The sequence below is a fragment of the Bubalus bubalis genome, chromosome 6, assembly GCF_019923935.1.
Source record: "Bubalus bubalis isolate 160015118507 breed Murrah chromosome 6, NDDB_SH_1, whole genome shotgun sequence".
Classification (NCBI taxonomy): domain Eukaryota; kingdom Metazoa; phylum Chordata; class Mammalia; order Artiodactyla; family Bovidae; genus Bubalus; species Bubalus bubalis.
The window spans coordinates 7,601,251-7,889,608 of record NC_059162.1 but is presented as its reverse complement, the minus strand read 5'-3'; the positions used below and the strand labels follow the sequence as shown (position 1 = coordinate 7,889,608).

The 288,358-nt window shown below is 39.4% G+C and overlaps 6 protein-coding genes and 1 long non-coding RNA gene across 9 annotated transcripts in view; 5 read left to right on the top strand and 2 right to left on the bottom strand.

Moving 5' to 3' along the window:
• Positions 1–5,097, top strand: part of FCRLA (Fc receptor like A) — an 11,167-nt gene extending 6,070 nt beyond the window's left edge. Inside the window, exon 5 of one of the 3 annotated variants that reach the window (XM_025287472.3) lies at positions 3,571–5,097. In XM_025287472.3, the coding sequence (XP_025143257.1) occupies positions 3,571–3,605 (35 nt within the window). In that variant the 3' untranslated portion in view covers positions 3,606–5,097. Of the gene's footprint in view, positions 1–106; positions 479–3,570 lie in introns of those variants that run through there. The other 2 variants (XM_044944110.2, XM_044944109.2) reach the window with 2 other exon arrangements.
• A 7,249-nt stretch (positions 5,098–12,346) lies between these two features.
• On the top strand, positions 12,347–18,719 carry FCRLB (Fc receptor like B). Its single transcript, XM_006072668.4, has 6 exons — positions 12,347–12,377; positions 12,649–12,669; positions 13,019–13,273; positions 15,436–15,702; positions 16,326–16,616; positions 16,903–18,719. Exons 1-6 carry the CDS (start codon positions 12,347–12,349, stop codon positions 17,289–17,291), a joined length of 1,254 nt encoding a protein of 417 aa, XP_006072730.4. The 3' UTR covers positions 17,292–18,719.
• A 20,401-nt stretch (positions 18,720–39,120) lies between these two features.
• Positions 39,121–47,451, top strand: DUSP12 (dual specificity phosphatase 12). The gene is made up of 6 exons (XM_006072667.3): positions 39,121–39,524; positions 42,446–42,559; positions 42,652–42,770; positions 43,540–43,636; positions 43,943–44,129; positions 47,046–47,451. The coding sequence occupies exons 1-6, from the start codon at positions 39,181–39,183 to the stop codon at positions 47,220–47,222; spliced, it is 1,038 nt and encodes a 345-aa protein (XP_006072729.2). The 5' UTR covers positions 39,121–39,180; the 3' UTR covers positions 47,223–47,451.
• A 5,550-nt stretch (positions 47,452–53,001) lies between these two features.
• Positions 53,002–287,784, top strand: ATF6 (activating transcription factor 6). The gene is made up of 17 exons (XM_044944907.2): positions 53,002–53,007; positions 53,767–54,088; positions 67,083–67,159; positions 70,589–70,676; positions 72,634–72,734; positions 79,713–79,842; positions 80,445–80,648; positions 87,347–87,567; positions 103,319–103,504; positions 104,542–104,633; positions 131,489–131,620; positions 138,265–138,378; positions 139,431–139,530; positions 148,893–148,960; positions 153,054–153,168; positions 223,515–223,599; positions 282,568–287,784. The coding sequence occupies exons 1-17, from the start codon at positions 53,002–53,004 to the stop codon at positions 282,774–282,776; spliced, it is 2,250 nt and encodes a 749-aa protein (XP_044800842.1). The 3' UTR covers positions 282,777–287,784.
• Positions 188,834–192,634, top strand: LOC102401464 (proteasome activator complex subunit 3-like). Its single transcript, XM_044944107.1, has one exon. The coding sequence runs from the start codon at positions 190,994–190,996 to the stop codon at positions 191,750–191,752; it is 759 nt and encodes a 252-aa protein (XP_044800042.1). The 5' UTR covers positions 188,834–190,993; the 3' UTR covers positions 191,753–192,634.
• On the bottom strand, positions 217,142–218,058 carry LOC102401782 (HIG1 domain family member 1A, mitochondrial-like). Its single transcript, XM_044944108.2, has one exon. The coding sequence runs from the start codon at positions 217,988–217,990 to the stop codon at positions 217,709–217,711; it is 282 nt and encodes a 93-aa protein (XP_044800043.1). The 5' UTR covers positions 217,991–218,058; the 3' UTR covers positions 217,142–217,708.
• On the bottom strand, positions 281,612–282,456 carry LOC123333954. The gene is made up of 2 exons (XR_006551557.1): positions 282,293–282,456; positions 281,612–281,933 (listed from the first exon to the last, which is right to left on the bottom strand). It is a non-coding gene; the product is annotated as an uncharacterized LOC123333954 (long non-coding RNA).
• Positions 287,785–288,358: the final 574 nt, after the last annotated feature.

Sequence of the window (288,358 nt, the reverse complement as noted above, 5' to 3'; positions counted from 1 at the left end):
TGGGCTCCAAAGCTACTTTCAGAGAATAAGAAAGATTGACCAGAAGTATGAGGGTAGGACGAGAGTCAGACTTCACTCTGTCTGTGTCTCCTGCCCCCTAATCCAGGTCCCTCCAGGGCTGCTGCACCCACTACCTTGACTCCAGCTCCTCAGAAACCAGATGCTCCAGAAACTACTTCTACAAAGCCCCCTGGGCCACTGCCTCCACTTCCCACCCCTTCTTCTAAGGATCCAGACTCCTTTTCCCCTCTGCAAGGCCCAGACCCTCATCTGTATCACCAGATGGGTGTTCTCCTCAAGCAGATACAGGATATGAGAGTTCTCCTTGGTCACCTGGTCATAGAGCTGAGGGACTTGTCTAGCCACCTGAAGCTTGAGACCACAAAGGGTCCTGCCAAACATGAATAAATAATTCACTTGCCGTATTGCTTGACTACCCCCAATAAATCCAGTTTTTTTTTTCTAGTTTTCATCTTTCTGTTCTATACTTATACATAAATGGTTTTACAGGTTGCCCCAGTGTTTTGTTAGAGAAGCAGAGATAGGTGAGTATAAATAAATTTGTACCAAGTTATACCTAGAGTTTAACTATAATTGTGTATTCTGTCTTAACATGAAGACATATCCTGCTTGATCTAGAGAGTTGCCTTCTGTGGCCCAGACCAGAATCTGGTGAATGAAAGAGAAGCAATGAGATAGATTTAATGCAGCAGTCTCAACCAAGGGCAATCTCTTTCCATCCTAGGGGACATTTGGCAATGTCTGGAGACATTTTTGGTTGTCACATGGTGGGGAGGGTGTGCTGCTGGTGTCTAGGGATGTTATTAAACATCCAGTAATACACAGAACAGCCTTCCACAACAGAGGATTATCTGGTCCAAAATGGCAATAGTGCTGAGGTTGGGGAATCTCAGCTTCACATAGGTGTTGGACTCTGAGATGAACTTTTGCCTCTCTTACTTAATTCTCTCCCACTAGCCTTAATTCAGCAAATATTAATTACATGCTGGTGTTTTCTGGCCTCTGCTACATGCCCAAATTGATGCTATGTTTTATAGGTATATTTAACCTATAAAACAGTGTTTCTGTCTATAGAGGGTTTACGATTTGAGATGGAGGGATGGTAATACGCCTACCCATTAAGCAATTAAAGCAGGTCATATACAAATTCCCCACAGGATCCTACTGAATTATCATGCTTGATCACAGAAATATGTGATAAAGCGTAACACTGCTGGGCTTCCCAGGTGGTAAAGAACTTGCCTGCCAATGCAGGAGACTTGGGTTCGATCCCTGGGTCACGAAGATCCCCTGGAGAAGGAAATGGTAACCCACTCCAGTATTCTTGCCTGGGAAATCCCATGGACTGAGGAGCCTGAAGCATTACAGTCCACGGGCTCACAAAGAGTCAAACATGACCAAGTGACTAAACAACAACAATAGCACTGCAGAACAGCAACTATTTAATTCATCTCTGAAATATTTTTCTTTAAAAATATACATAAATTGATTTTGGTACCGCAATAATACTTTTTTCTATGCTTGGACTGCTACTGTGCATTCTCAGCCGATGAGAGCTAGCCTGACATACTCTACAGTAACCTTTGCTCTGTGAGTTAGCCCTTCATTTTATGACCTCAGCCAGGGAGGACTCTACCATATTATCTTAAATCACGTTGTGTGAAGTTATTCAGTGAACGGTTTTTTTCTGCTGTTTATTCTGTGTGCAGTTTGGACCCACAGTGATTTACAACGATGTGTATTTGATTGTTCCAGAAATGCCACAAAGAAACAGAGGAATAGAATCACGTTGAATGTTAAAATTCAAGTTTTCTGGTGGTTCCTGTGTTCTGCTTAGTCGCTGACTGACTTAGTCGTGTCTGACTCTTTGCGACCCCATGGACTATAGCCCGCCAGGCTCCTCTGTCCATGGAGATTCTCCAGGCAAGAATACTGGAGTGGGTTGCCATGCCCTCCTCCCTGGTGGTTCCTAGCTCCCTCTAAAATGCCAGTTTTATGGTGATTCCTCTCATCTACAAGGGGAAAGATCAAGAAGCAAATGAAAATGGGTAAAAGTCCACAAGTATCACTATAGCATGAGGGGATGGATTAACAAGTGTATGAGCGGGAGTTGCAAGAAATGACGACCAGAAATATGTCATTTGGGAGATGACCAAAGTGGCAGCTCAGGTGCCAATGGACCACACTGAATATACCTTCAAAGGTTCTGTGTTAAAGCCATTCTACACGGAATTGATTTCAACGAGTGGTGCCACAGTCATAAATGCATCCTGCAAGCCTGTGCTAAATAAGGGAGTCATGTCCAGATAATAAAAGCTCTCAGAGAAAAAATAAGGACGAAATGGGTGTAGCTGGCTAAGTGTCTCTCTTCTGTACTCCTCATCCATGTGTCAATGTGCACCTTTATCATCACACTGCATTTTAATTTTTTTACTATCTTATTTCTAGTCACTAAAAGGTGAGCTCTTGGAGGACTTCTTGAGCTGTTTCACATTGACTCATTGGTGTCTAGTTTAATGAGGGATATTTAAACTCTCAGTGAATTGTGGATCATCGAACTGAATTGGGTGTCAGCATAATAAGGGAAGCATTGGGAAGAAGCTGGGAATTAAGCTATACCTTAAAGGATGAGTAGGACATCTAGTATCAGCAAAATGTCCAGGTTCTCCCCTAGAGGACCCAGATTAGGTCAAGAACTGGATGCCCCCGGGAGAGAAACTGCTATCATCAGGGATAAGAAAGGCAAGAACAGAAAAGAAGGCGTGAGAGGGAGAGAGCTTTTACCTGTCCTCATCTGTCTGTCCAGCCTGGGGAAATTGGAAAAAGGCTGGCAAAGAGGAACTGTTATACTAGATTGGGTTTATGGCCTGTGCATGTAGGATTCTGTAACCCAAAGAGGCCTTAATGCAGCTGCACCGGATGTTATCTCTGAAATAAACGTTAGATACCAAGCACACCTGTTGTCTTGTAAAGTTGAATGCTTTTCACTCTATAACCCAGAACTTCATGCCTGAGTATACATACTGACTAGTACCTATACATGTATACCAGAAGATATGTACAGTAGTGTTCATAATAGCCCTATTTGTAAAATCAGAACTTGGAATTCAATTCAGTTGTCCAACAGAAAAAATGGATAAGTTGTGCTATCTTCACAGAATACTATACAACAGAATAAATGAACCATAGCTACAATGCAGCAGCATAAAAGAATATTAGGAATATTAATATTCAGTGAAAAAAAAAAAACAAGTCCCAGAAGATACCATATGGTATGATGTCCTTTATACAAAGGAATATATTGTTTAGCCATTCATTCATACACATGATAAAGCTTTTTAAAAAAGCACAAAAATGGAAACACCATGGTCAGGATAGTAGTTATCTCTGAGGAGCTAATGGGAGACCACTGAGGAGGACCACACAGGTAAATATAAATTATTAATCAAAAAAATCTTCTTGGAGTAGGAATTTAGAAATAATATATGTATATTTCTCTAAATCATCTTCAGATTCCTTTATGTTATCTGCTTTTGTCTTTTCTTACAGGTAATAAGAAGCCAAGTTTATTACCTACAGTGTGAAGTAGTTCTTTATCGATCTCCAAGTAATCTCAACTTGCTAAAGACTGCCCCTGGTATACTGTTAGAATTGCTGGATTTGGTAAACCTTTTTTTGTTGAGCTTAAAGACATGACTATAGATGTTTCACACATTTTCTCAGCCAGACAAGACAGCTAATTTTTGTCAGTACTGAAGTACCTTCATTTAATGTGGTATTTATATGTACAGTACTGTGCAAACTGTTTTAAGAAAAAAAAAATTTAACATGAACTCTGCTTTAAAAAGAGAGTTCAGTGGAAGTTTATGAAGAAAATCTGTCTTCATACAGATTTGTAGTTGCATTTTAAGAGACTTTTTGTATAATTGTGGATATTCTTCTTTGATGCTACATAAGAACTCAACAAGGATAGTTTCTAAACATTGAGTTGCATTATGGAATTGAAGCCATGTCAACATGCATTTCTTCCTGGTTTTGGCTGTGGTGGGTCTGTGTTGCTGCATTAGGACTTTCTCCAGTTGCGGCAAGTAGGGGCTACTCTCTGGTTGCACTGCAGTGACTTCTCTTTGTTGCAGAGCTCCAGCTCTAGGACGTGCAGGCTTCAGGAGTTGTGGTGCATGCGCTTAGTTGCCTTGTGGCATGTGGGATTTTCCTGGACCAGGGATCGAACCCTTGTCCCCTGCCTTGGCAGATGAATTCTTAACCACTGACCACTAGGGAAGCCCTCAACAAGCATTTCTTACTCTGCTGCAATAAAATTCATTGGTTCTTTTTGTACTTTAAATAGATCTTTCATTCATGTGTTGGCAGTTGAAAATATTTGTTCACAAAGTTATAGAGATCTTTTAAATGTTGATAGCATCTCATTATATACAATATTTTAAAAATCAGATTCAGTATTAACAGAAAAGTCTTTAATTACTGGGAAACTGTCAAGCTCATGATAACAAATGCAAGTTTTTCTAAAGCTCTAATTTTCATTTGAAATCTGGAATTTCACCATTGGCAATAATTACTGTCAGATGTTTTCCTTGAAGTGACAGTCTCACTTGGTTCACTTTTAAGAAAATGTCTGAGAAATACCCAAGTCTGAATGACTACAGTTTTTCAGTCATTTTTTAATTAAAAATGAGCTGGTTCAACTCAGAACTCAGTTGTGTAAGAGCTTTCCCTGAAGACAGTCATTGTATTTCAGTATGGAACAGAAGTGCATACTTCCTATTTCAGCACACAAAATATTTTAAGAGATGTGTACTTTGAGCTCAAAATGTAACAAAGTTATTTTTTAAATGATTTCATCAAGGTTTTGTTCTGTTTTCTTACTGTGAGCGCACAACATGACCGTGAAAAATACAGTTTGGTGCCGCTGCCTTCAACTATGCTTCAGATCTAACAGTTTTATCCCCACTGCTTTGTGCCGTCTACGCAAGCGTCAACCTAATGAAACAGGCAAGGGACTCTTAGCAGGGTGTGAGGCTAGTGGTAAAGAACCCACCTGACAATGCAGGAGATGTAAGAGATGTGCATTCGATTCCTGGGTTGGGACGATCCTCTGGAGGAGGAAACGGCAACCCATTCCCGTATTCTTGCCTGGAGAATCCCATGGATAGAGGAGCCTGGTGGGCTACAGTCCATGAGGTCACAAAGAATCGGACGTGGCTGAAGTGACTCAGCACACAAACATAATTTTGACTTCGCAGATCCTCATTGGAACCCCCAGGTACCTCTAGACCAAACTGAGAATTACTGAACTAGATGAATCTTAAGGCCCAGCCTGACATTACGCTCAAAAATCTCAATATTTACGCATTTCTGAAGAGAAGAACCCATTTACTTTTCGATTCCTTAATCATTCTCTAGGACGGAGGAGCCTGGTGGGCTGCAGTCCACCACGGGGTCGCGAAGAGTTGGACACGACTGAGCGACTTCACTTTCACTTTGCACTTTCATGCATTGGAGAAGGAAATGGCAACCCACTCCAGTGTTCTTGCCTGGAGGATCCCAGGGACGGGGGAGCCTGGTGGGCTGCCGTCTATGGGGTCGCACAGAGTCGGACACGACTGACGCGACTTAGCAGCAGCAGCAGCAGGTAGAATAAAATAATTTTGACCTCAACCTCAGCTCAGTCATTTTAATGCTTCTAATTGGACACTTTTTAAGAGTCTAAGTTGGTTATACTACATGTTTCTTTTTTCCTTTGTACATCTGTGAGAAGACACAACAACTTCTGCATAGCAATGAAAATAATCAAGAATGAAAAGGCAACCTATGAAGTGGAAGGAAATATTTGCAAACCCTATAGCTGATAAGGGATTAATATCCAAAATATATAAGAAGCATGAACAACTTAGCAGCAAAATCCCAAATAACTTGATTAAAAAATGAATGAAGAATCTGAATAGGCATTTCTCAAAAAAAGATGTACAGATAGCCAATAGGTATATTAAAAGGTGCTCAATGTCACTAATTATCAGGAAAAAGCAAATTAAACCACAGTGAGATACCACCTCACACCTATCCGAAAGACTAGTATCAAAAAGAAGATAATAGGTGTTGCAAAGCTGTGGAGGAAAGGGAACCCTTGTGCACCATTGTGGGAGATGTAAATTAGTGCAGCCACTATGGAGAACATTACGGAGGTTCCTCAATATTTAAAAATAGAACTGCCTAATGAACAAGAATCCCACTTCTGTGTATTAGTCAGCTAAGTCCTGTCTGACTCTTTGCCACCCCATGAACTGTAGCATGCCAGGCTCCTCTGTCCATAGAACTCTCCAGGCAAGAACACTGGAGTGGGTTGCCATTTCCTTCTCCAGGGGTTCTTCCTGACCCAGGGATGGAACCCTAGTCTCTAGCATTGCAAATAGTGGGTAGTTGGCCATTTTTTTTAATGGGGGGGGTGGCATTTGAGCAGTAACTTGGCAACATGGGATCAAATCACTAGCTCCCTAGGGATGTGCATGCAAAGCAGCAGGAAGAGCAAGTGCTAAGGTTCTGGGGTGCATATGTGCTGGGCACCTGGAGAGGACACATGCGAGTGGAGCTGGTGGAGAAGGAACGGGTCAGACTTAATCCAGGCCATACTGTGAGACCTCCTGGATGTACTCAGAAAGCAAAAGGGACACCACGGGTTCTGAGCATGATCGGCCGAGGCCTGAAGAGACCTCAGAAGTGTCTGCGAGCTGGGGGTAGGGCATGAGCTTACCGCAGGGCCGGGGTAGGTGCTGGCTTCTCAGTTCTCCCTCCAGGACACTTTGAGGCTGTGCACAAACTCGAGATCGAAGGGCTGCGGGGTGTTGAACCTGGAGAAGCCCAGGATGTTGGAGGAGTCCTCTACCACCAGGTGTAGAATGGGGAAGTCCATGGTGACGAGGATGTACTTGAAAACGATTCCCAGCCTCGAGATGGTACTGAGAATGAGGTGGGAGATGGATGCGTTGGTGTCGATGAGGATGGTAGACACTTTCGTCATTGTGGAACTCCTTGAGCAGCGGGGTGGGGTCCCAGCTGTCGTCCAGCATCCTCATGGACAGAGTCTCCTTGGAGATGAGGAAGCCACACACCAGTTCCTCCAATCGCAGCAAGCACTCGGCCTTGAGATGCGCACTCGAAGATGAGGCTGGCTGAAGGGTAGTTGAAAAACTTGGGGATCTGGGAGATGGCCAGTTCTTGTTATTGGGGTATAGGCTGCCAGACACAAAGCGGAGGTACTGAAGGTGGGACATCTCCTCGGGACCCACCTTGATGTGGGGGATCTCCTCTCCACAGATTTGGCTCACTGTGGAGACAGAAGTGGGGCTGGAGGAGGGTCCCAGGACATCACGGCCCCCTTGGGCAGGATCTGACACATGGTGTCCGTGGCCCTCTACTGGCTGCCCTGCTGCAGCCCAAAGATGTCTACTTCCACAGGGGCCTTGGCTGGGACTTCGATGATCCCGTTGATCTGCTCCTGGGCCAGGGTCAGGGTCAGGGCCAGACATTCACTGTGGCCCCACACAGTCTGGTCGTCCAGGATGGCAGCCCTGCGTGATGATGAGAGCACCTGGCAGGTGGGGCTGGCCAAGGCAACAATCAGCAGCAGCAGCAGAGCTCAGCCGGAATCTTCCTCCCCTCCTCCCGGGGACACAACTGCTGTGGCCCCCACTCGCCACAGATCCTGGTGGGATGGAGGGCTGGGATTCCTCAAGGCCTGAGGATCAACAAGGGGGAGATGCTCTGGAGCTGGGTGGTGGGGCTGGGGCCAGGGGTGAGGGTAGTCCACAGGGCCCCCTCCCCTGCCTCTGGCGGTGGTCCCCAGACAATCCAAAACAGGGGGCTCCCAGGGAGTAGGGAGGAAGGAGAGGTGGAAGAGGAAAGGGAAAGCCAGGAAAGGGAGGAATAGGAAAGGAGAAAAGGGAGGAGGGAAGGGGAGAGTGGAGAGGGGGAAGGAGCGAATGGAGGGGAAGGAGGGAGGGATATATATATCCCTAAGAGAAAAGGGAAATCAGTATCTCAAGAGATATCTGCATTCCCGTGTTCATTGTAGCATTATTCACAATAGCCAAAATATGAAAATAACCTAAATGTCAACAAATGAATAGATAATTAAAATGTATCTGAGATATGTTGTATGTACTACACATATATGTAATGGAATATTATTCAGCCTTAAGAAAAGAAACTCCTGCCAGTCACAATATGGATGAACTTGGAAGACACTGCGCCGAGTGAAATAAGCCAGACAAGAGGGACAAATATTGCATGATCTCATTTATGTGTGAAGAAGATCCCGTGAAGGAGGACAGGGCAACCCATTCCAAAATTCTTGCCTAGAGAATCCCCTCGGACAGAGGAGCCTGGCGGGCTGCAGTCCATAGGGTTGCAAGGAGCCGGACATGACTGAGTGACTTAGCATGCATGCATGCATTTTTGTGTGGAATCTGATAGCGCCAAACTTATAGAAGCAAAGAGTAGAATGGTGGTTTTCAGAGGCTCAGGGAGAGAGAAGAGAAAGTGAGTATGAGGAATCAGCTCACTAGATTATGGAGGCTGAAAAGTCCCATGATCTGCCATCTGCAAACTGGAGGCCCAGGAAAGCGAAATTGAGTCTGAATCCAAAGGCCCGAGAGCCAGAGGAATTGATGATGTAAATTCCAGTTCAAGGGCCAGAGAAGATGAGGTGAGATGTCTCGGCACAATCACTGAGGCAGGAAAAAAGGGGAGGGGGGAGGCAAATTCCTCTTAACTCTGGCTTTTGTTCTAAAAGAGAAATATCTAAAACACAATAGCATATATGTAAATTAATAATACTAAACATTTCTCAAATGTAAATATATGCATGTATGAAGGATTAGAAAGTAGTTTGCACAGTGGGTGTTCGTGTGGAGCAGAGGAGAACAGAAGTATGAATGAAAAGTGAAAAATGAAGTCACTCAGTTGTCTCCAGTTCTTTGTGACCCTGTGGACTGAGGCTTGCCAGGCTCCTCTATTCACGGAATTCTCCAGGCAAGAATATCGTAGTGCGTAGCCATTCTGTCCTCCAGGGGATTACCAAAGAACTAACACTTCCGAATTGTGTGCTGGAGGATTCTTGAGAGTCCCTTGACAGCAAGGAGATCAAACAAGTCAATCCTAAAGGAAATCAACCCTGAATATTCATTGGTAGGACTGATGCTGAAGCTGAAGCTCCAATACTTTGGCCACCTATTTCAAAGAGCTGACTCGTTGGAAAAGACCCTGAGGCTGGAAGAGATTGAGGGCAAGAGGAGAAGGGGCGGCAGAGGATGAGATGGTTAGATAGCATCACTGACTCAATGGGCATGAGTTTGAGCAAACTCCAGGAGATAGTGAAGGACAGGGAAGTCTGGCGTGCTGCAGTTCTTGGGGTCACAAACAGCTGGACATGACTTAGACAATGAACAGCAACAACTGGAGTGTGTAGCCACTCCCCTTGAGGGATCAAACCCGGGTCTCCTGCATTGCAGGTAGATTCTTTACCATCTGAGCTACCAGGGAAGCCCCAGTGTGAATAAAGATAAAAAATAAAACGAGAGAGGAGACTTGAAAAGACTAATGATGACAGTCTGCCATGAGCATGAGAAAACAGATTTTAGAGTTGAGACAGATTTCTATTCAAATTCCAGTTCTAGCACCACAGGAAACATATGTAAAATGGAGATAATAATTCCTCCTTAAAGTCCCCTTGCAGGAATTAAAGTAATATGGTCTTCCCTGATGGTCCACGGCTAAGACTCCGAGCTCCCAATGCAAGGGGCCTGGTTCGCTCCCTGGTCAGGGAACTAGATCCCACATGCTGCAGCTAAGACTTGGCACAGCCAAATAAATAAATATTTTTAATAAAGTAATATCTGTGAGGCACACAGTGTTGTGCCTGCTACATGCTCAGGGCTGCAACACCCACTGAAATAAGCTGTGTCCTCACTGATAACAACAGCAGCAGCATCCCACTGTCATCACTGAACGCGTCTTATTTCTCAGAATTCTTAGCAGATAATGGTATATCTTGTCCAGAAGTGATGTCATGATAGGCTTCACAGAATCGCTCAGGTAATAAATGATCATTGCTAATTTTCTCTGCATAGTAAAGAATTAGAAATTCTTCAGGAAAAAGTCCTGGATGGAGAAGAAGATCCAATTTAGGAAAGTGCAGAAGAAAGCCTGGAATGAAGAAATGCTGGGTGGGAGATTCTTCAAGCTAAAACTTGAGTGCTATATGATATGAACCCTATGAGTGATTCTAGAGATTTTCAGGGAAGATTGTACACCTCATGAATTTTGAGTGTAATCAAGTTTTTTCGTGGAATCTGGGGGAAGAGGCTGAGATCTGTATTCTAAGTGATAGGAAGAGAAAATAAAGTCAACTTGGGTAGACTTAGGGAAGAGCTGAGGGGTGCATTACATTCTTATCATAAAGGTGGTGGCCTGGTACAGATTGTGGATGATGTGCGGAGGCTCACGTTGGCCCCGGATGAGGCATCAGGCATGTTGGGAGAAGCTGGGAACACTGCCTAGCTGGGCCCTCCTAAAGCAGGCAGTTTATAGTCTCTGTTCCTGGGGTCTCGTCCTCTCCTCCCTCTACTCCTGAACACCTTATCAGTTACCTCCCTGGTTTTCAGACCTATATAACTCTATCTCTCTTCTATCAAAATGTGCTCTCAAAACAGTATCTGAAGTGACCAGCTTAATTTAAAGGATCAATCGCATTTCCCTAAGGGGCATCTGCATTTTTAACAAAGGCTAGCAAATTAAGAGAAACTATGAGGAAATTCTCAGAGTGAAACTTTGGGCATCAGCAAGGAAGGGGTAAGAGACCGTCTTAAACCCTGACAGGGTTTGATCATCTATCTCCTTCCTGCCAGAGTTCCAAAGGAAGGAGGTACCCCAGTATTAAACAGTCACAGATGAGGACCGGACACTGTCCAAGGAGACATACTATCAGGTTGGAAAATTCATTAAGTATTTACAGGAGAATTCAAGTTCCCCACTGCTCAGGGTATGATCACACGGCTGAAAAGCACAAGCAGTAGAGGCGAGAGGTCAGGTCTGAGAAGCTTCTGAGGGGTTGATGCAGTGACTTTTCTAACACAGGTAAGGATTATTAGAACTGGGGCATGGCTGGGGACAGAGAGAAGGAAGGAAAGCCAAGTGAGTGGATATGTTATGGAGAAGATCACTGGGATAGGTGGGAAGGAAGGGTTTTCTAATTTTTGAGGTTTAAGGTTCCAGGAAAGGAGATAGAAAGAGGAAACACATAAACATTTCTCCTCTTGACTGTGACTCTGTGAGACAGTGACACAGAAGGTGGTTGATGAATCATACTCTTCTGTCTATTCACCCAGGGAAGGACGTGACTTCCAGGTATACAGAACCCAATGTCAATCTCACTTCCCACCAATGCCTATTACTGGAAAGTGAGCAGAATAATCCAGGGTGGATCTATTTTTTAAAAAATATTTTTATTTATTTATTTGGCTGCACTGGGTCTTCGTTGGGGCACAAGTGATCTTTAGTTGCAGCAAAGTGAAGTGAAAATGTTAGTCGCTCAGTCATGTCCAACTCCTTGTGACCCCATGGAATACTCCAGGCAAGAATATTGCAGTGGGCAGCCATTTCCTTCTCCAGGGGATCTTCCAGGATAGATCCCTGGAAGATCCATCCAGGGATAGAACCCAGGTCTCCCACATTGCAGGCAGATTCTTTACCATCTAAGCCACTTAGGTTGTAGTAAGCAGGATCTAATTCCCCAACCAAGGACCGAATCCAGGCCACCTGCTTTGGGAGTATGGAGTTTTAGCCACTGGACTACCAGGGAAGTCCCTGTCCTGTGTGGATCTTGAGGACATGAAGATGTCTTTCTCATTTGAGGCTTATGGGACCTTCCTGGATAGGAAAGGAGTGAGATGGGAGGGGGATGTTGCTGGGAGCCTGAAGGTGGCAGGCAGAGCCTGGGGTTCTATGTGGCTTTCTTGGGCTGCAAAGGGAACAAAGGCTTTCTCTACAGGAGGTGGGGCTGGCCTGAGATGTGAGGTGGTTTAGGCGTAGCAGGTGGGACAGTGTCTGGTGCTGGGGCATCTGAGAGTTGACACATATCCAGCCTGTCTCCTGCTCCCTCCAGTCCACCGTGTTCAGAAATGAGGAATGACTGGGAGAAGCAGTGATGTCTCCCAGGGCTCAGTGGTCAGCACTGGTCACTGGTCTCTGTTTCTTCTCCCATCCCATGTCAGGGCCTCTCCGTTGCTCTGCAGCTGCTGCTGGTAGATCCACCATGTGGGAGCTAACAGTCCTTCTGCTCCTGGGTGAGTCCTCAGTGAGGCAACACTGGCCCAAGAACTTTAGGTACGGGGAAGAGTGGAGTCAGGGTGTATATGTGTGTTGGGGGGGATATTCAGTCCTCAGTTTGTTATCTATTTTTGGAGAGGAAAAGAGGAGAGGGGCTTTCTCAGAGTTGAGGGAACTAAAGGCAGAAGAAAAACATGTCTTGGGATTTGTTGAATCTTTCCTATGGTCAAGAGAGGCCCCCTTTTCCTTTCATTGCCAACATTCTCCTTCTTCTTTCTTGTTTTGTAGTTCCAAGCAGTGGACAAGCTGGTGAGTCTTACACACCCCTCACCCCAATTTTCTGTGACTTCTACTCCAACCATCCCAAGCGACCTGCCTGGGTACTCTCCACTTCTTAGCTGTTCCAGGGTAGCGTCTCTTCTCATGGCTTCTCAATCCCTGTGACTCAGTTTGCCAGCAGGCCTGGCACTTAGACATGGGTGCTCACCAAGGGACTAGTTGATAGCCCAGTGTGGTCTCTCCTCTCCCAGAGACGGACTAGTAACCTGGGTCCTAGAAACTGGCATTTTCTGATATTTTCTAACCTGAGATCTCATCCTTGGGCGCCTCACCTTGATTCTCTTTTTCACATTGCCGCCTCCCATACCCTCTCCCCTAGCTACTCCAGAGAAGCCCATAGTGTCTCTGCACCCACCCTGGACCACAATCTTCAAGGGGGAAAAGGTAACCTTGCGGTGTGATGGGTACCACCCGCTGCTCCTGGAGCTTCGACCCATTAGCACTCTCTGGTATTTGGGCCACCTACTCCTGCCTTCTTATAAGAAGAGCATCGAGGTGCACACGCCAGGGGTGTATAGATGCCAGACACGCGGAGCACCTGTTAGTGACCCCATCCACCTCTCTGTATCTAATGGTGAGTGTCTGAACACTGGAGGGGCAGTACACACATCCTCTGGCAAGGCTGCCCCTCCTGTGGGAGAGGACACGGGGCCACTCTCATTGGGGTAGGAAGAGAGGGGTTGTACTGAGTCTGCCTGGCACTATGTGAGAGATGCAGTAAGGCTTGCATAGCCTCAAAGGTCCCTTTACCATCCTGTCAGTGGACAGTAAATAAACATTTCTGTTCATTTACCAGCTCAGAAGAGAAGAGAGTCTAAGGACCTGGGATACTGAATACTTTTGAGAAAGAGGGTTGGGCAGGAAGGGAAAGGGCAGTGCAAAGCAGGAAAAGTGAGGTTCCCTGGACAGGTTGCCTGCAACTGGGGGATTACTCTTGCTTGAACAGAGTGATGCTTCTTTGTGCCTCCCATTAGTAAAATAGGGACAATAACAGTGTCCATCTGTTCAGTTATTGTGAAGATTAAAAATGAATTATGAGAGGTTGTCAAAGAAAAAAGCAGATGAACAAAGCACTTCATCCAAGTTTTATTACACACACACACAAGTCAAGAAGAAACTAATTTCCTGGGAAGACATAAAGAGCTTCCAAACAGAATAAGAAAAGTAACAGTAATTTGTTCATTAGGGCACAGGATTGGCTACTTTGTAGGGAATATTTTGTCATTTTAGCCTGATAGGGCATATTTTATATTCAGAATTTAAAAGGTTATCACTCAATGTTCAGATTAGCATTTACACTTCATATCCATTCGTTGCTCAGTCTCTAAATCACGTCCGACTACTTGCAACCCCATGGGACTGCAGCACGCCAGGCTTCCCTGTCCTTCACTATCTCCCAGAGTTTGCTCAAACTCATGTCCATTGAGTCAGTAGTGCTATCTAACTGTCTCATCTTCTGCCACCCGCTTCTCCTCTTCCCCTTAATCTATCCCAGCATCAAGGTCTTTGCCAATGAGACAGCTCTTCGAATTAGGTGGAGGCCAAAGTATTGGAGCTTCAACTTCAGCAGCAGTCCTTCCAATGAATATTCAGGGTTGATTTCTTTTAGGACTGACAGGTTTGACCTCCTTGCAGTCCTAAGGACTCTCAAGAGTCTTTCCCAACACAATTCGAAAGCATCAATTCTTCGGGGCTCAGCCTTCTTTATGGTCCAACTCTCATCCACACTCCATGGTTTCTTGTTTGTAAACTGATAGCAAGCACAGATAAGATACTGAATATGATAGACAGTAGTTACTACTTGCACAACTGAGAGTACCATAGAGATCGTGGCTATTACTTGCAGAATTTTTTCTCCATGTAAAACACTTAAAGTGGCATTTAGCAGTACTTTGGCCACCTCATGCGAAGAATTGACTCATTGGAAAAGACTCCGATGCTGGGAGGGATTGGGGGCAGGAGGAGAAGGGGACGACAGAGGATGAGATGGCTGGATGGCATCACTGACTCGATGGACATGAGTCTGAGTGAACTCCGGGAGTTGGTGATGGACAGGGAGGCCTGGCGTGCTGCGATTCATGGGGTCTCAAAGAGTAGGACATGACTGAGTGACTGAACTGAACTGAACTGAGGGCTGTGTAAATGTTAGCTAGTATGATGATAAGGTAAATAAGGGTACTGCAGAAGGTGCCTAAGGCTGTCCTGCGGGGGTGGGGTGGGGAGGCCCTCAGCTATGTTTTCTGGAGGAGATAAGATCTAAGTTCAGACCTGCAGGATAAGTAGGCCTCAACTTAAGTAGGTGAAGAGGCCTTCTTGGCAGGTACTAAGGCTCTGGGCAGTGCCAGTTCTCCCAGCAGTACAGTATGGATGGACTTAGCCTGCATTGTAAGGTGGAAAAGGAGACACGGGGCAGGGGAGAATTTTGAGATGGTGCTGAAAAGGTAAGCAGGGGCCAGGTCAAGAAGGCCTTGATGCCATCTTAAGGCGTTTAAACTGGATTCTGACGGACACTACTCTTTGAGGCTGGAACCAAGTCTCAGCCATCAATACCTAAGGTTGGCCTTCCCCTTTCCCTTGCCACTCACCATCTGAGGCTCCTGGGGTGTCCAGGAAGGGAGAAGGGGATTGGTGGGGGGTAAGGGTAAGGAAGAAGGGAGCAGGGAGGTGGAGAAGAATGGGTCACCCCAAGGGCTGGACTTTCTCTTGGAATCAGGCTGTTTGTGCTGACTGTCGTAGACTGGCTGATCCTGCAAGTGCCCTATGCTGCGGTGTTCGAGGGCGAGCCGCTGGTCATGCGCTGTCGCGGCTGGTACGATAAGATCGTCTACAAACTTCACTACTACCACGATGGCCAACCCGTGCGCTACTTCCACTCCAGCGCCAACTACACGGTACCCCAGGCCCGCGCCAGCGACAGCGGGCGCTACCAGTGCTCCGGCACCATGCGCATTCCCGTGGAAAGCGCGCCCATGTTCTCCGCCAAGGTGGCCGTAACCGTGCAAGGTGGGGGAGACGGGGCCGGGGAGGGGGACAAACAAGCCCTGGGAAATTCTGGGACAGAAACCCGGCGGGGAAATGAAGGGGCGAGAGTTATAGTAGCCGGCAAGCTGGGGATTTCTCTGCGGGACCACGAGCACGTTCTCCTCTCCTTCTTAGTGTGAAGTCGCACTTGATCTTTAAGCCTGGGTAGGGGCAGGGGTCCCGGCTTCTTTCTCTGGGTAGGCACCCATGTAGGGGGCAGCTCTCTCCGCAGCCCCAGCCAGAATGACAGTGGCAGTAAATGGGATCACGGTGGGACTGGGGCGAGGGAACTGCTTCCAGGCGTCCTGAGACCCCTTCTAGGCTGGAGGATCAGAGCTGGATGTCAGTCGGGAAGTGACTCGAGGCGTCTGACTTGGTGCCGCTCCATTCAAGCTTTCCCCTTCCCTCGTGGACTCGTCTCCCACATTTTCAAAGACTTTCCTCCCTTCACGTGTACACACCATCTCCTCCCTGGTGGGTTAGAGGTCCTCGTGGGAAACCGGAGCGGGAGAGGGGTCGTGGGACTACAAAGCTGGGCCCGGTTTCCTGGGACCCTTGCGCCGGCCTAAAGTGCACCTTTGGCCACTGGGCCCCCGCTTCCGCAGAGCTGTTCCAGGCGCCCGTGCTGAGGGTGATGGGCCGGGTGGAGGCTCGCGGCGGGGCCTTCGGAGGAGTGGTCTTGCGCTGCGAGACGCGCCTGCACCCGCAGAAGCGCGACACGCCGCTGCAGTTCGCCTTCTACAAGTACAGTCGCCCCGTGCGCCGCTACGACTGGGACCCGGAGTACACGGTCCCCGAGCCGGAGGTCGAGGAGCTGGAATCGTACTGGTGCGAGGCGGCTACAGCCACCCGCAGCGTCCGGAAACGTAGCCCATGGCTGCAACTCCCGGGCCGCGGTGAGTGACGGCCCTTCCCGAAGCCTTCAGGGCGGGCAGCCCCGGCCGCCCAGCCTCCGCCCACGCCTTCCGGAAACGCCCGTCACTCCCCACCCCCTCTCCTGCCCCGCCGTCCCGCTCCACCGCCTCCCGCACCCCTGCCTTCCTCACCCCTCCCGCTCATTTCCCGCCTCCTCGCCGTCCCCACTCGCCTCCCCGGCCCGGCCAGTCCTTCGCCCCCTTTTCCCCCCTCAGGCCATGGGAGAATGGTTTCAGCCGAGCGTTTCTCTGTGTGCTGTGTTCGCAGGTTCTTCCCTGGACTTGGCGTCCACCACCGCCCCGGACCCCGGTAACCAGCCGCTTTCCTTCAGAAAGCCCCCGGTGTCCAGATCGGTCCCGTCGGTCCCCTCCGTCCCGAATGTCACCCCAGCGGGGCCGCCGTTCCCCGCGGGCGGAGCCCCCACCGCTGGGCCACCGGCGTGTGCGCCACCGACACCCTTGCAACAAACCGCTGGCGCCCTAAAACCCGACGTGGCGCTTCTGCTTCGAGAAATGCAGCTGCTCCAAGGCCTCCTCAGCCGGGTGGTCCTGGAATTAAAGGAGACACAGCCCTTGCCAGGGCACACAGTCGAGACCCCCAGTTCCCACTCGGCTGTGAGTCAGGGAACCCCTGAGACCACTACTGTGGAGAGCTGAGGGAGGGGGTGGCTACAGTCCCCTCTCCAGGCACATCCACCTCTGGTCTCTCCTGCTCCCGTCACGTGGAGACCTTCCTAAGCCACCTGTTTCATCCCTGTGTTTCGCTGTGGTTTATAAAGTGTGGTAGCTGACACGTCAATCTCACCCAGCACATCTGAGCAGTTTGTAACCCCAAGGCCTTCCCTCTCATCTCTTCCTTCGCCTCACAGATTTCAGTAGGGAAGTAGAAATCTGCTATTTACTGCTTTGAGGTTGACTTTTGGAAGTGAATTTAGTCATCCTTAGCTTTTCAATGTAAACCGGCACAACTCATATTTCAGCACAAGGTTATTTTGGTACTAAACTCTTTGGCACATTTAAGGGTCAATAATTACAACCCTAATTATTCATCATGAATTGAAAGTTAAAATTTAAAAGATTTTCAGTTCTGTTTCTGATGAGTTTATACCTTCAAAGTCCTGTGTTATAGTTTTAGAGACAGAAAGGGATTTGTGTGGGTCTCCCGTTCCAGGTTAAGGGTGAGTGTACACTTAGAGCCACCCAGATGCACCTCCCACACCAGCATAGCTAGACAGACTCTGATGGGCTCTGGTGGCAGCAGGCAGGCCCTGCTCATTTTAGCCTAAATTAAACAACTGCATCGAGAAATCTCTTTGAAGAAAGTTTAAGACAAATTCTCAAAATTGCTGTATTCTAGTTTTTGCCAGTTTCTTACTTCTATAAGAGCCATTCCAACACTAAGACACAGTTCAATCTTTATAAGTTCCTCATCTGCCTACTAAAACTATGAGATCTCAGCAGAGCTGGTGTGAATTATTTCCAGGAGAATTCTTTCTCATTAGGCCTATACCCTTCATCAGTTAACCTTTACTGACTACTCTACCCTCCCACCCTTCTAGTCTATAGGTATTCAGTCACAATGCAATTTCCCTTTCTTTTTGAGTGATTAATCAGTATCACATTAACATCCTTCATCTTTTTCTTCTTCTTACCTTCTTACTTTCTTCAAGTATCATCTTCACCATGTTATTACTACCAAGTCACTGAAATTATATAAGAAGAGAGGCAGGTGGGTTCACACATATATTACACTGCAATGGGATAAGTGCTTCTGTGAAACACTAGGAATTCAGTGGAGGAAACTTAATCTTGAAGGAAAGCAAGATTTCACCAAGTGAAGATGGGAAAATATTGAGGAGTGGGGGATGCAGGCTGAGGATGCAAAAGCAGAGACGTGGAAGACCATAGTGTGTTTGTAGAGTTGCAAATAATTAAAAGTGGCTGGAGAATTATATGTGTTTATGTGTGTGTGTATGGCAGGGTAGGGTATATTTTAGGCAGAAGGTGGCAGGAGATGAACATGGGGAAGTAGAAAGGGTTCAGAACATGGAAGTCTTGTTAAGAGGTTCTTAAACCTGTTGGAAAATTGGGATGGATATGCGGAAGCATTCTTTATTGAGGGCATAAATAAACCTTACTGGAGGAGAAGCTAATTTAAAATTACGAAAGAGCGATCAAATAAACTGATCTCAGCGGACACTTGCTTATACCTTGAGAAGGTATGTTCAGGCACTATAATCCAGTGTTGGGCTTCTGGTCTTTGTGCCTCTGCTTTTCAGCTTTCTATGCAGGCTAGCTTCCCAGAATCTTTCCTTGGCATGCCTTCCCTGGCTAACCCGACTCTACTTCAGTGGCCCCATTGTGATTTTGTTCCCCTGATGTTTCTGCTGTCTCTTTATCCAGATAGAAAATGAGTAGCATTAGTGTCATGACTAGCATTGATTACCTAATCAAAGAATCTCACCCATTAAAAAAAAGTCAGTTGATATGTATAACTGATTCACTTTGCTGCATAGCAGAAACGAACACAACATTGTAAAGCAATTATACTTCAATAATAAGTAATTTTAAAATATCAGTTGATCATTTCTTAAGGGAGTGAAATGGTGAAATAGCCATTCAAAAGAGCGTTTTATCTCTTCACTATCTCCTCATTCACGGCAGCCACAATATCTTCCTTCCTGCCACCTACCTCCATTTAGGGCCAGGGATGTGGGGGATGGGGAAGAATAAGACTTATGGGTTAGAATGAAATCATTCATGATGCAACTTCTCTATTTATGTTGTGTGGCAAGGGAAGGAGTAACTTTTATGCCTTTTAGTCTCCATGTCTTTAAGCCCCCCAAATCTCCTTGATCTTCCCCTACAAGACCTATTAATGATCTCCCAGGAAGACCTGCACTAAGGAAATACTGAGAAATGTCAGACAGACAGCTTACTGGCCATGCTCCTCTCGAGGTGGGGCGGGGTAGGGGAGGGTGGCGCGGGGCGCTGTGAGTCCTCATCCAGCTTCATCAGGTTCCAGCATGCTTTTAGGGAAACAGAAGTCTGGCTAGCTAGCCCAGGCTACCCAAGGAGAATCTCAAGCTCATTCTCAAGCAGCAAGGGTAGCAACAGAATGCTGGAGAAACCTGGGGAGGAAGCCACTACTCTCTGGTTCTCTGATCACTTCTATGTCTCAGTCTCAGGCCTTGACCGTAAACCTATGAGTATCCATACCAGATACCAGACAAGGAACCCGGAAGTCCTCCATCAGACAGCAGAAAGGGTCCTGGCAAGTTTCCTTTGGATCTCAGCCTCCCTCTCTCATACTGTCCTCCCTGAGTCTAAGTTTCTCATCTGGACTTGACTCTGTGGAAGGAAGGAACTCAACTCCGGCTTCCACGCTTAATGACTTTTTTCCTAAGAGAGTGAATCAAATCCTCTAGGTTCAAGTCCAAAGTCCCTATCATGACATATGGAGCAGTCACACAGGCCACTTGCTCTCTCTCCATGGAGCCTCTTTCATGTCTCTGTGCCTCTGCATATACTTTTGCGTCGTCAACTCTGTTGGTGAGTCATGGACTGCACAGGCCTTCTGAGTTCAAACTCTCTCATCTGGAAAAAGAGGGAAATAAGAGTAACCTTAAAGAGGTTAAAGCGTCTGCCTGGAATATGGGAGACCCGGGTTCGATCTCTGGGTTGGGAAGATCCCCTGGAGAAGAAAATGGCAACCCACTCCAGTACTCTTGCCTGGAGAATCCCATGGAGGGAGGAGCCTGGTAGGCTATAATCCATGGGGTCGCAAAGAGTCAGACACAGCTGAGCGGCTTCACTTTCACTTAGAGAGGGAAAGACAAATAAACAGATTTTTTTCATTACTAAAGGTTCTAAGTCAGGGGATGCTAAGGTGCTTAGAAGCACAGAGGAGGAGCACTAAGCCCAGCATGGAGGCTCACAAGTCACTTTCCAAAGAGATGACGTCTGCCAGTGCCTATTGATGAACTACTAGGTTATTTCCAAACTTCTGTTGTTTTAAATTATGCTGCAATGAAGATTCTCACACTTAGATCTTTAGACACATATTTGACTATATCTGTAGGGCAAACTCCTAGCCTTAAGTAGAATTGTTAAAGAAAATGAGTCCTTTTAAATTTTAATAGATATTGTCAAATTATGTCTGAGAGAGCTTGTTTCTCTTACCCTGGTCAGGAGAGTACATCATTGTAGTTATATATTTCTTTTAAAAAATTAATTCATATATTTTTGGTTGCACTGAGCCTTCGGTACTTCGAGAGGGCTTTCTCTCGCAGCAGCAAGTGGGGGCGGCTGCTCTTCAGCTGGGCACCGGCTTCTTGCAGTGGCTTCTCTTGTTGCAGAGCGCAGGCTCCAGTTGTACGGGCTTCAGTAGTTGCAGCTCATAGGCTCTAGAGCTCGGGCTTTATAGTTGTGGCTCAAAGGCTTAGTTGCTCAACAGTATGTAGAATCTTATCAGACCAAAGATCAAACCCATGTCCCTTGCATTGGCGGGTGGATTCTTATTTATTGTACCACGAGGGAAGTCCTATATTTCTTAATAAACCCAGAGAAACTCTTGACCCCTTATCTACTGTTGAATTTCCCCAGTTGAATCCTGGCAACATTGCTAACTTTGTGCTGTGCAACAGCTCAGCAGTGCAATCCTTGCAGAGTCAATGTCCCTGATTGTAGTTCTAACCCACCCATCGTCTGAATTCTTGTTAGCTGGGCTGCAGTTAACTAAGAGAATGTACTCTTGACTATATTTCCTTATTAAATGTGACCTTTCTTCCAAGTAGAGCTCTTATTCCAAGCCAGATCAACCTAGTTCTCCACCCAGTTCCCAAGGTGTACTGCAGTTTGCCCGTATTACTTTAGTTTATTCCCCAGTCACTATACCTGCACTACACCTTCGAAGATAATTGGTTTCAATGCTTAACATTCTAATTATAATAAGAGGCCTCATATAACTGTACATCCCTGATTCAGCTAACATCTGAGGCTAAAGAACTGGTACACTTAAGTCTTTTTCAGTTCAAAGGAGCTGATGTGGGAGATGACCACTCTCCCGTTTCTTTACAGTAAATATGCTTTTAATGTAGAATGTTAAGTTGTAGTAGCCAAGCTAATTAACTCTGGACCTAGAGGTGGCAGAGTATAGAGGTTAAGAACCCTGGCCAGCACTTAATAGACTTGGGTTCAAACATCACCCTTACTACTTACCATCTGGGTTACAAAGGGTAAGACACAACTTAGCGACAACAGCAAGACTTGGGCAAGAGATTTTCTCCCTGAAGTTGTATTTCCTCATCTGCAAAGCACAGTAATAATAGCATCTTCCTTACAGAATTGCTAGAAGGATTCAATGAGGTTATCCAAGTAACATACTTGATAGAAGCTATTATCACATTATCACTGTAGTTCACAGCATCTAAAATGACATTGACTATAGGATGCACCATTGAGCAGAACATTAAGGAAAGAAATTGTGGCCAAATAGCCACACAATGTCTTTTAGGCTTAATTAGAAACAGAAAATTTTTAAATTTTCTATTTTTAAATTCAAATTTCACTCTTGAAAGTGAAAGTGTTAGTTGCCAATCATGTCTGACTCTTTATGACCCCATGGACGGTAGCCCGCCATGGTCCTTTGTCCATGGAACTCTCCAGGCAAGAATACTGGAGTAGCTATTCCTTTCTCCAGGAGATCTTCCCGACCCAGGAGTTAAACCCAGGTCTCCTGTGTTGCAGGCAGACTCTTTACCATCTGAGCCACTAGGGAAGCCCTATAATCACTCTTCAGTTCAGTTCAGTCGCTCAGTTGTGTTTGACTCATTGCGACCCCATGAATTGCAGCATGCCAGGCCTCCCTGTCCATCACCAACTCCTGGAGTTCACTCAAACTCATGTCCATCGAGTCAGTGATGCCATCCAGCCATCTCATCCTCTGTCATCCCTTTCTCCTCCTGCCACCAGTCCCTCCCAGCATCAGAGTCTTTTCCAGTGAGTCAACTCTTCACATGAGGTGGCCAAAGTACTAGAGTTTCAGCTTTAGCATCATTCCTTCCAGTGAACACCCAGGACTGATGTCCTTTAGAATAGGCTGGTTGGATCTCCTTGCAGTCCAAGGGACTCTCAAGAGTCTTCTCCAATACCACACTTCAAAAGCATCAATTCTTCGGCTCTCAGCCGTCTTCACAGTCCAACTCTCACATCCATACATGACCACAGAAAAAACCATAGCCTTGACTAGACGGACCTTTGTTGGCAAACTAATGTCTCTGCTTTTGAATATTCTATCTATATTGGTCATAACTTTCCTTCCAAGGAGTAAGCATCTTTTAATTTCATGGCTGCAGTCACCATCTGCAGTGATTTTGGAGCCCCCCAAAAATAAAGTCTGACCTGTTTCCACTGTTTCCCTATCTATTTCCCATGAGGTGATGGGACCAGGTGCCATGATCTTAGTTTTCTGAATGTTGAGCTTTAAGCCAACTTTTTCACTCTCCTGTTTCACTTTCATCAAGAGGCTTTTTAGTTCCTCTTCACTTTCTGTCATAAGGGTGGTGTCATCTGCATATCTGAGGTTATTGCTATTTCTCCCGGCAATCTTGATTCCAGCTTGTGCTTCTTCCAGCCCAGGATTTCTCATGATGTTCTCTGCATATAAGTTAAATAAGCAGGGTGACAATATACAGCCTTGACGTACTCCTTTTCCTATTTGGAACCAGTCTGTTGTTCCATGACCAGTTCTAACTGTGGCTTCCTGACCTGCATATAGGTTTCTCAAGAGTCAGGTCAGGTGGTCTGGTATTCCCATCTCTTTCAGAATTTTCCACAGTTTATATCACTCTTATGTATGCATAAAAAGGACAACATAAAGGAAATATATAAATTGGGTGAGGTATTCCTAAAACTATTCACTTTCAGAGTTTGACTTCTCTAAATCACTTTCCCCACTCATATTTATCAAAGATTTTTTTCCCATTCTTGCAACGTGCTCTTTCCTATGAAGAGCATTAGTAATGCAGCATTCCTTAAAAGAAGCCATAACAAGAGTAACACTCATCATTGCCAGACTCATAAGCTGGTTTTGCAATCATCATGAGTTAACTTACTTTTGACTTCAGCTGTGGGAGGCCTGGTTTTGAGTCCTGGGGCGGGAAGATCCCCTGGAGAAGGGAATGGCTACCCACTCTAGTATTCTTGTCTGGAAAATTCCATGGACAGAGGAGCCTGGTGGGCTACAGTCCATGGGGTCACAAAGAGTCAGACACAACTGAGTGACTAACACTTTCACTTTCAGGAATGTGGCTAAACATGTCTGATACACCACCCATTTCACTTCTCACAACCTATGAATGTTTCACTGTCATCTCTAGAAATTTCTCCCAAGATGCTCATACCGGTTCTTAAATTTTGAAACCAGTACTTTCATGTTCGTGTTTATTTAAGTAGTGCAAACTATGACACGATGACAGTCATAAGATGCATTGTACTTTCAGAGACATTAAAAGTAGTTTGAACAAAATTATCTCTTAGAATTAATGAAATACAAAATGCATCCTAAAAGCAAATTTCAATATGTCTAGAAAAAAAGTTACACATGACCCTACGTGTAACCTGAGACTAAAGATGGACTTTTTTTTTCAGTTGAAGAGGAAGTCCTCAAAAATCTGAAAGGAATTTAAAAGCTGTTTAGTTCAACCAAGAAACCACTTATTAAGATTCTAAACTTCTCCTGCCATGTGGCCACATTTGACTTCCTGTGGGTATTCGGTCCTCGTTGCCTCCCAAGGACAATTCACTTTATATTAGGAGGAGTGGGCATGCTCAGTTGTGTCTGACTCTTTGGACCTCATGGGCAGTAGCCTGCCAGGCTCCTCTGTCATGGAATTTTCCAGGTGAGAATACTGGAGTGGGTTGCCATTTCCTACTCCCAGGGATCTTCCTAACCCAGGGATCAAACCTATATCTCTTGGGTCTCCTGCATTGGCAGGTGGGTTCTTTACCACTGCCTGGGATAACTCTGGCAATTGGAAAGTTCTTCCTATGGGTAATGAGCAAAATGATTTTGTTATAGCTTCTACTCACCGTGCCTCCTAGAGTTACACACAACAGATCTAATTCCTCATCCTCTTGTTAGGCCTTTGGATGTTTAAAGACGCTGCTTAAGTCATGCTTAGTTTTCTTAAAGATAGACTCTGTTTGTTTCAGTGTTTTCAACTGTTTTTAATTTAGAATTCCTTCCCCATCCTGGCTTTTCTGGGCACATCTCTGTATTTGATTTAAAATGTGGGACCCATAACTGACTGGGTGTGTCCAGGGAGAAAAAGGCAGGAAGGCAGAATTTTATTTTTATTTTTTTACAATTAAGCAATTGCACTTGTGACAGGATGTCAAAAGTGATATTTCATGATGCAATGCAACAGACATGGAATTCTGAAGCCAGATCATCATACACAGAATGTACAAAGGAAATGACCAAAGATTTGTTCTCTGGCTTTTGGACTCTGAAATCAAATCAAGAAGATTAAAAAGGGGTTAGAGTATGGAGGGGAGAGAGGGTCTGTGAAGAGCTTTCTTTGACATATGAAGAGTTTCCATTACAATTCTTACTCATAGTGGGGAGTCTGGGGCGCTTATCCTCTCCCCCTCAAGCCTAATGAGGGCAGTCCCATGGCCTCACCCAGAGAGGTCTGAAATGTGTTCCCCGCAGTTGTGAGACACAGGGAACTGGGCCTGACTCACTCTTGAGAAAGCTAAGGTGAGTTGTGGCCATAGGATGGAGAAGTCTGTTTTGGGATTCTACACTACAAAATTTGTGGAGGCAAAGCTAGGTATGTACATATTTCCATGGTCCATGAAAGACAGAGCTGCCATGGGGTTAGCTTGCGTGTGTGTGTGCTAAGTTGCCTTAGTCAGACATGACTCTTTGCAACCCTGTGGACCATAGCCCACCAGTCTCCTCTCTCCCTGGGATTCTCCAGGAAAGAATACTGGAGTGGGGAAGTGAGTTGCTGTGCCCTCCTCCAGGGGATCTTCCCAACCCAGGGAGGGAACCCACACCTCATACATCTCCTGCACTGGCAGGTGGGTTCTTTACCACTAGTGCCACCTGGGGCATGGTTCCTGTATAATAAGGCCACCAGAAGGGGTTGAAAAAAATACCGGAAAAGCTGGAGGTGAGTCTGGATTCCCAGAGATTGAGGAAAGAGGTGTAAGTGAACACCTGGAAAAAGATACACCTGTCTTGAATATCAGAGGGGATCAGTCCCCCAAAATGAACACCTCCAAAAAGTCCACAAAATGTGTTCATGGGAGAAAGAATTGGCCATAGTCACCTCCAAACTCAGAGAGGAGGAAGCTGCTCATCCAAAGAGTTTTCTGCTTCCTTACCCATCCTTCCTTCCTTCCCTGTTATCCCCTTCTTTGGCCTGGGTGAGGTGAAAAGAAACAAACACTAAGGAGATGCAGAAAGAGAAACAAAGGAAAACCAATCAAGCTCCTTCAAGCTGCTTTCCCAAGTCAGGACCTAAACCCAATATGTATAAGGACAAAGAGTTATCTCAGAATTAAGCTTTAAGTTCTGATTAACATCTAAGACTGGGCATTCTAATTCATAAATTGAAACTATATTTGTGACTAAAGTCATTTAAGGAATATGAACTGCCAAGAGCAGCAGAAAAGTCAGGGATTGGCTCAAACTTTAATGTATGCATGAATCAGCCAGGGCTCTTATGCAAATACAGATTATACCCAGTGGGTCTGGGGTAGGACCTGAGAGCCTGCCTATCTAACAAGTTCCCAATTGATGCTAGTGACTTTGAGTAGCAAGAGGAGCAGGGGATTACTCCACTGAATGAATCTGAAATGGATTATGAAATATTAAGAAAGCTGAATTTTGATCATTCCATGAATTGTGCTTTCAGCATACCTGTCTGCTATGGTCCAAGAAATAGATGCTCAGGGCCCTGCCTCTCAGCACCACAGAGATCCACTGGGATCCACTGGGATCTCTGATATTGCTGCTGCTGAAGAAACCAAGAGCGTCATCCACCTGGTTTACAGAAGCCACCGAAGCTGCAGAAGTACAGCCTCGGCTTCACTTTCACCTTCCATATATTGTCTAAGGGCTTCTGAGTCACCAGACCTAGCTGCAAGGGAGTCTTGATCCCTTTTTGCTTTCCAGGATCTTTAGGTCAGAAGGGCACTTGAAAAGGTAGTGAAGTGAATGTTCATCCCACTTCCATGGACAATAAAGGGGTGAGTCCTATGTAGACTTTTACTATTGTGAAGGACCTAAAGATTTACGGCAACTTGTTAATTTTAGAGGTCAGTAAATGAAGATGCAGAAACTGAAAGACTTGTTAGTGGTGGGGTAGAAACAGAGCTCAGGTCTTTTGAGAAGGAATTCAGTGAGCCTAAAGGATAGCCCGGAGAAGGCAATGGCACCCCACTTCAGTACTCTTGCCTGGAAAATCCCATGGATGGAGGAGCCTGGCAGGCTGCAGTCCATGGGGTCGCTAAGAGTCGGACACAACTGAAGCGACTTAGCAGCAGCAGCAGCAAAAGATAGCCACTCTCCCAGGAGTCAGGTACTATTGTCCAGCTTCATTAAGCTATTGCTTGCAAACCCAAGAGAATGTTTTATCTAAGCCATACCTCTTTGACCCCCAATTTATGTAGTTAATTTGAGGGACCAAAGTCCAGGATCTTATATTTCTCTTTTTTGAATTTAGTTAGCTGGACAAAGACAAAGACAATTTTGGATCCAAATGTAATCCCTCTCAGCTGTAACACATGTAGATTAGATAAACATGTCTTGTGCACTGTAATACTAAAAAAAAAAAAAAAAAGAAACAGAAAGTTGAATAAAACAGATTAAAGAAATTTAGATGATGGCTCTATCTTATTAGAAATTTCTCTTATGATTGCCATTTATCCATTTTATTTTCCTCTCTTTGGGTGCAATTATTTAACCAATTACTAACTCAATTGCTCTAATATCCAACCTTTATTTCTTTTTTTAAAAAAATGTTTATTTCATATTATTATTTTTCATTGTTTATCACAGGATATTTAATATAGATCACTGTGCTACATACTATGATCTTGTTTATCCATCCTATATCTATATATATATATATAATAGTTTGTATCCCCAAATCCTAATCCATCCCTCCCCTACCTCCCCTCCCTCCCGTCAACCACAAGCTTGTTCTCTATGTGAGTCTGTTTCTGTTTAATATATAAGTTCATTTGTGCCATATTTTAGGTTCTGTATATAAGTGACATCACATGGTTTCTCTTTCTGACTTATTTCACTCAGTATGACACTCTCTAGGTCCATCCATGTTGTTGCAAATGGCATTATTTCATTCATTTTTATGGCTGAGTAGTATTCTATTGTGTGTATGTATGTGAATATATGTATGTATATACATATATGTATAATCATTTTTAAAAACAAACTTTTTATTTTGTATTGGGGTATAGCTGATTAACAATGTTGTGATAGTTTCAGGTGAACAGTGAAGGGACTCAGTGACACATATACATGTATCCATTCTTCCCCAAACTCCCCTCCCATCCAGGCTGCCACAACATTGAGCAGAGTTCCATGTGATATATAGTAGGTCCTTGTTTGTTATCTGCAGTATGTATATGTCTATCTCAAGCTCCCTGCTGCTGCTGCTGCTAAGTCGCTTCAGTCGTGTCCGACTCTTTGTGACCCCATAGACGGCAGCCCACCAGGCTCCCCTGTCCCTGGGATTCTCCAGGCAAGAACACTGGAGTGGGTTGCCATTTCCTTCTCCAATCCCTTTACCCTGGCAGCCATAAATTCCTTCTCTGAGTCTCTTTCTGTTTTGTAAGTAAGTTCATTTGTATCATATTTTAGATTCTGTGTATAAGTGATATCACATGGTTTTTTCCTTTCTCTTTCTGGAGACAGACTCACAGACTTCCAGAATGAGCTTATGGTTGCTGGAGGGAAGGGTGGGAAGAAAGGATAGTTAGGGAGTTTGGGAGGGACACCTTTATTCCTTATTCATGAGGAGATCTGTCTACAAGACTTCAGAAGTGCAGATTCAGTGGGTGAGAATCTCCCCTTACCTGCCTGTTTAGTCATAGTCAGAAAAACAGGCTAGTAAGGCAAGACTGTTCTTGGTAAGGTCATGCTGGCCCCTAGCGGATGCTTCTTCCACTTCTCCCCACCCACCAGCCTGCCCGTCCCTTCCTCCTCCTTCTTTCTCTTCCCTGTCCTCTCCCCCCTCCTTCTTGGACTGAGGTAGTATCATTGACAAACTTCCTCTTCTTGGGCTCTAAAATCACTGCAGATGGTGACCGCAGCCACGAAATCAGAAGACGGCTGCTTCTGGGCAGGGAAGCGATGACAAACCTAGACAGTGTGTTGAAAAGCAGAGACATTACTCTGCCGACAAAGGTCCATATTGTCAAGGCTGTGGTCTTCCCAGTGGTCACGCACGGTTGTGAGAGCTAGACTGTAAAGAAGACAGAATGCCAAAGAATTGATGCTTTCAAACTGTGGTGCTGGAGAAGGCTCCTGAAAGTCCCTTGGACAGCAAGGAGATCCAACCAGTCAACCTTAAGGGAAACCAACCCTGAATACTCGTTGGAAGGACTGATGCTGGAGCTGAATCTCCAGTATTTCAGTCGTCTGATAGGAACAGCTGACTTGTTGGAAAAGTCCCTAATGCTGGGAAAGACTGAGGGCAGAAGGAGAAGAGGGTGTCAGAGGATGAGATGGCTGGATGGTATCACCAATGCAGTGCACACGAACTTGGGCAAACTTTGGGAGATGGTGAGGGACAGGGAGGCCTGGCGTGCTGCAGTCCATGGGGTCCCAAAGAGTCAGACACAAGTGGGCTACTGAATAACAACAACAATTGACACATAATGTTATATTAATACTAGTTTCAGTTCCATAAATAATGATTTGATATTGGTATATGTTGCAAAACGATCATCACAATAAGTCTAGTTAACATCCCCCACTGTATATAGTTACATATATATTTTTTGGTGGTGAGAACTTTTAAGATCTACTCTCTCAGCAACTTTTAAACAGTATTATTAACTATAGTCATCATGCTTTCTACAGTTGATAATGCTAGAATTCATATGAATTGCTTCTTTTATAAGTGCGTATGAGAAATTCCTGCAGTAACCTGCATTGTTTTGGATTAGTAATGGTTTGATACCCTAAAGGTATAGAAGCAGATGGGGCTTATCCACTTGCTACCCCGCTATCCATGTTATATTTTGTGACCCCACTAAGGAATTCTGAGATCCTCGTGTGCAAGGGGCTCCATAAACTTGAGGCTTGTGTGGGACTTGTAGTGGCCTCTTCCTTCACAACAGCTACAACTCTGTGTGGCTGCTGTTAGGACTGCATTGGTTAGTGGGACCCAACACATGTCCCAGGACCGCTTGTGAAGTCTCAGGATAAACCATGTATTTCTCAGATGCTGGGCGCCCTTAATGAAACATTCTCAAGCATCTCAGCCCTCATATCTCTGTGCCTTCTCCCTCACTGCTCTCTGTCTTCCGACTACTCTTCCAGCCCTTTCTCCCTCACAGCTCTTTCCTTCACCTGTGGGAAAGACCCAACTCAAATGCCGCCTTCCTGGACAATTTCCCCCAGTTTCCTCCAGCCAAAATGAATAATTTCTTTGGCCTGAGCCTCCAAGCATTGTTTGTACTGGCAGTTTAATACAGAATGTGGGTATTTGCACCTCTGTCTGCATAGTGAAGGCTTGAGTTAAAGGGCTTCACCGTATTCCAGGCTGCATCTCCAATTTGGGACCATACAAAATGCTTCTATTGAACATCCAAATCTAGCCTTTTCTCTTTATTTGGACTGTTTCCTCCTGCAATCTTGAATGTTTGTAAATATATAGCCTTGACACGCTCCTTTCCCAATTTTGAACCAGTCTGTTGTTCCATGTCTGCTTCTAACTGTTGCTTCTTGACCTGCAAACAGGTTTCTCAGGAGGCAGGTGAGGTGGTCTGATATTCCCATCTCTTTAAGAATTTTCCAGTTTGTTGTGATCCACATAGTCAAAGGCTCTAGCATAGTCAATGAAGCAGAAGTAGATGAATTTCTGGATTTCTCTTGCTTTTTTTTTTTATGATCCAACAGATGTTGGCAATTTGATCTCTGTTTCCTCTGCCTTTTCTAAAAATACATCTTGGAAAATGAGATAGTTGATAGGAAACACACTTAGAAGAAGCAGCTGAGTATATATTTGGTATAAGGAGGGGCAAGCAACAGCATTTTTAAAGGATATAGAAATGTTCTGTGTACTGACCAAAAGTTTATAGAATTTCTGATTTTTATAGTTTAAAATCATTTAGCGAATGTTAGAGAAGGCTTTATTTTAGGCTGGGGCCACTGAAATTCAGAGGGCTTAACTGGCTTGGCCAAGTTATAACACTGATACATGATAGAACCAAAACTTAAGTCTAGAACATGCATCCAAGTCCAGAGCTCTTTCCATTACAACACACTGGACTATATTTAGGCAGCGAGAGTACTCCAAAGGTTGTGATGTTGGGAAGGGGCAACTTTGGCCATTCTCTGTATTTTGCTTGTCTGGGGAGGAATGGAGGGAGAAGAGTTTTGCAAAATATAATCCAGCAAACCTCTGACATGTAATAGGGAACATCTTTGCCCTACTCATCTGACTCTTTGTTTACCAGTTTCTCTTTTAGTCAAAAAGGAACTGAGAGCACAACCCAAATATCACTAACCAGTTCCTGCCCCAGTGTTTCTCAAATGGCTTGTCCCCAAATGTGATGGGTTGTCAAATATTAGGGGTGGGTGGGGGGCACAGTTGGGAGCAAGGCAGGAGAAGGTGTTGGGTCAGTGGACCAAGCTATCCTTACATAAGGAGGGGGTTTCAACTCGCTTCAGTCATCTCTGTTCGCAGGGCTTCGTGGTGATGTTATTTCCTCAGAATCTTGACAAGAGGTGCCCTTCTAGGGAAGGAGGACACGTTTTTACAAGACAGGACTCTAATATGTGACTTCAGAATGTTGTTGAAGCAGCATGGGTAGTTAGGGCCCTCTTACCGCTAAGTCTCATGACCACTGAATTCCTGGACTGATGACGCTCAGTGATTTATCTCTGCTCACCAACTTCCTCAGGACACGCCATCTGCGGTCATTTCTCCCTCGCTGCAGCTCAGCCTCTCCTGCACAGCATCCTCTACGAGCTGCTTCAGGGGCAATGGTGCAGCTTGGGATTTCTTTCTCCCAGTGATAACACATATTGATGAGTTAATTCTTATTAGAACTCTGCAATGTGGCTATAATTTCTCCTATTTTGCTATGGGAGACTTGGGTTCGATCCCTGGGTTGGGAAGATCCTCTGGAGGCGGGCATGGCAATCCACTCCAGTATTCTTGCCTGGAGAATCCCCCAAGAACAGAGGAGCCTGGCGGGCTACAGTTTACGGGGTGGTGAAGAGTCAGACACAACTGAACGACTAAGCACAGCACAGCATTTCTATTTTGCAGGTGAAGAAACTGAGGCTTAGAGAAATCATATAAATTTCTACAGGCACATGATTACATATTGGTAGGTAATAGGGTCAGAAGAAGCTTGGGATTCAGACCTGGGTTTTCTCTGGTTGCAGACTGTGTGCCTCAAAGACGTGTCAAATCTGAACTCATCACTTTCTAGGTGTCCACCTTCTACTCATGAACACAGACAAAATAATGTTGTTGTCACCATTTACATTTTTGTTCAACATTTTAATTTGGAGGCCTTAAAATACATTTCACGTGTATCTCCATAACTGTCATAGATCTTAACTTCCATTAAAAGAATATAACTGACAAAAATTTATCGATAATTCATTGGGTTTAGGAGGGCCCAGGCAGCATGCTGGAGATAAAAAGAGGAACTTGTCTTTGGACCATGATGGGGAGGCGATGGGGCAGAAGAGGGGAAATTGCCCTATTCATTGCTCAGCATAAATATGCACTTACAGCAAATATTTTTAAAGGTGAAAATGTTAAATCATACTTGTGACTGTGCTCTAGAAGATGAAACATTCTGAAAGCAACCATAAATGGAAAGGTAGGGTGATGTGGACTCTCATCAGATTTAGGCCTTGTTATATAGAATGAGTGATGTCTTTTTAAAATGCAAGCCACCACATACTTGAATATCTCTTAGAATTTTTGCTTAATTCATGTTTATCAATTATATAGGCTTGCTCCTGATAAAATGAACAGATAAATTATGTGTGTGTTGGGGGTGGTGCACACCTGAGCCTACCAATGCTAGGTAGAGGCAGAGAGCCTCCTCTCCTCTCCTTGCCAAGAAGCAACCTAGCTCCCTCTCTAAACACAAATTTCTTTCCCTGGGCCAAACATCCAGCTTTTGTTGCAGGTTGCCATATATGTGTTTCTCTGTGAAGAAAGCTGAGCACCAAAGAATTGATGCTTTTGAACTGTGGAGTTGGAGAAGACTCTTGAGAGTCCCTTGGACTGCAAGGAGATCCAGCCAGTCCATTCTGAAGGAGATCAGCCCTGGGATTTCTTTGGAGGAAATGATGCTGAAGCTGAAAGTCCAGTACTTTGGCCACCTCATGCGAAGAGTTGACTCATTGGAAAAGACTCTGATGCTGGGAGGGATTGAGGGCAGGAGGAGAAGGGGACGACAGAGGATGAGATGGCTGGATGGCATCACCAACTGGATGGACATGGGTTTGGGTAGACTCCGGGGGTTGGTGATGGACAGGGAGGCCTGGCGTGTTGTGATTCATGGGGTCGCAAAGAGTCAGACACGACTGAGCAACTGAACTGAACTGAAGAAAATATATTTTGCAAAAGGGCACATGGTGCCACCTAGTGGCCAGGCGTACCAATACAGAAGCTGGTAAATACTTTTCAGCTTTGGGAATTAAGATATTATTCACCCAGATACAGATAAACACTGAGCCAGGCTATATGAGTGTTCAATAACAATTCAGATACATCTCCCACTCCCATCCTTGAAGGAACTTACATTCTTTTTAAGGAGTTGAGGAAGAAAAGCTAATTTCCAACAGAAAACTAATAAAGCTGATGGAATGATTTAGGCTACCTTAATAAAATCAACATTCAGAAAACTAAGATCATGGCATCTAAGATCATGGTCCCATCACTTCATGGCAAATAGATGGAGAAACAGTGGCTGACTTTACTTTTTTATTTTTTTGGGCTCCAAAATCACTGCAGATGGTGATTGGTCATGTATGGATGAGAGAGTTGGACTGTGAAGAAAGCTGAGCGCCGCAGAATTGATGCTTTTGAAATGTGGTGCTGGAGAAGACTCTTGAGAGTCCCTTGGACTGCCAGGAGGTCCAACCAGTCCATTCTGAAGGAGATCAGCCCTGGGTGTTCATTGGAAGGACTAATGCTAAAGCTGAAACTCCAAATCTTTGGCCACCTCATGCGAAGAGTTGACTCATTGGAAAAGACCCTGATGTTGGGAGGGATTGGGTGCAGGAGGAGAAGGGGACGACAGAGGATGAGATGGCTGGATGGCATCACCGACTCGATGGACATGAGTTTGAGTAGATTCCGGGAGTTGGTGATGGACAGGGAGGCCTGGCGTGCTGCGATTCATGGGGTCGCAAAGAGTCGGACACGACCGAGCGACTGAACTGAACTGAACTGAACTGAATAAATTGTCTAGTAGATTAACCCTAATTCTCCCCTCCACCATTTTTCCAGAATGTAAATATCTATGATTGTTAACAATGAATAATTTTAATAACACTTCTTGAAAAGATTCAAATTATACAGTTCAGTTCCAACCCAGCGTTTTTCATGATGCACTCTGCATAGAAGTTAAATAAGCAGGGTGACAATATACAGCCTTGACGTACTGCTTTCCTGATTTGGAACCAGTGTGTAGTTCCATGTCCAGTTCTAACTGTTGCTTCTTGACCTGCAAACAGATTTCTCAGGAGGCAGGTCAAGTGGTCTGGTATTCCCATCTCTTGAAGAATTTTCCAGTTTGTTGTGACCCATACAAAGGTTTTGGCATAGTCAATAAAGCAGAAGTAGATGTTTTTCTGGAATTCTCTTGCTTTATCAGTGAACCAGCAGATGCTGGCAATTTGATCTCTGGTTCCTCTGCCTTTTCTAAATCTAGCTTGAACTTCTGGAAGTTCACGGTTCATGTACTGTTATACAGAAAGAAGTGTATTAAGAAATTATACAGGAAGAAGTGTATAAACCCTATCATGTATGTCTCCTCATGTCAGCTCCCAGAAATAACCATTGTTAATAGTTTGATACATATATTTCAGTATTTTTCATATATTCCATACATGCCACCCCTGGCATTCTTCTTAGTGATTTGCCCTTGCTCCTGTCAAAACACTATTAGGCTATTTATTTATCTTTTACCCCAGTTTTTCTCTAAGTTCCTCAAGGGCAAAGATTCTTATTCATTTTGTAGCTTCAGCATCTACTGTAGAGCCTGACATAAAGGAGATGTTTCCAGGACCATAAAGTGAGAAAGGCTGAGTTGATTCAATCAAGGGCTCAGAAGATTGCCAACATGACTCTGCAGCAAAAACACTGAGTGAGCCTTTGAGATAAAGCCTTTGGGATGGGGAAGGATATGACACGGAAAGGGAAGTATACAGTGTCTTTTCTGGTACTCCTTTCCTTTTCATTTCTAACGTTCAAAAGATGGAATAATCAGCACCATTAGCCCAAATTCTGTGGGGTGGGGGATACAAAGATGAAAAGGCAAAGTCCTTACCCTTAAGAGGTTCAGAGCCTGTGGTGGGGGTAAGGGAAGGTACCACTCTTCCTCTATCCCTACAGGCTGCCCACTTAAGTGTTTCCAAGGACAAGTAGTCGCTGCTTCCTCCATTTGACTTAGATGGGGGTCAAGTGTCCCTGCCCCAAGTCTCAATCTCTTTGAAAATCATAAAGTCATATACGAGAAAGAGGAAAGCAGACCCTGGCATCCAGGAGCTGGCTTGGTACTATGAAGTAGATCTTCCTTAGTGCTGCTACAGCTGGCCAGGCGCTCACAGGTAGGTGTTTTTTCCTCTCCTGCTGAATGTAAACAACTTCACAGAAAATCAACATCAGACAAGGCAACTCCGAGAGCATGATGAAGTAAGACAAAGACCAGCATCATTATGTCTGAATAAGACAGAACATGAACATTGTCCAATTACAAAACACCAAATATACCTCTATTTTAGCTAAAATGACTGCTATTAAAAAATATGATGAAAAAACATAAAATGTATCCTCTTAACCATTTCATCTTGAAAAACAGAAACTCTATACCAGTTGGACAACTCTTCAATTCTTCCTCCCTGCAGCCCTAGGCAACCATTATTCTATGCTGTTTCTGAGTTAGCTGTTTCAGTTACCACATATAAGTGATATGATGCAATATTTGTCTTTCTCTCTCTGACTTACTTCACTTAGCATAATGCTCTCAACGTTCTATTCATGTTATCACAAATGGCAGGATTTCCTACTTTCATTTGGCTAAATAATATTTCATAATATATAAATCACATCTTTACCATCCATGCTTAGATGAACATTTAGGTCACTTCCATGTATTGGCTGTTGTGAATAACGTGAGAGTGCAGCTATCTCTGTAATATTCTAATTTCATTTCCTTTGGACATATATCCAGAAATGGGATTGCTGCATTATATGGTAGCTCTGTTTTTAAGTTTTTGAAGAACTTTCATACAGTTTCCGGAGTAGCGATATCCGTTTATAGTCCCACCAACAATGCACAAGGGTTCCCTTTTCTCCACCAGCCTCACCAACATGCTACATAGTATTTGCTTTTTTTTTTTTTTAATGTCATACTAACAAGTGTGAGGTGATATCTTATCATGGTTTTGATTTGTATTTCCCTGCTGGGTAGTGATATTAAGGATCTTTTTATGTACCCGTGGGCCATTTGTATGTCTTCTTTAGGAAAAAAAAAATCTCTTTTCAGTTTCTCTGCCCATTTTCTATTTTTATTTGCAGTTGAGTTGTATGAGTTCTTTATATATTTTGGATATTAACTCCTTATCAGATATACGGTTTGAAGATATTTTTTTCTGTTCTGTAGATAGCCTTTTCATTTTGTTGATTGTTTCTTTTGCTGTGCAGAAACTTTTTAGTTTGATATAAGTCCCATGTATTGCTTCTGGTGTCATGTCCAAAAACTTGTTGACAAGACCATTGTTTGGTCATGGTACCCTTGCCAAAGATCATTTGCACATATATGTGAGCTCATATTCTGGGCTCTCTATTCTGTTGCGTTGGCCCATGTTTCCTTCTTTATGCCAGTACTATGACTGCTATTTCTTGGCCAATTACAGCTTTAGCGTCTCTCTAGCCTTCCACGCTTACTCCTTGGAAGGAAAGTTATGACCAACCTAGGTAGCATATTCAAAAGCAGAGACATTACTTTGCCAACAAAGGTCCGTCTAGTCAAGGCTATGGTTTTTCCTGTGGTCATGTATGGATGTGAGAGTTGGACTGTGAAGAAGGCTGAGTGCCAAAGAATTGATGCTTTTGAACTGTGGTGTTGGAGAAGACTCTTGAGAGTCCCTTGGACTGCAAGGAGATCCAACCAGTCCATTCTGAAGGAGATCAGCCCTGGGATTTCTTTGGAAGGAATGATGCTGAAGCTGAAAGTCCAGTACTTTGGCCACCTCATGTGAAAAGTTGACTCATTGGAAAAGACTCTGATGCTGGGAGGGATTGGGCACAGGAGGAGAAGGGGACAACAGAGGATGAGATGGCTGGATGGCATCACTGACTCGATGGACGTGAGTCTGAGTGAACTCCGGGAGTTGGTGATGGACAGGGAGGCCTGGCGTGTTGCGATTCATGGGGTCGCAAAGAGTCGGATACGACTGAGAGACTGAACTGAACTGAACTGAGCCTTCTTTCTCTTGGGTAAGATTTATTAACATATTGAATCATAGAATCACCCCCACTTCCTGACAGCGTCCAATCCAGAGCAAAGTCCTGCTTCCACAGCCCCTTAGCCCTAACTCATTTAATATAAGCTCAGATCCTGTAATGCATGCTAAGTCGCTTCAGTTGTGTCTAACTCTTTGCGACCCTATGGACTGTAGCCCGCCAGGCTCCTCTGTCCATGGGATTCTCCAGGCAAGAATACTGGAGGGGGTTGCCATGCCCACCTCCAGAGGATCTTCTGGACCCAAGAGATTGAACCCGGGTCTTTTAAGTCTCCTGCACTGGCAGGCGATTTCTTTACCACTAGCGCCCCCTGGGAAGTCCAGAATCCTGTAATAGGATCTTCCTAAGCTGCAGTCCATGGGGTCGCTAAGAGTCGGATACGACTGAGTGACTTAACTTTCACTTTTCACTTTCATGCATTGGAGAAGGAAATGGCAACCCACTCCAGTGTTCTTGCCTGGAGAATCCCAGGGACGGAGGAGCCTAGTGGGCTGCCGTCTATGGGGTCGCACAGAGTCGGACACGACTGAAGCGACTTAGCAGCAGCAGCAGCAGCAAGGCACCCCACTTGCCTGGAGAATCCCAGGGACGGGGGAGCCTGGTGGGCTGCCGTCTATGGGGTCGCACAGAGTCGGACACGAATGAAGCAACTTAGCAGCAGCAGCAGCAGCAAGGCACCCCACTCCAGTACTCTTGCCTGGGAAATCCCATGGACGGAGGAACCTGGTAGGCTACAGTCCATGGGGTCGCGAAGAGTCGGACACGACTGAGGGACTTAACTTTCACTTTTCACTTTCATGCACTGGAGAAGGAAATGGCAACCCACTCCAGTGTTCTAGCCTGGAGAATCCCGGGGACGGGAGCCTGGTGGGCTGCTGTCTATGGGGTCTCACAGAGTCGGACACGACTGACGTGACTTAGCAGCAGCAGCAACATTCTCTTAAGACCTGCATTTCCCAAAATTCTACAGTTCATGATTGAGTAATAAACTCAATCTATTTAAAACTACACGTGGATTCTTAGTGGTCTTTGGAGTGTGCACTGACACAAAACCATGGGATCAATATTTTCAAATATACAGAATAATATACACCAACAAGAAGTCACATACCAATAAAAGAAGGGGGGGGGGGCAAAAAGAAAAAAAAAGTAAAAAGTCACAAGAGAAGAACTACAAACAAATGATTTCATACGTACTGGAAAAGCGTTGTATTTCAAATGCATAAGATTATGGTCCTGATTCAGTTGGTGTGACCATCATTTCAACTTGAATCCATTTTCTGCTTCTGCAGAAATCTATAAAAATCTCAACACTAAGAGCCTGAGAAACGCTGTAGGTATTTGCGTTAGGGTTCAGAAGCCGTTGCGAATGGGGTTTAGCTCCGCCCAGGCCGAAGTCACGTCACCTTCCCCAGTAAATCCACATTCCCGCGGTAGACGAAATCCTCCGAGGCAGCAGCGGCGCAACTCAGCCGGCTGGGCCTACAGTAAGGACGTTCTAGCCGATTGTCTACTCGGTGGTAGGGCCCGCAGCTGCCCGGCCCCCGGGCGCCGCCATGTTGGAGGCGCAGGACGGGAGCCATGGCTGCGAGCACCAGATCGGCAGCCAGAGCCGGACCAGCTCTGCCAGGCATATGCTGGAAGTGCGTCCGGGGCTGTTCTTGGGTGGAGCCGCGGCCGTCGCGGAGCCAGACCACCTAAGGGAGGCGGGCGTCACGGCAGTGCTGACGGTGGACTCGGAGGAGCCTAACTTCAAAACGGGGGCTGGGGTCGAGGGTCTACGGAGTCTCTTCGTGCCAGCGCTGGACAAACCCGAGACTGACCTGCTCAGTCATCTGGACCGCTGTGTGGCCTTCATTGTCCAGGCTCGCGCCGAGGGCCGCGCGGTGCTGGTGCACTGGTGAGTGGTCAGGTCCGTGGGGAGAGCAACCCCGCCACGCTTCTACCCTGGTCCACCTCACCCTTTCCCTCCCAGGGCCCAGAAGAGGACCAGAGGGCTGTCCCAGCTCCCTCTTGCGTAGGCTTGTGTCAGAGAGAGGAGTGGGCAGGACACGACCGCTCAGGCTTTTCATTCATTTTGTTTGTGTTGGTTCGTTCTGCAGCAGCTGAGTTTTCGAGGGTAGGAGGAATCTTCAGACTAAGTCTCTACACCTGCTGCTGCTGCTGCTAAGTCGCTTCAGTCGTGTCCGACTCTGTGCGACCCCAGAGACGGAAGCCCACCAGGCTCCCCCGTCCTTGGGATTCTCCAGGCAAGAACACTGGAGTGGGTTGCCATTTCCTTCTCCAATGAATGAAAGTGAAAAGTGAAAGGGAAGTCGCTCAGTCGTGTCCGACTCTTAGCGACCCCATGGACTACAGCCTACCAGGCTCCTCCATCCATGGGATTTTCCAGGCAAGAGTACTGGAGTGGCGTGCCATTTAAATCTCTTCTCGAGTAGCCAGACGCGTACTGAGGAAATGCAGACTAGGATGTGAGGTGCGTCGTAAGAGAGATTAACAGAGGTTAAGGCTATTTGAACTTCAGAGGGAGAGCAGGCTATATTCATTGTTTTTGGTTGAGGCAGGCGTGGCCGATGTAGGGGAGATTTGGAGGAGAAAAATTGATTAGGACGTAGCAGTGGCAGAAAGAGTGTAATTACAACAGTTTACGCTTACTAGTCAGCAATTTTACAGCCAGCCTTTGTTATAAATATTACATAAAGAATATAAGGTAGTGATAAAATAGAAGTTTGGGACCAGATCTCCAGAGCCTTTAAAACCAAGAGCAAAAGAGTTTAGATTTGTTCTGAAGCCATTCAGTTCAGTTCAGTTGTTCAGTCCTGTCCGACTCTTTACGACCCCATGAATCGCAACACGCCAGGCCTCCCTGTCCATCACCAACTCCCGGAGTTCACTCAGACTCACGTCCATCGAGTCAGTGATGCCATCCAGCCATCTCATCCTCTGTTGTCCCCTTCTCCTCCTGCCCCCAATCCCTCCCAGCATCAGGGTCTTTTCCAGTGAGTCAACTCTTCTCATGAGGTGGCCAAAGTATTGGAGTTTCAGCTTTAGCATCAGTCCTTCCAATGAACACCCAGGACTGATCTCCTTTCGGATGGACTGGTTGGACCTCCTTGCAGTCCAAGGGACTCTCAAGAGTCTTCTCCAATACCACAGTTCAAAAGTATCAATTCTTCGGTGCTCAGCTTTCTTCACAGTCCAACTCTCACATCCATACATGACCACTGGAAAAACTATAGCCTTCATTAGATGGACCTTTGTTGGCAAAGTAATATCTCTGCTTTTGAATATGCTATCTAGGTTGGTCAGAACTTTGCTTCCAAGGAGTAAGTGTCTTTTAATTTCATGGCTGCAGTCACCATCTGCAGTGATTTTGGAGCCCCCAAAAACAAAGCCTGACACTGTTTCCCCATCTATTTCCCATGAAGTGATGGGACCAGAAGCCGTGATCTTAGTTTTCTGAATATTGAGCTTTATGCCAACTTTTTCACTCTCCTCTTTCACTTTCATCAAGAGGCTTTTTAGTTCCTCTTCACTTTCTGCCATAAGGATGGTGTCATCTGCATATCTGAGGTTATTGATATTTCTCCTGGCAATCTTGATTCCAGCTGTGCTTCTTCCAGCCCAGCGTTTCTCATGATGTACTCTGAGTATAAGTTAAATAAGCAGAGTGACAATATACAGCCTTGACGTACTCCTTTTCCTATTTGGAACCAGTCTGTTGTTCCATGTCCAGTTCTAACTGTTCCTTCCTGACCTGCATATAAGTTTCTCAAGAGGCAGGTCAGGTGGTCTGGTATTCCCATGTCTTTTAGAATTTTCCACAGTTTATTGTGATCCACACAGTCAAAGGCTTTGGCATAGTCAATAAAGCAGAAATAGATGTTTTTCTGGAACTCTCTTGCTTTTTTCATCCAGCGGATGTTGGCAATTTGATCTCTGGTTCCTCTGCCTTTTCTAAAACCAGCTTGAACATCAGGAAGTTCACGGTTCACTTATTGCTGAAGCCTAGCTTGGAGAATTTTGAGCATTACTTTACTAGCGGGTGAGATGAATGCAATTGTGCGGTAGTTTGAGCATTCTTTGGCATTGCCTTTCTTCAGGATTGGAATGAAAACTGACCTTTTCCAGTCCTGTGGCCACTGCTGAGTTTTCCAAATTTGCTGGCATATTGAGTGCAGCACTTTCACCGCATCATCTTTCAGGATTTGAAATAGCTCAACTGGAATTCCATCACCTCCACTAGCTTTGTTTGTAGTGATGCTTTCTAAGGCCCACTTGACTCACATTCCAGGATGTCTGGCTCTAGGTCAGTGATCACACCATCGTGATTATCTGGGTCATGAAAATCTTTTCTGTACAGTTCTTCTGTGTATTCTTGCCATCTCTTCTTAATATCTTTTGCTTCTGTTAGGTCCATACCATTTCTGTCCTTTATCAAGCCCATCTTTGCATTAAATGTCCCCTTGGTATCTCTGATTTTCTTGAAGAGATCTCTAGTCTTTCCCATTCTGTTGTTTTCCTCTATTGCTTTGCATTGATCGCTGAGGAAGGCTTTCTTATCTGAAGCCATTATAAGATGCTAAAAAATTAGTGTAATTATTTTTCAGTAGGTAATACATTCACATGGCTCAGAATTAAAAGTGAATAAGGAAATCAAGGAATACTTCTTTTGTGTAGCAGTAGTATTTCAGAGGCATAGGATTTACTTGAGTAGAAGAAGCAGACAAGAAGTGGACCCAAACTTTACCATTTATAGGGGGTGGGTTTTTTTGTTTTTGTAATTGTTGCTATTTGATATTTTAAAGGTTTCTTTTTCAGTCATTCAGGGGTCAGTCGAAGTGTGACTGTAATAAGCGCTTTTATGATGAAGACTGACCAGCTTACCTTTGAAGAAGCCTATGAAAACCTTAAGACTGTCAAGCCAGAGGCCAAGTGAGTTACTTGTTACAGTAATAATTCTGCTTTTGTGATGCAGTTTTATTTATTTAAAGAAAATTTAACTCTGTATCTGTTTGCCCTTGCAGGATGAATGAGGGGTTTGAGTGGCAACTGAAATTATACCAGGCAATGGGCTGTGAAGTAGATACCTCAAGTGCAGTTTATAAACAATATCGTTTACAAAAGGTTACGGAGAAGTATCCAGGTAAGTAATAATTGGCAGTATGTATTCAGTCCTTTTTGGGCGTCCCTGGTGGCTCAGCCTGGGTAAAGGATCCGCCCGCAATGTGGGAGACCTGGGTTCCATTCCTGGGTTGGAAAGATCCCCTGGAGGAGGTCATGACAACCTACTCCAGTGTTCTTGCTTTCGGAAATCCCATGGACTAAGGAGCCTGGCGGGCTATATAGTCCATGGGGTTGCAAAGAGTCAGACACAACTGAGCAACGAAGCACAGCACATTCAGTCCTTTGTAGATGTGGTTTACTCTGAGACCATATGCTTCAGGTGCATTATTTCACTTTTGAAGCTAAACCGTGTTTTAGCAAGAAATAGCTTGTTCAGGGTCACATGGTTTGTAAATGGCTGGCTCGAACTTGAAGTCAGGCAGTCTGTGCTGGAAGCCAAGGGCTGCATCACTGTGCTCTCCCAGCTCGTCCTCATTCCTCAACACGGGAGATTTTTTTTAATTTCTGAGATTAGCATTTTGTTGTTTAGTTGCTTAGTCGTGTCTGACTCTCTTGTGACCCCATGGACTGGCTCCTCTGTCCATGGGATTTCCCAGGCAAGAATACTGGAGTGGGTTGCCATTTCCTTCTCCCGGGGATCTTCCCAACCTACAGATTGAACCTTCGTCTTCTGTATTGGCATGTGGATTCTTTACCACTGAGCAACTTGCCTCAATTTGACACAAACTGAATTTTGTCTGAAAATGTAGAGTTGATTTTGACAAATGGATATGTTTTATGTTATGTAGAATTGCAGAACTTACCTCAAGAACTCTTTGCTGTTGACCCATCTGCCATTTCACAAGGATCGAAAGATGGGGGTCTCTACAAATGTAGAAAGTGCAGGTAAAATATTTTGTATCCTCTGGAGATTTTACTTTGTTTCAGTAGAAAAGTACTGAAGTTTCAGTTTCTTAAAATCTTGTGGGAAGAATTTGTTTAATGGAATAATACAGAAATTTCATATTCAGATCTGATTTCAAGGAGAATATGAATTCTTAAAAGTTATCTGGTTACTTGTAGAGTTTATCAAAAATTAAAATAGCATAATCATTGTTATATTAATTTGCCCTCTAAGAAATACTGCACTTTTAATCTATTTTTCCATTCTTTTGGAAATCATTAATGTTTTTGTTTGTTTGGGGGTTGCAGGCGATCTTTATTTAGAAGTTCTAGCGTTTTGGATCATAATGAAGGAAGTGGTCCTATAGCCTTTGCCCACAAGAGGATGACGGCATCCCCCATGCTTTCCGCAGGGAGTCAGGCTCAGTGTACGTCTTACTTCATTGAACCTGTACAGTGGATGGAATCCACTTTGTTGGGAGTGATGGATGGACAGGTGAGAACACATTTTACTTTCTTTAGTTTTATTATGTCATCTATATTTTGTTCCTTCTTTCATTTTAAACCATACTTTAGTGTTTTACTCCATCTTAACTGCTTTCTTTCTAAAGATTATATCTCTATAGGATAGGCAAGATTCTATCAAAGATAAATTAGTTAATTAAAAACCAGGTGATCTAAAACAGTGATCCACTTTCTGGTTGAGAGCTTTTGGTCTCAGTTAATTCCTTTTAAGGCTATTGTTTATATTTTTTCAAATTAAGACAAACTAGAATATATTTAGCAAAACTTGAGCTTTGTAAGAAGTAGGGCAAATCACAGATTTTAAAGTTAGATTTAAAATTTCTTCTTAATCTTCCTTTTTTCTCCTTTGGCTCTATGTATCTCTGTTTTCTTGATTCTTTCAGTTTTATATGTTTGTTATGAGATTCTTTTTCATTTCTTACTAATTCTAAAGAATGCAGCTCATATGAGCATCCTGTGACCGCTACAACTCTTTTTAGGTTTACTTGATATTAGTGTAAAGATATTCTTCATCTAAGAGGTAATGATGTTTAAAGATTATCTAAGTTTGTATAGTGAGTTTTTATGAAACTCTCACTGTATTTCATTTGAAGAATACAATAATTTTATAAAATAGAGCAGGTATATATTCACATTTTATATATGAGGAAACTTAATTTACATTAGTTAATGTCTTGCCTAGAAGGGGGTACCCTATATTCAAACCCATGTTTTCAGATGCTGCTGCTTTATTGAGATATAATTCACTTGCAATATAATTCACCCATGAAAAGTGTACGTGGTTTTTAGTATGTTTAGTATGTTTTCAGTGGTTTTTAGTATGTTCACAGGTTTTAGAATCTGTCACCATTGTTATCGCTACCAAATAAACCTTGTACAGCAGTCACTTCCGACTCTTGATACTATTTGTTGAAGTCCACTTTATCTGTTTTTTCTTTTGTGGCTTATGTTTATGCCTTGCTGCTTTTATTTATCTTGGCTGCCCCTTGTGGGTTGTGGGATCCTGGTTTGCCGACCGGGAATTGAACCCTGGCCCTCAGCAGTGAAAGCATAGTCTTAACCATTGGATGCCCAGGGAATTCCCTTGCTGCTTTTATTTAATCTGGAAAGCATCCAAGATAAAGGCACTTATTTTTTTGTGAAATATTCTAGGTCACATTTGTGCATACTTCTTTGTACCTTTATTTTCTTATAGAATATATACCTAAAAGTGGAATTCCTGGCTTGAAGAGTGTACATCTTAAAATATTACTAATATTCTGGGCTGACCTTAACAATGCCCACACAAATTTGCCTTTCACTAACGTTGAATGCATGTACTCACTTCCCCATACCGTTGGCATATGGATATTATAAAATCAGTAAGGTTTTGTCTGTCTATGAGATGAAAAATGCTAATCCTAAGGTGTCTTAATTTGAATCTCTATGACTACTGCTGAGACCAACATCCTTATGTACTTATCAGCCATTTATACTTTGTTTTGCAGGAAATTTCCTTCATATCCTTGGTGCATTTCAGTGGGTTTTGTCTTTTTCTAAGGAATTTAGGAGCTGTTTATGTAGTCTAGTGTTTCACATAATGCAGGTGTTTTCTCTAGTCTGTTGCTTATCTCAGCTTTGAGATACACAGTTTTTTTTTTTTGTTTTTTTTTCAGTTTATTGAGATATAATTGATATACAGCATTGTATAAGTTGAAGGTGTACGGCACAAATGGCCTGACATACATATATTATGAACGTGGTTTTTTTAAATTATGGTAAAATAGTCATAACATAAATTTACCATTTTAACTATTTTTAGTGTGTAATTCAGTAGTATTGAGAATGTTCACATTGTGCAACCATCACCACCATCTTCCCCAGTTGAAATGCCATACCCATTAAACACTAATTAACTAATTACCCATTAAACATTTATCCCTACCCCCTCCTCCCCAGTCCCTGGCAACCACTGTTCTACTCTCTGCTTTTATGAATGTGACTCCTCCAGGTGCCTCATAAATTTGTGGCTGGCTTATTGCACTTGGCATAATGTCCTCAAGGTTCATCCATGTTGCAGCGTGTGTCAGTTTCCTTCCTTTTTACTGCTGATTAGTCTTCCATTTTATGTGTATACCACATTTTGTTTGTCTACTCATCTATCCACGGATATCTGGGTTGCTTCCTCCCTTTGGGTATTGGGAATAATGCTGCTATGAACATGGGTATACAAATATCTGTTTTGGTCCCTGCTTTTATTTCGAATATATACCCAGAATTGGAATTACGGGATCATACAGTAACTCTATGTTTAATTGTTTTGAGGAATGTGGTATATTTTGTCAAACTAAAAACTTGTAGATAGTTATGTAATCAATTTTAGTTCTGAGTTTTATGTACAAACTTTCTTTATAGTTGGTTTAAAAGTAAACACATGATATGGTGTGTGGATAATGAAAGATTTTTCTGTCTCATCTTGTTTATGATGACACTGTATTTAAAGTGTGGATCAGGTATGCTCATGTCTGTACTGTTTGTTTGAACTGCTCTAGTCTTAGTACTAGCTAATTAGAAATAAAAATTTAAGTCTTTAGGTAAAAAAAAAAAAGTCAACATATATGCCACAGTCATGAAGCCTTCTGTTTCATGCCTCAGTCTTCACCTTTCTCCTTTCATTCTGGAATTAATCTATTCCTTCTCTATACTCCCAGAGTACAACATACTTAACAATTATTGTAGTCTACTATCCCTTATAGTAAATTGCCATTACATTTCATCTCACTGGTTAGATCATCAACTCCTTGAAGCTGTGAGCCATGTCTTACTGTTTTATATCCTGTGTTACCAAAGATAATTACTTGTTTTATATAAAAGTGAGAGAAGAAGTAACACATCTGTTTTCTTTTAGCTTCTCTGCCCCAAATGCAATGCCAAGTTGGGTTCTTTCAACTGGTATGGTGAACAGTGCTCATGTGGCAGATGGATAGCACCCGCTTTTCAAATACATAAGAGCAGAGTGGACGAAACGAAAACGCTGCCGGTGTGGGGATCACAAACAAGAAAAACAGGAACTCGTTACATGTGATGACTTGCTGATATGTGCTGCTCTTCCTTATTGTCATCCGTGGCAGATTGTGTAGTTTTTAGGCTGTTAACATTTCATTTGCAATGTGAGAAGATAAAATCACTTGATGTTACTTAGAAATTATACATTGTCAGCTTCTTATACTGTCTATGTAGAATACTTTGTATAGAAATCAGAACTTTTAATCATGTAAATTATACTTTGACATTAAACTCTTCTGTAACCTGGATATTTTCTTTATTTCATATATATTAAAAGTTGTGATTTTTTTTCCCATCTTTTTTAAAAATTTATTTTTTAATTGGAGGAAAATTGCTTTACAATCTTGTGTTGGTTTCTGCTATAGAAAAAATGCAAATCAGCCATAATTACACATATGTCACTTCCTTAAAGTTGTGATTTTTGGAATGTTAGTTAAGAATTCTTCAGGTCTAGATGAACAGAATAATGTCCAGAAATTTAAAACTGTCATATTTAAGTGACATCCTTTTATTTCTAGAAATGTAAAGCAAATTTTCTTGGATGTGTTTTGACATTTTCTTTTCAGGGACATTAGTAAAGCTACGTAAGTCTGGATTTTTCTTGGAAATGTAGAAGGAAAGGACATCAGTAAAATGCTGACTAAAATGTCTTTTTTCTACTTTTGTTCTGGAATCCCAGTTATCTGAGTTTTTAGGAAAACGTGTTTAAGATACTTTTGGAAGTAATCTGCTTAAAGAAATATATTAATGTTAGGTATGTTTCTAATGATGAAGAAAATTAAATGTGAAGTAACTGCATATCAATCACCTTTTTAGCCTGGTGTGTTAGAGTATTGGGAAAGGTAATATGTCCAGATTAGCTTTTTAATGTGATCTCTGGAGACGAATTTATTTTACTCTTTGATAATAGTTAGAATTGTACCTGATGAGATGTTTGAACATTTACATGAGATCAGAATTAGCTAATAAAGTAGTCCATGTTCTTAATACATATTGCATATCTTCACATGTGAGTGTATCTATATGTACATAAACACCAACATGGAAGTTACTTTAAATACAAAGAAATGTGAATCACCATCCTCTTTAAAAGGGTGGGACTGTTACAGTTGACTCTTGAGAGTATCTCAGAATAGGACCTGGAGCCTTTGGCAACTTTCATTTAATACATTTTTCTTAGGAGAAAAAATTTCTCCATTTCTGTCTTAGCTTTCATAATAGCTGTTTACCTCTTTACTTTGTAATATTTTCCAGAAAGATTATTAAAAGCAATTAGGTTGAACCTTTGCCTCTTTGTAGGTAAAAAGTAGTTGAGTAGCAGCCGTTCCATGCTGTTCAAGTTACCTATCCATGACACTGTGGCATCTGACACAGAAAATTACATCGGTTTTACTTGAATTTATAATTGTCAGTTCAGTAAATAGTTACCAAGCACCTGTTGTGTGCAATTTGGTGATACATTGAACAAACTAGATAAAACCTCTGCCTTGTAATTTATATTGTTGCCAGGGGAATTGACAAAACAGTATCTTTTTTGAGTGATAATTAGTATTTGCCAGTGAGGAATCCTTTTGGGATACATGACTCTTCTTTATGTAAATTTTGAAATTTTGTGAAATTTCAGATTTAACATTTTCAGATTTAAAGTCTTTCAGTGTTTTGTTTTTTTTCTTTTTTGGCAGGAGGTGGGGGATAGATAGAAAATCCATTATGCCTTTGTCCTCAAAAAAGAAATCTTTTCTTTTTAATATTTAGGAATACCAGTGTAAAACATTTGGATTTACACATTTGTTGAAAACAGCAATATATTTCAGAGGCAGTGTGGTACAGTGAAAACAGTACTGAAGTAGAATTATTAGAGAGTGGCTCTAATCTGGCTCCACTGATCACCATCTTCTTGGAAGTGAGCAGGTCTTTTGAAAATTGAGTCATTTTTCATCTTCACGAAATGCTGCTGCTAAGTCAATTTCAGTCGTGTCCGACTCTGTGCGACCCCAGAGACGGCAGCCCACCAGTCTCCCCCGTCCCTGGGATTCTCCAGGCTAGAACACTGGAGTGGGTTGCCATTTCCTTCTCCAATGCATGAAAGTGAAAAGTGAAAGTGAAGTCGCTGAGTCTTGTCCGACTCTTAGCGACCCCATGGACTGCGGCCCACCAGTCTCCCCTGTCCCTGGGATTCTCCAGGCGAGAACACTGGAGTGGGTTGCCATTTCCTTCTCCAATGCATGAAAGTGAAAAGTGAAAGTGAAGTCGCTGAGTCTTGTCCGACTCTTAGCAACCCCATGGACTGCGGCCCACCAGGCTCCTCCGTCCATGGGATTTTCCAGGCAAGAGTACTGGAGTGGGGTGCCATTGCCTTCTCCGCTTCACGAAATGAGATTAATATATTCTCTGCTCTCCTGACAGGGTTGTTTGAAAGGTCATTTGCATTAGCTTTAATTCATTTTTACCTAAAATGGAGATAATGATAGGATCCACGTTGGAGTTTTTCCGAGGATTTTTGTGATACAGTGCTGACAAAGAACTTTATATAGTGCTTAGCCACTAGCAGTCAACAGTTTCTCTTAAAATTCCTGCAATTAATTGAGTACTTTTGTGCCAGTCACTATCCTAAACACTTAATGTATATTTAATCCTCAAAACAGCTCTGAAATAGACCCTATTCCTCTTTTACAATCATAATTGAGGCTCAGAAAGATTGTCACTTCCTCAAAAGTTACATAGCTCTCTAGTGAACCTAGATTAGAAGATTTGACTTACTCCGAAATCTGATCTTTTAACCTCTATATTTATTGTTTGAGTTCACTGTTGAGGGTGATATTTGTCTTGAAGATACAATGAATATGTCAATCAGATTGTAAAATCTAATAGTACTGATGAAATGCAGTTTTTAACTAAGCTACAAATTCACTAGTCAGGCATTCTACCAACATTGGCAGGATTCAGACAGTACAGAATTGAAGTTTACATTCTATTTGTCTTAATATTTAGAACTTAAAGCTACTAAACTATTAAAATGTTTTAATCTCTTATCTTGACAAATACATCTTCATAATGACCTAGAAGACGTTTAAATTTAGAATTCTCTGACTGTAGAGTTTTGTGACAAAATATGGCAATGCAGTGAGAGTTGGCTCCTACCCACAGATTGCCCCTCTTTCCCTACCCCTGGATTTGTCCTTGGGGACCCTGTGCGTATGTATTATTTGGACTCCTAAGCTCACATTTCTAAGCTGTCTACACTCCTGGCATTCACTGTTGTCATAGTTCTTAGGAGTCAGAGGCCTGAGCAAGGCATGGAGCTATTTGTGTGTCAGAAGTGTGTCTGGAGAGGGATATATGTCCTGGCTGGGCACATCACTTTGGCATCATGGATTCTTAACCTGTGGGAAGAGACATTACCAGATGCCAGAGTAGAGTCCTAGGTATGGATCTAGACATAAAATTCTTTGAAATTTTATTTCTCTGCCACGGGTTTAAGTTTAAAGCAAATGAATTAAGTTATTTGATAACATTTAACAAGTATGATTCAAAAAGATCTACAAACAGCATATTAACGAACATTGATGTTTCTTTAAAAAAAAGTCTCCAAAGAAAAGATTTTGCAGAAACAAATGAAAAAACCCCAAACCTATCAAACCTCTAGATATTACAATCAGGAGACTCACCAAGTGAAAAAATTTACAGGGCAAATGATGTTTTTGTTTTCTTTTGGCCCTGCACAGTGGAGTCTTAGTTCCCCAACCAGGGACTGAACCCAAACCACAGCAGTGAAAGTGCTTGGTGGTGAAAATGTAGAGTCCCAACCACTGGACTGCCAGGAGTTCCTCCAAATGAAGACTTAAGAATTCCCCAGATTCTTTTGTTTGCTTGAAAATTTCCATATTAAAGGTTAATTTTAAAACAATATGCTTCCCCTGTGGCTCAGATGTAAAGAATCTGCCTGCAATGCGGGAGATCTGGGTTCAATCCCTGGGTTGGGAAGATCCCCTGGAGAAAAGAAAGGGTACCCACTTCTAGTATTATGGCCTGGAGAATCCATGAACTGTGTAGTCCATGGGGTCGCAAAGAATTGGACACGACTGAGCGACTTTCGCTTCACCTAAAATGATGTTAAAAATAGATTTTAAAATGTTAATGTTTACATACAAGAAGTCTTTCTACACAGAAAATCCTAGAGGATTTACAGTAGGGAGGGTATAACTCCATGGATGAGCATTTGACTGCACATAATTCAGTAAGGTTTTTGAATACAAAATTGCTGTAAAAAGGCAATAGTGCTACTATATGTCAGCAATAATTGAATTTTTTTTTTAAGAAAAAAGGATGTCTAAATGAAACTATAAAAATATGGAAACAAAAATTCCCTCAGGAAAGGGATGGATTTCTTATGCAATATATGAATAGCAGAGATCATTAACAAAAGATTGATAAGTCTGACTACATTGAAATTAAAACCTAGAGGACAAAAATCTCATAAACAAAGACAAATGTCAACCTCAGAGAAAGTATTTGCTACATTCATACAAGTTAAATGAACACATCATTGAAAGAAAATCCAGTAGGAAATTTTATGAAAGATGAATGGGCAATTTACAGAAGAAATAAAGTTTAATGAATATAAGAAGATGTACCACCTCTTTAATTGTCAGGGAAATGTAAATAATAGTCACACCCTTCACAGGCAAAAAATAAAAGTCTGGTTACATCTAGCGTTGGTGAGAATTCATCACTCCTAATGATAGTGTAAATTGGTATTATTTGGCAAATAGCAGTACTCCTACTTCATGAGCCAGCAAGTACCTTAAAAGACATTCTTGCATATATGCACCAGGATATCCATACGAGGATATATTTTATGTAACAGTAAAATGTTGAAACCATCCAAATGTCCATCAGTAGGGAAATGAAAAATTTATGTTCATCAGTAGGGAAATGAAAAAATTTATGGAAATGCCATATAACAGTTAAAACATATCAAAAAATGTTGAATGAGAATAGTGACTTGGAGAAGACTAGTGCTAAACATTTATGTAAATTAAAATACCCCAAAACAACACTAAATGTATGTATCTATACACATATTTAAACATGATAAAAATGGACTTTAACGGTTACCATAAAATTCGTAATAGAAGTTGTCTGTGTGGACGAAGGGAAAGAAGCAGAGGGAAACAATGTAGCTCAGCTTAATCTGCAATGCTTAGTTTCTTATGAAAAACCTGAAGTGAAAATGGAAATTCTTTGTGTTTGTTTATTCTTGGTGGTAAGCACACAAAGTCTGTTTTGTATTATTATTATCTCCACTTGAATAAAAAATTAAAAAAATTTAAATTAAAACCCGAAAACTTGCTGGAGTTAAGTCACGGCGATTTTCTTAAAAAAAAAAAAAAAAAAAAAAAAGACTAAGATATGTGGTGGATATAGAAGATTCTTCGTGGTTTTATTTTAGTTTTTGTGGCAATTTTTGAATTTGCAGTTGGGTGAGAATAAAAACCTTATAAATTTCACCTGATATGAAAAATGATTAGTTAGCCGATGACAGAAAGAATCACCTTTAATGTAAGATAATTCAGTGATTTTTTTCGGGGTTTGCATCCCAGGGCGATTCTGTATATTCCGGATTGTGTAATCCGTAGTAATCATCCAGCCACGAGGAGTTTTGAGGATTCTGGGAAGGGCTTGTTTTGTTTAGTAACCGAGGGAAAGATTCCACTTGGTCCTAGAGGTATACGTGTTCTTTTTTCCTTTTTTTTATATTGTGGTGGCGTTTGCAATAATATTCACATGTATCAGCCATGGGTGTACATGTGTTCCCCATCCTGACCCTCCCTCCCACCTCCCTCCCCGTCCCATCCCTCAGGGTCATCCCAGTGCACCAGCCCTGAGCACCGTGTCTCATGCATCGACATACGTGTTCTTAAGAATATACGTGTTCTTAAGGTGGAGGTTTTTATTAAATATTCAACCGCTGAAATGCTTTAAAAAGAAATTTTAAGTAGCGGTCTTGAAACTCTTTCATCAAACTCAGTTCAAGTTTTCCGTTAGAGTTTGTGGTGTAGGTGGATTTTTTAAAACAAAATCGATCCATAAGTTTTAGTAGTAAAACGATTGGGAATTTACATTATTACAGGTCTTAGGGTAAGGTCTCGAGGACTCGGTCTACTAGGTGCTATGCTTTAGAAATGTATATTTAAGGCGGTGAGCTGATTTTGATTTTTGGAAAGTTCATCTTTTATATATGTTTTGTTTAAATTTGCTTAAATAAAAGGCTTTCTAGAAGTACGATTCCTAGTATTTTTGCTTATCTCAGATGCTGTGCCAATAGAGGGGAAGCTCTAACGAATGTGGAAAAGTAGTTGTGTATTTTTCTTCCACACATTTGTGTATATGGAGAATTTTTACACTCATAGTGAGTTATTAAAATTAAACCAGATTTACTTTTTTAGTCTCTAAATTTTGTTTTGATATATCTCCACTGTGGAATGAAAGGGGACGATGTTCAGAATGGGTTTTCCCCCATTTCTCAAAATATTATAATATATTTTATTTAACCGACGTAGTATTTGCGTCTTTCTTTTTTCCTTAAAACAGCAGAACAGAAAACGCCGAAAAGTCCAAAAGGGAAAAATACTTGCTCAGCGATTTGTTTAAAACTAGCTCAGGCTCTGGCGGCCCTCTTGCGGCGGAAGCAGTTTGTCTCCATTCGGCCACCGTCGCGTCAGCGTTACGGAGTATTTTGTCCGCTCGCCGCCGCCGTCCCAGGGCTAGTCACCGAGTTACTGGGCAGGGGAACGTGTGTTTCGGGGGAACCGGCTGGCGTTGCCGGCACCATGGAGTCACCTTTTAGTCCGGGACTCCCTCACCGGCCGGATGAAGACTGGGGTGAGTGGGATCTGAGACTGTGCCAGGGGTGGCTCCAGGTTTCTTCCTCCCTGCTTCCGCGCCCTCTCGGTGACAGGTGTGGACGAATCCTGTCGGGGAAGCGAGGGTCACTCATCGCGTCCGTCCGTGGTCCTAGTAGAGTATAGCAGAACCTGTCGGTGTCTGTCCTGGCGACATGAGTGTAAAATGCTGCCTGATTAGAATTACTATCGTGTTGGCTGTTTCCTCTGGGAAAGTACCAGGTGATGATTTGCTGCGGCGAATACGACGTCATTAGGAAGCTCAGGGCAGGATGGCCGTGACCACCAAAACGGCTGCAAGGTTTTTTCTCTGTGTGCGATGTGGGCGATGCTTGCCGTATAGTGTTTGTGCGTGTATGTACACGTTTGGTTTGTCTGAAAGAAGACAAACCTTTTCTGAGCTTCCACTATTGATCGAGGCTGATCTCCATACTGGCAGAGAAGCAAAGCACCCTAGCACCTGACCTCAGGTTGCTGTCCATTTACACCTAACGCTTATAAATGGGTATAATCCTGATTGTTCTCCGGATACAACTCGGAATTTGCTTGTTACGGATATTTTGTTTGGCTTTGTGGCAGGAAGAGTAGGAATGGAATGTGGTCGAAATAAGAGTAGAGAAGCTTTATCATCCAGTGTTTAAAGAAAACTTGTCCTTACCTTATAAGGATAGTAATATTCTTACCTTAATAGAGTAGTACTTACACTGTTCTTGAGCTTCAGTGTGAGTTTGGGGTTGTATACTTCCCTGAATGAGTCCTTTAGCAAACCTAAAACCTGCACCATTCATTACCTTTAAAATTTGGGGGAAACAGACTGACCTTCATCTTTTCATTGGACCATCATTGTCAGTACCAAGAGCGTAATCTCAGTTCTCTTTGTTGAACTGAAGTTCTCATTTGATTTTCCAAGGGCAGAACTTCTCTTAAATTATATACTGTTAGAGATTTATTTCCGGAGAAGGCAATGGCACCCCACTCCAGTACTCTTGCCTGGAAAATCCCATGGATGGAGGAGCCTGGTAGGCTGCAGTCCATGGGGTCGCTAAAAGTCGGGACACGACTGAGCGACTTCACTTTCACTTTTCACTTTCCTGCATTGGAGAAGGAAATGGCAACCCACTCCAGTGTTCTTGCCTGGAGAATCCCAGGGACGGGGGAGCCTGGTGGGGTGCCGTCTCTGGGGTCGCACAGAGTCGGACACGACTGACGTGACATAGCAACAGCAGCAGCAGCAGCAGCAGCAGAGATTTATTTCAATCCTTGGGTAGATTTTCTGAGTTGTTGGAAAAAGTAGACTGTCTCTTACAAGTGGAGTGTACTTGTGTAAGTAGTATAAGCCTAGTATAACCTTATACAATGTAAGCCTACTGTATTTGGCTTGGAAAAATATCTTTGGCTTTGGAAAATATATTCCTATTACAATTAGGAACAATTATCATGTATTAAACGTTACGTGTGAGGTGTTCTGCTAAGCTCTTAGATGCACAGATAAGGAAACTGAAGCTTAGAGAAAATGAATGCTCAAAGTCTTATAGCTAGTGAGCGTCAGAAGCAGGATAAGAACTACCTTTGTCTACCTCCAAAGCCTGTTAACTTAGTCACTATTTTATATTGTTGTCCTGAATTATTTCTACAGATTTGATTCTTACCAAGATACCCCCAGTTATTAATGAATCTAGTATATTGGATAGTTAGGATCTATTTTCTCAGCTAGTCAGCTATTATATGTTCATGATGTTTCTTAAACTACAACTGTGGGATAACTTCCTGATAATTATGTCTTCTGATACTCAGGCTGCATTTTCTTGACTAATCTTATCTGTTGACTCCTACTTTTAATGTTCTTTAACAGATCATTCAGTTCTTTGTAGTAGGTTCACTGACTCAGCTCGGGTGTCTTGCCCTGCCCCTCCCTGAATATGCCCATTTCCCATGGTTTTCCAAGTCTTTTGACACTGTTAAATCTTCCCCTAATAGAACATTTTACTTATGATTTCTCAGGTGTTCAGTAAGTAGTATAGGTTTTGCAGGCACTGGAGTGAAAGGTTACTTTCTGCTAGCATTTCTCAGTAGAATGTGGTGGGTTCTTTTTCTGGGAGTTGCCATTTTGGGTGTTCAGGTACTTCACTGATTTGATTTTTTTCTAGATTACAAGCTAGCCAGTTAAAATTTTTAAATCAGATCATGTAATTAGAACTTGTGATTCTAACAACTTTGAATAATTAAAAATGGCTTACTCAGAACAGCCTATGACAAGATGTGCATATTCCTTTTATGTTGGGTAATGAAATTTAGAGAGGCCCTGTCAATGTTTTCTGTAAAGATCTAGATAGTATTTTAGGCTTTTGTGGTCATGTGGTCTCTGTTCCAGCTGCTCAATTCTGCCGGTTGCAGTATGAAAGCAGCCATGGACAGTATAAACTGAGCATGACCCTGTTCCAGAACAACTTTATTTATGGATGCTGAAATTCTATTTCAGTGTAATTATTTTTAAATACTTGATAGAGCTTATTTTTAGTACAGTTTTAGATTTACAGAATAATTGAGGGGTTAGTACAGAGTTTCCCCACCCCCAAGTTTCCCTAATTGGTAGCGTCTTGCATTAATGGAGTATATTTGGTACAGTTCATGGGCCAGTATTGATACATTATCATTAACTAAATTCCATAGTTTATATTAAGATTCACTCTGTTCATTCTGTGTTGTTTTTTTGTTGTTGCTCAGTCTCTAAGTCATATCCAACTCTTTGCAGCACCATGGACTGTAGCACGCTAGATTCCTCTGTCCTGCACTGTCTCAGAGTTTGCTCAGATCATGTCCATTGAGTCAGTGATGTTCTCTAACCATCTCATGCTCTGCCACCCGCTTTTCCTTTTGCCTTCAATCTTTCCAAGCATCAGGGTCTTTCCAGTGAGTTGGCTTTTCATATCAGGTGACCAAAATATCGGAGCTTCAGCTTCAGCAACAGTCCTTCCAATGAATATTCAGGGTTCATTTTCTTTAGGATTGACTGGTTTGATCTCCTTGCAGTCCAAGGGACTCTCAAGAGTCTTCTCCAGCACCGTGATTCAAAATCATCAATTTTTTGGTGCTCAGCCTTCTTTATGATCCACCTCACACATCCACATGTGACTGCTGGAAAAACCATAGCTTTGACTTTATGGATTTTTGTTGGCAAAGTGATGTCTCTGCTTTTTAATACACTGTCTTGGTTGTTACAGGTTTTCTTCCAAGGAACAAGCGTCTCTTACTTTCATGGCTGTAGCCACCATCTGTAATGATTTTGGAGCCCAAGAAAAGGAAATGCCCTTCTATTTGCCATGAAGTGGTGGGATTGGATGCCATGATCTTAGTGTTTTTTAATGTTGAGTTTCAAGCCAGCTTTTTCATTCTCCTCTTTCATCCTCATCAAGAGGCTTTTTTAGTTCTTCTTCAGTTTCTGCCATTGGTATCATATACATATCTGAAATTGTTGATATTTTTCCTGGGAATCTTGATTCCAACTTGTGGTTCATCCAGCCTGGCATTTCCCATGATGTACTCTGTATAGAAGTTAAATAAGCAGGGTGACAATATACAGCCTTACACTTCTTTCCCAGTTTTGACCTAGTTGGTTGTTCCATGTCCAGTTATAACTGTTGCTTCTTGACTTATATACAGACTTCTCAGGAGACAGGTTAGGTGGTCTGGTATTCCCATCTTAAGAATTTTCCACAGTTGTGATCCACACAGTCAAAGGCTTTCGCATAGTCAATGAAGCAGATGTTTTTCTGAAACTCCCTTGCTTTCTCCATGTTTATTCTGTGGGTTTTGACAAATGCATAATGTCAGTATCTACCATTATAGTATCATATGAAGTAGTTATGCTGCCCTAAAAATATTCCCTGTGCTCCACTTATTTATCTCTGCCCGCTTCCTCCAAAGCCCTCTACAACCACTGATCTTTCCACTGTCTCCTAGTTTTGCCTTTTTCAGAATGTCCTATTATTGGAATGATATAGTATGTAGCATTTTCAAATTGGCTTCTTTCATTTAGCAAAATGCATTTAAGATCCCTCTGTCTTTTAGCGGCCTGATAGCTCATTTCTTTTCGGCACTGAATAGTATTCCATTATATGGATGTACCACAGTGTCTTTTGGGCTCCCATAACAAAATACCTAGGTAGCTTAAACAATAGAAATTTATTTTCTGACAGTTCTGGAGGCCGGAAGTCCAACTTCAGGTGCCAGCATGGTCAGGTTCTGGTGAGATCTCTCTTCCTGACTTACAGACAGCCATCTTTTTGCTGTGTCCTCACAAGGCAGAGGGGTGGAAGGGGAAGGAAGGAGGGAAGGAGAGAGGTAGGTAGGTAGATAGATCTAGCTCTTACTTTTATGAGGCCACAGTTCTAGCGGATTAGGGCCTCACACTTGTAACCTCGTTTAAATTTGATGCTGCTACTGCTAAGTCACTTCAGTCGTGTCCGACTCTGTGTGACCCCATAGATGGCAGCCCACCAGGCTCCCCCGTCCCTGGGATTCTCCAAGAACACTGGAGTGGGTTGCCATTTCCTTCTCCAATGCATGAAAGTGAAAAGTGAAAGTGAAGTTGCTCAGTCGTGTCCGACTCTTAGCGACCCCATGGATTATAGCCTACCAGGCTCCTCCGTCCATGGGATTTTCCAGGCAAGAGTACTGGAGTGGGGTGCCATTGCCTTCTCCGCATTTAAGCTTGATTACCTGCTAAATACCATCCTACCTCTAGATGCAGTCATATCGGGGGCTTCAGCTTATACATTTTGGGGGGACACGATTTGGTTCAAGGCCCACAGTTTGTTTATCCATTTACCTGCTGAAAAACAGTTTGGTTGCTTTCAAATGGTGGCAATTATACATAAAGCTGCTATAAATATTCATGTGCAGTTTTTTTTTTTTTTTTTGCTGTGCCGTGAAGCTTGTGGGATCTCAGTTCCCTTGCTAGGGATTGAACACAGGCCATGACTATGAAACTGCCGATTCCTAACCACCAGACCAGGGAGCTCCCATGCACAGCTTTTTATGTGGACATACATTTTCATATCATTTGGATAAATACCAAGGAGCATGATTACTGGATCACACAGTAAGAGTATGTCCAGTTTTTTAAGAAACTTTCAACCTGTCTTCCAAAGTGGTTATGCCATTTTGCATTCCTGCCCATAGTGAATGGATATTCTTGTTGCTTCAGTCCTTGCTGACACTTGGTTGTTGCCAGCATTTCAGATTTAGCTATTCTAGTAGATGTGTAGTGGTATCTCATTATTTTAGTTTGTAGTTCCCTGATAACATGTGATGTGGAGCATCTTTTCATAAATTGTGTTTGTCATTTGCGTATCTTTCCTCCCTTACTCTCTCCTTCTTTTTCTTACATTTGCGCAAAAGCCACTTGTTGTTTTTTTATTTTGACCACATATAAGATATATGTACCAAGATCAGAAGCTTTGTTCTGCCACTGTGGTTTCTTTGATAACTTAAGCGTCTTCTGTCAAAGTTCTCTTTGCCTTCCTGTGTTGACCAGTACCTGACACCCCTGATCACACTTTTTCCCTGAAGCCCTACTAAATGGTTGCTGTTTTCATTCTCAAAACCTTTATACCATTAGGGCCTCTGAAGGTGGGTTAGCGTCTTTCTTGTTCTTCATTGCTGCTTTTTGATCATTCACTGTTCATCTTCCCTAAAAAAATCCACATCCAGGCTTAAGTTTCACATTGTCTCACATGCTCTCCTCCACCTGTCCCTGTTATAGTCATCTTCTGATTTCTGGTTCACTCTCCCTCACTTTTTGAAAAAATTTAGTTCTTAACTTATTGTCACTTACTTCAGCACTCTTTCCATCAAGATTCTTGGCTGATTTCAGTATTCTCAGAGAAAGAAAGAAAGAAAAAAAAGTCAAGTTGTTCAGTCATGTCTGACTTTTTGCGACCCCATGGACTGTAACCTACCAGGCTCCTCTGTCCATGGGATGTGGGTTGCCATTCTCTCCTCCAGGGGATCGAATCCCAGTCTCCCGCATTGCAGGCTTTACTGTCTGAGCCACCGGGGAAGCCTTCTCAGAGAAGATCCTTCAAACACCGACCTTTCATTTCCTGGGTCTCCTCTTCACCTTCCACCCTGTCTTAGCCATTTGCTTTCCCAGTCATAAGCCTCAATCTAGTCATTATTAATAACATAATCTCAGTTTCAAACATCCCATTCTGACCATCACCTTCCGTCTTACCAGCTCACTCTATTTAGTGATCCAGTGGCACCTTCAGCCCTGCTGAGATTCTTTCATCTTTTCCTTGTCCCTCATCCCCTTTATGTTATCACTTTCCCCTTATCCAGTTTACATTACATGGACAGTCTCTAACCATTGCCTCATACCCTCAATATTCTTTGTCTCTCTCCTGCTCTGTAATTCTCTCTCTGGTCAACCAGAGCCTTGGTTAAATCTAACTCTGCCTACTCCATGAATGCCCTCAAATAGCTGAAAGTAGCTGAAAAAAAGAAAATTCAACCATGCTGACTGGTGTCACTGAATTTATGATTCTAACCTGAAATGGACCTTTGATTACGTGTTATGCAGCTGATCATATGTCCCTGGTCCTCGCACTCTGATGGTTGTTTTTGTGAAGTTTCTCCTCTCTTCAGACCTCCAGCACCTCTTCCTGAATCCCCCGAGTCAGAAGAGAACTGCCGCAGTCTCCTGCTACCTTATTTGCCCACCCGTGTGCCAGCATATTTGCTTCTCTTCTGTTGGTGGGAATGAGAGAGCCGATCACTTCCATGTGTGCTTAAGAGTCCTCCTTCTTTATTCAAGAATATTGCTCAAACTCTTCTTCCTTCTATGCCTTGAATCATCATTTCCCTCCCTGTATGTATTCGCTTCTCCTATCTAGAGTGAAAAAAAAAAAAAGAAAAACCCCAAACCCGCTTCAAATGTTACTTCCCTTCTAACTGCCACCACATTTCTCTCTTTTATTTTACAGCAGAATTCTTTTTTAGAAAATGTCCATGTTCACTGACTCCAGTTTCTCTTTTTCTATTGTCTCTTGAACCCACTGCAGTCAGGCTCTACCACTTTGCCAAAACAGCTCTTTTTAAGGTCACCACTGATTTCCAGTGGCCATTTCTCATCTTATAAGAAGTAAAGGAATAAATAAGTGGTCAAAGTGGCTGTCAGGTGGGAAAGTTTGCTGAGCAAATGAGACCGAATAGCTACCATAGTTTACTACTGTTAAACAGTAGTAATCTAAATAGTAGAAATCTAAATGGTAGTATGCGATTGGTGAAAAAGACATAGAAGTTGGCAGTAAATTTCAGAGATACTTCATAGGTAACCAATACCACCACTTCCTTATGGATCCTTCTAAGATACTCTGTAGATATACAAGTGTACTTATCAACCCACTATCAGTTTCTTAAAGTATTAGCAAGCCACAGAAAAGTTAAAAGATCAGTATGGCAATAACCTATATTCCCCTTCTCTCAGATCCTGCCATACTTGCTTTCTCTCTCAGTATTACGAACACTTCCTTCTTCTTTCATCATCTGAAAGCAGGTTGCAAATAATATGAAACTCCCAAACACTTCACTGTGTATTTCCTAAGGAAAAGGAAATACGTGTTTTTAGAAAGCATGAATTTGTACTAAATACTCACAGTTCAAAGACAGTAGCACAGACAGAGTTCTTTCTCTTCTTGCATTATATACTTTTGCAAGTTTTTTTCTTGCACTACGTAGTATTGAAAGTTTTTTTCTTCTTGTATTATATACTTTCATTTCTCTTTTCCTCCTGTGGAAATCCTGATTCCCAGTAACATCCTATGTTTTTATGGGCTCACTTTAGATGCTCTGTTGAAAATAGACTGAAGGAAGGTCAAGGGCAGAAGCAGGGAGACCATTTGGAGGCTACTGCAGCAATGTAAGTGATTTATGATGGGAGAATGGAGGAAATGGAAGTGGTTGGATTATGGATCTATATATATATGCATATGCATGTGTTTATACCCATGCATATTTTTTATTCAAATTTAAATTTTTGAATAGTTTCAAACCTACAGAAAAGTTGTAAGAACTATACAAAAAATTGTTGCATGCCTTTTACACATATTCCGTAATTGTTAAATTTTGCTGTATTGGCCCCATTTCTTTCTTTAGAGAGAGAAAAAGACAGAAAACTATTGTGAGATAACTACCCTTAAACACAGCAGTGTTTACCCTCTTCTCCCCGAAACAAGGATACTCTCCTGTATCAACTACCATATACTCCTTCCAGTCAGGACATGAACAAGGGTCCAGCATCACCCTCCAGTTCACAGATACCATTCAAATGTTGCCATATGTCTTACTAATGTCCCCGTTCCCTTTCCAGTCTGGGACCCTACCTACAAACCCACATTACTTTTACTTGTCTCCTGGAACGATTCCTTAGTCTTTCCCTGTTTCTGTATCCTTGACAGTGTTAAAGAGTGCATATCTTTTATTGTGTAAGATGACTCTAAACCTGGGTCTATCCACTCTGTCCTCATGACCAGAATCAGGCCTTGAGTCCATGGCAGGAATGTGACAGGAATGCCGGGGAAATGATGCTCTGTTCTCAGTGTGTTGCATTCGGAGGCACACCATGTTGATCTGTCCCAAGGTGATGTTCACTTTGATCCCACGGTCAAGTTAGTATCTGCCAGATTTCTACACAGTAGCATCACTATTTCTCTTTTTACATTTGAATAGTATTTGGGGAGAGATAATTGGACATGCCACCAATATCGTATTCCTTATTAAGCCTTCACTCACTAGCCCTGGCCTCCATTGATAACTCCAGTCTATATCAAGTACCGCTCTAATGGTGATTATCTCTAGACATTATGTCTGCGTAAATTAATTGACATTATATTATAAGAACGGTGAACTTTCCGATGTTCAAGCTGGGTTTAGAAAAGGCAGAGGAACCAGAGATCAAATTGCCAACATCCACCAGATCATTGAAAAAATAAGTTCCAGAAAAACATCTACTTTTGCTTTATTGACTACATCAAAGCCTTTGTGTGGATCACAACAAACTGTGGAAAATTCTTAAAGAGATGAGAATACCAGATCTCCTGACCTGCCTCCTGAGAAATCTGTATACAGGTCAAGAAGCAACAGTTCAAATTGGACATGGAACAACAGACTGGTTCCAAATCGGGAAAGGAGTACGTCAAGGCTGTATATTGTCACCCTGCTTGTTTGACTTATATGCAGAGTACATCATGAGAAACGCTGGGCTGGAAGAAGCACAAGCTGGAATCAGGATTGCCGGGAGAAATATCAGTAACCTCAGATATACAGATGACACCACCCTTATGGCAGAAAGCAAAGAGGAACTGAAGAGCCTGTTGATGAAAGTGAAAGAGGAGAGTAAAAAAGCTGGCTTAAAACACAACATTCAGAAAGCTAAGATCATGGCATCTGGTCCCATCACATCATGGCAAATAGATGGGGAAACAGTGAGAGACTTTAATTTTTTGGGCTTCAAAATCACTGCAGATGGTGACTGCAGCCATGAAATTAAAAGACGTTTGCTCCTTGGAAGAAGACCTATGAACAACCTAGACAGCATACTAAAAAGCAGAGACATTACTTTGCCAACAAAGGTCCTTCTAGTCAAGGCTATGGTTTTTCCAGTGGTCATGTATGGATGTGAGAGTTGGACTGTAAAGAAAGCTGAGCGCTGAAGAATTGATGCTTTTGAAGTATGATGTTGGAGAAGACTCTTGAGAATCCCTTGGACTACAAGGAAATCCAACCAGTCCATCCTAAAGGAAATCAGTCCTGAATAGTTCATTGGAAGGACTGATGCTGATGCTGAAACTCCAATATTTTGGCCACTTGATGTAAAGAACTGACATTGAAAAAGACCCTTATGCTGGGAAAGATTGAGCACAGGAGGAGAAGGGGATGACAGAGGATGAGATGGTTGGATGGCATCACTGACTTGATGGATATGAGTTTGAATAAGCTCTGGGAGTTGGTGATGGACAGGGAAGCCTGGTGTGCTGCAGTCCATGGGATCGCAAAGAGTCAGACACAACTGAGTGACTGAACTGAACTGATACTGTAAGAAAGAGCTTTCCCTTTTTATTTCATTATGGGCTCACTAATTGCTATTTGACTTAATGGGTTGTAATCTGGCTTTATTTTGAGGCTCAGATTTTCCCAGAATTGACCAGTAAGAGTCTATTCGTTAAATGAAAGAATTGTAAATATGAGAAAAGAAAAAGACAAAAATAGAGTCCATTCATATCAGCTTCTTTGTTCTTTTGATGTGTTCCCATCATTCTCTGAGAATTTCTTTATTTTCTGGCAAAACAAGATTTTCCCAGGCCTCTTTTGCATGCCCCTGTCTAAACTCTGGAATTAGCTATTACTCTAAGTAGCCCTTTGGTGGACTTCCATTTAGTAGAGGATCATATTTAGTATCCAAGATCTAGAAACAGGATTTTTAAATACTGATGGGATGTCATCGCTTCTTGGACCTGTTAGCAGACAGAGCTAAGAAATACATGTATATGTATGTGTGTGTGTGTGCACACTTATACAAACATCTATAATTCTTTCTGTGTGTAAGTATTTTAAAAAATGTGCCCATATTAATGCTTCTAATACCAGTCCAACACCTTAGGATTCTTTTATTCTCTTCCCTTTTCATGTTTGTAAGTCCTTTTTCAAACAGTGAGGAACCTAGCTCCAATTATTTTAAATATATTTAGTCATTTGCTTTATCAAATGGCACATTTTTTTGGTATTATTACTCTTCTAACCACTTGGGCTGATTTTTACATCTACCACCCTGTGCCTCCTCCACTGCCGCCTTTTCTTGGCAGCTGAGGCATGCCTACACCTCCGCTAGGCAGCCCCCTCCAGCATCATCCTGTTTCCTTGGGTACCAGGCACATTTTCACAGATGATGACACAAAAATCCCCACCACCCTCCTTGCTCTGCTGGCATCTCTCTGTTCAGAAGAGCAGGGGAAGAAAGGAAAGATGGAAAGAGTTGGAAGGATGGAAAAGAAAGGTAAGAAGCCAGATTACTAATACATATTTTGAAGACAGAGCTAACAGAATTTACTGGTAGATTGAATACAGAGGATGAAGAAGAGAAATAAACAATGACTCTTAAGGTTTTTGACCTGAGCTGCTGGGGTAGTTGGATTGTCATTAACTGAGATAAAGACAAAGCCATAGGAGGTTTGATGAAGGATGGTTTGAAGCTCAGTTTTGGCTGAGTTGAGATACTCAAGAGGAGATGGGGAGTACTTACTCTGTTTATACATCTTGAGGTATAGCTTGGAAATGTTTATTTAGTAATCCTTGGCATGTCCATGCTATTTAAAGCCATGAGCTCAGCTGAAATCACAAAGGGAGTAGATAGATAGAAAAGTTTGCACTAAGCCCAGGGACAATTTCATATTAAGAAGATGAGGAAGAACCAGCAAGATAGGGCCAACGGGTGAGGTGGGAGGAAAACCAGGGGAGGATGATAATTTGAAACCAAGTGAGGAAAATGCTTCAATTAATATGAAAGGATCAACTGTTTCAAAGCTGTTGAGAGTACGATGAGGACCATGAATTTACTATTCAATTTAGCAAAGGAGAGGTCATTGGTGACTTTAATAACTGATGTGTATGCATGTGTGTGTGGGAGGGGAGCTTGGTTGGAATAGGTTCAAGAAGGAAAGGGAGGATAGAAAGGAGAGGCAGTAGATAAAGAACTCTTTCAAGGAGTTTTAGCCTGTGTATAAGGCACATAGTCAGTTAGCTGCTTATATGGGTTTTTTTGTTTTGTTTTGCTGGACAGCTGAGTTTAAGGTAGTCCTTTTCTGAGAGTTATATGAATAACGTTTCATTATCACTGCACACAACATATTTCGCTATGTACTATTTTGTTTTAGGTTGGTGAAATGTTTCTCCCACTGGCTGAGTCAAGGATATACTGGGAGTGCAATTCCTATATATGTGAAATAAGGAAACCACCAGAGCAAATATCAGTGGCACGATGGTAGGAAGTACAGAGGGCAGCTTAGACTGGCACACTCTTCAAAGCACTTGAAGTTCTTAAGATGTTAGAGAAAATAGATACTTTACAGATTGTACAGTAATCAGCCTTGTTTGGCCTTATCAGCACCTTGACCTGTGTTCATGTTTCTTGGTTTATAATGCAATTTCATTAGGAAATTGGAGCATTGTTAGATTCGCAGAAATCAATTCAATGGTTTAGATGAGTTCTGTATTGTTTGCATGGAAAATTGGTTGCACCTTTAATTTAAGGCCTGGATGGTAAATACCTGCTGCCTGTGCTGTCGTACTCCTGTCCTGTCTTCACTGCTGATCAACTGTGCCACCTTTTCTGTGCTGAGTCCAGAAGAAGCCTCAGAATATGTGTTAGTAATGTTCCAGAAAGTCACTATCAATTAGTCCAACGTGACATGGCAGGACATTTTTTAATCCTTGGTATAATGGTTTGCTGCTGCTGCTGCTGCATTGCTTTAGTCGTCTCCAACTCTGTGCGACCCCATAGACGGCAGCCCACCAGGCTCCCCCGTCCCTGGGATTCTCCAGGCAAGAACACTGGAGTGGGTTGCCGTTTCCTTCTCCAATGCATGAAAGTGAAAAGTGAAAGTGCAGTCGCTCAGTCGTGTCTGACTCTAGCGACCCCATGGATTATAGCCTACTAGGCTCCTCCGTCCATGGGATTTTCTAGGCAAGACTACTGGAGTGGGGTGCCATTGCCTTCTCTGATAATGGTTTAGTTCACAAGATAAAAAGTATGTGGAAAATAATACGTATGTGAGAAATCAGCTTTGCACCGGCTGTCATTCACACTGCTAGAATGGCTAATGAGAAACTCTAATAGAGTTGGCATAAGACACAGCACTTATTCTCTAGTCAAAACGTTGAATTAACAGGAAATATCTATTGTTTTCTTTTGTCTCAAGATTCTGCCCTGTTTGCTGAACTTGGCTATTTCACAGACACTGATGACCTGCAATTGGATGCAGCAAATGAAATTTATGTAAGTATTTATTAGGGGAGAAATATTGAATAATGTGATATTTAATCTTTAACTATTGCAAGAAGATTTCAGAATAACACCTTTAGGCTGGTTATTCAAGTTTAAATAACTTTCAGGGTTAAAAATGAAAGTTAGTTGCCATTTTGTTGTCAGTGAATGTATGATTGTAGAAATTGCTTTGTTCTTGGTATGTAGAAGACATGTATTCTAAGTCTGCCTTTGGCACCAGGAGTGGGTAACCTTGGAGAAGTTACTTAATTCCCTACCTCTTGGTTTTTACACATATTTTGCTGCAGAGGGAAACAATGTAATGTTAAGGGATGTATGTGAGTCATGGATCTAGTTAAGAGAACTTACCGGGCATCCCAGGTGGCTCAGTGGTAAAGAATCTGCCTGCCAATGCAGAAGACATGGGTTTGATCCCTGGTCTGGGAAGATCCCACATGCCATGGAGCACCTAAGCCCAAGCACCACATCTATTGAGCCTGTGCCCTAGGGCTCAGGAGCTGCAGCTGTGGATCCCACAGGCCACAGCTGTTGAGGCCTGTGGGCACTAGAGCCGATGCTCTGAAACAAGGGAAGCCACTGCAGTGAGAAGTCTGCATACTTCAGCTTCCTCTCACCACAACTAGATTTCGAAAAGCAACGAAAATCCAGCACAGCACCCCCGACCCCAAAAAGTAGTAAATTATAAAACTTTTTTTTTTTTAAAGAGAAGTTAACCAACTTCCTTTTTTAAAGTTAAGTATCCTTAGTGTTGAAAGCTCTGAAACTTAGAAATGTCCTTACTTTTTGCCTTTGAGTAGTTGGAAGTATGCATAAAAGTTGTTATAGCACTTTTGAGTCCTCAAAAGTACTTTAGATTTTTCTTTCTTTTTTCCTTTTCTGGGTTAGTAAATGTGAAGCTGTTTGGCCTGAACTCTTATTTTGTTTTCTTCTTTAATGGTTGAGGTGCTGTTTGACTTGGGAAGTAGTTCAAGTGAACAGAGTGATTTTATATGCACATCAATCAGGTTGAATATTTATCACTTATTTTTTAAGCTCTTATTAAAAGTAAAGCTTGCTTGGTGAGTTTGATATTTCTCAAAGAATAATTTAGCAGTTGTTTTACCATGAATCAATAGAGAGTGGAACACATGTTTTTTAAAATCATTTCATGAGATTTTTTGTTGTTGTTGTCTTAAACAATAGTCTTTATGTTTACACAAAGTAGTACAAAGTGAGGCAGTTCCTCAAAGGGTGACTTGGAGCTAGAAAATCCATCGTAAGTGTGAAAGTGTTAATATTAGTTGGTAAGTTGTGTTCAGCTCTTTGCGACCCCATGGACTGTAGCCTGCTCAGGCTCCTCTGTCCATAGGATTCCCAGGCAACAATACTGGGGGTGGGGGTGGGGGTGTTTGGGTGTTTAGTCACTAAAGTTGTGTCCGACTCCTGTGACCCCATGGACTGTAGCCTACCAGGCTCCTCTGTCCGTGGGATTCTCCAGGCAAGAATACCAGAGTGAGTTGCCATTTCCTTCTCTAGGGGATCTTCTCGACCCAGGAATCGAACCTGGGTCTCCTGCTATGAGGGAAGCCCATGCTGGAGTGGGTTGCTAATTCCTTCTCCAAATGCATAAGATTTTAATGGTTTATATGAGATGCTTTATAATGTTGTCTATAATTAAGTTGATTTTTAATATTGACTGGTTGTTTAAGCAACTGATGTTTTTTTCATAACCTCCAGAGCCTAGTCTTCAAGAAACAATATATTATATTTGAGAGATTCAGGGAAATATGATTCTGATTTTATAACTAACATTCTGTTACCTCAAAGAAGTCATTCAGTCTTTCAGTTTCTTAGTTTTTCTGGTATAAAATAAGAGACTGGATTAAATCATCTTAGAGGGCCCTTTCTAGTTGTACAACCATCATTCTTCTACATGGCAGTACAGTTTCCCTTGAGAAGTTGTTGAAGAAGCAGAGTATATAAGTATCAGCATGTTTTGCTTTACATAAAATGGGCCTGTGAAATTTCCAACCAGATAAAATTCTTATGCTGTAAAAGGTATTTGACTTTTTTGGCTGAAGATTGAGTATGAAGCATCCCTGAAGTAGGTCACGGCACTATTGAGCATGTTACAAAGGATTGCTAGTAATCAGGCAAATATTGCTCAATTTACTTGGACTATGAAAGTTTAAAGATTTTTCATTGCTGAAAGTATGAGGCTGTTTAATTTTTTATGTATAGATTCAAATTTGAGGAAAAAAGCAAAGGAGATTGATTTAAAAGTTGTTTCTTTCATAATTTCAGTAGTTTTTTCTTTTTTCTGTGTGCAGTTTCATGCATTCTCTTAAGTAACTTGCACTAATATTTTCTCAGTTTAGGGCAGTATGATAAGAAAAGTTTCCCTTCTTCTGTTACAGTCTCAATAAAAAATAAACCAAATAATAGACATTTGGAAGGGTAATATTCTAGAAATTATTACTAGTGGTTGTTAATAATTACTAGATTAATTTTTCCTTTTTGCCCGAGGGTTACTTTCTTTTTTGTTGCTGTTTTATTATTTGTCACATTAAGTTAATACGGACTACCTTTTGACTTGTTGTACTGTTTATATATTAAGTTTCCTTTGTTCTTATCTCTGTGACTTCAGACATTTAAAATAGTAGTGATACTGTCTAAAGTGATATGAGGGTTCTGAAATCATGTGGTAGTTCTTTATTAATGTATATGGTAGAAAATGGTTATGACCCAGAATACACTTATATTTACATTAAAAAAATTGTCACCTAAATGACAAGAAGCTAAGAGCTCCTCTAAAAGGTTTATTGACCCCTATTTGAGAAACTTGGTTTTATCTTCTAGGATTAAAAAAAATTTAGAAATTTGAAAACTATAGACCAGTAAAAAAGATAAAATTGCCCATCCTCCTGTGGATCTCTTCCTTCTCCCATAACCATTTTAATATTTGGTATATCTGAAGGTTCAGTTAGTCTCTTTATGATTCCTGAATATCTTTTGGATACATCTGTATTCTTTCCATTGCATATAGAGATGATTTTATAAATAGGCATTTGCTTTGACTTTTTTTCCTTAGTGAAAGTGGGAAAACTTATTATACTGGATCTCCTTTATGACAAAACACATATTTTGTGTTAATATCTTGTAATAGTCTCTTTTCATTGAAAAGAATGAGACCAACTGAATCTTTCTGATAGATGTTGACTCCATTACCTCCTTCCTAGTTATTACTACTGTGCTTAAAGTAAATAAATTGGTTTATCTCTAAGGTATCTAAGATATTCTCAAGATGAGTTGATTAACTTAGAAAATTATTTTTCCTAATTTGGGTAATAGCAGTTATTTTTGGCAAGTTGTTTCTGTTAGTTTGGTTTCTGGATGTGTATATTTTAATCTGATATTCTTTTGCTGATTTGAAATCTACAGGAAAGTAATTTTGATAATCTTGATTTTGACTTGGATTTGATGCCTTGGGAGACAGGCATTTGGGACGTCAATAACCAATTCTGTACAGGTAATGATGTATTTCATTGATAAAAACTTTAAATGGATCCATATTATTTTATGGTTTGGTAATAGTCAAAATTAGGTGGGGTTATTGGGCTACTTTTATTTGTTAAAAAATTCCAGGGACTGCATTCTACTTCTGGTATGGCGAGGCATACATAAATTTCTTGCCAAAATAGATATAAAGAATTTCAGAGTTATGGCAGAGTCACATAATGAATGAAAATTTTATAATTCAAAAATATCGATTTTGAATTAAATGTAATACTCTGTAAGAGATTAACCTATCTGAGAATTAAACAGGATTTAGCAAATCAAAGGGAAGAGACTTGGGATTATCAGAACCTAGGGCCAGTGTATACCCTTCTGAGGAGGAGACACTACCTGGACGATGCCAGTATCTGCAAGGGGCCACTGAACTGGGTTTTGGGTGTGCCGAAAAAAACTAGAACCTAAAGCAAACTGTCCCTTCTGGGATAAAGCTGATGGAAGGACGAAAAAAAATCCCTTCTCCCCCATTCTACCGTAAGAAACATCCTTCTAGAATCCCCTATTGACAGGACCTAAAAGGAAGCCAGCTGGGACTTATATTAATTTTCATCACAAACTATAGGAGGAGAAGGTGGAGCTGAGAAACAGTGGGTAATTAACCAGCACATTTCCCCATCTAAGTTACAGTCCTCCCCCTCTGTTGCAATTCCTGTTCCCCTTCCTTTTATATATTGGTGTATCTCGCTCAATTCCTTTCTTTCCTCATAGAATATGGACTACACAAGGTCAGTGTTCTCATTACTATTATGTAACAAACTTCTCTAAAACGTAGTGGCTTAAAACAACAACCATTTTATTAGGCTCCCAGAATCTATGGGTTAGGAATTTGGACAGGATACATCAGGAATTTCTTGTCTCTGCTCCATGGTGTCCAGACATCATCTGGGAAGATTTGGAGGTTAGGGTAGCCTGACATCTGGGGGCTTGGACTCCCTTAAGGCTTCTTCCCTCACATGTCTGATGCCTGATCTGAAATGATGTGAAGATTTGAACTGCCAGTGTGAGAGCTGCCCATCATCTTTCTAAATGTCCTGGCTTCCTCAAAACCTGGCAGTCTCGTGGTAGTCAGGATTCAAGGGCTCAAATGTGAGTCTTTCAGCTACCTAGTATAACCCAGACTTGGGTTTCACGTATCATTACTCCCATACTCTATTGATTCAGGAAGTCGTAGGCTCACCTAGATTCAAATAGAAGAGAATATAGTCACTATTTCTTGATGGGGAAGTGGCAGGATCACAGTACAGATCATGAGACACGGTAGGTATTTTGCTCCTAACTTCAGAGAACACAGTCTGGCACAGATTCTTCTCTCCTTCCTTCCTACCCTGTTAGAAATTTGGCACCGAGGAACATTGCCTGGGCTGAAGTTGATCAACACATTTAAAAAAATAGTTCAAAAGATAGGAATATTTTTGTATTGTAATTGTATTGTCAAAAATACTTTCCACAAAAATTCTTTCCTGTTTCTTATGTTTTAAAATTATTTGGGGGGAAAATCTATAATTTTTTGCATATGGCATAATATTCAAAAGATACAAAAAGTCTATACAGTAGAAAAATGTCTCCTTTGGCTTTTGTCCCTCAGCCAGCAAGTTCTGCTTCATAGAGACAAGCACTGTGACCAATTTCTTAAGTTTATCTTTTAAGAGAATTAGTGCAGATGTTAGTAGTAGTATGTGCATATGTATTTATATGTGTATATACACATATAAACATACATATAAATTTATTACACAGATGGAAGCGTATTGGATATACTATTTTCTGCATCTTGAATTTTCACTTGATGATATATTTTGGTGACCTTAGCTTCTATATCTGAATTTTGAGAGTAGATTTAACCTTCTTTCTTATTTATTCTGAGTTTATATTGTCCAGTGGGAAAATTTTTGCTTCTCCTTTTCCAATTAAAGATATTAAGACAGAACCTCAGCCACTTTCGCCAGCCTCCTCAAGTTGTTCAGTCTCATCTCCTCAATCAGTGGACTCTTACTCATCAACTCAGCATGTTCCTGTAAGTAACTAGTCTTTTACAATGATTTTGGTTATAGTGGAATCTGGGAAATATGTATATGGGGAAGGAAGTTAACTTTTATTAAGTGCTAATATAAATCTTACCTCTTTTAATTCTGAGGAAGGACCTTGAGGGAGTTAGAAAGTTGTTAGTCTCTTTGATTTTGCCATCCTTCCCTTCTTGTCTTTATAATTTCGTTGCTTCATTTGTTTATTGTACTTTACCAGTATCCAGTATTTTTTTGTTTATCGAGCTTACTGTCTTTGCTACACTCTTTCCTCCCTATTAGGATATGTGTTCTTTGAGGACATGGTCTGTTTGTGTGACTCCTTAGCCATAAAACCTAGAATGGTCTCCTTAGTTCAGGAATGCCTAGCGCTATCTTTTGAATGAGTTAGTAAGGTTTTTTACAAAACCTTAAACATGCTTCTGCTCTTCATCTAGGAAAAAAATTCTTGAGGGCAGGAAAAGAAAATACCAAAAGACTTAGGCATTTTTTGGAAAGGAGAAAGGAAAAAAAATAAGAAGAAAAATTTAAATTAATGTTTCAGTATATTATATCTGATGTAAATTGAGGTATCTTCATTCTGGCATGATTTACATGTAGTCGGTTACTAAATCCTGATGATTTTATCCGCTTAGTATCTCTAGGATTCATCTTCTCCACCCTGCCAGACTATCATCACCTCTTCTGGATTAAGGCAATAGAATTTTGACTGGTCTCTCTGCCTCCTAATTCCCCAGACCTTTCTTAACAGAGGAATCTTCAAAGAGAAATCTTTAAAAATCACAGGTTTGATTGTGTCAGTTTTTTGCTTAAAACCTTCCCAACCGTTACAAGGACAAAATCCAAATTGCTAGTGTATCAGGCCTTCCATGACCCGGCCCCTGCTTACCTCCAGTCTTCTTTCTCACTGTCCTTCCTACCCCTGCCTTCTCACTGCTCTTGGCTTTAGCTCCGAGAGCTCCTGTGTGCTCCAGTCTGTGAACAACTGCCCCAGGAGCTGTGTGAGACACCACCAGTGAACACGGGCAGTGAGACCTCTGCTTCCACCATTTTAGATTTTTGGACATGCTCTTCCTTCTAGCTGAAAGAGCCTTTTTTTCCCTTCCCTTGGATGAAGGTAGCATGTTACATCCCTGTCATTCACTTTGTTTATTTAACTTAGTGGCATATATCCTGGAGGTAACTACAGTTTCAGGTTATAGATTCTTTCTCATTCCTTTTTATGGCTTTATAGTGTTCTGTTGTGTGGTTATATCATACTTTATTCAATGATTTCTGTATTGATGGACATATGTGTTGTTTTCAGTCTTTTCTGAACTCAAACACTGTTGTAATAAATACTATATACATAAGACACTTCATATTTTTGCCAGGATATCTTGGGGATATACTCCTAAAGAGAGACTGCTGAGATCAAGGTGATTTTTAATGTTACTGTTTATTGCCGAATTTCCTCCAAAGGGTTGTACAGTTGTGTACTCTGACCAGGCAGTATGTAAGAGGGCCAGTTTTCCCTTCATTGCTACATAGCGTTAGCGTGTTTTATTTTCTATTCTTTTATTATAAGTATGGTTGGACATCTTTTGGTATATTTCATATGTATAATGCCTATGAACTGTCAAATTTTTGTCCATTTTTCTATTCATCTTTTTCCCTTCAATTTTTAAAGTGTTTTATAACATATTAGAATTATTAGTGCTTCAGTTCAGTTCAGTTCAGTTGCTCAGTCGTGTCCGACTCTTTGCGACCCCATGAATCGCAGCACGCCAGGCCTCCCTGTCCATCACCAACTCCTGGAGTTCACTCAGACTCACGTCCATCGAGTCAGTGATGCCATCCAGCCATCTCATCCTCTGTCGTCCCCTTCTCCTCCTGCCCCCAATCCCTCCCAGCATCAGAGTCTTTTCCAATGAGTCAACTCTTCGCATGAGGTGGCCAAAGTACTGGAGTTTCAGCTTTAGCATCATTCCTTCCAAAGAAATCCCAGGGCTGATCTCCTTCAGAATGGACTGGGTGGATCTCCTTGCAGTCCAAGGGACTCTCAAGAGTCTTCTCCAATACCACACTTCAAAAGCATCAATTCTTCAGCGTTCAGCTTTCTTCACAGTCCAACTCTCACATTCACACATGACCACTGGAAAAACCATAGCCTTGACTAGACGGACCTTTGTTGGCAAAGTAATGTCTCTGCTTTTGAATGTGCTATCTAGGTTGGTCATAACTTTCCTTCCAAGGAGTAAGCGTCTTTTAATTTCATGGCTGCAGTCACCATCTGCAGTGATTTTGGAGCCCAAAAAAATTAAGATTAGTGCTTAGGTTGCGAAATAAGTTACAAGTGTTTTCTTCTCTAATTTGTCACTTTCTTTAAGCTTTATTTCTGGTGTTTACTTTCTTTAGAGATACTTTTCTCCATAGCCAAATGACCAATCTTTTATTGCTTTTGTTGTTGTTGTTACTCAGAGGAGGGTTTTAACTGCTCAGAAGTTATAATATTTATATTCTTGTCTTCTTGCATGTGTGTATATGTGTGTATATATAGATAGATGTGTGTGTGTGTATATACACACATATAGATAGATATATAGCTATGTAGATGATAGATAGACAGACAGATGAGAGAGAGAGAGTTTGGAAAAACCTCAAACTTACAGAAATGTTATGAGTACATTACAAAGAACTTTTTCCCCGTGAATCATTTGAGAGTAAGTTGCCAACCTGATGCCTCGTCACCCCCAGATACTCCAATGTCTACTTCCTACAAGTAAGGATATGTCTTCTAGTCATAATACAGCTATTAAAATCAGGAAATAAATGTTTATACCTTATGGTCATCTGATCTTCAGCTCTCATTTAGATTGTGCCAGTTCTAGAGATATCCTGTAGAGAGCAAAAGGAGCTAGTTTGGAATCATACACTGCATTTGGTTGTCCTGTCTCTTTAATCTCCTTCAGTTGAAATAGTTCATTCTTCCTTGACTTTCATGACTTGTCACTTTTGGAGATTAAAGACTAGTTATTTTATAGAATGTCTTCTGGTTGAGTTAGCCTGGTGTTTCCTCAGGGTGAGATTCAGTTTTGTGGCAGGAATATCACAGGAGTGATGCTGTGTCTGTCTCATTTACTTTGGATGCTATTGCATGCTGTTTTCATTTGTCCTGTTACTGATGAGGTTTACTTTGTTCATTTGATTAAGGTGGTATCTTCCAGGCTATTCTACTGTGAAGTTGCCCATCTCCCTTTGCCATAAATGGGTATTTTATGAGAAGGTACTTTAAAACTATGTAAAAATATCCTGTTTCTCATCAGACTTTAAATTCATTCATTTCTTTGTTTATATCAGTATGGACTCATGGTTTCCTAGTTTATTCAACAGATTCAGTTCAGTTCAGTTGCTCAGTTGTGTCCCACTCTTTGCGATCCCATGAACCGCAGCACACCAGGCCTTCCTGTCCATCACCAACTCCTGGAGTTCACCCAAACCCATGTCCATTGAGTTGGTGATGCCATCCAGCCATCTCATCCTCTGTCGTCCCCTTCTCCCCCTGCCCTCAATCTTTCCCAGCATCAGGGTCTTTTCCAGTGAGTCAGCTCTTCATATCAGGTGGCCAAAGTATTGGAGTTTCAGCTTCAACATCAGTCCTTCCACAGAACACCCAGGACTGATTTCCTTTAGGATGGACTGGTTGGATCTCCTTGCAATTCAAGGGACTCTCAAGGGTCTTGTCCAACACCACAGTTCAAAGGCATCAATTTTTCTGTGCTCAGCCTTCCTTATAGTCCAACTCTCACATCCATACGTGACCACTGGAAAAACATAGCCTTGACTAGATGGACCTTTGTTGGCAAAGTAATGTCTCTGCTTTTTAATATGCTGTCTAGGTTGGTCAAAACTTTCCTTCCAAGGAGTAAGCGTCTTTTAATTTCATGGCTCCAATCACCATCTGCAGTGATTTTGGACCCCAGAAAAATAAAGTCAGCCACTGTTTCCACTGTTTCCCCATCTATTTGCCATGAAGTGATGGGACTGGATGCCATGATGTTAGTTTTCTGAATATTGAACTTTAAGCCAACTTTTTCACACTCCTCTTTCACTTTCATCAAGAGGTTCTTTAGTTCTTCTTCACTTTCTGCCATAAGGGTGGTGTCATCTGCATATCTGAGGTTATTGATATTTCTCCCGGCAATCTTGATTCCAGCTTGTGTTTCTTCCAGCCCAGCGTTTCTCATGATGTACTCTGCATATAAGTTAAATAAGCAGGGTGACAATATACAGCCTTGACGTACTCTTTTTCCTTATTTGGAACCAGTCTGTTGTTCCATGTCCAGTTCTAACTCTTGCTTCCTGACCTGCATACAGATTTCTCAAGAGGTAGGTCAGGTAGTTTGGTAATCCCATCTCTTTAAGAATTTTCTACAGTTTATTGTGATCCACACAGTCAAAGGCTTTGGCGTAGTCAATAGATTCTGATTCTTATGTTGTCCTGGATTTTGCCAGTGCGGGTCCCTTCACACTGACTCCTGTGTTCTGGGCTTTGACACCCTACCTCAGGCTGATGCAATATGGATACAATCATTACCTTACTCTGACTCCCTGGGCTTGGCCGCCTGCCCTTACTTGCTCCCCTTGGACTCTGACACTCCCGCAGGCTGCCTCTCTGCGTCCGTGCTTGTCTTGCACTGCCCCATCTAGTGGCTTTAGGATCAAATTATTCAGAAAGTAATAGTTTCTAAGTGACTTGTTAATATATATATTTCCTAAGGTTTTATTTTTAATTTTCAAATCTCTGATCCATTTGGAGTAATCCTGGTTTATGATGTAAGATACAAATCCAAGTTTTTTTGTTTTCCTCAATGACTATCAGAAGGACTATTCCAGTACCATTTATTAAAGTTCCTTTTTTTTTCTCACTGATTTCAGTTTTGTGTGTGTGTTTTAAACTTACGTAAATGGTGTTATATCAGATCTCTTTATTTATTGCTGTAAAAAATTAGCACAGTGTTTTTAAGACCCGTTCATATCGCTCTGTCTGCATCAGTTTGTTGAATGTAACTGCCTAACCCTCACCTGCATCACAGTGAACATTGTCAAAGATGTCGCCTAGTAGGCCTAAGAGCTGACCTTAATATGAAGAGTTAAGGACAAATCTAGTTTTAATTTTCACTGTATAAACGAACCAGTTTTCCCAGTTGTATTGCCTTTGTAATCATCTTGTTAAAGAATATTATATGTTTCTCTGTTACTAAGGGTTTCTTTTTTGTCTCTCAGTTAGGCTTTATCATTTTCTTCATATAGATCTTATACATGCTTTAAAAATTAATTCCTAGGTATATTGTAATTGCTATTACTAGTATGAATGAACTATTTTTATTATATTTTCTAAGTGATTATTAGTACATTTTTATAGTGAAAATTTTTTTGTTGGTTCTTAAATGTGTTCTAAGTAGATAGCACATCATCTTGCAAAACAAAGGCACTTCTGTCTCTTCTAATATTTGTTCCTTTTATTTTAGTTTCTGCTATAATTATGTTTTGTAGAATTACAGAAAAAGCAATTATTTCTTTCTTGTCCCAACTTTAATGGCAAAGTATTAGTATTTTACCATTAAGTATGACTTTGGCTAGCTAATGATTCCTAGATTTTTTTTTTTAAATTGTTAAATCATCCTTCCAGTTCTTATTTTCTAGGACTTTTATGAAGAATCTTTGCAGAGTTTTATTAAATGCCTTTTAAGCATCTAAGGCCATAAAGATAATCATTTCCTCCTATATTATTTCTTACTGTTTCCCCCCCAATGTATTATTATTCGGTACACTGTAAGGTTCATGCAGTCCTGGGTTTTGGCTACATGGTGATAGGTGTTAGGGATGGATGAATGAAGCGGTTCTCGTCCTCACCAGCATGACTGAGAGTGACCATTTCTGCCACATACTCTTTCAGGTTATTGTAACTTTTCGTATCTGATGATTAAAAAAAAAAGATTTTCTTTTAAATTTGCCTTTGGCTACCATTTGCATTTCCTTTTCAGTGAAATGATGACTCCTGTCCTTTGTTCATTTTAGGCAAATATTTTCTCTTAATATATATCTTTTAACTTTGTTTATGGCCTGTTTTTTATTATAAAATAATTATTATTCAAATCTGTTTTTTCTTCCTCTATGGCTTCTGGATTTTTGACTTAAGGGAGCCTATATCATGCTAAAAGCAAACAAGTATTCTTTTAACTCTTGTTTCAGTGATCTTGTAGATTCTTTTGAAGATGATATGATGTATGTATGTAAATGTATATGCCTATTTATTTATTATACATAACATCTTTCTCTCTTGGAATTGAAATGCTACTTTATCCTATGTTAAGTTTCTTTATTTTAGCAAAATGAGACAGATCCACTGAATATTGAATTTTGGAAAATATTAATATTTGTATATCTCTGCATTATTAATTTACCTGTTAAATAAAATAGCCCTGCTCCTTTCAGGATTTTTCTTTCAAACATTAGGGACAAAGGTAGTGTTAATACATAGAAAAGGATGAAAATAGTAAGAATTATTTGCTTTTGAAATTCCTGTAAGTCTGAATAAGAGATGGTGGGGAAAAGATATTAGCATTTTAACTGTAATTCTATAATGATTTTCAATGTTTATATGGCTAGGAATCAAGTAAAATATAAAGTTTGTGGGAGAAAATGTAGAAGCAGATCAAATCAGTGATCATATCTTTAATATAAGAGGGTTAAATAGACATACTTCACTTTTAGTTATTTTTACTTTAGTATTGATGGATAATGTTGATTTATCCATCATCTCTTAGTGCTTACTGTGTAGATATAGTTGTAATATATCACACCTTTGACTTGAAATTATCTTGAAGTGTTTCTGTTTATACATGGATCTTGCCTCTCTTTCTAAGCCATTTTCTGCTCAAGGATACTATTCTTCTGCATGAATTTATTTGTGTTTTATTTTACTGCAGGAGGAGTTGGATTTGTCTTCTACTTCTCAGATGTCTCCTCTTTCTTTATATGGTGAAAGCTCCAATAACCCCTCCTCAGCAGAGCCACTGAAGGAAGACAAGCCCATCATTGGTCCTAAGAGCAAAACTGGTATTACTCCATCTGCTAACTTCTGTTATTTCTATTGTAGACTGAGAGTAAGCTCCATATCTTAAAATAAAATGTTGGATTAAGTGTATGTTTATTAAGCTAGCTTGCTGTTTTTAAACTAGTGGACCTATATCCTTTGTTGTGAATGTTAATGTGAAGAGGAAAGGGAAAAAATGATCTTCTTTGGTTGTCTCTGTCTTTATAGGTGAATGATGCTCTAAAATAGATTTAGGGCCCCATCTTCAGGAGAAATTTCAAAGTTTCACCTAAAGAAGTTGAATGTGAGGCCCATTTGCCTGTGACATTTGTTAACCTCATTCACCTCAATGCTTTATTCAGTGATTTTAGCTGTTTTTCTTTACTGGTTCCTGTGTCCCCTTCGCAAAGCTGTAGCTTGGTCAGAAGGGAAGACCTCAAATTGAGGACTCTTCTTCAGTCCACTAAGATAAAATTCTGTTTTTCAGTACATTAAACTATGCTTAAACTTCAGTTAAGGGTAGTCAGAGGTTAAGATAATGTGTAGAGAAAGGTGTATAATAGAATCTGCTTTCTAGGTTTTGCTTAATTGCACTTAAATTATTTGTGGTTTGGTTTTTCTCCAGAAAATGGACTGACTCCAAAGAAAAAAATTCAGATAAATTCGAAACCTTCAATTCAGCCCAAGCCTTTATTACTTCCAGCAGCACCCAAGACTCAAACAAACCCCAGCGTTCCAGCAAAAACCATCATTATTCAGACACTACCAACACTTATGCCATTGGCAAAGCAGCAGCCAATTATCAGTATACATCCTGCACCTACCAAAGGTACCTGAATGGAATCTGATGTTCTGTTTGTTTAATTGGAGGACACTGAGGCGTGGGTCATGTGACTTGTTTTAATTCAAGGTGTAATTTCTGAGCACATGCTGGGTGTGTGTGTCAAGAATGTCCTTGGCTCTGAGGAGGTTATAGAGAGATGGTTAATACGTGATTCCTGTCCTAACAAGGGAGGTAGCTATCCAGATCAATTATATCTGATACTTCTTTTTTCTCACAGTTTTAGTGAAAACACCAGCCTCTAAGGCTTGTGATTTTGTAGCGAAGAAGAAAATTCTGGGAAACTTTCTTGATGCTATTGTATTCTGAGATTTTTGTATTTATGAATTTTTTTTGTTTTTAGGGAGAGGTTAGTATTTGAAGTACAATGGTACATTTCAGGTCTAATAGGTGTGGTTTGACAATAGAATCAGACTTTTAAATCTCCGAGTAGTAGGAAGCAGTGTTTAATAAACATGAGCTTATACAGGGCATTAAATACCTGAACCTCTGACTTCAAGCCATTAAGAATGTGTGTTTTCTATATTTCGTCCACTAGATGGCCTTGTATAGTTGATTCTATAAGAAGTTGAGGTCTATATTGAAAGAAGTTCAAGTCTGAGGATTTGGTACTGTTCACATATAGGAATATGTATATATTTGTCACATATATGACCAACCTAGACAGCATATTAAAAACAGAGACATTACTTTACCAAAAAGGTCTATCTAGTCAAAGCTATGGTTTTTCCAGTAGTCATGTATGGATGTGAGAGTTGGACCATAAAGAAAGCTGAGCACCAAAGAATTAATGCTTTTGAACTGTGGGGTTGGAGAACATTCTTGAGAGTGCCTTCCCTTGGACTGCAAGGAGATCCAACCAGTCCATCCTAAAGGAAATCAGTCCTGAATATTCATTGAAATATTCATTGGAAAGACTCATGCTGAAGCTGAAGTTCCAATACTTTGGCCACCTGATAAGAAGAACTGATTCTTTGGAAAAGACCCTGACGCTGGGAAAGATTGAGGGCAGGAGGAGAAGGGGACAACAGAGGATGAGATGGTTGGATGGCATCACTGACTCGATGCACATGAGTTTGAGCAAGCTTTGGGAATTGGTGATGGACAGGGAGGCCTGGCATGCCATAGTCCATGGGGTCGCAAAGAGTCAGACAAATGACTGAGTGACTGAACTGACTGAACATACAGGAGTCATTTGCACACAGAGTTCTCTTGGGAAGAGTATTCATCATTGTGCCTATACTGATGTGTGTACACATGGCTAAAGCGAAACTTGTGCAGCATTGTTTCCATGGATTTATCTTATTGGCACCAAGTAAGACTAGGTGTCAATGGGATATGGGTTATAAATAAATACCAGTGTTACGTTTATAACTATATTTTCAGTTATAGATTTTTAGCTCATTTCTTTGAAGCATGGTTTTAGTGAGGGCAAGGTCATAAATTTGATTTCCAGGTACTCTGTTAACTTTGCTCTATTCCATGGTCATAGACAGTATGGCATTGATAAAAAGAACTAGGTGAAAGACTGGATGGATCCATGAAAATTCACCAATCCCTTCCAGAAAACCCCAACCAAACAAACCTGAAATACCTGCCCTCTGAAGACAGGGTCTAAATATGGTCTTTTTCATATGAAAAATAGCAGTCCTGTCTAATGGGTATTCTTGTGACCTGTGAATGGATATCATGAACTCCTTGAAATAAAATGCAAGATTTAGTGTATATTATTTGTGAATTTTTCTAGGGATAGTCTCCAAAACTTTCATCAGGATCTCAAAAGTGTACATCATCCCAAAGGCTAAGAATTTAAATGTGTGAAGAACTTTATTATAGCTTCCATAAGCTATTAAAACACATACATAAAAAGTAAAAGTTTGACATTAATATGATCAGTATGTAAAGCAAGAGGTGTTCCTAAGAATTTGCTCTTAGTAGACCATTGGCTTCTTGCCTGGAGAATCCCAGGGATGGGGAATCCTGGTGGGCTGCCATCTCTGGGGTCGCACAGAGTCGGACACGACTGTAGCGACTTAGCAGCAGTAGCAGCAGACCATTGGCTATGTTTGAATGATAGAAAATCTTACCTATAGTGAGAAGAGAAAACTTCTCTGAGCAGTTTATCAGTTTCAGAGGCCTGAATCATACACTATTCAGAACTTCAGTGCTTACCCATTATCTGAAAACAGTATTTATTTTGGGGGGAGCATATGCTAATACAGGCCTCATTACTATTTTTATAGTGTAATCTGGAGAGGTAATTTTGTAATAACATAACATTTAAATGTATAACTTCCAGTCTTACATTTATTTGATAATGGGGAGGGAAGAAGAGAAATATAGGAAAGGCATTTTACAGTTAATCGATATAAGTATCAGAAGTAAATATTTGTTATTAAAAAAGAAGTAATTTCTTTTTTTGGCTACACTGTGCGGCATGCGAGATTTTTGCTCCCACTCAGGGATCAAACCCTTGCCCCCTGCATTGGAAGTGCAGAGTTTTAACCACTGGACTACCAGGCAAGTCCTGCAAAAAAGAAGTAATTCTTACAGGATTAAGTTCAAATTGTCTGGCTTGGAATGTGAAACTCATCATGGTTTGTCTCCAGTTTAGTTTTCTAACTTTACCTTATAATAATAACTCTCCTTTCTATAAATCTTTGGTTCAACTAATTTGGCTATTGTCCGTTACATTTTCTTGTTTTTTCTAGTTTCTTGACATGCTGTTCAGTCTGCTGTAAATAACTGCTGCTTACTTCTACATCTGTGTCCTATACATTCATTAAGATTCTTAAGATAGTGCAGATGAGAGGTGTTGAAACTTGGAATACCAGTGAAGATCCAGGATAGACAGTGGAGATGTTAGAAAGTGTAGAATCACAGGGGTTGGCAGTTAGGTGATGGGAATGGAGGATGGAAAAAGGGCAAGTATCCTCTCTTGGACTTTTTGGGTAGATAGTGGTTCAAATCATTGAAATGGAGGATAAAGGTAAAATAACTTGTTCCAAGTCGTCCTATTAATAGAGGCACAGTCAGAACTTGAGCCCAGATGGTCTGGCTCAGAGTCTGTATAATTAATTACTATGCTCTGTTGCCTCTAAAAGAATGCAGACAAGTGGTCCTTGATCTCACGAATTGACTATCTAATTGGAAAATTATATCAATAGTTAAATAACAGTAACTATGAAAACTAATGAATGAATTATACATGAAATACCCTTATGAAAGTTATTATACATAAAAGATCAAGGGCCAGATACCATTCTAAGTGCTTAACTGTGTCCTCTTAATTAATCCTTACATCAGCTCTGTGAGGATAGGTGCTATTATTATCATCTTCATTTTATAGATGAGAAAATAAATACACAGAGAAATTATTTACTCAGTCACACAGCCATACTCTTTCAAACAAAGAAGACATTCAATAAATGTTTGATACAAAGTTTGAAATCTTTGAAGATAATTGAAAACGAGGACACTGACTATCACAATCAGTGAGTCATCCATAGGCAAAAGTATTCAGCATTGAAACCAGCCATGGTCCATGAAGGGGGATTTGTGTGTAATGCCAAAGAGGATTTTGAGCATGCTGAAATGGATAAACAGTGTTTTGGTATGCCCTTTTTAACTGTTTCCACATGAGGAACAGTAGTAACTTGTGCTCAGCTGCTAACTATTTAAGCCCTGAAGCAGTTCTTTGCCTTGCGTTTTGTGACCTGGTGAGCATCTAGCACGCCAGATTTAGCAAGCCACCGTGAACACGCTGTAGTAGAGATGTAGTTGCTTCTCCCCATTTTGTCTTGAACCCAAACATGCCAAGACTATTTAGAGGGTCTTTGATTTAGATATTAAATAATTTGAGGTTAGTTGGGCACTCTGGGATGAAAGGGCTTGATGAGCATTTTTGAAAAAAAAGAGGCATCAATGGCCTGGAAGGACTTGGAGCCACATTTGGTATGCAGACCTTGCCTTGATATTGCTTCATCTCCCTTGCTCCATGCTACAGTTCTCTTAGCAAGGAGGTGGTGATAACCAGACATGAACACTACAGACTTGGATTATTTTTTGAATCAATTTTAAGAAAATTGATTAAGAAAAGCCATCTGCATGTGTTATCTATCAATGCTTTAAATCTGTAATTGGAGCTAAAAGTAGGATTGTTTCCTTGAAATGATTTCACTCTTTACATTTACCACCTTCTCTGACCTTTGGAGTAATCCCCTAAATTCACTGAACATTTTCGTTTTGAGGGGTTGCTCAGAGGTTAAAGCAATGCAGAAGACCTGGGTTCGATCCCTGGGTCAGGAAGATCCCCTGGAGAAGGAAATGGCACCCGCCTCCAATACTCTTGCCTGGAAAATCCCATGGACAGAGAAGCCTGGTAGACTACAGTCCATGGGATTGCAAAGAGTCAGACACGACTGAGCGACTTCACTTTCACTTTATCATAATTTTTAAACTCAGGAGATGTGGAACACTGCCCCTGATAATGCTGTTTTCAAAGTATTGCTTTAAATCAGTGGTTCTCAACCTGTAGACTGTGGATCCTGGGATATGGGTGGTTGAAGTGGCAGTAGCTTTTGGCTTTTTTGTAGGGTATCTGCAAATCCATATTTTCTGTTGACTGGATAAATAATTTGTTTCATATATCTTTGCACTGATTTTTAAAAATTTTGTGGTTATTCTTAGGATAATAAATTCCAGATTCATTTCAAATCACTACTAAATTCTTACTAAACTTTTCTCATCACATATTTTCTCCATCTACAGAAACTGAAAGGACAGCTGTGATCGTCTTGGGTAACATGATTTTGATATTAAAGAAGGGTCCTTAAATTCAGGGTGGGAACCTTTGGTCTGAGTTTTACATTCTTGACATACATGAGTATGTCTTTCACAGTACCAGATTAACTGTAATAGATCAGTAAGTGTTATTTAAAAAACATTTGGTGATATGCTACTTATTATTATTATTTTTGGTTTTGCAACGTTGCTTGCAGGATCTTAGTTCTCTGACCAGGGACTGAACCTATGTCCTTGGAAGTGAAAGTGCAGAGTCCTAACCACTGAACCACCAGGGAATTCTCTATTAATTATTTTTATTTGAATATTTGGCTAGAGCAAGTTTATATCTGCTTATGAGTTATTACCATATTTTATATGTTTTTATTTCATAAAGTAAATTATTCCAAGGGAAAATTAGAAGATAAGAATACTTGCTGGCTACTGCTACTAAGTCACTTCAGTCGTGTCCGACTCTGTGTGACCCCATAGACGGCAGCCCACCAGGCTTTCCCGCCCCTGGGATTTTCCAGGCAAGAACATGGGTTGCCATTTACTTCTCCAAAGCATGAAAGTGAAAAGTGAAAGTGAAGTCACTCAGTCGTGTCCGACTCTTAGCGACCCCATGGACTGCGGCCTACCAGGCTCCTCCGTCCATGGGATTTTCCAGGCAAGAGTACTGGAGTGGGGTGCCATTGCCTTCTCCGTAAGAATACTTAGGGATCACTTATACTAAATTGTGTATATGATAAATCTGTGAAATTACTTTTAGGTCTTTCTTACTAATTTATTTACTTTTTAGGGATAAAATACTATTAATTCTAGTATAAGTATGCTTTCAAGGCCTTTTGAGACAGAAAGACTGATTTTATAGAAGTGATTTTTTTTTAAGCTAAAACATGTTCATAACAAACAGGTGTTTGAAGCATTATTTTGATTTTTAGTTTTCCTTGATCCTTTGAAATACTGAGCTGAATTTTACATGGGTCATGTTACACTGTCTGAAAGCATAGTATTTTTTTTCCTTCAAGAAGAGTATAAATATACAATGGGAAATTTTAGTTGCCAGTTACTTTAATACCTTTATTTTGCTGGATAGGCTCAGGCAGCTGTGGATGTTAGGTGAGGCTTTCAACGCCTTATAAAATTGGCCAGATCTGAAAGCAAACACTCAGCAGACAAGTAAAAGTTTTACTAGATCAGTATTGGGAGTTGTATGAGCCTTCTTTAGGGTATGATACTAATTTTCAGAATAGCATAATTTTAAAATAAGGTTAAATGTGAAGATTAAGAAAAGACTTGTAGACTATTTTGGTGGGTAGGGGAGTCAACATTATCTGCAGGTTATGTTAAATTACAGATCTGTGTTTCCCATGTTAGCTAAGAATTTATCTCAAGTGGTTTTAACATTTTTGATATTTGTAGACTCAGATTCTTCCGAGTATTGACTTCCTGAATCTCTGTCATATATTTTTGGTGTTGTATGTATTTCTAAATCCCATTAACTTAAAATATATGATTCCGTGCTCAGTATACAAGGTTTGTTCTTTGTAATATGATAAATACTTCTAGCACGCAAAAGTTTCAGAGGTTAATACTTAGGGAAATCTATGTATAACTTAGCAGATTTAGTATTTGTTAGTTGAAAAAAAAGGTGGAAATACGTTGTTAATCATAACTTCAAAGACAGTGAATTTAAAACATATTTTAAATTCATTAAAAACACAACAGTGAAAGTCAGCAAGAATGTGTGCTGCTCTTGATTGTGGTTTAATTGGTGGTTTCAAATCGTTTCATGTGGTTTTACCTATTGTATCTGCAGAAGAGACCTAAGTGCTCAACAGCTTGCCCCCGCCGCAGCAGTTACGCACCCCCTGATTCCTTTTCTTTTTTCTCTACTGCAGGTCAGACCGTGATGCTCTCTCAGCCTACCGTGGTTCAGCTCCAGGCCCCTGGAGTTCTGCCCTCTCCTCAACCAGTCCTTGCTGTTGCTGGGGCAACCACGCAGCTACCTAATCATGTGGTGAATGTGGTACCGGCCCCTGTGGCAAACAGCCCAGCAAATGGGAAACTTTCTGTGACCAAACCTGTCCTACAAAGTACGATGAAAAATGTGGGTTCTGATGTAAGTTTTGAAGTTGAATGCTTTTTTAAATGCCTGATTTTAAAAATGAGAACAAAAAAAGGACACTATTTTTGTTTTTTAAAGTTTGTTATATTGTGTCAAATGTGCTGAAATTGCACATCCAATCTCTGGTGGAAAATTAAGGTAAGGCTTATTTTGTTAAAATCTAAGTGAAAAGGTTTTAAAAAGTCCAAAGTAGTTTGACTAAGAGAGGTATGCATACCTTCCTCTTCTTTAATTCCTTCTTTTGAAACTTTTCATCGCAATACTTCAGACTGTCACCCCCAACTCAATCATAAAATACTAGTATTTTACAGGATTCTTTCATGTTTCCTGATTGAAATGTTTTTGGCAATGCCCCAGATAAGTCTGTAGACTTCTTTTTGGTCAGAGTTTATATTTAGCTTCTCTCTTAACTTACTGTAGAGTTTTCACCACTGCATAATGATGACTTGCTACTCTTAGGAATTCTGTTTCTTAATGATTATTTAGTTTTTTCCCATCTTTGCAAACCTTCAGATTTTCTGTTATAGGGACTTTTTGTAATTTATAAATCACAGAAAGTTTCCCAAGATCTGTCACGGTCTAAAACCAGTTACAGTACTTGCCAGCTAACTCTTGCTTTCTTTAAAAGTGATACAAAATACCTTATGTTATGTGTTAAACAGTAATTGAACATCATGGGCCTGAAGTTCAATGAAAGTTAAAATCAAGTAATTAGTCTGAAAGTGGATTCTCTAAAATCATGACTGGGAAAGCAAAACAAACCCTATATCTTTTTTTAAAATAAAAGTGGATATTACCTTTTCTTTAGGTATTGCAAAGTATTTTTAAAATCCTGTGAGTTATATAACATTGTATATCATACTATTGACAGATCTGTCTACTAGAATTTATTAACTAGCATTTCAGTAGCCATTTCGTTGTAGAATTGCTCTACTGTTGCATAAACACAGCCAAGTAATCTCCATCAGCAATATTGTAAAGACCCATAACAAAAGAATATTATTTACTGGAGTAGAACACCGAAATTCTACAGTAATTCCCACAGTTTATATAGGAATTGAAAACAGTGTGTGCCAAGACATGAAGGAGGAACAGTAGTGTTACATGAGAATAGACACACGGTACAGGATTGAGCTCGACTGTTACGTTAGTCTGAGTACTGAAAAAGGTAAGCGCACAGTGCTGTAGCTTAATAGACACTAATGCATAGAATGTGTTTCGGTTGAAGATGAAACGATGTGAAGCTGAGATTTGTTTTAAGATACTCTATGTGGAGGTGATGAGCACAGAACAGAGAAAACAGGATTAGCAAAAAAATGTTGGTACTCATTGAGGGTGGGTGTGTAGTCTTTCTTTCCTTTCTGTATTTGAGAAGTTTTCTACAATAAGTAAATGAACAATGATACCAAAAATCTAAAAAATATTTCATGAAATATTCAACTAAAAATCATACATCCAACTTTTCAGTTAAAATGTTTTTCACAGGAGAATGAAGTTCGCAGGGAAATTCTATTTCATTTCTGGTGATTTGTCTGTTCAAATTATGTTTCTTCTTGACTAAGTTTCGGCAGGCCGTATGTTTCTAGAAGCTTGTGTGGTTCTAGGTGGTCCAGTTTGTTGGCATATAACTGTTCATAGTATCCTCTTATGACTTTTTGTGTTTCTGTGGTTCCAGTTGTTATTTCTCCTCTTTCATTTCTTCCTTTGTCTATCTGGGTTCTCTTTGTTTTTCTCTAGGTTGGGTGTGGTTAGAGGCTTGCTGGTTTATCTTTTCAGAAGACCAGCTCTTGTTTTGTTGATCTTTTCTGGTTTTGGATCTTTATTTTATTTATTTCCTCTCTGATTTTATTATCTCCTTCGTTTTGCTGACTTTGGGTTTTGTCTGTTCTTTTTTTCCTAATTCTTTTAGGTGTCAGGTTAGGTTATCTGAGATTTTTCTTGTGTCTTGAGGAAGGCCTGTATGGCTATGAACTTCCCTTTTAGTACTGTTCTTGCTACATCCCATGGGTTTTAGGAAGCTGTGTTTTCATTTTCACTTGTCTTGAGGGATTTGCTGGTTTCCTCTTTGGTTTCATTGCTGACCCGTTGTTTGTTCAGTGGCTTGTTGTTTGGTCTCCATGTGTTCGTTCTTTTCCCGTTTTTCTTACTGTGGTTGATTTCTAGTTTCACACTGTTGTGATCAGAAAAGATGCTTAAAATGACTTCTATTCTGAACAAGGATTTTGAAAATGACCGCTTAAAATTTTCTTTTAATACTTTTTAAATTGTGAATTTGAATATTTTTTCTGTAATACTCACAAATAAAACTTGCAATAGAAAATATTCAAAGTTGTCTATAGGTAATTTGTTTAGACATTAAAAATATGTATTTTGAAATATTTTAGACATGAAAAAGATAATGGCTAATTAGAAATTTAAAAAATATTGATGTATATGACATCTATATATTTTTTTATTACCAACATTTTTGATTACCAATCATACCTCAGTGAGTACCAACATTTTTTTGCTAATCATGTTTCCTCTGTTCTGTGCTCATCAGCTCCACATAGAGTATTTTAAAGCAAATCTCAGCTTCACATCATTTCATCTTCAATTGAAACACATACTATACATTAGTATCTATTATGCCACAGCACTGTGTACTTACCTTTTTTAGTACTCAAAATAAACTAACATAATAGTCAAGCTTAATCCTGTACTATATATCTATTTTCATGTAACACTACTGTACCTCCTTCATGTCTTGGCACACACTGTTTTCAATGTTAAAAAATCTTAGCATATTTTAGTATACATTCATAGAATTATAACATTCAATCATGGGATGGTCCAGAGGAACGTAGCTAGGGTGGGGAGACGGTCTAGAAACCATGTCATGGGGAGAAGAATGGTTTAAGGGTTGGTATGATTCAGTCAGCTAAAGAAAATAAGACTGAAAATAAAGCCGTCTTCTAGAAAATGAAGGTTGTCGTGTGGAAAATAGGATAACTGTTCTGGGTTATTCCAGAGGACTCATCTAGAACAGGTGCAGGTAAGTTACAGAAAGTAAAAGTCAAAGTCGCCCAGTCTGTCCGACTCTGCGATCCCATGGATGAACACTCCATGGGATTCTCCAGGCCAGAATACTGGAGTGGGTAGCCAGCTGTTCCTTTATCTTCCCAGCCTAAAGGTTCAAACCCAGGTCTCCCACGTTGCAGGCGGAGTCTTTACCAGCTGAGCCACCAAGGAAGCCAAAGAATACTTGAGTGGGTAGCCTATCCCTTCTTCAGTGAATCCTCCCGACCCAGGAATCAAACGGGGGTCTCCTGCATTGCAGGCTGAGTCTTTACCAGCTGAGCTACAAGGGAAGCCCAAGTTATACAAAAATTTCTTCTAAGAGTCTTTGATGCAGTAATTCTATTTAAAAACAAGAAGAGATCATTGTTTCTCTTCTAGGCTTAATATCTGAATAATGAGCATCTTAATGGTGGCAGTCATCATTGTATGTCACTGGCACACATTCTGCAATCTTTATAAACATTGCAATTCATTATTTGTCTGTTAGCCAGACATCCTTTAGAAGTTCTTTGACGTGAAAGATTATGTCTGTTTTGGTTTTAAACTCTTGGAGTGCTTTGTAAATTTGGTGAATAATGCAGTCAACATTGAAGAACTGGGGGATGTGTGAGATGAGAAAGTATAGGACCAACAAGTACTAGCTTTTTTTTTTAAGCAATAATTATTGACTAGCATTCTTATTATTTTTCAAAATTCAGAATTGACAGTGTTATACAAGAAGGATTCAAGTACTGTATGTCTGGTGCAAGAGACGTAAAGACGATTAGAATACATTTTCCAATCAACTTGCATTGAGATTTTTGTGCTTGTTTTTCCTTGACTAGCAGCACATCAGGGAGTGAGCCAAACCTTTTCAGTATGAGTTTTCTGTTAGAGGTTTTGACTTAATGTTTATTTCAAGTAAAGAAACATCAGTCTGTCCTCTATCAGCTGGACAAGCCATTCAGGAACCCAGGATAAATCTGTTCCAGAAGGAGCTGCAGAAAACTTTGATCTGCTCACATATGTAGTCTCCTGTGACCTCAACAGTGTGTGTGTTTGTTAGACTCAAGTCCTATTAAATTAGGATAAATTTAATTAGTATAACCCCGATTCAAAATGGCCAAAATGAAAACTTTTTCAGCAAGCATTTTTTTGTGTGTTTTTAAACCACAAAATGTGGTGGAAAAGTTGTAATTCGGTACCAAAAAAAAGTGTATCAGTTTTTTGTGGCTTTGTATTGCTGACATGGCTTCTTTTTTTCTACCTTTTTTGTTCTTTTCATTTGGCTGGTTTCACTCTCCAGAGGTCTGCTCCTGCCATAAAGTAGCATTTTTAGCATACCATATTCTGCAAACTACATTAAGTGCCACATTTTCTGTTATGAAACAGTTTGCCTGGTTCAAATTATAATCTCACTCTTCCTGCCTTTTGCTGGTAAATCTGTTCTGTTTAACTCTTGGAAACCTCACCTAAGTCTTCAAGAAATATGGTTGGTTTTTGGCTCAGATCCTGATGGAAAAAATGAACATGGTCTCTCATTTCAGTGTAGAAATTCTCTTAAGCAGTTTCTTAGTAAATGGTAATCTTGGAACTACAAAGATGCCTTCATGGGAGAACATGCTTATCTTTCTTTAAAGTGCTATTGAATGTTGCCAAACATCAAACCAAGGGCTTGGAAACAGCAATCTGTTTAAATCTGCATTGAACACTTCCACTTACCCATTATAATTCCCTAAAGTTCACAAGACATTATGGTCCTAGTTTTAAGGCTACGGAGCTACAACATTGTTCTGGTTACTGGGACAACAGAACAGATAAAAAAGAGGAGTGAAATTCTATTCTAAATGTCGCAAGTGGGTCAAGGTGGAACAAAAACTCTTAACAGAAATCAGTTGCTGGATACAATGGAAAGAAAATGATCAGAAACAAGGTCAGAACTTGAAGTAAGATCAAATGGGAGACTGATGAAGGGGTACAGGCTATACTGACAGGAGGCCGCAGGTCTTCTCTCAGTCCATTCGCTCCACTGAGCGTCTTCCAAACCCCTTATTACTTTGGACCCTCTGTCTTGTTCCTTACTTAGTGACCTTGACTCCTTCCGTCCCAGCCCCTTTCCTTTGGGAGGCCCTGTCCTGGGCCACTAGAGCCATCATGAGAAGGTGGGTGCTGGGGATCCTTTTCAGTGGCCTTGGGTGTGAGAATGGTGTGGAGGGGATTCCCCTGGCATGCATACCGAATTGAAACTTTGTGTTTCTTTCTGTGGGGACAGTGTTACATAGTTAAGTTCAAGAATTCAGGTATTGTTAGGATTGTCAGCATGGGGGTGATGTGATGCTGGCCCAGATGATGCTGTACACAGTGTTCCTTCATTGCGGTGGCGGAATGCTGAAGGTGGGAATTGACTACATTTACAGCGAGCAGTAAGCAAGCCTCCTCATTGTCCAGAGGGAGATGTTACCTCATCTCTCAAGGTCAATCCTGAGAAATGGCCTGGGTAAAGAGTGGTCAGGGCTTTGTATTCTTGTCATACCCAGGAGGATGTGTAGTAGCGGTACTCACAGGGTACCCCCTAAAGGAGTAGCTTCCAAGAAAGGTATGAATCTAAAACAATCTGTTTACAATGCAAAGCAGTGCGGAGAAACTTAGAAAGATGGAGCATATCTGTGTTCTGTTTCAGAAAAAAAAAGTGAACTACTGGAGATGCTTATTTTGTCTGTAAACCCACAAATAGATACTGTTAGGTCAAAGTGTGAGCTGAATAACCTTGAATTGTGTGACTACCTTAGACCTAAGAAGATAAATAGTGAATAAATAATGAACTTTTTAGTAACTAAATTCTTAAGCAACAGAGACATTGAGATCATGATATTTCTTTAGGCTATAAAGTAGAGGAATCCATCAGAACAAATTCAACAGGAAGATTTAGAGATCTGAAAAGCTATCCAGATTCTAGTAAAGAAATTACTTCTGTGCTGACTACTTTTTGGCTTTGCTGCTACCAGACACTCTGCACATAAAAGAAAAACATGCTTCGTTAAAATATTTGCAGTTCCTCTTTAGATGGAGATTTGGGGCTCCTAAAAATTTATCCTGAATAAAGACTTTGGCAAGTAATCTCTTCTGTGGTTACAGTAGCTTTGGAATGAGAAGTGAACAAAAATTTTTTTTCCCTTGCATTAGGTTAGATTTATGTCACGGCAACTTTAACATTCTTTATTCTTTATTTCTCAGTTTAGCATCTTGATAAGGTTAATAAATAATTATTTTTAGAGGGATGCTGATTTATATCTTAATAAATAATTAAATGCTTCTGTTCTTTCTCTGATTTCTCTTCCTATAAACTACCCCTGGAGACTCATTCCTAGGAAGACAGTCCTCCCATGACCTAGATGCTTTCTAGCTGTTTTGTTTACCTGCTCAGAAGCAATCACTGTTACCAGTTTTTTGTGCATTCTTTCTGAGATAGTTCTTTAGTATATAAGAGTATATCTTTTTACCTATTTACCTGTTTTATGGAAATGGTAACATACTATAAACACTCTCCTGCATGTCACTCTTTTCAATATATCTTAGAGATTTTTCGACAGCAGTACATAATAAGTTTTCTTATTAATAGGTGCATGGTAGTCTTATCTCATACAGCTGTCATAATCATTTAAGAGTTTTGTGGGGTTTTTTTTTCTTTGTAAACATTCCTCCATTGAATAACTTGGTACTTATTTCAGTTTGTTCATATGAAAGTATATCTGTAGGAGAAATTCTTGGAACTGAAACTAGAGCGTCAGAAGCTAGGTAGCTTTTCACCTTAGGGGTAGTTGTAATTTGTCACAGAGTTTCTTAATGGAACCCATTGATAGGTTTCAGTGTTTCCATAAACAAGTTCCCTTTTCTTCACCTCACTCTGTTCCCTGCATAATTGCTTGTAATACTTTGTATGCATGTACATTTGTCTGGAAAGAGAAATGTACATTTCTTCTTCTGCCTTCCATGGCCTTTTGAGGTGAATGAAAGCCCTTGTTTGTTTGGGGTTTTTTAATAGCTTAGTTGGGCTAAAATTCATATACTATGGAGTTTACCTTTTTATTTTAAAAAATTGTTTATTTTCTTTGGCTTTGCTGGGTCTCCATTGCTGTGCACAGGCTTTCTCTAGTTGCAGCAAGTGGGGGCTACTCTCTCGTGGCAGTGCATGAGCTTCTGATTGTGGCGGCTTCTCTTGTTGCAGAGCACGGGCTCCAGGGTGCTTGGGCTTCAGTAGTTGTGGCACGTGGGTGTGGTTGCCCTGCCGCATGTGAAATCCTACTGGACCAGGGATCAAACTTGTGTCTCCTGCATTAGCAGGTGGATTCTCAGCCACTGGACCACCAGGGAAGTCTGAGTTTGCCCTTTTAAAGTATACTATTTAGTGATTGCTTAGTATATTCTCAGAGTTACGCAACTGTTACTGATGTTTAATTCTAGGATATTTCATCACCCTAAAAAGAAACTCCATTCCTGTTAGCAGTCATTCCTCATCTGCCATCCTCTTCAACCCCTGGCAGCTACTTCCTAATCTGTTTTCTGTATAAGGGAAAGTGAAAGTTGCTCAGTTGTGTCTGACTCTTTGTGACTCCATGGACTATACCGTCCATGAATTCTCCAGGCCAGAATACTGGAGTGGGTAGCCTTTCCCTTCTCCAGGGGATCTTCCCAACCCAGGGATTGAACCCAGGTCTCCCACATTGTAAGTGGATTCTTTACCAGCCACAAGGGAAGCCCAAGAAAACTGGAGTGGGTAGCCTATCCTTTCTCCAGCGGATCTTACTGACCCAGAAATTGGACCAGGGTCTCCTGCACTGCAGGTAGATTCTATACGAACTGAGTTAAGCCTGCTTTCTGTATGGAGTTGCCTATCCTGGACATTTCATATCAATAGAATTATACATGATATAGCTTTTGTGTATGGCTTCTTTCATTTAGCACAGTATTTTTCAAGATGTATTTATGTGGTATATTTCAATGTTTACTCCTTTTTATGGCCAAATAATAGTCCATTTTTCAGATATACCACATTTGGGTTATCTATTCATCAGTTGATGGACATTTGGGTGGTCTCCGCTTTTAGGCTATTAGGAATAATGCTGCTTTGAAAATTCATGTGCAAGTTTTTGTAGTCTTTTAAAAACAATTTTTAGTATATAAAGAATGTTTACAAATCAGAAAGATGCAAGTTAACCCAATAACCAAATGGACAAAATAAGTGAATAGATAATTTACAAATAAAAATGACAAATTATTTCGATGAAAGTATCATTGGCTATATAGACCTGAAGGTGTGTATTCTCCAGAACATTACTGTTCTATAAATGTGTGAAACAATATTGTTACAGAAGAGAACTTTTGACTGGTTAAAGGTGGTTAATAAATAATACTCAAAGATTAAACCTGTTATGGTTAACATTTTCTGTGGCTCTTAGCACCCTTGATTATGAGTTTTAAAGGAAAGTTCTTTTTGCTTTTCCTGTAACTCCTTAGTGTTACATCTGTACTGCAGTCTTGTGTGTGTGTGTGCATGTGTGTGTACATGTGTACAGACCTTGCATACGGTAATAATTTCAAATTTTAAAAAGTTGTGAAAACAAAACTAGTGCAGAGAACACCACGTACCTTTACCTGGATTCACCTGTTGTTAACATTTTACCACATTTGCTTTATCAGTTAGTTTTATTTATCTGCCTGTCTGTCTATCCATCTGCATCTATATATACACACATATATACATTTTTTTCTGAACTATTTTACAGTAAGTTACATACCTTAGAGTTCCTTACCCTTAAATTTGTCAGTGGGTGTTTCCCCAGAATAGGGATATTATCTTACCCTACAGTACAGTTACCACCTTCATAAATGTGCGTTTGTAAAATACTTTTTTTAGCTGTCAGTATGACAGTTTTATCACTTGAGTTTTTCCCCCTCCAATATAGGATCCCTATAGGGTCAGATACTGCACTGAGATGTCATATCTCTTTGACTTCTTTCAATCTGGAGCATTCCCATAGCCTTTGTCTTTTTGACGCTTCTGAGAAGTTCAGCTCTTCTCTAATATAGTTGTGATAAGTACTTCACATTTATTTTCACATAGTCCTATTTGATTCTCTCAAAATCCTTGTAAAGCAGGCTTTGTTCCCATTTTACCATTGAATGAATCAATTGGTTAAATATTTAAGTCAAGGCCATATTACTTAGATGGCTGATATTGATGAAGTGGTATATACCAGACACTTTGTTGTAAGTGCATAATACCTCCTAATGGCCTTCTCAGGCAAATGAGAGTCCCGATAAATACAGAATAAGGAGCACACTGAGGGATCTTGGGAGGAGAGTGAATTAGATTTTTATTCTTAGGCCCTGGTTTTCTGCTTTTGTATGAATTAAATGGGATTTCCAGATTTTGTCTGTTTTTGTTTTAATCTGATATTTAATATTTGAAATCTGTAAAAATAAGAGCTGGAATGAAGGCAGATATTTGCAATATTACTTTAGTTGAACAGTTTATCAGAGTATCTCTGAGGCACAGTGTTGATGGAATTAAGAATTTGTGTTTCCTCACCCAGTTTATTCATAGCTGCAGGATATTTCTTTTTAGTGAAACTTATCGCTTCAGTTCGAGAGAAAGTGATGGCACCCTGCTCCAGTGCTCTTGCCTAGAAAATCCCATGGACGGAGGAGCCTGGTAGGCTGCAGTCCATGGGGTCGTGAAGAGTTGGACACGACTGAGCGACTTCACTTTCACTTTTCACTTTCATGCACTGGAGAAGGAAATGGCAACCCACTCCAGTGTTCTTGCCTGGAGAATCCCAGGGACGGGGGAGCCTGGTGGGCTGCCGTCTATGGGGTCACACAGAGTTGGACACGACTAAAGCGACTTAGCAGCAGTAGCAGCAGCATAGCTTCAGTTTAGTTCAGTTGCTCAGTTGTGTCTGACTCTTTATGACCCCATGAATCGCAGCACACCAGGCCTCCCTGTCCATCACCATCTCCTGGAGTTCACCCAAACTTATGTCCATCGAGTTGGTGATGCCATCCAGCCATCTCATCCTCTGTTGTCCCCTTCTCCTCCTGCACCCAATCCCTCCCAGCATCAGGGTCTTTTCCAATGAGTCAACTCTTCGCATGAGGTGGCCAAAGTATTGGAGTTTCAGCTTTAGCATCATTCCTTCCAATGAACACCCAGGACTGATCTCCTTTAGGATGGACTGGTTGAATCTCCTTGCAGTCCAAGGGACTCTCAAGAGTCTTCTCCAACACCACAGTTCAAAAGCATCAATTCTTCGGCGCTCAGCTTTCTTCACAGTCCAACTTTCACATGCATACGTGACCACTGGAAAAACCATAGCCTTGACTAGACAGACCTTTGTTGGCAAAGTAATGTCTCTGCTTTTTTAATATGCTATCGAGGTTGGTCATAATTTTCTTTCCAAGGAGTAAGCGTCTTTTAATTTCATGGCTGCAGTCACTATCTGCAGTGATTTTGGAGCCCAACATATAGCTCAGTGGTAAAAAATCTGCCTGCAGTGCAGGAGCCACAGGAGACATGAGTTTGATCCCTGGGTCTGCAAGATCCCATGGAGGAGGAACTGGCAACCCACGGTGGTATTCTTGCCTGGAGAATCCCATGAATAGAGGAGCGTGGTGGGTGACAGTCTATGGGGTGGCAAAGAGTTGGATATGACTGGAGCAACTTAGCACAGCATGGCATGTGTGTGGCGCATCACAGTTTACAGAGAACCTTCATGTCCATTACATTTGATCCTCATCGCCATCATATGACCTGCAATAGTGGAGTTAGGATTCAGACCTTGGCCTTCCCTCAGTTCAGCACTGTGGTCTTTACTCTGTGCTCTGTCAACGAGGCTTACAAGGTAGCCCTGATGCAGTGCCAGCTTCAAATTATCCGTATCTTGAAACTTGCTGTTCCCTTTTCTCTCTCTCTACAAATGTATTTTCTTAATTAAGAAAAAAATTCAAGCAGATGGTTTTAAGTTTTGTGAGACAAAGTATAAAGATTGACTTTATTTGTCTGGAATCAGATAAAACAGCAAAGTTAATAGCATCCATATTTTATGATACAGTAGTCATTATTGTGCTACATGGTAATTAAGCACACATGTTTAACATTGGTACTAGAACCATTTTGTTTTTGGATTGGATGATACCTTTAGAGGATTAAAGTGTTAATTTCCAGTAGATGAAGTTTATTTCTTTTTTATTTAATTGAATAAAGTTTTGTTTGATATAATGAAGAGGTTAATCAGTGACAGTGTTTGCTTTATACATCAGTTTAGAGAGAAAGATTCAGCAAAATGAGAATTAGAACTGATAGATGTATAGTAACCTAGTGGTTCATTCACCTGTATGTTACCAGTACTTGATCTGTCTTGAGCTTGTGTGAGATGTTGGGATGTATTTCTTACCTGTAAAATATTTTAATATCTTTATAGCCATTCAGGACTTCGAAGCTCATTTTTTAGCAATGTCATGGAATCAAGGGTCTATATAGTCTATTTATTTGTAAGAAGAACATGTCTTGTAGTGTTTATCAGTAACTTAAAATGAAACATAATGCAAAGAGACTTAGGATTTTGACTCTTGAATTGATCCAGCCTTCAAAAAGTATTTGTCCATTTGTGAAAGTTCTCCTTTTATGAGAGTCTTTCTTTTTTTTTAAATTTTATTATTATTTTTTAATACAAATTTATTTTAATTGGAGGCTAATTACTTTACAGTATTGTAGTGGTTTTGCCGTGCATTGACATGAATCCATCCGTACATGTGTTCCCCATTCTGACCCTCCCTCCCACCTCCCTCCCCATACCATCCCTCTGGGTCATCCCAGTGCACCAGCCCCGAGCACCCTGTATCGTGCGTCGAACCTGGACTGGTGATCCATTTCACATATGATAATATACATGTTTCAGTGCCATTCTCCCAAATCATCCCACCCTCCCCCTCTCACACAGAGTCCAAAAGACTGTGCTTTACATCTGGGTCTCCTTTGCTGTCTCACATGTAGGGTTATCGTTACCATCTTTCTAAATTCCATATATATGTGTTAGTATACTGTATTGGTGTTTTTCTTTCTGACTTGCTTCATTCTGTATAATAGGTTCCAGTTTCATCCACCTCATTAGAACTGATTCGAATGTATTCTTTTTAATGGCTGAGTAATACTCCATTGTGTATGTGTACCACAGCTTTCTTATCCATTCATCTGCTGATGGACATCTAGGTTGCTTCCATGTCCTGGCTATTATAAACAGTGCTGCGATGAACACTGGGGTACACGTGTCTCTTTCAGTACTGGTTTCCTCGGTGTGTATGCCCAGCATTGGGATTGCTGGGCCGTATGGCAATTGTGAGAGTCTTTCTTACAGTCAAATAAACGTTTAATAAGGAAACACTATGTTTTATAGTGCAGTGGCACTACAGGGAGAATATTTTTCTGCTTTGGAGTTTTTCCTTTTCCAAGACATAATGCTTGGTGAAAGAGTTGTCTGAAGGCAGGATGATCAGAAGCAGGGACCGGCTAGCTGTTCCATCATCTCAATCATGCTAAATCATCTTATACGCCCACAGGGAGATGTGTCAATTGATTAATGGGCCAGAGTATCGATTTTATGTTTGTAGACTGCTAACAGAGGAGGGTAAACTTCCAGATACAAGCAGTTCCATAAGCCTTCAATTTCAAACAGGCTCATAATTAAAGTAACCACACAGTTCACTGAGTTTAGAGTTCCATACTGTAATGCAGGACTTCCTGTTTGGTATTTAAAAGCAGCGTGGAGCTATTGTGTAAGTAGCACTGGTCTTGGAATTAACTGCCCTAAATTCTAGCCTTGATTCTTCTACTCTAACAGTGTCGAATGATGAGCCTTATTTTAAAGAATCTTGAAAACTATAACAGTTTCAACAAGAGATTAATTAAATGTTTTACGGAGCATCAATATAATTGAAATACTGTGCTGCCATTCTCATGGCATGTCAAAGATGATCATGATATGTTGTACGGGAAAAAAATCAGTTTACAGAATAGTAATTACAGGTAGTCCTTTTTTTCTTTTAAAATATCCTCCCCTGTCAAACAAACAAACAATATGCATATGTTTAATCTGAAATTTTATTTTATTTTTTTTTACCCTCAAAAATACAGAATAATTTAAATATTTTATTCAGTTAGCTGAAGATAGCTTGCTGAGATGTAAAGTTGGAGCTCTGTGTTTGGAGATTCCTGTGGACTTCATATATTTTTATTGTATTCATCCTTTGTATTTATTGGTAATACTGAGTATTTACTGCATTTTCAGAACTACTGTTATCTCTTTCTATGGGAAGAAATGAATATTTGGCTACAGGTGGTTTTCGTTTCTTTAGTCTGAGGCATGTGCACTGACAGCCTTTGAAACTTTATCCTGTATAATATGCAGGTGCTTTTATTGTTTATAGAAATCCCTAATCCTGTTTGAAATTTATTAAGTAGTGTGCCATCTGTAAGCCTCCCCAGAGTCCATACATTAACCAGCCTTTAAATAAGTAAGGTTACCTTTTATCCAACTTTTAGTACAAGCTCTTCCATCTGGGAACCTTCTCTTTTACGTGCTTGCTCGGCGTTCTGTGTACTTCAGTGCTCTTGTGTTAAGTATTAATTATGGACACTGGCATTCTCAGTAAAAATGAAGATCACTAAGAGTAATAGTAGCTTGAACAAAGTGGCATTGTCCAAGAATAGTTTGAAATTGATGAATAGTTAAAATCCATCATGATTTGGCATTGCTCTGTGTGTGTGTGTATTGAAGAGTGGGATAGTTATGCCACAGGGAGATTTTGTAGATTAATGGTTATAGAAGTCAGCATTCTTGTGATGTTTCAGTTAAAAAAGAAAAAAAGGGGGGGAAAGATACACTTCTTGACATCTCATGTAATATTTCTTTTCCTTGTGGATTCTTTTTTTTTTCCTTATGGAGTCTGATTGCTCAGTTGGATTTGGTATACCTCTATTTCTAGAAACTAGTATGGGGTGGAAATTGCAGTGTTATTTCAAAAGAAATCAGCATTAAATTATTTAATTTTATTTATGTATCTCAGTAAGAGTTATTAAACAGCCACAGTAAAATGTTTCCTTTTTTAAAAGTCCTTTACAAAACAGAGAAGTCAGAAATTCTGTCACCTGTATACTTACAATAATAAATTTAATATTATTTGGTTCTTTTTATGGACTTAATTTTGCTATCTCACGTTCTCTCTGAAATAGACTAATGCTAAAACACGTTTCACATCTTTGTTTATAAAATATGACAAAAATAATTTTGGTCAGTAAGTTTTGATTATGGTAGATATTGTGGGTCATATCACATAGTTTTGGCTTCTGAGGTATAAAATCTAGGAAAAGAGAGAAAAAGTCAGCATTTTTGAAACAGAGCATTCAGCTGTATCTTCTGAATTACAAGGGCATAAGCAATTCAGACAATATTAAAAACTCCAAGTGGTCTGTCATAAGTAAGAGTTTGGATGGTCCTTAGAATAGCTTAGTAGAGGAAAGCATTCTAAATCAGAACACACAGTATGAATAAAGGAACACATTAGATATGTGTGAAGATCATGGAATAACCTTGATTGGAAGAAGTGGTGTGAATAGTTGGAGAGTTAGGAAAGTAGAGAGTGGTTGCATTATGGAAGATTTTGAAAGCAAACGTGGGTAGGTAAAATATGTGACTAGCTGGCTTTTGCAATGGAGAAGGCAATGGCACCCCACTCCAGCACTCTTGCCTGGCAAATCCCATGGACAGAGGAGCCTGGTAGGCTGCAGTCCATGGGGTCGCTAGGAGTCAGACACGACTGAGCGACTTCACTTTCACTTTTTGCTTTCACGCCTTGGAGAGGGAGGTGGCAGCCCACTCCAGTGTTCTTGCCTGGAGAATCCCAGGGACGGGGGAGCCTGGTGGGCTGCCGTCTCTGGGGTCACACAGAGTCGGGCACGACTGAAGCGACTTAGCAGCAGCAGCAGCAAGATTGAAATGCTTTTTAGGAGAAGAAAGTTATCTTAAAAGTGGTAGACAGAAGGAGCTTGGAGCCAGCTGAAGTAGTTAGAAGGCTGTTGCAGTAGTCTGGAGATGAGTTAGTATGTTAGGGAATGAAAGAAAAATAGGTTACTGGTCACACCTTCCTTTATATCCTGAGAGATACCATTGATAGAAGATCAGTAGGTTTTAAAGAATAGGTTGAGGGAGATAATGAATTCAATTGGCACATAGTGAATTTGAAGTGATGGTAACTCTACCAGCAGAAGTGGCCCTACAAGTAACTGGATAGATGGTTCTGAAAAACAGTCAAGTAATTCAGGGCCTGTGATCTAGATTAAAGCTGTGTGTATGCATATATGTATAGTATTTCTAAAGGGAGAGTGGGAAGATCAATAAATAAATCTTATTTATTATTTATCAATAAATAAGTCTTATTTCTGGTGAAAACACCAGAAGAAATCATTTAACAGGGTTTAGAAGGCCTTATTTAATCATTTGATTTCAGTTTATTTCATTTGAGTATTTTTTTAACACAACCAGTAAGCTATCTTTTAAACAATTTGTTTAAAGATAATTATAAAAATCAGTATATTCTTCACTGATGTGATTCTAAAATCCAACTATTTTTTATTTACTCTAACTTTTCCTAGATTGCTGTGCTAAGGAGACAGCAACGTATGATTAAAAATCGAGAGTCAGCTTGTCAGTCCCGCAAGAAGAAGAAAGAATACATGCTAGGGTTAGAGGCAAGGTTAAAGGCAGCCCTTTTGGAGAATGAGAAGCTGAAGAAAGAGAATGGTTCCCTGAAGCGGCAACTGGATGAAGTTGTATCAGAGGTGAGTGCTAGTTAGTGATAGAGGCGAGATGATGGGTTGAAGTATTTTTTTTTTCCTGATAAAGCAATTGGAAATTTTACATTTTAAATTAAATTTTGTAAAATAATAATAGGAAAAGGCAGGCACAATAAGCCCAAAAACATTTGTAGTAAGGATAAAGTGTTGAAAAGAGGAGCTTTTGAATTGTACCTCCCAAGCTGTGTACAAAAATTGTCTCCTTTTCCTGGGTTTCTTCTCCCTTATTATCATAGCACCCTTTCTCTGGTTTTTTTTTTTTTTTTGACTAAATGAATCACATCAGGTCTCCTAAGTAGTCCCACTAGGTCTTCCCTTTTAAAAGAGTAAACAATACAAAATTTAAAAATTTAATGTGTTCTCAGTTCACCCAACCACTGTGCTATACTTTGTATTTTGTTGCTATGCATCCCAGTGAGGCTCATCACCTCAATTCTGCTCATGAAATCTGCTGCTTTCAGAATTTCCTACCGCAGTGCTTTCTTGAACCAAACAGATGCCTCTGCCTAGTGAATGGGACGTTTTTGTTTGACTGTGCAGGGCAGCATGTGGGATCTTCATTCCCTGACCAAGGACCAAACCCATGCTCCCTGCAGTGGAAGCGTGGAGTCCTGACCACCGGACCGCCAGCGAATTACCCGGAGACTGGCTTCTTACATTGCTCTTTCTATCTTGCCCTGAGCACATGGGAATATTCCATTATGTTACTGAAAACAGTGATTTAAGAGAGAGACAAATTACTCAAGTACAGTGCCTTGGGATTCTTTGAAGATTCATAAAAACGTAAAATTGTTGACTTCTTCCTTTGGGTGAAGAGGCCTCTGCACAAGGGTTGCTGTGTCTCTTCTCTCCTACTCTTTTCCTTAGTCTTTTGAAAAGTACTCTTTCCTCATATTTGCATTTTGGTTTTCATTTAAGCATTCTCATAACTGGTAAAGAGCAGAGTTATTATTATCTTAGATGTTGCTTTTTGTGAGACTGATGTGTAATTCACTTGTATTTAATATGATCATTTTCTTTAGAACCAGAGGCTTAAAGTTCCTAGTCCGAAGCGAAGAGCTATCTGTGTGATGATAGTTTTGGCATTTGTAATATTGAACTATGGACCCATGAGGTAAGTGTATAGATATTTGTTTTGGATACTAATGCTAGAAATTTGAATTCTTATTATTTATTATTTTTGCTCTAGTCATAAGCTAGGGAAAAATGGATTTGTTTTTTCCTCCTCAGAGGCAAGATAACAGAAGAAAGATTGGTTCCTCTTTCTTGTTCTTCATGTAGGTCTGGCAGAAAGTAAAATTCATGTTTTTTTTAAATGAAGGGAGCCTTAAGTTATTAAACAGAGCACTGATAAAGCATAATACTGAACTGAGAAAGATCATGAGCCTTGAAATTAGACTGAGTTCAAATCCTAGCTTCCCCACTTAGCTTAGTAACTTTGTTGTCTTATTCAAGTTACTTAATCTCTCTATGCCTCAATTACTTACCTTTAAAATGTAGTTATAATATTACCTCCCTCAATACTATGATACTTGAGTGTCAGTGATTATAAGGCACTTGAATGATTTCTTCCCTAACTAGAGCAGTAATTCTGTTTCCTCTTCAGTAGGTTTGGAACAGGAATTAATATAAATATTTTAAGCATTCTAGCTGTATTTGACACAGGTTTTCAGCTAAATCACAACTAAGAAGTGCTGCATTTATGTTGAAATTATAGAATACTAGATTTCAAAGGGATCTTAAAAATCGTCTTTTTCAGATTCCCACTAACCGTGGCATACTCTACACACGAACAAGGTCAGCATCCTAGATGTTGGGGAGTCAAAGAGTAGTTAGACAGGGGCCATGCCTTTAAAGATCTCATGATCCAGCTGGGAGGAGACACATGTGGAAGGATGACTATAGCATAATGTGATAAATGTCATAACTTCAGTATGAACAAAGTACTAAAAGAATATAAACGAGAATATGCATCCCTTGAGGAGAACGTTCATGTCATATTGATAGATGCTCAGAACATTTTCTTTTGTTGAATGCCAGAATGATGAGGGAAATCCCATAGAGGAAGCTGAATCTTACAGTATGACGATCGTTTGCCTGGTAGAAAGTACGGGAGAGTCATGCCAAGGGAGCAGCATGATAAGAGGCACAGTTATGAAATGGCTGACGAGTTCAGAAAAAAAGTGAAAAATCCGGTGCATTTTATGTATGTGGAAGTGTGTGTGAGGAAATATAGCTGGTGATATAAGTGAGGCCAGATAATGAAGGGCTTAGTATGCTGCTGTATTCACTGCTACTATAAACCAGTCATTCCTGGGTTTTTAGGCAGAGGGTAACATAATCAGTTTCATATCTTAGGAAGATGACTCAAATGACTCTGAGGGTGGTATTGAAAATGGTTTGGATGGAGGAGAAACTGTTGACAGAGACAGCATGGGATTCTGTTGATGTACGTAAAGCAATAGATGAGAGTCTAAACTTGGACTATGGTGATGGAAAGGATGGCCTATCCCAGGGTACATCTCTGATGTAAACTCTGTGGGATTTGATGATGAATACAGTGTGGAATGTGAGGAGGAAAAGAGAGAAAGGAAACATAATTCCAAAATTTCTCTCTTGAGGGACTGAATGGTGATACTCTTATATGAAGTAGCCAACATATAAAGATAGTTTCATGATGGAAAATAATGGTTTCTATCATTAGTATAAATTTGAGATAGTGACTAGATATTGGGAAATTTGAGATAATGCCTAGATATTCAGTTTAGTTCAGTTCAGTCGCTCAGTCGTGTCCAACTCTTTGTGACCCCATGAATCGCAGCACGCCAGGCCTCCCTGTCCATCACCAACTCCCGGAGTTCACCCAAACTCATGTGTTATCGAGTCAGTGATGCCATCCAGCCATCTCATCCTCTGTCGTCCCCTTCTCCTCCTGCCCCCAATCCCTCCCTACCAGTTATCTGATAGATAGAGATGTTAATGGAGTAGCTGAGATTATCCAAGGAGAAAAATAGAGGAAGAAGAATAAGAAGAATCTGAGTGACTCAGCATGAACAATAGATAGACCCAGGGAAAGACACTCAAAGTGAATAGGATTGGGGACAGAATGAGAAGAAAATGATTTTCTGAAGCCAAGGATGCAAAGAGTTTCAGGAGGGGCTTGAGCAGTGGTATCACATGTTGAGGGCTTGGGAGAGGCAGAAAACTGAGATGAGAATACTGAATTTGGTGATTAGCAGGTCAGTGGTAATCTTGGAAAGCAGATTTATTAGGGATAGGAGTGAAATCTGTATTAAAATTAGTTGAGAACTGAAAGGAATTATAAATTGAATAATAATCTCTTTTTTATTTATGACGATTTTAAACAGAGAAAATAGTATAATAGTATAATGAACCCCCTTTTCACATGTTTGATGGCCAAACCAGGTCATTCCCATTTTATTTCTATGTAGTTGTTTTCTAAAAATTAAGTTGATCTCATATTGGACTTTTGTTGTTGTCTGATGGTAACACAATTCCCCAGAGCATTTGAAATCTCTTCATGGAGTCCCAGAGACGTAGCTTTTTAATTGGTTAACTCAGACAGCTCAGTGAAAAGTCATAATTCCAAGTTGACTTATGTTTGAAAGTTGACACTATACTAGACAAGTTACATAAAATATGCTGAAGAGATACCTGAAATAAGCATTTGCATTATTAAAAAAAAATTTACTGCTTTTTTCATGATTTATTTTTGACATTTTACCCGTATCCTTTATATTAAAATTATTTTGTTTTTGTGTGTGAAAACTGGACTCCTTTTTCTTTTTTTAAAAAATATGAATTTGCTTCACTGCATCAGGTCTGAGTTGGGGCATGCAGGGGCTTTGTTGTGGTGACGGACTTCCTAGTGCGGCATGTGGGCCCCTAGTTGTGTCACAAGGGCTCCAGCGTGCATGTGCGGGCTCAGTAGTTGTTGTGTGTGGGCTTAGCTGTCCCATAGCATGTGGGATCTTAGCTCCCCAACCAGGGATCAAAGCCCTGTCCCCTGCATTGCAAGGCAGATTCTTAACCATTGAAGCATCAGGAAGGTCCCAAGGAGTGCAACTTCTTTATTTAAGAAGATCTATCTCTTGATTAATATAGGAGATAAGAGACGTGCTAATCAAAACTTTGTCATCCTGATTTAAGAACTTGAATGTAATTAAATTACTTGAATTAAGTGAATTAGATTACTATGGAGTGAATATAAAGTCATCAGTTAGTTCAGTCGCTCACTCGTGTCCAACTCTTTGTGACCCCATGGACTGCAGCACACCAGGCTTCCCTGTCCATCACCAACTCCTGGGGTTTGCTCAAACTCATGTCCATCGAGTCGGTGATGCCATCTAACCATCTCATCCTCTGTCATCCCCTTCTCCTCCCGCCTTCAATCTTTCCCAGCATCAGGGTCTTTTCCAATGAGTCAGTTCTTCGCATCAGGTTTCCAAAGGATTGGGGTTTCAGCTTCAGCATCAGTCCTTCCAATGAACATTAGGACTGATTTCCTTTAGGATGGACTGGTTGGATCTCCTTGCAGTCCAAGGGACTCTCAAGAGTCTTCTCCAACACCACAGTTCAAAAGCATCAATTCTTCTGCGCTCATCAACATGAGTGCAACTCTCAAAATGAAGCATTTTATACTGGGACCCTCAGTACCAGATGGAGCTCCGTGAGTGCAGGTTGCGGTGAGCAGGGCCTGCTCTCTGTTGTGGTGCGTGGGCTTCTTCCTTCGGTGGCTCTTTTTGTTGCATTGCACAGGCCTAGGTGCGTGGGCTTCAGCAGTTGCAGCCCGCAGTCTCAGTCTTTGTGGCACGCAGGCTTTAACTGGCCCTCGGCATGTGGAATCTTCCTGGACTAGGATCAAACTCACGTCCCGTCCATTGGCAGGCGGATTCCTATCCACTATACTACCACGGAATCCCAGAGATACACATTTATATGATTTCTTAAAAGCTGTGTGCTTTTCGTTCCTCATTTGTTATCTAGGCTCTCTGAGGTGAGGCTCATTGTTTTTTCAGTCAGATCTACAGCATATATTTTTATATGTTTGCCAGGTGCTGAGCAAGGAACCAGGAATGTAAACATGAATAAAAGCATGTCTAGTAAGAGAAGCACATATGTAAACAATTGTAATATGAAAAAACATGTAGGTATTGTGTAAAGATAGGAGCATATTCTTGAAGGAACATCAATAACTCTGATAATGGTAGTCACAGCAACTTTTTGTAGTAGCATTTGATGAACGAATAAAGACAGTGGAATTTTGCTGCAGGAAGTGAGAATGGTGTTGGGTATGTCCTGTTGTGAAAGTCTGTATAAGTCAACAGAGATTTGAAAGATAAGACAGTAACAAAAAACTTTTAATGAATTACTGATCTTCACAGATGCTGAGATGATGGGTGTATCAGAGGATGGGTCTTATTTCCATGAGCAAGTAAATTGACCCATTATGGATGGAGGGGATAGTGGTCTCAATTTATCAATAAAGGTTTGTGTTTAAAAAATTAGATGGGTAGTACAAAAAGAGTAAATAAGAATGAGAGAAAGTTGAAATACTTGAAAATCCTGAGGAGCAACCCAAGGAAATCCATGCCTGTCTTTATGCGAAGCTTTAGGAACAGATAGCCAAGAAGTAATGGGAATATTAGCAACTGTTCAGATTTTAAAAACATGTTTAAAAGGCTTAGACTGAAGATAAAAAAACAGAGAGAGCTAGAAGGAATGAAGAAATATCAGAATGTCTTAACAAGTTGGAACACCAAGAGGGAAATAGGAAAGAAACGGGCTACAAAACTCATACAAAGTTGGAATTATTTCTTCTGGAGAAAATTAGGCACAAACAGTGAAATATCAAAGCTAGAGAGCAACAATGACTTGAAAGACTGAAATCTACCCCTGAAGCAAATGTTGGGTATGAAGATGTTCCATCATGTATATTATTCAGAAGTATTTCTTAATTGACCTCACCGTTTGCAGTCTTTTTCACTGTGCGACAGAGGATCTTCTCAGGCCTGGGAGTCTGCCAGAGGAACAGGAACTCCCTAGTTGAACCTTATTAGTACCACCTGGAAGATATTTATTGAACAACTTCCACATCCGTGGCCTTGTGTGTGTGTGTGTGTATATATATGTATATATAAAGCAAGCATTATTCTGCTTTAATTGGTATAGAAACTGCATAGGCTTTTAAATAACACCATGAGTTCTAACTCAACTTTTCTCAGGTACCGCAAAACTAAGTCTGGCCAGACGAATAGACATTTTAATCAGAGATTTCAAAAGCATTTTAGATTTAGGAACCTGAACTCTTTCAGAAGAGATCACATTACCATAATAGTGTTGTTAATGTTGTTTCAGATGTTCAGTGGAGAATTGAACTTTTGTGCCTTACTGGTATGGGTCCAAGTGAGAAAATATATAACACACGTTTGCCAAATATAGGTATGCCTTAAGAAACATTTCCTGAAGGCACTTGGTGATGAAATGTAAATACATCTTACGTCTAAAGTAACAGAGTTTTGTCAAAGTAATGTGTAAGCAAAACTGACTAGTTTGAAGAGTTTTGCGTACCTGAATAGTTATTACACCGAAAAAGAAAATAAACTAAATAGACTTAAAAGGGTTAATTTTTCTGACCTAATTGATATTGTGTAGATGGTAAAGAGGGCATCTAGTGATTTTTGGCACAGAATTCAAGGCACTGGCCTATTCTGGGTGGTCTATAAAAACAGTAACTCTAGGCAGCAGGGAATAGCCAAACAGGACAAATGAATTGGTAGGAAACCCTCTTCTCACTTTCTACTCATCGAGGTTGAGTCTATGATTATTAGTCATATTTTATAAAGAACCTGAAATTTAATCCAGATCTCTTTTTAAAAATTATCATTAAAAACTCTGCCTTTTCTACTAAACCCTAAAGCATTTTTTTTCCCTATCATTATTCAAAAAAACCTTAAAGATGTCTGTTTTTGGCAATATGGCGGGCTAGAGGTAGAGAGAAACTTTGCATTTTAGTATACCAGAAAATGCTAGGTTAAAAAACAAGTCAAAACTCTTATTTCATGGCTGAACTGAGGAAAAAGGAAGGATTTCTTGGAAGCCAGCAATACTCTGCTAACATGAATCCATGTGGTAAGCTATCATTGGAAGTAGTATTTGTCCTGGAGTTATTTCCTTATCCTTTTGGCCTAGCATCTGGGAACAGGAAAGAGAGCTCTGGACGCAAGCAAAGTGAAAAGTCGCAACTGAAGCCCTCCTTACCCCCACCCAAATAAAGTCAGGACTTCCAAAGAATACCATTCTTGGTTGCTAAAAGAAAAAAAAGTAGATTGCCATACCACAGAGGGGGAGTGTTGCAAAGTACCTTGACTTTGAGTAGAATTAAAAAAAAATTTTCTCTTTACCACAGGCCCTAACTCATGCAGGTTTGAGCCTGAGTTTATACTACTTGTGTGGCCTCCAAAAAACCAAGACAAAAATCTAGTTTAAGCAATCCTCTATTGGTGCTACTACTAGTCTCTTGGCCAAAGCAAATGCCAGTCCTTCTCAAAGAAAGGCACTTTAAATAGACATCTAAAAAATTGCCAAAGGTAGGATTTCAGTCGAACATGAATCCGCATCCCCACACCTCCTCCAAATTATTAAACACACCAGCAAACAGGCTACCACGAGCAAGAGTTAGAGGAAATAAACTACAGAGTGACACTCTGAAAGACTACAGATATTTGAATTAATAGATACAAAATATAAGTATGTTAAAAGAGGGAGTTAAAGTAAGATGAAAGAACAAAAGACTATCAGAATTGATCAGGACATTTTGAAAAAAATCTGGAAATGTGATAATTAAAAAGTTTGAATTAGAAAAGTAATGCACATGTTAAAACAAAAAATTGGACACATTTGGAGAAATAAATAGTAAATGGGAAGATGGAGCTGAAGAAATTATGCAGAATGTAACATAGAAACATAGAGATGGAAAACATAAGCACTATTAAGAGGCGTGGGGTTATACTGCCATAACTAAATAATCAAAGTAACCAATAATCAATAATCAGTCGTGAGACGTACTGACATCTTGTACCTCCTGATGTGATGCACTGAAAGGGATAATCTTGCCAAAAATCCATAACCTGGATTTTATCATGAAGAAACATTAGATAAGGCCAGATTTGAGGGACATCCAAAATCTCCTGTAGTCTTCAGAAGTGTCAGGGTATTAAGGAAGAAGGAAAATGGACTCAAAAGAGTTTGAGACCTAGAAATGAGTAGCCAGCAACAACAACAAAAATAATAAATGTGATCGAAACTTTTTTTTTTTTAGTTCCAAAATATTTACTGAAAGCGTTCACATCTTTTATGGATGAAACTAAAACAAGTTGATGGTATAAAACATTAACAGTATCTAAAACAAATCAAGACAGAAGTTTAGTATTAGCTCCCCCCACTTATCCTTGCGGGGTACGTTCCAAGACCCCTCATGGTTGGTTAAAATCATGGATAGTATAGAATACTACATATATGTATATACACACACACACTATGTTGTTTCCATATGTACATACCCATGATAAAGTTTAATTTCTAGGCACAGTAAGAATAACAGCAGTAACTAATAATAGAATAGTTATAACAATATACTGTAAGAAAAATTATGTGAATGTGACCTGTTTTTCTCTCAGAAATTAGTACCTTTTCCATTTTAACTAAGCATGTATACACTGTGGCCATAACTTCTGCAGCTTGAGATGTGATGATGAAACTAGTACGGATTTCTTTTCCCTTCTTCGCAGTTTCATGGATAGATTTGTTCTTACATAGGTCTTAGCAACCTCAGCATACAATTTATTTCCTTTTCTTATTAAGTAGAGAACCTTACCTTTTCAAATAAAGGAAGGACTTTATGGCTTCTCTTTGGCATGTACAGATTGCCAGCATCACTGCTCCTGCACTTGTTTGCCATTATTAAGTAAAATGAGGGTTACTGGAACACAAGCACTGCAGTATCGATACTGTGACAGTTGACCTGGTATCTGAGATGTCTGCAAAGTGACTTACCAGCGGGATACACTGAGCAAAGGGAAATGGACGTCTTGAAAGGTGGGACTGAGCAGGACAGTTCAGGATTTCATCATGCCACTCAGTGCGCAATTTAAAACAATAATTGTTTATTTCTGGTATGTTTCATATATTTTTATTTTTTTAGGCTGCGCTGAGTCTTTGTTGCTGGGCTCAGATTTTCTCTAGTTGCAAAAAGCAAGGGCTACTCTCTAGTTGCCGTGTGCTGGCTTCTTGCTGCGGTGGCTTCTCTTGTTGTAGAGCGAAGGCTCTTGGGCCTGCAGGCTGCAGCGGTTGCAGCCAGGAGCTCAGTAGTTGTGGCTTGCAGGCCCTAGAGGGAGCAGGCTTCAGTAGTTGAGCTTCCTGGACTAGGGATCAAACCTATGTCCCCTGCATTGGCTTATCCACTGTACCATCAGGGAAGTCTGTGGTTACCCACAGGTAATTGAAACTGCAGAAAGCAATACCACAGATAAAGGGGGACTACTGTAATTTCTGGATAATAATAACTGATAAATTGTGAGGGGTGTAGCTGGACTTAATGTATTCAAAGTTTGTATTGTTTGAGAAGTAGGTAAAGATAATGACTATGTTAAGAGTGTTAAATTGATATTTTAAAGTTTTGAAGGGTAACCTCTAGCAAAATATAATTAGAATATATCATTGCTAAGTCTAGTGTATCGTGGAATGAGGTAGACAGATTCATTCCAAAAGATGGCATTAAGAGAGAAATAAACAGCTCAATTACGAAAGTACAAAATACTGATGTAAAAATGAATCTATAATATTTTCTGTAATCACAATGAGTGGAAATGTACTGAACTCTGCATTTAGAAAGCAAAGATTGTCAGACTGGATTGGGGAGAAAAGCAAAATTCGGCTTTATGCTGTTTATAAGAGAAACACCTAAAAGCATAAAGCTGCAAAAAAGTAGGTGGTCAGAGGATGGAAAAAACAACTAGTAGTTAAAAGAAAGCCTAGATTCAGACACATATACTTAAGGAGAAAAGCAGTGTTAGACTTAGTCACTACATGTTGATTTAAAGGTTTAGTCTACCAGGAAGATATTATAATTCTAAATTAGTATGTTCCCAGTAATATTCCTTGTAAACAATTACTGACAGACCTACAGGAGAAACTGACCTTCTGCTGCCATAGTGGGAAATTTTAGCATACCTCTTTCAATAATTGATTGACCACATAGACAAGAAAATCTACAAAGATACAGAAGATTTGATTATAGTCATTATTAAATTTTATCTGGTGGCCATATGATATACAACTGCATCTGTCAATAGTTTTCCAACCATATGTGAAAGTGTTAAAAAATTAATCTGTACTAGGCCATAAGGGAAATATCAGCAAATTTCAAAAATTAACATATGGAATATATTCACTGTCAGTGCAATTAAGCTAGAAATCAATAACAAAAAAGATGAAACTAAGAACTTCTAAACCACTAAAAATTAAAAGGCACAGTTCTAAATAACCCATAGATCAAAGAAGAAGTCATAACGAAATTTGGTATTAAATTAGATATTAAAATGCTGTTTATCACACTTTGTAGGAAGTACCCATGCTGTGTGGGAAAAACAAATTTCAGAAAAATATTTAAAATATGATTATATCAAGTTCAAATCAGGAAAACTGTACATTATGTATGTGTGTGCTTATATGGTATAGCTATAAAGAAAAGCAAAGGAATTGTTATTTTTAGATTTAAGAATTGGCATTGAACAACTTGAACTCACCCTAGGCTAGGCTAAGTATTTTTTAAATTGAAGGAGAAGTGCTTTCCAATGTTGTGTTGATTTCTGCTGTACAAGAACCTGAGTCAGCCATAAGTACACATATTTCCCCTCTCTCTAGAACCTCCCGCCTCCACCCAGCCCACCGCTCTGGGTTGTCACAGAGCAACATGTTAAGCTCCTGCGCCGCACAGCAAGTTCTTGCTGGCTTTCCCTTGATGTGTGGTAATATATGTTTCAGGGCTACTCTTTCTGTTGGTCCCGCCCTCTCCTTCCTCTGCCCTGTCCCAGGTCTGTTCTCCTTGTCTGTGTCTCTCTCCCTGCCCTGTAAATATGTTCATCAGTGCCATTTTTCTAGATTCCATATGTATATGTGTGTTAATATATGATCTTTGTTTTTCTCTTTCTGACTTACTTCACTCTGTGTAACAGGCGCTCGGTTCACCCACCTAGGTTCAGCTACAGAAATTCCTTCTTGCTTGTGACTGAGCAATATCCTGTTGTGTGCATGTACCGCAGCCTCTTGACCTGCTCGCCCGTCAGCGGGTGTCGAGGTTGCTTCCGCGCCCTGGCTGTTCTCAGTAGTGCTGCAGTGAACGCTGGGGGCACGTGTGCCTTTTTGAATTACGGTTTCCTCAGGGTATATGCCCAGTAGTGGGATTGCTGGCTCATATGGTGGTTTTATTTCTAGTCTTCTAAGGAATCTCCACACTGTTCTCCATAGTGGCTGTATCAATTTACATTCCCACCAACACTGCAAGGGGGTTCCTTTTTCTGCACCTCCTCTGCAGCGCTTATTGTTTGTAGGTTTTTGATAATGGCCATTCTAACCTGTGTGTGGTGATACCTCATTTTAGTTTTGATTTGCATTTCTCTGATAATGAATGATGTTAAGCAGCTTTTCACGTGTTTATTATTGGAGAAGGAAATGGCAGCCCACACCAGTGTTCTTGCCTGGAGAATCCCAGGGACGGGGGAGCCTGGTGGGCTGCCGTCTGTGGGGTCACACAGAGTCGGACACGACTGAAGTGACTTAGCAGCAGCAGCAGCAGCAGCATGTGTTTATTGGCTATCTGCATATCTTCTTTGAGGAAATGTTTGTTTAGGTCTTCTGCGCATTTCTGACTGGGCTGGGCTTAGTATCTCTTTTCAGTGCCCCATATTGCCCTGTGTGTAGATAATAGAAGGCAGCACGATCTGCTGACTATTTGTTGGTCTGTCTGTCATCACTGCTACTGACTCCTTGAGTCCTTTCAGCCATGCTGCATGGCTTTCAGGGTCTTAGTTCCCCAACCAGGAGTTGAACCTGGGCTCCTGCAGTGAAAGCTTCAAGTCCTGACCACTGGACTGCCAGGAAATTCCCTCCTTTTTTTTTTTTTTTTTTTTAAAAAGAAATATACATATATTCTCAGCATCTGTATTGTGCGTAGTACATTGTAGACACATGTTGCACTGAATTGTGAGGAAAGGTTTAATCATGGTGACAAAGTGGGAACGGCCTTCCAGGCAGAGGGAATATTCTGGATAAATGCTTGGAGAGGTGAAGGAAGATGGCTGTTACCTACAGTAAGCTGCAGTCAGGGATGGCTAGAGCTTACCTTGTTCTTATTTATTTTTATTATTAAAAAATTTTTTTTACTTTGCTTTTAGATTGTGTTTGACATATTGTAGCTACTTGATAAATATTTGTTGGATGACAATTGAGTGACTAAGTGAAATGAATGATTGAATGTGAATGAACGTAGGTTATATGGTAGAGAATGGTAAGCAGTTAGGCTGAAAGGGTGGACTGTGTCCAGGTCACATAGGCCATCATGCTCACAGTGAAGGAGAACAGCATAAACAGTGACTAATGCAAGGATGTGTCATAGCAAGTACCAAGTAACTGGTGTATGTTGTGAGTGTTGTACTGAGAAGAGGGAAGTAGATGGAGATAATTATTGTAAAGAAAGACTTTTACAGAGGAGAGTAAAATTAAAAATTTATAAGGAGAGAAGGAGAGATAAACATTCCAAGGGAAATGTATGACGCCTGACAGTAACCAAAGTATAATATAAAAGGTTCCACGGAAGTGGAAAAGAAGTTATCCCCCTCTTATGTTGATATATGGCAAAACCAATACAATATTGTAAAGTTAAAAAATAAAATTAAAAAAAATTTTAAAAAAATGGCAAAGAAACTTTTTTTTTACTAATTGATTTATTTTAATTGGAGGATAACAGCTTTCCAGTATTGTGGTGGTTTTTGCTATACATTGATGTGAATCAGCCACAGGTGCTCATGTGCCCCCCCTCATGCTGAACCCCCAAATCCTGGGCCTCTTACAACTGACTCTGTTTTCTTTATTTTTTCTGATTGTACATTTTCTAAGATAGTTTAATTCTCATATCTGTTTTCTTTATCTCATTACTACTACTTCCTGTACTATAAATGTAGTTTCATCTAATCATTTTTCATACACTAAACCTTCTAACAGACACTGAAATTGGATAGGGTCTGGTATAATTGGTTATTATGTTTTAAATGTTATGAGGTTGAGCAAGAGATATTAATATTTTTGTTGTTAGGGAGAGGACTTGTCTTTAGGGTTCCCTCCTGTTGGGTCCCTACTTCCAAGGAGTAGTCAAAAATCATACCTGATGTTGTTCATACTGAAGACATAGTTTTTCATTGCTTCTCTATGCTGTGTTTCTATTTGACTTGGAAGTTTCATTGTTTTAAGTTTAACTTCATGACAGCTTTGACATTAGGTAAGTTTAACTTGCTCCTCACCCCAAGGGTTGGTGTAAATCTCAGAGTTATACAAATATTCAGGAAATATAGTGAGGTGGGGAAAATGGGCAGTGTTCATTTTAGACACTTGTAAAAATACTTCTTCATGGAGGGAAGTTGAATTAATTTAAGAAATGAGGGGGAAATAAGGAAAGAGGGGAGGAAAATAGATAAATTTTGATAGAAAGAAAAGAATTTCTAAAAGGTTCTGTTAGCAAATAAAGTGTAACCAGCAACAAATTGTGCTAAAAATACTTCCTTCTTTGTAAAACAAAGTGATTAAGAGCTAGTTGGAAAAACATCAGTCTGAATGCTACTACTTGTAATTTGTTGTTTATTATTACCTTTATTATATTCTGAGTTTTCTTGACTCTTGAATGATGGTAGGGCAACAGCTTTTATCACAGAAGTTTGTCTGATGTTTTGCTAATTTTCCTTTTCTCCTTAATAGTTTAGATGACTTTTTGTTAAATTCTCTCTACAGTGGTTTTCAACCTTGCCTGTACATAATCACTATGAAAATCTTAAAAAGACAGCTAACTGAGCCCTACCCCTAATGTATGGAATCTAATGAGATGGGTCTAAATCATTTCCTTTTAAATAAAGCATTTTTCTTTAGATAATCCTGAGGTGTGTCCAGGGTTGAAAACTACTGTGTATAATTTTATATTTCTTCCTTTCTATACATCGACCCCTATGGTGATTGTAAGCATGCTTACCCGTTAAATTGGAAGATAATACATGTGAAAGAAATTTTTTAAAATCTCTGGATAGGCACTTGTATATTCCTAGGTTTGTTTTATATAATTGAGGAAATTTATGAACTTGTGTTTTGGAGAGAATAAGAGCCATGACAGAATCCTATAAGAGGAACTTCTTCCTGGCACATAGGACTGCAGTATATAGATTCCTTTGTTACTTCTTCCCCTTTCTACATATTTAAAAAGTCACTTTAACCATTCTCCTTTTCTGCAAATAATAAAGAAGCATTCTTAGGAGGTTTTAAATATACTAAGTCTTAACCCTAATGCTGGGAAAGATTGAAGAGGAGAAGGGGGTGACAGAGGATGAGATGGTTGGATGGCATCACAGACTCAATGGATTTGAGTTTGAGCAAGCTCCGGGAGATGGTGAAGGACAGAATGGTGAAGCCTGGCATGCTGTGGTCCACGGAGTCGCAAAGAGTTGGACATGACTTAGCGACTGAACAACAACAAAATTAGCAAGGGTTTGAAATTGATAATACTTTTCCTTTGTCCAGGGTTAGGTGCTGTCCTCTCATAAGAACCATAATCTTTACAGTTTAAGACATCAGACTTGGGTGAGGAAGGCAAATCATACTCCGTAGGGGCCAGCTACTCTGTGGTTTCTTAGGACACTATGTTATTAGGGAAAAGATCACCACAGAGAATATGGTATTGAATTTGAATTGCCTGGAACTAGTTAGAAATAAAATGTCTCTAATTCCAGTATTCTCTGTTTGTCAGCTTTTCATTATTTTTATAGGAAGAGTTCTAACTTTCCTATATGAGATGAGCCTGTCTCCAAATCTGGCTTCAATTTTTCCCCTTATTCAGTTGCTGAGCACACTTTGCTGTATGATATCACTATTGGCTGTAGGTTAAAAGTTACTCTGTAACTTATATGTCAGACTTCAAACCACCAAGTATACATGGTTTTGTTCAGCTAGACTTTAAAATGAAATCTAATTCAAGTTTTTGGCTAAAAGTACTTTCCACATTTATCAAAGTGACACATAAACTGAAGAAATACTATACATCTAAATACTAGGTGTTACTGACTCTGGGATTGCAGAGAGGTAGCGGACCTAACCGGAGAAGGCAATGGCACCCCACTCCAGTGCTGTTGCCTGGAAAATCCTATGGACGGAGGAGCCTGGCAGGCTGCAGCCCATGGAATCGCTAAGAGTCGATTACGACTGAGCGACTTCACTTTCACTTTTCACTTTCATGCACTGGAGAAGGAAATGGCAACCCACTCCAGTGTTCTTGCCTGGAGAATCCCAGGGATGGTGGAGCCTGGTGGGCTGCCGTCTATGGGGTCACACAGAGTGGGACACGACTGAAGTGACTTAGCAGCAGCGGACCTAACTGAGGAAGGAAATGGCAACCCACTCCAGTATTCTTGCCTGGAGAATCCCATGGACAGAGGAGCCTAGTGGGCTACAGTCTGTGGGGTCGCAAAAAGTTAGATATGACTGAAGTGACTTAGCCAGCCAGCCAGGAGACCTAAGATTAGTTCTTTTCCCAAATGTCTAATTTATTCATGTTCTTCAAAAAAGAATCTGTGCAAAGTAATTGGTTCTCTTTTCTTCTAGTCCCTATAGGATTTCACCCTTTGTTTAAAAAAATGACATAGAGTCTATCAACAGTGCAGAGTTTTGAGGGCATGGAAAATTCTGTTGATGATTTTCTTTAGTTTTGGCTTTCTTGTGAGTTACATATAGAGAGACGAATAAGAGTATTGCAATGGCTTTATAACGTATCACTTGGCTACCTTTCCCCTCAGACCTGACTTGTCATAGTGAAGGGAAAGCAGTTGAAATCAGAAAGGTACATTCTTTGCTAACTTCTTTTAATACCTCGAGTAAGTCAGTCACTATGTTACTTTCAAAGGTAAAAGGAGATAATGTGGTAACTTCTGCTGCCTCTGTCTTGTGAGAGGGCATCAGTGAGAGACTAGGGCAGATGAGAAAACTGTCAGAGTTTAAGTTGGTTACTTTGATATTTTCTTTAGTCTGTAAATCTTAGTTTAATGTGAAACAAGGACCAGTAGCTGATTGTTTAAAATAGCTTTTTCAAACACCATTTTCAATACTGAGCTGTGCAAAACATAAATAATAGAGGGATACTTAGCTTTACTTTGTAATAGGTGAGGGTCTGGCTTAATATTAAGGTAGTATAAAATAACTTTGAAACTTTTGATTTTGTAAAATATATATGTAATTATTATATGTTGTTTCTAGGCAGTTTGCCTAGAAGTTTAATGTCTTATTTTCTCCAGATTTGACCTATTCTGTCATTTCAGTAAACATTTGAAACTTATATTATAAGGTATGTTCTACAGATGGTTTTTGGCTCAGATGGTCAAGTGTCTGCTTACAATGCGGGAGACCCAGGTTTGATCCCTGGCTTGGGAAGATCCTCTGGAGAAGGAAATGGCAACCCACTCCAGTACTCTTGCCTGGTAAATCCCATGGACGGAGGAGTGTGGTAGGCTACAGTCCATGGGATCACAGAAAGTCAGACACGACTGAGTGACTTCACTTTCACTTCACGGATGGTTTTTAACTGAGTTATAGCTAGTGTAGCAAGAAGTGTGAGTGTGTGCTATGCATCTAGACTTCATGGTGTCTGTGTGTTGTGAACATAAACTGGCATTGATATCTTATGTTACCAGTCAATTTATCACAACCCATGGGCTCTGAGAAGCTAATATTGGGGAATCATAGATACTCTGTATGCTTTATGTGGCTTTCTGTCTGAACCCTTTTGGGCTTCCCTGTTGGCTCAGTGGTCAAGAATCCCCCTGCCAATACAGGAGACGTGAGTTTGATCACTGGGTCGGGAAGATCCCCTGGAGAAGGAAATGGCAACCCATTGTAGTATTCTTGCCTGAGAAATCCCATGGACAGAAGGAGCCTGGCGGGCTACAGTTCATAGGGTCATAAAAGAGTCAGACACAACTTAGTGACTAAACAACAGCAACTCAACCCTTTTATTGGAATTCTCAATAAGGCTTCATTACTTACTTTAATTTTCCTTCCCCCTTTTTCTGTATAATGTGAATTTGAAAATGAGAGATAAATGGAAATAAGATAGTTGGAAAAAAAGATGAGTACAAAAGTGAAGACAGTTTCAGAATAATCTGCCTGTTTGCTGATACCACCTGTGTTTGGTTGGTAAAGGTAGCAGTTTTTAAGTGTTTCGCTGTTGAGCTTTTATTTGTCAAACATTTGCTGTGCAGCAAGTACTAATCTAAGCACTTTATATATTGAACTATAAGGTAAGTATTATTTTCTCCATTTTACAGATGAGGAAACTGAAGTCATAGCTAACATTCCACAGAGCTAGAATTCTGTTTGTATTTGGAGCCCTTGTGTTAATCATTAATAGAACAACAGCCATTTATGCAGAGAAAAAGATCCAATAATGTTACCTGTTTCCCTAAAGCTAAAGATTGGATGTGAAAGGAGAAAATATTTATTTTATGGGTTGATGGGATTGATGGGACTATAACAGAAGAGATTGCACTGAAATTTATAGTCATTTAAGAATGATTAGAGCATGCCTTTTTCAAGTGAGAGGATACTAAAGAGTTGTTCACACACAAACTTATTGTATTAAATATTGATTTATTGACTTCAGCAATTTAATAACTAGAGTGTATTAGTTATCAATTGCTGTGTAGCAAACCACCCCAAAACTTAAGAGCTTAAAACAACAACAGTCATTTACTTTGCTGAAACACCAGCAGTTTGGGAGGTGCTCACTAGAGACAGCAGTTGTTTGCTCCATGGAGTGTCAGCGGGGTTGACTCAGGGTGGAGGACCTGCTTGGAGATGGCTCACTCATCATAGCCAGCAGGTTGGTGCTGGCCTCAACCGGGACTGAGCCAGGGCTGTTGGCTAGGGGTTTCCTTCTTCCTTTAGTTGGACCACTCCGCAAGCTGCTTGGCCTTTCTCAGAGTCTAGTGACTAGATTCCAAGAATGAACACTGCCTGTTAGAAGAGTACTTGTTTTCTAATTGTTCGTTGAATGGATGAAAGAATCTCAGGTTGTCTTCTTGCTCTTGCCGGCTTGCTTGGCAAACTGCTGCTGTACGTATGTGTTTCTTCTCCAGGTCTGGTAATCCGTGGTTCTGAGAACTACTATTTAGAGGAATTATTATTTTTTTTTAATCTTGACTATTGATCTATTGCTTCAAATTTCTGTTTCTAGTAAATTGCCCCCAGTTACTACAACTCTGCAAAAATCATCTGTGAACCATTCAATAAACAGAGAAAAATAGCTTTTTTAAGATTTGGAGAACTCCCTTGAGAACTCCCTGTCTTTAGCTTCAGTTTCAATGAAAATTAACATAATTTCCTGTTCCTGCATCTGGAGATGGTATAATAATGAGTTCACCACCTGCTATTCTTGAATTGTGCCTTAGTTTTCTCTAAAATAAAGATCTGGATTTTTTCTCCTGGCAAGAGGCAGAATGTTACATAAAATAACATTTGTTACTTAAGGAAAAAAAAAAAAGAAATCCCTCCTGTGGGTTAGGCATTGTCTTAGAACAAAATATACATACAGGAACATACAGATAGTAAACATAATAAGTAAAATGATAGAAAAAAGGGATAAAATACAGTAGGGTAAACAGTTTTACAAGTGTGAGGGTGGTTATTGGAATTGTAGTTTTAAATAGTTGTCATTGTAAAGTAGACATTTGAACCAAGGCTTAAAAGTGATAATTATCCATATGGATGTTTGGGGAAAGAGCATTCCAGGCAGAGGGAACAAAGGTGTTAGGGTGGAAGTGTGCCTTGCATGTTCCCAGGAAAAGCAAGGGGGTCGGTGTGGTTGGACTAAAGTGAATGAGGGGGAGAGTAGTAGGGGATGGGGCCAGAGAGGTTAGGTACAGGGAGGGAATAAACTTAGCGAGGCCTTGGTCATTTTAAAGATTTGGGCTTTTACCGTGATACAAATGGGGAGCCATCTGAAGGTTTTGAGCAGCGGAGTGACATAGTCATCTGACCTAGATTTTAAAACAGTCACTCCAGTTGCTATGTTGAGGATAGCCTGAACCTTGGCAGGCAGGAAGACAAGCTGTGCCACTAACTGCTGTGTCATCTTCCTTTCTGATTTATAAGGCATGTTCTCATCCATCATATCATTTGAATCTTTGAAAACTGCTGTGAAAGATTTATTTTTCTTGAGAGGATTGGAGGCTCAGAGAAGTTAACCAGCTTTCCCACAATGACTCGGGGAGTTTCAGAGCCACATGTTGAATCCACATCTCTTGATTCCAAATTTTGTGTTCTTTCCACTATTCCATATTAAAACCTAAGGATCTTCCTGCTCTTTCCAAATCCTAAAGTGATTTCAGTTTTTCATGTGCAGTGTTCAGGGAGAGCAATAGCAGCAAATGGGTTTCTTTTGGGGATGGGAACCAGTAAGATTCTTACCTGCTGAAATGGCTTGACTTTGAAATTGACCAGCTGGTACCATAAGGAAACAGGTTTGTGACAAGTAGTATAGATTTGGAGATGTGCCATTTTTTGTTGAGCTACTTGGTATGAAAATTGGGTATTTGAAATCATATCTTAATAATTAAGTTGGCTTCATAAGTGAAACAGTTGTTAGCTTTTAGAATTTCATAAATGAAAAAATAAAGTAACAATTCTTATAATACTTTTTCCAGACTTCTGGAGAAATTAAAGTTATTTATGTTTTATTAATCTGTGCTTTTCAGGCCCATTGACCCCCAGCATGAGCAGCGTTTGTTGGTGTAATGGTTATTCTGAGACTTAAAACTTGTAACTCTTGAAGGGTAGCTTGTTTCTGGTCACAGAGACATAGAGACTTCTGTTTTTTAAAATATTTATTAGTTTATTTGAAAATACTGAATAGAATGTAATTTAAGCTAATTATGAAAAGTGTGAGTATAGATCACCCTATTTATATCATGAACTATAACAGGTAATCATTATACTAACTCTTATTGTGACTGAGTCATCTCCTTGTGTTTTGGGAAATTTTTTTCCAAAATTAACAAAAAGAGACACTGAATGATACAAAAACACTCATGCCAAGAATCTGAAAGTTCATATCAACAACAATTTTCTCGTACTCTTTTGTACGTTTGGCTGTTTTGACTGTCAAATTCCTTCCTTCATATTTGTGTTGTCAAAGTTGTATGAAGACAGTCTTGTATTCTGCCAGTAAAATAAAGCTCCTTCATGTATTTCAAATATTAATAAAAACAAGGGAAATGTAAACTTGCAGTTATTTAGATGGTTAGTTTCTGTAAGTCATTTCATAGTTTGAAGCATATATAGTTGTTTTGAGCTGAATTGGACAGTCAGCGTCTCTGTAATTTAGCTTAAGAGAAATTTCATTTTAAGACTTCAAAAAAATTTACAAGGACTTGGGGCCGAAGGACAACAACTACCAAAAATAAACAAGTGAAAAACTTTAAAAGCTTCTTTACAGAATTTCCTGATATATTGCCTTCAAAATACATTCAGGCCAAATGGATAGATAATAAAATTGAGACTCATAGACTGTTTGGATGCTTTTTTATTTTTCTTCTTCTAGTCATTTTTAAAATTTTTATTTATTTTAATTGGAGGCTAATTACTTTACAGTATTGTGGTGGTTTTTTCATACATTGACATGAATCAGCCATGGGTGTACATGTGTCCACCCATCCTGAACCCCCCTCCCCCCTCTCACCTTCTTCCCTCCCCCATCCCTCTGGGTTGTCCCGGAGCACTGGCTTTGAGTGCCCTGCTCCATGCATTGAACTTGCACTGGTCATCTAGTCCACATATGGTAATATACATGTTTCAATGCTATTCTCTCAAATCATCCCACCCTCGCCTTCTCCCACATAGTCCAAAAGTCTGTTCTTTACATGTGAGTCTCTTTTGCTGTCTCACATATAGGGTCATTGTTACCGTCTTTCTAAATTCCATATATATGCATTAATGTACTGTATTGGTGTTTCTCTTTCTGACTTACTTCACTCTGTATAATAGACTCCAGTTTCATCCGCCACATTGGAACTGACTTTTTTTTTATAGCTGAGTAATATTGCATTGTGTATATGTACCACAACTTCCTTATCCATTCGTGTGCCAGTGAACATCTAGGTTGCTTCCATGTCCTGGCTATTATAAACAGTGCTGCAATGAACATTGGGGTACATGTGTCTCTTTCAGTTCTGGTTTCCTCGGTGTGTATGCCCAGCAGTGGGATTGCTGGGTCGTATGGCAGTTCTATTTCCAGTTTTTTAGGAAATCTCCACACTGTTCTCCATAGTGGCTGTACTAGTTTGCATTCCCATCAATAATGTAAGAGGGTTCCCTTTTCTCCACACCCTCTCCAGAATGTATTGTTTATAGACTTTTTGATGGTAGCCATTCTGACCAGCATGAGATGGTACCTCATTGTGGTTTTGATTTGCATTTCTCTGATAATGAGTGATGTTGAGCATCTTTTCATGTATTTGTTAGCCTGGATGTTTATTTTTTGCCTCTTCTCTGTCTTACTTCCAAATTAAAAATGCTTTGTTGACTCTGTGTAATGAAAGTGTTGTGAAGATCATGTTTGTGGAGTCCATTGAATGAGATCTGAGTGAGTCCTCAGGCTAAAAAAGGGTAAAATTATTAAAGTTGTTATGGTTAAACATATATTTGTCATTACACTCTGATAATCATTTTCTCATGTGGGCAGTGGGAATAATAGTGATCACTTATGAGCCAAACCAATCAACATTAAAACTGATTTCTAGCAAGTGTAGCTGCTAAGTGATTATGACTGCTAAGTGATTACAGCCCAATTACAGATGGAATAAACTGAACTGATAGTTAAATGCAAGGTATTTCCTTGTGACAGTTATAAATTGTGACTTGAAATCCCAGTTTTCATAGTGGTAGTAAAATCATCTAACGAACAATAATCAGTAGAAGAACTCTGTAAAAACTCCCAAGTACTGATGGTTATGAACTATTAATAATTTACTTTAGGGACTTCCCTGGTGGTCCAGTAACAAAGGTTCTGAGCTCCCATTGCAGGGGGCCCAGGTGTGATCCTTGGTTGGGGAACTAGATCCTGCATGCCGCAACTAAAGACTCCACATGCCGCAACAAGTATCAAAACCCCACATGCTGTAAGTAAGACCCAGTGCAGCAAAATAAATAAAATAGATATAAACCTTTAAAAAATAACTTACTCTATTAATCATCCATAAACCACATACATCGTTTTTGATTGTGTCCTTCCACAGCCATTTCATCTAATTGCCCCATCCTTTTCCCCACACCATTCACTTCTGTTGGATTTATTGTGAAAAACATGTAACTTTTAGGGAATTGAGGTAGGAAAGATGTTATGAGAAACCAGATTAGTTTAAAATAGTGGTTCTCAAACATTGACGTGTATTATGTGGACAGCTAGTTAAAACATAGATTGTTAGGCACCACTTCCAGGGTTTCTGGGTGCGTAGGACTGGAATGGGACCTGAGAGTTTGCATTTCTAACCAGTTATCAGGTGATGCTAATGCTGCTGGTCTGGGTACTGCACTTTGTGAGAGTCGCTGTGCTGGAGGAAGGTGCATTCTGATCCCGAAGAACTAACTGTGTTCATTGCTAGTTGACAGTAGGATTCAGGGAAGGAAAAATGGAAAAGCTACTCCTAGAAGCCATAGCAGCCACTTTAACTTAGCACTTACCTATGAGAGCCTCACAAACAGCTTTAAGATCCCTAGCCAGGAAATAGGTAAAGCAGAGGAACGGTTCTAGTGTTCTGCTGTTTTTCTGGCAGTGATAGTCACCAAGTAGTCTAGATGGGTAGGGGACAAAGGTAATATCAGTTTCTAAAAGAAAGAAGGTAGATTTCTCCCATTATACCAGGGAATTTAACATTAATCACATGGAAGATGTTGATATAGAAAGGGACATGATAACTGGGAACCAAAATTAAAACAAGAATAAAAGATACCAGTTTTGTTTCTTTTATTGAATAAACTGCTAGACTTCCTGCTACTGCGGCAGGTGAGGCCACCCGTAAGTGCTTGCAGTACTCTTAGTCTCGTCTCTCCCTTCTCTCTTTGCGATGGTCCCTTTCCCTCTGTGCTTATACATGCACATGTCCACCCATATACCCTCTCCTGCTTTACTTGCAATTTCTCAAGCAAATCATACTCTCCTGTGACTGTGTCCTTTTTCATATTAGTCTGCATGCAATGCCTTTTCTCACTCCCATCCTCCTTTTCTACCTGTTTATTTACTGCTTGTCATTTAAAGATAACTTCATGATCCTCTTGATAAAGATCAAATAAATGCCCTAGCTATATGCTTCTGTAACATTTGGCATTAACCACTATTACGGTGCTAATCCCTCTATTATCTTGTATCTGTATCCACCCCCCCCCAACATACACACACACAGAAACACTTATACACACTATATTTGGTTTTATCTTTGAGTCTTTAGTATCAAATATGATTCCTGGAACATAATAGGTGTCTAGAACATGTTGAATAAATGAGTGAGTCAGTCAGTCATTCTGGGAAATGTCATCAACATAAGGCAGTGATAATGTTCTAATCCTGGACCCAAATCCTGGCTTCATTAATTACTCGGAGCATGTACATTTCTGACACCAATTCCAATGTGTGTTTTTCCACACCACCAAACAGTTCTCCTAAGGATTCTGATTATCCAGTTCCAAAGTATGGAGAGGTTTTCTCCGTACCAACAAGCACCGACACCAGCTGGGTGTCCTACAATTCAGCTTAATTCCGATGCAGCCAGTGTGGAGACAAGGTCAGATTCCACAGATTAGGGGCTCATTCCTACAAGAGTTACCCTCTCCCGCTTCAGACATCAACTGCAAATCCATGTTGTCACCTGTGCTTCTGGCCAACCAGCTATAGATCAGAGGATCCCACAATCCTCAGGTTCCTGTTTGTTTGCTGGAGTGGCTCACAGAAGTCAGAGAAACATTTTGCTTACTAGAATACCAGTTTATCATTAAAGGATATAACTCCGGAACAGCCAGGTAGAAGAGCTGCATGGGGCAAGGTATGGGGGAATGGACAGGGAGCTTCCATGACCTCTTCAAGCTCACCACTGGCTCTGAATCTTCACCAACCCAGATGCTCCCTGAATCCCTTCGTTTTGGGTTTTTATGGAGGCTTCATGACAGAGACATGTTGATTAAGTCATTTGGCCATTGGTGATTGAACCTAATCTGTAGTCCCTTTCCCTTTCCTGGAGGTGGGGGTGCGAGTTGGGACTGAAAGTTCAAACTCTGTATTCTGTGACTGATTCCTCTGGGGACTAACCCCCATCCTTAGGCAACCTAAGAGCCTTCCAGAGTCACCTCATTAACATAGCATATGGCACCTTTATGGGTCTCATCACTTGGGAAATTCGCAAGGATGTTAGGAGCTCTGGGCCAGAAAAATGTTGCCACCAAATATATATTTCTTTTTATAAATCACCATATCACAGCATGATGTTCTGCAAACTTTAAACTCTTTTGAGCCTCAACTTTCTTTGAGCTTTGATTCCTTAGTATGTAGAAGGTGCTCAGAAAATGGTAGCTGCTGTTATACTGCATTTGCATCTTAGGAGAATGTTTAACAGTCTTGTAATATCCCTATGGTCAAGACAGGGATTTTGGACTAGGAGATATTATGATTAATTCATAAGTGTTTTACTTATGTTTTTACAAACTTAGAAGGTGCTGCCTGGGAGCATGCTCCAGGGCTCAATTTCTTTTCTTTTTGATATCTTAACAACAGCTCAGCTGAGGATGTTGGTGGCATGTTGTTCCTTGCTTTGAAGGAGAATTTCTGTTGTTAATTAGGATCTGAAAAGTTCTTGAATGATATTTTAAAGGGAATTAACGTAAATTACTCAACTGGATCACAAAGCTCAGTTATGTAAATTCTAAATTGGAAGTGGGAGAAGAAGGGAAGGGAAGGGAGGGTAATAGTCCAGTCAGTTTGTAAGAAGAGTTGGAATTTTAATTAAACCAACTTCAATATAGAGTCTGATGTAACTGCCAAAAAAGCCTGTGTGATATTAGGCTGCATTGGTGGAAGAATAATATTTAGAACATGGGAAGGAATTACCCTTTTCCATCCTGTAGTGGTCATACCACCTGAGAAGTGCTGTGGCCAGTTCTGGACATCATCTCTGAGAAGCATATTGAGAGGGGAGTGACCACATACGCTGAAGGAACCTAAGACTGTACTGTAAAGAGGAACATGCAGAAGAAACTACAGCCATGAAAAAGAAAGCCTGAAGTGAGGGCTGAGGGGTGTTAGGTTTCTTTGGATATTGGAAGAAGGCTTGCTTATTAGGTATGTTCTGAATACAGAGTCCAGAACTTGTACCAAGACCAGTGGTACTAGTTGAAACATTTTTAGTTAAAAAAAAAAAAAAAAAAAAAAAAAGAGGACCCTATTGAAGTGAATTGCAGGGAGGGACACCCAGAATTTGCTCCTCTCCCAAACCCTGTTCCTTCCTAGGAGCTTTTAGCTCAACACTATCCAGTAGAAATAAAATGTGAGTGGGGTTCAGACCCAATTCTTAAATAGTTAGAGTGGTAGAGTTTCTCCTAGTCATTGGTGAAATTGACAGAGTACTTCCACCAAACAGGAATGTTATTATGTGGATATTTCACAAATGCAGTGGAGAGGTAGGTTGATAGGAGGTGAATAATTCTGTAAACTGGGATAAGTTCTTTTTAAAAAAATAATTTTATTTATTTGTTTATTTTCGGCTGTGCTGGGTCTCTTGCCGGGCGGGCTTTTCTCTAGTTGCTGAGAGCGGAGGCTGCTCTCTAGCTGCGGTGCACGGGCTTCTTCTTTTGGAGCATGGGCTCTCAGGTGCCTGGGCTTCGGTACCTGGGCTCAGTAGTTGTGGTGCCTGGGCTTAGTTGCTCTGCAGCATGTGGGATATTCGCAGATCAGGGCTTGAACCTGTGTCTCCTGTGTAGCAGGTGGATTCTTTACCACTGAGCCACCAGGGAAGTCCTGAGGGGAAAGTTTTTACCTTTGATTTTGTTTAGGCTTACTTTCCTAAGTAGACTTTTTGGCATCACCCTTGAAAGGATTAAAAAATAAACCCTTTTCCAAAATGTAAGGTTCGAAAAGAAAAAACACATTCTACAGTTATCATCACACTCTTCATTTGGCTTCCCTACAAAATTGTTTTTGTTTACTGCTTATCTCATGTTTTCTAAAATACTCACCAGGCTAAGTTTTCATAAGTTTAGTGGGATATTCCACAGCCTTTTATCCCATTTGTAGCAGGGTTTATACTGTTCCTGACCACTCAGGTGAACATTCTTTCTGAAAGATACAGTTGTAACAAAATGGAGCCTCAGTTGTAGCAAAATTAGATTTTACACCATGACCATCATTTGGTGGTACACCTCTGAAGAGTCTGTAGTGTGCCTGCGCGCCACGGCACACCATGTGAGAAACTGGATGATGTTGACTCCAGGAGTGAAGGATTGGAGAGAATGGGGAATATAACAAGGCATCAGGAAAAGATTCTACAGTGATGTGCATGCTTTTTCCTTCCACCTAACATCCCTTTCTCCAAATCTGGAGGCAAAGTGCTACACCCTAAAGAACTCCTTTTCTCTTAGAATCTCGGGGCCCTTAACTGTGACCCTCTCATCAGCCTTATTTCCTTCCTACACTTCATCCCTCTAAATAGAATCTGGTATCCCTTCTTTTGTGCTTCCCTAGGGAAATTCCTTTTGTGTTGAATTTCAAGAAGATTTTGACTAGTATAAGTTATATATGTGGCACTGTAAAATTAAACACACAAGATATCATATCGATGAGCCAGATTTCTAAGCCCTTAATTAGTTAGTTAAAAGTGTTAAATAACTATTGCAATAATATATATCTATGTTTGCCCCAGATACATACAGAAAGATTTAGGAAGAGTGAAGAGAAAGGAGTAAATCAACATTTAAAAAATTTCTGTTAACTTTATTTGATAGCCTGCCTTCTGGGATGGTGAAAATCTAGTGAATTTGATTGTTGATAAAGAGAATAATTCCTGTTTTATTTGAAGTATTTCTTCTTTGAAAACATCAATCTGAAGCATCGAGGAAGACTTCTTATTCTAGTTATTATCTGAGTTTGGAATTTGTTTATATGTACATTGGACCTATTTTTACTTTATATATATGTGTATATTCACATGCTAAGTCACTCAGTTGTGTCCAACTCTTTGCGACCCCATGGAGTGTACCCCCCAGACTCCTTTGTCCATGGAGTTCTCCAGGCGAGAATACTGGAGTGGGTTGCCATGTCCTTCTCCAGGGATGTATTCATAGTTTAAAGCATATAGAATACTGACTTTTTAAAACAGTTTATAAATAATGTACTTCTATAGTTAGAAAAATTATTTTCAAAATTGTTTTTCATGTATGTATAGGATGCCGAGCTAGGGATTTGACCATATCAGTAAGCTGTTTTGACTTGCCTCTATACCTAGTATTCTTGCTGTGTGTACAGAATTCTGATTTGCTTCAGAGCTAAACGTAGCATGCATATGTATGACAAATTTTTTTTTCAATTATTTGCTAACATTTTAACATTTTCAGCATGTTGGAACAAGATTCCAAGAGAATGAATCCTAGTGTGAACCCTACAAATCAAAGGAGGCATCTTCTAGGATTTTCTGCTAAAGAGGAGCAAGACACATCGGATGACATCATCCAGAAAAACAGCTACAGGTTAGATTTATATCTGAATTGTTTATACACAATTTCAACTAGTAGAGCAAACACGTTACAAGGATGTTCATAAATTTTACAAAGATCAGTTCTAAGGGTAAATTTCCTTTTTAAAAAGTGTCCCAGTTTTAGAATTCTTGTAGAGCTGGGACCTTAAAATCTCAGTTTGTGTGTACTAATATATGCGTTGAAACACATACATTATATATTACACATGGTATATTGTTTGTAGTGCTTTAATATAGTTATTTTACTGCCATATGTTTATATATATAGTGTAATATTTGTTACTATATCATCTGTGATGGGTATGATTTGGTGGAATGATATGGCTGAACCCATTTGCAGTTATTAGATAAAACCATTTATACTTGTTTATTGTGATTTTTATTGAATCTCTTTTTCTTGTTATAATTTAATTCTGTCTTCATAAATTTCCATATAGTTTGGAAATAGTAAAGACAACTGTATGAAAATATAATTTTTACCTATGGCAAGTAGAAGAAGGTTATAGTGGCCCTTTTCAGAAATGTTTTTGATAAACATTTCCGGGTGATTTATAATTTTTATGAGAGTCAAGTGGAGCTAGGTCCTTGAATTACAAGGCAAAGGGAGGTTATAGTGTGGCAACCATGGCACAGAATAATGCTTGAAAATCATTAAAGATTTGATTACTCTTAACTCTCTTAAGGTTTTACAAGGCCAAAGGCCATAGGGGAATCATTCTTCTGATTTTTACTGTTACACCCATACCACTTAATGAGAGTATTACCATAGTCCTTCAGGCTTGTCTTCATTTAGTCTTCCTGAAAAAAAACGCTAGTATTCACTTTTTTTAAGAATCTTCAGTGTGCAAAATACTGCACTAAATATGGCAGATGATCCAAAGAATTCTATGGTAGTAACTGTAATGCAACATAGAATGTGATAGATGTTGGAAAACCTAGCATTTCCTGCCTTTTTTTTACATGCCCAAATTAGCCATACTTCTGAAATACTGATCTTAGTGATTGTATAAGTCTCCCTGAACATTACTGGAGTTTAACAGTAATAGTATTTTTAATTTACTAAATAATTTTTCCAAGTTAGCCTTGCATATGCTGTAATTTTGAGTTCTGTTGTTGTCTATGTAAGATCCAGCAAAAGTTACATTTTTCATAGATAGCCATTGGATTTATGAGAGTTGAGAGTATGCCACTTAAGTTTTATAGCTTGTTGCTAAAAATAGAATGGAATTAGACACCTGAAATTACTGCTCAGGTAAGCGTTATAAAAATATTTTGTATTTTTCAAACTACAATAAATAAAAGCTTTCAGTTACTTATCCATGTTAGAGTAAGATAATATGGTGGTTCATGGAAAGCATAGTCCTTTGATCGTATTAGCTCTAACTAGAGGTCTGAATGACTTTTAGGCTGTAATTTATCAGCTTTCAAAATAATGCATGAAGTGCAAGCCATCTCTCTGCCCTTGACCCAGAGCCTCCATTGCTTGTGCATAATCTATTAATAGGTTACTGGTCTTAATAAAAAATGGAAATGATTATTGATTCTTGGTTGTATGCAAGTCTCTATCGAAATACCTAAGATTATTATTGAGCCATTTGGTAGATTTAGGTGTTCGCCCATTAATTTGATATTCTTTCTTTTATTATTTTATATACTAAATAACAGATACCAAAAAATGTTTGTGAAACGTTTGAAAGCACCAAGTATGAATTTGTTTTAAACTGATTTTTAGGTGGTTTATTTATACTCAGCCATAACATTTGTGTGTGTTTGTTTTAATGCAGCTTACTTTATGTTATGTTTCATTTTTTCAGAAGAGTTATGACAACTGGTTCAAATAAAAAAGGAGTAGATTCTAATCTCGTAATTTATAATATTACATTTGTCTATCATTTAATAATTAACTGCATATATTTTTTCAGTCTTAGAAATGTGTGGTGTATAAGATGACCATGTAATCTGTCAACCACACTGAGAGGCTTTTAATGATGAAGGCTAGTACTAGCGTCAGTCAGTTCAGTTGCTCAGTCGTGTCAGACGCTTTGCGACCCCGTGGACTGCAGCACACCAGGCCTCCCTGTCCATCACCATCCATCTCCTGGAGCTTGCTCAACTCATGTCCATCGAGTCAGTGATGCCATGCAACTATCTCATCCTCTGTCGTCCCCTTCTCCTCCTGCCCTCAGTCTTTCCCAGCATCAGGCTCTTTTCTAATGAGTCACTTCTTTGCATCAGGTGGCCAAAGACTGGAGCTTCAGCTACGAGTACTGTTGTACCAGTGTAATAATTATGTCAGCATGTCAGGTATAAATCAGGGCTTCTTGGATGAAGGCATCAACTTCTAAGGCATCAGCCAGAACCAGTATTTATTCCAGGAATTCTCATTAGCTGTAGCTCCTTAAGACTGCCCTTTATTGCAGTGATTTATTTATTGAAATTTTTTCTATTGGTATGGAATGGTTTGCAGGCAGTCTGGAACTCTGACCATCTCAGGCGTAGTGTGGATATCGTTGTTTCCAGATTGCATGTTGGCTTATGTTCTCCCTTCTCTTTCCTCTTCAATTCCACCTAGTCCCTTTCCTCGGAGAAGGCCATGGCACCCCACTCCATTACTCTTTCCTGGAAAATCCCATGGATGGAGAAGCCTGGTAGGCTGCAGCTCATGGGGTCGCGAAGAGTCGGACCCCACTGAGCAACTTCACTTTCACTTTTCACTTGCATGCATTGGAGAAGGAAATGGCAACCCACTCCAGTGTTCTTGCCTGGAGAATCCCAGGGACCGGGGAGCCTGGTGGGCTGCCATCTATGGGGTCGCACAGAGTCGGACACGACTGAAGCGACTTAGCAGCAGCAGCAGCAGCAGTCCCTTTCCTGATATAATATTTCTCCTATCAGATTTTTTGTTTCCTTTTCCAAAAAATATTTTTGGCTGATAGAACAAAGCCAGTCAGCACAGATGTGCAGAAATCATTACTAGAGTTTATCACATGGAAATAAAATTATAAATCAGATTTATATTTTCAAAAGTAGTTGAAGACTTTTTTGATGAACTTGACTTCAGTGTTTGTATTTTTGTGAGTATTCAGACCTGATTTTAAAATAACACATATATAAAGATCTTTGGTCTTAGTAGGTGGTTTTTTTTTTTTTTTTTTTAGTGTGGCAAACAGCCTCTGGCTTCTTAAAAGCATTCAGAATTTACCAAGTACAAGGCAGAGTTTTTTTCTTCTCCCTCAACAGCTAATTTGAGCTGATTTCCTTTTGTGTGTGTTCATTACCTGTGTACCACAATTGCTGTTTTATTCTGAATAACAACCCCAGTAGGCAGAAGAAAGGGCATCAAGAATGTTTCTGGTACAGCTGCGGGAAAGAATGGTGTATATACCCTCTGCTGTTGCTTTTTCCCACTTGTATGTGGCGTAGTTAGAAGCCTTTAAGTTTTATCTAGTTTTCCACACTGCAAAAATTATTTTTGTCAAGGGGGCCAGTGATTTCAGCATTGTCAGTCCAGTGAAAACTCTCTATCTTGATCTTTCCTCAGCATTTAGCTGTATAGATCACTCCTTCTTGAAGTATTCTCCTTTAGTATTGCTGCAGTTTTGTTTGCTCTGTTTTCATTGGCTCTGCTTCATCTTTGTAGGCTCCTCTTCTATCCAAATCCTAACGTATAGAACTGTGAACTTTTTTTTCCCTTTATGCCATAATTTAGCACACAGTCCATTTCTGTATATCCCGATGACTCTCTTTGATTTCCTGCCCAGACTTCTGAGTCTCCAAAGTCATATATCCAGTAGTTCCTTCACTTCTCTTAACATTTCGAACTTAACACCTGCACAGTGAAACTCTAGGTCCTTTTCCATATTCAGGTTCCACCCACTTCTGTACAGCATGCTTCGTCGTTTCTGTTGCTCAAGCCAGAAACCCTGGTTCCTCCCTTTCAACAAGTGCTATTGATATTCTTTCCAAACATTATCTTGAATTGGTTCATTTTTTATCTTCACTGCCACCACCTTAGTCATAGTATCTTTAGCTCTTGCCCAGATTGCTATTGATCTCTCCTAACTGAGAGAGAATTTACCAAGCACAAGGCAGAGTGGTCTTCCACTCTGACTGGTCTCCCAGCTTCCCCTTTTGCCTCCATCAAAACTGATTTTGGTACAATAGCAAGGGATACGTATAAATTAAAAATATATCACTTCTCTACCTAACACCTTTTTGTGGCTTCTTCTTACATTTAGTAATTCCTTATCATGATTGGTCTCCATCTTACCAAACATCTTGTGCCTCCCTCACTTGCTTACAACTTATCCGCTGGTGAGTTTTCCTTAATTCCGTAAAGCCTCCCTTTTCCCACCTGCCTCTATCTAGGACACTCTTCCCCAGTTTTTATAGGTTTGGCTTCTTGTCATCCTCTACGCCTTGTCTTAAATACCATCTCCTTCTCAGACCATTTTATCTGAAGTAGACATTGTCATTTGGTTTTCTCTCTCAACCATAGGCTTTTTTCGTAGCTCTTACCTCAGTTTGGATTTATTCCATGTGTTTGTTTTCTTGTATTTGGTCCATCTTCTCCATCAAGATCATGGAGGATTGGACTTCATTTCCCTGTTCCCTGTTGGAATTCTATCACCCAGCACGGTATTTGGCACATAGTTGGTTTTCAAAAAATATCTATTGTTGATTGAAAAGCACAAATCTAGCCATGTCCAATTTTGTGTTTTTCTTTTTGAATTTTAATAAATCTAGTTTTCTAAATCCAGAGTATTATATGTAAAGAAATTCAAGACAGAATTCAGATTTCTTAGTAAGAAAGGTTAAAATAGCAGACTGACGGGAATAAATAGCAATAATATCCTCAACTCAGATTGGGATCTGATTAGGATTTTCAGCCCACATTTTGCTCACTATATCACACTCTGGATATGAATTCACATGATATAGATCACTGTGATGATTAGGAAAGTATATTTTTTAAAGCTAATGGAATAACTGGTTAATGTCAGTCAGGTGTTTTATTAGGGATTCCTCCCTGATTCTAATATTTAACTTTTCAAGGCTTTTACTTTTCTCCTGCCAAGTATTTTATGCTTTTCCTTTCCCCTACCACAGACAGATATTTTTTAAAAAATTATTTTTAATTGGAGGATAATTGTTTTACAATATTGTTTTGGTTTCCTCCATACAACAGCATGAAGCAGCCATAAGTATGTATATGTCTCCCTTTTGAAGCTCCCCCTGCCCCCTCCAGCCTCCCCCACCCTCCAGGCTGTCACAGAGAACCGTGTTGAGCTCCCGGTGTGGCACAGCCAGTTCCCGTGAGCTGTCTGTCTCACATATCGCACTGTACATGTCTCAGTGCTGCTCTCTCAGTTTGTCCTATCTGCTCCTTCCCCTACTGTGTCCAGAGTCTGTTTTCTACCCTGTAAAGAGGTTCATCAGTACTGGTTTTTCTAGATTCCATACATATGCATTAATGCATGGTATTTATTTTTCTATTTCTGACCTACGTCACTGTATAACAGGCTCTAGATTTATCCACTTCACTAGGACTGACCGAAACATGTTCCTTTTTATGGCTGAGTAATATTTTATTGTATATATATGCCACAACTTCTTTGTCTGTTCATCTGTCAATGGACATCTAAGTTACTTCCTGGCTATTGCAAATAATGCTGTAATGAACATTGGGATATATACACAGACACTCTTTTAAGGAGACTATTCAGTTCTCTTATCACAGTGTTAAGAAGGAGCACAAACGTCAGTCCTGGTTACATAATACTTCACTGTCGGTTGTAAGTCTTTCCTACCCATCAGTGGGTCTTTCCCCCAGTTTAACTTCTTACTGTGTTACCTCTTGTGTTCCAGCATCACTGAGTATGCCTTGAGTTCATTGAAGACGTGAACTGTGTGTTATCATTATATCTCTAGTTTTAAGTACTTAATAATTGGGCAGTAAATGTGAAGTACCGTGATAATCTCTTTAGAAAATTGCAAAATGATGTTTGTGCTATATGGTATATATTTCCCTCCATTTTAAATCACGGAGAAGGCAGTGGCACCCCACCCCAGTACTCTTGCCTGGAGAATCCCATGGACGGAGGATCCTGGTGGGCTGCAGTCCATGGGGTCGCGAAGAGTTGGACACGACTGAGCGACTTCACTTTCACTTTTCACTTTTATGCATTGGAGAAGGAAATGGCAAGCCACTCCAGTGTTCTTGCCTGGAGAATCCCAGGGACGGGGGAGCCTGGTGGGCTGCCATCCGTGGGGTCACACAGAGTCAGACACGACTGAAGCAACTTAGCAGCAGCAGCATTTTAAATCACATTCACTTCTTGCTTGCAGTATGTTCTATTCAAAATATTTACAAAAATGTTTTTATTGAAGTATAGAAGTATAGTTGATTTACAGTATTGTGTTAGAGCTGTGTGTACACACACATTCCTTTTTAACATTCTTTTCCATTATGATTTATCGTAGGATACTGAATATAGTTCTCTGCTGTATAGGAGGACTGTACTGGTTTATATTTTTATTTCCATGAAAACAATACTAGCAATGACTTTCTTATAGCAGACTTCTTCTTAGGAATATAAGACACAAGGCAACACATTTTGTACATTTATGTTTCAGATATGACCATTCTGTTTCAAATGACAAAGCCCTGATGGTGCTAACTGAAGAACCATTACTCTATATTCCTCCGCCTCCCTGTCAGCCCCTGATAAACACAACAGAATCTCTCAGGTGAGTGTTGTTGATTGTTACAGATGTAGCTGATTGGGTTCCTGTGCTTAGCTGTGGAACCTAGACAGATACTAATTCAGATTAACCAAATACCTGAGAAAACTCTGAATTATTTCTTGCATAACCATAGGCAGGCATATCAATTGTTCAGTTTCCCCACCAACCTGATAAAGGGGGTATTGGGTCTATTATGTGATTATATGGGAGTTGTATGCTTAAATATGTCTTATTTGAAAACTAAAGAATGATATTAATATAAAAATTCAGGGTAAGTGTTAGATTTGCAGGTGGTAACATTCATATTAGAAGGTACCTTTTCCTTCAAATTAGGAAGGTAGTAATTTGAAGATATGTGATTCTGGAATCACTTTCACATTAGTGTATTTTTCTTTATTTACTCTTCCCTTGAATTTTTTTTCCTGTGATTTTTGGATCCTATCTTCACACCTTAAAAACTGCTTCAGTTTTTGTGTGTATATGTGTGTGTGGTATGTAGTAATCAAGTGTAGAAAAGTAAGTATAGTCTGACATCTCCACAACTGCTTTAAAAAGTAAGAAAAATAAAGGGAAGTTATATTTGAACTGGGCTTAAAATTTTTTTTTTTTTTCAGTTTTGGAAAATTTGGATTATAGTACCTTTAACATTCTCTTCCTGAGCAGTTGATTGATTCTTCTTCTTCTCCCCAAAGAGCATGAGTCCTATGACTTTTTCTGTGCTCTCCAGTATTTGTGAGTACATAGTCCAAGAGCAGAAACAGAAATACTTTTTTTGTGGAAAAACTTTTGCATTTAGTATTTATGTTTGGCAGGTATTTAGCTATGAATTTTTTTTGAGCTTTGAACTCATGATTGAGGAGACTACCATATAAAAATGCAAGTCATTAAAAGCAACTAACATTAAGTGTCTTCGCTTTCTTAAGTCAAAAGAATATTGAATCATTAGGCATTTGGAATGCTCTTTGGAACCTCAGAACATGATTAAATTCCTTTCCAATCAAAGGTGAAACATCTGTTTCTATGAAATATGTTTAATCAATTAAGCTATTTTATAGGTTAAATCATGAACTTCGAGGATGGGTTCATAGGCACGAAGTGGAAAGGACCAAGTCAAGAAGAATGACGAATAATCAACAGAAAACTCGTATCCTTCAGGTTTGTTTCTGCTTGTCTTTAACAACAGTTGGCATAATTGTGGGCTTCCTTGGTGGCTGAGATAGTAAAGAATCTGCCTGTAATACAGGAGACCCAGGTTCAATCCTTGGGTTGGGACGATCCCCTGGAGAAGGAAATGGCAACCCACTCCAGTATCTTGCTGGGAGAATTCCGTGAACAGAGGAGCCTGGCAGGCCACAGTCCATGGGGTCGCTAAGAGTCAGACCCTACTGAGCTACTAACACTTTGACGATTAAGACCCTCACTTTCACTTGGCGTACTTGTTGGAAGGCTTCCTGCAGGTGGGTTGCTGTGTTCCCTGGATGACTTGGGAAGCTTGAAGTGTAAGCACTTCCTGCTGCTCCTGCTGCTACTGGTGCAGCTGTCAAGGCCGCTGAAGCCCTGCTCCCAGGCTTCACAGCACTCATTTAGGTTTTATGGTGCTCGTGCTTCCTGTTCAGGCACGGTGCTCTTTCCTGCTCTGTCTCTCAAATTTGCTTTCAAGTCCGGAGTTGCTATGCATGGGTCTGCATCAGCTGTTCTTGGCACAAAAAACTTAACAAATGATACTGTTTATCTCCTCTGTTCTTAGAACTTTTCAAATGTAGGACAGCTTGGGATTGAAGGCACATCTCCATGGAGAGCATTTTTGTATTTAGACAGGTTATTGACAGCTCTTATTTAGAACCTGTATGGCTGGGCTTCTATCTTAATTTTTTTTTGTTTTTTACCACAAAGCACATTTATAGTCTTTCTGTCATTCCAGTATCTAATACTACTTCTGAATTACTTAGATTGACACATTGCAAGCTCCTAACAAATGTTACCTGTGGTAGTAATAATGAGCCAGGTGCTATTCTGGACTTTGGGAATATGGTAGAGAGTACGATAGAGTCCCTGCCTTCATGGAACTTACATTCTAATGGGAACGATAAACTATAAACAAGTCAAGTGAAATAAGTCAGACCCAGAACAGATAAATACCGTATGATCTCATTTACATGTGGAATCTTAAAAAACACACCAAACTCATGGTGGTTGCCAGAGGTGGTGGGTGGAGGCCACAAGCTTCTAGTTACGAAATAAAGAAGTCATAGGGATGTAGCTCATGCATGGTAACCTTAGTCAATAATTCCGTAGTGTATCTTTGAAAATTGGAAGAGAATGGATCTTTTGCCTTTTTGGTTGTGCTGGGTCTTCGCTGCTGCTCACGGGCTTTCCTGGTTGTGGAGAGGAGGAGCCGTTCTCTAGCTTTGGTGTGCAGACTTCCCGTTGCAGTGGCTCCCCTTGTTGCAGAGCACAGGCTGTAGGTGTGTTGGCCTCGGTAGTTGCAGCACGCGGACTCAGTAGTTGTGATATAGGGGCTTAGTTGCTCCGCAGCGTGTGGAATCTTCCCGGACCAGCGGTAAAATCTGTGTTTGCTGCGTTGGCAGGTGGTTTCTTTCTTTTTTTTTTTTAACTTTTTATTTTGTAGTGGGGTATAGTAGATTAACAATGTTGTGATAGTTTCAGGTAAACAGCAAAGGGACTCAGTCATTCAGGTATCCCCAGTCCCCCCTCCCATCCAGGCTGCCACATAACATTGAGCAGATTTCCATGTGCTCTACAGTAGATGGCAGGCAGATTCTTATCCACTGTACCACCAGGGAAATCTGAGAATGGATCTTTAAAGTTCTCATCACGAGGGAAAAGATTAACTTAAAAAAATAAATAAATATTTAAATACACTCAAAGGGCTTTCCTGGTGGCTCAGGAAAGAATCTGCCTGCAATGTAGGAAACCTGGGTTTGATCCCTGGGTCGAGAAGACTCCCTGGAGAAGGGAATGGCAAACCACCCCAGTATTCTTGCCTGGAAAATTCCATGGACAGAGGGGCCTGGTGAGCTACAATCCATGGTGTTGCAAAGTCAGACCCAACTGAGCGACTTTGACTCACTGACTCAAAAGTTATTTATAGAAAAAAACAGGGCTAGAGTTTGAATTGAGAGGTGAGTGGCAATTTTAGATTGGGTGGTAAGAGAAGCCTTCTCTAAAGAGATTCCACTTGAGTAAGGTATTGTCAAGGTAATTATTACCAGCTGTCACAAGTCTGCAGTTCATGGGGGTCACAAAGAGTTGGGCACGACTTAGCAACCAAGCAACAGCAGCTGGCCTCAAAATCTCAGTAGCCAATTGGAATAGAAATTTGTTTCTCACCCACTCGGAGTTTGAGATAGCTCTCTAGAATGGCTTTCCTCCAAGCAGTGACTAAGGAATCCAGGTTCTTCCACATTGTGGCCTCAGCAACTTGAAATCCTTTGCTTCTAGCTTTGGATGTTGAGGAAGAAAGTTTGGAAAATTATGCAAAATATTTTAGGGATAAGACATGGCTTTTGCCACTGTTCAGTTGACTAAAACTCTGTCACTTTTCCTAGTCTCCCTTGCAGTAGGTTTGGCAAATGTAGTTTTCCTATGTGCTTGGGAAGAGGAGGATTTTGGTGAGAACACTGCTTTTGCCATAGGCAGAAAATGGAGGAGCAAATAATGTAAAGATCTAGGAGAAAACCTGGAAAAACAGCTTCCAAAGCAAGAGAATAGAAAGTATTAGTGACCCTCAGGAGGAAGCAGTTTACGTATTTGAGGAACATCAAGAATTGGAATAAAGCTGGATTAAAAGCTTCCTTGGTGGTGCAGACGGTAAAGAGTCTGCCTGCAGTGTGGAAGACCCAGGTTCGATCCCTGGGTCAGAAAAATCCCCTGGAGAAGGAAATTGCAGCCCACTCCAGTACTCTTGCCTGGGAAATCCCATGGACAGAGGAGCCTGGCAGGCTCCAGTCCATGGGTTAGCAAAAGAATTGTACACAATTTAGTGACTAAGCATCAACAAGTGACTGACGAAAGTTGTCTCATTGGAGAGTGGTAATGACAAAAGGCTCATTGATGTGGGTTCAGGAGGTAAAAATAAAATGAGAAAATTACTTCAGGATGATTCCCATTAATGGAAACAGGGAAATGGAGTAGCTGTAAGAATCAAGACGTTTCATTTTGGGATGGGATATGTTTCACCAGGTTTACCTGGTTATATGCTAATAAAGTGAAATTGCTCAATCGTGTCCAACTCTTTTACGACCCCATGGACTGTAGCCTACCAGGCTCCTCCATTCATGGGATTTTCCAGGCAATAGTACTGGAGTGGGGTGCCATTTCCTTCTCCAGGGATCTTCCCGACCCAGGGATCGAACCCAGGTCTCCCGCATTGCAGGCAGATGCTTTACCATCAGCCACCAGGGAAGATAAAGTGAAAGTAAAAGTCACATCCGACTCTTTGCAACCCCATGGACTATCAGTTCCGTCCGTGGAATTCTCCAGGTTAGAATACTGGAGTGGGTAGCCATTCCCTTTTCCAGGGGATCTTCCCAATCCAGGCATTGAACCCAGGTCTCCTGCATCGCAGGCAGTTTCTTTACCACAAGGGAAGCTAACGGATATGCTAATGGAACGCCTTAACTATTTGATTATTTGGAAACTAATTGGAAGCAGTATGTATGTTCTAAAGTACAGTAAAAGGATATTGAGAAACATGAACTTTTGACCATTAAGGGACTGTTTTCATCTATAAAATAATGAGGGTTAGTCTAAATGAGCTTAAGCTCTGACATCGAGAGTCTCTGATTATCCAGCGTGTGTTTCTCTGGGCCACTCACCTTTTGTTCACCTATTATAGCAACTTTATTTGTTGGCAGTACTTCTGGAGGCTACAGGCAATCATTACTAATGTCATAGTTACCTCAAAGTCCCAAAGCTGCTTACTCGCATTGGAATACAACGTCTGCTGCTGCTGCTGCTGCTAAGTCGCTTCAGTCGTGTCCGACTCTGTGCGACCCCATAGACGGCAGCCCAATAGGCTCCTCTGTCCCTGGGATCCTCCAGGCAAGAATACTGGAGTGGGTTGCCGTTTCCTTCTCCAATGCATGAAAGTAAAAAGTGAAAGTGAAGTTGCTCAGTCGTGTCCGACTCTTAGCGACCCCATGGACTGCAGCCTACCAGGCTCCTCCGTCCATGGATTTTCCAGGCAAGAGTACTGGAGTGGGGTGCCATTGCCTTCTCCAAATACAATGTCTAGTACTGCCAAAACTCACATCTGCCAAAGCCTATGCGTTAGCTGCCTCCATGGCCAGAGAAAAAAATGAACTCTGTCTCCCTCTGTTTTCCAAATCTGGTGCAAGTGAGTATTATTGGTAGAGCCTAAATTATATATAGACCCTGGTAGCAAAAAAGTTTGGGTAATATAGTTGGGTAAAAAGGCTTTCATCCTTTGTTATACAGGGAAGAGCGAAAAGGGAGCAGGAAGAGACTGTTGCCAGTGGAGAATTCCACACAGCTGGCAAAGTGGGCTTTATGAAAAATAGGTTAAATCATTGGCCTAAATAAGTTTTTTGTCTTATCTTTTGACATATTTTTTCATGTTATTCTTTCTTGTTCATTAGATAAATAAGCAGAGAGTTAACTTTGTAAGGGTGCTTGGTGTTCTTTAATCTTATAGAAATTTTAGTGGAAGATAAAGAATTTTGCTTTAATTTTATGGCTTTTGAACATTTAGAGATTTGTAGTTTAAAATCTTATCTCTTTCTCTGCTATCTTGGGTACATATATTTTTAGTAGGGAGCTTAGATAATGGTAAAAAAAAAAATGGGAGTCTTAGCTATTACAGAAAAAAGGAATGACAAAGATAAATCTATGTTTGTTAAAGGTTAAATGAAGTTCTTGGTCGGTTAGGGGGAGAAGAATCATTCTGCTTCTGCTGTTGTTGATACCAAAGCATATAAAGAATTCATCTGGTTTTGTTTCTTAGTATACAAAACCTGTATCCACTCTGCTTAGTCTTCTTTGCTAATTTCAACCTTCTTGTGCAAAGGACCTCATAGTCCAATAAGGTAGTCTATAAATTTGACAAATGAACATTATTTTTTAAATTTCTGTCATCTCTAAGCCTTATATTCTTGATTTGATTTGTCCCATTTCATAATTCTACCCTCTTCCTGGACTGTGAGTTATTAGAAAAGATAAAGGGGCAAATTAGTAAAAATATCATTCCAAATGAAGGCAAAATAAAGACATTTTCAGACAGATAAAAACTGAGACAATTTGTCTCCAGAAGATCTGCACTGTAAGAAATACTAACATGAGTTTTTTAGACTAAGGGAAATGGTACCAGACAGAACACCAGATTATCCGGAGTGAAAGCACCACAATGGGTAAATATCTGGATAAAAATAAATGACTGTTTGTTTTGTTTGTTTTAGTATCTTTATTTTATTTGTGTATATCAAAGTCTTTAAAAGACTATTATCTTAAGAAAAAAATCTTTTTATTTTGTATTGGGGTATAGCCGATTAACAATGTGATAGTTTCAGGTGAGCAACGAAGGGGCTCAGCCATACATATGCATGTATCCATTCTCCCTCAGACTCCCCCAGGATGGCATCCAGGCTGCCACATAACACTGAGCAGAGTTCCATGTGCTATATGCACAGTAGGTCCTTGTTGGTTATCCGTTTTAAATATAGCAGTGTGTACATGTCCATCCCAAGCTCCCTAACTAGCCCTTTACCCATTTTCTAAGTCTAAGTGTCTTTCTGTTTTGTAAGTTTATTTTTATCATGTCTTTTTAGGAAAAAAGATTTCACATATAAGGGATGTCATATGATTTTTCTCTTTCTCTGTCTGACTTAACTTCACTCACTATGACAATCTCTAGGTCCATCGATGTTGCTGCAAAATGGCATTATTTCATTCTTTTTAATGGCTAAGTAATATTCCGGTGTATATGTGTACCCCCTCTGCTTTATTCATCCCTCTGTTGATGGACATGTAGGTTGCTTCCATGTCTTGGCTGTTGTAAACAGTGCTGCAATGAACATTGGGGTGCATGTATCATTTGAAATCATGTTTTTCTCCAGATATATGCCCAGGAGTGGGATTGCAGGGTCATATGGTAGCTCTGTTTTTTTTTTTTTTTAGGAACCTCCATACTGTTCGTCACACTGGCTGTACCAATTTAAATTCCCACCAACAGTGTAGGAGGGTTCCCTTCTCTCTACACCTTCTCTAGCATTTATTGTTTGTGGATTTTTCGATGATAGCCATTTTGATAATTAACCGTGTTGAACATCTTTTCAGGTGCCTCTTGACCATCTGTATGTCTTCATTGGAGAAATGTCTATTTAGGTCTTCTGCCCATTTTTTGATTGGATTGTTTGTTTTGATGCTGTTAAGTATCATGAGCTGTTTGTAAATTTTGGAGACTAATCCCTTGTCAGTCACATCATTTGTAAATATTTTCTCCCAATCTTTTTGTCTTGTTTATTGTTTCCTTTTCTGTGTAAAAGCTTTTGAGTTTAAGTAGGTGTCATTTGTTTATTTTTGTTTTTATTTCCATTATTGTGGGAGACAGATCGAAAATTATACTGCTGCGATTTCTGTCAGAGTCTTCTGCTTATGTTTTCCTCTAGTACTTTTATAGTGTCCATTCTCACATTTAGGTCTTTAATCCATTTTGGCCTTATTTTCATGTATGGTAGTAAAGAATGATCTTATTTCATTTTTTTACATGTAGTGGTCCTATTTTCCTGGCACCATTTGTTGAAGAGACTATTTTTTTAATACTGTGTATTCTTGCCTCCTTTGTCATAAACTGACCGTAGGTGCGTGGGTTCATTTCTGGGTTTTCTGTCCTGTTCCACTGATGAATATTTCTATTTTTGTGCCAGTATCATACTCTTTTGATGACTATAGCTTTATAGTATAGCCTGAAGTCAGGGACCCTGATTCTTCCAGCTCCGTTTTTTTTTTTCAACATTGCTTTAGCTATTTGAGATCTTAAAAAGACTATTTTAAAAGCAAAACTTACAGCAGCTTGTTGTGGGGTTTATAGTTTGTTTTGATGTAAAATATAAGATAATAAGAACAAAAAGGGAGGGGGATAAATGGAATTATAAAGTTTTTATATTGTTTAAGTAATATTTGAAGGAAGACTAGTAGCTTAAAGATCAAAGTATAATCTCTAGAGCAACCACTGAAAATGAGCACAAGGAATAGCTAAAAAGGTGATATCGGCAGTAAAAATGGAATGCTAAAAAAGTGTATATTTCAGCTTCTTTAAAAGAATAAACAAATAAAGAATAATTAGGATAAATAGAAAATATATACCAGGGTAGTAGAAACAAACTCAACTATATTAGTAATTAAAGTTAATGGCCTAAACTTATCAATTAAAAGGGAGAAATTATCAAACTAGATTTTTTAACAGGGAAGACTCAACTAATTGCTGTTTGTAAGAAATGACATTTTAAGCATAAAGACACAGACAGATGCATGTTGAGGTTCTGTTTGCCTGCTGTCTCTGTAAGTCACTCAGCTTTCTTTAAAGCCTACCCACTCATTTCTGAGTCTATGGAAAGAAGTCTGGCTTTTTTCATACTTCTGTGCTTATTTCATATGTGCCAAAGTAGCAAAATCATTTAAAATTCATCAGCTGTTTAATCTGTTTATTTTAACATTTATATTATCCACTAGCTGTAGTTTAATTTTGGCTTTATTTGCTACTTGATAAGCATCAGTAAGTATAATATTTTATTATTTAAGTATCTTTTTCTTTTCATTTTATGTATGCTCTTTTTACTTTTGTTTAATGCATTTTTGAGCACTTACTGTATTTAAGACCTACATTAGTTTTTCATAAAATAAGACCCTTGACTTGTTACAGAGCCAGGAATTGGAAGCCCTCTGTTCATCCCTGCATATTGGTTCCATCTACCACCAAACGAAATTGTTCCCTCTTCTCTTCCCTTAACCCTTTGTATATTCTTGTGTTTTAGCATTATACTGTATTGTCTTCCCGGTTACACTACAAGATTCTTGATGGCAGAAATCAAATTCTGTAGCACCTGTACATGTAGTAGGCACGTTCTATGAAAGTTTGATTGCTGAAGGAAGAATGGATGGATACAGTAACGAACAAATGCTAGTATCTTGTGATTAAAGTTAGTTAAGTCTCTGACAAGGTAATAGTAAAGTCAATTCCTAATGTGCTCTTGAACTCTGATAGTCTTATAAAACTTTTTTGAAGATCAGTTTACAAAGCTGCCAGGGTATATAAGAAGACACAGTGCAAAGCATATGCTAAGTGGGAGAGAAGTTTCTACCATAATCTATGTAGATCACTAATGGTTCCAGAAGGCGAAGAGTCACTGGTGAGATCTCTTTAGTGATGGACTAGTCTATAGGTCTATTTATGCATGAAGACCTTTGTGTTTACTCAAAGTAAACTTTCAGTTCAGTTCAGTTCAGTCGCTCAGTCGTGTCCGACTCTTTGCGACCCCGTGAATCGCAGCACACCAGGCCTCCCTGTCCATCACGAACTCCCGGAGTTCACCCAAACTCATGTCCATCGAGTCCGTGATGCCATCCAGCCGTCTCATCTTCTGTCGCCCCCTTCTCCTCCTGCCCGCAATCCCTCCCAGCATCAGGGTCATGCGAAGAGTTGACTCACTGGAAAAAGTAAACATTAGGATTTAGTTTTGTTATGGACCTTTCATACTTTGGGCTTCCCTTGTGGCTCAGCTGGTAAAGAATCTGGCTGCAATGTGCGAGATGTATCGCTGGGTTGGGAAGATCCCCTGGAGAAGGGAAAGGCTACACACTCCAGTATTCTATCCTAGAAAATTCCATGGACTGTATAGTCCAGGGGTCAGCAAAGAGTTTGATATGACTGAGCGACTTTCCCTTTCATTTTCTTTTCATACTTTAGGAAATTTTCATTGGGAAAATAATTATTTGAGACAAACACAAGTTGTTAATGATTTCCCTGGTGGCTCTGACAGTAAGAGTCTCCCTGCAATGCAGTGGGTCTGGGTTTGATCCCTGGAGAAGATCCCCTGGAGAAGGGAATGGCTACACACTCCAGTATTCTTGCATGGAGAATTCCATGGACAGGGGAGCCTGGTGGGCTATAGCCCAAGGGATCGCAAAGAGTCAGTCATGCCTGAGCAACTAATGCTTAAATTGTTATACATTCAGTAATACTTGTATGAGCTGGTCAGAAAACCTGTGATACTTGGATTAAGTTTTGTGGCTATATCTTGAAGTCCCTTAAATGTCTTACTGTCCATAAGACACATCTTTCAGCCCAGAATATGACCAAATGAGTTCTAATTTCTTCATTGGTATTTAGTTATGTAAACTTAATATGTCAGAATATTCATGAAAAAAACTTTAAGAATACTTTAATGAAGTTTAGTAAATGTGAATATAGAATGAGTCAATATAGGAAACTTTTCATATAATTTCATTCTGTAACATTAACACATTTTCTTTTCTTTCAGGGTGCTCTGGAACAGGGCTCAAATTCTCAGCTTATGGCTGTCCAGTACACAGAAACCACTAGTATCAGGTGAGAAAGTGTGGAGGCTCTTGGTTAAGGAATTCTAAATACCTAGTATTTTCCCTTGGAGAAGGAAATCGCAACCCACTCCAGTATTCTTGCCTGGAGAATCCCAGGGACGGAGGAGCCTGTTGGGTGCTGTCTGTGGGGTCGCACAGAGTCAGACACGACTGATGCGACTTAGCAGCAGCAGCAGCAGTATTTCAGTAAAGTTGAAATGCACACTTTGCTTCCATCTTAAACTTGTTCTCCTCATTATATTATAGAAACAGATTGTTCAGTTATATGTAGTAACTTATAGATCTCTGTAACCAGAATATTTTATTCAGTTACTATGTGTATGTTAAAAATATATTCATTTTTTGACACATTATTATGATGGCATATTATTTCTTCATTAGTTAAAAATGTTTTTAATCTCTTAGTTCAGTCACTAAGTTGTGTCCAACTCTTTGTGAGCCCATGGACTGCAGCACGCCAGGTCTCCCTGTCCATCACCAACTCCCAGAGCTTACTCAAATTCATGTCCATTGAGTCAGTGATGCCATCCAACCATCTCATCCTCCGTTTTTTCCCTTTCTCCTCATGCCTTGAATTTTTCCCAGCATCAGGGTCTTTTCAAATGAGTCAGTTCTTCACATCAGGTGGCCAAAGTATTGGAGTTTCAGCTTCAGCATCAGTTCTTCCAATGAATATTCAGGACTGATTTCCTTAAGGATGGACTGGTTGGATCTCCTTGCAGTCCAAGGGACTCTCAAGAGTCTTGTCCAACACCACAGTTCAAAAGCATCAATTCTTCTGTGCTCAGCTTTCTTTATACTCCAACTCTCACTTCCATACATGACCACTGGAAAAACCATAGCCTTGACTAGATGGACATTTTTGGTAAAGTAATGTCTCTGTCTAGGTTGGTCATAACTTTTCTTCCAAGGAGCAAGCGTCTTTGAATTTCATGGCTGCAGTCACCATTTGCTGTGATTTTGGAGCCCAAAAAATAAAGTCTGTCACTGTTTCCCCATCTATTTGCCATGAAGTGATGGGAACAGATACCATAATCTTCGTTTTCTGAATGTTGAGCTTTAAGCCAACTTTTTCACTCTCTTTTCACTTTCATCAAGAGGCTTTTGAGTTCCTCTTCCCTTTCTGCCATAAGGGTGGTGTCATCTGCATATCTGAGGTTATTGATATTTCTCCTGGCAATCTTGATTCCTGCTTGTGCTTCTTCCAGCCCAGCGTTTCTCATGATGTACTCTGCATATAAGTTAAATAAGCAGGGTGACAATATGCAGCCTTGACGTACTCCTTTTCCTATTTGGAACCAGTGTGTTGTTCCATGTCCAGTTCTAACTGTTGCTTCCTGACCTTCATATAGGTTTCTCAAGAGGCAGGTCAGGTGGTCTGATATTCCCATCTCCTGAACAATTTGCCACAGTTTGTTGTGGTCCACACAGTCAAAGCCTTTGACATAGTCAAAAGCAGAAGTAGATGTTTTTCTGGAACTCTCTTGTTTTTTCAGTGATCCAATGGATGTTGGCAGTCTGATCTCTGGTTCCTCTGCCTTTTCTAAATCCAGCCTGTATACCTGTGGCGGATTCATTTTGATATTTGGCAAAACTAATACAATTATGTAAAGTTTAAAAATAAAATAAAATTAAAAATAAAATAAAATAAAATAAATCCAGCCTGAACATCTGAAAGTTCACAGTTCACGTACTATTGAAGCCTGGCTTGGAAAATTTTGAGCATTACTTTACTAGCGTGTGAGATGAGTGCAATTGTGCGGCAGTTTGAGCATTCTTTGGCATTGCCTTTCTTTGGGACTGGAATGAAAACTGACGTTTTCCAGTCCTGTGGCCACTGCTGAGTTTTCCAAATTTGCTGGCATATTGGGTGCAACACTTTCACAGCATCATCTTTTAGGATTTGAAATAGCTCAACTGGAATTCCATCACCTCCGCTAGCTTTGTTCGTAGTGATGCTTCCTAAGACCCACTTAACTTCACATTCCAGGATGTCTGGCTCTAGGCTGGTGATCACACCATCATGATTATATGTGTCATGAAGATCTTTTTTGTATAGTTTTTCTGTGTATTCTTGCCACCTCTTCTTGATATCTTCTGCTTCTGTTAGGTCCATACCATTTCTGTCCTTTTTTGTGCCCATCTTTGCATGAAATGTTCCCTTGGTATCTCTAATTTTCTTGAAGAGATCTCTAGCCTTTCCCATTCTGTTATTTTCCTCTATTTCTTTGCACTGGTCGCTGAGGAAGGCTTTCTTATCCCTCCTTGGTATTCTTTGGAACTCTGCATTCAAATGGGTAAATTTTTCCTTTTCTCTTTGCCTTTTGTTTCTCTTCTTTTCACAGCTATCTGTAAGGCCTCCTCAGACAACCATTTTGCCTTCTTGCATTTCTTTTAATCCCAAACTTACTATTTAAAACTGAAAACTGCTTGAACCTAAACTGCTATTTAAAAAACAGTTTTTAAAAAATGTTTTAAAGTGAATTATAGTTGACCTTCTTTATTCATGTATTCTGTATTTATGAATCCTCTTACTTGAGAAAATTTATTTGTACCCCCAATCAATACTCAAGGTACTTTCATGGTCATTTGCATTCCCAGGTGAATTTCAGCAAAACAATACTTTGGCTTCCTGTTTCAGCTCTCATACTATAAACATTTGTCCTTTATGAGATCTATTTAGTGCCGTATTTTTACATTGTATGATTTTTGCTTGTAGATTCAGCATTTAAAATTGCCCGCAAGCGTAGTTCTGAAGTGTGCTGCCTAGGGTTTGTAAGAGCCCGAGAAAGCTGTATTGTGCCATGTAGAGACAACATGTGTTAGATAAACTTCATTTGTACACAGGTTATAGTGCTGTTGACTGTGAGTGCTTTGTTAATGAGTGAACAGTATTTGTTAAAGAAAGTGTCTTTAAATGGAAACATATAAAGCAAGGTTATATGTTGATCAGTTCACAAAAATGCTGTAACTAAGGGCTCACAGGAATCTAACCTGTATTTCCCTTAGGAGAATGGTTCAGTGTTTTCTCGTTCAGAGTTCACACTGACTTTATAAAACATAACTACCGTAAATAATAAGAGTTGTACAGGTAAAATATTATAGTTAGAAATGGCCTATTGAGTACATGAAATTATTTCAAAGGAAGTTTTTATGGCTCATTTAAAATTTCCTTTTAGGTCAATCTTTCCCTCCTCTTAAGTTAATAACAGTTTGAAGACATAGAAGAACCTATAAGAATTAAATATATATGATTTTTGTTTTTGAAGAAAAATAAACATTTTTTTACTCTCTTTAATTTTTGGGTGTTAGCTTACTGGGCCAAACAATAAAACACTCTGAAAATATTATTAAGAAGTATATTAATACCATTTGAGTACATCTTTTGGGATATGATGTAGTTTGAGGTATTACATTTTTAGATATAATTTTACCAAGGCACTGACATGATATTTTTAGTATCTGTGGCTAATCATTGTTGAGTGACTCCTGTGCAACAGGACCCATAGGAGTAACATGGTTGGTACGAACATCTCTGACCCCAGGGACAGTCCTGAAAGGTTTATGTGGTTACCCTCATTTTACTGATGAGAAAATGAAGTTGCTCAGGGATGGATTTCCCCCAGAATGCCCAGTTGAGGGGTGGAACAGGAATTCAGAGACAGCTATGTTTCCAAACCCTAAGCTCTTTTTCGCCTTTTGCACAGCCTCATAAGCAAGTGTGCGTTCACAGAGTTGACAGAATGCTGAAAGAGAACTTTTCCTCACACTTAATTTTTCTTACCAAAATTTTAAAATCATGCAAACTGAGGCAAAAGTCGATTTGCTGGTACTTCTGTTGTTTTCACATGCTTTGCAGCGCACTGGACTGGTACATTTTAGAGCTTTCAGAAATGACAGTTTAGCTTTAGTGAACTGGATCTTAGCTTTTCAAAATGTTATTATAAAAATTGCTGCCAAAGTGCTACTAATATTTTGGTTGAGAGAGATTCTTGATTCAGATGTCACCTTAGATTAGGAAGCATTTTTGAGTGGATAGAAATTCATCGGTTTAAGAGCACTTTGCCATTTTCTTACTTCAGCAGGAACTCAGGGAGCGAGCTACAGGTGTACTATGCTTCACCCAGAAGTTACCAAGACTTCTTTGAAGCTATCCGCAGAAGGGGAGACACGTTTTATGTTGTGTCGTTTCGAAGGGTAAGTTTATTTTGAAGGAATAAAAGAAATATTTTTGAATACTTGCTGTACATAAGGCATTGGGCTGTATACGATGGAAGATAAAAATATATGCGATAGGAAGCAATATAAAATAAATTGTATGAGTGGAACACTCTAAGTGCTATAATACAAGCTTGACTTTGAGCTGGTCAAGTTATGAAGAGGAACATGGAGTTGATACCAGACAATATTTAGAAAATATAAGCTGCTTACTGATTTTTATTCTTTGTTGTCCCTATAGCCATATTGTTTGCTTATAACTAAAGGAGAAGTAAAAACATAAAAATTTCTTTTTAGGCTTTATGGTGGTTTTCCCATTTGGTTATTGGAAAGTGGACTTCCTAAATTTTAGCTTAATATGAGTTATGGGCTGATTAATACATTACTTGTGGAATGTTTGGATCTATGTGACTGAGACTTTCTATTCTTTTCTCTCTCCTTCATCAAGCATTTACTCTTATTAGTGAAGAATGTATAAGATAATTAGTCACTCATGCAAAAGAAAATGTTTATATGACCACTTCTGAATGTTACAAATGTTAGACTAAATGGGGTAAAATGCATAGCTTATTTTCATGCTATCTACTTTTCCTCTAAAATGAAAATACATTTTTCATAGACTTGCCATTTGAATATCTCTCGTAAAGTGCTGTATGTTAAACCAGTAACACATGAATAGGTTAGAATTTCTTGGTAGTTTGTACCCTAGGTTTTTCTTTTTTTAAAGAATGTAGAGAGGCATGATAGAAATAAGCATATGCTGACAGTAAATGATTCATTCTCTGATTATTGTCACAACTCACTATCACTGAAATTTTCAGTTAATTCTTTTCCTGAAGTATAAATATTTAGCGGCTCAGAATTTTGGACTTGAAGATTAGGGCGGTCAAACATTTCATGTATGTGTAGTTGTTAATCAAATGTGTTAGGAGATTTGGGATACTATAGTGAAGGTATCTCATGACTTCTGCCTTTTCTCAAAAGTTCCCTGTGCTCAGTCTACTCTCAGATGTAATCGGTGTGTTTCTATACTGCACCAGCCTCAAAGTGCATTTTCAGCAGCAAGGGGACAGCTGAAAACAGGGTTTCGGCAAGGCTCCAACTCTATTGGCTGATGAGAACTTAGTGTTGCTTTGGGTTGACACAGTCATGTTGGGGGGAAGTGTAAATGGGACCCAGCACTATGAAGAAGAGACTCGATGGGTGTTAAAACGAATGTGTTGATGTGTGTATAAATGAATATAACCACAAAAGAAGCGCTGAAATAGCTGAATACTTTTCCTTAGGTTTGGGATAATTTCTGTATTATTTGATGAAAACAGTACAGTATACATTAAAAGTAGCAATTGTCAAGCCACAGATTGACATCATGACCAGTAACATTTTTCTAGGGAGGAGAACAAGTATTTGTTATGAAGAAAATTATCGTAGCCTTAAAAGGACTGTGTTTTTACAAAGGAAGATGAATGCTGTTCTTTTTTTTTAATGAATATGTTACATTTCTTACATTTGTAAAAGCTAATTCTCATTAGTTTGCTGTGAAAAGTGCTACTAGAAAATTATTTGTCACCCTCCCTCCAATGTTCTGATGTTCTGGAAGGAACTGTCTCATGTTTAAGAAAACTGTTGGACTCACATTCTGTTTGAGTTTTTCATTTCCTAATTACTGATTTATCATATCTTAGTGTTTTATATCAAGGAAATGTGAGGATAAGCATGAACTGAACTAGATAACAGTCGTTAGAAGTCCTTAGAGAGAGAGAGAGAGCATCCTTTTTTACTTTTTCTTGCTTTATTTTTTTTCGACAGTAGGGATAAGGAAGTTAATTTTATCATGATGACTATGTCATTGGACAGGAATTTGATTCTTAAGTCCTGGATTGTTCTTTTTGTTCTTGCTAAAATGAGAATGAGAGACATAATGATCTCATGCTTACATGCTTAGTTTTCTTTTCCATTTTTTTCAGTATAAAATATACTACCAGTTTTATCAAAAAGTTAACTGGCATCATTTCTTGTGCAGAAAGATGTAGAAATCTCAATAAAAATAAATAAGGGGAAAAAAAGAAAGATGTAGAAGTCTTAGTCAGGCTCTTAATTTCATTGACAGAAATTACTGTAATTAATACTGTGTGACTGCATTAGAAATTAAGAAGTGTAGGAATTTTGATGCCCCCAGGTTTTGGTTAGTATAAATGAAAATTAACGGAGCCAATAAGCAAACCATATTATTTTATAATTGGACAAGTGTTTAACAAATATTTCAATATATAAAAAAGTAGATGTAGCTATTGACTGTTTAGTATACCATTATTTAATAAACCAACTCTTACATTTCATAGCTTGGAACGTACACTAGTCCTCATGGAAACTTAGAATAGTGGCTTGTTGTCATTCCTGATTCAACAGCAGCTCCAGTAATTCCACTTTAGTCTTTTTCTCACATATCTTATTCAGACTCCCCAAACATAAAGAGCTTGATTATATATATATATATATATATATATATATATAATTATATGGGATTTCTGCAATAATCTGGCTCATGACCCATGGTCCATTCATTTGTGACCAAGGAAATAGGGTGGATTTCTTTAAATGTACCAACAAGTTTATGCAGAAGGAATAGCTTGGACTACTAGTTTGAGAAAAAGATTGTGATCAACCATTAGAGCTTCATAAACTGTTTATTATATCACGTAACACCTGCTTTTTTAAAAGAGTTCTTTCTTTATTGGTCCCTAGTTTCTGGCCTCAGAGGTTTGTCTTCTCATATGTCTCACAGGCCTCTGAAAGACGGGAAGTGTCATGTGCTTTTTTATGACTACAGCTGACACTTGGCACAGTGCCAGTCACTCAGTGTTTATTGAACAAAGTAATTTTATGTATGGTTCACTAAGGGAAAGTTCACTGTTTTTCATAATCATTTAAGGTGTATATTTACATCTGTTTTGCTTAGAGAAATTTAAATCTATTTTGCTGCTCTAAGAAGTAACATGGGCAGTGCCAAATTCCAGCAGAAAGTTCAGTTAGAGATGACCTGTCTTTGCTTTATTTATGGTTGTACTAGCCGGAGATGGATCAGCTTTGTGCTTATCTCTGAATCTAAGCTTTAGAGCTAAGAAAAAAGTCACCTTGGTGAAATTATTGGAGTGGATTGTTGTTAGACCTCCTTGCTTTTTTTTTTGTGGAGAAGGGTTGGTGTCTAGTATCTCTGCAGATTCAAGCAGCATGAACCAGAAACTTGTAACTTTGGACAAAGAATAAGAAAGACTCTAATAGTGCAGAAAGGTTGACTGGTGATGTTAATGATTCAAAATGTTTGCCAAAGGTTTATTTCCACGGAAGGCCATAAAGGAGAGTTTCACAGAATGACAATGACATTTTCTAAGTTAATGCCTAAAATAATACCTAATACATGCTTAGAAGAGTGGCATATTTTCTTAATGTATATTATTTGTTTCTTGGAAATTTTTGTTTAGTATGTACCTTTATATAAAATCTTCAGAGGCAAGAGGAATTTGTTTAGCAAACAAAGGAAATTAGTGTGTAAAGTCTACTTCAAAAGGATACAGCTCCTTTTGTTTTGGGACTTCACAACCACACATGGATCTTGAAGTTTGGCCGTTTACTTATCTCTGCTTTCATGATCTTCTAGCCAGATTCCTTCTCTGGCTGAAAAAAGAAGTGACTAAATGAATTTTGAAAAATACTTGCTATTTTAAAAATATGTCTTTCAAAGAATTAATCTCAAAAATATATAAGCAACTCCTGCAGCTCAATTCCAGAAAAATAGATGACCCAATCAAAAATGGGCCAAAGAACTAAACAGACATTTTTCCAAAGAAGACATACAGATTGCTAACAAACACATGAAAAGATGTTCAACATCACTCATTATCAGAGAAATGCAAATCAAAACCACAATGAGGTACCATCTCACTGCGGTCAGAATGGCTGCGATCCAAAAATCTACAAACAATAAATGTTGGAAAGGGTTCGGGGAAAAGGGAACCCTCTTACACTGTTGGTGGGAATGCAAACTAGTACAGCCACTATGGAGAACAGTGTGGAGATTCCTTAAAAAACTGGAAATAGAACTGCCATATGACCCAGCAATCCCACTGCTGGGCATACATACTGAGGAAACCAGAATTGAAAGAGACATATGTACCCCAATGTTCATCGCAGCACTGTTTACAATAGCCAGGACATGGAAGCAACCTAGATGTCCATCAGCGACAAATGAATAAGAGAGCTGTGGTACATATACACAATGGAATATTACTCAGCCATTAAAAAGAATGCATTTGAATCAGTTCTAATGAGGTGGATGAAACTGGAGCCTATTATACAGAGCAAAGTAAGTCAGAAAGAAAAACACCAGTACAGTATACTAACGCATATATATGGAATTTAGAAAGATGGTAACGATGACACTATATGCGAGACAGCAAAAGAGACACTGATGTATAGAACAGTCTTTTAGACTCTGTGGGAGAAGGCGAGGGTGGGATGATTTGAGAGAATAACATTGAAACATGTATATTATCATATGTGAAATAGATTGCCGGTCCAGATTTGGTGCATGAGACAGGGTGCTCAGGGCTGGTGCGCTGGGATGACCCTGAGGGATGGAGTGGGGAGGGATGTGGGAGGGAGGGTCAGGATGGGGAACACATGTACACCCGTGGCTGATTCATGTCAGTGTATGGCAAAACCCACAATATTGTAAAGTAATTACCCTCCAATTAAAATAAATTTTTAAAAAATGTCTTTTCTTAGAAGAGAGAGACTTAAAAAAAAAAATCCTTATTTTAGAAGGCTTTTTTCCAAATAAATTGTTAGCTTACTTTAAGATATACTGTTATTCAGGTCTTAAGCACATTATAAAAAATAGAACAGAGTTGTCTGAGGAGTCACTTAACCTGAGTTTAGTTAATGATTATATCAAGAGCATTATATGTCCATTTTCTTTTTCATTCATATACAAATATGGATACCTTTAATGTATACGGCCATTATAATTTACTTTCGCATTCCAGTCCCCTATAATGAAAAGGACATCTTTTTTGGGTGTTAGTTCTAGAAGGTCTTGTAGGTCTTCATAGAACCGTTCAACTGCAGCTTCTTCAGCATTACTGGTTGGGGCATAGACTTGGATTACTGTGATATTGAATGGTTTGCCTTGGAAATGAACAGAGATCATTCTGTTGTTTTGGAGATTGCATTCAAGTACTGCATTTTGGACTCTTTTGTTGACTATGAGGGCTACTCCATTTCTTCTAAGGGATTCTTGCCCACAGTAGTAGATATAATGGTTATCTGAGTTAAATTCACCCATTCCAGTCCATTTAGTTTGCTGATTCCTAAAATGTCGACGTTCACTCTTGCCATCTCCTGTTTGACCGCTTCCAATTTGCCTTGATTCATGGACCTGACATTCCAGGTTCCTGCAACACTGCTCTTTACAGCAGTGGACTTTGCTTCCATCACCAGTCACATCCACAACTGGGTACTGTTTTGCTTTGTCTCTGTCTCTTCATTCTTTCTGGAATTATTTCTCCACTGATCTCCAGTAGCATATTGGGCACCTACCAACCTGGGGAGGTCTTTCGTCTTTCAGTGTCCTATCTTTCTGCCTTTTCATACCCTCCATGGGGTTCTCAACACATCAGTACCGAAGTGGTTTGCCATTCCCTTCTCCAGTGGGACCACATTTTGTCAGAACTTTCCATCATAATCCATCCATCTTGGGTGGCCCTATATGGCATGGCTCATAGTTTCGATGAGTTAGACAAGGCTGTGGTCCATGTGATCAGATTGGTTAGTTTTCTGTGCTTGTGGTTTTTAGTCTGTCTGTCCTCTGATGGAGAAGGATAAGAAGCTTATGGAAGCTTCCTGATGGGAGAGACTGACTGAGTTAGAAATTGGATCTTGTTCTGATGTGTAGGGCCATGCTCAGTAAATTTATAATCCAATTTTCTGTTGATGGGTGGGGCTATGTTCCCTCCCTGTTAGTTCATTTCAGTCGCTCAGTCGCGTCCGACTCTTTGCGACCCCATGAACTGCAGCACACCAGGCCTCCCTGTCCATCACCAACTCCTGGAGTTCACCCAAACTCATGTCCATCGAGTCGGTGATACCATCCAGCCATCTCATCCTCTGTCGTCCCCTTTTCCTCCTGCCCCAAATCCCTCCCAGCATCAAGGTCTTTTCCAATGAGTCAACTCAGCCAGCATGAGGTGGCCAAAGTATTGGAGTTTCAGCTGTTATTTACCTGGGGCCAAACTATGGTGGAGGTAATCAAGATAATGGTGACCTCCTTCAAAGGTCCCATGTATGCACTGCTACACTCAGCGCCCCCAGCCCTGCAGCAGGCCACCGCTGACCCATGCCTCTGCCGGAGACTCCTGGACACTTACCGGCAAGTCTGGATCAGTCTCTTATGGGGTCATTCCTCCTTTCTCCTGGGTCCTGGTGCGCATAAAGTTCTTTTTGTGCCCGCCAAGAGTTTGTTTCCCAGTCCTGTGTAAGTTCTGGCAGCTCTGTGGTGGGGTTAATGGCAACCACCTCCAAGAGGGCTTATGCCACACCCAGGTCTGCTGCACCCAGAGCTCCTGCCCCTGCATTAGCCTACTGCTGACCTGTACCTCCACAGGAGACACTCAAACACAATTCTTAGTCTCAGTCTCTGTGGGATCTCTGGGTCCTGAAGCAGGGCAAAGTCTAATAGAGTTTTGCCAAGAGAACGTACTGGTCATAGCAAACACCCTCTTCCAACAACACAAGAGAAAACTCTACACATGGACATCACCAGATGGTCAATACCGAAATCAGATTGATTATATTCATTGTAGCCAAAGATGGAGAAGTTCTATACAGTCAGCAAAAACAAGACCGGGAGCTACCTGTGGCATAGACCATGAACTCCTTATTGCCAAATTCAGACTTAAATTGAAAGAAGTACGGAAAACCACTAGACCATTCAGGTTTGACCTAAATCAAATCCCTTACGATTATACAGTGGAAGTGACCATTAGATTCAAGGGATTAGATCTGATAGATAGAGTGCCTGAAGAACTGTGGACAGAGAGGTTCGTGACATTGTACAGGAGGCAGGCTTCAAGACCATCCCCAAGGAAAGGAAATGCAAAAAGAAAAATGGTTGTCCGAGGAGGCCTTACAAATAGCTGTGAATAGAAGAGAAGTCAAAGGCAGAGGAGAAAAGGAAAATGTACCCATTTGAATGCAGAGTTCCAAAGAATAGCAAGGAGGGAATGAAAGCCTTCCTCAGCGATCAATGCAAAGAAATAGAGGAAAACAATAGAATGGTAAAGGCTAGAGATCTCTTCAAGGAAATTAGAGATATCAAGGGAACATTTCATGCAAAGATGGGCACAAAAAAGGACAGAAATGGTATGGACCTAACAGAAGCGGAAGATATTAAGAAGAGGTGGCAAGAATACACAGAAGAACTGTACAAAAAAGATCTTCACGACCCAGGTAATCACAATGGTGTGATCACTCACCTAGAGCCAGACATCCTGGAATGTGAACTCAAGTGGGCCTTAGGAAGCATCACTGTGAACAAAGCTAGCAGAGGTGATGGGATTCCAGTTGAGCCATTTCAAATCCTAAAGATTATGCTGTGAAAGTGTTGCACTCAATATGCCAGCAAATTTGGAAAACTCAGCAGTGGCCACAGGACTGGAAAATGTCAGTTTTCGTTCCAATCCCAAAGAAAGGCAATGCCAAAGAATGCTTAAACTGCCACACAATTGCATTCATCTCACATGCTAGTAAAGTAATGCTCAAAATTTTTCAAGCCAGGCTTCAATGGTACATGAACTGAGAACTTCCAGATGTTCTAGCTGGATTTAGAGAAGGCAGAGGAACCAGGGATCAGATTGCCAACATCTATTGGATCATCGAAAAAGCAAGAGTTCCAGAAAAACATCTACTTCTGCTTTTGACTATGCCAAAGGCTTTGACTGTGTGGACCACAACAAACTGCAGAAAATTCTGAAAGACATGGAAATACCAGACCACCTGACCTGCCTCTTGAGAAATCTGTATGCAGGTCAGGAAGCAACAGTTAGAACTGGACATGGAACAACAGACTGGTTCCAAATAGGAAAAGGAGTACGTCAAGGCTATATATTGTCACCCTGCTTATTTAACTTATATGCAGAGTATATCATGAGAAACGCTGGGCTGGAGGAAGCACAGCTGGAATCAAGATTGCCGGGAGAAATATCAATAACCTCAGATATGCAGATCATACCACCCTTATGGCAGAAAGTGAAGAGGAACTAAAAAGCCTCTTGCTGAAAGTGAAAAGAGGAGAGTGAAAAAGTTGGCTTAAAGCTCAACATTCAGAAAACGAAGATCATGGCATCTGTTCCCATCACTTCATGGCAAATAGATGGGGAAAGAGTGACAGACTTTATTTTTGGGGGCTCCAGAATCACCGCAAATGGTGACTGCAGCCATGAAATTCAAAGACGCTTGCTCCTTGGAAGAAAAGTTATGACCAACCTAGACAGCATATTAAAAAGCAGAGACATTACTTTACCAAAAATGTCCGTCTAGTCAAGGCTATGGTTTTTCCAGTGGTCATGTATGGAAGTGAGAGTTGGAGTATAAAGAAAGCTGAGCGCAGAAGAATTGATGCTTTTGAACTGTGATGTTGGAGAAGACCCTTGAGAGTCCCTTGGACTGCAAGGAGAGCCAACCAGTCCATCCTAAAGGAAATCAGTCCTGAATATTCATTGGAAGGACTGATGCTGAAGCTGAAACTCCAATTTTTTGGCCACCTGATGTGAAGAACTGACTCATTTGAAAAGACCCTGATGCTGGGAAAGATTGAAGGCGGGAGGAGAAGGGGACGACAGAGGATGAGATGGCTGGATGGCATCACTGACTCAGTGGACTGAGTTTGAGTAAAGTCCGGGAGTTGGTGATGGACAGGGAGGCCTGGCGTGCTGCAGTCCATGGGGTCGCAAAGAGTCAGACACAACTGAGCGACTGAACTGAAGTGAACTGATTATACTTTACAAACTCCTTTCACATTTATAATCTTAGTTCTGTACATATAATAAAGTATTCCTAGTTTTACTTTACACATGGAAATATTGAGGCACAGAGAGGTTAAGTAGCTTGTCTAAGGACACAAAAATGGTATGCATTAGAAATAGCAATAATTGAGATGTTCTAATTTAATACAACAATTTTTTTATTTCTTTACATTCTGGTGCTGCATTTTAGATATATATGCAGAATATTTAAATATCAAAATTACTCTGTTCCTCCAAAGCCAAGTATGTTTTGTTGACAAATCTCCTGGCCAGTTTTGCTGGAGTTATTATATAACAATTAAAATATTTTGTTTGTTAATAACCTGACTGTAGCTTAAGTGCTTTATTAGATTACGCTTTCATAATAGTAAAGAATAACTTAATGGTCTGAAAGATTACAGTATAGCTTCAGATTTGAAACCAAGGGAATATAATAAGTAGACTTTGAGAGTTTCTGTTTTCTTTTTAAAACAGTTGAGGGGAAAAAAAAAATCTTTGCTGTGTCTTGAAAAGGAAGTACTTTAGCCAAAATAGACAATATTTTAATGATTGGTACTGTAGAACTTCTCATAGAGAAGAATGGTTTTTGTGTCTGTGTAAATGCATTTTAAAATGCATTCTGTATATGGCATGCCAGATTCTTGAGATGAGAAACTTTTGATCTCAAGCTCCTTGTTAAATATGAGTTACTGTTGTATGGTTTTAGGGGATTTAGTCATTTGTTCCTTGGCTCTGTAACAGATTCCTAGCTAACATTAAAAAAATTTTCTGTTGTTTGGACTTTTCAGTTATAAACTGTAATATAACTTGTTTTATGTTTGAAAAATGAATGTTCAATAGTCTCTATAACTAGACTTGTAAGTAGAATAGCCATGGACACAAAGAACTTATAACTCATGATTTCAAGTCTTCAAAATTTTCAGGATGGTGGGCAAGTCCATCTGAGTCTTTTCCAACCTTTTGTGATTCATGTGCTATATTTAGTAATCTTTATTTTATGATGTTTTTTCACATGCATTTGTTTAAGCTCCTTTTATAGATTGCAAGCTTTCTCTGGGCAGGAATAAAGTTATTCCTCTGGTCATTTTACAAAGTCTGTTGCAGTACACTGCAGACAGTGTAAAGCAAGTCCTAAATAAATGTTAGGTCTCAAACTGCTATTTATTTGTGACTTTTTGCCTTATTTTTTATGTCCTGTTGTTCAAAAGATTACTAGAGATGAGGTTTCCAGAAACAAATAAGGAAATTTTTCTCAGTGAACGTTTAAAATTACTTTTATTATTTGAGTAACTATGGAAAAAATCTTTAAATATATAGTCTACTTTGATGTGGATAGATTTTTAGCTACAGAATAGAATGACTTCTAAAGTTACCCCTATTCTTCAGGTGGGATTTGATAATTGATAAAGTTTGGATAGTTTCCTTCTCATCAAACTTCAAATTTCTCATAACAGAGTAAGAAAACATTTCCTGAAAGCAAAGCTGCATTTTAAGAAAAAATATTTCTTCACATCATGAAGATGTGAGGGAAAATGTTTTTTAAACAACTCACAGATGCAGCCTGTAGTGACTTGCATTCTAACTCCAATTCTGCCACTTACTATTTGATTTTGGACAAATCACTCATCTCGCCTAATTTCAGTTTCCTGATCTATAAAATGATTCAGTTAGAGCAGGTTTGCATTTTCCTTCTAACTCTAGAAATCTGAAATCTCTAGTCTTCTATTTGTGTGTGTGTAGGTATTTGTGTGTATATGTGTTTCTATGTGTCAACACTGTCCTTTTAAAGACCTATAGTATTGTGTTAAAAACTCTTTAAAGTTACTAGAGTGACTCAGTCTGTTGGAGTTTGAATATTTTAAAAGTTTTGAAAAACAACCATAACAAAACCAAAATGTCAAATTACAAGATAGACCCATAAGTTAATGAGTTTGATTTTTTTAATTGCTAGTGACCTTATAATTTATCTAATAATAGTTTTATAGTGCTTATAATATGCTAGTCTTTAATCCTGAGTAGGTACAGTTATTATCTTCACTTTGCAGATGAGGAGCCTGAGGCACAGAGAGGTTGATTTGTCCAACATGACATAGTTTGGAGGTGACTGAGCCAGCACTTAACTTGCAGAGTCTGGTTCCAGAATCTGTGTTTGCAGCCACTTCCCAATATTGCCTTTCTAGAACTTTTAAGTCCAAGTGCCTTATCTTTCAGAATATTCAGCTTGGATTTTAATTCAAGATTTTAATTCCACTGATCCATCTGTTCAAAACATAGTTTGAATGCTTCTGGTTCATTTTCTAAAGAACAAGACCAAAGATAAAGCCCTGTGGAAAAGCAGGACCCATGCTATGAAGAGTAATATTGTAGGAGAAACAGAGCTACCAGGGAAATACAGAAGAAATGATTAGAGATATAGAAGAAGAATTGGAACAGTACTACAGATGAAGGGGGGTGGAATCTATTTTAAAATATGGAGATTAAGGAAGAAGAATTCAAAAAAGAGATGGTCAGCAGTATCAGGTGTTACAGAACTCACTGAGAATGAGATGAGGAAAGCCCATTTGGCCTGTATAAACATGGAAATAATTGGTGACTTGAAGAGTATAGTTATGGTAGAGTAATCAGGACGGAATCCAGATTAGAGGCTGAGAGAGACTGTGAAGGAAATAAAGTGGGGGGCTTGGTAAACTTGGCACTGAAGGGAAGAGGAGATAGCCTGGATACAGGTAAAGGGAAGAGAACCAAGGTGTGTGTTGGTGTATGTGTGTGTGTGTGTGTGTGTGTGTGCACGTGTGCGCATGTGTATGTTTAAGGATAGGAGAGATAAAAAGTAAAGAGAGATTTGTTGTTGTGCAATTGCTAAGTCATGTCCGACTCTGTGGCCCCATGGACTACAGCACGCCAGGCTCCTCTGTCTTTCACTATCTCCCAATAGTCACAGAGAGACTGTTATGGTTAATTTATATACATATAAATATAAGAATGGAGTGCATATTTTATTTTTGACAGATGTTTTAAAGGAAAATAAACATGTCAGTGTTTGTTCCTCATCTGTATTAATGTGTTTCTATTTAACTCAGAGCATGGAGGAAGTTAAAGAAAAATTTTTGATTTGCAGTAGGACTACAAAAAATAAAAGGAAAAGTGGAATTAAAACCAGATTTCTACAAAATAAAATCATATTTAAAGTATTCCTTGAGACATCAAAAGTCTTCTAAATCTTAAACAGGGAGCTGGTTTTTAATAATGGTAAAATGTTTTTAAAATTTAAAGGAGATAGAACTATTTCTAATTTAACTAATGCACAGATGGTCTTCAAGTTTTTCCTCAAAAAGTTGGAAAACTAGCAAAGTAGACTATTAAATCATTTTATGCTTAAACAATTTGGTGTTAGCTTTTTGATGATGTCATAAAGCTTAATTACGGAGGAAGCAGTTGTTATAGTTAGGAAAAGTTGTTGATTTACCATCTGACTCAGGAGTAAGGTCTGAAATGCTTATGTCCTTCCCTCCCCAATATGCGGTGATTTCTTCATTTTGGACTGTTATTTGTTTAACTTTGACACCATCAACAAATCTCAACACTGACATGTAGTTGGTTTTTCTTGAAAGATCCTAAGGCTTTAATAGGTGTGTGGGTGGTATTTATTTCAAGACACTGATGCTAATCTGTAGAGAGTCTGTTATGGTTGGGCTTTGAGGAGTTTTCCAGTTGCTAGTATAGAATCACACTGGAAACGAGCAGGATAGAGGATTAGCTGAGACCAGAGTGTGGTGTATGTCTAACTAAATAATTATGCAACTATTTGCTTACTGTCTGTTTCCCTTGTCAGGCCTTAAGCACCTGAGGGCAAGAACCATCTCCATCTTAGTCATCACACTATCCATAGTACCCAGCCTAGTATCAGGCATAGAGCAGGTATTCAGTAAATACTGAATGAATGAACAAACTGGATATCAAATCCATTAGTTTGATGGATGGATTCTAAATTAGTTTATAACATCACCATAATGTGATAAACAATTTGTGATAGACCAGCTTCTTGATTACTTTTATCGGGGCCATCTAGGTCTCATGGTAAATCTAGAAATCAGTCTTTGAAAATCAGTAAATTTAAATGCATTTTATACTGCATAGGGACTATAACCAATATTTTATAATAATTTTAAATGGAATATAATTTATGAAAATATTAAATGACTATGTTGTACACTTGAAACTAATACTGTAAATCAACTGTTCAATAAAGAAAAAAACATGCTTCAAGAAAAGCTTGTCAATCAAATCTTCCATAGCCTATATTTTAAATAATTTATATAGAGTCATCTATGTCCGATTATAATAAACCTAGAAGTAAATCTTGAAAATAAAATATATCATACAGAATAAGCAAGCCTCTGTTAAAGTTTTGTAGCTACTTTTCTTCTCATTCTGTTATTGAATAGAAATTCAGTAACTTTTATTCTGTTGAGTATGAATCTGCCTTGGAGGGGGTGTTTACTTTAAAGTTCCTTAAAGAGACTATTGCATTCTTCCTGTTAAATGTGCTTTGAATTAGTAGCATTTGGATATCTATTCTTGTGGAGGTACAAGCAGTATAAAGAGAATGATACATAGTCAAAAAATTTTTCCTTGGCTTTGGAATGAAAAAACATCCAACTCAGAATTTTGCAGTCAAATATTTATCTCATCAAATATTTATTCACTCATTTCCTATATGGAGAAGGCGATGGCACCCCACTCCAGTACTCTTGCCTGGAAAATCCCATGGATGGAGGCGCCTGATGGGCTGCAGTCCATGGGGTCGCGAAGAGTCAGACACGACTGAGCGACTTCACTTTCACTTTTCACTTTCATGCATTGGAGAAGGAAATGGCAACCCACCCAGTGTTCTTGCCTGGAGAATCCCAGGGACGGGGGAGCCTGGTGGGCTGCCGTCTATGGGGTCGCACAGAGTCGGACACGACTGAAGCGACTTAGCAGCAGCAGAAGCAGCAGCAGCAGCGTTTCCTATATATTTGACTCTGATCTTCAGGCTCCTATTTTGCCTGAAAAATCAGGCCTCAGACTGAACTGAGTGATAAGAAAGTGGAGGTCCTTGACTGATGTAGATCAGAGGTTCTCAAACTTTTCAGTTTCAAGAGTCCTTTATATTTTCCCAAAAGATTTCAAAGAAACATTAGTGAGAAGAGTGCCATGGTTTTATATTTTTATGAATCTCTTTCATATCTGGCTTAGTAGAAGTCAGCTGGATTCTCTTATGTGCTTCTGCATTAATCATTTCCTTTCGGCTCAAATATATGAAGAAAACCTGACCTCACACAGATAATGTAGTTGGATGTGGAAGAAATATTTTCAAAGCCTTTGCAGATAATTGTGGGTATTCTTCTTTGATGCAATACCAAAATTCAACCAGAGATAGTTTCCTCAAGGGTACTTTAAGTGTAGAAGCCAAATCTAAGAACTTTTAGCACTCTGATGCATTAAAACCCATTGGTTTTTACCTTGCCCTTTGAATGGACCTCTTCTCCATGCATGATTTTGTAATGTCACACATTGGCCATTTGGAAAAATTTGGCTCATTGAGGTATACAGATCTTGCAAATGTTGACACATTTTATTATACAGTATTTAAAAAATCATGCTGTTTAATACCACCACAAGTCTTATCTGAAAGGTCTTTAAGTATGGTTGTTGTTTAGTCACTCAGTCGTGTCCAATTCTTTGTGACCACATGGACTGTAACACACCAGTTTCTTCTGTCCATGGCATTTTCCAGGCAAGGATACTGGAGTGGGTTGCCATTTCCTCTTCCAGGGGATCTTCCCGACCTAAGGGACCAAACCTGCATCTCCTGTACTGGCAGTGAATTCTTTACCACTGAGCCACCCAGGAAACCCCAAGAGTACTAACCCTTAGCATCCAATAAACACCCTTATAAAGAAAGAGAGTCTTTAAATATAAGGAAGCTGTTAAGTTCATGGTAGCAGATGCAACTTTTTCAAAATTTTATTTTTTGCTTGAAGGCTCATTTCATCACTGTCAAAATATTGTCAGTTGTTTTCCTTGACGTGGCAACCTCCTTTAACTCATTTGTCTATCAAATACCCAAATCAAAATACTATTTGTCTATCTGACATCCTTTTTTATTTAACTGATATTACATTAAAAAGTTGCTAGGGAGTTCCCTGGTGGCCTATTGGATCAGATTTTGGGCTTTTATTCCCATGACCCGGGCTCAATCCCTGGTTGGGAAACAAATCTCACAAGCCATGTGGCACAGCCAAACAAGAATTTTTTTTCTGTTTTTTTTTTTTAATTAATTATTTTAATTAGAGGCTAATTACTTTATAGTATTGTAGTGGTTTTTGCCATACATTGACATGAATCAGCCATGGGTGTACATGTGTTCCCCATCCTGACCCTCCCTCCCACCTCCGCCCCCACCATCCCATCCCTCAGGGTCATCCCAGTGCACCAGCCCTGAGCACCCTGTCTCATGCATCGAACCTGGACTGGCAATCTATTTCACATATGATAATATACATATTTCAATGCTATTCTCTCAAATCATCCCACCCTCGCCCTCTCCCACAGAGTCCTGTTCTTTATATCTGTGTCTCTTTTGCTGTCTCACATACAGGGTTATTGTTATCATCTTTCTAAATTCCATATATATGCATTAGTATACTGTATTGGTGTTTTTCTTTCTGACTTACTTCGCTCTGTATAACAGGCTCCAGTTTCATCCACCTCATTAGAACTGATTCAAATGTATTCTTTTTAATGGCGGAGTAATATTCCATTGTGTATATGTACCACAGCTTTCTTATCCATTCATCTGCTGATGGACATCTAGGTTGCTTCCATGTCCTGGCTATTATAAACAGTGCTGCAATGAACATTGGGGTACACGTGTCTCTTTCCCTTCTGGTTTCCTCAGTGTGTATGCCCAGCAGTGGGATTGCTGGGTCATATGGCAGTTCTATTTCCAGTTTTTTAAGGAATCTCCACACTGTTCTCCATAGTGGCTGTACTAGTTTGCATTCCCACTAACAGTGTAAGAGAGTTCCCTTTTCTCCACACCCTCTCCAGCATTTATTGCTAATAGACTTTTGGATCGTGGCCATTCTGACTGGCGTGAAATGGTACCTCATTGTGGTTTTGATTTGCATTTCTCTGATAATGAGTGATGTTGAGCATCTTTTCATGTGTTTGTTAGCCATCTGTATGTCTTCTTTGGAGAAATGTCTATTTAGTTCTTTGGCCCGTTTTTTGATTGGGTCATTTATTTTTCTGGAATTGAGCTGCAGGAGTTCCTTGTATATTTTTGAGATTAGTTGTTTGTCAGTTGCTTTATTTGCTATTATTTTCTCCCATTCTGAAGGCTGTCTTTTCACCTTGCTTATAGTTTCCTTTGTTACGCAGAAGCTTTTAAGTTTAATTAGGTCCCACTTGTTTATTTTTGCTTTTATTTCCAATATTCTGGGAGGTGGGTCATAAAGGATCCTGCTGTGATTTATGTCAGAGAGTGTTTTGCCTATGTTCTCCCCTAGCAGTTTTATAGTTTCTGGTCTTTTGTTTAGATCTTTAATCCATTTTGAGTTTATTTTTGTGTATGGTGTTAGAAAGTGTTCTAGTTTCATTCTTTTTCAAGTGGTTGACCAATTTTCCCAGCACCACTTGTTAAAGAGATTGTCTTTTCTCCATTGTATATTCTTGCCTCCTTTGTCAAAGATAAGGTGTCCATATGTGCGTGGATTTATCTCTGGGCTTTCTATTTTGTTCCATTGATCTATATTTCTGTCTTTGTGCAAGTACCATACTGTCTTGATGACTGTGGCTTTGTAGTAGAGCCTGAAGTCAGGCAGGTTGATTGCTCCAGTTCCATTCTTCTTTCTCAAGATTGCTTTGGCTATTCGAGGTTTTTTGTATTTCCATACAAATTGTGAAATTATTTGTTCTAGCTCTGTGAAAAATACCGTTGGTAGCTTGATAGGGATTGCATTGAATCTGTAGATTGCTTTGGGTAGTATACTCATTTTCACTATATTGATCTTCCAATCCATGAACATGGTGTATTTCTCCATCTATTTGTGTCCTCTGATTTCTTTCATCAATGTTTTATACTTTGCTATATATAGGTCTTTTGTTTCTTTAGGTAGATATATACCTAAGTATTTTATTCTTTTTGTTGCAGTGGTGAATGGAATTGTTTCCTTAATTTCTCTTTCTGTTTTCTCATTGTTAGTGTACAGGAATGCAAGGGATTTCTGTGTGTTAATTTTATACCCTGCAGCTTTACTATATTCCCTGATTAGCTCTAGTAATTTTCTGGTTGAATCTTTAGGGTTTTCTATGTAGAGGATCATGTCATCTGCAAACAGTGAGAGTTTTACTTCTTCTTTTCCAATCTGGATTCCTTTTATTTCTTTTTATTCTCTGACTGCTGTGGCTAAAACTTCCAAAAGTATGTTGAATAGTAGTGGTGAGAGTGGGCACCCTTGTCTTGTTCCTAATTTTAGGGGAAATGCTTTCAGTGTTTTACCATTGAGGATAATGTTTGCTGAGGGTTTGTCATATATAGCTTTTATTATGTTGAGGTATGTTCCTTCTATTCCTGCTTTCTGGAGAGTTTTTATCATAAATGGGTGTTGAATTTTGTCAAAGGCTTTCTCTGCATCTCTTGAGATAGTCATATGGTTTTTATCTTTCAATTTGTTAATGTGGTGTTAACAATATCAATCAATCACATTGATTGATTTGCAAATATTGAAGAATCCTTGCATCCCTGGGATAAAGCCCAGGGTATATCCAGATATATCTGGTCATGATATATGATCTTTTTGATACATTGTTGGGTTCTGTTTGCTAGAATTTTGTTAAGGATTTTTGCATCTATGTTCATCAGTGATATTGGCTTGTATTTTTCTTTTTTGGTAGCATCTTTGTCAGGTTTTGGTATTAGGGTGATGGTGGCCTCATAGAATGAGTTTGGAAGTTTACCTTCCTCTGCAGTTTTCTGGAAGAGGTTGAGTAGGATAGGTGTTAGCTCTTCTCTAAATTTTTGGTAGAATTCAGCTGTGAAGCCATCTGGTCCTGGAAGATTTCCAGATTGCTGGAAGATTTCTGATTACAGTTTCAATTTCCGTGCTTGTGATGGGTCTGTTAAGATTTTCTATTTCTTCCTGGTTCAGTTTTGGAAAGTTATACTTTTCTAAGAATTTGTCCACTTCTTCCAAGTTGTCCATTTTATTGGCATATAGTTGCTGATAGTAGTCTCCAATGATCCTTTGTATTTCTGTGTTGTCTGCTGTGATTTATTCATTTTCATTTCTAATTTTGTTGATTTGATTCTTCTCCCTTTTTTTCTTGATGAATCTAACTAATGGTTTGTCTATTTTATTTATCTTCTCTAAGAACCAGCTTTTAGCTTTGTCGATTTTTGCTATGGTCTCCTTTGTTTCTTTATCATTTATTTCTGCCTAATTTTTATGATTTCTTTCCTTCTACTAACCCTGGGGTTCTTCATTTCTTCTATTTCTAGTTGTTTTAGGTGTCGAGTTAGGTTATTTATTTGATTTTTCTCTTATTTCTTGAGGTATGCCTGTATTACTATGAGCCTTCCCCTTAGCACTGCTTTTACTGTGTCCCTTAGGTTTTGGGTTGTTGTGTTTTCATTTTCATTCATTTCTATGCACATTTTGATTTCTTCTGTGATTTGCTGGTTATTCAGAAGTGTGTTGTTTAGCCTCCATATGTTTGTATTTTTAATAGTTTTTTCCCTGTAGTTGACATCTAATCTTACTCCATTGTGATCAGAAAAGATGCTTGGAATGATTTCAGGTTGTTTGAATTTACCAAGTCTAGATTTATGGCCCAGGATGTGATCTGTCCTGGAGAAGGTTCCATGTACACTTGAGAAAAAAGTGAAATTCATTGTTTTGGGGTGAAATGTCCTATAGATATCAATTAGGTCTAACTGGTCCATTGAATCATTTAAGGTTTGTGTTTCCTTGCTAATTTTCTGTTTAGTTGATCTATCCATAGATGTGAGTGGGGTATTAAAGTCTCCCACTATTATTATGTTATTGTTAATTTCCCCTTTCATACTTGTTAGCATTTGTCTTACATATTGCAGTGCTCCTATATTGGGTGCATATATATTTATAATTGTTACATCTTCTTCTTGGATTGATCCTTTGATCATATGTAGTGTTCTTTGTCTCTTTTCACGGCCTTTATTTCAAAGTCTATTTTAATCTGATATGAGTATTGCTGCTTCTGCTTTCTTTTGGTCTCCATTTGCATGAAATATCTTTTTCTAGCCCTTTACTTTCAGTCTGTATGTGTCCCTTGTTTTGATGTGGGTCTCTTGTAGACAGCATATATAGGGATCTTGTTTTTGTATCCATTCAGCCAGTCTTTGTTTTGGTTGGGGGCATTCAACCCATTTACATTTAAGGTAATTATTGATAAGTATGATCCCGTTGCCATTTACTTTATTGTTTTGGGTTTGAGTTTATAAACCTTTTCTGTGTTTCCTGTCTAGAGAAGATCCTTTAGCATTTGTTGAAGAGCTGGTTTGGTGGTGCTAAATTCTCTGAGCTTTTGCTTGTCTGTAAAGCTTTTGATTTCTCCTTCATATTTGATTGAGATCCTTGCTGGGTACAGTAATATGGGTTGCAGGTTTTTCTCTTTCGTCACTTTAAGTATGTCCTGCCATTCCCTTCTGGCCTAAAGAGTTTCTATTGAAAGATCAGCTGTTATCCTTAAGGGAATCCCCTTGTATGTTATTTGTTGTTTTTCCCTTGCTGCTTTTAATATTTGTTCTTTGTGTTTGATCTTCATTAATTTGATTAATATGTGTCTTGGGGTGTTTCGCCTTGGGTTTATCCTGTTTGGGACTCTCTGGGTTTATTGGACTGGGGTGCCTATTTCCTTCCCCATTTTAGGGAAGTTTTCAACTATTATCTCCTCAAGTATTTTCTCATGGCCTTTCCAAAAAAGAAATTTAAAAAAAAAGTAGGTTGTAGAGCTCACAACTCACACAGTACACAAGTGATTTTCCTTTGGACAATCATACTTAGGATGCAGCAGAAATGTTTTATGTATATTTCCTATTTTGTCATAGAATATTAAAAAGAAGTCTACTCAGGGGTCAAGATTTAATAAAGTTAATAACTTTTATTGCTTTATCCAGGATGTCCTTAAACTGACTTTGTGTTTGTGTGTGATGTGTACATGTGTGTGTATCTGAACATGAGGTGATGAATAATACAGTGAACTCGAATACAGTTTGGTGCCCCTGTCTTCATTCAGGCTAAAGTATCAGAATTGATTTTGTATCATCAGTATAAATATCAACGCAGTTGTTCCAGGATAAATGAGATTCAAAACCATTATTCAAAATATTCAATACTGAATATTTTAGAATTGCTTCTGTTTGTTGCCAAACATTTTCATAAAAGATTTTTGTTGCTGATTATATGGTGCTCATACTGAATGAATGTAAATAAAATATCAAATGTGTAGTTTCTTTCATTTATTGAGCAGAACAATTCTACAGTAGAAATATTAATTCAGTCTTCATATTTGCAGCTACTCTTTAATTTGATGCATTATTATATGACTAGAAAGTAGCAGTGCCGTAATTTCTTTTATTGACTTTTCATCCAGCAGGCACTGAGCAGGGTCAACTATCCACAGCACTTTTAGTCTCTCAGGTATTGATTATATGTACTTCTTCAGCCAATGCATTATAAATTTACCATGTAAGATATTTCAGTGGCCCTTAAACTTTACATGATTGGTCTTAGAATAACCTTAAGTTGTGGGTCTTACCCTTTACTATGTTGAGTTATATTCCCTCTATACATACTTTGTGGAGCGTTTTTATGATGAGTGGATGTTGAATTTTCTCAAATGCTTTTTATATGTCTGTTGAGATGATCATGTGATTTTTATCCTTCCTTTTGTTAATGCAGTGTAACACATTGATTTCCAAATGTTGAACCATCCTTATGACCCTGGAATAAGTCCCACTTCATCATGGTGTCTGATCTTTTTTTTTTTTTTAATTTGTTTTGCTAATATTCTCCTGAGAATTTTTGCATCTAAATTCATCAAAGAGTATTGGCCTATAATTTTTTTTTTTGTAGTGTCTTGGTGCTCAGTTTTGGTATCAGGGTGGCCTCATAGAATGAAGCCTTATTTGAGGTATTATAAGAAAGCCAGTGTGGTAGAAGAGTTAGTGAATAGTACGGGGGATGAGGTTGAGTTATGAAAATAAGGTTGGAGAGACTGGAAGGTGCCATATCACACAAGGACTGTAAGCTATGGTAAGGAGTTCAGTTTTATTCTGAGGGCCATTTAAGGCATTTAAGCAACTGAATTACATGAATGATTTAGAAAATACGGAGATTGAATTAGCATTTCTAGTATAGAATTGTTTTTCTGCTCTATAAATGAAAGAACCTACACACTTGATGTTTTATTTATATTCATTCAGTACGAACACCAAATAATCAGCAACAAAAATCTTTTATGAGAATGTTTGTCAACAAATACAAGCAATGCATATCAAGGGAATTGGTTTCAGTGAGCCCAGAGTCTTGAATCTTCCCATGTATAGAAAAACACTAAATTTCCTGAGACATCTGGTTTTCATTAACTAATAATACTAATCTTTTGACATCCCAACTACCAGGTCTTTGTAGCAAAATCTCCAATATGCCCTGGCTCCTTCCTTACCTCTTTGGAGCAAGTCTCTCAGAACTAGCTTAAGTCCTCAGTTCTGTCTGCCAAATAAAAGTAATTCTCAAATTTTAGGTTGTATATTTTTTTAGTCAACAGAGGGAACAGAGAAAGGGTAGTTTTTTTTAATTCCAAGATAACAATTTTAAATTTTCAAGGAATGAACTAGTGGATAGCAAGAGAGCAGTGTTATTAGAAGTGATGAAGTCCTTGAGGCGGGGCAAACGGGTGGAATTTATGTCACAAGTAGAAAGACTGTCCTTTGTTCTAGAAGGTGAGACCTTTCTTGTCTTGCAGTAGAAGCCAGGCAATTTATAGGGAGGACGTTTTGTTCTAGGAAGATAAGACACCTATGATGGCTTCTATTTTCTGCTGAAGGATTTAATACAGTGTGATCAGCTGCAGGTGAGGCTGTTGGAGGAGGTATAGGGGATTTGAGGAAAGAGGAGTGGGTAGGTGTGAAATAGTTGTCTTGACTAATAGTGTGCCTGCTAGAGAAACAGGATTGTCAGGCCATGGTGGGTGCCAGTTTGCAGTATGAGATAAATGAAACCTCTGCAAGAAAGTGCTTGGTGTGGGGTTACAGCTGATTAATAAGACATAGCCGTTGCACTCAAGGAATTTATAATGTAAAAAATGACAGACAAATAATTACAGTACAGTGCTGTGCAGGGAACTCTTCCTGGAGACTTAACAGCTGAGAACTGACTGTTCTGAGATACTTTACCTGTAACTATTACGTCATAGCTCATGGTGACAAAAATAATTGTAGAGGGTGTGTTAGTCACAACTGTATTTACGTCTTGATGCAGTAGCTTATTTGCTTTTTGCAAATATCATCAGGCACCTCATTAACACGTCGAGATGCTGTGAGGAAAAGGGCCATCCTTCTCTTCTTTCTCCCTCTTTTTCCCCCCTCATATCTTTGTTTCGTTGTAGTTGTTGGAAGCTAGAAAATTACAAGAATTTGTAGATGCAGCCTAATAATACTGTTTTGTTTTCATTTGGCATGTTCTTTTTATCATTTCCTAACTATTTTCTAATTTTTTATACTGTTGTAATCAGGAATATTTGAACATTTAGTGTTTAACTTGGATTTCTGCCTTATGGCCTTCTGAGGAATTAGTCTTATTAGAAATCAGGGAACCACACCTCTTGGAAGACTCTCTTAATATAAGAAAAAAAACCTTGTGTCTGGATTGAACTTAATTTTCTGCTATATGAAGCAAAGATTTATTCTTTAACATATTTATAATTAAAATTGCTAGTGAGTTTGTATATCATATAATGCCATTTTTTAAGGTGAAGATTAGTGTTCTCCATCCCCTAGCTTTACTGATATAATTGATACATAACACTGTGTAAGCTTAAGGTATATAACATGTATCTTTAATCATTTTATAATATATATGCACATACATATTATAAAATGACTACTATAATAAAGGCTATTATTAACATTAGTTAAATTATTAGGTTATTAGTTAATATTAGTTAAATAATTAGGTTAGTTAACACATCCATCATCTCACATAATTGTTTTTTTTAATATTGAGAATATTTAAGGTTTACTCTGTCAGCAATTTTCAAGTATATAATATGGTATTATTAACTGTAGTTATATATCTCTAGATCTCTAGACCCTATTCATCTTATAACTGGAAATTTGTATCTTTTGACCAGCATCTCCCTCATTTCCCCCACCCAAGTGCAAATCATACAGTATTATCTTTCTCTGATTTTACTTAGTATGATAATCTCTAGGTCCATCCATATTACTGCAAATGGCATTCTTTCTCTTTTATGTATAACTAATAGTCCATTGTATATGTATACCACATCTTCTTTTTTTTTTAAATTTTATTTTTTAACACCAAAAACATTTTGTATTGCGGTATAGCCAATTAACAGTGTTGTGATAGTTTCGGGTGAACAGTGTAGGGACTCAGCCACCCATATACATGTATCCATTGTCCCCTAAGCCCCACTTCCATCCAGGCTGACAGATAACATTGAACAGAGTTCCATGTGCTATACATTAGGGTTTTGTTGGTTATCCATTTTAAATATAGCAGTGTGTACATGACCATCCCAAAGTCTTTAGCTGTCCCTTCCCCCCAGCAAGCATGAGTTCGTTTTCTAAGTCTGTGAGTCTCCTTCTGTTTTGTAAATAAGTTCATTTGTATCATTTATTTTTAGATTCCACATATAAGGGATGTCATATGATATTTCTCCTTCTTGATCTGACTTACACAGTATGACACTCTCTAGGTCCATCCACATTGCTGCAAATGACCTTATTTCATTCTTTTTAATGGCTGAGTAATATTCCATTATATATATATATACATATATAGCATCATATGGTAACTTTGTTTTTAGCTTTTTAAAGAACCTCTATACTGTTTTCCATACTAGGATTTCCCTTTTTTTGTAGCTGAATAATATTCCACTTTGTGTGTTCCACATTTTCCTTATCAGTGCATTCATCCATCATTAGACACTTAGGTTGTTTCCATGTCTTGGCCATTGTGAATAATGTTTCAGTGAACACTGGGGTGCAGATATCTCTTTGAGATATTGATTTCATTTCTTTCAGATATTCACCCAGAAGTGGGATTTTCCATCATATGATAGCTCTATTTTTAATTTTTTGAGGAACCTTCATACTGTTTTCCATGGTGGGTTAGTTGTTATTGTCTAAAAAAATAGAAAACAGCATTAATGAGACATAACTACCATCTAAGAGGCTGTACATACTTAATCGCACATGTTGTTTTGACAAATGTATATATCTGTGAAATCATCACCATAGTCAAAATAATCAGGATGCCCATCATTTCTGATGGTTACTCCTTTGTAATTTCTCCCCACTCATTCTCTCCCCTGTCATAGGCAATCACTGATCTTCTTTCTGATACAATACTATAAATTTATTTACATTAAAAAAATAATTTTATATGAAGAAATCATACAGTATGTATTTTTCCCTTCCACATCATTACTTTGAGAATCATCTGTACTGTTGTATTATCAATAGCTAATTCCTCTATTGTTTAGTATTCTGTTGTAGGGATATAACAATTTGTTTATTCATTCACCTTCCACTTTTGGCTAATACAAATAATTGTTAACTATAATTACCGTGCTGTATCTTATATCTCCAGAACTTATTCATCATATAACTGAAAACTGATACCCTTTGAGCAACATGAGTTTACAGTTATCAACATGAGATAATGCTACTATGAATATTGGTGTACATATGTCTCTGTAGACACATATGTTCTCATTTCTCTTATGGAAATTAGGAGTAAAGTGGCTGGGTTATATGATAGGTATGTGTTTATCTTTTTAAGAAACTGCCAGACTATTTTCCAAAGTGGTTGTACAATTTTACATTTTTACCAGCAGTATACGAGAGTTTCACTTCCCCTGCATTCTCACCAACACTTGATATGATATGGCCAATCTTTTTTATTTGAACCATTTTAATAAATGTGTCATGGTATCAGAGATCAAATTGCCAACATCTGTTGAATCATCAAAAAAGCAAGAGAGTTCCAGAAAAAATCTACTTCTGCTTTATTGACTATGCAAAACCTTTGACTGTGTGGATCACAACAAACTGTGGAAAATTCTTCAAGAGGTGAGAATACCAGACCACCTGACCTGCCTCCTGAGAAATCTATGTGCAAGTCAAGAAGCAACAGTTAGAACTGGACATGGAACAACCCAAACAGGAAGAGGAGTACATCAAGCCTGTATATTGCCACCCTGCTTATTTAACTTTTATGCAGAGTATATCATGCAAAATGCCAGGCTGGATGAAGCTCAAGCTGCAATCAAGATTGCTGGGAGAAATATCAATAACCTCAGATATGCAGATGACACCACTCTTATGGGAGAAAGCAAAGAAGAACTAAAGAGCCTCTTGATGAAAGTGAAAGAGGAGAGTGAAAAAGTTGGCTTAAAGCTCAACATTCAGAAAACTAAGATCATGGCATATAGTCCCATCACTTCATGGCAAATAGATGGGGAAACAATGAAAACAGTAAGAGACTTTTATTTTCTTGGGCTCCAAAATCACTGCAGATGGTGATTGCAGCCATGAAATTAAAAGACGCTTGCTCCTTGGAAGAAAAGCTATGACCAACCTAGACAGCATGTTAAAAGCAGAGACATTACTTTGCCAACAAAGGTCTGTCTAGTTAAAGCAATGGTTTTTCCAGTAGTCATGTATGGATGTGAGAGTTGGACTATAAAGAAAGCTGAGCGCCGAAGAAATGATGGTTTTGAACTGTGGTGTTGCAGAAGACTCTTTAGAGTCCCTTGAACTGCAGGGAGATCCAACCAGTCCATCCTAAAGGAAATCAGTCCTGAATATTCATTGGAAGGAATGATGCTAAAGCTGAAACTCCCAGTACTTTGGCCACCTAATGTGAAGAACTGACTCATTTGAAAAGACCCTGATGCTGGGAGGGATTGGGGGCAGGAGCGTAAGTGAACAACAGAGGATAAGATGGTTGGATGGCATCACCGACTCGATGGACGTGAGTTTGAGTAAGCTCCAGGAGTTGGCAATGAACAGGGAGGCCTGGTGTGCTGCAGTCCATGAGGTGGCAAAGATTTGGACACAACTGAGTGACTGAACTGACTGATCTCAGGTTTTAATTGCATTTCCCTAATGACAAATAATTTTAAACATCATTTCATGTGCTTATTTGCCATCCATATATCTTCTTTTGTAAAGTATCTGTTCAGATCTTTTGCCCATTTTTAATTGGGTTGTAGCTGTTTTCCTATAATTGATTTGAGAGTTCTTAAATATTCTAGATAAAATTCCTTTGTCAGTTACTGATTTGGATATATTGTCTCCCAGTCTGTTGTCTTTTCAATTTCTTACCAGTGTTTTTAAAAGAGCAGAAATCTTAATGTTGATGAAGTCCAATCTATCATCTTTTTCCTTTAAGTATTATTTTTATTGTTCTAAAAAATCTTTGTCTAACCCAAGGTCACAAAGATTTTCTCACGTTTGCTTCTAAAAGTTTTATAGTTTTAGGTTTTACATGTAGCTCTGTGATCCATTTTAAAGTACTTTTTGTATATGGCACAGGGATGGGTCAAAGTTCATTTTTTTGCATATGGATATCCAGTACTGTATGATATTCAATACTGTTTTCATCCCATAGTTTTTTTCCTCCTAGTTTTATTGGGATAAAATCGACACACAGCACAGTATAAAGTGTACAAAATAATGATTTGACTTACACACATCATGAAATGACTGTCATTAAGTTTATTGAATATCCATCATTTTATATAGGTACGAAATTAAATAAAAACTCTTTTTCCTCATGTCCAGTAGCTTTTAATAGAAGAATTAAAATAAAGCCAAGCTTAAAAGGGTATGTGCTTAGTCACTGAGCCATGGCCAACTCTTTGCGACGCTATGGACTGTAGTTTGCCAGGCTTCTCTGTCCATGGGGGTTCTCCAAGCAAGAATACTGGAGTGGGTTACCATGCCCTCCTCCAGGGAATCTTCCTGACCAAGGGATAGAACCCAGGTCTCCCGCATTGTGGGTGGATTCTCTACCATATTGCAGGTGGATTCTTTACTATCTGAGCCACCCGGGAAGCCCAAGAATACAGGAGTGGGTAGCTCCTACCCCTCCCTAAAAGGGATCTTCCCTTCCTGGGAATCAAAGCAGGTCTCCTGTGTTGCAGGCAGATTCTTTATCAGCTGAGCTATACTAGGCTATTTTCTTTTGTTATCCTTAAAACTTTCTTGTTGTCCATTTTGCTGGAACTTCTTAAAACAGTATCCTGTGATTGAACTTCAACCTCAAGTTTCCTGTCTTTCTACTTAACCAATGAAATGTTATTTATATACTCTTTTGGAAACATAACATATACTGTAGGTAATTACAGCAAAAGTGTAATGGGTAGCAGAAGATATTGCCAAACCAAGGTTCTGGAGACCAGACGAAACAAACACACAACATGTGCCAATACAGATCTCAGTGCTAGGAAATACACAGAAAAATAAGTGAAAGAGGAGCTAAAAATAAAGTTTTTAAAAGAACTGGCTACTACTTTGTGTCTAATCTACTATGTATTTCTCCCTTTTTTAGTAGAAAAGACCTATAGCATTTGACCTTAGAATTATTCTTTTAAAAATACATGTATTATGTATGTATGAATATGTGTATGTGTGTGCATACACATGCACATACAGATATTTTAGGTGTTGGCTTAAAGAGTAGAAAAATAACAGAGGGTATAGATAGTTTATCCTGTACCACTATGCCGCCTTATTCAGAAATAAGAAAAAAAATTTCCAATCAGTTATGAGTCATCATAATTTTTAGTGTAGTAGAGAAAATAACTTTGGAGGTGCTGAGACAGCCTTTTTTTTTGTAGGAAATCATGTAGCATGGGCTTTAGAGTCGAATGTATTTGGATTTCAACCAGCATTGTGCTCTTGCTTACAAACTCAAAGATTTCAGGGAAACACTTTTCAGAGCCTCAGTATCTCTAATATTAATAATTCTCTCTTTTTAGGCCAAGAAATTTTATATAAAAAATTTTATATAAAACATCAGGTACTAGAAGAGTACTTAATAGGATAGTACTTAACACATAGTAGGTGTTGAGTATATGTCTGTTTCTCTGTCATCAGGGCACTGACCTTTGAAGCCTGTGACTACAGTTTGAAGAACCTATAAATGGATAAGAACCTATAAATGGACAAGGGAAGAGAGTTTGTTTTTCATTAGATATAGCACAGTCATCCATGATCCCGTACCACCCCCAGCTCCCCATAAAGATTCATTTTTTTGCCATTATCATTCAGCAACAGACAGAAAATTAACATATTGGAAAGAGTGTGAAATCTGCAAGATTTTACAACAGTGACTTTTATATTACTATCCATTATCTAATTAGGTTTTTTGAAGGCTTTATTTACATAATTTAGACCTACCCTTTATCCCTTTTGGGGGTAAAGGCAATTATAATTTGAAAGGAACAGCTCTTCCAAACAGAAGGACAGTTAGAATCTCCCTCAGTAGTCTATAATTTCTTACAGTCGTCTTTTAAAAAGTGATTTCAGAGTGATTTCCTAAATTAATTCTATTTCAATATTCATTTCATGCGATGCCTGCAGAAACTACTTAGATTACCGACAGAACACGAAGTAACAGAAGACACCAGGTTTTCTGCTGTTTTTAGGATTTATTCAAATTGACTCTGTCACATTCATTTTGATTTTAGTAACATCAGCTGATAATTGAAAGGAAACTGTCATCTTTAATCTGACCTTTCCATATTGATATCAGATAGGAACCATATGCTTGGTATGGATGTGATAGGCCATCCAGAAGATTTAGTAAATCTTACATATTTGTAGCATAAAACTAGTCTTGTTTCCCTATAAATTTTACTGCACACATAAAATCATATGCAGTTTTTGAAACAGTTAATGTCAGCATAGGTTTAATATTAATAGACACTACTGCACAAGGTTCTAATTCTGGTGTTCATTTTTAGATGAAACCTGTTACCTGACATTTTTGTATATAATGGAAGCTCGTAGGTTTTTAAAAGATAGAGTTATTTATTTATTTGGCTGCGCTGGGTCTTAGCTGTGGCATGTAGGGTCTTTTACAGCATGCCAACTCCTGGTTGTGGCATATGGAATCAGTTCCCAGACTAGCGATCAAACATCCCTGAATTGGGAGCTCAGAGTTTTAGTCACTGGACCACCAGGGAAGTCCACCATAGACTATTAAGTAGATCAATAATTAAAGATAAAATAATTTGAATTCAGATTATAAATAGTTCAAGTCTATTCTGATGAAACAACGTAAGACTGAGGCTTTGGGGTCAGCTTTTTAGCTATGAAGTTTATCTTGCTTATTTTTTAGTAAAATAAGTATATGTATTACTTACCATACAAAAAGAAGTGAGCAACCTAATTTCTGTGCATATATGATTGCTAAGTTTTTTGAAAACTTTTATCCTCCTAGGATTATTTTACCAACTTTGTGTTCAGGTTACATTCAGGAAAGCATAGTATCTCTTTAAGCAAAGTACTTATTAGAACCAAAATAAGTCCGAATTCAATTGTTTTTATCTGTATTTTTTTTAAACTTTACTGCAATTTGGTGTAGTTGACCCGAGTTGAAAATAGAAAGCTAAGGAGTTATATTTTCCATCTTTCAAAATATGAATCTTTTCATCTTGGGAAAAAACATATATTTTAAGAAGGTAAATGGAAGTGATAAATACCAAAATCCAAATTTTTAAAAACAAGTAGTGCCTCTTTTGTTGCTCTTTAAGAGAAAACATAAATATGAGAGATCGTCATAAAGCATTTTTTCTTCAGGTATTTAAGGATTGCTTTTATTTTTCAAAAAACTTTATTCATACTAAGTTACGACTATTTGAATAATTACCTTACTTTTATAATTTAAAAGTTTTTCCAAATGCAGTTATCCTCAAAGAGTTATTTAAATCAAGAGATTTAAACAACTTTACTGTCATTCATCCAACAAAATATTTATTGAGTAGCCATTATGTTCCAAGCTGTTCTCACTGCAAAGAATCCAATAAACAAAAAAAAAGCTCTTGATTTTATGTTCTAGAGCCTGGAAACAACAAATACATAAATATGTAATAGAATTTCATATTTTGATAAGTTTGTGATAAGGGATAAGAAGGAAAATCAAAGTGAGAGGACTGAGTAATTTTAAATGAACATAAAGAAAGTACATTTTTTCAGGTTGAAGCATATACATTCTTTGGTTTGGTTTTTGAAATGTACATTTGACTATTTCTACTGGTCAAAATTATTTATAGAAATTAGAAACTCATCCTACATATTTTATATTCTAATCAAAAAATTTAGCCCCAACTAGTGAATTTAGCATTTATAAATGGAAGTGTCTGTGGAAGAATAAAATCTTTAGTTAACCACTACTTTACTTTTAGCAGTAAAGTCTACAGCTCATGAAACTTGTAATTCTGGAGTGGTTTCAGCTTGCACCAGCCCCTGGGGAGTCTGTTGATACAGCACCGAGTTACAGATTATTATTCAGCTGTAGAAGTTTTATGCTTGGGCATTTTCTTACATCTTCCTCTCTCAGTCAGTGAAATCTTGTATATTTTCCAAATAAAACAAATGCCATACTAATAAGAAGCTGTAAGTAAACAGTAGGAGCATGAGTCAGAGCCAGCACCGCCCGTATTCCTTGTGTGTGTACCTCTCTAGTACTCCTGATATGTTCATTTTGCACAAACACATAGTGATGCATAACTACTGTTGTAAAGAACAACTCCAATTGTTTATGTAAGAGCTCCTTTTTAGAACTAAGCAATACTGTGGTTGCTAGAATTCTGGCATATTACCAGAGTCAAAAGCAGAATGTAAAACTCTGCATGCTGTTGATGGGAGAAAAAAGAAATATATTTCCTACTTTCCCTATAAATCCCTAAAGAGTTCAGCCCAGAAGACCACTGGTAGATCTCTAAAATGGATTTTTATGTGACGTAGGATAGTTCAGCAATTTTTCAGGGGAAAAAGAAAAAATAAGTTGCTTGAGAATCTCATCTCTTTTGCTAGTTAGGTCATGTCTGATAAATTTTATTATACTTCCTTCATTAATTTATTCAGTAAATATTCATTGAACACTTATTGTTACCTGGCACACTGCTACTAAAGGACATACAGAAATCAAAGAACTAAAATGCTTATCCTCAGAGAACTTATGGTGGAGAAAAGTGACAAGTAAATCCAAACTTACAATACTGTGATGGAACTATATGCAGAATACTTTAAGATACAAGTAAAACTACTACTATTTACGAAGAATTTATTGTTCTAGATGCTTTATATGTTATTTCATTTAATCCTTTCAACAGCTTTATGAGGTAGATCTTATACTATTTAACCTGTGCCAGAAGCAATAACTTCATCTAACAAGGAAGCAGGTGGCATCAGGAAACGTTCTTGAGTTGATTATAGTAAGACAGAGTGAGAGAAAAGTGATGCAGTGTGGCATTTTACACAGAGAAAGCTGAATGTGTAAAAGCATAGGACATGTTATTGGAATGTAGAGTTGGTTCTGGGAAATAAAAGATGGCAGGAAATAGGTCAGGAAGGAACTTGTAGGCTGTGCTTAAGGAATTTGAGAGAAATCTGATAAAAAACACATTTCAGGAAGATAACTCTGGAATTGTGGGCATAAGGCATTAGAAGAGGATTTTTACTTTTAAAGGAAGAAATTCTCTGCCAGCATTGACTTATGTTTATTAAGTACATATAAACATAAAACTCGAAACATCCCTACTTTTAGTTTACAAGTACTAAACCAAAATAATATAATTCTATTTTAAATATATAAATTAAGTATAAATAATATTACAAAAATAAAATTCAAATCAACAACATGAATTTATGTCATAGACGATGTTCTTGTGTAAGTCACTACTGATTAGTGAAGTAACCGACTCTCATGGTGCAAGTGCTTTTCATTTTTAATTAAACATTTTCATATTATTAATTCCAATTAATTCTCCCACAGGTTTTCTCTATTTGAGCCACTAAGAAAACCTTTTGCTCTATTGGATTAACAGTTATTTGGGAGAAGGGAAAAATGGATAATCATACCTAATAGGCTCCTTTCTCAGAAGGAAATGGCAACCTACTCCATTATTCCCACCTGGCAAATCCCATGGACAGAGGAGCCTGGTGGGCTATAGTCCATGGGGTTGCAAGAGTCAGACACAACTTAGCAACTAAACCAACACCACTTAATAGGCTCCTCTTTCATCAATTAAGGTAGAAATACTTGGTACCATCATAATCATAAAAATGTAATTGCTGGGTCCCAGATCACATGGCAGTTATAATATGATCCACAATATGTGTACATCAGTTAATTTATCATCAAAATGAAGACACACAAATAATTATAGGGAACCAGTGGGCTTCAGTTTGAAAAATACTGAACTAGAAGATTAATTGTTCGTCCAGTACATTATTTTTTTTCATTATTTTGGGCTGCTCTGGGTCCTCGTTGCTGCATGCAGGCTTTCTGTGGTTACAGTGAGCGGGGCCTGCTCCTTGTGGTGCACGGGCTTCTCGTTGCAGTGGCTTCTCGTTGTGGAGCACAAGCCTCAGCGGTTGCAGCTCGCAGGCCCTAGAACGTGGGCTCAGTAGTTGTGGTACATGGGCTTAGTTGCTTTGCAGCATGTGGAATCGATCCTTCTGGACCAGGGATCCAACGCATGTCCCCTGCATTGGCAGGCATATTCTTATCCTTTGTACCACCAGGGAAGTCCTCCAGTACATTACTGATCCAGGCATTTTGTAAACAAGGAAGCTATCAATGACTTGAATGGAGAGTCACTGGCCATAGCATCTTAAAAAGTCAAGAATCTAGGACCCGAAAATCAGTGGATTTTTGTTAAAATCAGTGATTTTTAAGGACCCTTGAAAGTAGACATCACTGTTTCCAAACTATCCCAATTATGTAATTTGTAAGATAAAAATAATGTGAAATTGCTGAAGACATGGCTTTTGCAAGAAGGGGTTCTGTTTAGAAACAGAGTTTTCAGTCAAGGTAGCCAATAAACCTTTGTGCTTACTTCACCTATGGTCTCTGTGATATGGACTCTAAATACTGATGATCTGAGAAATTCAAGCCATTAAAAAAAGATACTTATATTCAACTGTGTAGTACAATTAGTCATCACTGCTAAATAATAAGACAGTGAACGAGAAAATTATATCTTGTTTTGTTTGTCTAGAATACACAGTTCTACTCCTAAGAGTAAAGGGAGATTTTGGACTGTTGATAGACCCTCCTTCAATAATAGCTAACATTTATTGAACAATTACTATATTCCAGGCCCTCTGCTAAACTCTTTACATGTATTAACTAATTTAATCCTCAAAATAATTTTATAGATATTATTATAGATGAAGAAAATGAAGCACAGAGAGGTTAGATAACTTAGCCTGAGTCACAATAAGTAGCAAAGCTTAAGATCTGAACATGACTAACTTCAAACTTTAACCACAATGCTATATTGCCAACTTGACTTCCCCGGTGGCTCAGACAGTAAAGAATCTGCCTGAAATACAGGAGACCCAGGTTTGATCCCTGGGTTGGGGGGGGCATGGCAACCCATTCCAGTATTCTTGCCTGGAGAATTCCATGGACAGGGAAGCCTGGCAGGCGATAGTCCACGGGGTCGAAAAGAGACACGACTGAGTGACTTAACACATTCAATTTCTTTCACTTCATTTAAAGCCATGATCATGTTAGATGTGGAGACTTGATTCTGACAAAAAGGCACTGCAGACTGTTTATTTCTGTACCTTTACTTACAGCAGTCTAGGAAGAAGAATGAAGGAAGAGGACATGATATATTTCCCAGGCCTAGAAATTGCTCACTTGTGGGTATTCACATGTGGTAAATGAAACCATTTGGTCTAGATAACGTAAGATCCATTGCAACCCAGAGTTGAAGTTTTATAAAGACATAAATATTACCACCCACCAGAGTCTTACGATTATCTAGATGTAGCCCCACTGATGATATTTCTTCTAACTTTCATAGACAGAAATCAGTGGGGGGAAAAAAACTTATTTTGGAAGATTAAATTCCAATCCATGTCTCAAACTTACAGGTGTCTCCAATAGTTGATACAACAACAGTTGTTTAGTTTTGTAAGTGGAACTTAGCACCACAGAATCCCATCTTCACAGGGAAGTTTCAGATTTGGAAGATATTTAAAGGACAAATAAATCCATAGATCTGTTCGTATTTCTAAAAGACGAGCAGGGTGTCTGTTATTGGCATCAGTTCATGATGAACCCTACTGGGCTGTGAAGAAAGGAGAAACTGAACTGAACGAGACAACAGTCTATACAGCTGTCCCTAAACTTCCCCCACCTGTTAGCACTCGGTGTTAATTTCATGGGTCAAATCAAGGCATGCAAGTGCATTAAATAATCTTTAAAACTGACCGCTGATGGTTGATGGCAGAAGAATTAGGAGCTATTACTTTCCTACCAACTGCTACTTTCATTCACAAGATCAGAAAACATTACAAATAAATAAAATTCTTACATCACATCAGAAAAAAGAGCAGTTAAATCCCCCAAAGGATTTTATATTTTACCATTAGACAAGTAAAGAAAATAATTTCACATAAATGGCTACATTAATCACTTATAGACAGAAAGAAACTTCTCTCCTTTTTTAAAACAGCAACTGGAAGAGAGGGGATACATGTGTATGTGTGGCTGACTCACTTTGCTGTACAGCGGAAACTGACACAGCAGTGTAAGCAACTATGCTTCAGTTAAAAAGCAGCTAGAAATGTTTTCTCTTTGAAAACAAAATAACCATCTGTTAAACCATATATATTAATACCTTTGAGGATGTTATTGGTACAAAAAGGAATTTCCATGCTGGCCCTATTGTAATCTTTTATAGCCAGAGTTATGAAGAAAATCAACATTTGGGAAATTGTGGTCATGTTTCAAGATCTGCTTTTTCTTTTCTATTTGACAGCTCTATCTAAATTCTCATAACTTGAATGTAAATATGTGTATGTAAAAAATGTATGTATATTTAAATCACCTCTTGCTGCTGCTGCTGCTAAGTCGCTTCAGTCGTGTCCAACTCTGTGTGACTCCATAGACGGCAGTCCACCAGGCTCTGCCGTCCCTGGGATTCTCCAGGCAAGAACACTGGAGCGGGTTGCCATTTCCGTCTCCAAAGCATGAAAGTGAAAAGTGAAAGTGAAGTCACTCAGTCATGTCCAACTCTTAGCAACCCCATAGGAGAGGTTTAATATAAGTATAAATAGAAATTATTTACCTAAGCCAAAAAAAAAACTTGCATAATATTGAATTCTGCTTTTTCTCATCTCGCCATATCTAAAACTATCACCATGTTAATTTTACTTTCTAAGACTTTCTTGATGCTTCTCTTCAACCCCATCACCACTCCCAATGAGGTATTTTTTTTCCATTTGGATTATGGTATCTTAGTGTTTTACATATGTAGTTGAAGCTGTGATGAGCTCCCCAGATCCCTCCTCAGAATTAAGTTTTTATTTCCCAACTGCAAGAAGTCCTGCTGCCAAAGAGCCCGCTTCAGAACTCCCCTGACCCCATCTCAGGATAACTCTGAAGGGCATAACCCAGTTCCCCATTGGGTCCGTCAAGGCTCTGAGATTGCATTGAAGTCCAGCTTCTCCCAGTTCTGTCTCTTCCTTTCCATAGGTGTTTATCTTAAGAACACTCCCTAATAAACTTCCAGTAAGCAACTTCTCTGCTTGCTGGGGACCCAACCTGTAACAACATATTTGTCTTGTTGATATTTTCCTTTTGGTTCTAGATATTCTGAAGTTCTAGTTAGCTAAAATCTTACTATGTCAAGATCATTTCATCAGGCATGTATTGAGCACCTGTAAAGGAAATGAATTAAAACTTGGCTCCTGTCCTGAAAGAGTTTACAGCCTGATCGAAGTGACAATTACATTTGAAACTATACTATAGCATCTTTAGAATAATCCTTAAAAAAAAACAAAAAAAAAAACACCAAAACCCTAAACTTCAATAATTTTAGAATAAAAGTGAGTGGCATGGATTTTACCCTTGGATTACAAAGAACAACAGGAAAATATTTCAGGGAAAGGAAAATGAATATAAATAAATAGGATGAGAGTTTAGAAGGCTATCGAATTTGTCTTTATGATTCCAGAAAACTTTAAGGAAAAGGTAGTTTTTTCACTTTTTTATTTTAAATTAAGTAGAAACTTACAGAGAATTTATAAGACTAATACTGATCTCTCATACAATCTATACAGAGTCATCAGTTTTTATCATTTCTCCACATGCTTCAGCATTCTCATTCTCTATACACATGTACACACTGACAAACATACACACTCTTTTTCTGAAGCACCTGAGAATAGGTAAGTACATCACACCACTTTATCCCTTAATATTATAGTCTGTACTTCCTAAAAACAAGGATATTAACCTCGGTAAGCACCATACACTTACCGAATTCAGGAAATCTGTTACTTTAATCTACAGTCTAGATTTAACTGTAATTATTCACCAAAATGAATTTTTAGAAAAGTTGTGTAACTTAACATTTGCTATAAATTTAAACTAAAAATTATATGAAGTAAGCCATAGAAGATCTCAGAAGTTTTCTAACTTGATTAAAAATATAATAGTGCACTCGCTTCTGACTTTTTATGTATGCTTAGTTGCTCAGTCGTGTCCGACTCTTTGCGACCCCCTGGGCTATAGCCCACCAGGCTCCTTTGTCCATGGGGCTTCTCCAGGCAAGAATACTGGAGTGGGTTGCCGTGCCCTCCTCCAGGGGATCCTCCCAACCCAGGGATCGAACCCGCATCTTCCCCATTGCGGGCAGATTCTTTACCGACTGAGTCACCAGGGAAGCCCTCTGACTTTATAAGGGGAAAGCGTGGATAGTCTCAGATTACATGTAAAGATGTGATTTAAAGCTCTTCATAAGTGAGACTTGCTCTTGGGAGCCCATTTTGTGAGGTGACTTTCAAAAGAGATCGTGTATTCTGGATCTAGGGACTGTGGATTTCCTTGACTTCCATCGTCACAGCTTAAGTTTAACGATGTTCTTTGGAACTGTCTTCCAGCCCGTGGGGGCCAGTAAATAGGGGATGGGCCGCCCAGATAACTAGATCTGGCTGGGCTCCCTCCCCACCTACACACATGTGGTCAGGGTGCCAGGGGGAGTGGTCAGTGTGAGGCTCCGCTTCCACCGCGTGCCAGTCCGCAGAGACCCTGGGACGTCACTTTGGCCTAGCGGGCCCTGGTCTGTTGGGAGTTGGCGGTGGCGCCGGAAGCCCAAACCTGTATCTGCTCCAACATTCGACGCCCCTGGCGGTCATGGCTTCTCCGCTGAAGCTAGAGCAGGACGTGCAGGGGAAAGTAGATTCATTCCGGGCCCGCATCGCCCAGGAAGCTGAGGATCTAGTGTCCACCTTCTTCCCTCAGAAGCTCTCGGAGCTAGATAGTCGCGTCCAGGAGCTCCGCCTGCAAGACTTGTCCAGAATCCGTTCAGTGCCAGCCCCAGAGAGCCTCATTGCCCCAGAGAGCCTCGTCACCCCAGACACTGCGGGTGATGGGCCCAAGCGGGATCCGCCACCTCTGCAGACCCAGTCCTCCATCAAGGTACTAGCACGGCCCGGCGGCGAGGGACAGCTTCTGCGGAGCAACCAGCATCTGGTGGAGCTGATTGAGCATGTAAAGCCTGAGATCGAGCTGCTGAGAGAGAAATGCAACACGGTGCGGATGTGGGTGCAGCTGCTCATCCCGAAGGTGGAGGACGGCAACAACTTCGGCGTGTCCATCCAGGAAGACACCGTGGACCAGCTGTGGACCGTGGAGAGCACAGCAGCCTCCTATCTACGCCGCTTCTCCACCTACTACAACACCCGGGCAAAGTTGGTATCCAAGATAGTGAAATATCCCCAGGTGGAAGATTATCGCCGCACTGTAGCGGAGGTCGACGAAAATGAGTACCTGAGTGTGCGGCAGATCCTGCTCCATTTACGGAACCAGTATGCCACTTTGCATGATGTAATCCTCAAGAACATCGAGAAGATCAAGACCCCTCGGAGCACCAACACTGACAACCTTTACTGAGGACCTTTCTCCACCCTACTTCCTTCAGGAGTTGGCTGAGCTGTTCGGAAGGCTGGTTATCTACAGGTGGCGAAACAACTGGAAATGTGCGTTACTCTTAAGAGACTGTTTCGTAGCTTATCCTCATACTAAATCCTCTTGGTGTAATTTTTATTTGATTTTTCTTTGGGGAGAGAGAATGGGATCAAGCCATCTGTTTGAAGGTGGTAAGGCTGGTCAAGGAGAAAGGATGGCCATTTTAAAAACAGCTTTATAGATGAATGTTGGCCAAGGTTTCTTTTTTTTATGGCATTGGTGATATTGAATGGTTTCAGGGGTTAATTAAAAAAAAAAGTTTTAAAGAAAGTTCAATGACGCTTTTCTTAAGGTTCTGCTCTGTTACTTTGTTCAAACCTCAGAAATGCTCCTTTTATACCATCTTTTGTTTTTTGCAAGAAAAAGAGTTTAAAGGGATGCGTTTAGGTCATTGTATGCTTTCAATTTAGCAAATTGAAATAAAAATCATTTTTTGATGGCCTGTGTGCTTATCTGAACTTTAATTTTCAGATGTGTAGTTTTCCTCCTCCTCAGCTGGACTCATACCTTTGGTATTTTTCAACTCTGATGTGTAAGAAAAATGAGCATATAAAGAGGGATAGATCTCAGTTGTTCTAAAGAAATGGGCATCTATACCTCCCTTAGACTGAAGAGAAATCTGTGAAAATGGCTTCCTGGCACAATCTTCTGCCATCTCAGCATCATCTATTTTCCTTTTACACACAGTTTAGAGTTTCTTCTGTATATCCATTTGTTTAAGTCCCTGCTAAGTCCTTCAAGCTTTATATCACATTTTTTGCCCTCAACTGATTTCCAACTCCTGTACCCTTTTGTCCCTTAAGATATTTCTTATTTCTTAAAAGTTTTCCTGTCAAATTATATGGGTCATTTTTAAAATCTAAAGCCTCTAAAATGTGACTGGGTTTTTTCCTCCTTCCTGCTTTTGCTGCCCAGTTTAGGGGAAACCATTGTCATCTCAGTAGTGATCTATATTGTTGGTATATTTCAGGTCCAGCATTTTCAGATTTTATTTGCTGGTAAGGTAATTTACTATACCCTGAGTCACCTTATGCATCAGAGAATTTCTTGCAGTTACTGAATGATGAATCTTTCTTCCATGGTGGGTTTTTTTTTGTTTGTTTTGTTTTTTTCAGAATTCTACTTTATCTGGTGATGAAGATACTTCAGCCAGCTGAAGTATATTTATTGAAAACTTTTTCAGTGGGACTTTACCTGTGGCTCAGATGGTAAAGCGTCTGCCTACAATGCGGGAGACCCAAGGTTCAATCCCTAGGTTGGGAAGATCTCCTGGAGAAGGAAGTGGCAACCCACTCCAGTATTCTTGCCTGGAAATCCCATGGATGGAGGAACCTGGCAGGCTACAGTCCATGGAGTGGCAAAGAGTCAGACAGGACTGAGCTACTTCACTTTCACTTTTTTTTTCAGTATTAGTATTATTTGAGGATCTTCGTCACTCAAAATCGTCACTCAAAACTTGTGGAAGTTATATAATACACAATTGGAAAAAGAGTGGGAGTTACTTTTGTTGCCTTTTTATATACAGGAATGAGATTATTCCCATGTACAATTGACAGCTTCATCTCTTTTTCCCATTCAGCTAAAAGTGCCCTGAATCCTCATGAGAGTTTTTTAAGACTATGCATAATAAGTTATGACCTTAATCTTTTAATGTATTTTATAGTAGTACTTTCATGCAATAAATTATTTCTCAAATGAGTTTTTGGTAGGGAAATTATGAGGGATTAAATTTATTTTTGTGAAAAATGAGAATGTATTTCCCATTGGGAATTTTTCTCACGTAATATAAGACCCTCTGAAACTAGGTAACTATCCAAGTGAGAGTCTAGAATCTGTTATTAAAACTTGCTTGTGATTCTACTCCCTTCCCCCCTTTTTTGCAATATCTTTCCTTGCCATAAGTGAAACTACCTTCAGATCTTGCTTCAGATAGGATCAAAACATGATTATCTACTCTTTTCATTGATCTTAATCATTCCTCCCTCAGTTCCCCCCTTTCCCCATTTAATGAATGAAATCACTTTTGAAGGAGACTTTTTTATTTAGGAGTTTCTTTTCAACAATGCATTTTGGTTGCCAAGGGTGAAAACCAGCATGAACCTTTATCGGACAGACTTGACTAAAGGCTGCTATAAAAACATTTCCTGTTTAACAGTAAGAATTGTTTAATGTGTAAAGCAGAGATGTTTTCTTTTGCATCTTTTTTAAAAAAGAAATATTTCTTATTTTGAATTATACCACATTTCTAGTGGGTGGTTTTGTTTTTCTAAGTGAATAGTGACGTTCATTACTTTTTTTTCTGGGGTGGTGTCAAATTCTGTGCAGGAAGAGCATAATGATTTTGGGCACCTCTTGCTTTTTCATTTTCCTTATCTTTTTCCCTTGAAGGAGTAAAATAGCTGTTTCTTCATGAGTGAAGTGAATTAGAGACATAATCACCTTTAAAAAATTTTTATTTATATTTGCAACTATATAACGTATCCTTATAACTGGGTCTGTTTTACTAAAATATACATGAATATATGTCTATATTAACCTATATAGATGAGAAAAAATTGTAAACTGGTTTAGTGGAAGCTTTATTTGCAAAGTAAACTTCTAAAAAAATGATGCCCCAAGATAGAACAAGTTTATTCTTTCATTGAACTTCTGAAAAGCCTGCATCTTTCAAATTGGACCTTGTAAAACAACAAAAGGTATTGCCTAATAGAAAGACTTCTGGTTGCATTTAACATTCTTCCTCAAGAGTTCTCTTTATTTCCCTTGTAAGGTATTAGATCTGATTCAGATTAAGTGCCAGGAATTCTACATCAGTTCATGTCGTTTGACAGGCATTTAATTGCATGCCAGTGTGTAATCCACAGTATAAGGAAGTCCAATTGTTGCTTGTTTTTCAACCATAGTTAATCATCTAAGGTTTAAAATACCTGTTCCATATATAATACCACTGTCATCTTGCTTGTTTCTTATTCCCTTAAACTGTCAAACCCTATGCCAGTTCAGTTAATTTGCTTAGTCGTGTCCAACTCTTTGCAACCCCATGGACTGCAGCACACCAGGCTTCCCTGTCCATCACCAGCTCTCGCAGCTTGCTCAAACTCATGTCCATCGAATTGGTGATGTCATCCAGCCGTCTCATCCTCTGTCGTCCCCTTCTCCTCCTGCCTTCAGTCTTTCCCAGCATCAGTCTTTTCCAGTGAGTCAGTTCTTTGCATCAGGTGGCCAAAGTTTTGGAGTTTCAATTTCTTGATGCTGACCCTATGCGAGATTGAAATAAATTATCTCTAATACCCAAGCATGTCTTTTACTAAGAAAATACGCATGTCCTTTTTAGTTCAGATTTCTGGTATTTGCATTTTTCTCCCTGTTCTAACACTATATCAAACAAATTTGGAGCTGGTGCCTACTTCTGCAAAAATCAAGCCCTTTATGATTTCTCCTTGCATATGGTTGCAAAAGCTTTTATTGTAATGAGCCTGTTTCAGGACTGGTATCAAAGCATGGTAGCCAATATGTATCATTTGCTGTTAGTTCTTAAAGCCTCTTCTAAATTCCTTTTAAAAAGACAGCTGAATTGAAAGAGTGTGTGTTTCATGTTTTGTTCTTAGGAAATGGTTTGAAAAACTCATTTGAAATTAATTTTAGTTTTAAATTCTTTTAATGATTCGTGAAAGCTTCTAACTCATTTGATTGGAAATTCTGAAATTGGTAGATCTGGTTTTTAGAACCGAGTGACATACTTTTCTTAAGCCATAAAACTGATATAGAAGAGACTCAAAGTTCTTAAGTTTTGGAGCGTAGAAGTTTTTTTTTTTTTAATTATCAAATTGTTTATAAATTCTTTGGTTATTAGAAGCAACTTTTTAAATAGTCTTAATGAGGTTTTCATATTTCTGCAGAACTCTTACCAAATAGCCTCAGCCATTAATAGATAACTGTGATCAATTTCAAATGTTTTTTCAGTTTCAAAAGGACTATCTCAATGCTCAGAAATTTGAAAAACAAACAGGGAGAAGTCATCTCTAATCCACTAGTTTAATGAAATCATTGAAGCATATGTGTGGGTTTCATTTATTTTAAGAAATACATCTTCTTATATTATTGCAAAAAGATTATGTAAATTTCTATAGAAGATAAGCATTTATATTTAAATCAAGTTTTACTAATTAGAATTTCATTTGGCTGTTATCCCCCAGATTCAGATAGCAATAGATAAACCCCCTTTAATTTTGTCTTTCAAGGATTCTTAAGGCTCTGTTACCTAGCTGTGGCAATGATATGCAGCTAGGATAAGGGTTTTGACCACAATGTGGAAAATAGAGATCAAGTAGCGAGGAAGATGTGTGCCCAGGTTACTGTGGAAATGTCTAGATACTTACATTAGGATTTTACTCAGATTTTGATTTGAGGCTCCATAGTGGAATTAACCATTTTATTGTTTAGTGTTTATCCCATTCCCCCTCAAAAAACATTTTATTATCTCTGTAAATATGGTCAAGAAAGCACTCATTGCCTTGTACTGATTAGATGAGTTGTTCCTTCTTACAGTGATTTGGTGTGAGTAGGAGGGAATCCTACTTCCTTTGTCAACATTTAAACATTTCTGAAAGATGCTATTGTGCACTGACATCAAGGCATTTTTTAAAAATTACTGATCTTTTTGAAAAAACAAAGGACTCAGTCAGTTACAGAAACAGGTGTTGGACCACCCTTGTTCACTGTATTACAACACTGTAGCGCTAACACATAAGTATCTGCCCACCTTGAACTGAAATTATCCATGGGAAAAAAAATAGAAATGTAGAAGTTTCATGACTTATCTTTTCATCAACAGTCATAGGTGTTTAATATTAAATGATTATACATTTGTATATGTTTTTTCTTTGCTTTCTTTTTTGTGATAAGTCTTTAAGTTTCTAAAGTTAGTTAGCAGAATCTTATCAGTGAAGCTTAGTGATCCCAGTCACTCAAATGTAAACTATTTCAATACTAAACTGAACTTAATGAATTATCTCACATAGAGAACGTTGTGTTATTTTTCCTTGTGAAAAACTATCAGGAGCTAATGAACAGGAACTAAACCCACCTACAGAATTAAGTTCCTTTTATAACTTGTCCATTTATTTTAGCTTTGTTATTTAATCTCAGTCTTAATAAAGTTTTGCAACATGACCTTGGAAACACTGTTTGCTTCAGATAATACAGCACTTTGAAATTCTTGAATAAATATATAGCTTCCAATTAAGGTTTTTGATGTACTTTTGCCTCCTTAATTTTACAGGTGAAGAAATTTAGATTCAGAGAATTATATAACATCACACAACTTACGTGACAGAAGTCTAGAAGCCAAATCATCTTCCATTTCAGGCTAGTGCTTTATTCACTGCACTGTACTGCATCTTCATTTTCAATACATGAGATTATAGTGTCTTAAAAGGGAGTTCTAGAAACGTGCAAACCAGTAGCCACAAATTAACATATCACTACGAAGTGGTGTATTACTTTATTATATGAAATTTAAGAGAAGTTGAAATGTTTTTAAACCAAAATGGGCTATAGTATTTTTACTAAAAGATTATATAAAGGTATCTAAAATAATATCTAAATTTATATGGTATCTGTAACTTTATTTTGGTCATAGAAATGACCCTTACTAAGGAGTCAATACCCCCAGGAGTTTGAATACTCCCATTCCACTTCTCCTGAGGAGACATTCTAAACTATCAGCCATGCCATTTGTGGTGGTGGTGGTTTAGTCGCTAAGTCGTGTCCGACTCTTGCGACCCCATGGACTGTAGCCTGCCAGGCTCCTCTGTGCGTGGGATTCTCCAAGCAAGAATACTAGAGTGGGTTGCCATTTCCTTCTGCCCGGGATCTTCCTGACCCAGGAATCGAACCTGGGTCTCCTGCATTGCAGACAGATTCGTGCTGGAGGGAGTTGCTATTACAGCATTTGGAGATAGGTGGGGAGAAATATAGTACAAGATTTTATTTATTTCACTTGAATTTATGGGTTTAAAATACCTTACTGACCAAGTCCCCTACCCTCCCATTGTTTACCACCAAAGAACTGCTGAGTGGAGTTGTTAAGGCCCTGTCCGTAATAACCTACAGAATGAAGGGGAGAGGAGAGGAGCGATAGGTTTTGTTGGAGACGAAGGCTCAAAGGACCATTTCCCAAAAGAAGTTTACCCTCTGGGGCGTCACAGTGCTCATTATAGTAGCCACCAATCTTCAGCTCTAACTGGCCCTAATGCAGATGCGTTGTAAGAGCAAACTACACACCAGAGTTTGAAGACTAAGAACTTGAAGAAAAAAAGTAAAATAGCTCAATAATTTTTACACTGATTACATACAAATTGAATGATAGTATTTTGAATATGTTGGGTAAAGAAAATAGATTATTAAAATTAATTTCACCTATTTCTTTTTACTTTTTTATTACTAGAAAGTTTACATGTGACTTGCATATATGGTTCGCAATATATTGACCTTAGGCAACATGCTTAGAGCTAAGATTTCTAAGTTAATTGGGTTGAGTCTTGAAGCTGAACCAAAACCTTCTGTGGTGACATTATGGGGACATTACATGAGGACACTGATTTGTCTTTTTTTCATAATGTATGGTAAAAGTGAATCAAGCCTTCTCAGAGTTCAACTTCATCTTGGAACTTGGAGTGCCTAAAGGGAGTGGATGGCCAGCATGCCACTTAAACATATCTTCTAAATATCTTATCTCTTATCCACACTTATGATGAGAGCCTAGAGTACTAGCCTTCTGTATTGCTAACTCAGGGTGATTCCGTATGCTTTAGAAACCTAATAGATGGTAAGGTTGACATCTTATTTTGAAGACTGACTTTCCTAACAATTTTTACCTGGATTAAGGAATAATGTATTTATGGATACCTTCAGGCAAAGTCAGGCTCATCCTCAAGGAACAGCATTTGAACACTCAGTGAAATCTGGAAAATTCCACTGAATTCCTGTAATACTGTTTCTTTGTATTATTTTTATGTGTACACGTATAATACCTTCTTTAGGTAAGTTTCTTGAGAATAGTGAGGGACTTTTTTTTAATTCACTCTTTATCCTTTTGGTGTTTTGCATATAATAAATTTATAAAGCATTTTGAATTTAACTGAGCCAAAACTTGATCAAACGAAAGAAAATTGTTTTCTCATAAGACATACATTAATAGTAAGTGAGGTACTTTGTTACAACTGCACATGTTTGTGGATGTATACCCAGGAATATGTAACAATGAGAGACATCTAAAAATCTGATTCATAATTAAAGACCAATTTTAGGCTTCTAATTAAACAGTTTTTAATCACAATAATATAAATGTTTTAAAGTACTTCTGGCAATTCTCCTTCAATATTCCCAGTGATTTCATTAAGCCTATTCACCCTGCAACAGCTGCAAGTTATTCCAAACATCTGTACTGAATTCCCATGCTGTATAAGCCCATTTGAAAACAACTCTCTCACCCCATTAACAGCATCAGTAATTCTCTTATTACTTTTCTAACCAAGAGTTATGAAGAAATTTGTATATCAAAGAGTGAAAAGTTTTGTTTTTCAAAATTGATTCTCTATGGTAATGAACATAATGCTTTTACCCTTCCAGATTTCTGATTTTAAAAAGTTAATTTCTTAAATACTTAAAGGTACATAGTTTATTAAATACTCAAGAAAGAATTCTCTTAGATTTTAAGTTTTATTTGCTAATATAAAGACTTAAAATATTCTGGTTAAAATTATTTCATAAATTTTAAACAGTTTAAAAAGTACAGTGAGGTCAAGACATCACTGTCTTATTCCTCAGCTTCTTTAATGTTAGTGAATGTTTTTGTCTGCTTCTTTCCTTCATTTTCTGCTGTGAGACAAGCACAAAATTATTGAACCCATTACCTATGTATTTCATAGCTTACTCCAATACTGCTTTAAGGCACCCATCTGGAACTAAAGAAATTTGACAGACTAAGATGGTTGCTCTTCTGTAGAGGAGTAGTGAAAAAGACCATTTTATGAGCTTCATGAGCTGAGAGTTAATATTTTCAGTAAACCAATAAGTTGAATATAGTCCTTTGTATTTAAATTTCAACTTATTGCATTGCATTATATTAAGTCCAAAAGACCACACAGTATGGTAGGAAGTTTAAATGTTACTTAAGAATCGAATTTCTGTTTATACTTTTAGAAAGAAGATTAAGAGTAATGACAACAAATGAAGTCAAAATAGCTTGATTAAAGGAAGCAAATAATTGTAGTTTATTAAAAGAATATCTCCTTAATCTTACAGTATGTACTAATTTTTTGCTTTGCAAGTACATAAATTTATGTATTACCTGAGATACGCTCATTCTGTAAAAGCTTTATGTAAAATTAATGAACTTCAGCCCCATAAGAACATTTAAAAATTAAAACTAATGTTTGAAAAATGAGAACTTTCATAATTCCCATAGGAAAGACTATAAGAAATAATGTATCAGAAAGAAATATTACTATTTACTCATTTTTTAAGCTCTTTCATTTCTACCACAGAAATCATTTAAATTTTTTCAAAAAGGTTTAACAACAGTCCTGCCTAGAAAATAAATTTGAGACTTTTAGTATTATTTCATGGTGATACTATTCTAAATATATGTTTAATCAGTAACTAGATTTACTCTGAAATTATTTCTGAAAATTTTTAGCTACACTGTCAGATTAATGGCTAACTTATTTTCTTTTTTAAATTTAATTTTTATTTTATTTTGGAGTATAGTTGATTTACAATGCTGATTTAGTTTCAGGTGTATAGCAAAGTGATTCAGTGATATGTACATTGTTTTTCAGATTCTCTTCCCATATAGGTTATTGGAGAATATTGAGTAAAGTTCCCTGTCCCATACACTAGACTGGTCCTTGTTGATTATCTGTTTTATATATAATAGTGTGTATGTGTTAATTTCAAACTGATCTCTTCTCAGTAATTTCAAGAAGCAGTATTATTGCATTAAATAATCAAATTGTCTCTGTCCATTGATTAACCTATCCTGAGGATTTACTAATCTATTATTTTGTTCAGGTGTATGTGAAACTCTTTCTGTACATGTGCTTGAGCTCACAATAAGTATTAATGCATTTATTACCTTACATATGGGAATACATTTGCTGTATAACCCTGGTAACATTGTTATGATGTTTTAGTATAAAATTACTAGTAGATAGAGAGACCACTATGTCAATCACCTGTACATTATTCCGTCCTATTAACCAACAGAGATTCTTAACTGTCATAAAATAATTTTCTAGTTTGTCATACATACGAAGTATTTGAGTGTAATTATAAGAAGTAATTTTTAAAGTCAGTCAGTCTGAAGTGACCAAGCATATTCTTCAGTCTCAACATTCCCCCCTACCCCTACCCTCAGTATACCCTCACCCCCAGTATATTTTAGGCAAGCCTGAATTTGGATTTCTACTCATAGTTTTGGCAGTCCTAATGAGTGTAGTGAACAAAGCTAGTGGAGGTGATGGAATTCCAGTTAAGCTATTTCAAATCCTGAAAGATGATGCTGTAAAAGTGCTGCACTCAATATGCCAGTAAATATGGAAAACTCAGCAGTGGCCACAGAACTGGAAAAGGTCAGTTTTCATTCCAATCCCAAAGAAAGGCAATGCCAAAGAATGCTCAAATTGCCGCACAATTGCACTCATCTCACATGCTAGTAAAGTAATGCTCAAAATTCTCCAAGCCAGGCTTCAGCAATACATGAACCATTAACTTCCAGATGTTCAAGCTGGCTTTAGAAAAGGCAGAGGAACCAGAGATCAAATTGGCAACATCCGCTGGATCATCGAAAAAGCAAGAGAGTTCCAGAAAAACATCTATTTCTGCTTTATTGACTATGCCAAAGCCTTTGACTGTGTGGATCACAATGAACTGTGGACAATTGTTCAAGAGATGGGAATACCAGACCACCTGACCTGCCTCTTGAGAAATGTGTATGCAGGTCAGGAAGCAACAGTTAGAACTGTACATGGAACAACTGACTGGTTCTAGATAGGAAAAGGAGTACGTCAAGGTTGTATATTGCCCTCTGCTTATTTAACGGATATGTAGAGTACATCATGAGAAACGCTGGGCTTTAGGAAGCACAAGCTAGAATCAAGATTGCTGGGAGAAATATCAATAACCTCAGATATGCAGATGATACCACCCTTATGGCACAAAGTGAAGAGGAACTAAACAGCGTCTTGATGAAAGTGAAAGAGGAGAGTGAAAAAGTTGGCTTAAAGCTCAACATTCAGAAAACTAAGATCATGGCATCTGGTCCCATCACTTCATAGGAAATAGATGGGGAAACAGTGAAAACCGTGTCAGACTTTATTTTTTGGGGCTCCAAAATCACTGCAGATAGTGACTGCAGCCATGAAATTAAAAGACACTTACTCCTTGGAAGGAAAGTTATGACCAACCTAGATAGCATATTAAAAAGCAGAGACATTACTTTGCCGACAAAGGTCCATCTAGTCAAGGCTATGGTTTTTCCAGTGGTCATGTATGGATGTGAGAGTTGGACTGTGAAGAAAGCTGAGAGCCGAAGAATTGATGCTTTTGAACTGTGGTGCTGGAGAAGACTCTTGAGAGTCCCTTGGACTGCAAGGAGATCCAACCAGTCCATCCTAAAGGAGACCAGTCCTGGGTGTTCATTGGAAGGACTGATGCTAAAGCTGAAACTCCAGTACTTTGGCCACCTCATGAGAAGAGTTGACTCATTAGAAAAGACTCTGATGCTGGGAGGGATTGGGGGCAGGGGGAGAAGGGGACGACAGGATGAGGTGGCTGGATGGCATCATTGACCCAAGGCACATGAGTTCGGGTGAACTCCGGGAGTTGGTGATGGACAGGGAGGCCTGGTGTGCTGCGATTCATGGGGTCACAAAGAGTCGAACACGACTGGGTGACTGAACTGAACCGAACTGAATGTGTGTAGCAGACAGCAGCTTTTTTAGATTTGAACTTGTTCTTGAATCACTTATGAATAAATGAATGAATAGATAAATAAATGGCTAAAGTAGGTACTCACCTGAAGTTTGGTGGTTTCAAACCACTGTCAGTCAATTCAGTCGCTCAGTCATGTCCGACTCTTTGCTACCCCATGAACTGCAGCACGCCAGGCCTCCCTGTCCATCACCAGCTCCCGGAGTCCACCCAAACCCATGTCCATTGAGTCAGTGATGCCATCCAACCATCTCATCCTCTGTCATCCCCTTCTCCTCCTGCTCCGGTCTTTCCCAGCATCAGAGTCTTCTCCAGTGAGTCAGCTCTTCACATCAGGTGGCCAAAGTATTGGAGTTTCAGCTTCAGCATCAGTCCTTCCAATGAACACCCAGAACTGATCTCCTTTAGGATGGACTGGTTGGATCTCCTTGCAGTCCAGAGGACTTTGAAGAGTCTTCTCCAATACCACAGTCAAAAGCATCAATTCTTCTGCATTCGGCTTTCTTTATAGTCCAACTCTCACATCCATACATGACCACTGGAAAAACCATAGCCTTTACTAGATGGATCTTTGTCGACAAAGTAATGTCTCTGCTTTTTAATATGATGTCTAGGTTGGTCATACCTTTCCTTCCAAGGAGTAAGCGTCTTTTAAATTCATGGCTGCAGTCACCATTTGCAGTGATTTTGGAGCCCCAAAAAATAAAGTCAGCCACTGTTTCCACTGATTCCCCATCTATTTGCCATGAAGTGAAGTTCAAACCACTGTACTGTAATTTTATTTTTAAAATTTTGATTTCATTTTCTAGAAAAGTTTTATATTCAGGGAGTTGTCATCCAGTTGTACTTTAATCATTCTGTGACTGCCCACAAATGAGTCATACATTTATTTCCTCTTTGTGAACAAAGAAAATCATTTAACAATTCTCAGTTTTCTTCATGAACAAGGTATATCATGGGAGCTTTGAAATAGTAGATTCAAAGATTTATAGGACTGTCTTCACTACTCATAAAACATCTAAGAATAATTCCTAATATATAAGATTCAATTCAGTTCAGTTCAGTCACTCAGTCATGTCCGACTCTTTGTGACCCCATGAATCGCAGCACACCAGGCCTCCCTGTCCATCACCAACTCCTGGAGTTCACTCAGACTCACGTCCATCTAGTCAGTGATGCCATCCAGCCATCTCATCCTCTGTCGTCCCCTTCTCCTCCTGCCCCCAGTCCCTCCCAGCATTAGGGTCTTTTCCAACAAGTTGGCTCTTTGCATCAAGTGGCCAAAGTATCGGAGCTTCACCTTCAGCATTAGTCCTTCCAATGAACACCCAGGACTGATCTCCTTTAGGATTGACTGGTTTGATCCCCTTGCAGTCCAAGGGACTCTGAAGAGTTTTCTCCAACACCACAGTTTGAAAGCATCAATTTTTTGGCGCTCCATCTTCTTTATGGTCCAACTCTCACATTTATATATAACTACTGGAAAAACCATAGCTTTGACTACATGGACTTTTGTTGGCAAAGTATTGTTTCTGCTTTTTAATATGCTGTCTAGGTTTGTCATAGCTTTTCTTCCAAGGAGCAAGCGCCTTTTAGTTTCATGGCTGCAGTCACCAGCTGAGGTGGTTTTGGAGCCCCAGAAAATAAAGTCTTTCACTATTTCCATTGTTTCCCCATCTATTTGCCATGAAGTGATAGGACTGGATACCATGATCTTAGTTTTATGAGTATTGAGTTTTAAGCCAGCTTTTTCACTCTCCTCTTTCATCTTCATCAAGAGGCTCTTTAGTTCCTGTTTGCTTTCTGCCATAAGGGTGGTGTCATCTGCATATCTGAGGTTATTGATATTTCTCCCGGCAATCTTGATTCCATCTTGAGCTTCATCCAGCCTGACATTTTGCATGATGTACTCTACATATAAGTTAAATAAGCAGAGTAAGTAGAAGTACATGAGAGGAGCTAATGTGGACTTAAGCTTGGAAATGAAAAGGGGCCATATTTCGTGCTGAAGGTAAGAACGAAGGAGTCCAAGATTTTAGATTTCTATTTTGATAACTAGATGGAAATTGATGAGTTAACGAAAGTAGAAAACCCAGGAGAAGATAAATTGTCGTTTAAGAATACTGTTATAGATATTCCAGTGGCGATGTTTAGTGAAAAATTGTAAATATGGGTCTTCAGTTAATATTTGGGAGGTTTGAGTCAGACATACACTTCAAGTCATGGGACTAGATGAGAATGCCAATAATATGGGTTGAAAAAAGATTCACCACTAAGAAACACCAATTGTTAATGTGGAATGTGGTGGAAGAGAAGGTAACAGTAACATTGGAGGAAAATGAGAACTAAGAGAATTTGAGGAGAGAAAGTTGCATGTTAAATGCTGCAGAGAGAAATCTAGCGTGAAGACTAGATAAAAGCAAGTGGCTTGGACAATTAGAATGTTATATTTTTGAGGACTGTTTCAATAGTGTGGTAGTGACAGAGTTAGTTTTCATTACTGTGGGCATCAAATGGAAGATGAGGAAGCCCATTGATTTATGACTCTATTGTAGTTTATCTATCTAAAATAATGCCATTATTAACTTAGTTAATGTTTTTGAAAAATGTTAGGTCAGACATTAACTGGCAATGTCAAATATGTCAGAAATGGAATTGCAGCTCTGTCCTAGTAGTGTTTCTTGATTGTAAACAACAGAAACCTACTGTAACTTAAAAGCAGAAACTGCTGACATTAAGCAGAAAAGGAATTTATTGGAAGTCTATTTGGTAGTTCACAGATACCATGAAAGGCTGGAGAATTCAGCTTAGGATGTGGTGGGAACCAAAGGAAGCCACACAGCAAAGAACACAGCCATTGTCTCAGCTCGAGACGCTGGGTTGGGATGGCCCTCCGCTGGGCACCCACAGCGTGCCAGCACAGCTGGCAGTGGCAGACTCCTCACCGCTGTGAGTACTCTGTGCGTCTCCCAGTCTTTTTTCACCAATGCCTGAGCCTTCAAATTTAAAAGGAGTGTCTGATGGGCCAAGCTTATATCACATGTCCATGCCCTAGTTGCCAAAGAGCTGGGAGAGAGGCTTCGTCTCCTAGCGTCAGGCTTCTGTAGTTGAAGATAATTTCTGCACAAAAACCCACTCAGTGGTAATACCAACAAATAGAAAAGCTTTGGGGATGCAGGATAGCCATAACCACCAGCTAACACTATAAAAATTATGTGCCAAGTCTTAAAGATTTAGGGAAACTAATTTGAAATTCACATGACTAAAATGAAAAATACGTATTAAGCTTAGGAATGTAATCTATGTCTTGCCTTACCAATATTAAATATCAAGAGTATTAAATTAAAAACTTGACTTTAATCTCTCCTGCTTTGTACCTTATAGTGTAGGCCCTTCAGTGTCCTCTCTCTCCAGATATCTGGGCCCCTATAACCTACACTGGGATTCATTATGGCAGCCTGGGCAAACCAAATGGAGGCAACACTGTTGAGCCTAGTAGTAGGAGCACATGTCTAGGAATGAGATTAGTCTCAGCTAGACCTGAATGGATATGAGGAGTAGCTGTGACCCTTTGGAGGGGGAGGGAGAAAAATACCACTTTGCAGAAGAGAAAATTGGGTTGAGGCTGGGGTGGGGGAAAGTGCTTTGGGCCACAGTGGAAGCTGAGTGGCTGGGCCAGGCCAGGGCTTGGCTGGGGTAGGAGAATAACAGTGGAGGGAAGCAGAGAAAGGCAGATGCTGTACAGATAGTAGCTGCCCAGATTCTTCAAATGACTAGGCCTGTGAGAAACTTTTTTTCTTGGTACTAGGATTTAACTTGATTTTTAAATGTGTTTCCTTGCCAGAAGACCATTATGAAGTCTGCCCACAGAAGAAAAGACCCTTTATCTACGTAATTCAAATAAAACTAGACATTTTTTTTTCTTACCCTTTTAAAAGACTAACTTTGGCATAGTGACACATCCCAAAGAAATGCAAATCCAAAACTTCAAAAACTTGATAAGTAATACAGCCTTTTAATGGAGTCTCTTGAAAAAACTGGAAAGGGAATATTAATAGACAGGAAAACATCCTCTTGCCTCCAACCACCACTCCCTGCCCCCAACACACAGTCACTGCATTAGTCTCTCCTCTGTCACACAAAGCCCACAGCTCAGGCTAGCCCTCTTTACTCAATTCTTTTCTACCCTTCCAACTTCCAGACTTTCCCCGCTCTGCTAAACTAATACTTTTAAAAAAATGTAAGCCAGTGTAGCTTCTTCCAACTCCGTCTCCACCTATAACCTCACCCCTCCCACACACACTATCAGCAGTGCTAAAAAAAAAAAAAAAAAATCCTTAGAAGAAGCACAGAGATAGGAGTAGAAGCTCTGAATACTTCCACTTCTGTTATTTCTCTCTCGCCGTTTTTTTAAATTAAAAGAAGTGAAATATCAGAGTGTATTCCTTCCTTGGTTGAATTTATAGAGAGTATCTATGACAGTTGACACCAGTGTTTGCGAAAAAGAATAATGAGAGATCATAATAGAAAAACCAAAATCAGTGGGGACCAAATCATAAAAGAGCTTTCATTTCTAGGCTCAGGAATTTAGATCAGTTGTAAGTGTCTGTCACTCTCAGTTTCTTTTATTCAGCTGTGGAAAGTGATTCTCCACTATGAGGTAGAACAGAATAAACCTAGACAGCTGTCACTGCCCACTTTGTAATTTGCCTTGTCAAGTCCAGTCTTTCCTAAAATGTACTTTATGGATATTTTACAGCCCCTCATATTTCTTTGTGTGAAACCAAGATCAAAATTGCTTTGGAAAGAAAAGGATCAAGATCTGTAGTGAAGAGTGGGGAAATATCCAAACACAGAATCATTCCAGGAGAATAGACTAAGTAGGACTCCTCTTCCACCGCAGAAGATTGTAGAGTCATAGATATGAAGGAATCAGCTGGAATCATATCCCTCCATGTTCCCTCCCCTGTTGACACACATAGGAGGACATTTGAGACTACTCTCGTACAAGTGAAAGTGAAAGTCACTCGGTCATGTCCAACTCTTTGCGCCCCCATGGACTATAATTTCTCCAGGCCAGAATACTGGACTGGATAGCCTTTCCCTTCTTCAGGGCATCTTCCCAACTGTGGATCGAACCCAGGTCTCCCGCATTGTGGGCAGATTCTTTACCAGTTGAGCCACAAGGGAAGCCCAAGAATACTGGAGTGGGTAGCCTATCCCTTCCCCGGTGGATCTTCCTGACCCAGGAACCGAACCAGGGTCTCCTGCACTGCAGGCAGATTCTTTACCAACTGAGCTCTAGGGAAGCCCCAAACTGGGGAATGCGGGCATCGATCCCACTACCACGCACATGCTAAGCGAGTCCTCTACCATTTGAGCTAATCCCCCACTCCACTCTTGTACAAGTTTACTTCATTTCTAGAGCCAGCTGCCTAGAAGTTTAAAAAAACTTTTTGGTCTCGACCCAACATTTTCCCCAATTTTTCCAACAAAAAAATAAAGTAATTCTCTTAGATACCAATATTTAACTTTTTGCTTGAAATGTTTCCTAATTAATCTCTTTTTTCAGAAAACTTGATTCAATTTTCTATAGACACAGACCCTTCCTCTGTCCCATCCCATCCTTTGCTTTGGTAGCATATCTGTAGTTTGCAATTTAATTCTCAGGAAATTCACTTCCTGCCAGTAGTCCTGAGTAAAGTCAATTTTTAAAATAAAACATCTTGTAAACATTATGTCTGACAGACTCTCATATGGTTAAACTCTATACGTTTAGTGTTTGGTCTTTCTCCTTAATAAGACATTTTTCTGATGCTACACTCTCAGCACACAACAAATGATGATTGATAACAAGTTTCAGGAATCCTAATGTATTTGCCTAAATCACACATGGTCCACCTTTGAAAAAGCTCTGTATTATAGCTGACAAAGTTTTGAAGTTTGATGAGCTCAGATTACTGAATGAAGAAATAGGAAGTATAAGATCAGAGACTTCCTAGCACTCTACTTATTCAAGGAACATAACCAACATTTTGTTCTAAGAGCTTTCTTTAGGGAAAACAATCCCACCCTGGTTTAGAAACACTTTCCCTGAAGCCCTCATCAAGACAGAAGAATGACTGGGGGGCTACTGTCTTATTCTTGGGAAAGTTTACAAGGAATCATTTTGGCTGTGAAACTCAAAATTAATTCTGGATTTGGAAAAGAGAGGCATACGTAACGGTGTTGTTGTTCAGCTGCTAGGTTGTGTCTGACTCTTCATGACCCCCTGAACTGGAGCACGCCAGGCTTCCCTGTCCTTCACGATATCCCAGAGTTTGCGCAAATTCTTGTCCATCGAGTCAGTGATGCCATCCAACTATTTCTTCCTCTGTCGTCCCCTTTTCCTTTTGCCCTCGGTCTTTCCCAGCATCAGGGTCTTTTCCAATGAGTTGGCTGTTTTCATCAGGTGGTCTAAGTATTGGAGCTTCAGCTTCAGCAACAGTCCTTCCAATGAATATTCGGGGTTGATTTCCTTTAGGATTGACTGGTTTGATCTTCTTACTGTCCTAGGGTCTCTCAAGACTCTTCACCAAACTATGAGGTTGACCATTATGAAATTACTGAGATTTGACTCACCATAAAAATGACAGTTTTGTATGGTTCAATCATGCCCTTTTTGTGTGAATAAAAGAGTTCAGCATAGAGCCATAACAGAGTGAAGTAAGTCAGAAAGAAAAAATAAATATCACGTATTAACACACATATATGGAATTTAGAAAAATGGTACCGATGAACCTGTTTGCAGGGCAAGTGGAGATGCAGGCATGGAGAACAGACTTATGGACATGAGGCGGGGATATGGAAGATGAGGATGGGAAGAATGGAGAGGGTAGCATGGAAACATGTACACTAACTTATGTAAAACAGATAGCCAGTGGGAATATGTTGTATGGCTCAGGGAACTTAATCCGGGGCTCTGTGACTACCTAGAGGGGTGGGATGGGATGGGAGGTGGGAGGGAGGCTCACGAGGGAGGGGACATATGTATACCTATGGCTGATCCATGTTGATGTATGGCATAAACACCACCATATTGTAATTATCCTTCGGTTAAAAAATTAAGAAAAAAGAGTTCAGCATCAGTTGGGGAGTTTTGGGGGCTTCTTGTAGAGTTTGATATGAGAACCATTGCTTATGGCAATACTTGTGTTTGTACTTATTAGGATTTCAAACTAACTTTTTTTTGGGGGGGTGACCTTGCCTGCACTATCAGATTTGAATTTACTGTCAAAATTTTCCTCTTGTCAAAATGTAAACCTTGGCTCGCTTTTGAGCCATCTGTTGTGCTCTAATAGTTTTGATTTATTTTTCCTCTGGCTGACATGTGTGCTAATGGTGCAGATGCAAACTTTACATTTCCTTTTATTGGCCTGTAGTTTTATTGCATATGTTAGTGGCACAAATACTGCATTCATATTAGCTATTTCTATTAACTGTTTCTAGTTTTGGGATGAGTAATGTATTTTACTTATGTTTTTACTATGATGGGAAGTTCTACATCATAGACATTTTAATAGACTTTTAAATGATTACACTCTACTTAATTTTACTACCTCTAATTTTTTTTTTTTTTGCAATTCTTATTTTCAGGATATGTCAGTATGTGTGTCTGTGTAGTTTAATGATTTCAAATTTCCTAATTGCCTTTGCTTTATAATTGCTTTAAATGAAAGGACAAATTTGGTTCCTGATCAACAGTTAATGTAACTACTAGAAATTAACATTAGTGAATGTTGTGAATTGATAAATAACTAGGAAAAACTGACTTTAATTACTGCTTTGGCCTTCAGTTTGGTGGTATGAAAGATACTTGGTAAGGTAAATGAGGCAGTGATACAGGAAACAAAAGGTAGGAACATATTGATAGAGAAAATTTAATACAAAGCTGTTTTTCAAATGTGGATAGATGCTCTTTTTATTTTTGGTCTGTTTTTAACAGTTTTCTGGGTTGGAAAACCAACCCCCATGTCTGTAATACAGTTTATGTGGTTCAAATTTAAAATATCAAGAGGTCATTGTTATTAATATGGGCCTGATCTGCAAGACTCTTTGACATGTTGATCTAAGTGAAAGCTGTTTAGTGTCACAGATACTGCCTGTTGCAGACTGAGTTTCCCACATCCTTAGGCGACATCGTTAGATATTAAATACCTTCCTTTCTGGGCTTCCCTGGTGACTCAGTGGTAAAGAATCTGCCTGCCAGTGCAGGAGACACTTGTTCAATCCCTGGCCCGGGGGAATCCCACATGCCGCAGAGAAACTAAGAAAACATGGACTACATCTATGAAGTCTGTGCTCTAAAGCCCAGAACTGCAGCTATGGAAGCCCACTCAGCCTAGAGCCTGTGCCGCGCAGCAAGAGAAGCTACTGCAGTGAGAAGCCTGAGCACACTGCCACTAGAGACAAGCCTGCATGGCAACAAAGACCCAGCACAGCCAAATAAATAAATTTTAAATACATTCCTTTCTATCAAAAATAAAAGACTGCAGCCCTGATTCAGTTTCCTAACATGGGCAAAGCTGTTCTACCTAGTAAAACAGAGACTAGGGGTAATCTGTTAATTATCAAAATTGGTTAAAGCAAAGGATCTTTTTTTTTTTAAGATATATACGTGTGTGTGTGTGTGTGTGTGTGTGTGTCTTACTTTATCTCAATTAATTATATAAATGTGCATTCATTTGGCAAGCTTTGAGGTAGAGCCGGTTCTTTTTGAGTGCACATCTACTAAAGTTCCACGTTGTCTTTCTTGCAATAAACTCTACTCACTGTGTGCATGCTAAGTCACTTCAGTCGTGTCTGACTCTTTGCGACCCTATAGGCTGTAGCCCTCCAGGCTCCTCTGTCCAAGGGATTCTCCAGGCAAGAATACTGGAGTGAGTTGCTGTGTCTTCCTCCAGGGGATCTTCCTGAGCCAGGGATGGAACCTGCGTCTCTTTCTTCTGCATTGGCAGGCAGGTTCTTTACCACTAGCACCAACTCGGAAGTGCTACACCCACAGTGCTCTCTTTCTATTCACACTGTTTTATCAGTTACATAGTAGTTTATTAAATTACACAATTAGTAACAAATGCAATTAGCAAAGGTAGTTTTGGAAAAAGAACCCAACTAGTCATGAATGTTTAGTGTGTTAGAGGCAGCAGTAAGTTTTAGAGGGGGAGCGGGAAGGGTCATTTAATCTAGTGAATTAGTTTAAGTTAAGGTCAGTTTCTACCTACACAGATATGTAGAATCAACATTAGACAAAACTTGGTAGGACCTCAGTTTGAATGTGCTTTTCCATCATAACCTCCAGCTGGGCAAAATGTGGTCCTGTTCTTTTGATAAGTTAGTCTCCAATTTTAGCTCTTTAAAAAAAAAAGAGAAGAAACAGATAACTTTGGATGCTGTATTATACACTAATAATTTTGTTTTTCTAACAAAGTGCTTGGAAGAGGGAATGGGGAAAGCTGTATGAAAATAGTATATTTTCTCATGCACAATATTGTATAACATTGGAAAACTGATGCTTTATTCTGACAATGAAACGTTTTGGTGTTTTCCCACCAGTATTTCTCTAACTTCCTCTGAGAATAACAAAACATTGATTATGCTATTTTGTCCACATAGTTTTCTCCCCAAAGATATTCCTAGGTATCTCAGTCCTATAAAAGCTTTTTAGGAGTCCATTTGAAGATATCTTAAAGGTAGTGACATAGTTTTGAAAGACTGTGACAAAATAATTTATCTCTATGGCAACATCTTTTTTCTACTTTTTATTTCTAAGTAACTTCGCCTTTGTTGCAGTTGAATTATATTAACTGCCTCAATAAGAAAGAAAGAATTTTGTTCAGATTCATCTAATTGTACTTATACTTTTCCAGGATTCAATTTCCTAGACAATTTCTTTAATAAATTAAGGGGAGGGGGAATATTATCAAGAAGGCCAGATAACAAAGGTGATTGTTTTACACCGTTCAAGAGTAAAGCTTCTTTGATTACTTTAACCCTTATTGAGATTTCTCTTGAGTAAAAACCACTATATTATTTCACAAACTTATAATATAACTAGTCATTGGAGTTGTTTTAGTACAAGTGACAGAAAAGTCCAAAATAGTAGTGACTTAGACAAATAAGAATTTTGTTTCTCATGTGGAGGTAGGTCTTCTGGTATATCCTTGATCATTAGGATCCCTTGTTCCTTCTTATTGCTCCATAAATTTCAGATTGCAGTTTCCGTATCATGATGCAAGATGGCTACCCCAGTTTCAGCAGTCACATCTGCATCTAGCTGGCAGGGGAGAAACAAGAAAAGGAGCAAGTTTGCCTTTCACCATCACCACCACAAAGTTTCATGCCCCATTTCTCCTTGCAGTCCACTGACCAGAACTTGAATGTGTGGCTTCACTTGGTTGCACAGGAATATAGTCCTTTTTCTGAGTAGCTTCGTGCCCAGCTAAATGATATTAGAAAAGGAATAGGAAAAGGAAAGCAGATACTGAGCACAATGACTGTTCCTGCCACAATTAGCATTCTTTGCCTAAGAAAAACTTGAATATGTGTTCTTTAAAAGAAAATATCCTCTGTAGCACAGTGCTGAATACATGGTAGGTTACTATGCTCAGTGAGATAAACATAGTTGGAGAGAACAAATGATTGAAGATTCACTGTTATGGCAAGAAACATTTAACTTGATGAAGTGAAAGTAAATATTAAATGAAGCAACTACACTGCTGTAGGCATGTGTGTGTGCAAAGTATTTTTTAATATAAAATAGGCACAGTTAGAGTTCGTGGGTGCATGCTAAGTTACTTCAGTCATGTCCAACTCTTTGCAACGCTATGGACTGTAGTCCACCAGGCTCCTCTGTGCATGGGATTCTCCAGGCAAGAATGTTGGAGTGGGTTGCCATTTCCTACTCCAGAGGATCTTCCCAACCCAGGGATAGAACCCACATCTCTTTTATCTCCTACATTGGTGGGCAGGTTCTTTACCACTAGCGCCAGCTGGGAAGCCCAGAGTTTTTAGTATACCAGCTTTGATTCCCTGCATGTCTAACCTATAGTCTCTTTGTAAACAAGCACTTTATAGGTTTTACTCCCAGTTTGCAAACCTTTAATAATTAGAGGTAGGGAAGGTTAACTGTAATAGCTTTTATGTGTTCAAGATGTGATTTCTTCTTTTTCACAAATAATAATGTGTTTTTTTGGCTTTCTGCTGCACAAGTAACTGAAAATCATGTTTAAAAAAGTTTGATGCGACATCTAGATCCTAACAGGAAATTCAGATTTAAGTCTGAGCCTGACCTTAACCCATGACCAGTGGAATCAAAGTATGTTTATTTTTACAGTAGCCTTAATTTGGGGCTTGTAAGTTTGTTGGTTTGTTTTCTCATTCAATTTGGGGGATCCTGAAGCAGTATTTTAATTATAGGTGTTTAGCTATTTATAATTTTTATGGCAAATTTTGTTTTGTCTTGGCTATCATATGTTATCTTACTTTCAGAAACGTGTGATCTTTGTGTCTAACAATGCACTTAAAAAAAAAAAAAAATCTTTCCCATGCTGCAGTGCTGGAATTCTAACAGAACAATCACACTCATCTTTTCCCCTCTGTTTTTTTGTTTTTTTAAAAATAAACATGTTCTCATGGAGATGTTGCCTTGAATTAGACAAAGCACAAGCAGTCACTGGAAAGGTTTTCTGTACAGTTCTGTTCATGTACATTAATTTCTGTTTGTTTTTCACAATCTAGATTTTTTTCTTAGCTTTGCTGATACTTAAATTTCATAATCACATTGAATTAAGTTGCATTGAATTTTTTATCACTCTCAGCTATGTCAGGTCCTATTTTTTGATGAGTCCTTCCATAGAGCAAGTTTGTTGAATGAATGATGCAACAAAGGAGCAAAAAAATAAAGCAAGAGGAGTTAGACTGCGGGTTAGCTTTATCTCAGTTTAACCATGCTCCCTTAAGAAGAAACACTACTGTATACTTTTTTCTCTTTTTCCTTTTTGTTGTGACAATTCCTATGTTTTTGCTAGGAAAAAAAGTGTCTGAGTTATTGAAAACAGTAGTTAATATCAAAGTCAAAGTCATTTTTAACCAGCTTTTTCATACCTACAAAAGACATATATACCTTTTCCAAAACACTCATTCTTCCCTGTTTCTGAAGCCAAAGTCCTCTTGGTTCATTCTTACTTCAGCTTCAGTATTTGTGTGGTTGGAAACTAGAAACCTCAGGTGCTCTGGGTCACTTATAGATGATCAAAAGTTGGCAATATTACATTTGTGTGTATGTACTCAGTCACGTCTGATTCTTTGCAATGCTGTGGACTGTAACTGGCCAGGTTCCTCAGTTCATGTTATTTTCTAGGCAAGAAATGCTGGAGTGGGTTGCCATTTCCTTTTCTAGAGGATCTTCCTGACCCAGGGATCAAACCCATGTCTCCTGTGTCTCCTGATTGGCAGGCAGATTCTTTCACTTGTGTCACCTGGGAAGCCCCAGTATTACATTTAGAATTATATAATTTTGCTAGGCATCTGTTTATAATTTTTTTTTTTTACCCTTCCACTAAGCTGTACACTTTTTAAGGGGAAGAACTATGCATCTTATTTAGCATTTTTCTGTTGCTTACCAAAAGAGAAGCCTAACACTGGCTGCTTCAAAGGGAGAAGAGAAGGCTAAGCAGGCAAGGCTCTAGGCCTTGGTCTTGCTTCAATCAGAACCTCTCTTTTATATATCAGGTTTTGGGATCAGTATTGTTTTTGGGAGGGGGCAGAACATTACTCTTCTTTAAAAAAGAAATTTGAAGATGACTCTATTAGATAACTTCAGTACCTTCTGACATTATCTAGTCCAGCCTCCTCATTTTATAGGATTGGAAACAGATCCCGATTATACAGCTATTCAGTGGCAGAGCTAGAATTAAAAGCCCTGTGTTCTGACTGCTTGACTAATACTCTTTATAGTATACTGCAGGATATATGTTATCAGAACTAGCAGTTTTCTATAGTACCTGGTAGTGATAGTCTTTCCCTGGTGGCTCAAACTGTAAAGAATCTGCCCTCAATGTTGGAGACCTGGATTCAATCACTGGGTCAGGAAGATCCCCTAGAGAAGGGAATGGCAACCCACTCCAGTATTCTTGCCCAGGGAATCCCATGGACAGAGGAGCCTGGCAGAGTCAGACATAACTGAGCGTCACAGGCTGGTCTGGGCTAATGATAGTCACTCAGTAATTCATGTGTATTGCATTATGAATGAATGAATCATAAAATGATTTGTAGTTAATTATCCCAAAGCCAGGTTCAAATAAAAAACTATCATTTTTTTAAAATGTAAGTTTCCATCTCACTCTTTCCAAATGTCTCACCCTCTCCTCCCCTCTCCCCATGTCCATAAGTCTATTCTGTATGTCTATTTCTCACTGCTGACCTGTAAATAAATTCGTCAGTACCATTTTTCTAGATTCCTATGTATGTGTCAGAATACAATATTTATCTTTCTCTTTCTGACTCACTTCAGTCTGTGTAATAGATTCTAGGTTCATCTGTGTCATCAAAACTGACTCAAACGTGTTCCTTTTTTGTGTGTGTGTGTGTGTTCATTTACTTTAATAACACTACATTTACCATGTTATCACCATGGAATGTAAATTCAGGTTAGACGAGAATTTCACAAGTACAACAAAGCATTCTGTGATATACCGAAGTTTGTATAATGTCTGACCAAACCAGCTTGCTCATCAATGACTTCCATTATAGGGATTTTATTTAGTTGATGATACTTTTGGAGAAAATAAACATACTGCACACATTTAAGTCTTATGGACTCTGTGGGAGAGGGAGAGGGTGGGATGATTTGGGAGAATGGCATTGAAACATGTAAAATATCATGTATGAAATGAGTTGCCAGTCCAGGTTCGATGCACGATACTGGATGCTTGGGGCTGGTGCACTGGGACGACCCAGAGGGATGGAATGGGGAGGGAGGAGGGAGGAGGGTTCAGGATGGGGAACACATGTATACCTGTGGCGGATTCATTTTGATATTTGGCAAAACTAATACAGTTATGTAAAGTCTAAAAATAAAATAAAATTTAAATTAAAATAAAAATAAAAATAAATAAAAAGTGTTTTTCATCTACCTTTGCATTAGCACTTAAAATTCATGTTTCAAAATAATTTTAAATTATTCTAATATAACAGCAGCAAAATACAATTCTGCAATTACAAAAGAGCTAAAAGGGATCCACAAGTTAAGTTACTCTCATGTTTTTAACTATGATTCTAAAATAAATACTACTTCAAAGTGGCTCTGTTACCAGCTTTTTAGTTTTGGTTTAAAAACACACACAGACTTCCAGGGAGGTTTGTAATGTTGTATTCCATGCACTGTTCTGAAAGGGTTCCTCAAGAGCCAACCAGCCCTTAAAACAGTACTCAGTCCACAAGGCCGTCAGAAAGTTAAATTAACTGGGGTAAATAGGATTCTTACATTACATCAAAAGCATATGATATTCTGCAGCAACTGGGAGCATTTTCAGGATTGGCATGTTGTCGTCTTTAGAACTAATTTCAACAGAAGAGTTTAAGGTGGACAGGTACCACTATCAAGTGTATTTAAAAGTGACATGTTTCTTTTGTGCTGGTCTGACTCCCCTGAATGACCTAGCTAGTGAAGTAGTCACCAGTAACTTGGTCACCAGGCAAATCAAGCCTGCAAGAAAGGAAGCCAGTTTTCAAATGACCATGTTCTTGTCTGACCCAAACAATTTATTTTCAGCATAAACATATAACCTCAATATGAGATGTCTAACTAAAGCAAGCACCACCAAGACAACCAAGACAGCATCTCCTCTTCTAAGGTTTAGGTTTCCCCCAGAATTCTTGATACAGGGAATAGCCCATACCAAGAGTCATTGCTCCCACAACAAAGCCTTGGGCTGCCACACGCATGTGGATCAGGTGAACAGACATTTTAGTATGTCCCCTGCTCTTCAATCTATATAATCCATATGCAACAATTGCTGCAAAACCTGCCATTCCAATGGGGACAAATGGTGCCTCTCTAGCTTTTCGGATAAGTTTAGATCCCTGATCTTCATCATATGAAGAAAGAGAAATATCTGTGTCGCTTGACATAGTGATTGAAGAATCTTCAGACAACTTCAAGACGTTTCAGGTTTCTACCGGATTCTGACCCCACTCCCGCACTCGCCGTCCAGCCGGCTTCCAAACGTGTTCCTTTTTATGGCCGAGTATATTCCATTGTGTATATGTACCACAAATTTTTTATCCATTCATCTGTCGACGGACATCTAGGTTGCTTCTGTGTTCTAGCCGTTGTAAATAGTGCTGCAGTGACCAATGGGATACATGTGTCTTTTTCAGTTTTGGTTTCCTCATATGCCTATGAGTGGGATTGCTGGGTCATATGGTGGTTTTATTCCTGGTTTTTAAAGGAATCTCCATACTGTCTTCCATAGTTGCTGTATCAATTTACATTCCCACCAACAGTGCAGGAGCGTTCCCTTTTCTCCACACCCTCTCCAGCATTTATTATTTGTAGACTTTTTGATGACTGGTGTGAGGTGATATATCATTGTAGTTTTGATTTGCATCTCTCTAATAATGAGCAGTGTTGAGCATCTTTTCCTGTGTTTGTTAGCCATCTGTATGTCTTCTTTTGAGAAGTGTCTGTTCATGTCCTTTGCCCACTTTTTGATGGGGTTGTTTGTTTTTCTGCTATTGAGTTGTATGAGATGCTTGTATAGTTTAGAAATTAATCCTTTGCCAGTTGTTTCATTTGCTATTATTTTCTCCCATTCTGAGGGTCGTCTTTTCACCTTGCTTATAGTTTCCTTTGCTGTGCAAAAGCTTTTAAGTTTAATCAGGTCCCACTTGTTTCCTTTTGTTTTTATTTCCATTACTCTAGGGGGTGGATCATAGAGGATCTTGCTTTCATTTATGTCATCGAGTGTTCTGCCTATATTTCCCTCTAAGAGTTCTATAGTTTCTGGTCTTACATTTAGATCTTTAATCCATTTTGAGTTTATTTTTGTGTATGGTGTTAGGAAGTGTTCTAATTTCATTCTTTTACACGTATCTGTCCAGTTTTCCCAGCACCATTTATTGAAGAGGCTGTCTTTGCTCCACTGTATATTCTTGCCTCCTTTGTCAAAAATAAGGTACCCATAGGTGCATGGGTTTACTTCTGGGCTTCCTATCTTGTTCCATTGGTTTATATTTCTGTTTTTGTGCCAGTACCATGCTGTCTTGATGACTCTAGCTTTGTAGTATAATCTGAAGTCAGGAAGGTTGATTCCTCCAGCTCCATTCTTCTTTCTCAAGACTGCTTTGGCTCCTCGGGGTCTTTTGTGTTTCCATATGAATTGTGAAATTTTTTGTACTAGTTCTGTGAAAAATGCCATTGGTAATTTGATAGGGATCGCATTGAATCTTAGATTGCATTTGGTAGTATAGTCATTTTCACAATATTGATTCTTCCTACCCAGGAACATGGGATATCTCTCCATTTGTTTATGTCGTCTTTGATTTCTTTCATTAGTGTCTTATAATTTTCTCTGTACAGTTCTTTTGTCTCCTTAGGTAAGTTTATTCTTAGATATTTAATTGTTTTTGTTGCAGTGGTGAATGGGATTGATTCCTTAATTTCTGTTTCTGATTTTTCATTTTTAGTATATAGAAATGCAAGTGATTTCTGTGTATTGATTTTGTATCCTGCAACTTTGCTAAATTCACTGATTAGTTCTAGTAATTTTCTCATACTGTACTTTTCTATGTTTAGTATCATGTCATCTGCAAACAGTGAGAGCCTTACTTCTTCTTTTCTGATCTTGATTCCTTTTATTTCTTTTTCTTCTCTGATTACTGTGGCTAGGACTTCCAGAACTATGTTGAATAATAGTGGTGAGAGTGGACACTCTTGTCTTGTCCCTGATCTTAGGAGGAGAGCTTTCAGTTTTTCACCATTGAGAATAATGTTTGCTGTAAGCTTATCATATATGGCCTTTACTATGTTGAGGTAGGTTCCTTCTATGCCCATTTTTTGAAGAGTTAAAATCATAAATGGGTGCTGAATTTTGTCAAAGGCTTTTTATGCATCTATTGAGATTATCATATGGTTTTTATCTTTCAATTTGTTAATATAGGGTATCACAGGGTATTGATTGATTTGTGTATATTGAAGAATCCTTGCATTCCTGGAATAAACCCAACTTGATCATGGTGTATGAGCTTTTTGATGTGTTGCTGAATTCTGTTTGCTAAAATTTTGTTGAGGATTTTTGCATCGACGTTCATCAGTGATATTGGTCTGTAGTTTTCTTTTTTTGTGTTGTCTTTGTCTGGTTTTGGTATCAGGGTGATGGTGGCCTTGTAGAATGAGTCTGGAAATGTTCCTTCCTCTGCAGTTTTTTGAACGAGTTTTAGAAGATAGGCATTAACTGTTCTCTAAATGTTTGATAGAATTCTCCTGTGAAGCCATCTGGTCCTGGGCTTTTGTTTTTTGGGAGATTTTTTTTTAAATCACAGCTTCAATTTCAGTGCTTGTAATTGGGTTGTTCATAATTTCTAATTCTTCCTGGTTCAGTCTTGGAAGATAGAACTTTTCTAAGACTCTGTCCATTTCTTCCAGGTTATCCATTTTCTTGCCATATAGTTGTTCATAGTAGTCTCTTATAATCCTTTGTATTTCTGCACTGTCTGTTGTAACCTCTCCTCTTTCATTTTTAAGTTTGTTGATTTGATTCTTCTCCCTTTTTTTCTTGATGAGTCTGGCTAAAGGTTTGTCAATTTTGTTTATCTTCTCAAAGAACCAGCTTTTAGTTTTATTAATCTTTACTGTTGTTTCTTTCATTTCTTTTTCATTTATTTCTGCTCGGATCTTTATGATTTGTTTTCTTTTACTAATTTTGGGGGGGGTTTTGTTCTTTTTGCAGTTGTTTTAGATGTAAAGTTAGGTTGTCTAGTCGATGTTTTTCTTGTTTCTTGAGGTAGAATTGAACTGCTATAAACTTCCCTCCTAGAACTGCTTTTGCTGCATCCCATAGGTTTTGAGTTGTGTTTTCATTGTCATTTGTTTCTAGAAATTTTTTGATTTCCCTTTTGATTTCTTCAGTAATCTTTTGGTTATTTAGAAACATGTTGTTTAATCTCCGTGTGTTTGTGTTTCTTACAGCTTTTTTCTTATTATTGATATCTGGTCTCATAGCATTGTGGTCAGAGAAGATGCTTGATTTCAATTTTCTTAAGTTTACTGAAGTTTGATTTGTGACCCAAGATGTGGTCTATCCTGGAGAATGTTCCATGTGCCCTTGGGAAGAAGGTGTATTCTTCTGCATTTGGATGGAATGCCCTGAAGATATCAATGAGATTCAGCTCATCTAATGCATCATTTAAGACTTATGTTTCCTTATTAATTTTCTGTTTTGATGATCTGTCCATTGGTGTGAGTGGGATGTTAAAGTCTCCTACTATTATTGTGTTACTGTCAATTTCTCCTTTTATGTCTGTTAGTGTTTGTCTTATGTATTGAGGTGCTCCTATGTTGGGTGCATAGATATTTACCATTGTTATGTCTTCCTCTTGGATTGATCCCTTGATCATTATGTAGTGTCCTTCCTTATCTCTTGTAATCTTCTTCATTTTAAGGTCTATTTTGTCTGATGTGAGATTTGCTACTCCGGCTTTCTTTTGTTTCCCATTTGCATGGAGTATATTTTTCCATCCTCTCACTTTCAGTCTGTATGTGTCTTGAGGTCTGAAGTGGGTTTCTTGTAGACAGCATATAGATGGGTCTTGTTTTTGTATCCATTCAGCCACCTGTGTCTTTTGGTTGGAGCATTTAATCCATTTACATTTAAAGTAATTGTTGGTATATATGTTCCTATGCCATTTTCTTAATTGTTTGGGGTTGATTGTGTAGGTCTTTTTTCTTCTCTTGTATTTCTTGACTGTAGAAGTCCCTTTAACATTTGTTGTAAAGCTGGTTTGGTGGTACTGAATTCTCTCAACTTTTGTTTGTCTGAAAAGCTTTTGATTTCTCCATCAATTTTGAGTGAGATCCTTGCTGGGTACAATAATCTTTGTTGTAGATTTTTCCCTTTCAGTACTTTAAATATATCCTGCCATTCCCTTCTGGCCTGCCGAGTTTCTGCTGCAAGATCAGCTGTTAAGCATATGAGGTTTCCTTTGAATGTACTTGTTGCTTTTCCCTTGCTGCTTTTAATATTCTTTCTTTGTATTTAGTCTTCGTTAGTTTGATTTAGTATATGTCTTGGTGTGTTTCTCCTTGGGTTTATCCTTTAAGGGACTCTTTGTGCCTCTTGGACTTGGTTGACTATTTCCTTTTCCATGTTGGGGAAATTTTCAACCATAATCTCTTCAAAAATTTTCTCATACCCTTTCTTTTTCTCTTCCTCTTCTGGGACCCTATAATTCGAATGTTGGTGCATGTGATATTGTCCCAGAAGTCTCTGAGACCATCCTCAGTTATTTTCATTCTTTTTACTTTATTCTGCTCTTCAGAAGTTATTTCCACATTTTATCTTCCAGCTCACAGATTCATTCTTCTACTTCAGATATTCTGCTATTGATTTCTTCTAGAGTATTTTTAATTTCAGTAATTGTGTTGTTTGTCTCTGCATCTTTATTCTTTAATTCTTCTAGGTCTTTGTTAATTGATTCTTGCATTTTCTCCATGTTGTTTTCAAGGTTTTTGATCATCTTTACTATCATTATTCTGAATTCTTTTTCAGGTAGTTTGCCTATTTCCTCTTCATTTATTTGGACTTACGTATTTCTAGTTTGTTCCTTCATTTGTGTAGTATTTCTCTGCTTTTTCTTTTTCTTTTTTTAACTTACTATGTTTGAGGTCTCCTTTTCCCAGGCTTCAAGGTTGAATTCTTTCTTCCTTTTGGTTTCTGCTCTCCTAAGGTTGGTCCAGTAGTTTGTGTAAGCTTCATGTAGGGTGAGATTTGTGCTGAGCTTTTTGTTGTTGTTGTTGTTGTTGTTTGTTCGTTTGATTTTCCTCTGATGGACAAAGCTGAATGAGGTGGTAATCCTGTCTGCTGATGATTGGGTTTTTATTTTTGTTTGTTGTTTAGATCAGGCATCCTGCACAGGTGTCCGGCACAGGTGTCTTGCACTGGTGGTTGAGTGATGCCAGGTCTTATAGTCAAGTGGTTTCCTTTGTGTGAGTTCTCACTATTTGATACTCCCTAGCATTAGTTCTCTGTTCGTCTAGGGTCTTGAAGTCAGTGCTCCCACTCCAAAGGCTTAGAGCTTGATCTCTGAGTCCAGAAGAAATGGGGCAGTGCTTTTTACCCAGTCTTCAAAACAGGTCTGAAGCCAGATTCAAGGACTCCTATCCTCCAGGATGACGCCTCCCTCCTGATGGAAGATCCCTTTGTCTCTTCCTCGGTGCTTAGTCTGGTTTCACCAGCTCACAGGGGGACAAGTACAGAGGCCTTGCACCTAGTCCTTCAGGCCAGAGTTCTGAGTACAAAAGGGCTTAGCCAGCCCCACCCCACCTTTTTTTTTTATGATAGCATTGAAACGTTGGCATCCTAGAAACTCTGAATTGGGCTTGTTATAGGACTAAGCTGATTGTTATGTGTAACAAATTGTTCTTTGTTAATCTTAGGATCACCTGCTGTTACCAGCTACCACCCATAACAAGACCTCAAGACCAAAGATGTCAATTGTATTACCAGCAATAAACATAAATGGTAAGTTGAAATTTTGGCTTATGAATGAATGACATGTGATTGCTTTGTTTAACCTAGATTCTCTGGATTAACTAACACATTCATCTGGTCAAGTATATATCCATGCGTTAATTCTGAAACATTTTCCCACTGTTTTCACAAAATATTATTTTTAAATTCTTCTCTTTTAAAAAGTAAAAGGTTTAGTTTAAAGCTACCTTTACAATTATTATATATTTTGTATATAAATTTATATACAATTTATCTTTACTGATCTATAGACTTCTTGTCTGGGGCCTTTCTGGTAATACCTGCTGTATAAGAAGTCCTTGCTATGTTATGAGGGTGAGTTCATAAGTTAGGTTATTGGAGCTCAAAGCAGTTTCTTTGTATAACATAAATGGTGATGTGATGTGATTCCCAAACTAAACCTAAGAAACCTGTTTATATTTAATCTGTAATACTAATGAATTTGATATTGACAGTATTACTATTGCATTTTGTTCTCTCATTAATTCTGGGTATTGGATAAAATACAAATAATACCATAGTGCTTTGAGAGTATCCAAAGTGTGATGGTGTAGTGTACTTGCTTATAGTCTAGCAGGGAGTATAAGATGAGCACAGAAATCACTGTACTCCAGAGAGAGCATCCCATAAGGAATAAACAAAGCACAAAAGAGATTTAGTAAAGAAGAGATTACTTCCAGCTGGGTTCTTCATGGAAAAGAGAAACTTCTCACTCCCAGTGTCAGGTGTGTGTTGAGAATGAGCACAGTGTATATTGTTGGCTGATGACTTTCTCTGAGACATCATATTAAATTCTAATGGAACTGGGAGGATCGGTTGTCCTTCTCAAGTCCATTTATCTGGTGTAACAGAACTACGGGTAAATTTTCTGTCTAATAATGACAACCTTATAGTTTAATGAGTAAGACAAAATTGAAAAGTTCTTTAACCTGCAGTTGAACCAGTCCACATTCTGATTGATGATCATGCTGAAGCCACCAAATACAATTATAAAACACTGGGATTCTAGATAAATTCCAACAAAATTTAGTCTTAGAGAAAGAGTATTAGGTATTCATTGTATATTTTAAGATCATTGAGGACTGTCAAACTTCAATGAACTGTATGCAGACAGCTTATTGGAAATGCTTAGGAGGCAATATTATAGACACATAACATATTAAAAAAAAGGTTTTTTCTTGTTAAAACATAAAAGAATTATGACATCCTCTTAGTCTTAGGAAGACAGAACAAACTTTTTAAAAAAACTGTAACACTGAAGTGAACTTATACTCCTTCAATGAAGGCATACCTCTGAAGCTTTCATGGATCAATCATATTACAACTTCAAGTGGAACAGTATATTCGAAAGGGTACTGTATTACACTCCAAAGAATATGCTTAGGAAATATTATTCATCTTGTTCCTAGATTTCTCTGCTTGAACTGTAATAGATCTAACTTCTGGTCAGCTTATGCTCAGAAAGGCTATTGTCTAACCTTCAACAAGGCAGAATTTACTTAATTTTAGTGTTTTGATCTCAGGTTCTTATAAAATAAAACCAGGCATTCTTCTGCATAACAGTAAGCTATCCATTTGTATTGGTATTAAGCCAAAACCAATAAGACACTGTCTGATTATCTTGGCCAGAGGACTAATTTTTTAAAATGAGCCTTTTCATGGATTCGAAAAATACCATAATTTGAGGATCATTTCCTTTTTAATCTGGTTTGAATTTCTTTGTAAATAAGTTTTGTTTTCCTTTTTAGGATATAGACAACTCTTAGAAAAGTTATTTCAAATTCAGGAAATACTGATTAAGTAGATACCACGTGCTCAGTACTGTGCTGCATTCTCAGCTTCTTTTCTGAACCATCCCTTTACCTTCTTGTTTTGAGGCCACTTCTCAAATTAGACCTTGATTTTTCCTTCCCACCTCATATATCTCAGAGCCTGTAGATGGGGCGGATAGTATCCTTGCTCCCCATTACAACCTCCAGATGACCTCACCTTTCTTCTTTAGTCTCCCTAACATCTTTTAAGTTTATAACATTCCTGTTACCCTTCTTTGCTGCTGTCTTCTACCCCGCTTTCACTGACTACTTCTCCAACACGGCTTTTGTCAACTCTCTATAAAACTTCAGCATCTACACAGAGGATTCATCCAGCACTCAGGCCTCTTTAGATCAACTCATCTTTTATTTCTGCACCACCTCAGCTTCCCATCCACATGGTCATACTCAAGACCTCCTCATCATCCATAATGGCATCCATTTGAAATCTCTCCAGGCATCCCACTCTGACTTTTATTTGCTCTCCCACTGTAATACCTACACTCCAGCTACTCTCTTACCTCACAAATCTCCAGTCCTTTGACCCTGCCACTTTTTCTGTGTCTTACATCCATCTTGGCCATACACTTCTCCTTACCAAGCCTATATTCCGTGTTCTATACTATCACCACTCTTTTACAAACCACCCCCCCCAATCCTCTTTCCTTAGGTCCCACTTGTCTGTAAAAATCTCACCCTAATTAAACACAGCTATACTCTTTATGCCTCCTGTCAAGCGGTTGAAAATTGCTACAAAACATCATCCAGTCTGGACAAGGAGATTCACTTCAAATTTATGACCATTAATTCCAAAGGGGCATTCAGTACCACCTATCATTGCTAGTAAATCCACTTGCCTTCTCTCTGAAACAAGAATTTCTCACCTTCTCTTCTCAAATCTCCAACATCCCCTGTCTTCACCCCCTCAGCTGATGAACTCATCAAAATGCTACATTGAGAAAATAGATGTAATCGTTGGAGAGCTATCTCATCTTTCCACTACCTAGCAGCATCTATACCCACAAATTCTGCTTTCCTTCTTACTGCACTGGGAGAAAAGTTTCTTCCACTGAGTTGTAAATCCCAACTTTGCTATGTATTGGATATGTATAGTTGGACAAATTAATGAAGTTCTCTGTATTTGTGCGTGCGTGCATGCTTAGTCGCTTCAGTCATGTCTGCCTCTCTGCAACCCCATGGACCATAGCCTGCCAGGATCCTCTGTCCATGGGATTCTCCAGGCAAAAATACTGGAGTGGGTTGCCATTTCCTTCTGTACTTGAACTTCCTGTAAAAGGAGGTATTAGTGTAATACCTTCCTCTTAGATTTGGGTGAGAATTAAATAAGCAGAAATGCTTTAAATAGTGCCTAGCTGTTTTCAGTTTGGACTCTTACTTTGTCATTGTCATCATGGTCACCATTATCTAAGGTGACTCCTTCCTTTTGGATCGTGCATCTCATCCCTTCTCACCATTTCAGAGACTTTGCTCCTGCATTTTTACCCTTGCTATCCCCAGTGATCAGTTTCTTCTCTACTGGGTCATCCCTACCAACATACAAAGTGCCTTAATATTGCTTTTGGTGTAGGGAGAATCTCTTGACTCCATGTGCTGTTTCTCCGCTGCCTTCATAGCAAAACTCTTGAAAGAGTTACCTATACTCATTGCCTCCATTTGCTTATCTCCCATTCTCTCCTCTGCTTACTCTTATGTAACTTTTGCCCTGCTGAAGTGTTCTTGCAAAAGGGTCATGACCAATACCTTGCCAAAGCCAAGAGTCAGGTCTTCATTCTCATCTTACCTGACCTCACAATGGTATTTGACATGGTTGACTATTCCCTCTTTTTTTCAGCCTCCCATTTTTATTTTTAAAAACTTCACATCTACAGAAAAGTTGAAAGATGAGTACAGTGAGTATATGGAGACGCTTTACCTAGATTTCACCAATTGTTAACATTTTCCCATATTTGCTTTATTTGTATCTATTTATCTCTTTATATGTGTTTTTTTCTGAACTGTTAGGAAGTTAGTTGCAAACATTTTAATACTTTACCCTTAAATACTTGAATATGCATCTCCTAAAAAAGGGATGTTCTCCTACACAAGCACAATAAAATGATCACATCAAAGTTTAACATTGATATAATAGAGTTTAATATATAATCAATATTCAAATTTCCAAATTTGCCCCCAAAATATTCTTTATAGCTTTTGGGGGAAGGGATTCAACATCCAATCAGAGGTCATACATGGCATCTCCTTGTCACACCTCTTTAGTCTCCTTTCATGTAGAACAGCTCTTCTGCCCTTTTTAAAATTATTTTTCATGACACATGCATTTTTTAGAAATCAGATTCATTGAGATATAATGTACATACAATTAAAAAAATCACCAATTTTATGTGTACAATTTTATGAGTTTTGACAAGTGTAAACCGTTGAGAGACCACCACCTCGTTCATGATAGCAGCCTTCTCGCTGCTTCAAGAAGCTTACTTGTGTCCTTTTGCGGTCAGTCCCCTCAGGTTCATGTTTGGTGTTCCCTGTGTTTTTAAACACTGTATTTTGTGAGCTTTTGTAATACAATGGCTGCTCTAGTTTTCCTGCTGCACCTCCTTCTTGGTCACTTTAGCCAGCTTCTCCTCCTCTGTAAGGACAGGAATGTGGTTTGTTATATTTGCATTTACCATAACCCCAGCACCTACAGCAAGCAGTGTCTGGCACAAGGCATATTGCAAGATGTTCATCTCTGTTAATTTATGTAATGCTCAGCTGCCAGCTAAGTATTATCTTCATTTTATAGATGAAGACATTAAAGGTCAAGGAAGTAATTTGTACCATTTATTCAACCATTATATAACAGAGAAGTAAGAGCTAAATACATTGTATAAAATATATTTTGATCAATTATTAATTAAATATTTCAATATTAAAGACAAATGTGTAAATATTAAAAATATGTGGACACAAGAATTTAAGATATATTTTTATACTGCTTTATTCCTGTTATAAAGGTTAAGCACATTCATTGAGCAATATAATTCAATATAATATAATATTTTGGATTTGATAGGCACATGTTTGTTGAATGACACAATAAGTAAGGTAAATGTTATTTGGTCATTACTTTGTGCTCACTTGAAAGACATTACTATTTTAACTCTTTGATTAAAAACAGTCAGCAAGTTTTTCACCCTGAGCAATATGAGGACTTGAGTAAGTTAATAAAATATATTTTCTGCCATCTCTGAATTCAAAAGTTACATGTAACTTGAAACAGAAAAATGAGCTGTGGGTTTGATCCCTCTCTTTGACTTAACTTAAGTGCAGCTTGTAGAATGTTGGAGTGAGTGTAGAGGGCATAAAGTCAAAGTTTATTGAGCAGTTGGATTTTTTTGTATCCTGTATATGGGGATTTGGGAATAGGAATTTGATTTTCCAATTTTAGCAAAATAAATTAGATTCCTAGGTCAATGTTTTGCCTTAAGCTATAATGTATAATGATTCTACTTTGTGTTTTTGAGCTGTGGAAAAATGTCTATATAAGAAATAGCTAAAGCGAGTAGGATATGGATGTGAGTTTAATGCCATTTAGAAAATAATAGTCGCATCGTTCTGTATTCTCCATGCCTTATTTAATTTTTGTAGTTTATTACTCTACAAGAGTAATAAACTTTATTATTTAATTTCCTTTGTTCTCGTAAGAGAGTTGAAAACAGGTTAGGCTGTAAGAAAGAAGGTCTTTGAGGAAGTCTTCACACCAAAGATTATTGAAGTAAAATGAAATTCTAGGCATACTGTATGCAGGTCAGGAAGCAACAGTTAGAACTGGACATGAACAACTGACTGGTTCCAAATAGGAAAAGGAGTACGTCAAGGCTGTATATTGTCACCCTGCTTATTTAACCTATATGCAGAGTACATCATGAGAAACGCTGGGCTGGAAGAAGCACAAGCTGGAATCGAGATTGCCGGGAGAAATATCAATAACCTCAGATATGCAGATGACACCACCCTTATGGCAGAAAGCAAAGAAGAACTAAAGAGCCTCTTGATGAAAGTGAAAGAGGAAAGTGAAAAAATTAGCTTAAAGCTCAACATTCAGAAAACGAAGATCATGGCATCTGGTCCCATCACTTCATGGGAAATAGATGGGGAAACAGTGGAAACAGTGTCAGACTTTATTTTTGGGGGCTCCAAAATCACTGCAGATGGTGACTGCAGCCATGAAATTAAAAGATGCTTACTCCTTGGAAGAAAAGTTATGACCAACTTAGATAGCATACTGAAAAGCAGAGACATTACTTTGCCAAAAAAGGTCCGTTTAGTCAAGGCTATGGTTTTTCTAGTGGTCATGTATGGATATGAGAGTTGAACTGTGAAGAAAGCTGAGTGCCGAAGAATTGATGCTTTTGAAGTGTGGTGTTGGAGACTCTTGAGAGTCCCTTGGACTGCAAGGAGATCCAACCAGTCCATTCTGAAGGAGATCAGCCCTGGGATTTCTTTGGAAGGAATGATGCTAAAGCTGAAACTCCAGTACTTTGGCCACCTTATGCGAAGAGTTGACTCATTGGAAAAGACTCTGATGCTGGGAGAGATTGGGGGCAGGAGGAAAAGGGGATGACAGAGGATGAGATGGCTGGATGGCATCACTGACTCGATGGACGTGAGTCTGAGTGAACTCCGGGAGTTGGTGATGGACAGGGAGGCCTGGCGTGCTGCGGTTCATGGGGTCGCAAAGAGTCGGACACGACTGAGCGACTGAACTGAACTGAACTGAGGCATACTTTTAAAAAAACTTTTAAAAAAATGATTGCAGATGTATGGCAGGCCAGTTGGTGATGAATTAAAAGGCTATTGCTATTTTTTTTTTTTTTTTTTGGAAAAGGATTTTAGAAGGTCTTCTTGTACTATAAGTCAGCATTTCCTGCTTTTAAATTATTTCCACTCATGTTATAGTAAAACTGCTCATTTCCTTTCATTCATTCTTGATACATAATTCAACAAAATAGAACATAGAGGAGTTTTTTTTTAATTGTAACTACTTTGTAGACGCCTTTCATCAGACATTGAACACAGCCATTAGCAGATACATTTCACAGTTTGACCAGCACTTTTGTTGATTTGGTTTTACTGTCTTCCTTCCCTCTGTTAACCATGTGGCTCAGATAATGTGGTAAATGAGTAATGAAAATAAAACTGTAACTCTAATTCTACCCTGTCAGTATTAAGGGTTCAAGTAAGTGAACAAATGACTACAAGGCTAAACTGTGATTATATTTAATCTCAAAATAATTTTCATGTAAGGAAAATCTAGAAGTCACTACCAGTGACTTCTCCCTTTTGGTTGGAGAGACTATAACAGAAGGGCAGAAAGCAAACCAACCAAATAAATGGATTGGTTTTAATAATAGAATGTTGATACAACTGCTTTTGATGATTACTTTCATAGGAGTGTTATCTCAAAGAAAATATATTTGGAAACTGTCCTACTTTAGACTTGTTCTGCTCAAGCAGGCTGGTTGCCCAAGAGAGTTGTGCCTAAAAGTTGTGCATTTTCTTCTTATATATTCATTTCTCCTTAAATGTGTACAGGCTATTTTTAAAAATATGTGAACAGTTTTGCATTTTGATTGCAATTCATTCCATTTCAGATATAATTATATCTAATTGAGTAAATGGAGTCTTCTCTGGAAGCCATGTTTTTTTTTAATGCATGATCAAATAGTTCCACTTTTGACTCACTATTAAAACCAGTAGTAAAATTCCCGCTGAGAATTTCTACTGAAGAAAGGAGAAAAATCACACTATTCACCTGAAAAAATGATTTTTTTTTCTTTCAAAACAAAGTCAGAGATGTGTTAATTATGAATATAGTAATGACTGACAAGTAAAATGATGAGCATTAAGTCACATTTACTGTGCTAACTATGATAAGGAACACTTTCATAAAGACTGACTTTACATTCTGAGCTGCAGATTCAATTGGCAGTTTTCTAGTGAGAGGACATTCACCTAAGGGAGGCAGCTGCTACTGCTAAGTCACTTCAGTCGTGTCCGACTCTGTGCGACCCCATAAACAGCAGCCCACCAGGCTCCCCCGTCCCTGGGGTTCTCCAAGCAAGAACACTGGAGTGGGTTGCCATTTCCTTCTCCAATGCATGAAAGTGAAAGGTGAAAGTGAAGTCACCCAGTCGCGTCCGACTCTTAGCGACCCCATGGACTGCAGCCTACCAGGTTCCTCCGTCCATGGGATTTTCCAGGCAAAGTCCTGGAGTGGGTGGCCATTGCCTTCTATGACGCAATTGTCTTTAGAATTTGGGTAAAATCTGACTGAATTTCTTAGGTCCCTTTATAGCTCATAGCTTCCACTGATGCTAACTTACTAAGTGGATCTAGACCCACAGTGATGGCACAGATAAGTTCTGAACCATTAATAATATGCTGATTGATTTTTTTAAAGGAGAGATCAATTAGTTACTGGTAGTTGTAAAGCTAATGCTATGGTATATGGCTGATTCATGTTGATGTTTGACAGAAAACAACAAAATTATGAAAGCAACTATCCTTCAATTAAAAAATTAATAAATTTCAAAAGAAGGAAAGAAAAGAAAATTAGAAGAATATGATAAATGAGAAAATCTTTATGACTAACATAATTTGTTTCCTTGGGAGGTAAAACTTGAACTGTAAATGGAAACTTAGAATATAAGGATGAGGAAAGTATAAGATATACAATTTTATCTTAAACTCTCTATTATATTAAAATATTTTATATTATTATAAAATAATATAATATAAAAATTGCTTTCAGCTACAAGTAACAGAACACGTAATTAAGCATTGGCTTAAATACATTGGATTTTTTTCTTATGTGTTGAAAAATCCACAGCAGTGAACCAGTCCAGTTGCTGGTGTTGATTCAGAAATTTAAGGGTGCTAGGGCTAAGGTTTGGAGAAAGCAATGGCACCCCACTCCAGTACTCTTGCCTGGAAAATCCCATGAACGGAGGAGCCTGATGGGCTGCAGTCCATGGGGTCACAAAGAGTTGGACAGGACTGAGCAACTTCACTTTCACTTTTCACTTTCATGCATTGGAGAAGGAAATGGCAACCCACTCCAGTGTTCTTGCCTGGAGAATCCCAGGGACGGGGGACCCTGGTGGGCTGCCGTCTCTGGGGTCGCACAGAGTCGGACACGACTGAAGTGACTTAGAAGCAGCAGCAGCAGGACTAAGGTTGCTGCAATTGTCTTGGCCTTTCCCAGATGATCTCAAAGCGGCTGTTGCAGCTCAAGCCATCATATCTGTATTTCAGACCGAAAAAAAGGAAGCATGGTGTCTATCAGAAGACGCATTTTCCAGAAATTTGTAGCAGACTTTATTTCTCACTGGATATGAACTGTGAAACATTCTTGTGCCTAGCTTCAAAGGAGGCTCAGAAGTATAATGTTTTAACTAGGCACACTGTGATCTGAAAAAAAAAACAAAAAAAGTGAACTTCTCTTAGTATGGAAATAATGGATATTGTGGACAAACCAGCATCTGCTTGCTGCGTGCTCCATCACGTGCTGTGTTGGAACTAAGCAAGGTATCCAGGTAGTTTTTGTTGTTCATTTAGTCGTATCTGATTCTTTGCAACCCCACGGATTGCAGCATGCCAGGCTTTGCTGTCCTTCACTGTCTCCCAGAGTTTGCTCAAACTCATATCGATTGGGGGTTGGAAAAAGTTGGACACGACTTAGTGACTGAACAGTAAGCAACATGTCTGTTGTGTCGCTGATGCCATCCAACCATCTCACCCTCTGTCACCCCCTTCTCCTCCTGCCCTCAATCTTGCCTGGCATCAGGATCCTTTCCAGTGAGTTGGCTCTTCACATCAGGTGGCCAGGAGAAGACAGTAAGGAGAGGGTTCATGTTGAGGAGAGATGGGGAATAGGTGTTTATTGCATGGGGTGCAGTTATATATGATTTAGGTCATTAATGAGTTAATGAAGTGACTTTAAGCTATCATAATTTTAAAAACACTATAAAGGCTCTATTAAGAGACTGTTAATCTGGAGGAGGTCTGTAAATAGAAAGAAAAATAAGAGGGAAGCTGCGCTAGGAGCAAGGGTAGAGTACGTTGAAGCTTCAGAGATGAGCAAGGAGACACTGCAGCAGTCTTGGAGTGAGATCATTAAAGGCCTGGAATGGAGAGAAAGGGAAAATGTCCAAAGAAGTTTCAAAGGAAAATCTATAGCACTTGGCAGCTAAAGGAGGAAGCAGTAAAAACTGATCCCATGACTTTGAAAAAGCTGTCGTATTACTATATCCTGCCACCCTCATTTCCCTGCTTGTCTTTCTTTCCCATTTATTTCTCGAAGTCATCAGGGTATCTGTTTTTAATTCCTTCCAAACCAGTAGGTTATCCCCACTTGGTATAGCCTGTTCTCAAGCCCCTTCTACAAAGTAAATCTGAAGATAGATTTTTAAAATAGAAATAAAATAGGATTTATGGTATGTCTGCCTTTCTGTACTTGGAATACTTATCACTTTGTGAAGAATGATCATTGTTTTAATAGTTTATTGGCAGTTCTACAAGTAAATCTTTTCCATGAAGCGTTTGTCCTTTTTGTATGTGATTTATTAATCAAACATTTAATCTGTTAGAACTTTCACTAGGCTCCAGAGATTTAAATTAGACAAGTTTGCATTGTATCTTCTAGGATACTAGAGAACTTCCTTGACCCAAAGGAGCCAGTTCCCAAACCCACTGTACCTAACTGACCTTCAGTGCCCTGTTAGCTTCAGTGAGATCACTTTCACTCTTTCTCCCTGGGGCCAAAATCTGTTTCTACTCAAACAGATGGTTTAGCTTTCAGCTAATAAAAACTACAGATCAACATCTATTTAAGCCAACAAAATTGGTTTGAACCTCCTACTGACTGTCCAAAATTTGAAATATTTATTTATTTTATACATATTAAGCTCTTCAGAATGGATTTATCTTTGTACTGGAAAATTAAGAACCTTGTAGTATGTCAGAAGATTGAGCCATTTCACATAATCTCAAGTTTGTGTTTTTCAGAACTACTGAGCAAGTGCAGGTTCTCTGTGTGTTCTCCTTTGCAGTGATACCAATTGGCAACACCAGAGACCATAACTTTCTCTGGAGTGTTGCATAGTTCTTTCCATACTTGCATGGTAAATTCTTTGATATTTAAGATGTAAATTGAAGACAGGGTGATAGACTAGAATCATCTTAAGGATGTACATATCAAAGACATTGTAGTTTTTGTTCACACTTGGACTTTTGGGGCTTCCCAGGTGGCTCAGTGGTAAAGAATCCACCTGCGAATGCAGGGGACATGGGTTCAATCCCTGGGTCAGGAAGATCCCCTGGAAGAGGAAATGGCAACCCACCCAAGTATTCTTGCTAGAGAATCCCGTGGCCAGAGGAGTCTGGCTGACTACAGTCCATGGTGTCGCAGAGGGTTGGACGCGACAAAGCACACATACTTGGACTTTTACAAATAAAGGTTAGCAAGTCTGAAGAAATCTATGTTTCCTTTTTCTGAATTCAGAAAGTTGAAATTGAAAATATGGATACAGATATTAGAGTTCATTAGAGAGAACTTTTGCTTTGGGGATCTTGAGTACATCAAGCAGCAGTTGCCTTTGAACTCAACCAAATATCCATAGAGATATTTTCCTCCAGATTTATTACAGATTTTACAGAAACAAATGCATGCCTTAAACATATGATTTAGATTAAATAATGAGACAAATGAACTATAAATAATGAGACAAATGTTGCTAGGAGCAGGGTTGCTGAGAAGGCCATATAGATAGCCTCTTTGAAGATATCTAAAGCCCATCTCTTTGTTTTCGTTCTGCTTACTATATAGAACAATCTTGTGGGAAATGTGAATTACTTGGCATCACTGCAGTGTAGATTAGGATGAAGAAAGACTCATTAATATTCATGTGTTCAAGCCATAAAATATCAAGGTTTAAAAGGCTTTAGTACAAAGTCATACATACTAACTCCCTTCCAATGTTTGGATTCCCTTCTGCAGTGCTTTGCTCAGTGGCCAACAAATTGAGAAATAGTCACCTCCAGGGATAAAGACTTACCTGCCTTAAATAGCTCTGGCTATTTGTGAATTTTTCTTCTGTCTCTTCCTTACTCTATCCATAAATCCATGGGATTATATATTAATATAAAATATTTCTTCTATAAGACTGACCTTTAGCTATTTATACACTGTGCACCTCTGAGTCTTCACACAGCAAGGCCTTCCAGTTTTCAGAAGCTATTCTTTTTGTGATGTGGGTTCAAGGTGTCTCAGTTCTGGTCATTCTCTTCTCAACGGGCTCTGCTTTTCCCTCCTTTCTTTAAGAGGCTGTGAATACTGAGCATAATGGAGTATTTCCAAACTCTATACAGCTCAGTTCAGTCGCTCGGTCATGTCCGACTCTTTGCAACCCCATGAACTGCAGCACGCCAGGTCTCCCTGTCCATCACCAACTCCCAAAGTTTACCCAAATTCATACCCATCGAGTCAGTGATGCCATCCAGCCATCTCATCCTCTGTCGTCCCCTTCTCCTCCTGCCCCCAATCCCTCCCAGCATCAGAGTCTTTTCCAATGAGTCAACTCTTCACATGAGGTGGCCAAAGTATTGAAGTTTCAGCTTTAGCATCAGTCCTTCCAAAGAAATTCCAGGACTGATCTCCTTTAGAATGGACTGGTTGGATCTTCTTGCAGTCCAAGGGACTCTCAAGAGTCTTCTCCAGTCCCCAATTTCCAAATGTTTGACCTATCCATTTTTTTGACTTCAAGATAGTGCAGAAGTGTTATTTATTCAATAGAAACTATACTTCATATTTTGACCCTAGGCTAGTGATATTAGTTATAGTACTCTAGTGATCCTGGGCAGCAGCAGCTCCCAGTCAGCTGTGTGATCACCAGGCTAAACAACGGATACCCTTACAACCAATCTGTACCCAAACAACCATTCTGCTTCTCACTTTCAGTACAGAATTCAGTAAATTACATGAGATAGCCAACACTTTATTATGAAATAGGCCTTGTGTTAGGTGATTTTGCCCAACTGTAGGCTAATACAAGTGTTTTGAGTACATTCAAAAAAAATGGTTTTTTGGCTGTGCTGGGTCTTTGTTGCTGTGCTTGGGCTTTCTCTGGCTGTGGAGAGTGAGGGCTGCTCTTCGTTGCGGTGTGCTGGCTTCTCATTGCGGCTGGCTTCTCTTGTTGTGGAGCACGGATTCTAGAGTGTAGACCCCAGAGTGTGGACTCAGTAGTTGTGGTGCACGGGGTCAGTTCCTCCACGACATGTGGAATCTTCCCAGACCAGGGATCGAACCTGTCTCCTCTGCATTGCCAGGTGGATTCTTAACCACTGGAGCACCAGGGCATCCCCTGTGAGCACATTTAAGGTAAGCTAGGCTTCCCTGGTGGTCCAACACCTAAGACTCCGTACTCTCAGTGCAGGGTCCTAGGCTTGATCCCTGGTCAGGAACTAGATCTCACATGCTGCGACTAAGACCTGATGTGGCCAAATTAAGGTATACTGAGCTAAGGGCCTCCCTGGCACTTGCCAACGCAGGAGACGCAGGTGAGAACCCTGGGTGCGGAAGATCCCCTGGAGAAGGAAATGGGAACCCACCCCAGTATTCTTGCCTGGGAAATCCCATGGACAGAGGAGTCTGGCGGGCTACAACCCGTGGTTCTCAAAGAGTTGGACATGACTTAGCGACTAAACAACAGAAAAGGCTGGGCTAAATGATGTCTTGTAGATAAGGTGTATTAAATTCATTTTGACTTATGATATTTTCAATTTACAGTGGGTTTATTGGAATGTAATTCCATTGTCAGTTGAGGAGGATCTATATAGTATATTCCCATTGGTGAAACCAAAGTATATTTTTTTTTCTATATCATACATTGTGCTTTCTGTCAAATATAGTTCATAACTCTTTTTTACATATATTGTTGCCAAAGCATGTATCCATTTTACTTGCTGATTTTGATTTTTGGACTATAATTTAGGGCTGTGTTTTTATTTTTATTTCACACCTTTTGGAAAGAGTTTTTTCTTAAATCCTTTACTCATCAATCATTCAAGAAAAGCTCTCTAAAACCATAGAATAAGTTAGGGGTCTCTCCCCCACCTTATCTGCTCAGAATACTCTGAACCCCCTTATTTTTGTAACTTTTATATCATTTGTAATCAGTTGTTTACTGTCCAACTTCCTTGCTACTTCCCCTCCCTTAAGGTTAGAGACCCTTCACTTAATATTTTTTGTTATCCCTAATGCCTTACAAAAAATGTGCCTAACACATAGTAGGTGCTCAAAAGTTTTTGTTGAATTGAATTATAAATATATACAAGCCAGGCACTTGTATGCTGCTGCTGCTGCTAAGTCACTTCAGTCGTGTCCGACTCTGTGCAACCCCATAGATGGCAGCCCACCAGGCTCCCCCATCCATGGGATTCTCCAGGCAAGAACACTGGAGTGGGTTGCCATTTCCTTCTCCAATGCATGAAAGTGAAAAGTGAAAGTGAAGTCACTCAGTCGTGTCTGACTCTTCGCGACCCCATGGACTGCAGCCTACTAGGCTCCTCCATCCATGGGATTTTCCAGGCAAGAGTACTGGAGTGGGGTGCCATTGCCTTCTCCAAGGCACTTGTATAGAAGTATCTATATCCAAGAAAAATATATAATTAATTAAATACACACACACACACACACACACACACACAGTGATACTTAAACTGAATCTTGAAGGATAAGTAGTATTGGCCAAATGGATGAGATATTCTAGGCAGAGGGAACAGTGTAATAGTGATACCAGAAAAAGAAAAATCCTTTGCCCACTTTGGATATTGAAGTAGAGTTAAAGTGCATAAGTACTGAGGTGCAGAAGAAGCTAGAGAGAAAACAGAAGCCAGTTTGTGAAGGCCTTCTGTAACATGGTATGGAGTTTTGAATGTTCTTACAGTAATAGGGAACTACTAAAATTTTTTAAGCAGTAGAGAGGCACAAACTTGCATTTCAAATATCTCACTTACAGCCATGTAAAGGATGCATATTACAGAGGCTGATGCTTTTACAGGGACAACAGTTAGGAAGTTATAATCATCTAGGCAAGAAGAGGAAATCACAGGGACTTCATATTAGAAAAGGATGATAAATAGGTATTTATTGTGTATAATCTGCAAACCTAGCAGTTTGAAAAAGCAAACATTGATTAGCTCACAGTTTCTGAAGGTCAGGAATCTGGGAACAGCTTAGCAGAGTGGTTCTGGCCTCAGATCTCTCCTGAGGTTGCAGACTTGATCAGGGCTGAAGGGTATGCTCCCAAACTCACTCACTGTTGGTAGGAGGCGTCAGCTTCTCACTATGAGGGCCTCTCCCTGGGGCTTCCCTCAGGGTAAGTAAGCCACAAGAGTGAGAAAGTGAGCATGTGGGAGAGCTCCCAGGAGAGCAGTCAGTCTTTTAAACCTAAGCATTGGAGCCCCATCCGTTCTGCTGCATGCTAACCCTGGTTCCTTCTAGGAGGGAAGTACACAAGGGTATGAATACCGGGACGTGGGGTTCCTTGGGAAACATATTGAAGCTGCTTACCACACTGACGTACGACAGTGTATAAAGAGTAAGCCTAGAAGTTAGGAGTATTTTAATGGTTTATGGAGATAAGAGGACATAACACCTCACATAGAAACTATCCTGTTTAGTCATTCCTCCCAGCTTCATACTACCTAGGCGGTAAAGGAAGCATTTGCTTGACTGAAATATAAGAGAGGACCCCATTGTAAATGTTAAATAATGGTTACTTTGCAATAATTGGTTTTATACTATAAGATGTAATAATCTGGTTCCATATTTGGTTTACAGTGTCATATAATTTTAGTTCAGATTTATAGATATTCCATACATAGCACTAGGCTATGTAATGTACAGCTTCTCTCAAAGATCTGATTTATGCCTCCAGAGAACCAATGATCTTACTGGGAAGCAGGACAGAATGTAGATCATGGGAATTTAAGAACTGGAAGAAAATTTAGTGATAGTATAACAGCTTTATGATAGAGGTAAGAACATAGGTTGAGGGAGGCAAACGGCTGACCCAACCCAGCTATTAATGGAGCTGTGACCAGAGCCCAGATCTTCAAATCCCCAGACACAGAACTTTAGTTAAATGTGAAAGGTAATTTATTTATATTTATTTGATAAACCATTTTATATTAGAAGCAAAATGACTTAGTATTTGACATGAGAAGAAGTGAGACATAAATGTCTTAGAAAACATTTTTGTCTTCTCTTGAAACACCAACTCACTTTGTCACTGGTCATTGTACGACTTTGAACTGAATTGTAATGCGTTAGTAAACCCAGAGAAAAGAATTAGCGGTGTCACATACCTTACAGTTTTTTGAAGCAGCGACCTCCCTAGTTGATAGCGAGATATGTACATAAATTTTCCCATATTAAAATGATAATCATGGCTTCCCTGGTGGCTCAGTTGGTAAAGAATCCGCCTGCAATGCAGGAGACCCAGGCTCGATTCCTGGGTGGGAAAGATCCCCTAGAGAAGGGAAATGGCAACCCACTCCAGTATTCTTGCCTGGAAAATCCCATGGACCAGAGGAGCCTGGTGGGCTACAGTCCATGGGGTCTAAAGAGTTGGACATGACTTAGTGACTAAACCATCATCAAAATGATAAAATCCAGGGTTAAACAAAGAATTATGTTATAAATAATGAATAAAAATAGTAAGTATGAACTATACTGTTAGAATAATGAGAGGATAAAAATAAATAAAGTTAAGCATTTACAAGATTTATTCAGCATGTATCATAGCTTAAAATATTTTGGAATTTTTTTCCCCCAAACAAAATGCTTTTGACATAAATTTGCCTGTGCTACTAAATAGTTTAAGTTGCAAATTCAGGTTTAGTTCCTTTTTTTGAGTTTTGTTCTTGTTGTCACTAAGTCACATCTGCCTCTGCGTTCCCATGGACTGCAGCTTGCCAGGCCTCCCTGTCCTTTACTATCTCCTGGAGTTTGCTCAAATCCACGTCCTTTGCATTGGTGATGCTATCTAACGATTTCATCCTCTGCTGTCCCCTTCTCCTTTTGCCTTTTTTTGAGTGTCCACCCTGTATATTAAGCATATTTCTGGGTTCTTTAAAATATATAATTGCATTTGGTCCTCACACAGTATCCATGGTATAATTTTATCCCAGTGTATGGCTGAAATGACTGAGAAGTTGGAAGAATCATAGCTGAATTTTCTGAATAGTCCTTGCAGTCACTTTCCTTTACCCAAAGCTCCTACTTAAATAGTTTGTGACTGAGTGGAAGCAGTATAACTAAATGCCAGTTTATGTTACCATAATTTCAGAGTAGCAGCTACGGTGTTTATGTTCCAGGCATCTATAAATATTTTATATTAAGCACATAATTTGGTAGGATGGCCAACAAAATGATGAAGTACTTATGTTCATAGTAAGATAGACATGCTCACATGTTCCCTGGAATTTCCATGATAAGACAGAAAGACTTTTTTACCAGTATACTAAAATGTGAAGAAACAAATGGAGCAACTATAAGCTGCAGCTTTCTTGGCATCACATGTTTACCCAATTAAAGGATTTTAAAATAAATTCATTCCATCCAAATTTAGCAAACATGGATTTCAAAATTTGCTTGCTTTTTCCTTGGGATTTAAATATACAAGTTTGTTTTTTTTTTTTACATTTTCTAGTAAATAAATGTTAATCATTTCCCTAACCTAGCCTGTCCCAGACCAACAGATCAGTTCTACATGCAAAATAAAGCATGTCATTTTATAGCAAAAATAAACAAACTGTCCTCTCACTAAGGAATTTACTGTCTGCGTTTCTCTAGAAACATGTATCTTCCCAGGAAAATGGGCTTGCCAAGATTTCGATAGTTCGAAAGTTCCATTAGAAAAACTAGGCTATGAACATAAAAAACTTCTGCCCCCGACTCTGGGTTTGGTTAGTTGTTCTGTCCTCGCACATTCTGATAAATGTACTTTCCTGTTGGTGCTATCTTTTCCCTTTTATCCCCGGAAGCTTCATTAATAAGTATTACCTTTGTAAATAAAATAGCCAGTTTAATTATACATTTGTTAGGAACCTGCTAAATGCTGGACATTATCTTACAAGCTGAGAAATACTATTTAATATGAAAACTACATATAGAACCAGCTCGAGATAAACACAATATAGAAGAGCTTTTTTTCCTTTCTTTCTTTTTCTTTATTCCTGTCTTTCTTTTTTTTTTTTTTTTTTTCTTTTACTTATAGCTGCTTGTATTAATACTTCTTGGTTTCAAGTAACAGAGACTAACTCTGGGTGACTTAAGCAGAATTTCTAGGGGAGCCAGAGAGTCACACTTGGAAGTCCCTTAAACAAGAACAAAGCCCCAAATTACTCGCCACAGCTGGTCATAGAGCATAGCTTGCACCACTGAGATCACTGATTCCTAACTCTGCTTCCAGAACCAGCGCCGTGGCTGGCTCTTGAAATTAGATGTTACTGCTTCCAGGGCCACCTCCCTCTCCAGAAGAGTCTTACTAGCCACAGCTTCTTTGTAGTCTGGAGTGGGTGCATCTTGTAAGGCAATGCCTACGTCACGTGTCTGCACCCTAGTTATAAGGAAACCTGGGAGATTAAGTATCTGGTACCGTATTGAGAAAACCTGTGGTTCTCCTTTCCTGTGTCTTTCTCCTTTAGTCCTCACAAAGATACTAACAACTGTTCTGGTCACCAGATGTGTGGGGTTTCCCCCCATACCAGGGAATTCTCCACAATGCCAGCTCGGAGTCCTACAGTCTAACTCAGTTCTGACGCTGTCCACTTGGATCTGTGTCACATCCCGCACGACTGCTCCCACCCAACTTCAGATGCCAGTTGCAAGTAGCCAGCACCCCAGGTTACCTGCAACTTCATCCAACTTGGACAGAAATTAGTGGTTTACGTGACCCCTTTCTTGGGTTCAGTTAACGTGCTAGAGTGGCTCACAGAACTCAGGGAAACACTTATGTTTAGCAGTTTATTAAAGGATGTGATAAAGGACACAGATGAACAGCTAGATGAAGAGCTCCATAGGGAGAGGTCTAGGAGTATCCCAAGCACTGGAGCTTCTGTTCCCTTGAAATTGGGATGCATCACCCTCCCATTTCATGGATGTGTTCTTCAACCTTGAAGCCTTCCAGATCCCATATTATTGGGGGTTTTATGGAGGCTTCATCACATAGGCATGATGGTCAGTCATTAACTCCATTTTCAGCAGGGCCAGGGCTGAAAATTCCAAACTTCTCATCATGGCTTGGTCTTTTCAGTGATCAGCCATAATCCAGGAGACCATCCAGAGTGGCCTCATTAGGAGAAGACACTGTCACCAGCACAAAGGTTTCAGGAGTCTTGTATCAGGAACCACGGTGAAAGGTCAAATGTTAGAACAAAACATGCTCCCAGTGCTCTTATCACTTAAGAAATTCCAAGAGTTTCAGGAGCTCTATGCCAGGAACCAGGATCAGAGGCCAATATATAATTCCTATTATCTCACAAGAACTTAAATTATATAGTGGGACGTAAGCTCTACCTCTTAAGATAGGAGATTCTCTAAACCTATAACAGTAGATGCCAAGTGCCTAAAAACTTGTTTCAGCTACATTTTAGATAATCAGAGAAGGTTAAACACAGAAAGTGAGAAGAAAGAAACAACAACCAAAGGAGAAATATAGTGAGTTTTGGCTTTAGTTCATATCGTTAAACTATAAAAAACTGTTTTCCTAAACCATTTGATAAAACTCATTTAATAGAAGTCTCGGTGATAACTGATATTCTCAGAAGTTAACAAGGTCTTAAAGAATGGATAATAACTCTACTTGGAGTCCATTATCTCTATACAGATACAGGAACTATCATCTCTTTTTAAAGGTTTAGTCTCAGCATAAGACCCAGGAACACAATCTACACTTTAGGTTCTCACTCTGCTCAACCCTTAACCAGATGTTCAATTTAATGCCCTCATCTATAACATGAGAAGGCTGAAGTAGCTGATCTTTAAAGGAAGGTCTGCCTAAATGGATTGTGTGTTTTAGAGGGCAAATAAACCATGAGCTTATTTTTTGGTGGCAGTAAATTTCCATGAACTCACATAATTAAATCCTCAATTCCTGCTTAGTTTTCTATTTTTTTAAGACAATGCTATTTTCCCACACAGTACAGCTTAGGCATTCAAGATGCAGCAGGGGAAATTCTCATTGAATTTTTTGGTTTTTTATTTATTTATTTATTTTTGGCTTCTATTTTTATAAGAGCCTTTCTAGTTTCCTAGTTTCAATATTATTTCTCAAGTAGATTTTAAGCCATAGCATGCCTGATTTAACATTTGAAGATTCAAATTGCATTTATGATAATGAATTAGAATATTGTATTTATGATACTGAATTAGAATATTGCATTTATGATAATGAATTAGAATTTAATGTTCTTTAAAAAATGGGTTTATCTCAATACAAAATACAAGATTCTTCACATTTATTGTAAAGTGGAGGATTTTGGAGACATTTTACATCCACTGGTCAACTATTTTCCTTTTTTGATTCAGTTGATTCAGCGATAGAGATGGTAGCAAATTGTACATTTAAAAATTGAATAAATGTCTAAGTTTTCCACTGAAAACCTGTACCTTTTGTGTTCCCACCAATTGTGTACGAGGGTTCCATTTTCTGCACGTTCTTAATGGCACTTGCTGTTGTCTGTTTTAGAATACTGTTTATTTCAGTAGTTGGCTGGGTCAGGTTTTAGTTGCAGCACAGGCCGTGTGCGATCGTCACTGTGGCGCGTCGACTCTAGTTGCAGCGTGCAGGCTTGGTCCCTCAGGGCCGTGTGGGATCCCCGTTCCCGGACCAGAGATCAAACCCACGTCCCCTGCAGCCATCCTAGTGCGTGTGGAATGGTGTGTGGTTTTTTTTTTTTTTTTTTTTTTTCCCCTACTTCCTGGTACATTTTATTTATGTAAGTTTTTTTTTTTTGCATACCAACTGTTACTTCAAAGTCAAGCATCACTTTAAATAAGAAAGAGGGTGGGTCTTGGAATCTCAAGCCCTGGAGGCCTGGCCAACCCTCCAGGGTCTAAGACTTATAACTTATGAGGTAAAACAAACAGCACTGTAAAAGTTAAAGGAAAACCCGAACTGCATTTTTGCATTATAAATGCAAAATGGGATTATAAATGCAAGTCCCCAAAACTGCAATTTGAAGTCTCACCCATGGGGTGGATGTATCACCTGGGACCCTTTCCCAACTGGGACTCAGATTGCTATTAACAAGGGACTTTGCAGCACTCTTCAAGTCTGGATATAGGTCAGCCCAATTTGGTGATGTAAACACTGTTACTTCTCTCTATTGTTTCTATTTCTTTTCTTTTAATAATTGTATATTGAAATTGTCAAATAATCTTTTATGAAAAATTGAAATTGTTTATTTGTCTGCAATGAATGTTTTCTTTTGTCAACAAATCCTTTGAACCTAAAATGAAAGTAAAACTTTTGACAAAACATCTGACATAAAAATTATTGAAACTAAAAGAATGGAAAAGATTTCACAAATAAAAGCAATAGAAAAATGAAAAAAAAATTTTTTTATTTTTAAACCTTAAACACTGTTATTAGTTTTGCCAAACATCAAAACGAATCCGCCACAGGTATACATACGCTCCCCATCCTGAACCCTCCTCCCTCCTCCCTCCCCATACCATCCCTCTGGGTCGTCCCAGTGCTACAACTTCATTTTTCATCTGATAACAGTCTCTAGATTTTTCTCAGGCATATTAGAACCCAGTCCTTAACATCTAATTTTAGATTTCTGTCTCTTTGAAACTGCAGTTTCTTAGTTTCTGATCATATTTTTTCATTAATATATAACCTTTGGATTTTTTGACTATCCCCTCCAAATTAGCCCTTTTAAACTAATTCTAATATTAAAAAGTATGAAAAGGCAAACTTGCTATTACAAAGCAATTAAATATGTATGTCAGATATTTTAAATGTCTTTTGGATTAGCCACTGTTAAAAATGTAACTGATCTACATCTCCATTAAAATGATAAGTAGTTCGGTATATTAGTTATGTATTGTTGTGTAACAGAGTATCCCAAAAGTTAGTGACTTAAAACATTTCACAGTTTCTGTGGGTTAGGAATCTAGGGGTAGCTCAGTTGGGTGCCTCTGGTTTAAGGCCTCTCATGAGGTTGCAGTCCAGCTCTCAGCTAGGGCTGCAGCCTCTTTCTTAAGGCTCAGCTTAGGGAGGATCCATGTCCAAGTTCACTCACATGGTTGTTGGTAGGATTCAGTTCCTTGTGAGCTGTTGGACTGAGAGCTGCATTTCTTACTGGTTATTGGCCAGCCTCCTGCAGTTACTTGCCACATGAGCCTCTCTGTTAGACAGCTCATAACACAGCATCTGACTTATCTCAGAATGAGTAAATAAGAGAATGCTCAAGGTGAATGCCACAGTGTTGTTGTAACCTAATTTCAGAGTTAATACCCCATCCCTCTTACCATATTCTGTTTGTTAGAAGCTAATTATTAAATACAGCCCCCACTCAACAGGAGGGAGCACCAGGGATATGAACACTAGGAAGTGGGGCTCCCTGGAGGTGCTGGTAGAGGCTGCCTGTCACATTCAGTGAATCTGTTGTCCAGTCATGGAGTACCCAAAAGTCATAGTGTCTTTAGGTAGAGCATTGACATATGCGATTCTGTCACGCAAACAAGTGATCATTTTATTTCCAAAACATATGTATTATAAGCAGGTCTCTCCATCCTAAATTATGTGTATATGTGCATAATATTTTAAAGCATCTGAATTGTGAATATCCACTGTTATTAATCCATTTTATCAAGAAATAATGTTAAAGTTCTAAGACACAATTAGAAATTTGTATGTGTAACTTCATTTTTTCCATTGACTTAGAAAGATTGACATTATTCAATTTTAGTAATAGAAAACTTTGGCCCATGTAAAAGATTATTTTAATTTAAACATGTTCAACATGCAGAAGAATATTTCTCTTTTAAATCATGCTGTGAGTTTCAATTGTAATTTAACAAAATAAGTAGTTCTGAATAGATTTTAATAATTCATTTGTTCAACAGGCAGGGCTTATTAAATTACTCACGTAACTCATCATGAGTTATACCTGTAATAAAGTCCACACTCCTCATTTTGGCCTCCATAACTCAACTGATCTCTGTCCGTCTCTCCAACTTCATTTTCTCTGTCACCACCAGTCCTATTCTTGTTCCTTCCACTCCAGCACACAGCCCTTGCTCATCTTCAGCCTGACTGATTGTTAATGCTTCAGGCTTTTCCATCTTCTGGAAGCCTCTTAACCTCACACCATCACATGGTCCACTCCTCCTCTACAGTCACTTCTCCATTCCAGCATCACTACCATAAAGAGGCATTCATGTAACGCCTTTCACAGTATCATAGAGACCATCAAGGCCAGGGACGTGATGAAAGTGAAGAAAGATTAATCTCCTGACAGTGTACAAGATGACTTATATGTAGACAGAGGCTGGATTAGACATGGATGATCAGGTGCCACAGCTAGGAACTTTCACATTCATTCAGGCGTGAATTGATAATGATCTGACCTGGAGGAAAGGTGAGGACTATGTGCTTGTAAGCAGAACACAAGACTTTATAGAAGATGGCATATTATTTGCCAAAACCACATCATTTTTTTCTTGGCCATTTTATTGACTTCACTTCCCTTATGAACACAAGTGTCATGTTGAAGGATAGTGGGATCTCCGTTCCATGGTTACTCCATGATCGTATCTGTTCAACACAGGGGAAATCTCTCTCTATGAGCTTAAATTGAAGACTTCTGCTATTAGCCTTTTGGTTTACCTAATTATTATAAGGATTGAGTCAGTCTTCTCTGACCTGGCAATCCAGTTGTCTTTGTATGTTCAGTGAGATTACAGACCACTCTTCCTGCTTCTACACTTGAGAAGTATCACAGATTTTTCAAAACTCAGGTCAAGTAGTCAGTGCTACTCTGGTGATTTTGGCTCGCTCCCTTGCCTGTCCCTATAACCTACTAAGGTATTCTTTTAGACAATTTTTGTTGCACTAATTTTGATTTCTTATCTTCTGGAATATATGTGAGGAATTTCTTTATATATATTTTTTCCCTTACTCATCTGTGCTAAGGATGTTTTAGAGACGACAGAGATATTGTAGGTGAGTGGGTCAACCTGATAAAGAATCTTCCAGCCCTCTAAACTGATGAATTTGGCAGTCTCAGCTTTAATTCAGTTGATCCTATCATGAAAACAAATCAAAGACTAGAAAGTTAGTGAATGCAGTTTTTAAAAAAGGAACTTGGTGGAAACTTGATTGAGGCCAGCTTTTGTGCTGTAACTTCCCTGACAAGTTCATGGTCATCTTTGTGATTACCTGTGAGAATATGATATCAGTTATTATCATCATGTAGGAAAGCAAAGGTTTCTTTTTAATACAGGCCACTCTATTAGTGGCTTCCCTGGTGGCTCAGATGGCAAAAGAATCTGCCTGCAATGCAGGAGACGTGGGTTGGATCTGTGGGTTGAATCCTTGGGTTGGGAAGATCCCCTGTAGAAAGGAAGGCTACCCGCTCCAGTGTTCTTGCCTGGACGTGGACAGAGGAGCCTGGCAGGCTACAGTCCAGGGGGTCGCAAAGAGTGGGACAGGTGGGACAGGACTGAGTGACTGACACTTTCACTTTACTTATATTAGGGAGTAGCATGGATGCTAGTGCAAAGATAATACAGTGGTAGGAGAGTCACCTGAAAACTCTGTGAAACAATGTGTAGAGTGACAGCTGGAAAACTAAGCGCAAACTGAGCCAGTGGGTACGTGCTAGTGGCTAATTGTTGTTGTTGTTTAGTCACTAAGTCATGTCCAACTCTTAACAGAGTTGTTCTGTGAAGAAAAATTTTAATCAGGACACAGTGTTTGAAGCCACACATGTCCTTTTAATGAGGAGAACTTTGCCTGCCCCCATACAAAGCTCCGTCCGTGCAAGTGCGTCTGTTTCACACGAGGATGCCTTGGGATCTGAGCCCAGCCTGGTGAGCCACCCAGCAGTGAGACCAGCTTCAGCCTGGGTGGAGCTTCACAAATGGCCTGTGAAAACCAGATCCTCCTCTGGTTTGTCATGTCAGTAGATTGTTGCCGCCTTCCTTCCTACTCCTTTAGCCTCTAGAGCCACTTGACAACCCAAAACCTGATAAAGAAAAGTTTGAAAAAAATAAGAAGTGCCAAAAAAGCAGCAGGAAATTCTTGATCAGGAATGAAACCCATTCAGGTAGGAGGAGCTCGGATAGAGGAAGCAGTAAGTTGTTCAGAGTGCCACACATCTGTGGGCCGTTGTTCCCGAGACACTTTTGGTTCCACAGGTGTTAGCAGGGCTTCTTCCCAATGCACCAGATACTTCCCCAGAGGCCTTTCAAAGAGAATGTATGTCATAGTGGTTTTGATTTGCATTTCTCTGATAATGAGTGATGTTGAGCATCTTTTCATGTGTTTGTTAGCCATAGGTATGTCTTCTTTGGAGAAATGTCTATTTAGTTCTTTGGCCCATTTTTTGATTGGGTCATTTATTTTTCTGGAGTTGAGCTGTAGGAGTTGCTTGTATATTTTTGAGATTAGTTGTTTGTCAGTTGCTTCATTTGCTATTATCTTCTCCCATTCTGAAGGCTGTCTTTTCACCTTGCTAATAGTTTCCTTTGATGTGCAGAAGCTTTTAAGGTTAATTAGGTTCCATTTGTTTATTTTTGCTTTTATTTCCAATATTCTGGGAGGTGGGTCATAGAGGATCCTGCTGTGATGTATGTCAGAGAGTGTTTTGCCTATGTTCTCCTCTAGGAGTTTTATAGTTTCTGGTCTTACATTTAGATCTTTAATCCATTTTGAGTCTATTTTTGTGTATGGTGTTAGAAAGCGTTCTAGTTTCATTCTTTTACAAGTGGTTGACCAGATTTCCCAGCACCACTTGTTAAAGAGATGGTCTTTAATCCATTGTATATTCTTGCCTCCTTTGTCAAAGATAAGGTGTCCATATGTGCGTGGATTTATCTCTGGGCTTTCTATTTTGTTCCATTGATCTATATTTCTGTCTTTGTGCCAGTACCATACTGTCTTGATAACTGTGGCTTTGTAGTAGAGCCTGAAGTCAGGCAGGTTGATTCCTCCAGTTCCATTCTTCTTTCTCAAGATTGCTTTGGCTATTCGAGGTTTACCATTTCACACCAGTCAGAATGGCTGCGATCCAAAAGTCTACAAGTAATAAATGCTGGAGAGGGTGTGGAGAAAAGGGAACCCTCTTACACTGTTGGTGGGAATGCAAACTAGTACAGCCACTATGGAGAACAGTGTGGAGATTCCTTAAAAAACTGGAAATAGACCTGCCTTATGATCCAGCAATCCCACTGCTGGGCATACACACTGAGGAAACCAGAAGGGAAAGAGACACATGTACCCCAGTGTTCATCGCAGCACTGTTTATAATAGCCAGGACATGGAAGCAACCTAGATGTCCATCAGCAGATGAATGGATAAGAAAGCTGTGGTACATATATACAATGGAGTATTACTCAGCCATTAAAAAGAATACATTTGAATCAGTTCTAATGAGGTGGATGAAACTGGAGCCTATTATACAGAGTGAAGTAAGCCAGAAAGAAAAACACCAATACAGTATACTAATGCATATATATGGAATTTAGAAAGATGGTAACAATAACCCTGTATGTGAGACAGCAAAAGAGACACTGATGTATAGAACAGTCTTATGGACTCTGTGGGAGAGGGAGAGGGTGGGAAGATTTGGGAGAATGGCATTGAAACATGTAAAATATCATGTATGAAACGAGTTGCCAGTCCAGGTTCAATGCACGATACTGGATGCTTGGGGCTGGTGCACTGGGACGACCCAGAGGGATGGAATGGGGAGGGAGGAGGGAGGAGGGTTCAGGATGGGGAACACGTGTATACCTGTGGCGGATTCATTATGATATTTGGCATAACTAATACAATTTTGTAAAGTTTAAAAATAAAATAAAATTTAAAAAAAAAGAAAAAGAGAATGTATGGCCAACAGCCTCTGTGTAAAGGCCTATAACTCTCGAGAGTGTGAATTTTTCCATAGGAGTTGTGATTTGGTGTTTCCTTTTCTTCTAAGTTCCCTTCTAATTGCTTTTCTTCTGGTTCTTAAGCTCAGTGATTTATTTTTTCCCCTGAATTTTTCATATGCTTGTGGAAAGAACAAATGTGTTTCCGTGGCACTTAGCATGCTATAAACACTGTGTTTTCCAGGGAATAAGCACATTCTACCAGTGACAGCATTAGAAGTAAGGTAACCCATGCTTCCCTTGGGGCAGCGCAAGAGTCTTGACTAGCTCTCACATTCTCCATTTGTTCCTGGGGCATCATCACCCACTGTGTTAACCACTGCCAGGAAGTTTCCTTCCAGAAATAACAATACTTCTCTCCCTACCCTCATTCCAATTGACCTTCCATGATAGCTGGAGAGAATCTGACTTAACAGAGAAGTATGATGCACACAATTACTAAAAAAAGGTGCAGATGTCAGTGTCATGTGGTAGCCTGGGTGGGAGGGCAGTTTGGGGGAGAATGGATACATGTATATGTATGTGTGTGTGATTTGCACAGTTGTGTCCGACTCTCTGTGACCCCACGGGCCATAGCCTGCCAGGCTTCTCTGTCCCTGGTATTCTCCAGGCAAAAATACTGGATGTGTTGCCATTCCCTTCAGTGTATATGTATGGCTGAGCCCTTTGCTGTCCACCTGAAACTATCAAAACATTTTTAATCAGCTATACTCCAGTATAAAATAAGTGTTTTTTTAAGAAAGAGAGATGCAAATGGGTTTCAGTAATTGGTATGAAGTTATCACAGAGCTCTTTGGATTAACAGGTACTTAACTAGGCATAATGTTTTCTTATTCCATGTTAGTTTTAACACACACTCTTGAAAAAGACTGTACACAGTTGAAAATATCCAGAGAGAGACAGCACAGAAGCATGGGCTTTTGAAACAGATGGACATAGGTGTGATCTCAGCTCTTCCCTAACTATATGATTTGTTCACTTTGCCCTGAGTTGAAATTTCCTCATATGTGTGCATGCATGCATGTGTGCTCAGCCATGTATGACTCTTTGCAACCCCACAGACTGTAGCCCACCAGGCTCCTCTGTCCATGGAATTTTCCAGGCAAGAATACTGGAGCAGGTTGCTATTTCCTCCATCAGGGGATCTTCCCGACCCAGGGATCAAAGCCACATTTCTTGTGTCTCCTACATTCCAGGAGGATTCTTTACCAACTGAGCCATCAGGGAAGCCTTTCCTCATATGAGGTTGTAGTAAAGAGTGACTTAATATATTGTATAAACTGCCTAATAATATATCCAGCATATGAAAGCATTTATAACAGATTCTCAGAAAATGGTGATGGTGCTCCAGTGTTTCTCATAGAAGGGCATGATTGCCTCCAGAGACAGTTCATTCTCTTTTCAGACAGCTATAAATGTCAGAAATTTCTTTTATATTGCTTCAGAATCTCTGCCTTTCGATTACTGGTTCTAATTCAGTATCCTTGGGCCTTGGAGAAGACATGTAATCCTTTTCCTACATGGTCAGCTTCAAGGTCTTTGAAAATGGCTGCTTTGAACTCGGACACAGCATTGCAAATGTGCTCTGATCAACAGGTAAAGAGTAGAACTCTCATTTTGGGGGTTGTATTCTCAACACAACCTTAATTGGCATGATTTGTTTCACCTTTGATTTATCAGACTTGTATACTTGATTAAGACCTCTGTATATTTTTCAAACATGTCTCTAGTCTGCTCTATCTCCCTCATCATGTATTTGTGTAGAATTTTACATTTTGACTTAATTTCAGCTTGTTAGAGTTTGCTCATGTTTTTTCTAGCCTGTCAGGTTGTTTGGGGGTTCTCTTATGACAGTGAGTGACTTAGCCATGTACTTCCCTCATTATATATTCAATATCTACACTTGCATAATGTACCTCTAACCTCAGCCTAGCCAGATTCATTTATCCAACTGCCTCTTTAATATCTCCACTTAGATGAGGCAGCTCACACTTAACCAGACCTCCTCATTTCCACCCCTAACCTTGTCTTCTCATAGTCTTCCCATCTCAGTTGATGGCATATCCAGCCTTCAGTTTGCACAGCCTTGGAGTCATCCTTGGCTCCTTTCTTTTTCTTCCACACCCCACATCTAATCCCTCAACTAATTCTGCTCACTTGACTTCAGTGCATATACTGAATCAAACCTCTTCTACATCTCAGCTCCTTGCCCTGCTCCTCTGGACCAGACCTCAGTAGAGCCTTGAATGGACTCCTGTTATTTTCTGCTTTTACCCTTGCCTTCTTTCATCTCTCTCCAACACTACAGCTGGAGGGATCCTGTTAAAACATAAATAGGTCATGTCACTCCTCTGTTCAAAATAATCACTTTCCATTTCACTCAGAGTAAAAGCTAGAGCCCTGAAACCTGCCTGCACAGCCTCGCATGATTCTCGCCACACACACAGACGCGCTGCATTTCTGACCTCACTTTCCACTCCTCTGCCCTATCCTCTCCATGCAGCGTCTTCCTTGTTGCTCCCAGGACATGCCAAGTGTCCTCCCACATCATAGCCTTTGTATTTGCTGTTCCTTCTGCCCAGAGTGCACTTTCTTTCACTGTCTGGGAATCTTCCCTGTGAAATCTCCACGTGTCATTTTTTGTTTGTTTGGTTAAGGTATTGTATGAGAACCTAGGCACTAATAGAAGTTATGACTAATGGCAGTTGCAGGTTTGACTTCTGGACTCACATAAATGAATATTTTGAAATTACATCTAAAGAAATAATTGCCTCTATATACCAAATATTTTGTGCGAACAGTTCGATTCCTCCCCCAACTCCTCTCCTACTAAATGTTAATGATTTTCACATACTTGAGATTTCCCTGTGAATCTGAGAGAACATAAGAAAAGCATTAGGATTTTCAAGGAAATGGTCAGATTTCTCCAATGGAAAAAGTACACCAAGCTTTTTAATTCATTAGTACCAAAAATATAAGGTGTATTTTAAAAGTTTGTAGAGGAAAGTTTAGTCAGACTATCAAGTCGTGTTTTTTTTAATTATCGGCACTGATTTATCAATGAGAAAGAGCCCCATGAGTCACCATCTGCATTTGTAGTATGGCGACAGCATTTGTGCTGTTGACGTGACTCAGTCAAGGGCCTCAAGTTTAACAGCTCGAGCTGTCATTCCTTTAAGGAGCTGAGTTTGGGTTGTCTTTTCAAAGAAAGAATTACTCCTTTATAAAAATGTAAGTATTTCATACTGCATTTCAGAGCTCTTGCTTTTTAGTACTTGTCATTAATAATGACAAGTTTAATTAAGCTTTAAACTTTTCATTACAGTAGGTTTGATAATGATAGTAGGGCTCACTTAGAAAAAAATATTCCCTGATCCTTCATTTCCTCTCCAGTTATCTCCCATTGCACCATCGCCCTCTTTAGCAGAAATCACTGAAAGATTCATCTGTACTTGGTGCTTTCTCCTTCTCTCCTCCTATTCATTCTTTAACCCACTCCAAACAGCTTTCAGCTCATCACTCCACTGAAACTTCTTGTCAAAGCTGCCTTCACCTTCATTCTTTCAAATTCTCTTCACTGTTCTTATCATTCCCAGCAGCATTTGGCACCACTTTGAAACACTTTATCTAGTTGTTTTCCACTATGACCTTTCTGTTATGTCTCATTTTGTTCTTCATCTTATTTCACTAGTGGCTGTTTTTCAGTCTCATCTATGGACTCTTTCTTTCTCCTCTCGCAAACCCTAAACATTGAAATATCCCAGGGCTTAGACCTTACCCCTGGTCTTACCTCGGTGATTCTCACTTAATCCCATGGTATCTAAATTACAACATCCCTTTCCTGTAAAAGTGAGGGTAGATGATCCCACTGCTACCATAGCTTGTTAGTGTTGGAGATCCAGACTCTTTCTTTCTTGCTGTTTTCAACACGCTGCCTCCATTTTCTGGTCCCAGATGGCTGCTGCAGCCTCTGCATCACATCTGTGTTCTAGCTGGCAGGAAGAAGAAAATAGGAAGTGAAGGACATATCCCCACCCTCGAGGACACTATACAGTATTTCTTCTCCTTTCATTCCATTGGGCAGAACTCAGTCACATGACAACTTTCTGAATGGCCTCTAGGAAATGTAGTCTTTAGTCAGGTAGCCTGGGACTCCAGCTAAAAGTTGGCAGTTCTTTTACTAGAGGAAAAAGAGGATAGTTGAGTTTAGTGAAGGGAGCAATTTCCACAACACATGGCTTCAGGCATTAAATAGGTGCGGATATCTCCCAGTTTTGAGTCTCTAGCCTTGACCTATGCCCCGCATTCCAGATTCTTTACCCAGCTACATTTCCAACATCTCCAAACACTCCCATGTCCAAAACTGAACTCTTTACTTTTCTTCCCAACCCCCTTCCTCATCTTAGTTCTCCCAGCTGCTCATGCCAGAAAAATAGGAAACCTTGGTTCCTCTCTTTTTCTCTTACGCAACATACAATCCATCTGTAAGTCCTATTAATTTTACCTTCAAAATAATGCTGAGCCCTACAACTTCTCCTCATCTCCCCTTCATTGCTCTGATCACTGCTCTGATCTATCCACCATTATCTCAGCAGGACAACTGTAATTCTTCCTAACTAGTGGTGTCTCATTCTACTTTTTCACACAGCAGCTGGAGTGATGTGATTTTTTTTTTTTAATGTAAATCAAATCATATCCCTGTCTTGTTCAAAATCTTGCAATGGCATCTTGTCACACTTAGAAAAAATTCCAAATCCCTTATCATAGCTTACCAGATGGTACATGATTTGATCCCTACCTCCTCCTTTGATTTTATTTTCCTTCCTCATTCACCCCACCTCAGCCTCCCTGGCCTTCTTGGGCTTTCTGGAACATGTAAGCTCATTTCTTCTTCACTCCTTTACACATACTGGTCCCTCTGCCTAGAAAACTCTTCTGTCTGGTCCTTCCTTGGCTCTCTCCTTCCTATCACTTAGATCTTAGCCAAAAGAGGACATCTGCAGAAAGCCTTTCTCGAATGCTACTACTGTTGAATGTAGGGTATTCTCTCCTCTCCCTCCCTCCTTCCCTCCCTGTCTTCTGCTCTCTTCCACTAGCCCTCTCTGAGTGCTTGTCTTGCTTTGGTTTCTTCATAGCCTGTCAGTGTCTGAAACTGTGCTTTTGTTTTGCTCTGACTGCTCTACTATTAAGTAAGTACTATGAGGGCAGAACCTTAAATTTGTTTGACGATTTCTCTCTAGCCCCTGAGATGGTGCCTGGCATGAATAAGGTGCTTAGTAACTATTGGCTGCTCAGATCCTTCTTTATATTTCATCATGATATAAAAATACAGATTAAGCTGCTATGACAAGGAGAGCTGCCATCATGGAATGGATGAAGTAGGAATTCAGTGTTTGTAGTATGAGTAGATATGTAGACTAGCTGGCCAAAATTTCTTTTGTACCCGAAGTCATCTAAAATGTTGGACCGAACCAACCTTGGGTTTGGATATCAAATCTCAGAGAATCCAAAGGAATCTGTTTCTATACTATTTTTCTTCTCTGTGGTAAGATCATGACTTTATCTTGATTTTGTCATCTCTTCTTTAAAGAGATGGTAGGGCGTAGAGGAGTGAAAAGGAAAACCAAACAGGAAATGAAGACATTTCTAAAATATAATGCATTTTAATTAACCGAAAAGTTCCTTCTGAGCCCAAGTAAATTATATGTTAATAAAATTTGAATTACTGCCTCTTTTTGAGAGATCTTATGGTCTTGCTGTCATAGAAAAAAGTACTCAGACTTTGGAATCAGACCTGAGTTCAAATGTGAGTCTTCCTCTTCACTACCTGTGTGCTTTGGGGCAGTTTATATAAATTTCTTAGACTCAGATTTCCCATGTGTTAATGTTGCAGATACAATAGGTACCTCCCAAGGGTGCAAAGAGTCAGACAGGACTTAGCAACTGAACAACAGTTTTCTGAATGTTGAGCTTTAAGCCAACTTTTTCACTCTCCTCTTTCACTTTCATCAAGAAGCTTTTTAGTTCCTCTTCACTTTCTGCCATAAGGGTGGTGTCATCTGCATATTTGAGGTTATTGATAGAAAACTAAGATCATGGCATCTGGTCCCATCACTTCATGGGAAATAGATGGGGAAACAGCAAAAACAGTGTCAGACTTTATTTTGGGGGGCTCCAAAATCCCTGCAGATGGTGATTGCAGCCATGAAATTAAAAGACGCTTACTCTTTGGAAGGAAAGTTATGGCCAACCTAGATGGCATATTAAAGAGCAGAGACATTACTTTGCCAACAAAGGTCCATCTAGTCAAGGCTATGTTTTTTCCAGTGGTCATGTATGGATGTGAGAGTTGGACTATAAAGAAAGCTGAGTGCCAAAGAATTGATGCTTTTGAACTGTGGTGCTGGAGAAGACTCTTGAGAGTCCCTTGGACAGCGAAGAGATCCAACCAGTCCATCCTAAAGCAGACCAGTCTTGGGTGTTCATTGGAAGGACTGATGCTGAGGCTGAAATTCCAATACTTTGGCCACTCATTGGAAAAGACCCTGATGCTGGGAGGAACTGGGGGCAGGAGAAGAAGGGGACGACAGAGGATGAAGATGGCTGGATGGCATCACCGACTCGATGCACATGAGTGTGGGTGAAGTCCGGGAGTTGGTGATGGACAGGGAGGCCTGGCATGCTGCGATTTATGGGGTCGCAAAGAGTCGGACACGACTGAGTGACTGAACTGAACTGAAAGTTAGTTTAAATAGGGAACAATACAGGAATTGGGAGCAGTGTAGAAAAATGTAGCAAATGCTTCACTATTCCCTTGATAATTCCTTATTTTTCCAAATCATATTTTGAATGTTAACAAATAATAAATATTCTGCTTAAGAAGAGACAATTTTGCAATAGATTGTGCCAGTTTGTTACAAAAAAAGAAAGGAAGACTTTTTCACTGTGGATCTAAGAGCCATATTGGACTTTTTAGGACTCCTCTTACACTGGGCTCATGTATTTTTATTAGAAACAAAGCAGACCTAATAAGGATGGAGGGTTAACTCTTGCACCAAGTGGGATATACTCTGGACTGTCAAGCATACATTAAAAATCTGTGTTCCATACTTTCATTTGTACTGGCGGATATAAAGCAAAACTAATGGACCTCTTTACCCCACAGGAAAAAAGTCAAGATATATAAGCTTATGATTGAATCATCCCTTTGTTCTTGTCTCCATCCTTCAACAGCTCTGTCTTCTGCACTAGCACCAGTGACCTATTAAAATAAAATACACATCCAATCCTGTTGCTCACTTCCTTAAAACTCTTCAGTGGCTCCCCACTGCCATTGGCATGAATTCCAAGCTCTTGGTGAATCACCCCTTCTCACCTCTTCAGACTCATAACCCCACTTTCCACTTCACCATGTAACGTCAACAACCCCTTGCACTGAATGTTGCCTCAGGACTTTATGAATTGCCTAATGCTTATCCCTCTCTAGCATTTCCCCTACCTCTGACCTGGCTGAAGACTCCTTCAGAGTTCAACTTCAGTGGCATTTACTTCAGACAGCCTTCTTCACCCTCTCCTCACCACCCCACCCCCCGCCCCCCAGGCCAGGGAAGGCACTCCTTCTCTTTGTTTTCTTTACACCATACGCAAACCCATATAGCACCTATGCTGCCTGTATCTGTTTACATTGGTGCCTCCCTTAAATGCCTTGATCCAGGGCCAGGTCTTACTCATCTCTTTTTCCAGCACCCAGCACAGTACCCAACACAGAACAGCTGTTAAGTAAATATTTATGTAACTGAATCATATTGATCATATGAACAAACTCCCACTGGGAGAACATCTGCCTTGCTTGCCTTATATATCTCAGAAAAGCCCTTGTTTATTACACTCTATTAATTGAGAGCTGCTGTACTACATATTAAATTGGATATTTTAGTCCTGCTTTAAAAATAAAGGTTAAATTGAGTATATTCACAGCTCTGTTAAGATTACATAGTGCCTATTAGTGCAGAAACATAGGTGGTGACTACATTTTACAGTTGCCTGGGATGTGTGATGCCCGGCTGCAGTCCAGCATAGCTTTCTGTGTTTGGTGGTATTTTGATGAGATGAGCTAATAGCGTAAAAGTAGCAAGTCACTGTTGGTCTGTGGAAGAGGCTGAGTGGCAAGCCATCTCTGCTTTGATGTCTTGCTTTTTAAAAAATCCCAAGAAATACAGATTATTTCAAGAAAGCTTATGGCCTGCATTTTCTAGGTCATAAACCAGCCTAGTTTTCAGCCTTCAGCCTGCCTTCCATAGAGACTAATAATGACCTATATAAACTATGTAGTGGTTCCAGTTGTTTTATCCCAAGAAGGGCCCCAAATTTTTTATTGAAGAAGCCCAGAAAGATGTCATGAATTCTGATGAGATGTACCAAGTTACAGGAAGCGGACTGGGATAACTTATCTGAAAAACAGATAGGAAACATGCCAAATTTTCTAGTGCTTTCTTAGCTCTAAAGGAAGAGTTAAAACAGGTTTTTAATACTTGCCAGAATTTCCCCTCTGGAACCATTTCTACTGTGTAATAATAGACGTCTGATGCTGCAGACCTGTCTCCTTTTTCTTCTCTTTCTTCTTCTCCTTCTTTTTTTAATAAGTCATAGAACTTGAACAGTTCTGGAAAGCGTTCTCAGGATAAACATAAATCTCATATTGTTTCCAAAGCAGCAGCTTCCTCTGGAATCTCTCACTGTCTCCTTAGTGTAAGCCTTAGTCACACTTGTATTAACAATAGGAACATTCTGTAGTATCTGCTTTCAAACAGCAGGGTCACAGGCATTAACTTCTTAACCCTCATACCACCACAGGAAACTGTAACCTCCATCCATCAGAGAGATGGAGAAAATGAATCAGCTTTAAAGAATGCAGCTAACTCCGTCACCACAAGACCATAAGGGAGTGGAAAGTCACAGCTAGACCCTGGGGTCACAGATTCCCAGGCCTCTTCCCTGTGCTCTGACGTCTTGTGTCCTTGCTACTTAGAGGGGTGTACATTGCATGCTGTGTTAGGTACTTGAATCTATGGGTTTAAGTCTCACAGCCACCCTACAGGGTAGATATTAGCCTCCCTGTTACAGACGAAGTTACAAAAACTTCAGTTCAGTTGCTCAGTCGTGTCCGACTCTTTGCGACCCCATGAATCGCAGCACGCCAGGCCTCCCTGTCCATCACCAACTCCCGGAGTTCACCCACACTCATGTGCATCGAGTCGGTGATGCCATCCAGCCATCTCATCCTCTGTCGTCCCCTTCTCCTCCTGCCCCCAGTTCCTCCCAGCAACAGAGTCTTTTCAAATGAGTCAACTCTTCGCATGAGGTGGCCAAAGTATTAGAGTTTCAGCTTTAGTATCAGTCCTTCCAAAGAACACCCAGGACTGATCTCCTTTAGAATGGACTGGTTGGATCTCCTTGCAGTCCAAGGGACTCTCAAGAGTCTTCTCCAACACCACAGTTCAAAAGCATCAGTTCTTTGGTGCTCAGCTTTCTTTATAGTCCAACTCTCACATCCATACATGACCACTGGAAAAACCATAGCCTTGACTAGACGGACCTTTGTTGACAAAGTAATGTCTCTGCTTTTGAATATGCTATCTAGGTTGGTCATAACTTTCCTTCCAAGGAGTAAGCGTCTTTTAATTTCCTGGCTGCAATCACCATCTGCAGTGATTTTGGAGCCCCCCAAAATAAAGTCTGACACTGTTTCCACTGTTTCCCCATCTATTTCCCATGAAGTGATGAGACCATATGCCATGATCTTCGTTTTCTGAATGTTGAGCTTTAAGCCACCTTTTCACTCTCTAGCTACCAATTAGAAAAGCTCACCTTCAGACCCACGTCTGTGATTCCAAAGCCTGGCGTCTCTCCACTGTGTGACTCCACACAGTGACAGAAAGTCACATTTTATGTCATTTTATAGCCTGAAAGTCCTCCACCAGATGATTGCATTTAATTCTTAAGAACTTTGGAAATATGAATGCAATTTTTGCAATAAATAAGCAAGACTGGTCAAAATGATCTTATTAAAATCTAAGTCAATCAGTGACACTCATGTTCAATCCCCCAGTTGTGTCTCATCTATCTAGAGTAGAGGCCCAAATCCATGTGGCCTATACGGGTCTGGCGCCCTGGTCCCCCTCTGGCCTCAGCCCTGCTTCTACCTCTGCCCCAGTCGCGCTAGCCAGGGGGCTGTTCCTCAGACACGCGGGGCCTTTATCGGGGCTCTTCCCTCTGCCAGAAATGCCCTTCCCCAGGGACCTGCATGACCAGCTGCCTCAGCACTGTCAGGTCTTGACGAAAAAGTCACATTTTCACCAAAAATCATCTTCCTGGTCAGTTGTTGCTAGACCACTCTTTCTAAAATTATGTTCAACTCTTCAGTATTTCATGTGTCTCTTCCATGCTTTAGTTTTGTCCTTGGTGTTCATTTTCAAACATACTAGGTATTTACTTCTCTTATCATTATACTCCTTACTGCCAAATTCAGACTTAAATTGAAGAAAGTAGGGAAAACCACTAGACCACTCAGGTATGACCTAAATCAAATCCCTTATGATTATATAGTAGAAGTGAGAAATAGATTTAAGGGACTAGATCTGATAGACAGAGTGCCAGATGAACTATGGATGGAGGTTCGTGACATTGTACAGGAGACAGGGATCAAGAAGATCCCCAAGAAAAGAAATGCAAAAAGGCAAAATGGCTGTCTGAGGAGGCCTTACAAATAGCTGAGAAAAGAAGAGAAGCAAAAAGCAAAGGAGAAAAGGAAAGCTATACCCATTTGAATGCAGAGTTCCAAAAAGTAACAAGGAGAGATAAGAAAGCCTTCCTCAGTGATCAATGCAAAGAAATAGAGGAAAACAATAGAATGGGAAAAATTAGAGATCTCTTCAAGAAAATTACCAAGGGATCATTTCATGCAAAGATGGGCATGATAAAGGACAGAAATGGTATGGACCTAATAGAAGCAGAAGATATTAAGAAGAGGTGGCAAGAATACACAGAAGAACTGTACAAAGAAGATCTTCACGACCCAGATAATCACAATGGTGTGATCACTGACCTAGAGCCAGACATCCTAGAGTGTGAAGTCAAGTGGGCCTTATGAAGCATCACTACGAACAAAGCTAGTGGAGGTGATGGAATTCCATGGGGCTATTTCAACTCCTGAAAGATGATGCTGTGAAAGTGCTGCACTCAATATGCCAGCAAATTTGGAAAACTCAGCAGTGGCCACAGGACTGGAAAAGGTCAGTTTTCATTCCAATCCCAAAGAAAGGCAATGCCAAAGAATGCTCAAACTACCGCACAATTGCACTCATTTCACATGCTAGTAAAGTAATGCTCAAAATTCTCCAAGCCAGGCTTCAGCAGTAGGTGAACCGTGAACTTCCAGATGTTCAAGCTGGTTTTAGAAAAGGCAGAGGAACCAGAGATCAAATTGCCAATATCTGCTGGATCATCAAAAAAGCAAGAGAGTTCCAGAAAAACATCTATTTCTGCTTTATTGACTATGCCAAAGCCTTTGACTGTGTGGATCACTACAAACTGTGGAAAATTCTGAAAGAGATGGGATTACCAAGCCACCTGACCTGCCTCTTGAGAAATCTGTATGTAGGTCAGGAAGCGACAGTTAGAACTGGACATGGAACAACTGACTGGTCCCAAATAGGAAAAGGAGTACGTCAAGGCTGTATATTGTCACCCTGCTTATTTAACTTATATGCAGAGTACATCATGAGAAATGCTGGGCTGGAAGAATCATAAGCTGGAATCAAGATTGCTGGGAGAAATACCAATAACCTCAGATATGCATATGACACCACCCTTACAGCAGAAAGTGAAGAAGAACTAAAAAACCTCTTGATGAAGGTGAAAGAGGAGAGTGAAAAAGTTTGCTTAAAGCTCAACATTCAGAAAACGAAGATCATGGCATCTGGTCCCATCACTTTATGGGAAATAGATGGGGAAACAGTGGCTGACTTTATTTTGGGGGGCTCCAAAATCACTGCAGATGGTGACTGCAGCCATGAAATTAAAAGATGCTTACTCCTTGAAAGGAAAGTTATGACCAACCTAGACATCATATTCAAAAGCAGAGACATTACTTTGTCAACAAAGGTCCATCTAGTCAAGGCTGTGGTTTTTCCAGTGGTCATGTATGGATATGAAAGTTGGACTGTGAAGAAAGCTGAGCGCCGAAGAATTGATGCTTTTGAACTGTGGTGTTGGAGAAGACTCTTGAGAGTCCCGTGGACTGCAAGGAGATCCAACCAGTCCATCCTAAAGGAGATCAGTCCTGGGTGTTCATTGGAAGGACTGATATTGAAGCTGAGGCTCCAATACTTTGGCCACCTCATGCGAAGAGCTGACTCATTTGAAAAGACCCTGATGCTGGGAAACATTGAGGGCGGGAAGAGAAGGGGATGACAGAGGATGAGATGACTGGATGATATCACCGACTCGATGGACATGGGTTTGGGTTAACTCTGGGAGTTGGTGATGGACAGAGAGGCCTGGCGTGCTGCAGTTCATGGGGTCACAAAGAGTTGGACACAACTGAGCGACTGAACTGAACTGTTTATCATTGGCCTCCTCCTGCCCACTAGAATGCATACACTGTGAGGAAATGCTGTGAAGAAATGCTTTGGTCTGTTTTGTTCACTTCTTAGCTCCAGCACCTAGAACAGGCTTGGCGCCTAGAAAGCACTCAGTAAATATTCAGTGCATGAAAAAGAAAGCAGAAAATGGAAGCTGAAAAAGGTAAAGTGGTTTTCCCCGGAAAATACTGTGGCCCAGCAGTGTCCGAGTTTAAGCTGACCCTGATCTTCTGATCCACATTCCATGCTTTTTCAGTTTGGAGCTGAGTGAGGTCAAAATCCACAAGAGGTTGTAAGTGATCTTATAACATAGAATCTAGTTTATTAGGAATACTTTTTAGGTAATTTGCACTTTTAAAACAATTATTGCATCAGTTACTGTATCATAGGGGACACAGGCCAGCCCTTCCTCGGCACTGTCCCCACATAGCAGGAGTAATGAGAACAGGTGGAGAGCTGCATAAACCTAGGGATTTTCACCTCCCTGTGTCACATTACAGGATTGGCAAGCATACCGGTGTCTCATGCAGCCTCTGCCACAGGGAGACTCGGCCAGTCACCAAAGGGGCAAACAAACCAGAAGGCAAGGCCGCTTTAGACCAGGGAACTAAATCAGTGATCCACAGGTCAGAAGAGGAGGCAAGTCTGCCGCATGGCTCCTCACTGTTGCTGTTCTGAGTTAAGGATGTGCCCAGGCAGCCGGATACAAAAAGTGCACTGGTGAGTCAGGTGGGTGGTTGTCCAACTCTGTACAACGGTTTTGGCAAAGAAGGAGAAAGGCAGTTGTTTTGCAATATATCTGTTTCTTTTATAAAAATTCTCTCTGTGGAGGGAGTACAGTTATTTGGAGGTGGTGTGCATATCCTTATGAGCAGAAGGCAGCTCTCCAAGCTCCTTGACAAATATTGGTTCTTAAATGCACAAGTTGAGTAAGTTTTGTGATCTCCAGTCCTGTGTTACTCCTTGCACAATGGTTTGTGACTAAGTGAACCTGCCATGACCCATGACAAGGTAGAACAAATTTGAGAAAGTAAGAATAGTAAGCTAACTACTCAATTTGGGATTTGATCAGTAATCAAACCAAAACTTTTATTTGGAAATAAAAGAAAACAAAAGCATCAGGGACTTCCCTAGTGGTTCAGGGGTTAAGACTCTGCACTCCCAGTGCAGGGCATGCGGATCTGAGAACCCCACATGCCACACGGCCAAAAAACCCGGAGACAAACAATAAGACATCAGCCTCCTAAGTCGCCTTTCTCTTACTGAATTTCCGTTTTCTCCAGAAAGAATTAATCTCTTGTTTCTCCTTATGCCCAACCACTTTTATAGCTGCACTTAGAGGCAACTGTATTAAGTTCTTTGCTTGAACTGAAGTTAATTTATTATAACCATTACTCCTGTCGCCATACCAGCCAGCGTTTGGATTTCACAGGTCATGCAGTTTCCAAAACACCAACTGATCACTGCTGTATTTATTCTTACATGACTCTTCACTAGGAGAAAGTATAATTGTCTGTCATAACAGAACTACAGATAGGATCCTAATAAGCTTATCATTGTTAATTTCTATTGCACACAAGCAAATTGCTATATTTTTCAGTAATTTTAGAATATCTTCCTTCTGAACTATTATTAGTGTCTTCTTCCTCTGTGTATTTTATCTGCCAACTTGATTGTGAACTACTTACCAGTAGGAACTGTGTCAAGTAATCATTTGCTAGTTCTGTGAATGATCGGGGATTTGGTTAGACATTTCAGCTGAGAGCAGTGCCTGCCCTGACACCATGCTGGAGCCACTGAATGCATAGCCACTAGCTTTCATGAGCACATTTTCTGTTCTCCTACCCAAGTATTTAGATAAGACAGTACAGGATACCTGACTGCAAGCCCAAAGAGCCTTTAACAAACTAAAGTGTGAGGAGGAGCCGGTATCCATGATGTTATGCTCCTGTGAGACAACTACAGATCCTCTAAGAAGATTATGCTTTGGCTGTAGCGGTGACACCTATTAGGCACTGTTCCACGAGAGAGGATGAGAAAGTCTCTGAGTTTAAAAAATCAAAATTACCTGTGGCGGATTCATTTTGATATTTGGCAAAACTAATACAATTATGTAAAGTTTAAAAATAAAATAAAATTTAAAAAAAAATAAAAGAAAAGTAAAAGAAAAAAATTAAGTAACTTAATTAAAAAAAAAGAAAAAAAAAATCAAAATTACATCCTTGATCAAAAAATCTCTTTCTGGTTTGAGTATCATAGTTGACACCAGGAGTCTCTGGGAATTCGGTCTTGACGCTATTCTCAGAGTGTATGTGGCGTGCATCCCACGTGGGCCTTGGGGGATGGAGCAGGCTTAGGTTTTGGGTTTTCAGCAGGGTTTGTCATCTTCATAGCTGAATAGAGCACTGGAATGTGACATGTACTCAATTGTACCATTTTTCATTCAGTATTTATCATTTTTTATGTAGCAGGTCTTATCTTAAAAAAAAAAAAAAAAGCACCCTCTGCTTTTGTGAGTTTAGTTTGTGAAAAAAAAATGAGAGCAGGAGACTTACTGGACTTCACCTGAGTATTAACCTTCACACCCCGTTCTCACTCTTTGCTCAGCAAATCACATGACATTTATTGATCAGAGCATTTTATAGTTAATTCACTTTAAATTTTTCCAAAATGCTGTTTGGCTTCTTGCCCAAAACCTATATAGTACCAGGATTTATTCAGTAGTTTTGTAAATATGACTGCTTCCTTTTTCTGAAAGAAATAGAAATGTCTGAGAGAAAATGGCTTCCCTGCCAAAAAGAGAAATAGCTTTTATGGCTCAGAGAATAATAGTTCAACCATATAGCAAGAGAGAGCTTGACTGTATCCCACTTTATATTAATTCAGAACTCATGAAAAATTCTTGGAAAAGAGGCATTTGTTGTAGGAGTCAAAGTGGTACTATTTGTAGGATGATGTGGTAGTGTATCAGAATTCCCAGAATGGAAAAATTATTCAATATGTAGAATAGTATATTCCAGATTATTTTTGTGTTATAAAATAAAAAATCTTAGGCCATTTCTTTTGAGAATCTGAGACAAGACCATCCAGGCCATTTCTAATGTGGGGGGTGGGTTGAGGATGGGGTACCAGTTCACAGCAGAGCCTTAATTGTACTTGGTGATGACTTCTATCAGCTGTTTAACCAAGTATCCTCTAGTATTTTTCTCTAAATAAATCCAGAGATCTTTCCTCAATTGTTAGACAACTTTTCTAGATTAGTTTCCAATAATAACAAAAGGGAAATTTTTTTCCACTAATTTTCTGATTACTTCATCTGCAAGAGTAAAGTGAATACTGAAACAGTGAGCTTCATTCATTTATAGGAACATCTGAATAAGGCACTCAACAATTATTTCTTTTCCAGATATCTACAAGTACTGTTTATACCAGTTTCTTAACTTTAAAAAAATCCTATTTGTTATCAAAGTCCTCTGTGTCTAAAAGATAAACTTACTTATTTTTTAGGTTTCTGAAAAAGTAAAATCTAGATGACCCAGCACTTGGTCAAATTTCAACTAAGGGTGAGATTGAATTAGTAGTCTCAGAATCTCAGCATTCATTTGGCCTTACGTAGTGGTAAAGAATCCACTTGCCAGTGCAGGAGACACAAAAGGCAAGAGTTCAATCCCTGGGTCAGGAAGACCCCCTGGAGTAGGAAATGACAAGCCACTCCAGTATTCTTGCCTGGGAAGCCAAGGACAGAGGAGCCTGGCAGGCTACGGTCCACGGGGTCACAAAGAGTTGGATACGACTGAACACGCATGCACGCACGCACGCACATTGTTCATGAAGCTTGCCCGGCCGGAGGCAGGGCTGCACGTTACAGTGCTTAAACGGGGCAGTCGAGCTGTTTATAAATGCAGACACTTGAAGAAGTCCTGTTTCCTGGGTTTTGCTTATGTAAGCCTACAGAACTATCAGTTGTAAGAGTGGGGAGTAAACACAGGAAACTGGGAAGTTCTAGGCTTTTGGGAACATTATGTAGTTGAAAAGCAACATGGTTTCCTGCAGACTGAGAACTACAGACATTGCAGTGGAGAAAATGAGACCCAGAATGGCAAATAACCTTGTGGACACTGACCTCTGAACCTGGTCTCCGCCTCTCTCTTACCTCTGCTCCTGCCCCTGTTTTGAGAGAGGGGGGAATTCTCTAGTTAAAAACTGAACCCACAGGAGAGCGTGTCCCTCCTGAGGAAGCCGCCTTACTCTTACTCTTGTTGAGCTCAGTTCTGTGGATGTGGTAGAGGAGAATACTTCCAGCACCCTCTGTAAGTCAGCATCCTGTGGGAACACTTGCACACAACCAAAGCCTCATTCATTCATTTATTTTAAAATGCCTATTGAGTGCCTTCTGTGTGCAAGCACTGGAGATTCAGCAGTGAGAAAGGGATAAAAATTCCTTGTCCTCAGGGAGCCGACTTTCTACTGTGACTCCTCCTCCTAAGAGCTGTCCAAGTTAAATGGACTTGAGAAGTGGGTGTATCTGAGAAGCCTCTGAAGTTTACAGGGCCCCTCACCTGTTCTGTGCCCTTAAGCAGGCTTTATATCTGAGCAGGTGTGGAGAGGAAGAGACACTTCTTCCTATTGAAAGAATATGAAGAATGGCAGCCTTCCGTGTTACACAAACCGCTTTCTGGGTATATACATATGTGTGTGTGTATATATATGTATATATATCTATATATTTCACTTTGTTGGTTTTTAGTCTACAGTTACAATACCACATCAGGTTTCATTCATTTTAACCTGTTGGCAGTTGTTTCTAGAATGTGAATGAGTTTTTCTGCATGTATCTGATATTGGGTGACTGTCATTTCCAAAATATTTTAAGATTCCATTTTATGAATAAAACATATGCTAGACTTTTTACTAGGCTGAGAGCAATATGACAATATCAGGCCTCAGGTTCCTTCACGTTCTATAATTCTGATTTAGTGATTCCTTGTAGAAGCTGAGCCTGCCCAACACAACGGGCAGAAATATTACAGAGAAAGCCATTTTGATGCTCTGAGAAGAATGTATAACTCCCATGTATTAATTTTAAATGCAATTACGGAGCCACAGATCTTCAGAAGAAAGAGTGCTCTTTGACCCAGTGTTAGTAATTGCAGAGGTTTGGTTCTTAATCTGCCTGTGGGGTAGTTCTTCCACGTGTTCTGGTTTTAGAAGGAAGTGCCTTTGAACATTGGTTCGGTTCTTATGGGTCTCAAATTGCAGATTGTGACACCATGAAACAGTTTTCTAGTACTTGGTGCCAGCAATTTTATTATTTGAAGCAATAACATTGGTCATCCCTAGAGTTGGGCCCAGGTCCCAGGCTAAAACTCCACACTGTGTCTTAGGGCAACAGATCAGCTCCTATGTCTAGTTCACTCAGCTTTCAGAATGAATTTTAACCCCAGCCCAGTGTTCTCGTGGGTCCCTTTGTTGCCACTCATATTGAAGTTAACTTGTTCTCAGTTTTTCAGGCTAACTGAAATTACATAATCAGATATCAGTTTGGTAGTCTAGAAATCCAGTTTGAAGCAAAATGAGTAATTTTGTCATATCCATTTAATGATCTGTCAGGGGCTGTTGAAGATCAATGAAATGTAACTCTTTTTATGATCTGATGAAAAAAACCTCTCACATATGTGGGCAGCATTTTCAGGCAAAGACTAGGCAAATCCAGGGTAAAGCAAAACTAATACCATTAGTCTTTGAACAACTATGGAATTGTTTTGGAATTATGAACAATTATTATGGAATCTGAACAATTCTAGCCCAATTTCCTGAAATCATTCTAGCAAACCATCGAAAGCCCAGGAGGAGCTGAACTTGGGAAAAGGTAGGAACGTGACCATGTAGAGCTTAAACTTCTGTAAGCCCCTAAATTTCCCAGGGGATAAATTTCATCTGGTCACCTTTAAAGGAGTCATTGTTGATGGTTATGAATTCAGAATATAAACTTGAGGTTGAAAAGAAGTGACTTCGGCTGTGTTTCAGAGTAGGATTATTTTTGTGTTTGAGGATATTAGAAACTCTTTGTTGCTACCATTTCTGGAAGTATTCTAGGATGACACTTTCTCAAGTTGGAGTCAAGAATGATGGACCTTTCATAGGGCAAAGAATTACCTGATGACATAACTAGCAAGTAGGAAGGACAGCCTTCTTAACCGTGTTCTGTATTTTTCATTGTCTGCTGTAAAGAGATGTTGCTAATTCCAGATATGTAGTGGTGAATGAAACAGACATATTCTTTGAGTTTATGGAGTTGATGGTCTAGTAGGGGAGGCATATATTCATAAATAGGTAAATAAGCCAGTGTTTAATTATATGTTGTGATAAGTGCTATGAAGGAAAATAACTGATGTGATTTGAGGATGCAACTTGAGTTTTGGTAGTAAGAAGAAAGGCTTTTCTGAGGAAATGCACTTGTTTGATGTTTTACCAATATTTTAAATGTGATTTTGTTGCTTTTGAAACACTCCTGTCAGCTGCATAAAGGGAGAAACCTCATTTTCTTATGTAATTCCTTACAATTTAAGGCACTTAGTAAATGTTTGTGGACAGTTTTCTGACCCATGATATGGTGTCCGTTTTCCTTTAGAAAATTCACCCTCTGTTTAATTTGGATACAGAAAATAGGATCTGAATGCTTTTAAGAGTCTGTAACCATGCCTGGCCTATAGTTAGTATATAAACATTTGTTGAATGAATGAATGAAGATTACAAACTGAGTTTGGGTTCTCAGTTAAAAGTATTCTCAGTGATCAGATAAAACCACAGATCTACTCTTTTCCTTCATGTTCATGATTCTTTTTCAAAAATTTTTATTGAAGTATAGTTGATTTACAATGCTGTGTTAGTTTCAGGTATACAGCAAAATGAATCACTTATACGTATATCTACTCTTTTCTTTTTTTCACGTTCTTTTCCCATAAAGGATGTTACAGAGTATTGAGTAGAGTTCCCTGGGCTGTGCAGTAGCTGTTTTATTTATGGGGGCTTCCCCTGTGGCTCAGATGGTAAAGAATCTACCTGCACTGTAGCAGACCTGGGTTTGATCCCTGGGTCAGGAAGATCCCCTGGAGAAGAGAATGGCAACCCCCTCCAGTATTCTTGCCTGGAGAATCCCATGGACAGAAGAGCCTGGCGGGTTATAGCCCATGGGGTCGCAAGAGTCGGACATGACTAAGCAACTACGATTTCACTTTCATTTTATATATAGAAGTGTGTATTTGTCAGTCTCCCAATTTATCTGTCCTCTCCCCTTTTCCCCCCGGTAACAAGTTTGTTTTCTACAAGTGACTCTATTTCTGTTTTATAAGTAAGTTCATTTGTACCTTTTTTTTTTTTTACATTCCACATATAAACCATATCATATGATATTTGTCTGTCTTTGTCTGACTTCTTCACTCAGTATAACAGTCTCTAAGTCCATCCATGTTGCTGCAAATGACATTATTTTGTTCTTTGCAGCTGAGTACTATCCTGTTGTACATATGTGCCACATCTTCTTTAGTTTTGTCTTGGCTATGGCAAATAGTGCATCAGTAAACCTCAGAATGCGTGTATCTTATCATACTACAGTTTTCTCCAGATACATGCCAAGGAGTGGGATTGCTGGATCATATAGTAGTTCTATATTTAGTTTTTTAAGTTCAGTTCAGTCACTCAGTCGTGTCTGACTCTTTGCAACCCAGCATGCCAGGACTGTAGCACAGGAGGCTTCCCTGTCTGTCACCAACTCCCAGAGCTTGCTCAAACTCATGTCCATCGAGTCGGTGATGCCATCCAACCATCTCATCCTCTGTCATCCCCTTTTCCTTCTGCCTTCAATCTTTCCCAGCATCAGGGTCTTTTCAAATGAGTCAATTCTTCGCCTCAGGTGGCCAAAGTATTGAAGTTTCAGCTTCAACATCAGTCCTTCCAATGAATATTCAGGACTGATTTCCTTTAGGATGGACTGGTTGGATCTCCTTGCTATCCAGGGGACTCTCAAAAGTCTTCTCCAACACCACGTTTCAAAAGCATCCGTTCTTCAGCACTCAGCCTTCTTTATGGTCCAACTCTCACATCCATATGTGACTACTGAAAAAAACATAGCTTTGAATATACAGACCTCTGTCAGTAAAGTAATGTCTCTGCTTTTTAATATGCTGTCTAGGTTGGTCATAGCTTTTCTTCCAAGGAGCAAGCATCTTTTAATTTCCTGGCTGCAATCACCATCTGCAGTGATTTTGGAGTCCAAGAAAATAAAGTCTGTCACTGTTTCCATTGTTTCCCCATCTATTTGCCATGAAGTGAAGGGACCAGTTGCCATGATCTTAGTTTTTTGAATATTGAGTTTTAAGCCAGCTCTTTCACTCTCCTCTTTTACTTTCATCAAGAGGCTCTTTAATTCCTCTTCACTTTCTCCCATAAGGGTGGTGTCATCTGTATATCTGAGGTTATTGATATTTCTCCCGGCAATCTTGATTCCAGCTTGTGCTTCATCCAGCCTGGCATTTTATATGATGTACTCGGCATATAAGTTAAATAAGCAGGGTGACAATATACAACCTTGACGTACTCTTTCCTGATTTGGAACCAGTGTTGTTCCATGTCCGGTTGTAACTGTTGCTTCTTGACCTGCATGCAGATTTCTCAGGAGGCAGGTCAGGTGGTCTGCTAGTCCCACAGTTTGTTGTGATCCACACACATTCAAAGGCTTTAGTGTAGTCAATGAAGCAGAAGTAGATGTTTTTCTGGAATTCTCTTGCTTTCTCTCTGATCTAACTGATATTGGCAATTTGATCTCTTTTTCCTCTGCCTTTTCTAAATCCAAGTTGAACATCTGGAAGTTCTCAGTTCACACACTGTTGAAGCCTAGCTTGGAGAATGTTGAACATTACTTTGCTAGCCTGTGAGAAGAGTATAATTGTGTGGTAGTTTGAACATTCTTTGGCATTGCCTTTCTTTGGGATTGGGATGAAAAGGAACCTGCATACTGTCCTCCATAGTGGTTATACCAATTTACATTCCCACCAATATTGTAGGATGATTCCCTTTTCTGCACACTCTCTCTAGCATTCACTGTTTGCAGATTATTTGGTGATGGCCACTCTGGTGCGAGGTGACACCTCATTGTGGTTTTGGCTTGTATTTCCCCAATAGTAGGTGACGTTGGGGCGTCTTTTCATGTGCCTTGTAGCCATCAGTGCATCTTGGGAGAAATGTCTATTTAGATCTTCCAGCTCTTTTTTGATTAGGTTGTGTGTTTTTTTTTATTGAGCTGCATGGGCTGTTTTTATATTTTGGAGATTATTTGCAAATGAAGGAATTATTTTCTCCCATTCTCTGGGTTCATGCCCATCCTTTTTAACACACATGTTCCCATCATTTTTTCCCCAAGAGTACCATTTGGTTTCAGGACTCCATCTGTCTTGTCTACAAATAAACTCCAAAACTACAGTTCTAACCCTGTTTTCTCCTGCCAGTCAGTCCTCACCCCTATTTCCTACTGCTTGCCTGTTCTCTCCACTAACATGTCATGGAATCTCAGACGTGTATGTGCTCGACTTCTCCCTTGATAGCTGCATGGCTCACTCCTCACCTCCTGAGGTCCTTATGCAGAAGTCACCCTCTCAGTGAAGCCTCCACCGGGCACCACATCTAAACTGCAAGCCACTCCTCACACCGCCACCCTCACTCCCTAACCGCCTTCGGTGCTTTGTTTTTGCCCATACCACTTATTCAACATTCTGTATACTTATTTATTTTCGGTCTCCACCCTCACTTTTCTTTTATAAGGGTTAAACTCTATGAGAATAAGATTTTTTTTTTTTCTGTTTTGTTCACTTCTGTATCCTCAGTGCCTGGCACATGGTAGGAATTCAGTAAATATTTGTTGAATGGATAAATATATATAATGTTCAAGCATTATAAATATAATGCTTATATTGCATTAGAATACACAGTGAACAAGTCACGTGCTTGAATCAGTACATACTATGACTGGGAATGCAACAGCTACTAATGCAAACTGATACTAGCGTTTCCTGACAGTGACCCAGATACTAAGGGTATACTTGCCATTGGGGATGTGATTTCCTGAAATGATGATAAACAAATCTCAGTTAAAAAATAATAATATTCCCAACATAGTGGAGTGGTTTGTAAGAATGTATTCTAAAGACACTCTATGTTTGAACTTCCTGCTCTGCCATTTCCTTGTTGTATTGCTAGTTGCATGACATTTTTATGCTCCAGTTTTCTCATCTATAAAATGGGAATAATAATGCCTGAATTAGGAGGTTGCTTTGAGTATTAGATGAACAGTGTCTGGCAAACCAAACCACTAAATGTTATTAAACAAATTACTCAGTAGTTTATTCCTGGAAATTTAGTATATATAAAAACCAATACAATATTGTAAAGTAATTAGCCTCCAATTAAAATAAATAAATTTATATTAAAAAATAAGTAAATAAATTTAAAAATAAATAAATAATAAAAAAGAGGAAAAAAACATGTAAAAAAGCTTTATATTTAAATATAAAACAGTAAGTGTAGTTTCCTTCAATCATCATGACCACTTCATGTCTTCCTTAAGGATTGGTGGGTTTTATAGACATTATTGTAGGCCCATACATTTTTAAAATTAAATTATTATAGATCTTCTAACTAGATAAGTTCTTTCTCATCTGTCTCCCCATTGTTCAGAAATATAACAATCATATAATATTTAACATATTTTATTCATGCCTTTCCTTCTCAAACTATTCTGAAAAACTGAAGAGGAGAGAGCACATCCAAATTCATTCTGCGAGGCTGCCATTACCCTGATACCAAAATCAGAGAAAGATACTATGAAAAAAGAAAAGCACAGGCCAATATTTCTGATGACTATAAATGCAAAAATCTACAACAAAGGATTAGCAAACCAAATTCAATAATATGTAAAAAGGATCATATACCATGATCAAGTGGGATTTATTCCAGGGATGGAAGGATGGCTCATTATCTGCAAATCAATTAATGTGGTACATCACATTAACAAAATGAAGACTAAAAATCACATGATTGTCTTAACAGATGCAGAAGCATTTGACAAAATTCAATATCCATTCATGATAAAAACTCTCATCACAGTGAATATAGTGGGAACATATCTAAACATAATAAAGGCCATTTATGACAAACCCACAGTTAATATATTCAACAAGAAAAGCTGAAAGTTTTTCCTGTAAACTCAGGAATAAGGTAAGGATGCCAACTCTCACCACTTCTGTTTAACACGGTGTTGGAAGTTCTAGCCATATTCATCAGACAAGAAATAAAAGGCATACAAATTGGATGGGAAGAAGTAAAACTCTCACTACTGTGACATGACACTATATGTAGAAAGCCCTGAAATCTCACCCAAAAACTAATAAATGAGTTCAGTCAGTTACAGGATACAAGATTAATTAAAGAAATATTTTGTTTCCCTATATACCAATAATGAACTATCAGAAGGAGAATTCAAGAAAACAGTCCTATCTACATTGGCATCAAAAAGAATAAAATACCTAGCAACAAATTTAAACCAAGGACATTAAAAGACCTGTACTGTGAAAACTATAAGTTATTGATGAAGGAAATTGAAGACAGTATAGATAAATGTAAAGACATTCAATGTTCATGAATTGGAAGAATTAATCTTGTTAAAATGACCATACTACCCAAAGCAATCTACAGATTTATTGTACTGCCTATCAAAACAGCTATGACATTTTTCACAAGACTAGAGCAATCAATTCTAAAAATTTTACGTGGGACCTCCAAAGACCTCAAATAGTCAAAGCAACTTGAGAAGACAGAACAAAGTTGGAGGCATCACACTTCCTGACTTCAGACTATACTACAAAGCTACAGTCATCAAAACAGTATGGTTCTGTATACAGATACATAGATCAGTGGGACAGAATAGAGAGCCCAGAAACAAATCCGCACATTTATGTCCAATTAATCTATGGCAAGAGAGGCAAGAATATACAATGGAGAAAAGACAGTGTCTTCATTAAGTGGTGCTGAGAAAACTACACAGTTACATGTAAAAGAATTAAAGGAGAACATTCTGTAGTACTGTATATAAAAATAAACTTGAAATAGATTAAAAACCTAAATGTAAGACTGGAAACCATAAAAACTCCTAGAAGAAAACATAGGCAGAACACTTTTTTACAAAAATTGTAGCACTATTTTTTAGGATCTGTCTCCTAAAGCAAAGGAAATAAAAGCAGAAGTAAATAAATGGGACCTAATTAAACTTAAAAGCTTTTGCATAACAAAGGAAACCACCAACAAAATGAAGACAACCATTTTGGGAGAAAACAGGAGAATGGGAGAAAATATTTGCAGTGATATGACCAGTAAGGGTTTAATATCCAAAATATATATAAACAGCTCATAACAATTCAATGTTGAAAAAGCAAACAACCCAAATAAAAAAATGCAGAGGACCTGAATAGACATTTTTCCAAAGAAGACATACAGATGCCCAGGAAGCACATGAAAAAAAATGCTCAGCATCACTGATTATTAGAGAAATGCAAATCAAGACCTCAATGAGCTATCACCTCACACCTATCAAAATGGTTGTCATCAAAAAGACCACAGATAACAAATGCTGGAGAGGACGTGGAGAAAAGCGAACCCTTGTACACTGTTGGCGGGAATGTAAATTGGTGCAGCCACTATGGAAAACTATATGGAGTGTCCTTAAGAAACTAAAAATAAAACTACCATATGATCTAGCAACTCCCCTTCTGAGTATATATCTGAAGAAAATGGAAACATTAATTCAAAAGAACACATGCACCTCAGTGTTCATGAGAGCGTTATTTACAGTAGTCAAGTAATGAAGGCAATCTAGGTGTCCATCAGTAGATGAGTGCATAAAGAAAATGTGGTGTATATAGCTGCAACAGAATACTACTCAGCCATAAAAAAGAATCAAGTGTTGCCATTTGCAACAACATGGATGGACCTGAAGAGTATTCAGTTCAGTTCAGTTCAGTTCAGTTGCTCAGTCATGTCCGACTCTGCGACCCCATGAATCGCACCATGCCAGGCCTCCCCGTCCATCAACAACTCCCGGAGTTAACCCACACTCATGTCCATCAAGTCAGTGATGCCATCCAGCCATCTCATCCTCTGTTGTCCCCTTCTCCTCCTGCCCCCAGTCCTTCCCAGCATCAGGGTCTTTTCCCATGAGTCAACTCTTCACATGAGGTGGCCAAAGTACTGGAGTTTCAGCTTTAGCATCAGTCCTTCCAAAGAAAACCCAGGGATGCTCTCCTTCAGAATGGACTGGTTGGATCTCCTTGCAGTCCAAGGGACTCTCAAGAGTCTTCTCCAGCACCAGAGTTCAAAAGCATCAATTCTTCGGCGCTCAGCTTTCTTCACAGTCCAACTCTCGCATCCTTACATGACCACTGGAAAAACTATAGCCTTGACTAGACAGACCTTTTTAGACTTAGTGAAATAAATCAGACAGAGAAAGACAAATACTGTATGTTATCACTTATATGTGGAATCTAAAAAATAAAATGACTGAATATAATAAAACAGAAACAGACTACCAGATATGGAGAACAAAGCAGTGGTTTCCAGTGGGGAGAAACAAGGTAAAGGGAGGGAATAAAGAAGTAGAAACCACTATGTATAAAATAAGCTACAAGCATAGAGAATATAGCTAATATTTTATAATAACTTTAAATGGAATATAATGGAAATTTATGTAATAGAGCAAATCAACTATACTTCAATAAAAAATAAGTAAGTACACATGTATTTTTAAAAAGTTTAACAAATTCTGGTTTGTCTTATAGTTAAATGTATAAAGCCCCTCCCACTGTCCCTCCCTGCCCTTGGACACTCAGCCTGAAGTCTCTCCACTGTCGGAGAAACAGCAAAGGGCAGACAATAGTAGTTACTGGGCTCTCTTTGCTCCTGCAGGTGTTTTTCCTTATGTCTCTGGAAAGAGTCAAGGTGGAAGTGTATTTTGTGTTTCCATCTGCAGTATGCCTGCCTGCTAAGTCACTTCAGTTGTGTCCAACTCTGCGACCCCATGGACTGTAGTCCTTCAGGCTCCTCTGTCCATGGGGATTCTCCAGACAAGAAAAATGGAGTGGGTTGCCATGCCCTCCTCTAGGGGATCTTCCCGACCCAGAGATCAAACGTGCGTCTCTCAATGTCTCCTGCGTTGGCTGGTGGCTTCTTTACCACCAGCGTCACCTGGGAAGCCCATCCGCAGTGACTCTTAGTTATTCACTCAGTCTTCTTCCCCGCTGATGAGGGAAAGGTTCTAGCTCCACCAGTGATCCCTTACCTGCTACCTTCAAAAATGCCAGACATTTTTTAAAAAGAGCCAAACCTCTTTTCTGTCAGTATTTTAACATATTCAGTGACATAGAACATTTATATATTGGTTACAAGGAAAAGGTCAATATTGGAATTTTCATAGAAGGTTCTCAGAAGTTCTTGAAACAGGAATAACATTGAAACATATACACTACCATATATGAAATAGATAACCAGTGTGGGTTTGATGTATGAGGCAGGGCATCCAAAGCCGGTGCTGTGTGACATCCTGGAGGTTTAGAGTGGGGAGGGAGATGGGAAGGGGGCTTCAGGATAGAGGGGGCATATGTATACCTATGGCTGATTCATACTGATGTATGGCAAAAACCATCACAATATTGTAAAGTAATTATCCTACAATTAAATTAATTTTTTAAAAAAGAAGTTGAATGGAGAATTTGGGTAGAAGAGTAGAAAGAGCTTTTTAACTTTTTTCCAATGCATGGCGCACTGGGATGGTCACAACCAGCACATACGTGATATTTTACCGCTTTATTGTTCATTCTGTTCCCACCTTCCATTCCCTTTGTCTCCACTTTCTTACCCATTTGGGTTTCTTTCCTCATTTTTCAGTTTGTTTGTTTTGGATGAAGTTATGTCTTGTGATCCGTGGAAGGGGGGATTTTTATTTACCATGCATGTCCCCCCACACCCCGCAGAATTCAGGCACAGATACGGACAGCCTACTGCCCGTCACCAGCCTAGCCTGATGAGTGTCTGATTCTGAACAGAAATCTGTTTTCTCACACATAACTTCTTTGCAAAGCACTGGTGAAGTCTTGTTTTGTTTTGCTTTTAAATTAAGCTTTCTGTAAAATTCTGAGGTATTTGAATTCTGTTTACGGTCAAGGTTCTGATGTATGTGTTAGTCATCTCCCAGCAAACAGCCCCTTGGCAGGCCATTCTTAATTCAGTTACTGTGTGTTTACAGGCGTTCAGAATTTCACAGTGCCTAGAGTTTTTCCACCGCCACTCTCCAGGCGCTTTTTTTCATGCTTTCCCAGTCCTTCTGGGCATTCAGAATCACTTTCTGATGCTCATGTTTCACGTCAATCACCTCTTCCTTTTTATTTGCCTGATTAATTTTGAACGTGAAGTATTCGTATTTTGTACCTTTTTCCTGACTCGGGTCAATGTTTCTTCTCATTGTGTTTACTCCAGAAGGCCCAGCACGTAAGATCAGTTACATCACTGTGCAGCACCCAAAACCGTGCTTGCCAGAGCAAGAGGGAGAGTAAGCCCTTACCGTCTGTGCTCCACACTGTTCCTTTTAGTTCTGTTTTCCCCAGTAGTCACTGTCTTCTGTCATTAAGTACACAAAAAATGTTTTAGCAATCTTTTCACATAACTCAACTCTAACAACTCCCTAATCCAGTATTTACCTTGTTCCCTCTTGTCAGAAAACCCATGAGCTGTGATGTTTTCTCTTATTCTGGGGGTGCTGCCCCTTCATAATGGAAGCCTGGCCCTTGGTGAGAGAGTGCAGTCCGTCCTCAGCCTCTCACATCCTGTCTGGATTTTCCTTCAGAGGCTCTTCCTCTCCCTTTTCCCTGAGCCACCAGAAACTTCAGGTCTCATCTCTCCGGTTAGAGCCTACTCTGGTGCATATTATTCACATGCATGCGTGCTTAGTCATGTCCAGCTCTTTGTGACCCCATGGACTGTAGCCCACCAGGGTCCTCCATCCATGGAATTCTCCAGGCCAGAATACTGGAGTACTGGAGTGGGTAGCCTTTCCCTTCTCCAGGGCATCTTCCCAACCCAGGGATCGAACCCACGTCTCTTGCATCTCTTGCATTGGCAGGCATATTCTTTTTACCATTGCACCACCTGTAGACCCCTTGTATTATTCACAGTGAGGTGCAAATTTCAGAGTTTCAGAGTCTCTCTGTTGCTCCTGGAAGCAGACTGTGTGCCTGACAGCACAGGGCAAGGGCCTAGCAGACGGCAAGTTATCATAAGCTGTTTCCCGTTCTGTTCTCCTTTAGTTAAAATAATTAGAACCTCATCAGTAATGTTGGGAGAAGGCAATGGCACCCCACTCCAGTACTCTTGCCTGGAAAATCCCATGGACGGAAGAGCCTGGTAGGCTGCAGTCTATGGGGTCACTCAGAGTCAGACACGACTGAGTGACTTCACTTTCACTTTTCACTTTCATGCATTGGAGAAGGAAATGGCAACCCACTCCAGTGTTCTTGCCTGGAGAATCCCACAGACGGGGGAGCCTGGTGGGCTGCCGTCTCAGGGGTCGCACAGAGTCGGACACGACGGAAGTGACTTAGCGGCAGCAGTAATGTTGAGACTACCCCACTCATTATGCAAGGGGGTCAGTACTGAAACCCCCAAAGGACTCTTTTATAGGGTCCCACAGAGTGGACCAAAGAAAAGAAATTGCTAGAGCCACTCATTTTTTTAGAGGTTGTGGGTAACTTGGGAGTCCTAATGGTATGTCACTTTAAACCCTAAATTATCAGTTTGTCGTTTAGAAGGGCTTCCTAAATTTGGTTTAAGACACTCATATCCTATCTGGTAGAGTCTTCTTCTAGTATTGCTGGTCACTTCCTTGGCCTCAAAGTTCAGAAAGGAGTGAAGAACAGAGTCCATTTTAAAGCCTCCTGAACCCATAGCTAGCCTGAGCCTCCTGGTTGGGCTTAAAATAATGATGCCATTTCAGCCATGGCGAGGGACTCCCAGGTTTTTGGAATCATGACACAGCTTTAGTTTTCCCCCAAGCATCTGAGCTCATATCACCAGGTTTTTCATCTCTTCCCAATATTTAAGATATTAAAGAACTCCAGTTATCAATTTAAAGCATAGCAGGCACATGGGCTCTGATGACTTCTGCAGGTGGTATGGACTATATGAGAGAACCTAGTTTTGATCTTATACTGTCATCTGGATTTTGAGTCAATTCAGGAAAGTAGTAAAAATTAGTAATGTATATTATGTCTCTTATACATGTGTTTTTCATTATTCAGTCATTTGTGTGTGTGTGTGTGTGCATGCACACACACATACAATCTTTCAGTTTTTCTAAAAGAGAGGGACCATGGTTCCAAAAGGAAATGACTAGTGTGGTACCTTGGAATCTGAACCGTATCACATGTTCTGAATGTAATAACTCCAAATACGTTAGCAGCTTGTCTTTCTTCCATTGCCTACTTTTTAGAAAAGAAAACACCTGGATAGGGAAACGTTGGCTAGCTTACAGGCAATCAGATTTAATTCTCTAAAGATAAGTAAATGATTTGATAGCCATTACAGAGTAGCAGGAGTTGTAAAATTGGAGTTAAAATTCCATAGCAATGGTCTTTAAAAATAAGTAGGGTTAGTTAATATCCAGCAGCAACTGACTGCTCTTCATCACTAGTAAGGCTGGGAAAGAAGGAAATTAGCTTTAACTGTAATCAAAGAGACTTATAAGACTTGTAGTGGGAAATTCACCATCAAGTGGAGACTATTTTAGAAGTTGAAATAATCAGCCAATAAAAGTGGAAGAATGATGTCTTCCATTAGCTTTAAAAATATGATCTGCTCAAGGCACTTGAAGTTGATAGCTTATTAGATTTAATAGTTTTTAACCTTTAAGAGGCGATAGACCTCATTAAGAATCTGATGTAACCCCCCTCTCCAGAAAAATGCTCACACAAATAAAACTTTGCATGTAATTTCAGGGAACTTATGGACTCTGAGGTCTTTGCATTAGACCCTGTTTTAAGACACCCCGGATTAGGTGATCTCTGTAAATCTTTTCCTGCCTCATAAGTGACAAACTCCATAGTTCAGTTTTCCCAAACATAATGGAATCTGAGGATCAAATGTCAAGCTTTGGATTTTCTTCCTCTGGATTTATAATACTTGGCATACATGGTGTAGTAGTAGAAAATAAATAAAAAGATAATGGAATAGAAAGAATTCTACTTTTAAATTCAGTTCTTTGTCCTAGAGAAGCCAAATGTTTAATTTAAAAATCACTGTTTGGCTGTGTATCATCTTCATGAAAAGGCAGTGTAGGACTAGGCCTTCGCCAGCATTCTTCCTGATCCCCACACCCAGCTCTGGATTCATGGTTGAAATTGCAAACTGAGATGCCACGTTGACTCTCCAGCCTTCTTCCACGTTCACACATCCTCTGACTGTATTGCTGTGACTGTTCAGCTGGACTTGAAAGCTGGACTTGTTATCTATTTATAATTCTTCCATCAGTTTTGTGCCAAGTTTCATTGACTACAAGTTGGAAAAAACCACCCAGAATTACAAATCAGGGAATAAATTATTATAGCCTTCACTGTATTTTTATGTTCCTAATTTCTAACCCTTAAATGCATAGTTGGGAATATCTTAATGAAATTAGAAATATTACTGATGCACAGGAACCAAGCAGTCTTGGCCAAGGCCTCCTTACGATTCACATGATATGGTGGTCCATTTGACAAATTACTCCTTCCCACTGTTGAAAGGGAAGGAGAGGACTTAAGTATTCTTCCCCCCTGCACCCACTCCCCACCCTCTGCATCTGAAATCTCCTGCTGTTCCAGTTGCTGCAGTCGTGGTGATACACTGCATGGAAAGCATACAAGACATACAATGTCTGTGAATAGGTGACCCGCGGTATTCATTCTGACAGTGCCTCCAGCGCCTCCTGAGCCAGTGAAGGTTGTTTGGAAACCAGAATTGAGGAGAGGACAGCCCATCCCGGCACTGTAGCTCTGATTAGTGACTGATGAATTCTCTCTGTACCCTTGAAAGCGTGTTGACAGTTCACACCTTGGAGCTCATGATGTCTTCCTGGGATTGAAGCTTATAGCGGAATTTCACCTTCTGTTGAATATTTATTCCTTGTGTGTATTCCTCTCTGCAGAGAATGTGATCAACGGGCAAGATTACGAAGTGATGATGCAGATTGACTGTCAGGTGATGGACACCAGAATCCTCCACATCAAAAGCTCGTCAGTGCCTCCTTACCTCCGGGATCAGCAGAGGAATCAAACCAACACCTTCTTTGGTTCCCCTCCAGCAGCCCCAGAGGCAGCCCGTGTGGTCAGCACCATCCCTGAGTCCTTACAGTAGTGCCCTGGGGCTACATTGGAGAATGAGAATGGGACCCTGCCAGACTGGTGAGTGGTGAGAGAAATGTTTCTTTTTGCCTCGGTGGCAAGCAGAGAACTGCCTCATAATAGAATTCCAGAGAGAGAAGAGGAAAAAACGAAGCTGCTCTATTTCTCACCATCTGCCTATCCACTTGAAGAGCACTGAAGCTCAGACACAAGGCAAGCAGCAGTTCTCCGGGGGCACAGGTAGCCCTGCATTCTTCACCGCTGCCTGGTGTAGATTTTTATTTTCCCTGTACTTTTCTAAATTACTTTTCCCTCTGTATTTGTTTTGTGTTTAAATAGTCATATTCTTTCAAATAAGACCCGCTTCCCTCTCTGCCGTTTCACTTATAGGTACCGTACGTTCATTTAACAGCACACAGATGTTTCCACTGATTAGATCTTTCATCAGCTTAATGCAAACCAATTGTGGATGTGTGCGTATTGGAAAGCAGATGCCAGAACCAGCAGGGCCAAAAGCATCCCCAAGAGAGGCAAGCCCTTTGGAGTGTTAGGTAAAAGGGAAAACCCTCCAGTGGCAAAGTTTATCTTGGGATTTGTGGTTCACACCTGAAACGGCACGAGAACCAACTGTATTGCGGGGGAGGGTAGTGAATTCGAGAGAATAAAATGAAAGAGACGGTGGTGGGGGTCTTTTTGAAAGAGGAGATAGCTCCATTAATACATGTATTTAGAACACTGAAAGTTTGATGAGACTGCAGTTTAATTAAAGCCATTTCTTCTGAGGACCATGGCCCACTAAGAGTTAGCACACATAAGTATTTATGTCTTTGCTTATCTGATTCAGATCCTCAGAGACCACAGAACAAGTTCTTCACTTTATTGTGAATCTCCACACACTACACACCTTCTATTAATATGACCCAGTTCAAGTAAGGAGCATGTAGGTGACTTTAGATTTAAACAAACATGAGTTTTTTCTTTTGAGAATTGACAGGTATTTACTCCTTTAAGACTATGCAGACAGGCAAATTAGATTCCTACTGGTGGAGTGCGTCCCATAATAAGACAGTAATTATCAGTTCTGCAGTGAAAAGGCAGTGAAGGAATTTAATTCTTTTGTCCTCCCATTATTAAAAACAAAACAGAAAAATATCGTACTTTGTTCACTTGTACTTTACTTTCTTCTCCTCTGTGATTTCTACCTTTAGCTTCAAAAATGGGTCTTTGACCCTCTCCTCCTCTGAAACTTTTCAATTTCTCAGTAGAATGCATTCTGCAAACACCGCTTCTTATCCTAATTGACTTGCTTTGGTCAGATTTCTTCTCTTCCATTCCACACTGTATCAGTCTCTTCCTCCCTGCAAGAAAAGAACAGAGAAAATATATCAACTCCTCAAGGATTTATATCTAGCCAGTTAGTTTTCTGCCTGTGAAATGAGCATGGTTCCTAAATACTTCTGAAGACGCACCAGCACTTCTGTCTGGACAGTGATGCTTCTCTAAGTCAGTTAGATGCTTTTGGAGGAAATCAGTTTAACTTGTGAGGGGAAGCAGGGGGCTCTGTTCCCTGGGAATCTGGAGTTTGGAAAGTGTCAGTAGCCTCCTTTTCTGTATGCACAAACTGTTTTAAATCAGGGCAGCACTCCACTCTGATTTGGCTGTCCTGGGCAATTTCAGACAAGAGCCACTTCCCAGGGGACCACTCTTCCTTCTACTGGGCACCAAGAAAGAGAAGGTAGCACCTAGAAGACCTTTAGGCTACAGGCCATCTTCTCCTGGAGTGTCTTCTCCCGGTCCTGATCCTTTCCATTCTGTCCTGTGAATTATTCCAAACAAGAGGCTGCTGCCATGGCCAGTAGTCAGTGGTGACATGGTCATTCCCAAGCTGCCAGTCTTCCCCCGGAACTGAGGTAGTCATTACGGTGGATACACATAAAGTGTGCATGGAGTGATTATGGACGGTGCTTCCTTCCTGCCCTTTGCACTGAATCACACAAGAGCGAACCATCACGTGGAGTTCTTGGTTTTAGCACTCGCTTTTACTTTTTCCCTTCATTCCCAGCTTTTCCTGCACTCATTTTACCAAGCGGCCAGACTGAAGGCTTACATGTTGCATCCCCTGAATGCCTTTCAGGTGGGATAAGTGTGGATTGAGAGTACCTGTGAAGTGGCCATAAAAAGCCATCTGGGAGCCTTGCCTGCTTTCACTCACCAACCTTTCTGCTCCTTGTCATGACCTATTCTGCAGTTGATCTTTTTGAGAGGTGGGAACAGGATTCTCCTCAGGGTACAGTTTCAGGAAATGAGTGAAAGGCAACTGACAAGTGCAAAGAAATATACTTTTTAAACTGCTGTCAAGGCTAGTGCTAATCCCTGGGCATAATGGTATTTTTATTTTAATACCTGTACGCTAGCTCAAGGTCCTTTAGGAAATGGAAAGTTGCTGTGCCTGATGAATAAATTAAGCTGTTTTTTCCCTTAATTGTTGTGGTGAGATTGCCTTTTGGGGATGGCAACCAGGAATTATGGCGGATGTGTGGGTGTATATTTATTTAATTTTTTAATTTATTAAGTCTTTAAGTGGTATTTTGCAAATTTGTGAGGATATTAGATAAGGTCACGGAGAGGTCAAGTCCACCTGTTCCTAGATGGCTGTGCCCTTTGGGGCAGTGGTACTACTCTTGTGGGAAGTGATGGTGAAGACTTCTGGGTGTTTTTCCCACCTGGTTGTGACTTTTTAAGGCTTCATGGAAGTAGATGTTCCCTTGTGCTACCTACTGAGTCAGATGTCAGGGGCTACTTCCCCGGGGGGTTAACTCACTCAGCGGAACAGGGACACAGGTCCATTAGGACCACAGTGTGAAATGCCTCTTTCTAAAGTTAGGGTTTGTGAAAGGATCATCTTGAAAGAAACATATTGCTTGCCATCCTTGTAGTTTATGTTATTGGGTAGTGTTTGTCGTTTCACAAGTAAGAAATTTGCTGTGATTACGAAAGCTCAGAGCATCTTCTAATTTAAAAAAAGAAAAAAAAAGACTACAGGCTTCAGAACAAAGCTGGCATTTCTTTGCCTTCTCTTGTTAGCAAGAAGTAGACACAGAGGTATTTGAAAGCAGCAATGTTACATGAGTCATTCCTGAGTGTTCTGAATAAACACTACTTAGAAACAGACAAGAAATTTGGGATTCAAACTGATTTTTCTAGCATTTTTAAAGAGACACTGCCCCGATTAAGCTTGCCTGGCTTGAACCTGCCTCCCGGGAATGAAGCCCCAGTAGTCACAGCGGTGGCCCTCGGATAGGACCTGCCGCTGCGGCGTCTGGAGTCATGGAGCTGGAGAGCGCGCGAGCTCTTGGCAGCTTTTGCACTGGTTTCTGATTTTCACCATTTTACTAACCTCAGGTGGTGACACTTGACAATCAGAGAAAAACTTGTAATTATATTTGACTTTCTAACACATTGCCAAGTTTCAAAGCAGCTTCCACTTTCAACTATTAGAAGCAACCACTTTTACTGAAGAGCCAGAGTTAGAGTCCATGCCCCCTTCAGTCTGACCTCATGGAAGTTTTCCACCGTGAAAGCCCTCTTTCCACTGCACACTGCTGGGCCAACTCAGCTTCTTGCTTCAGAGTCATAGGACTCAACTTCAAATGAGACCTTGCGTACTATCCTATTGGCTGTTCTCATACAAATTAACCTCTCAAATAAGATTGCTTAATACCAGAATTGATAGACATTTTTGACCCTCTATAGACCCCTCATTCTTTGCCAAATGCTACTTCTGTTAGTCTTGAGTCATTTTAATTTACAGAAATTAGGATCTTCGCTGCTAATATGAATGCTAATTATAACTTTACCTTAAAAGCAGAATAAAGCTTAAAGAGATAAAATGAAATGTAAGAAACTTTTATTCTTACACCTAATAATATTTGGAAGGGAGCAGTTCCTATTTCCCCTCACCCCTAGGGGTTGAGATTAATTTTTAATTTTCTAGGAAATAGAACATTGGACTACCACCCAAAATGTTGGCAGAGTCCAGATGGAACTATGCACATTAAAAAAAAAAACAAAAAAACAAACAAACACTTTTCTCTTACCTGAAAAAAGAGTCTGTTCTGTTAACTTATATTTTTAATGAGTAAACTTAAAATAAATTTTATTTTGGACAAGACTAGGACTTTTCGCAGTTTATTCTAATACCTCTGTGTTAATATCTGTCAGGCTTTCTGTCAGAACTTATGAAAAGAAGATGACAAAGGCATCTGGATCAGGAAACTTGTCCTGTGTGTGAGTCAGGTCATGGCTAGTCACTGGCAAACAGTGGGCACCATGCTCAACATAGTGGTTTGCTACCTTGAAGCCTTAGAGACTTAGCACATTAAAAGGCTTTTAATTATATTAAATGGGGAACCAAGGAGTAAATAAAACACAGTTGACCGTTTCCAAGGTCAGCAAACAGCACACTGCCTTGCTGCTTGCCCCCAGTGATGCTGCTGACCATCAGTCAACAAGCAGACCCGGAGGCTTGGCGTCTTGCCCAGCAGGATCATCTCAGTTTAGTGGGCTGACTTTCACGACAGATGTATATTGGACCCTTTTAACTCACACTCAGCCCTCATTTCTAGGTCAGTCATCTTCATGAGAGATGGTGGGGAAATAGAACTTTAGATGGAAACTGCTCTGTACTACTGGCCTTAGAGATACTCGTCACTTGTCATCACACTGGCAGTATGGTTAGTCTGAGACCGATAGTGCTTCTCCCGCGGAGCCATTAGAACCCGAGGAGAGAGCATCAGAGATGTCGTTTCACCAGGACTTTCTTTCTAAGGTTGTATCGGTGCTCAGTTAAGAATGGGTTAAAATGTGGAGGAAAGATGTACCATTTTCTCCCTTAAATTTTTTGTTTTGTTTTCAACACATTAAGAAACAATGACAGCAGACTATGATATGCTTTTAAGCAAGTCTTTATGATGCAATACTTGTTCTTTGTCTAAACTTCAAATAAAGAATTTTTAAACTGCTTGGTTTTGTGCTGTATGTAGAAAGAGAAAAAAAAAAAAAAGACCCAAAATGAATCTGCAGTGTTAAGTGATTAATAATGAGAAGGGAAGCCTGACATGGTTTCGTGGCTTGTTACTGTTTAGATGAAACAATTGAGCTCTTTTCCACTCTTCTTCCCAACCTGGTTAAGTAAAAGTTTCCTTTATTGTATCCAAATATTTAAACTACAGTCTTACTAAGGGGAAAAACAATTGTCTAAAAATTCATCCTTTGACATTCTACATTAGGAAACCAAGTTACTCAATCACACCAAAGACCTCTCTTCAGCTTGGAAGGACATGTCCATGAAGCTGGTCTCTGCAGACTGTCAGCACAGAATCCATCTGGGAGCAGTCAGTGTGGCATTTAGTGAGGACCCAGGCTATACCTCAGACACTGCCTATGTTCACTACCTTTTATCTTATCTCAATCCTCCCTACAACTCATTTCCTACAGTGGGTACCTAACTAGTAAGCAGCAGACTCAGTATTTGGACCCAAGCAGTTTAACTCAGGGCATGGATTCTTATTTGCTCTATTGCTCCCCGTCCTGAGG

Bases quoted from the DNA above. Each gene is read 5' to 3' on its own strand.
- FCRLB (XM_006072668.4), top strand. From the start codon at position 12,347: ATGTGGGAGCTAACAGTCCTTCTGCTCCTGG. The intron at 12,670-13,018 runs GTGAGTCTTACA...CCTCTCCCCTAG, and splicing joins TCCAAGCAGTGGACAAGCTG to CTACTCCAGAGAAGCCCATA. The intron at 13,274-15,435 runs GTGAGTGTCTGA...TGACTGTCGTAG, and splicing joins CCACCTCTCTGTATCTAATG to ACTGGCTGATCCTGCAAGTG.
- DUSP12 (XM_006072667.3), top strand. From the start codon at position 39,181: ATGTTGGAGGCGCAGGACGGGAGCCATGGCTGCGAGCACCAGATCGGC. The intron at 42,771-43,539 runs GTAAGTAATAAT...TATGTTATGTAG, and splicing joins GGTTACGGAGAAGTATCCAG to AATTGCAGAACTTACCTCAA. The intron at 43,637-43,942 runs GTAAAATATTTT...TGGGGGTTGCAG, and splicing joins TACAAATGTAGAAAGTGCAG to GCGATCTTTATTTAGAAGTT.
- ATF6 (XM_044944907.2), top strand. The intron at 103,505-104,541 runs GTGAGTGCTAGT...CATTTTCTTTAG, and splicing joins TGGATGAAGTTGTATCAGAG to AACCAGAGGCTTAAAGTTCC. The intron at 223,600-282,567 runs GTAAGTTGAAAT...TCCTCTCTGCAG, and splicing joins ACCAGCAATAAACATAAATG to AGAATGTGATCAACGGGCAA.
- LOC102401464 (XM_044944107.1), top strand. From the start codon at position 190,994: ATGGCTTCTCCGCTGAAGCTAGAGCAGGACGTGCAGGGGAAAGTAGAT.
- LOC102401782 (XM_044944108.2), bottom strand. From the start codon at position 217,990: ATGTCAAGCGACACAGATATTTCTCTTTCTTCATATGATGAAGATCAG.